Source organism: Pelecanus crispus, chromosome Z (genome assembly GCF_030463565.1).
Source record: "Pelecanus crispus isolate bPelCri1 chromosome Z, bPelCri1.pri, whole genome shotgun sequence".
Taxonomy (NCBI): domain Eukaryota; kingdom Metazoa; phylum Chordata; class Aves; order Pelecaniformes; family Pelecanidae; genus Pelecanus; species Pelecanus crispus.
In genome coordinates, this window is record NC_134676.1 from 37,877,729 (window position 1) to 38,109,344 (window position 231,616).

At 41.5% G+C, this 231,616-nt stretch overlaps 1 protein-coding gene across 1 annotated transcript; it reads right to left on the reverse strand.

The window, feature by feature from the left end:
- Positions 1–49,111: 49,111 nt before the first annotated feature.
- MLLT3 (MLLT3 super elongation complex subunit) lies at positions 49,112–204,242 on the reverse strand. The gene is made up of 13 exons (XM_075726610.1): positions 204,231–204,242; positions 203,532–203,712; positions 129,301–129,383; positions 125,341–125,484; positions 110,178–110,268; positions 107,906–107,933; positions 94,436–95,036; positions 77,061–77,139; positions 69,691–69,823; positions 68,047–68,146; positions 57,884–57,955; positions 56,523–56,594; positions 49,112–49,243 (listed from the first exon to the last, which is right to left on the reverse strand). The coding sequence occupies exons 1-13, from the start codon at positions 204,240–204,242 to the stop codon at positions 49,112–49,114; spliced, it is 1,728 nt and encodes a 575-aa protein (XP_075582725.1).
- Positions 204,243–231,616: the final 27,374 nt, after the last annotated feature.

The window sequence follows — 231,616 nt, forward strand, 5'->3', positions numbered from 1 at the left end:
TCTCAGTATTGTGAGCTAGATCACGGAAGGGATGGCTTGAAACAAAACCTTAACCAAAAGATTTCTTATTTTCAAAGCCAGGGCAGGTGCCCCATTGCACTGGTAGAGCTGAGGGGGCAGTCACTAGTAGGAGGGAGGAAAATTTTATGTTAATATCACCCCTCTCTACTAGCAAACTACAGCCTCAGTCACTTTCAATGCTATGCACAACTCTCTGGTCATGTGACGGGCATGGTTTTGTTAGTAAATCTTTTTTCAGCTGCTCGATTGCTAGCAAAATACAGCCAGTCTCCAGCTTCTCATTGCAAGTGATTGCATTTGATAGTGATGTTGTGCTTCACATTGAAGTTTTCAAACAATTGCACTCCTGCACTGGGAAGCATGCAGGTATCCTTTTATGTGGAGGGCACCAGTGTCTGGGCAGGTCCTGAGCACGTCTATAATGACTGGAGACCTTCACTGCTTGCTGATGTCTGGGCAGAAAACCAGATTAAAAAGGTCAAAGCTGGAAGAAATTCTGTCTTGGAATCAGTTCAGCTAGTTTATAAAGATCTGCCTAATGCGTACCTGACCTATGATTGCTTTTTTGAAAGACCACTGTTACTATGAAGCATCTGCTGATGATGAAGTAGTGAAAGACTGAAAACCTTTTATTTAGTTCTTTCAGCTTTTATTCCTCTACAGCAAGGCTAATGCTAGAGGTAGCTCACAGCAATAGCTGATGGATTATCTGACAAATTGTTCAAGAGATTTGGAAGCGATCTACTAGTTCAAAGCCAGTGCACACTAGAACTAGACAAATATTCCCATACACCTCTTCCCTTCTAGAAGCAAATGAGCTTATTATGGAGGTGAGCCAAGAAGCATCCTGAACAGTGCCAAATATTTTCCAGAGTAAGAAAGTGCTGAGAAGAAAACATCTTTCTACTGCTATCTGAGGCCAAAAGAAAATATGGGTAAATTTAACTGTAATAAAAGAAAAATCCAGCAGATGCAGAGGAGAGACATTTGGGCCAGAGTTGCCTGATGGGTACGTGATGCCATGTAGAACTGGAGTATCTGCTTCTTCAGGCAAAGTATGGTAAGAAACTACAAGAAAAGAGATAGATTGCAACTCCTGATTGTCACCTCATTAGCCAACAATCAGGGAGAGGTGTGAGAAAGAAAGAGTCTCTGGGAAGTTAAGAGTTGCTCCAGATTTCAGCTGACATGAGGACATATATTATCCATTTGCTAGATTCCAACACACGAGTGCTATTTATCTGAAACTGTGAGAGGATCACACAATAAATAATTCACAGCATTAATTTGCTTCCCCTTGGTGGTCTCTCTGCAAAAGTCAAGGACTCAGTAGAAGTCCTTCTGCCTTCTCCCCAAAGACAGCCTGCTTGTTTCACCACCACTGGGGTTCACAAGCACCACTCACAACCAGTTTTTGTCACCTCAGTTTGCCCTCTCCTGAAGTTTGAATTCATTACTGCAGCCCACTATGCCATGCCTCTTGATGCCCATGAACCTGGGCTGCTGTCAGGCCAGATGCTTGGAAATGCCATCATTGCCCCCTCTCTCCAGAGGCCATGAGGAAGCAGTGTTTCCTCTGTCTTTCACCCCAGCAATCACCTCTTCCTGGGTGGTCCTCCTTCCAGCTGGCCACAGCATTACAGCCCCAGTGTGCCATCTTCATGCATGTCCCTAAGATATACAGTCACCTGGTGACCCAGCCTCATGCCCAAGGTGCTGTCTGTCACACATTACTTGCATAAGGCTGTAGTAAAATCCTCTGCCTTTTTATTGAAAATACCTGGATTAGAAGTTGCACTATAAATTTAATAGCTCTTTCATTCTCTTAGGAAGGGAAATGCTTTGTACACATTTTTATGGTCCATCTGATGACACAAAGCCTGTTATTGTGAGGACACCCAGTATCCCTTTGGACACTCTGTAAATAAAGAAGTGAAGTTACAGATTATTATGGGTGTGTCAGCTCTGGGTCCTCCGCCCAGGTTAGTCATGGCTCTCTGGAGTGAATAGTGGCATTTGTCCTCTTGATAACTAATAAACAATAATTCAGGCCAACAGAAAGATAATTACAAGTCAAAGTAATAATATTGTGTAGGTAGAATATATCTAAACCAAATAAAAGCAGTCATTCAATGCAAGAGCAGTAAGTACAATTCATCCATCAATAACTTTCTGGTTGTATCCTTTAGGGATGACTAGTTACAGGAGAAGATAACAGCTCTCTGTGTAAAGGCAGCCATGGACCTGGGTCAGAATCAGTTAGTGGGGACCAGGTCTTTAAGCACAGATGTATGACCTTGCAAGACTTCTGGAAATATTTAGACACATACACGAAGATATCACTTGTTTGGACAATAGGGAAATATGTACTCAGGCACCCTGGTCTAGCACATAATAGTTCTTTAAGTCATATACTAGTGTGCTATTCTGATCTCATCAGACATCTCCTGGTGAAGGTCACTGTTCCATGCAACATAATGAGTTTTAGAGTTAAATCCAGTCTCACTTTACTCGTGCCCTGACTTTAGAGGTCCTTAGATAAGAGATCGGTTGTAAACTACCTTGAAGCAGCATGAACTCCTGGGCACAGGGCTGGTCTGGTACTCAGAAAGCTCTTGTGGTATTTTTGATGCTCTGTCACCAGCCTGGCAGGAGGTCTTGAACAGAACATTTTCACTTATCTGTGCCTACTCTTCTCTAGTGGTAGCTGCAGACCAAAAGCACTGGACAAAACCAGAAAAGGACTATTTCCAACAATTTCTTTTGGAGCAGTGTTTCCCAGTGCTGCATTGCTTTGTCATCTTAGAAGAATAAGACAACTCTTTTGAATAGAAAAGTTTGACAGCTAAAACAAATAATGATGCCAGAAATCGCTTTTCTTTGAAGAACAAATAGAAGCAATAAAAATTTAGCACTGAAGTGGGAACTTACAGCAAACAGGCAAAAAAAGCAGAAACAGTACATGTTTTCTCCCCGCACAGGACATGAAGGAAAAAAGAAGAAGCAGCTCTAACTCATAGTGATGAGAACTTTTGCTTAAGATGGCTATTATTGGCACTTCTCACTGCCCAAGCAGAATGGCAGGAGTCAATCTCACATGAAAGAGACTCAGGGTTGCTGAGATGAGTAGAGATATTTCCCCTGAAGAGTCCTTGTAGTCATGCATTCAAGTCAACACTTTCCTGGGATGTGTAAACTATGTCCTGAAGTGTTCTGGGCAACCTGCAGTCTGGATCTTTGGGTCTGTTTGGCTCCAGAAAAGTGGGCTGAGCTTTCTTGCCTAACATTTTCTTTTGAATATAGATATGACAAATAACTTTAAAAAAAAAAATCATAAATCCTTAAGCATGTACACTGGAAGAAATTTTTTTTAAAGGCACAACAGGAAGGTCTCACATGTATTTTCCTTATTCATATTGCCTCAGCTTACCTCCATCTTCTGAAGAGCCAACAGAGATGCCACAACCAAGGCAACCTGTCTTCCTTCCCCTGTCCCTCCTCCTGTCTGGGAGCCCCTCCTCTCATTGGTCCTTCCAGTGCTGGCTCAAGGGGGCATGACAAGAGCAGAATAAAAAGGACCTGAAAACAGAGCCAATAGATGGCCCTGGAGAGCGGTAGATTCGGAGGGAAGAGTCCTCTGACTCACAGTAAGACAGTCTGAGCAAGGTTAGGGAGTTAGGAAACACGACAAGCCAAGGAAAAAGCAGCTGCAGCAATGGGAAGTGCAAACATGCACTCAGCAGTCTTCTGTTTCCCACCAGATGGAAAGGCTGGACAGGTATTTCCCTCTCCTTCCCCTGTCTCTACCACTACACCTTTCATTTATTTTGTGTTGCTCCAGCTAATGTTTAATCTCCTGCTTCAGTCTTTCTAAACTGCCTGACAAGAGCACTGAGGCTGCTGATGTTAGAACTGGGATGTTTTTAGGTCCTTTCGATGATTAAGGGCTAACAAAGAGTGCTTCAGAAAAGTACAACAAAACAGAACCAAACCAAGAAAGGTTGTTTCATATGGAAGACTATTAGGCCTCAGAAATGGAAATATTTTGTGGACATACCTTGCTTTTTAAAAAGTTTCCTGTTGAAGACTTTCCCAGTCCAAGACAGGTTTTGGGGTAGAAGCCTGTGGAATAGCTTTAAGAGGAGAGTCTGACTCTGTAAAGACCTGTCTGTGGTTAGCACGTTGAACAGATGTCTATATACTGCAAACATGTCGTTAGCCCTTTAGCCTTCTCTCTTTCATTTGTTCCAGGAAAGTTTCATTATGAATCTGGTTGACATTTCTGAAGAAAGGGAATTGCAGTTCTCTTACCAATGCTTGATGTCTTTCAGCGTCAAGGACACCGGACTTACAGATTCTCATCTGCACATGAGAGTTGCCCACCAGATAGGCATGTCATTGTTCATTGTTGTAAGGAAAAGAAGGAGGCCACATGTAGGGAGTACTGGTCTGATCAGAAGAAAGTGCAGGCATTAGAAGTCCATTAGCTTAGCCTAAAGATAAATGGGAGAAAAACATGCTTCATTCCTCAATCTCCTGTCCATCCTCACTTATTGCTCTACAAGGAGACTAAAGTTGTCGTGCTGACTCCAGACTAGACTGTGGATTGCCTCCTTTCATTCGCTTGACTACCTGTAGTCCCATACACTTGCATAGCTGAAGCTACAGTAACCTATGGCGACCTCTGCAATTTATCCTTGTCCCAAAGTCCTGAAGACAGGGGAAATTGAAGTAGACAGGACTCGCCACCAGTGTTTGGTGTGAACAGATGTTGATGCCAACTATGGAGGTTTTGCAAGGAGAGCTGCATCCAATCACCTTAAGCAACATGTGCAACATGTGGTGTTTGACTGTAATTAGAGACCATCAGTTCCATACAGTTTTAAGCACACATGCTATAAGGCCTATTTTGTAGACACTCCATGCTACATCTTTTCATATTCACATAACTGAAGCTTTGAAAGTGGTAGGAAACACCTTATGTCATTGTACCTAGAGGTAAATGCCTACAATCAGCTTTCTTTGCTGTCAATCCTCAGAGGCAGATCTGCTGAGGCAACACAAAGAAACTGAACCATATTTTGAGGTGACAGGCCCTGTAAATATGGAATAATATGTGAGCACAACGATGTGTGCTGCAATGCCATCACTTACAGACTCTGAGTGTTGTAATCTCCACCTCCCCTGGCCACAGGTTAACCCTTGCCCACCAAACCCAGCTTTTTCCAAAAGGAACTGCTTTCTTTGTGCAACAGCTGAACAGAATCTGAGTGAGCTTTCTGCCAAAGGGGTTGTGGAAAACAAAACTGATGAAGACACAAAGGGTTCCACTTGAGAGACAAGGCTAAATGCCAGCAGTGTGTGAGTGTACACCATTCCTGGCGGTATGTGTAACTAGGTGATCCCTGTAAATGCACCAATTTTATAACCAGAAATTTATTTACAAGTATCTGAAATCTAGGCCCGGAAATCTTTTTGGAGATGTGTTAAGGAATGCCTGCACTCAAACTACAAAACTTAACCTGAAGGTGGTTTTTGGATGCCCAGTTGCAAATCGTGTGCTTGTACGTCTTCTGGCAGATTTAGTTGCCTCCTTAAAAGTCAGTTGTGGACCAGACTGTCAGCAGCCTTGCTCTCCAGCTACAGCTCAAGTCAATAGGTTCAGTAGGACTGTAACATTTTGGAAAGCATGTGTCTGTAAGAACACCTGTCTGCAAGAAATACCACATCTCTTCTTCCTCAGACAAACTGATGTCCACATGACTTGCACACATACTCTTTTTAAATGGCAATGGCCTTAATTCTCCCTTATTTTGATGATTAATCATATTACAACATCCATAAACAATTAAAAATACACAAAATGGCTGCAAGCAGCAGGACACCAGTTTGAAAGTTTGCAGTGAACGTAACAAGGGGAGCTCTTTAAAGCCCCAGCTGCAGTCACTCACACAGTGACCCCACTCACTGCGAAAAAGCCACAGGTGTATAGCACACCAGCAGGTGGATAAATGTGAGTGCATGGGTGGGGGGAAAGGGTGTGAGTGACAAGCTGGGTGTGTGCAATACATTTACCCAAATACATTTTCATGCATATCATACACATTCAGCTAATGAATTTGCATAAGCTGTATTTTGAGAGATTTAATTAGAAGAGTGTTTATAGCTAAATTGTTATACGAAGGACTGTGAGTGGGAAGAAGGGAACAAGAAGCCCAAAGAGCTGATCTGAAGCACATTTGAGAAATTTCTCTGTATGTGCAAAGATAATAATTCAGTAAACGGGCACTGCAATCAAATACCCTTTTGTCTTTCACATGGCTCAACCTGGCATTGCCTCTTAGCTTAAGCTAAAGTTTTTTGACCCAGTAAGCAAATGCATTAAAAACAAGGATTCTCTGCAGAGGCAAGTTCCCATTTAGGTTGCAAAGTTCCACTTTCTGTACAAAATCTCATCTACTGTAAGGCACAAATCACAAAAACCTATGATCACAGGAGGTGCTTCAGGTACACACCTGCAGCTGGTAGCTATAGCTTTCCCTTCATGTGGAAAGCCCCCCCACTCTGCTCTCCTCCTCCCCTGTCCCCACCCTTCAGGCACTGCATACAAAATACAGCCACTCTCAAAAAGACCAAGGTTTTGCTGCACCAAATGGGTGTTCCTCATCTGTTCAGAAGACTTACCAGATTGTCATAAACAATGTGGCTGTGCAAGCCAGGTGAAAGCCTGCTCTCAGAGGGTATTTTTAGATCCACTACAAAACTTTTGATCAGTCACACTCCTAGTTTCTTCCCCTCCCCTAAAACCTTTTCCTTTTGGACCATATGTTAGGAAATGTCTCAAGTTGCATCTTTCCTCCACAATGTCAAGTGGTGACAAGTGAACAGCCACCCGACGTGCTGTGTTGTATCAAAGAAGACATCCCAAGGCTGCACTCCAAATGGCTAAAATGGAAGCATCCTGGTACTAATTAAAAACAGTATTTGGGAAAAGGAAAAGTAAACATTATCTAACATCTCTCTCCATCATCTGCCAAAACATTAATTTCTTGCTTCATTAGTTTTGCTTATTAGGCTGCCACTGTCGAGCCATTACTATCATATGGGGCCTGGTTATTGTTACAATATATATGCAAGACACTTACTTTGCTAAGCAGACTGGGTGTTATTTTATGTTTTGGGGGTTTTTTTGAGTCACACATCACACAAACCACTGGGATTTTGGTCAATTTTTTTCTTTATTGTCTGAAAAGACAGAGCTCCTTTGAGTGCAGTTTTTAACATCTTCTAACCCTTTCTTAATCTTACAAGATGAAATCTTAATTATAATACTATCCTTTCCAATTTCCCAGTGTACACACACTCTACTTATTTACAGCTCAACTTTACCTTCTCCAAAGTATTTACATTCTTCTGAATTTAAAAAAAAAATAATTAAAGAACAAACTCTCAGCTAGAATAAATCAACCTAGCTTCACTCTATTCTGCATATTGACATCAGTTCCACCAACAGGAACCCAGCCCTTGAAGGGTAAAAAATGTCATTCCCCCCTTCCCCCATTGTATTCCAAAAGAGAACAAATAAACCATTCTGCAACTGTAAGGGTATCATCACAAAGGCACTTACAAGACTCATGCTGCTTACAAAACCTTTCCTTTCCTTCTGCAAGAAACTCAAAGTCCAGTAATTATTTATTATTATTTTTTAAATAAGGAAGTCAAGTTATGTAAAAGTTCATAAAAAATGCAACCAAAACAAAAGAGCAACAGCAGCAGCACTGGGGTGATAGAAATAAGCGGATTTGGACTTTCATTACAGCCTGGAGGAAAGTTTTGTATTGAATTCATTCTTTAAAAAAAGTAAAAGAAAAAAGAAAAGAAAAAGAAGGGGGAGAACAAGAAGAAAGGAAAGCTGAACAAATGAGAGTTTTGTTGGTGGTGGTAGTTTAACGACTTCCCTTTTCGGTACTCTTTGACTGCTTTCCAGTTGCTCCCCTCCTGGGCCCATTTCTGTGGCACGCTGGGCTTGGCTGGGTGCCAGGGTGACAATCAGTGCCTGAGCAGCCCCTTTGGCCAGAGATTATTCCTTGGGTTCCTTTGTTTTATTAGTGGAGAGGTGGGGGGCCATGGGGGTGATTTCTAAACTGAAACAGGATGTCCCGCTGGTGTCCCAGGCTGTGAAAGACTCCATTTCATCAGCCATGCCGGTGACGCAAGATGGCTTAAGTTAATCCAGTGAGACTAGGCTGCAGATTTCTTCTTTAGCTTTTTTCCTTTAAGACTCAAAAACCTCAGAGGGATGCCGCCTTAACAGGCAGCTCTAGGGAGGCAGTTCCTCAGGATAATAAGCCAACTAGAAACTACCATGTTAAAACATATATATCTGAATATACCTATTATCCACAGACAGAGCTTTCAAAACTAATTGTGATTCAGTCCCCCAGACAATTATACAAAATCCTCCCTGCAAGTAAGGGATTGTGCAGGTATGCAAAATCACACACAAACAGATCGTAGTGAAATAGTTCTCAAACTCAGGTTTTTAATATTTCTAATGCTCTGTGCAGTGCATGACATATCAGCAGGTTAAAAATTACATAATATTTAGTTTATCAGAATTTAGTTCGACATCTATTATTTTTGAACAGTATCACCTCAAAAAAATGGTATGGTTGTTATGCGTGAACAGCAGTTAACAAGTATATTTGCATTGTCCATGGTTTTTATTAGAGAGAGCAAAGAACAGAGCACTGCATTAGAACACATTCTATATACAATATTGTCAAGCTCTTACTCATCTTTACAGAAAGCCTTTTCAAATAAATAAGTAACAATTTTTTTGTATATACTGCTGATAGAAAACTTTTGATGTAGGCAACAGCTATCTTAGGTAAATTACAGCATCTCTCCTTATTACAAACAATGTTTCTTTAACTGTTGCCATCGGCAATTATTTGTAAACATAGTGTCATATTTTACAGTTCACTTCTGTTTACTGAGCTACATTATTATATGGATAGTAAAAGCTGACTAACTATAAAAGATTCGTCCTTCACAGTCTCCCAGCCATTCTCCAATCCCTCACCGAGAGAGAGCACCACACCAAACAGAGGCTCCAACACTTGCACAAAATTAGTCACACGGAGTCCATAGAAAAACTGTTGTTGAGCAAAAGACTTCCTCAGACCTGAACCAGCAGCCAGTGTCCTGCTCTGAACTATTCTGGGTATGCACCCTGACAGTGGCAGCACGCCAGAGAAAGCACACCACAGTAACACACAGGTTCAGTGTGCCTCTTCTACAGCCCACAGTAATCCCTCAGAAGTTTTGTGGTACTAATGATCATCATGCAGTCAGTCAGCTATTGTTATGTGAGACTGCAAGTCCAACATCTGAGAAATACATAAACTTCAAAAGTAAGATGACACTTTTGCTGAAGACTTCACCGAAATCAGTGAGTGCTGTCTTGTTTCCTACATTGCCCAATGGATTTCAAACTGGCTAGTACAGGGAAGAGAAAAATGGATGCATAATTTATATCAACACTTTGTAGAGATGATTGAAGAAACCTAACAGCATGGATAAATGTAGAATTCTATGTAGAAAAAGACAAAAAAAAAAAAAAAGTCAGGTAAGCAATGACTTGACCTCTCTACCCTTACATCCTGGGGAGTTTAAAAAGCAAAAATGAGAATAAAAGAGAAGATTTATCAATCCAGAGAGCCTTAATGGGCAGGCTTTGGCCAGTTCTAAAAAGTGTTGCAAAACACACTATGCAGATCTTAATTTCTTGCTTGAAGACTTGGATGCTGTTCATGTTGTAAAACTAGATATTTCCTATGTACACACTTGGAGAACAGCTCCAGTTCAAAGTTGCAGCTAGGTGCCCAGGCAGGAACAGTGGATTCACAGAAAAACAGCCTTCTATCAGTCATGAGTTTCTCCCATCCACAGAATGGGGCTTGCTGCCGTTTGCAGACACTTGCCTGTCCATGTGATGCTGACTGTCCCGGATTTTCCTGCTTCAGTACTATCACAACCGAAAACACTTTAACAGGAATAATTTTTTTACCAGATGTATAGCTACTGTAGTGGCCATGCAGACTTTGTAAACCTGTGACTGGGAGAGAAGGGCAGCGATACTGGTACAAGTGATGTGAGAGATGGCCCAAGAGTCAGCGCCTGTATTAGAGTGTAAGCTGCCCTCAGTCCAGGCATGCTGGTCTCTGAAATCCAGACCAGCTTCCAAGGCAGTTGAAGAGCATCACACCCTGTAATAAGGATCTCACACTGAACAGCTTGGTGAAGAAGAGAAAAAACAAACAGCATCAACATGAATATCTACATGTTTGAATCACACTGAGATTTTTGTATTGCTTGACAACAAGGAAGCCATGTGTACCTGCCAGGCAGATGCTTCAGGAGCTACCTACAGCTGGGTTTCAGACCAGGAAGAGCCCAGAACATGGCAGTTTCCATCTTTCTTCTGGTTTCTTTGCTGTCTTATTTCCACACACCATCAGTTATACTCTTCTGACCTCCTTTTTTTTTTTTTTTTTTTAAAAAAGAGCACTAGAGCCATTAGATGCAATGGCTATAGTTAATTCCACAGCTTGGAAACATACATAAATTCCCTTTTCCACTTGGGAAGCTAATGAGAATTTAAGGCAGCATGGAAGACAGCCACTTTCTTTTCACAGTTGGGGCGAAATGAACTGCTTGTCTCAGGATGAAAACTCAGAGTCATCTTACTACATTCAAGACCCAGCTGTCTGGGAAATTGGTAATGAATATCATGTGTACATAGATATATGCCCACAGTATGCTTGCTGAGCATGAAATCACTGCTGAGGTAAGAAGAATGAAAGGTGGCAAAAATGTTCAGGAGGCACACACATGAATGTTTCAAACATCTTTCACCTTCATTATCATGCAATACATCTGCTATTTATTTCCAGCTATGAAACAATATAATAGATAAACATTTGTTGCCTTCATAAACATACTAATATGGTGATGACCACCCCACTGAGCTGTGGCTACACTCAGAGCTGAAAAGGAGACTTGGATGCATCCACAGGCCCCTGTTCAGCATTGTTCCCTATATCCCTGCGGCAAGGCACCATTTCAACCGCTAGTAATCCTATCAGCATTGCAAAAGGTCATTACCATCCCCTCTCTTCTTTGGTGGGACTATTTTTCATTTCAAGAGTAACATGGATGCTATTACAAGCGCAGAGGTTTATATGAGCACCAATTTTAGTGGCTGGGTTAAATTGCATGCACAGAGTACCTGAGTAAGAGCACACAAAAAAACCTTTGGTTTGAACTGCACTGCCCACAGGAGGATGAGAAGTAGGCACAACGGTCAGCCATGCCCAGTGTTTGCCTGTAACAGCTGACTGTACCCATACAATAGACAGGTACAGGAGTTTTAAAGATTCATAAGGAAGTGAACTGCAAATTGCCTGCGTGCCCTGGGTCGCTCTCTGGAGTTTCCCACTATATGTGCATCAGTCATCAGGTATGCCTGTGTCGCATAATTCTTATTGTCCTAGATCTTTCCAGGTGCTAGTATAGCTTTTGCCTCCCTTCCCACCACCACACAAACCAGTCATTCAGTTCTCTGCAGGCCTTTACAGACAAGAAACAACTCACTTCAAATTAGTGGGGAAGAAGTCAGTTCCTATACGCATATACACCAACAAAAGATACAGACATTGAAAACATCCTGTCTTTCTGTGCTGAGCACACTGACAATTTACAGTGGAAGAATGCAGCACAGACTTATTCCTTTCCTTATGATCAAGTCATTAAAAAAAATTATTTCAAGTCTTAGACCCCAACAGCCAAGAAAAGAGAACTCTGCTGTATAATGGAATTTCTTTTGCAGGAATGCAATTATACACACCAGAACAAAATATTATGATCTATAGGTATGCAAAAGATCGTTCTGGCTATTAAAGAGGGAATAGAAGTTACTGTGCATTTTAACTTATTAAAGAAAATTTTGTGAGACTAGTGGGCTCAAAAGCAGATGGCTTAATTACATGTTATGATACACTGTGATTTTTCAAAGTCACTCTGATTCTCCCAGGTCAGAATTTGTTACCATGAATTGTATGTATATATGTGCATATGTCTGAAGATGACTGCAAGCATATTTTGCACCCAATGTTGTCTAGGGCAAGACACAGAGCCCTACAGTAGAAGTTACTATTGGTCTCTGATTTTGATTCTGCTGAAACCGTGCCATGAAGCCGAGTCTTTTGTAAGGATCTGCCCAATTCTTGGGACTTCTTCCTCCCTTGAATTTGAGAAAGCCTCTGGCAAACTCCCTTTTCAGCAGGGACCTCCTGCTATGAGTTAAGCCTGTGCTCCACCGATAGCAGAACCAAACCAGAGTAAGAGTTCAGGGCTCCAAGCTCAGTTTTAGCACTGCAGCTGATTTCAAGGTACTGCAGAGTTTGTGTGCAGTGAAGGTAGTGGGAATTGCTTCCCCACCTCAGGTATCTTGGGGAGAAGGTCCTATTGCAGTGTCCTGGCCTACTGATCTCTGCTCCCACTTCTTTACAATGTCAGATAGCTGCAGCAATGACACATTACAGCTGACACGGCCTGCATGCCACTGCTAGTTTTTCATGGCTTTGTAGCAGGCTTTATAGGAAACACTTACTCTCGTGTGTGTGGTGGAAGCAAGGGAAAGACTGAAGAGGAAATGTGAGGTGTTCTGTCTTTCAGGATCAGAAAGATCAGATAAGCCAACACTCAGCTTGCACAGACAATGAACTTGCACAGTGCAATGAACTGCATTGAATGAACCTCCCTCACATCACGGAGAGGAAGGACACTGGCGGTGCTGTTCAGTGTGGTTTTCCACAGGTGGGAACAATCACTTTTACATTCTCACCTACAACAACAGAAAGCAGTGGAACACACATCCCATTTTCCCACCAGAGAGCAGTAAGTCTACAATGTCTGAACCAGCTCCAAGCCCACTATGCATCAAGTCACAGCATTTGTCTGTGCTTCCCCCAGGCTCTCTAGAATCAAAGCTAACTGCATACTGAGGGTGACAAGGCCCACACATTTGGGGCTGCTGTCTTGGGTTTTTTTCTTTTTGATTCATATTCAGAGCTTCTAACATTTCCCAGTGATGAAGCAGAACTGCTTGCTACCTGTTCTGTCAGCAGCCGTGACATGTCTTCCTTCAGCAGTCACTGCACTGTGCTGAAAAACAATGATGGAAACACAAATGCTGGTTTGAATAGTTAGTATTGCTGAAGAGCAAATGCAGACTATTACTCAAAACTGAGTAGGGTAATGAGAAATGAAACCAAATCTTAAAACACCTTCCCCCCACCCTTCTTCCCTTCTTCCCGAGCTCAACTTCACTCCTGATTTTTCTCTGCCTCCTCCCCACTGAGCGGTGCAGGGGGACAGGAAATGGGGGTTGTGGTCAGTTCATCACACATCATCTCTGCCGCTCCTTCCTCCTCAGGGGGAGGACTCCTCACACTCTTCTCCTGCTCCAGTGTGGGGTCCCTCCCATGGGAGACAGTCCTCCATGAACTTCTCCAACATGGGTCCTTCCCATGGGCTGCAGTTCTTCACAAACTGCTCCAGCGTGGGTCCCTTCCACGAGGTGCAGTCCTTCAGGAGCAGACTGCTCCAGCGTGGGTACCCCAGAGGGTCACAAGCCCTGCCAGCAAACCTGCTCCAGCATGGGTCCACAGGTCCTGCCAGGAGCGGGCAGCATGGGCTTCCCACAGGGTCACAGCCTCCTTCGGGCACATCTACCTGCTCCGGTGTGGGGTCCTCCATGGTCTGTAGGTGGATATCTGCTCCACCTCCATGGGCTGCAGGGGCACAGCCTGCCTCACCATGGTCTTCACCAGGGGCTGCAGGGGAATCTCTGCTCTAACACCTGGAGCACCTCCTCCCCCTCCTTCTTCACCAACCTTGGCATCTGCATAGTCATTCCTCTCACATATTCTCACTCCTCACTCCAGCTGCAGTTTTGTGTCCCAGTGGGTTTGGGGATTTTTTTCCACTTCTTAAACATGTTATCCCAGAGGCGCTACCACTGCTGCTGATTGGCTTGGCCTTAGCCAGTGGTGGGTCCATCTTGAAGCCAGCTGGCATTGGCTCTATCGGACTTAGGGCAAGCTTCTAGCAGCTTCTCACAGAAGCCACCCCTGTAGCCCCTCTGCTACTGAAACCTTGCCACGCAAACCCAGTACAGTTGGTCATGCACTAGACCAGGCTGCTCAGTGATGTTGTGAAGTCTCCATCCTTGGAGATTCTCAAAACCTGACTGGACAATGACCCAAGCCATCTGCTGTGGTTAAACCTGCTCTGAGCAGGGCAGTGTGGTCTAGATGATTTTAAGAGATCCCTTCCAAACTCAGCTATTCTGTTGGGATTAGCCTTGCAAGGTAGTGGCAGAGATGTCCTCCAGTGGTTAGTCAGTGGTAAGTTGTCTCAAAATTTCATAGAATCACAGAATCACAGAATCATAGAATACTTTGGGTTGGAAGGGACCTTTAGAGATCATCTAGCCCAGCCCCCCTGCACTGAGCAGGAACATCTTTAACTTAATATCAGGTTGCTCAGAGCCCCATCCAACCTGACCTTGAATGTTTCTAGGGGTGGGGCCTCTACTACCTCTCTGGGCAACCTGCTCCAGTGCTTCACCACCCTCATTGTAAAAAATGTCTTCCTTATATCTACTCTAAATATATTATTCTTTAGTTTAAATTCATTACTCCTTGTCCTGTCACAACACGCCTTGTTAAAAATATTGCCCCCATCCTTCCTATAGGCCCCCTTTAAGTACTGAAAGGCTGCAATAAGGTGTCCCCGCAGCCTTCTCTTCTCCAGGCTGAACAACCCCAACTCCCTCAGCCTGTCCTCATAGGAGAGGTGTTCCAGCCCTCAGATCATTTTTGTGGCCCTCCTCTGGACCCACTCCAACAGGTCCATGTCCTTCTTGTGCTGAAGGCTCCAGAGCTGGATGCAGTACTCCAGGTGGGGTCTCACCAGAGCACAGTAGAGGGGCAGAATCACCTCCCTCGACCTGCTGGCCATGCTTCTTTTTATGTAGCCCAGGATATGGTTGGCTTTCTGGGCTGCAACAGCACATTGTTGGCTCATGTCCAGCTTTTCATCTACCAGTACCCCCAAGTCCTTCTCCACAGGGCTGCTCTCAACCCCTTCATCCCCCAGCCTGTATTGATATTGGGGGTTGCCCTGTCCCAGGTGCAGGACCTTGCACTTGGCCTTGTTGAACCTCATGAGGTTCACACAGACCCACCTCTCCAATTTGTCCAGGTCCCTTTGGATGACAACTTGTCCTTCTGACATGCCAACCGCACCACTCAACTTGGTGTTGTCTGCAAACATGCTGAAGGTGCACACAATCCCACTATGTCATTGATAAAGATGTTAAACAGCACCGGTCCCAGTACGGACCCCTGAGGGACTCCACTTGTCATTGGTCTCCATGTGGACATCGAGCCATTGACCACGACCCTCTGGATGTGACCATCCAGCCAATTCTTTATCCACTGAACAGTCCACCCGTCAAATCCATATCTCCCCAATTTAGAGAGAAGGATGTTGTGGGGGACTGTATCAAACGCTTTACAGAAGTCCAAATAGATGATACCCATTGCTTTTCCTTTGTCTACTGATGCAGTCACTCCTTCATAGAAAGCCACTAGGTTGGTCAGGCAGGACTTGCCTCTGGTAAATCTGTGCTGGCTGTCTCGAATCACCTCCCTGTCCTCCATGTGCTTGAGCGTATCTTCTAGGAGGATCTGTTCCATGATCTTCCCAGGCACAGAGGTGAGGCTGACAGGTCAGTAGTTCCCAGGGTCCTCCTTTCTTCCCTTTTTAAAAATGGACACAGCATTCCCCTTCTTCCAGTCACCAGGGACTTCACCTGACTGCCACGACTTTTCAAATATCATGGAGAGTGGTTTGGCAACTACATCAGCCAATTCCCTCAGGACTCTGGGATGCATCTCATCAGGTCCCATAGACTTGTGTACATTCAGTTTCCTCAGGTGGTCTCAGACCTGATCTTCCCTTACAGTGGGAGGGGCTTTACCCCCCTGTTCCCCATCTTGCATTCCATCGACTCGCAAGGGGCAAGGAGAGAGGTTGCTGGTGAAGACTGAGGCAAAGAAGTTGTTGAGTACCTCTGCTTTCTCCTGTCTGTTGATACTAGGTCACCATTCTTGTTCATCGGGCGGTATGCTTTCTTTACCCTTCCTTTTCTGGTTGACAGAAAAAAAAAATGGTAACAGAAAACTTACAGAAGCAAAAATCTTTTTTGTTGTTGTTGGAATGGCTATTCTGGTCTGCATTTTGGTGTTTGCTTGGTGTTTTCTTCCAGATGATTAAAACAGACAAAAAAGGTATTTTTGTCAATGATGAAACAAAAAGAAAATTGCTAAAACTCTGATAGTTAGTACAATTTCATTATTTCTATCACAGATAAGCATGCATCATGCACAGGCCACTGTGTTCACCTGCTGTTGCTTGCTGAGCCTGACTCAGCTACACTACTGTGGCACTGCCACCTCCAGATGCCAGGGACGTGGAATGATTCTGCCCTTTGGTTATGAAAAGTGCCTATGTGTTTTCCCCACTACATAGAACTTGCATGATATAGCTCTACTTTTGAGACAAAGACAAAAGACTATGCTGAGAGGATTGTTTCTGTGGGTTCAGGTACACCAGCACTAAAATAGGTCTGTAATCTCTTCCAATATATTTTTCAACATGATTTCAAGAAACAGTAGCCAGTTTAATGGCTCCTCAAGACAAATGTCTCTCAGCATGCCTGTTCCTGTCAGGATGCAGCTGAAGAGAGGTATCCCACATGGATTAAAAACAGTCATCTTCCTTTTCCAATAAGGAAAATACCTAGAAATCAAGATACTAGAGCAAAGGGATTTCCAGCTGTGTCTCACTTCTTAAGCTAGACTATGTCAGTATGATCTCATGGAAGATATGAAAGAATTGAGGTGAGCTGAGATAGTCCACTTTCTTTCTTTATGTTCTCTTGTTTAATCAGTCAAAATTTAGAGATACTAATTCTGCACTGAACTATGGGTAATGAAAGCATGCCTGCATGAGAAGCTCTAAAATCACCCTGACAGAGGAAACAGTACCCTGTTTCTACATGTATTCTTTATTTATTGTTACTACATAGTTGGTATTGGCTTTGGCATAACAACAAAAAATAAAACATTCAACATTTCTATTGCCATATTTTGAATGCAAATGTTTCTGCCATCTGTCTGTTTGTTCCTGCCCTCTGCAGTGAAGATAAAGGTAATACAATGCATTCTCTTTTCAGCCTCTGATACAACAGAAGCTAGGGTTATGACAACCAACCTAGGCTTTCCAGGTTGCATTACCCTGTTGCATTTGCAGCTCAGGGTAGCTCCACACAGAAATAAAAGGCAGAGATAATTTTTTTTCCTATAACTTTTGACAGTCACACAGTGTAAGACTAAACTCTGACATGGAATATTTAAGCATTTAAAACTAGTATCAAGACTTTGATGGGCCCACTTTTAAGATAAGCACATTAAATGAGATTTCAGCTATGTAACATCCCAAGCATACCCATGTGCTGCTGAGACACACAACTGTTTCAGTTACTTAAGTAAAGCTTTTTGTTGGTTATTTTGAAGAGAGGGCTTAGAACATATTTTATGCTTCAGTTTATTCTTATCATAGCAAAAGTTCAGCCCAAAAGGCACCTGCATTTGTAAAATGGTCTGCACAAATTTGTACTTGCTTCAGCACTAGACCAGAGGACAGGACGAGCAACAGCTGCTTACCATTCCATGAACAAAATGAAGACCTATGTTCTCAAGGCTGTCATAACCTTTTCTACTGAGGTTTGCCAAGGCTTTTCCATAGATTAAGGGGATAGAACACAGTATCAAGGTTAAGACATCTCCCCCCACACCAGGAGGCTGGGACTGCAAAACCACTGGCAACAAAGCAGAAGAAAATTCTTCAGCTAAATTAACAGATGTGATGCATAAAATTCTTTACAATTATTAGATTACAGTGTGAAGATGAGCATGTTATCAGGGATCCCTTTTTCAAAAGCGAAATACTGCTGGTTAACGCGATCAAAATGTTTTGAGTTTAAATAAAGAACCTGGGCATTTGACTGCCCCCTCTGTGTGAATATTCTACCATGAGGGCTGCAGTTGTTTCAGATTTCCTACTTACACCAAGTGGAATTGATGCCAGACAGCAGGTTTGCTTGTACAGCTGAGCTAAGTTTACAACCCTTCTCACTTTTATGGACCCAAAGAGCTGACTGACTTGCATGCTTCATCCACTTGAAATACAACCAGGGCACAGTGTGGAGAGGAAAACTTGCTGAAGACAGAAATTATTAGATTTTCATCAGTTCATTTCAGTAAGGCAAATAGTGTTCCCAGACTGTTTTCAATGGACTGCTGTCAGCTCTTTAAAAACATTTATTCCGTTCATCATGCTTGTTTTGCAATAGGTCATGAGTGTTACTAAGTGTAATGCTGATAGCTGGGAGGCTAAAATTAATGTGATGTCTTTTTATAAATTGCTGAATTTCTGCATCTCCTAATATCACAGGATTTACAAGAATTACATTATGGAAAAATTATGTCATCTTTAATCATATGACTACTTTTTAAGAAAGACTTGTACTACATGAAACAGTTCATCAAATTAAAATGAACAGTGAGGATTTTCAGCAGGAGTCTGGAGGAGTGCTCCAGAGATCATGAGGTTGAAGTCTGACCTCTTGAATTCTTATTTTAAGAAGTAATAATAATCATCATCAGTTTTTCATAAGGTAACCTGAAAAAAGAAGACCATACTTTCTTTTTTTTTAATAAGGATAATATTGATATTGTCTGAACTGTAATTTCTTTACCTTTAACAGACTACAGCTAGATTAAAATTTTTCATAGAAAAATCTCAGCTTCTTAAAACAGCAGTTATATTTAAAAGATACTATAAAAACATTGCTACTTATTAAATCCCAATTTGAACAGAGTAGGCCAACACAGTAGTTTTCTAATCAAATATTTTCTTCACCGTAGTTCTGTTGAAATCCCAGAAGTCATCCTGTGGAAGCTATAGGCTGCAGGAAAATTGGAACTGGCACATCCAGTATGAGAATCAGAACTCTGTGTGTAGCTGACAGGCAGAGCAGTAGCAAGCAGCCTCACAAGGTAGCACGCAGCTCATGACCAAGTCGTGCTAATCCTACCTGTGTCTTCCTCTGACCCTTACACTGTTGCCAGTTTGTAGGTAATTTGTTCAGTCTGGTCTGGTTGTTTCAAAACGCCTTACCAATTTCTCCCTTTTCCCAAGACACAGGACACATCAGAGTAAATGCTAGTAAGAATTGCAATCATTTGCCATTGTCTGGGTACCAGCCACATTAGTCTGCTTTGGCTTAGGAGTTTTGAGTCATTTCATCCAGACCTGAACGTGACCAACTCTGGGATACAGGATTTCAGCAGCTGAACAGTGCACAGCATCACAGAAAAGCATAGTGTATCGTTTCCCCTTGAAGTACAATAGGAAATAGTATAGGCAGAACATAGATTATCTGAGACTGGCACTTGACAGGAGGGTCCAAATGCAGCCTTCAGTTATGACAGATGTCCAAGACTAGGTTTCACTGCACATCTCAGCAACAGAAAAATATGTTTATACACAGACTGTATATGATGACAAACCAAGAAGTAAATAAAGCAGCACTTGCTTTTGGCCTGTAGTTAAACTATAGTTATTTGGCATAGCCCATTCTAAGGGTTATTGCTGCATGATGATTACACTTCCCACATGCAAAAGACCATGTCCAATTTATTACTGGATTGTACTGTCTAGGGTATTAGAGGTAAAGGTTTTGATTTGCAGGATGAGTTTAGGCTGGGTGAGCAGCAGAAGATGACCGAGGGAAGCCTTGCAGGGCCTCCTGCCAGGAAAAGAGGGTATCCAGCATCAGTAAGGGTCAAAATGTCACAGAGTGGAGACAGTGCACGCTGGACTTAAGTATGGACTTTTCCAGTATGTCTAGAGAGACCCATTCTGAATTGCCATCAGGAAAAGCCGAAGTTTGCAGATGGTTTTTGTAGGAAAAAATGTTCAGATATAACTGAACGTATGGTGGCTCATCATGCCTGTCCATTTCCACGTGTCGTTGGATGGCATCTGATGCCTTCTCTCAATGACAGCAGCACCATATACTACCAATCCTATTAAACAAGTATGGACAGATATTCAACAAGTAAAAAGTATTTTGCAGGTTACGGCTGTCTTGTAGCTGTGCCAAAGAAAGCACTGCACTCACATTAAAGAAAATAACATGTAGTGTACTCATTTATAGAAACACATTCAGCCAACAGAGTCTGCACCTAAGAAGGAAGCAAATGGCAATGACGTAACTTCACAAGTCACCTTTAAAAGAGTTAAATTTCAGAAAAAAAATTCCAAGAGCTAATTTAACAAGGATTTAAAAATTATCAAAGTCCTTTCTGAAAATCCCCAAGTGTAGCACTTGCACTTGTTTCATCAATAAGCTTGTGCTTATTTTTAAAACATGCTGTATTTATATAAAGTAGGAAAGCATTCATAATGTCATATCATTCCACCATGCCTCATCTGGTTTTTGTAGAGCACATTGCATATTCTTGCTTTTCATTTTTACCTTCTAAAACAGATCAAAAAAATCAAGAAGCTGAAAGATAGCTCTGTGCTTTGCCAGCAGATGTGGTATCGTGTTCTCTGTTAGATTCAGTTTTGGATTAACTGGATAAAATTTTCATCCCCTGTTCACCAGGGGATCAGACTCGGTGATTTAATAACTCCTGCTGGTTCTCCAAATGGACTGACAAACCATTCAGCTAGCATCCAAGACCTCTACTGAGGAGAGGGCACTAACTGAAATACTGAGAGTCATTTCTAGACACCACATGGTGTTGCCATGTTGAACAAATAAGAATCAGTTTAAACTTGTGAAATGTGTCTATCTGTACTACAGCCACAATCATCTGGAAAGTAGCTTACTACATGGAGAACATACAAAAAATGGAAATCTTTAATAATGACAAAGACTCTGTCCAAACACTTTTAATACCCTCGAATAAAAGAAAATTATTTGTTACACAGGCCTTAGATGTTTTAAGGACAGGGCATCGTTACCATCTTTGCATTGCAGACCACAGACCGAAGAGGTGTGGCTTAAGATGTATTTTTTAAACCAGAGCTTGTGGTACAATGTGTGCAAGATATTTAACAATAAAAACACAGTAGAAACAATGTTCATTTCTATTTATTCCTTTAGAAAAGCAATCAAACTTTAAAGAATGGGTTTTGTGATAACAGAAAAAAAAAGAGGTTGGAAGAATACTGTCTCTCATTTTCAAATTTTGATCTACATTTTGATTACTGTTTGATTATAAGATCCACTTGGCCTGCTGAATCCATACTTTACATTTACCATAAGGTAGTAGCTCAATGAATAATAACCCCAAAGATGTCTTAAGTGACAAGGTAAATACTCTTTTGAGACTGTCTTTAAAGCATTTACAGTAGCAGGCTACTGCCTACTAACCTTGATTCATTATATTCTGTTTCCTAGCAAGAAATTATAAACCATTCAGACTGTTTCCACATTTCAATAAATATTTATGGGTTTCTTTATTTGCAAATAGAAAAAGTCTATCAGAGAATGGATTTATCAGAAGGCAGTGAGTTCATGAGCCAGGCATTGAGAGAACTACTTGTAGTAGACACTCTTCACAGTCTGATCTGGTGGAGATACTCCGCAGGGCGTAAGTCCCTGGCTTTGCTCCTTGTTGTCACTGCTGCCTGTCTACATGATCTTCAGTCTGCTATTTTTACAGACACATTGGCTGGGTAAAGCTTGATTTTCAGATATGCTGAAAATTTACTAGAGCAACCAAAGTCAAATGTTCTCTAAATTAATGAATAATATTGGAAGATCTAGCTCTAACACAATATTATACCTTACACAGTTGCTTGCACCTGTTTAAGACTGAGGTAATGAAACCTATCCCTTGAGCTGAACAGTACTTCGTACTCTATACAAAAGTGATGGAAAGCCATGAAAATGTTGTAATTAGTTTCACTGAGCTTATGACCAAATGCTTTGAGGCCAACAGTTACAGTAGAACCACCAAAACTATTCACAGGGGTTTTATTAATCATACAATTCCATGCTGCTTTGCTGATCGTCGTCTGTGGTGTTTCTAGGTGGGTTTTTCACAGACTTTTGCATTTTTGCTGTGGGCTGGGGGTGATCATTGCCAAGCAATTCTCTAACTGTATCACATGCTCCTCAGTGTGCAATGATTTCACAAGGCATAATAGACTCCATGATGGTCTGAGCTAAATTTCATTACATGGCTATAAAACAGTTCCATGGATGAATTTGTTAGTCTTGGATTACATATGTACCAATGCAAAAACACCCACCTAACATGGTTAGGTCTTGTTTCTACATACAACACTGTCACAACATAATATGACAAACCATAGAGGTATTGTACCATTTAACCACTTTCCTCCTGGGTCTTTGCACTCTGGGTGTCTGAAAGATGCAGCATTTCCCTGTGGTCTTAACTGAGTATCACAGCCTTTCTGGCAGTAGAGGAACATAAAACATGCCACACCAGATTACAGTAGCGTTCTGCTTATAGCAAAAGGAACATAAAACATGACACACTAGATTACAGTAGCGTTCTGCTTATTGCAAAAATGTCATGAAGCAACTTTCCTTTCTTTTTTTATGCTCCTTCCAGAATTCTTGGTGACACTATTAAGAGTGCTGTAAAACAAACTACAAAAATAATAATTTTTTAAAAAGTGTTACATAGAATTTGAGCAAGTTTCACCAGCATGTCTTCAGCGTACAAGTCAGTTACCATGAAATGTGTTATGGTGGATGAAGGAAAGGCTGTGGACATCATCTACCTGGACTTCAGCAAAGCCTTTGACACTGTCTCCCATAGCATTCTCCTTGGAAAGCGGGCAGCTCGTGGCTTGGATGGGCGTACTCTTCGCTGGGTAAAAAACTGGCTGGGTGGCCGAGCCCAGAGAGTAGTGGTGAATGGAGTTCAATCCAGTTGGCAGCCGGTCACGAGCGGTGTTCCCCAGGGCTCTGCTTTGGGGCCAGTCTTGTTTAATATCTTTATCAATGATCTGGATGAGGGGATTGAGTGCACCCTCAGTAAGTTTGCAGATGACACCAATTTGGGTGGGAGTGTCGATCTGCTCGAGGGTAGGATGGCCCTGCAGAGGGATCTGGACAGGCTGGATCGATGGGCCGAGGCCAACTGTATGAGGTTCAACAAGGCCAAGTGCCGCATCCTGCACTTGGGTCACAACAACCCCATGCAGCGCTACAGGCTTGGGGAAGAGTGGCTGGAAAGCTGCCTGGCTAAAAAGGACCTGGGGTTGTTGGTAGACAGCCGGCTGAACATGAGCCAGCAGTGTGCCCGGGTGGCCAAGAAGGCCAACAGCATCCTGGCTTGTATCAGGAATGGTGTGGCCAGCAGGAGCAGGGAGGTGATTGTCCCCCTGTACTCAGCACTGGTGAGGCCGCACCTGGAATACTGTGTCCAGTTTTGGGCTCCTCAATACCAGAAAGACATTGAGGTGCTGGAGCGTGTTCAGAGAAGGGCAACAGGGCTGGTGAAGGGTCTGGAGCACAGGCCTTATGAGGAGTGGCTGAGGGAACTGGGATTGTTTAGTCTGGAGAAGAGGAGGCTGAGGGGAGACCTTACCACTCTCTACAACTACCTGAAAGGAGGTTGTAGTGAGGTGGGTGTTGGTCTCTTCTCCCATGTAGTTAGCAATAGGACGAGAGGAAATGAGCTCAAGCTGTGTCAGGGGAGGTTTAGATTGGATATTAGGAAAAATTTCTTCACAGAATGGGTAGTCAAGCATTGGAACAGTCTGCCCAGAGAGGTGGTGGAGTCACCATCCCTGGAAGCGTTCAAAAAACGGGTAGACGTAGCACTTCAGGACATGGTTTAGTCTAGTCTACCCTTGATTGGTTTAGTGTGGACTTGGTAATGTTAGGTTAATTGTTGGACTGGATGATCTTGAAGGTCTTTTCCAACCTAAACGATTCTATGATTCTATGATTGATGTAACAGCAAACTAGAGACTAGCTAAGAAACCTGTGCATTATCAGGGTCTGACGCAAGCCTACATTGTGCCTTTTTACCAGCCCTAAGGAAAAAGGGCTCAGATGATCATGCCATCTGTGTAAATGCCTCACTTCCTGCACAAATAACATCTGAGACCTTGCTGTGCGGAAGAGGAATCATCTGTGAAAAGGTGGCGTTTCTGGGACTGTCCTGGTTTCAGCTGGGATAGAGTTAATTTTCTTCCTAGTAGCAGACGTAGTGCTGCGTTTTGGATTTAGTAGGAGAAGAATGTTGATAACACGCTGATGTTTTAGTTGTTGCTAAGTATTGCTTATGCTAGTCAAGGCCTTTTCAGCTTCCCATGCTCTGCCAGGTACACAAGAAACTGGGAGGGGGCACAGCCAGAAGAGTTGATCCAAACTGACCAAAGGGCTATTCCATGCCATATGACGTCATGCTCAGTATATAAACTGGGGGTGTTGGCCGGGGAGCAGCGATCGCTGCTCGGGAAGTGTCTGGGTATCGGTCGGCGGGTGGTAAGCAATTGCATTGTGCATCACTTGCTTTGTATATTATTATTATTATTATTATTATTATTATTATTATTATTATTATTATTATTACTATTATTATTATATTGTTACTATTATCATTACTATTTTACTTTATTTCAATTATTAAACTGTTCTTATCTCAACCCAGGAGTGTTTCTCACTCTTACTCCTCCGATTCTCTCCCCCATCCCACTGGGCAGGGGGTGTGAGTGAGCAGCTGCGTGGTGCTTAGTGCTGGCTGGGGCTAAACCACGACAGGGACCCTGCTCAGGAAAGCAGAGAGCTGCTGAAGGATGACACCTCTGCCTGTGGCCATGGGGAGTCTGTGGGGGCTGGGTGAGTGTGGGGACCTCCCAGAGGAATGAAGGAAATGCCCCAGGAAGGACTTTGATGGCAATTCATAGCTTACAGATCCATCATACATGAGAGAGGCTTTCTGCAGGACAAATCCACTATTTCATCTGCTGCTGCAGCATCCAGTTAAGCTTTTGTTTAGATGATTGACCAATGCTCTTCTGCATTGCCAGTTACAGGTGGCCAGATCCATAAATGCTCCTAATATTCATTTAGTAAACTCCCACTGACAAAAGAAAGTTAAGTTCCCCTTGAAACATCTTCTCCCCTCAAGCCCTGCAACCTCCATATCTATAGCTAACTTTTATGACTCCTAAGCCACCCATAAAGCATCTCTTTAGATCTTAGCCACTAACACTAGAAACATTTGCTTTTAACTCTAAGACAAGAACTACCTCTGAATACATGGGATTTAAAACTCAAGACACACAATTCCCATATCTTTGTGTCAATGGCTCCTTGATTGTTTAAAAAAAAAAAATCTTTAGAAGTCAGACTTTGGTTAACATTTTATCTTCAGGATCCTCATCTCCTCCCATCCTCCTGAACTAGACATATAAAATATTCATAAATCAAAGAAGGTGAAGACACCCCTCAAGGAGTTTTACTACTAAAAAAAAAAAAAAGTGAAGTTTTGAAAAGACAAGTCTACTGTACATTTCTTTGGGGGGAAAAAACTGTCCACATGTCTGCAATCTTCTCCTCCATTTCCATTAAATATGAGGTAGCTTAGAATAAGTCAAGGGGGATTTAAAATCTGAGCAATGTTATTCACTGTGCAGATGTCTTTTTTATCCAATTATTTGCATCATGGTCCGTAGCAAAAGAGATTCCTTTACCTTTCAAAATGAAAAAATAATACATGTGAAGCTAGATGCTGAACACAACTAACAACACAGGGCATGTATATCTAATGGGGAACATTGCCAAGAACTTAAGAACCTTGACATTTGGTTTTCCAGGAGTGAGGGCCTGACCCATGCAAACTGATGGGCCAGTCCTTCAGCAGAGATGGGGCCCCACCAGCTCCTGGACATGAGAGTGTTCTGTGACAGCTACTTTTCCTTAGTGTGTTTTCTGTATTTCATTGCTTTTCAGAGAGTTGTTTCAATAAAGGAAAGCAGAAACCAAGTAGGGGGAAAGTTTTTCCTGTTCATTTTCCTGTTCACTCCATCTTGTTCACTAACTGCAACAGGAAAATAAAGACAGAGTCACTTTCTCTTCTTTTCCTCCTTTTAGTCTCATTCCCCACTCCCCAAATTAGTCAACAAGCTGTTCCTTGCATTGTTAATGGTTGAGAAGAACAACCACCTTGGCTAGGGAGTAAAAAGAAAGACTATGTCCTGAAGTCTGGTGTTCATAAGTCAACAGACTTCCTGTAAAAACTAGTTGATCCTTGTCTGTCAGCTGTGCCGTTTCTTTTACCTTCATCTCAAGGATTTTCAGTGGCTCCTGTGAGAAACAAGGCATTGGACTACAAACACCTCAGCCTGACAGAGATTTCAGTATCATAAGCAGTTAAAATGAGCAGTAGTATATTCCCAGTGGTCTCACACATTAAACCACCTCATTCCCTCGAAGCACGAAATGGGAGACTCTTTCACCTCACATTATTTTTAAGAGGTTGCGGTGAAAATTAGTGTGTAACCAAGCAAAATATGATGGATGTTTACACACATATATATACACACAAAACTGTAGCACTATCTTGCTTTCAAGATTGCCATGGGGGCAGTAGCAACTGGCAACACTCAAGTGGTTGTTTTGCTTATTTTTTGCATTTATATGCCAGAGTCTCAGTGCAGGACTGAATCTAATTAGCATAAATGCAGCTACATGGAGATCAAAAACCACAAAGATGTTTTGAAGACTGCAAAGGCTGGAAGAAAAGGTTTAATTGAATGCAAGCACATTGTTCCATTAGTTTGAAGAGAAACATAAACAAACTGCAGGCTTCTAGGTATCTAATTCCATTTTAGGATTCCTAAAACTGTGAACTCTCACTTGCTCAAAGGGAATAACACAGGAATATAAGGCACTTGCTAGCACAGGATTACTGACACTATTCAAACTGCCTATGAGTAGATTAATGTGTTTTGTGCCATTAACTTCAAACATCCTGATTCTCCGTATCTCACAGTGTTGATACAATATCCATATCAAGATTGCCCAGTGAAACAAAGCTAGAGGACAATAAAAAATGTAATCAGCTGGGGTAACTTTCCTTTATGCCCTGCATATTTATGCACTGGGTTTTTTTAAAATCAAATTTCACTCAACCAACGACCTGCCTAGTTTCCTACTGCAATTATATTTTATTGCTCTTTGAAAGAGTGGGGTCATAATTATTAGCTACTAGTAAATTTCTGCATCCTCCCCAAAGTCAGTGGCAGCTCAGAAGAGACCTTTCTTCCCCTGCCAAACCAATGCATCTCGTCTAATTTAAAACCTGGTGTCTATATCTGCTTTCATTTTTTCACGCAGGCTTTAATTTTGGCCGAGTATTAGATGTCTGTAGTGGCATGGAGGAAACAAAGAGCCTGCGAGGGGTGGAGGAGGTGGAGAGAGGAGGGACCGAGAATGACAGAAGCATGAGAGCACTCCTCAAATTACAGAAGGGGTTGCAGTGTCAGGCATGGCAAAGCAAGCTGATTGCTGTTTGGAGCTGCAGACCGGAGGACACCAGGGCACAGGACTGGAAGGTGACACTTGTTCTCCAGACAGCTCTTTGGACACCTGCTGCCTGGGGTTGGTCATGCATGGCTGGGGGTTCTCAGGCACAGAGGAAGCACCTCTACACAGAGGAGAGAGCAGGCCAAAGGCCACAGCTATCCAAGGACAAAGTCTCTTCAAAGTCTGAACAACCTTCAGGTCTGCACTCAAGCACCATTAGCAGTATCAAGAGAGGGTGGTGGCATTTGTTTTGCATAAACTCACTATCTGGGACACTGTAACACAGTACTTTCCTTAAACATCGATTTCTAAAAGCAGTAAACTGAAAATGAAAGTCTTACTGTTCATTTTATGTCCACAGCCCACTGTTGCTGAAGGAGCATTGCAAATGCCAAGCTGACCTAGAAAGCCAAACATCCTGTTCCACCTCACTATTACTCTCTGCTCCTTGACAGCTTCCATCCTGGTCTTTGAACTACAAACAAGACATAACAGTGAAGACAAGAATCAAAGGAAAAGGGAAGAGAAAGGAATCAAGATTGGGAAAAAAAAGCATGCTAGAAGAAAGAACTTTCTTAACTTTTTTAAAAGCCAGTACATGATTAATATTTCAAAGAAATTTTAATGAAAGACAAAAGTCTTGAAATGCCTTAATATTCCAAATCATTAACAGACTCGTGTTTGCACATGCATCTGTATAAACAGTATACACACTTACTCATGAGCTGTCACAAGGACATTTAAATACTATTTAATTGTTCCTTTTTCTTTTTTTTTTTTTTTAACTACTGAAACCATCCCCTTTAATTGCATGCCAAGGCCTGAGAGTTTAGTGGCACTTGAAAACATTGCCCAAATAAATGAACCAATTAGACTAATTGGCACCAGAGGTACTGTGTGCTTTTGGATAGTACACAGATGGAAAAAAAACCTCAACATTTAGTAGTTTTAAAGCAGTGTTTGTAAAGCTTTGTTTTCTTTAATGATTATATCTATGTATCATGCTGCTGTTGATTTTCACAGAAGAGGAATGAGATGTACACATCCTGTCACTATGCGCATCCACATATCTTCCAGACCCAGAAATACAGACTCTGAAAAATATCGCTTCCCATTTTCATAGAATCATAGAATCGTTTAGGTTGGAAAAGACCTTTAAGATCATCCAGTCCAACCATTAACCTAACATTAACACGTCTAATGGGTAGACGTGGCACTCTGGGACATGGTTTAGTCTAGTCTACCCTTGATTGGTTTAGTGTGGACTTGGTAGTGTAGGTTAATGGTTGGACTGGATGACCTTAAAGGTCTTTTCCAACCTAAACGATTCTATGATTCTATGATTACCAAGTCTACCACTAAACCAATTCAGGATAGAGTAGCAACCCCACGCCTCCTGGCTTGGTGGCTGGATCATTTATAATGAAAGTAAAAACGAGGAATGATTAAGATTGGAAAGGATCTCTAAGATCATCATTCCAATCATCAACCCAACACCACCATGCCCACTAAACCATGTCCCAGAGTGCCACGTCTACCCGTTTTTTGAACGCTTCCAGGGATGGTGACTCCACCACCTCTCTGGGCAGACTGTTCCAATGCTTGACTACCCCTTCCGTGAAGAAATTTTTCCTAATATCCAACCTAAACCTCCCCTGGTGCAGCTTGAGCTCATTTCCTTTTGTCCTATCGCTAACTACTTGGGAGAAGATACCAACGCCCACCTCACTACAACCTCCTTTTAGGTAGCTGTAGAGAATGATAAGGTCTCCCCTCAGCTTTCTCTTCTCCAGACTAAACAACCCCAGTTCCCTCAGCTGCTCCTCATAAGACCTGTGCTCCAGTCACAAAACAACTCAGAAAACATACTGTGCATGCTTCTGGAGAAGAGAGGTTAGGGGAGAGGCACAAAAAACAATTCCTCAAATAATTAGCCAATGATTTATATTTGTATTTCAGCAGTGACATAAACAAATAAATGCTTAGGCTTACACAGAGGTTCCAGGTTCCAACTTCCAAAAGTTATCTGCTTTTTCAATCTTTTTTAATTTAGTCCTCACCTTGCAATACCCTAGGGAATTTCAGTAGGAATTTTCTTTTGGGGTTGGCAACATATAATCTTTAAAGGTACTGAACATTTTACAGCACCACATGCCTTCTACATTCCTATGTTGCTAATTAGAAGTTCAGACTATCTGCATCTTATGCAACAGTCGCACTAGGCAGCTGCAGATCCTCAAAAGGACTTCCGCAGTTGCAATAAGTGGCTGAGCATCATGGGATGAAAACAGTTGGCCAACAGCTGTGGCAGAGTTGGTGGCATATTTGAAAGGTTATGTAGCTCTTTTCAGCACACCTAATGCCTCTGAACTCACTCTATTTAACTGAGAAGTAATGAAAGAAAGAACTGACTGTAAATTAATAATAGACTAGCTTCAGAAGTCCTCTGTGAAGTAAAGGAATATTCCCACTTTACCATAATAAAGCAAGTATTGGAAACCAAGAGTCTGATGACAGACAGAGAGAAGCACTTTGTGGCAGCAGTGCTACGTTCCAGCAATCCTTCCCACCCAGTTACTGCTGCACATAAATTTGTGTCTCTTCACCAAACTTGCAGTGAGATGGGAACATACTGTCAGCTCAGTAGGACGGATAACTTGGTGGCAAGCAGTTAGCAAGGATAAAGTAGATGCAGTCTTAAGGTTTCAAAATCCTTAAAAAAAATTTAATCTAAGTTGACTACATAAATCATCCACGACTTTGGTCCCATATGACACCATAAGGGAAAGGGGAAAAAAATCCCCCAAACTTCCCATGATAGCTATATTTTTGCTATAGCACAGGTTTGTAGCATCCAGTTTGTAGTAACTGGATGATGACATCTCTGATCATGGACCCTGCACACTTCAAACCCCAGGCAGATCTCCTGCTTTGATGAGGACTTGCTATGAGACATGAGAACAGTCTACAGCCCATGTGCAAAAGAAAGCAAATTGTTTTGACCTCATGTGAGACAATCCTTCCCAGATGGGTGACAAGAGAAGATATGTATTGGGTCTGGCTGAGGGGGAGTTAATTTTCCCCATAGCAGCCCTCATAATGCTGTGCTTTGTATTGGTAGCTAGAAAGGTGTTGATAACACACCAGTGTTTTGGCTACTGCTGAGCAGTGCTCACACAGCATCAAGGCTGTCTCTCCAACATTTCACCCCCTCACTAGTAGGTTGGGGGTGGGCAAGATCTTGGGAAGGGACATAGCCAGGACAGCTGACCCAAACTGGCAAAAAGGATATTCCATACCTTATGACATCCGCTCAGCAATAAAAGCTAAAAGAAAGGAGAAGGAAGCGGGGGGCATTCGTTACTCATGATGTTTGTCTTCCGGAGGAACCGCTATGGGTACTGAAGCCCTGCTTCCTGGGAAGTGGCTGGACATTGCCTACTGATGGAAAGTAGAGAATAAAATCTTTGTTTTCCTTTTGCTTCTGCGCATGGCCTTTGCTTTTGCTTTTATTAAACTGCCTTTATCTTGATCCATGAGGGGTTTTTTCCATCTCATTTTCTCCCCTCCCTCTGTTGGGCTGAGGAGGGGACTGATAGAGCGGCTTGGTGGCACCTGGCATCCAGACAAGGTCAACCCACCACTGATGTCAGGAAAGATGAACTGAATTTCTTCATGATAAGATCACTAACTATCCTCAGCTTTCAATCTCACATGTGAAAACATTTACCTATCAGACCTTTTCCATGAATGCACTTCTGCATTTATGCTTCCAGGACAAGGTCTCTGATGGTACAGCACTGTCTGGAATCAGACCTGGGTTGTCTAGCCAATGAACAATGAGCTAATGGAGACTCATTGAAAGAGAATAGTATTTGATTCTGTTTCAATCATTTGATCTATTTGTTTCCAAAAGCCCAGCACACAGATTGAATAGGTTGGCGTTGCTAACTTTCCCTGCTACAATAGTGTTTTTGAAACTGGCGCATTGCCTACAAGAAATTTAATGCAATTGCTCCTGAGTTTCTCAACTTTTTTTTATTTTTACTAGCTGAATTATATCTTATTTAGATGATAAACTTCTCCGTTATATTCATACACCTGTGGAGTGCTGTGCCCACTCACAGTGCTATGTAAAAAATACTTTGATCTTTAAAGTATTATAAAAGTGATTTACAGTGAGTGACAATAAGTGATTTAATAACTGTTTCAGTTAAGACTGTAGGGTATATAATAAACATCTTGCCTGCAAAACCTGTTTCAGCTACTGTGGCTCTCTGCAGATCCATAAGAACTCATGTGTTTACTTACTTAAATTTAGAGACAAAACAAATTTTCCTGAAAGTTTCAGATGCTGTAAAGAGACCACACTATTAACCATGAATTTAACCATTAATAACCATTAAATTTTCATTAAAATATTTGTTTCTATGCAATCAACAGTTAATGCTTTCAGCAGTAGCAAGAAAATACAACCCCAAACCCTCAAGTGTTCACTAACAAAGGATAGTGGTTGGGCTTTGTGTAACAAGAAAAGTTAAAAAAAAGCCAAACACCCCAAACCTTTAGGCAAAAGCAGCAGACAAAGCACTTAAATATTTTCAGGTGTATTACAGTTTCAGACTAGTATTGCAAATCCAGTATGCAGGCTGTACAGAGAGTGTAGCAAATTGAATGAGTTCTCCATATACCCTCGCTGTGATACATAAAGAATAGTCATTGACATACTCTAGTTGACTTCTTTACCCTTCAGTTTCACAGTTTACTAAACCTCTCTGGGGACTGTTGTGAAGATTATATATCAAATGTATAGAGACCAACTGTTGTATCTTTGTTGCTTCAGGTCGGAGTTCATGGTCCAATATTGTTATATACTCAGGCAACTTACATTCAATAGGAGGCACATGGGTGTTATTCTACAGGCCCCATACTATGGTACCAGATTTGGGCAATACAGGAGGATAGACACTACAATGACAAATACATAAAATACTTATGCACATGAACAAACCAGTAAAAGCCTCAGTGACTGTGGGACCCTTTTGGAAAGTGATGTTAACGTCACTCATATACTGTGAAAAATTTTACCATGTTGTTTTGGCAAAAATCTTCAAATGGTTGTTATTCCTCTGCACTTCCAGAGATTGCAGAACAGTGAGGTATAAAACCCCTAGTGCTTTTCTTTCATCTCAGAAAATGGAGTGCAAGCCCTGACTTTGCTGTTTTTAAAGCTAATATTCAATATAGAATATGTTACATGGGTTAAAAAGAAATCACTTCTCTCTCATGTTTCAGCATTTGGGGTTGAAATACAAGGCAGAATGGTCTGAGTGCTATTTTTTGTTTCTGTTGTTTTGAGAAGGAAAAGAAAAAAAGAAAAAAAAAAGAACACCACAGATAAACTGCAGTATCACCAATAGACGTTAAGTAGGACACAATGAGTCAGTACCTCTGCTGAGATTTTAACAAAGGCATCATTGTTCTGCCACGCAACAGGGGCAAAAGGTTAATAAGAGGTAAGAGCATACTAAAATTTAGGGACAGGAAAAGATATTAAACCTTCTGAAATATATCAAAAGCTCACTTTTGAACCTTTTCACCCTGCTTCTTTGGCATCTTCACCTCCCCTGGAACAAATCAAGATATCCTGATCTCATTAAATGACTGCTTAACTTGCTTTTCTCATAAATGTATTCCATACAGCCATCATTCAGCAAATGAAGAAATACTGTCAGTTTTCTATACTGACTCAATTTCCTAGGGTACAGGCTGCATCTGTGCTTCAGCTTTTGAATACTAGGAAAAGTTGTGGTAGTATCACATTTAAAGCCCCTGTACTGGGATTTTGAAAGTGTACACAAAAATATGCCTGACATTCTTCAACTTCAAAATACGCTCTAAAGATTAGCCCCACAAAGCCCTGTTTTGTTAGTTCACATCTTCCTCTTTCTCCTTCCCACTAGTAAATTAACATGTCTTCATCCACACCAGCCCTTTGATTGTTCTTCTTCTAATGAAAATAAATTCTAACACTAATATTAATGCCTCATCCTCCCTCATCTCAGTTGCACACCTGTCAACACCCTACATTCCTGTCTCTCTCTATAGCCCAGTCTCCACCCCTAATGATTTCTTCTGGTATTCTCCTTGAAAACAATTAGCAGCACCAAAACTCATTCCCTCCTTCCTATTAGCAGACACGGAGTACCTTTCCTCTCAGCCTGTTTGCCTGCAGGCAGGACAGTTGGGAAGACTGTTCCCTGTTCTTGTCACAGTTCCATGTGCCCCCCTTCCCTCCAGGAGACAAAGCCAGTAACTTCAAGAGGGCATTATTAATCAGTTTTCAACTTTGGTGTTACAACTGTTCACACCTTCAACTAAAGCATCACAACTGTTCACACCTTCAACTAAAGCATCTTCCCCTATTTCTTCATGTATGTACCTGTACCCTTCACACTGCACCAACATCCCAAATGGGTGTCTTACCCTTTTATTCTAGTCTCTCTGACCAGCCTCATATTTGAACAGCATGTATTAAATGTTTCACCAATTTTCTAATGGTCCCATTTCTATTGTCTTCTCCTACCAATTTAGAGGAAATTAGACATTTATAACTCCTTAATTTAGAACACATTTCAGTTGAGTTCTCAGTGCTTGAGGGCAAGATGTTTTATACTGGTCAATTTCAAAATACAGTGACTACTGAGTGGCCTCTAAATGGTTTAGATTTGTTCTGGCTTCCATTGAAGTTTAGAGGTCAAATTTGGGCACATCTTTTCAGACCTTCTGGACCATTCTGGACCATGCTGATCTCCTTTCTCTGGTGACCAGTGACAGGACATGAGGAAATGGAATGAAGCTGTGTCAGGGGAAGTTCAGACCGGACATTAGGAAACGGTTCTTCACCAAGAGGGTGATTGGTCACTGCAACAGGCTCCCCAGGGAAGTGGTCATGGCACCAAGCCTCTGTAAGTTTGAGGAGCATCTGGACGATGCTCTTATGGTTAGGGTTAAGTGGTCCTGTGAGGAGCAGGGGGTTGGACTCAGTGATCCTATGGGTCCCTTCCAACTTGAGACATTCTATGATTCCTGACAAACTACTTTGGTAAGATGAACAAATGTCACACTAGAAAAAAGGTGGGGAGAGCTTATCCACACTCTGTGCTTTATGCATCTAAATTAAGCACAGAACAGACAGTTAAATTAGAAACTTAAGTTGCAGTTAACAGAAAGAGAAAACCATGCCATGCAGGGAGTGAAGGAAAAGTAGGGTCCAATTCAGAGGATAAAAGTAAGGTACTAAAAGCAACTAAAAGTGTATAGCTTAAAAAGCTCAAACTGGACACTTAAAATGAAGGGAAGATTAGTGATTTTAGGGGGAGGGAACCATGGACAATTTTCTGTCATGTAGCATTCTCAGATTAAAACTAAATGTCATTCAGACCTGAGGCTGTAGTTCAGCTACACACAGTTGGGAACAACTGCAAGGAGAAATTCAGCATTACATTATGGAGATGGTCAAAGTAAATGATCACTAATGACATGCTGGACATGGAAACTCATTCACCGGATCTCCTGCATCCAAACAGATACTTCCCTTGGTTTTTAAGTTTTCTACTTATCATATCATCACCTTAGATTTCTTCAAGTCTTTCTATATCTTGGCTTCAGTTTTACATTTCACCTTTTGTGGTAAAAGCAGTCACTAAAGCAAAGATTCTCTCTGTTAAGACAACTTCCTAGCATAAGAAGAATATTACCCAGGAGTTTTTCCATCCCACCTCTCATACCTCCTTGATCTTTCTGGGGAAGTTCAAAGAAGACCACAGTCCTCTCTGCCCCTTTATATTACACAGCATTCATTGCTAAGTAAACTTAACATTTGATTCATTAGTTTAAGTTTATATGTCACTGTATTCCTTGCTGTTGTTTCTGAAAAAAAGGATATGTGTAGCCCCATTTTCTGGCATCTGCCTTCAGAGAGAGTGGGGAAAAAAGGAACACAAAAACTCTCCAAAGAATTTCTCTGTTTATTTATCTTCAAATAAAGGATGCATCCCCAGCTCTCTTCCAGACCCTTTGTGCTGCTCTGGCAATAGGAAGAGCCAGAAAATCCTTGTAACTGGTTAGCTGGCATCCCCGTTCAAGAGAAGAAATCCCCCAGACTGGATGATGGATGCTTTTCCTACTCTAAACTGCACAGCAGCCCCAGCTCAGACTATATATGATCAAGCTTTATGGTCTGATAACTGTCCCACTCGTAATTTTCCAGATTCTATTTAGTGACCACGTACATAGATAAGCATCCTAGGCACTGACAGGAGGGGAAGGAGGAGACACGGAGGGGCTGTTCACAACAGTGTATGGGGGGAGGGCAAGAGACAGCAGCATAAGCTGAAACACAAGAGGCTCAGGCTGAACATAAGGAGAAGCCTTTTCCCCATGAAGACAGTCCAGCAGTGGAGCCAAGGCCCAGGGGGTTGGGTTGTCTCCACCCTTGGGGGTTTTTCACACTCTGACTGGGTAAAGCCCTGAGCAGACTGGTCTGAGACCCCCAGCTGAGCCTGCTCTGGGCAGGGGCTGGGACCGGAGACCTCCCCATGTCCCTTCCTATTTAAAATATCCCATTATTTTGTTTTTCTGCTAACCTACATGCTATCCCTCTTCTTCTCCACTTAGACAGATTACAGTCTTGGATCAGAAAGAAATTAAAACCATCAGGCCTTGGTGCAACAAAAAGCATTCAGGAGCTTCCCAGGAAAGTTAACAAGTCATACATCACTACTTCAATCCTATTAACTGAAATAGGTTCTTAATAAACTCTAGAAGGAGCAGTCAGTTCCTCCTATTTCCTAAATTTCCCTTTTAGAAATCACAGATTCATTCTTTATCCAAAACTACAATAACACAAAAGTCAAAACCATTACTTGCTCAAGCTTTCACAGTAATCATTATGTTAGGACAGTCAGGTTTTATATTTGCTCTCCTTTAAGAAGTAACCACTGGAAGGTTACCATGGTGTTGGAGAGACTCACTGTCCAGTCAGTCATGGTGATTCAGCAGCATTATAGGTTTTCACCTTAAGTTTCTCCTATTCTATATACACAAGCAGTTCGGTAGGAATCCTGAGGGCTGCCCCATAATTCCATCATTAGGATCTTGATCCTGCAAACACCCCTCTCCCCACCTCCGCCCTGACATCCATTTAAGTCTCATAAAGCAGACTGCAAACCACATGTATCTGTTTTCACAAGCATGGGAGATTACATAGGATCATCAACTCTTTCAATAGATACTTTAAAATCAATCACTATACAATAGAGACACATGAACGCAGTGAAGCATGCTGCTGAGCTGGGACTGTTCAGCCCAGAGAAAAGCACACTCAGGGGTGATCTCCTGTGTACAAATACTTGAAGGGAAGGTGTAAAAAGGACAGAGTCAGGCTCATTCCAGTGGTGTCCAGTGACAAGAGGCAGTGGACAGAAATGGAAACACAGGAGGTTCTCTCAACATCAGGAAACAATTTTTCCTTTGAGGGTAACCAAGCACTGGCACAGGTTGCCCAGGGAGGTTGCAGCTTCCATCCTTGGAGATTTTCAAAAGCCATCTGGACATGGTCCTGGGCAACTGGCTCTACATGCCCCTGCTTGAGTATGGAGGTTGGACCAGATGACCGCCAGAGGTCCCTTCCATCCTCAACCATTCCGTGACTCAGTGACTTTCATTCTGATAGATACCGTTGATCTATAAAGTGGTATCTTGCATACATAAAAGCCTTCTCATCACTGGAAGAAGAGAGGGGAAGGTGAAAATTGTGCTAGTCTCTTACTACAGCGAAAGAACTGAAGCAGCAAAGTGGCATAATGCCTTGTTGAAGGTCACACAGGATATATGTGGTGAAACAAAGCAGTTGTTTACTTCATAGTAATGAAGTTCCTTGAGATATGTGGTCCATTCAGAGGCTACAGGCATGCATATACATGAGAGCAGATTACTCACAACAGCAAGTCTGCTTGCCTCTCAGCTACTTTCTGACATTGTGTAGCACAGCTGTGAAAGGTGCAAGGCAGCCATACTCTTTGCCAATAAAATCTGAAAAAATGCAGGTTTCTGAATAATAGCACAGGTAGATTACTGAAGATAGGTGGCTACACCATGACATAGCTGTTACGAGGAAATAAGTCTGAGATTATTTCTGGAGCAGTATGTTATTTCTATCAGGAAACACAACAGGGATGCAGGCATACACCTGAAAAGGCTGGATCCTGTCCAAACTGAAAAAGAAGGCAACCAGCCAATGACATCCAGCAGTTTCACTACATCTGCAGTAGAATGAAGTTCTGCAAAGAAAGACACTAACATCATCAAACTGTAGGCTCTCACCAGATATGTTTGATTGAGAACAAAGGACAATGGATTCTCACCAAAAAAAAAAAAAAAAGAAAAAGAAAATTTATAGGAGAATGACTTAACACTGATCTCTTCAGTCTTCTAGGTAATGACTACCAGAACAGCATTTTTCACCAAATGAGAACAAAGGCTACAATCTCGTAAGGAACATCACCGGTCTAGCCACTAATAATGTAAGAGAGACACTTGGTAGCTGGTAAGACATTTCAGTGAATTCTTTTTAGAAACCTTATGGCTAGTATGAGCAGATTATGTCAGCCATAAATTAATCAAATGGGCCTTCCCCCCACCTCCCCCCCCCCCCCCCCCCAAAGCACTACAATAAAACTGACCTACAATTCCACAGGTTGTAGGGTGAAGTTTCCTAATGGAAACTGAAGCCAGGAAAGATGAAGAAGGTTGCTGACCAACCACAGTAAAATAAGCTTTTCCAAACTTCCTTGCAAGTCCATTAGAACTCCTGTCTCTGGTTTGGTGTGCTAGTCTTTTTTTTGCATCCACCAGCAAAGATGTCCCTTTCAAGGACATTTGGTCCAGGTAGGAGAAAGAAAGACTATTCTAAGATATTGAAGTTCATCAAAATCATGATGAGTTCAGAGACCCAAATTATAGTCATCTATCCCATGCCAAGATGAGATGATGTTGGCATACACAGTGTCTTTTCCAAAGTACAGAAAAAAGCAACTGGAAGGAGACTAGGTCATGGAGTGAAGAAAATCTTTTATTTATCTTCTCCAGAAACAGAAATATTTTTCTGCTGCTATAACATTGCAAATGGACTGACTGTAAGAAATCCCTACCAGAAAAATACTGTAGTTTGTTTAAGACCAGGATAACTCTCTATGCAGTTGGTTCTCCAAGCTGAGGAGAATTCTGGTACCCAGTGAAGGTGGCTGACAAAGCAGTATGAGCAAAATTTTCACAGGTTCCAAGGAGACATCCAATATTGAAATGGCACAAAGTCATTTATCAAAGTTCTTCAGTCAGAGGATGATATAGTGGGGGAAGAGGATGGAGTTTTGAGTAACAGAGAAGAACCAGGGGCTGCTGATTAGGAACCAACAGGGAAACAGGGAAACACCTCTGAAATGCCTCAAAGGAATTGGTGCGTGTTCCTCTAAAAAGGTGACACAGTCAGTTGTCCAACTGAACTGCCTCTATACCAATGCACGCAGCATGGGTAACAAACTGGAGGAGCTGGAAGCCACTGTGTAGTAGAAAGCTACCATCTAATCATTATCACTGAAACATGGTGGGATGAATCACACGATGAGTGCTGCAGTTGATGGCTATAAACTGTTCAGAAGGGACAAGGCCAGAAAGAAGGGGTGGGGTGGTTGCTTTGTATGTAAAAAAATGAATTGGCTGCACAGAGCTGTCTTTGCAAAACAGCGATGAACTGGTTATGAGAGCTTATGAGTAAAATTTAAGGGCCAAGCCAACAAAGGAAACCTTGTGGTTGGTGTTTAGCCTGTTGACAAAGCGTTCTTACTTCAGGAAGCATCATGCTCACAGGCTCTGATCCTGCTGGGGGACTTCAATCACCCTGACATCTGCTGGAAAAGTGGCACAGCAAGCTGTAAGCGGTCCAGGAGACTCTTTAACTGCACTGAGGATAATTTCTTAATCCATGTGATAGACAGCCCAGCCAGAGAAGTGTTACTAGACCTGCTGCTTGCCAACATGGATGAACTAATTAAAGATGTCAAGACTGGTGAGAGCCTGGGATCCAGTGATCATACCCTGGTGGAACTCACAATCTTGAGGTAGATGGGTCAGGTGAAGAGTAGATCTCAGGACCCTGAACTGAGGGAGAGGAAACGTTCAGTTGTTTAAGGAATTAGTGGATAGGACCTCCTGGGAACCTGCCCTCAGGGACAAAAGAGCTGAACAGAACTGGCATCTCTGTAAGGACATTTTTGTTGGAGTGCAAAAGCTCTTGATTCTCATGTGTATGAAACCAGGAAAGAAAGGCAGAAGACCAGCATGGCTGAGTGAGGACCTCCTAGTCAAGCTAAAGTGTGAGAAGAAAAAGCACATACAGTGGAACCAGGCACATACATCCTGGGAAGAATGCAGGGATGCTGCCTGGATGTGTAGGGATGGGATCAGGAAAGCTAAGGTGCACTTGGAGCTGAATTTGGCAGATGTAAATAATAATAAGAGCTTCTGCAGGTATGTTGGCCAGAAAAGGAAGATGAAAGAAAATGTACTCCCCCGCCCCTCATAGATAATACAGAACTAGTGACATTCGAGAAGGCTGAGGTATTCAACATTTTTTTGCCTCGGTTTTCAATGGTAATCTCTCTTCTGACATCTCTGAACCTCAAGGCAGGGACTGGGGGAATGAAGTCCCTCCCATCATAAGCAAATATCAGGTTCAAGACCAGCTGAGGAACCTGAACATACTTAAGTTCATGGGACCAAACAAGATGTATCCCAGGCTCCTGAGGGAATTGACTGATGTAGTTGCCACGCCACAGCCACTCTCCGCCATGTTTGAAAAGTCATGGCAGTCAGGCGAAGTCCCCAGTGACTGGAAAAAGGGAAATATCACACCTATTTTTAAAAAGGGTAGAAAGGCATACCATAAGAACCAACAAACAATCAGCCTCACCTCTGTGCCTGGTAAGATCATGGAAGAGATCCTCCTGGAAGATATGTCAATGCATATGGAAGACTGGGAGGTGATTAGAGACTTCATGAAGGGCAAATCATGCCTGACTAAGCTAATGGCCTTCTACAATGGAGTGACTGCATCAGTGGAGAAGGGAAGAGCTACAAATATCATTTACCTAGACTTCTGTAAGGCCTTTGATACAGTCCCCCCCCTCAAACATTCTTGTCACTAAATTGGAAAGATATGGGTTTGATGGATGGACTGTTAGCTGGATAAAGAATTGGCTGGAGGGCCACATCTGAAGAGTTACAGTCAGTGGCTCAATATCCGAGTGGAAACCAGTAACGGAAGGTGAACTTCAAGGGCCTGTGCTGGGACCAATACTTTTTAATAACTACATCAACGACATAGGCAGTGGGATTGACTGCACCCTCAGCAAGTTTGCAGATGACACCAAGCTGAGTGGTGCAGTAGATTCACTTGAGGGAAGGGATGCCATCCAGAGGGACCTGGACAGGCCTGAGGAGCAGGCCCATGTGACCCTCATGAGGTTCAACTAGGCCAAGTGCAAGGTCCTGCACTTGGGTCAGGGCAATTCCCAATATCAATACAGACTGAGCGGGGTTAATTGATTGATAGCAGCCCTGTGGAGTAGGACTTGGGGATATTGGTAGACAAAAACCTGGACATGAGCTGGCACTGTGTGCTTGCAGCCCAGAAAGCCAACCATATCCTGGGCTACATAAAAAGAAGCATGGCCAGCAGGTCGAGGGAGGTGATTCTCCCGCTCTATTCCTCTCTGGTGAGACCCCCCCACTTGGAGTACTGCATCCAGCTCTGGAGCCCTCACTACAAGACCGACATGGACTTATTACAGCAGGTCCAGAGGAAGGCCATGAAAATGGTCAGAGGGCTGGAACCCCTCTCCTGTGAAGAAAGGCTGAGAGAGTTGGGGTTGTTCAGCCTACAGAAGACAAGGCTCTAAGGGAGACCTTGTTGTGGCCTTTCATTAGATAAAATGGGCTTATATGAAAGATGGAGGAAGACTTTTTACCAGGGCCTGTAGTGACAGGACAAGGGGCAACGGTTTTGAATTGAATGAGGGTAGATTTAGATTGGCCATAAGGAAGAAATTTTTTTTACCATGAAGAGTGGTGAGACACTGGAACTGGTTGCGCAGAGAAGTTGTGGATGCTCCATTCCTGAAAATGTTCAAGGTCAGGTTGGATGGGGCTTTGAGCAACCTGACCTAGTGGAAGTTGTCCCTGCCCATGGCAAAAGGTTTGGACTAGGTAATCTTTTAGAGGTCCTTTCCAACCCAAATCAATCTATGATTATATGATATAGTACGTGCATTAATAATTATGTAAGAAGAAACATTATCATTAGTATAAAATCCACAGCCAACCAAGTGCATTTGGACTGTAAGGCGGTATATCTGAACTGCTGAAAAGGCTCCTTTAAAATGCTTTCAAGGCTCCTTACTGTTAATAGAGGGAGATCTGTACCAGCTTTTGCCCTTGGAGAAAACTCCTTATCAAGGAAGGAAAAAAGACAGTTCTTAAAAGGAACAGTGGCATAAGGTTTTTAAGAGTGTGGCTGGATGCTCAAAGTAACATTTAGTTTACTTGGACACTCAGTGCATGAGAAAGGCCCAATACCAAGAGTTTTCCAAAGGGTCTGGCAAAAGCGCAATGGGACCTGCACAGAAAAACCATGGGGTTGGACCAAATGACCTCTCAAGGTCCCTTCCAACCTCAACAATTCTGTGAAACAGAATCAATCGTGCTTTCCTTGCTTCAACTCCTTTTGAAGAAACTGTAGAACCAGTGTTGATTTAGGCCATCAGAGGTTCACCAGATGTCTAATGGATCACATTGTCAAGGGAAGAACTTGAGTCCTGATGTTTTATTGTTAACTATTTTAAGAATGTGAACCAGGAAGAAAGGAAGATATTGCATAGATGAAGAGAGAACAACTCTCTCTCTCTCAAAAAACAAAACAAAACCAAAACCAAAAAAACCCCTGCAACTGCAGAAGAGTAAAGTATAAAGAAAATTTAGCTGAGCAACCAGCGTCATGGTTAATCCTGAACACAATTCAACTTAAAGCAAGACACTGTAGAATTCCGTTCCATAGTTGCAAGACAGTAGCAAGTGCCTATTCTAGCCACCCACTTCTGATACCTGTGATAATGCAAAGAGAAAGGGCTCTTCATCACAGAAAATCTCAGCAGGCACTCATAATAATTCATTTTTCACATAGGTGGTGTGCAGATATCCAAGGGAGCTTAGGTGAGAGACAGTAAAAAACTGAGTACCTTAATCACTTACTTCACTTGCTATGCAGGCTGAGATAGCCTTATTCACACATTTCTGTAATAATAACATTGCTAGGCCGGTCTGCTTGCAGTGGTCCAACAGACCATCAAGTGCTCCATCAAGACACATCTTAATCTTAGATGTGTACACTTTAAGGGAAGCTTCATCCTAATTCATCTTCTTATACGCTGTGCTAACAAAAAGTGACACTAATGAAAGCAAAATTAACTTCTTCCCACATGTAAGAGAATTTTTGAGGGAAAACATTTCAGAGGCTTCTATTTGTTGGATGGAAGTAGAAAATAAAAATAGTAACAAAAAAGAAGTCAACTACCATGTTCCACTTCTATCTTGCCAAAAGAAAGTAACAACCATGTCAAAATAGCCAGCACCCCAAATGTAACCAAGTCCATAGCAAGCATGAAACTTCTGAGTGGGGACTAATATAGTTGCAAAAAGAATTCCAGTATTTAGATGAATAGGCAAAGTGAAAACTTAGGTGCACATGAAAGCTGAAAGAAAACTGCTTTATCATGGGTAGCCTGGGTGGTGCTGGCTGAGCCTACCCTGAACATCTCCTCAGCACCGCTCAAAAACTAAGCCGTCCAGCGGCATTTTGCACTGTTTTCTAGACCACCCACTCAGACATGGATACACAAACCACATGTGCTAGGAATGCCTGCCCTGCACTGAAAGCAGTAGCAGCGTTACGCCCTTATTACTTGTGCAGCCAGGCTTTTAATACAACTTGTTTTATCTTTTCAATACCTTTGATTCCTTAATGGTTTGTATGTAGTGTCTCTACTGGCTATTAGATGCTTAAGGATTTGAAAGGGGAATTTAGCTGTTGGAAAAAAACACCATTATCAAAGTGAAAATATTTTTAGTGGATTTTTCCTCCCTCTCTTTTCCTCCCCTAAAGAGATAGGCTTTATTTCTAGGTCTTACTAAGAAGATGTAACTGACAGCTTCACAAACCTACTATTTCCTAAACAGGACCCAGACGTTGAATTCTGTCTTATTTGTGAGCAATGATAAAAGATAATAATTTATTCCTCACTGTGATGAGAAGTGTAAAGTTTACTAATGGAAATTCCAGCTTTATAGCATCAGTTCTCTGAAGGAACATAGGAAAACGCATGGCCCATTTGATGTAACATTCAGGAAAGGGTTACTTCCAGTCAGAATTTTACTGAATGATGACGAAAATATATCTTCTGCTGTATTCACAGACCTACATTTGACTTTGCTCAAATTTCCAGACTGGAAACATTAAAAGTAAATGAAGAACGAAAAACGCATGATTATCACTTTACAGTAGAATCAATCTGGCTGAGGTAAAACATAGAATATAAATAAGATGCAATACTCAAATGTTAAACAGAAATTAGCATCTCAAACCATAAGACAGCTCAGATTTTTGTACGAAGCTGCAATCCATCTCTCTCTCAATTCAGCAACAAAACAATTATTACAGCAGTGAACCAAAGAAGCTGCCACTCTGCAAGCTGTCACCCTATCTTACACCCTGTTCTCTATGTTAACGTGAGGTACCACATCCAGCTACTAAGGGATCTCTTCTCTTTATTTTAGTCTGCTCCCCTCTCCCCTCCAAAAGGTATTGTTCTTACTGTGGTAATACTTCTCTTTCCTGTCTAGTCACAGTGGCATTTCTTGCTGCTCAAGTAAAGGCAAAGCCCTTATGTGATTGTGCTTTGATGTTACGTTATCTGCTCACTCAGACACAGAGCCAGCCTTGTAAATGTCATTGGTTTAGCTGTGTTAATGCACTGATTAACTCCCAAGCACACACAAAAGCACTGCAGATGTATGAGTTTTAGTACCCATCATCTGTTCATAAGCCTTTTATGCCCAACAGTAAAGCTTCTTGGTACAGTATACAGAATAGCTTCCTGGTGTACACTATATTCTACTGTATACTACTGAATTAAGAAAACTATTGAGGCTCATAAAAACACATGCCTTGCACTTGTTAAACTTTGGAACATATTTTGCACTGCTCATTTTTGCAGTTCCTGTTAGCTCCTGCTATGGCTGAAAGTCTGAGGAAGTTTTCACTAAGTCTTGACTTCAGTGCATTGCACTACACTGAATTGTGCAAATCAATGGACCAATGAGCAAACACAAAAACACCACGTCCCTCTATAGACTGAAACAAGAGTTTGCTAAAAGATACAGTTTGCTGTTAAACTGCAAGTGGTAAAAGATGGGATATGATGTGTATGAAGACAGTATGAAGCAAATCAAACAACCTACCATCAGAGCAGTGGCTGAAGTAAGATAATGCATACAACAACGGAACAGGGCAGTTTTCAGGCCATTCTACAGCCTTCCTGTTAATTTTGCAAACTAAGTAATGGGGCTTGAAATTAACGGGTCGTTCAAGAGACCCCAAGACACTAGTATAGCTTCTAAGAAAGCAAGATGATACTTACCAACTAAGGACCAAGGACCCAAACCAGATTTTGAACATACTTTATTTCACTGTGAGAATGGGAAAGAAGGACAATGGGTCAGGCAAACCCCAAGAACTTGTAATTTCCTTCCCCCAGATTAAAAGAAACTTTAATAGAAGTATACTGGACTCTCCAAATGCACTGTACTATGTGTACTCTGCTTCTGAAATTGAAAGCACAGTCTTAACCTAAAAACACCCAACCAATGAAAAGGAGAGAGAAATGATCAACCACTTCTTACGATCCAAAGGCTGAAGACTGAGCATAGGGGTTTTTTTACGTTGGAAGACTCTCTTCACTTCAGAGTATGCCAATTTCTTCTTTCTTGTTCTTTCTCTTTATCATGAACTAAGATGGCCTTCATATCTAGGTGATATTCAAATGTTTGTAAAACCTCTCAGTGGATTCAAACTTCTAAAGAGATATTAAAACTTGTTGACCCAATTGGACATCCACTGTCTGAGGTGAAAAGTTAGTGGCAAGATGAAAACTGTCCTTACTGTTGGATACAACTACTGTTCTAGTAATAGTGACTCACTTATGCTGAAAATTATTTTTTAGATATTGCAACTTACTGCTAATTTCTGTCTGGTCACCTCAGTGAATTAATCCAAATTCTCACATATAACTTTGCTTTAAACATCTTGATGTTAAGTAAAACTGCAAAACATTTATTGCCAAAACACTTTAAGCCATCCCAAAGATCAATGCTCACATTGAGCATATTGAGTCATATGTTAAAGACTTGGAAGGGTACCTTATTATCCTTTCTTTAAGAGAAATATGAATGTCTGAAATTAAGTGAACAAGGATTTGTTTCTGCATACAAAATTAGATTAAAATAGCTAATTTATTTTTATTTAGATCAATACTTAGTAACTCTTATTCTATCAGAATTTTGTGAAAAAGTCAACATGCGCACACACACACACGCAACTGCAGTCTATTTTCTTCCCTCTCACATTGAATTAGAAAATTTAAGAGTTTAAGGATGATCCACAATTTGCATGAAATTCAGCACTAATTTGATACTGTAATTGCGGTCATCTCCCCTTTATGCCTATTCTATTTGCTGTTTCCTTCCACCCCTGTTCTCAGTGTATAATAAAGCTTATCTGGTATTTTAAGGGTAAAATGATTCATTTCACCATTTCTAATAAAACAGTGCAATAGTCATACTAGAAGTGTCATGGGATTCTTCCCCTACTGAAACTCAATGAGTTTTTACCACAAAACTTAGTTAGAAAAGTCAAAATGGACAAAATTCTACATCTATCTGATATAACTAAAAGATTGGTAGTTGAACACACACTAGTAGACCAAACATTCTTAAGGTTGCTTTTAGATTTCCAAACATTTTCATATAAAATTATCAATAAAAATTGAAGTTTATCCCCTTCACATGCACCCCTTCCCCTTCCCCGCCATCACCTGCCTTAGGTCAAAAGTAACTTTAAAATTACACTCCCACTCCTCGCCCCACCTCCCTAATTGCACATTAAGACATGGACTTAAAGGAACAACATAACATTTCAAGTATGCTTCATGCCAATCGTCAATAAGAGTCATAACATTACTGAAAAAGTAAAGTACACTTATTCTTGGGAAGCCTGAGAAGGACTTCCTGCGGAGTGTGATCAAACAACATTTTAAATAAGAAAAAAGCCCCCCAACCCAATCCGTATCCCACCCTCTCTGAAAGAGTAAAGTGTAAAATTTTCTTTGGACTTAAAGAAACAGTATTAAGATTTACCATCTGAATAAGAAATAACCCCAATAGGAAGTTTTACAGTGCTGCACAAACCATGTGCATGAAACAGTAAGTCATACAGATACTACTGTTCAGCTCTACACATACAGATTACATGTGGCATCTAAGCATACACATGACATACTGGCCTGTTCAGAAACAAGATACATTTTTTAAGGCTGGTAAACCTGAATAAACCTTTGCATCCAGAAGTATTTTTTAAATTCTTTTCTCTCTTCATTGGGAGATTTAAACTTCTAATAGAAGTGCGATGATTTCATCAAGAAACCATCACCAATATGAGAGCACGGAGCTTTGATGTGAAACTGAGTACACATCTTCTCATTTGATCATGCATAAACAAGGATCCTGATTTTAAGGAGTAACAGATGGTATGAAAGAATACTCATTTTTATAGAGAAGAAATCCTTCTGGAAACACAAGCAGGTTATTGAACAGAGAGCAAAATCTGGAAGGTGTAAAAAGTATATATGAGTGTGTGTGTATATGCGTATATACACACACACACATACGATATATCATATAGGTATTTATTCCAACATGTAACTGTATAACAACATATTTTTTTCTTTTCAAATAAAGGGTTTTAATTTAGCAGTTGTAAATAAAACAAAAAACCCCAGAAACAAAACCCTAAAACTAAGCAGACCATACACTACATGAACAAACAAAAATGTTATGCAAATAGTTTTATGGTAGAAGTGACTCTCACACTGGCAGTAGAGAAGTGTTGAAACTCGAAGTAATAAATAGCTCCAAATTAAGAATTTTCTACAACATTTCTTTAAAAGACAGGACCAGTATTTCTTCTTTTAGGATGATCCTGCAGAACACCTTCACTCTTAGATATATTTAATTTCATAACATTAAAACAGACACAAGAATGTAGACTGCAAAAGATGCTGGATTCAGGACAGTATACATAATATTTTTTGTTAAAAGTCCTACTGGTTTATTCACTAAGGCTAGACAGCAAGTCATATGATCCTATTTGGTGCATCTTCTACCATGGTCAAGATCAATAAATGGATAGAGCCAAGGACCTGCAGTGCAACCTGCTGTGGTCCAACTCACTGTGGCAGACAAGAAACAAAATATAGGACCACTGTTTGGTCCCCAACTTTGTATCTTGTTTCCTGGAACTGCAGAAGTGGAAACAAGACTGTAGTGTTTTAAGTGACTACATAAAGATATCAAGAAGTGGCATTTTAACATGAATAAGGTTACTAGGCTTGTGGTAGTACTGCATCAAAAGAGCACACATGGGACCCCACTACTGGCAACGTCTGGTCGTGTCATTCAATGACTCATTGACTTTAGAATACATGTATGCAATAATAAATAGATCAGTTATGTAATAAGGCAGTGTGTTGAACATGCATTCATCTTGTGGACTGGAACACCACAGAGAGAGATACATGATACCATACACATTCATTAAGACCAAATATTTTTGTTTGTTTTCATGTGTTTGTTTTTCAAGGCTATCCAGGCAAACTCTTTCAGAGCATTTTCTTCTTGAGAAGAGCGGTCCTCTGAGTCTTGTCGCTTTTCCTCTCCCTTATTAAGAGATGATGACTGGCTTTAAGGAAAAATAAAGCTGAAGAGGGTTGTTTTGTTTTTTCCCCCCATTTTGGTTGCATCATTCTGAATGTTTCATTTAAAGAACAGTTTTTGATGCAGCCAGATGCTGAATCCTCAGGAGGTTCCAGATGTTTCCAGGTAACTCTGCAGTTTACGGACTGTGGTTTTGTCCAGTGAGCAAAGATCAAAGTCAAAGGTTGTATTTGTGATATGAAAGTGTCCAGTTTCTTCTATAAGATTTACTATCTGAAAGGAAAAAAAAGATGCATTTGAAAATTTCAGCAGTTTTACATGCCCACTGAATGTATCAACATGCCAATAAGTATCATATGAAAGGCATAAAACAAGCCAAATTGCCCCAATACTTGCAAGTTCAACCACTATCCTTATCAATCACTTCCTTTCTGAGATGAACTGTGGTTCAGACTACAGTACCTCGGTCTTCTTTTTAGATCATCATCAACCATAATGCTAGCCTACCCATCTGCTGTTCCAGCAAATATTACCAGTGAGAATATATTTTTCAAATGTTAAAAGAAAATTTGCATATTTTCTAAGTCAGTCTTTTAAAAAAAAAAAAAAAGAAAAAAGAGTGCAACACCCCACCCCACTCCCAAGCCCAAACAAATTAAAAAAAAAAAACAGGTATATCTCTGTCTGGAATATCTACTGTGTGCATAGCTGCTAAGCAGATTTAGAAATTATTTAGAAAATAATTGGCATAAGCCTTTCTTCAGGCAAGGGAAAGAAATAAATCCTTATAGAATCTAGTCCACATCAAACAAAAATGTATTCAAGAGCTCTCACATCAACTGTTAGTTCACATACTAGCAGTTATTTCTTGAGTAACAAATCAATTTCTTAAACCAAATCAACCATGAAAGAATCCTACCAATGGCATAAGACCAATTCTTCCGGTGACTATTTAATCTATAATCAATGCTTTCATTCAAACAGGAAACAGAAGAGCTGTTAGGACTTCCTGAGAAAAACGGGGACTAAAACATCTCTCCTTTAAGGAAAGGCTCAAAGAACTGGGACTCTTCATCCTGGAGGAGAGAAGGCTCAGGGTGGATAGTATCAATGTGTACAAATACCTGAAAGGAGGGTGTAAAGAAGACAGAGACAGGCTGTTTTCAGTGGTGCCCAGTGACAGGACCAGAGGCAATGGGCATGAACTGAAACACAGGAGGTTCCCTCTGAATATCAGGAAACACTTTTTTTCTGTGAGGGTGACCAAACTGTGGCTTGGGTTCCCAGGGAGATTGTGGGTTCTCCATTCCTGGAGATATTCAAAAGCCATCTGACATGGTCCTGGGCAATTGGCTCTGCATGCCCCTGCCTGAGCATGGGGGTTGGACCAGATGACCTCCAGGGGTCCCTTTCAACCTTAACCATTTTATGATTCTGTGAAATCAACAGTACATATCTAACTTGTGCCTTTCCACAGTTTTGACATTTTTAGTCTCTGAATTGTAGTCTACATTTCTAAAAAGTGGTCATACTCAACAATGAATTGCTGTAACAAGTAATTCCACATATGTTAAGTTCTAGGATGTGCACCTACCTAAAAAACCCATTCAGCATCTTGGAAAGCCAAAGCATTATTTGTCAGATAGGGCTAACACAGTGCCAACACACTATGGCTAGCATCTCTCATGTGCCATTTCATTCCAAGAGACAGACATCCCAAGTGAGCACACAGAAAGGTACCATATCCTGAAGTGGGCCTCTGGGTAGTGGCATGGACTGACAGAACATTGCTCTTCTGCTCAGTCCTTCCAACCATCCCTTCTGAGGCACTCAGGCTAGGCTCAATGTCCTGTTTGCATCCTTCAGTTTGAAACCCATTTAGTTCTAAGGCTTTCACATATACCTCCACTGAAACACTGCTGCTAGATATTCCTTACTTGCTTGAGCTTTATTACTCTAACTATAATTCCTTTTTCACAGCTGGAGGAAACACAGATGTATGCACACATGGCTTACACAGCATACCTTAAAATGGCAAATCTGGTAGGAATACACCACCTTGAAAAAGAACGATGAATTTAAACTAAATCTTTTGTTATTTTTTGCTCTCCATTTCATTATATAAACAGATGGTTTTTATCCTCAGACCACAGAATAAAAGACTACATTGATGATAAATGAAATAACTCCATGTGTATTGTCAGGCACAGAATGACACAGCTGAGGGTGGATTAAACAGAATGGAAACAAAATAATAAGATGGAAATGCCTGTTACAGTAAAAATCTCCCTTTCCAATCACCTCCCATTTTCCAGGTTGGAAAAAAATAAAAGTAAAATCTGTTTAATTTGTTTTGCAGCTGTCCAAAATTCTGACAGTACTTAGGAACAATCCTGCTCTTATTGACACTTCATTTAAATCTGTGCCTCTGGGTTTTGATTTTTCTTTCCATATCGGAATTTTTAATCTAAAACTGCCAACTTAATTTGTCCACTTGTTGATTCACAGATTCTTGTAACACTTTTCCATCTCCTGCTGTTCTGCAATTAACATCAGAGAGAAAAATCAAATGGGACAAAACTGATTGTTACCAGAAAAAAAACCCTTTGATATGTGTTATTTGTCATTCTCATTTTTGGCACTCTCTTGAGACTCATCTAAAACAGAAGCTAAAGAGTCAATCCAGCCTCCTTTTGGAAAGTTAGAAATCTAATCTCCGGCTCGGTCTCTGAATAACCACTGTGTGATAAATAAATAGCTTCACAAGAAGTTTACAGAAGCCAATGAAGATGCAACTATGCTGAACAATTCTGTCTAATGCTTCCTTGTATTATGGTGGAAGAATACCACCCCTCATAACCCCCACAGCAATATATGTGATTTTAGAAACAGAGATTACATGAAAGTGCTAACACATGTATTTTTAAACAGAACTGTGTATTTTAAAAAACTGATAAGCACTTTTATTGATCAGGTTCTGCTTTGGGCTTTCAAGCTCTAGGCCAAGGGAAATATAAACATTTTAAATACATCCATCATCCACCCCTCAAGAAATATAGCCACTATGTCAGGGTACCTGGTAAATCAAGACTGCAATGAACCTTGAAAGTTTTAATGGATGTACAAAAATGTATCAAGATAAACCCAGACAACTCAATGAAAAACACCTGCCTGTATGCCAGTCAATGAGGAATTCATGACTTACAGCATTAGCATACGCATCCTTATGCTATTCAGAAATACTTGAAAAAGAATAAAAGGTTGAGATTAGTTGCCAGGAAGTCTGACAGTTATAATATTAAAAACACAGCATTAAAATGTTTTATTCCAAGAGCTCTGGCTGCAAAGAACAAAAATATCCCATTTCTTCCTGCTATAGTAAGCTTTACCTTTCTGCTGTAATGTACATCTCTGTTTACACAATGTCCCTCCAGCTCAGTTTCATCATTATCCATCATAGTACAACTATTTATCTGCCCTTAAACAAGCAAATGAGTGTGTGTGTGTTTAAGGAAGCCAAAGTGCAACTAATGACATGTCATTTTTCAGTTTATGGGGGGTTTAAAGCCTTTTGATAGTTTCCAGACTTGCAAGCTGTCCCTTACAGAAAACTCTCAAAACATAGTTGTCATCTGAAGTTAAGCACCTTGTGGGCATGAGCAGTGTAATTTTCAGCAGTGCTGCACACTCTTAATTTCTTCCTTATGCCTGTGCTGTCTAGTGCACTGGCCTTAAGGAGATTTTTCACCAGCTGAAGATGCGACTTCTGATGCCTCAAAGTAAGAGGCAAAATCTTACCAGAAATGTTGTTGCCTTTCATGGGGTCATGCTAACATCATCTGCACTGAAAATGCAGAGTTAGGAACCCAGCTCTAGCCAGCCAAATTTGAATATATGGGATATGGAGCATTAACATCTCATTGCAGACTCAGTTATCCCTACTATATCACTAGAAATCACAGAGTTTAAAAAAAAAAAAAAAGCCTCATCACTGTAAATCCCAAACCCTTTCTTTACAGTGAAAGAGATGGGAGAGAGATTTCTTTTTAAAATGTAATTTCAGACCAATTTCTGTCTAGCCATGGTCCAATATTCACATAAAAATTGCTCAGGTGATTCTCACAGGACTAATTTCTTAGTCAAATGTTCTTTTTCACCTGCCTTCTCCTTCTTGGGCAATTCTTACATAACTTTATATATGGAATTATCACTTTATGTCAGGATTACTTAGCTACATATCCAGGCATTTGCAGTTCAGTATCACATCTCTCCTGCCTCCTCCCTCTTCTTTGTGGATTTATTTCAGCTTCCTTTAACAAAGCATCTCAAAGAGAAATGCCTCTCTTGGGAAAGAGCCACATTCTCAAACAGATAAATTTTTCTCATTTGCAACTCGGCTGCATTCCTGTTTGCTGTCATGCCTATGGACTTGGTAACAACTGAGATTGCAAAAACCCATCCTCTCCTTTTGACATCCCTCAGCATAAGTTTTGAAAGCCAGTGCGTTTGAATGATCAATGCCTTAATTCCTTCTTGGAAGTCCCTTCTCTAGAAACTCCCTAAAAGTCTGTGGGTAGCAGACTTTGACATGTGCACGAGATTATTACCTGCCCTGACATAAAGTAAAGAGATAACACTCACCACTCAGGAATACAGAACACCACCGTTCCACTTCAACACCAGCATTGCCTTTAAAACTCTTACACCTATTTACAGTTTTCTGTTGCATATTTTTGCACTCAATCCCTCTTCTCATGCAGTAACCACCATCCCTTACATCAGTTTTATCCGTTGCTCTCCTGACCTTTGTACTTCCTATAGTCTCTATATTCTTGTATTTCTTGGTCAAGAAATTTCACATTCATTCCTAAAAACTTTCTCAGCCCTGTACTCTATTTCTGTGCTCACTGGAAGTATTTTACATTCATTACCTAGTTCCAAAGCAGTAAGGACATTTAAGATGGGATGACAGTTTATTTGTGATGTAGAGAAGCACTGATTCTCTGCAAGTTATCCATTCAATATTGTGAACATATTTCTGTAAACTGATAACATCACATGCAGTAATGAATTGCAGAAAATTAAGGGATTAAAGGCTTTAAAACTAAACTGCATTATTTGTTGTATAACGGCATAGACCATTTGCTAGTGCAGACTGGCTAACAGACAACTGGTAAGTAACTTGGCTCTTCCATTGAATTCTGGTAGACTTCTGTAGCCAGTATTATGAAGTTACAAGCTATCAGTACAGAACTGCACCACTGTCCTAGCCTGCATAGTCCGGCATAAATCCAGCCCTCACTGGGGCTATATTGACTGCCTGCACGCACTCCAAACAAAGGGAAAACAATCTGCAAGAACAGTCCCCCAGGAAACAAGGCAACACCGACTGTAAATCAACCTAACTTTTAGAATATAAATAATTAAACACTGTGCTATAAGAAGTTATGGACTACAGTATTATAAACTGTACTCTTCACGTCAGTTGTGAGGAAAAGGTCAGTGAACGAATGCTTTCTTTTGTCTGATAAATACAGTCAGGAGAAAAGAAAAAGTCTACCTTTAGTTTAAGATGCACAAGAATATCCTGTTCTTCTTTCATTTACACAGAATAGGATACTCTAAATTTCCAGCTCAGTTATGTCTCTTTTCATACAGTTTTTCCTTATTTTAGTAACTTCCCATGAAGCAGATTATAACAGCACTCTAACATCAGACTGAAGAAGCTTTAGTGGATGAACCCATCATTTTTCTAACAAAGGTAAATATTTCCTCCCCACCAAATACACTTAAATGCTACGATGAGGAAGAGGATTATGGATTCAACTTGAACCATCTTATTTGCTTGGAAAATATTTCTTAGGATGACAGGCGAATTCTGACTGGAAGGGATTTTGCTAGTCCCAGCCCCTGCCCAGAGCAGGCTCAGCCGTGGGGTCAGATGAGGCTGCTCCAGGCTTATTCAGTCAGAATTTTAAAAGCTCCAAGGATGGAGACAGCATAGTCTCTCCAGGACTCTGTTCCACTGCTAGACCACTCTCATGGGGAAGAAACATTTCTTGCTTGTTTTTATTTTTGCTTTGCAGAAAAGGTTTTGAAGATGTTTTTCCTTTTCAAAATTTCTCATGAAGCCACCCAAGCCCTATGCTCTGCAGGCTGTCAATACAGCCCCAGTAAAAGCTGGATTTATGGCCAGAGTATGCAGACTAGGACAGTGGTGCAGTTCCGTACTGATAGCTGGTAACTGCATAATACTGGCTACCGAGGTCTACCAGAAGTGAAACTTTTCAAAAGCTATGCCTTGGATAACTGGGGAAGTAAGTGCTCAGGAAGAAAAGCTAGAGCATGAATTTACAACACAGTGGCTTTTTTGGATTCACTTCTTATGTGAACTCTCTAAGAATTAACAAACGATGTAAAGTGAAGACAGTATTGCAATTCCTACCTTTTAGCCTCCTGCAGAGCAATTTCCCAATATAGACAAAAATTTGCCTCTGCCACCATTCTGAAAGTGTGCTTTGGTTCCCTTTGCAGACAAAGGGAACTTGGGGACCAACAGTACATTAAATATGAAGGATAACCACTATGCATCATTGGGTATCGTAACTTATGAAATCTGACAAAGCTATCAGAATTCCTCTTTAACTAAGAATATCCTTAACCAAGGTCTTCCTTTTCACTGACCTCTCAATTGTTTTCTCATCTTTATGCACAATATTGAGCCTGAACTAATAAACAGACTAATGCTGGGGCTTACAAAATATTTTTAACACGCTTATCCAAGTGTTGGGAAATTTGATGAGTGATTGCAATCATTTAGAAGTAGTAAAATTTTCCCTCTTTACAACATGTCTATAGCTGGCGCATAACTGTGCTAAACAGTAGAACTACCTGTGCTACAATTACATCTGCTTTGTTAACAGTACTTATTGTTTAATCTTCATAATTTGTAATCCAGTAGTACCTGACAATGCCGCCCAAAACAAAGAATATTATTCTTTGTTCTTACCCTTGCATAACCTTTCAACAAATTTGGAGCCTTCTTGGTTTCCTCATTTTCATATTTTACTCCTTCCATGACTTCAGAAGACTAAATTAATATATTGTGGTTTTGCCCAAAGTGAGTTTTGCTTTGAATTCTGTGTTTTCTGTTTGCCATAGAAAACATCTTTAATTGTTTCTGAGAAAACACCTGTCATTTTCAGGAAAAGCAACAAGATTTTTATCAAGTCATGGTGCACAGCTGTATCCATTCTCCCACCCTGTTTCATAACTATTGATACAGTATGTTGAGAAACATAACAATGAATTGGTGAAAAATTTAGCTCAGGTAAGCCTTTTTTTTTGTTTGTTATTTAGTGTGACAACACAATTTAAAGTATGTGTGAAAATTCCCTAAGCTGCACTGAAAGTGGTAATGGGCTGTATATGGATTACACAGGCTTGAAGGCTATTAAACCTGTTTATAGAGTTTTAGACGAAGGGAAAAAAATAGATGTGACTTTACAATTTCAGTGAGCACACTGTGACATTGCATGAGAGTGCTCCTCACCTGCTGCAGTACATGTCTCTCTCTCAATGTCATTAATCTTCTGTGGAGCTCTACTAGTTCATCGAGATATGCCTAGAAACAAATTCCCCCCCCCATAAACAACTTGTTAATTAAATCATAGCTATTTATTTAAAAAACTTCAGATGTTTTCAAAAACAATACAAATTGACATTTTATTTAAATCATCTTTGAGCTAAATTTTCTTATTTAGTAGTCTGGCTTTCTCTGGCTCAATACAACCCAGTCATAAGTTTTTGTGGGTTTTCTTAGATACTTCATGCTGATGAAAACCTTATCAGGCGGTCCTTTGCTGTAGAAGATAATCTCTATATCTCAGTAGTGGCAAAAAGTGTTGAACAGACTGGGGGTGCCAAAACAGCATCTTTAAAAACATCTCCCACCTTTCCACATAAGACCCACACCCAATGCTCATAATCAAATCCCTCTTTTTCTGTAAAGTTACATAATTTTCTGTGTCAACAAGGAGATATAAGGGCAGAAAGATCAAGCAAGATTAATCCAATGGTAAATTCCACTGTCCTCCTTCCTGGGATGCCAAATATGTCCCACCTCTCCACCCAATTACCAACTTTCTCCTTCAGCCTGAGCCATCAGTAACCTTTTTTTCTTTTAAGCAGAGAGAGATACGGCACTGAGCTTAAGAAAGCAAAAAGCATATGGATCAGGTCACTGAAAATCTACCAACATATACTGAAACTTTGGTCTCCTCCTCACATTATCACAAAGTTGACACTAATGCCTTTAAAACATGAACTTTCAGAGGACCTTGTCCACACTGGGAAATTGTGCTAAGTTCACTCACACAAGGACTTAGAGCTCTTACCCATGGCCAGCTGACATGATTTTGAACAAAACTGTCTTTCTCAGCATTAAATGGTAACTGTTGCTTCATATCTTTCTAGTTAACATGCTAAATCACACTGCCACTTCCTAATGAACAGCCCTCAGAAAGGGTTCTGCAAAATATATATATATTTTTTGAATGATTTATTGGCTAGGAATACAGCTGTGAATTCTCGTCTTAGGAAGTTATCACTTTATCTGTGAAGCACAATGCAAACTCATGGTGGAGGGTAGACAAAATAAATAATAGATGGCAGATTCCCAACTGGTGACATTTGCCAAATCACCACACAGATTGAAGAGAAGGAAAACACTTTCAAAACAGGACAGAAGAAGAAAGAATTACAGAAAAAAAAGAGAAAGATCTGCACCTAAAGGAACCCAAAGCAAAGATGTACTAAATACTAAGATTCTCATTCTGTAACAAAGGTTGGTGTTTTGTAAATACTTTAATATCACATTATGGACTAGTTTACTGTTACCTCATTCTCTTTTACCTTATCACAATCCCCATTCTTTATTTGCTTATCAGATTTGTTTTGCTTTATTGGGCTTTTCACTTCTAAAACCTGGAAAAGAAAGAAAATCCTGTAAAAATTAAATGCATCACTGGCTACAATTACATATGAAATTCTGCTATCAGTTAATAACACAAAGAATTTAACATCTGGAGAAAATGTAATCAGAACTCAAAACCAAGCTTTTCATTCTTTAATCCATACAACCTACTCATATTTTTCAGAAAAAAAAGCAGCTAAGAGCAGAAAATGCTGAGTTGCTGGAATGAGGTGATACTGATATTATTAATCCTTAAAAGAATTAATTTCATGTCATTTAAAGCCTCCTCAACACTTTTTTGTATCTTTTGCACACTGGTAGGATAAGAGACATTATTTTGCAGATACAAAATGATGCTGAGATACTCTCCAGTGCCTTTGAAATGTCACATGATCAGTGTATTTTTCCTGCTCTTTTTTTCCCCAATGCTGTCTCTTTTCTTCTACAACAGAGATTTTGAAACATAGTCTTTGAAATGACCACATGAGTTGTGACTAGAAAAAAAAGAAGTGTTTGAAGGTAATTTCTCTTGCACTTATATGGCACCCTTCCTTCAATGCCATACAAAGCCATTTACTACTGTGTATACAAACCAAGAATGCTTCATCTGGTACCGAACCATAGCCAAGAAGAGCATGTCAACAAGCAGAATACTGTGAATGGTGTTCATATGGCTTAATATCAAAACTTTATGACTAAAATGAGGAATATTTTGGGGAAACAGAACTGTTGCTTGTTCTTCCAATTTTTTCCACACACAACACTCATTTCCTGAAGCTAAAAGTAGAGTTAAAAAAAAAAAATCGCCATCATTCCTAACCTGGAATATGATTAGTTCTTCTGAAAAACATCAAAGGAAAATAAATGATCATAGATGATGGAAGATTTTGTTTCACATTTCACTGTAAGAAAGACTAACATCACCAGCATGATTATCTCCAAAACCACAATGGACAGTCACAACACAGGACAAAACTCAGCAAATAGAACAAAGAAATAAGGTCTGTAAAAGCAAGTCTTCTAGACTAGCAAGAAGCCTCACTGACAGCTTTCTGTAAGCTCCCTCTCACTTCTACTTCCCTTGGTATAAATGACTAAATTTGCATACATGCTCCCCAGGGTGACCAGCACCGTAACAATGCAGCAGGCAGGCAGCTTTTTCCCTATATACAGAAAGTGACTGCAGACCTGCGTTAACCTTACCTAAGAATTTACTTAGCTAGGAATGACGCATGGCCAGAAAGCAAAACATACTTTCCTCAAGAAAAATCCCAGTTCTTCAATTCAACACCCCCTGAGTTACTGCTGTGTAAGGCCAGTGGAAGAACAAGTCTCGTTTTGAAAAAAAAACAGACCTCTAGGCATGGATCTAGTACCTTTTAGATGCTTTTCTTGTTTCTAAAGGAAGAAAACTCTTGGTTTCAAATAGAACCTTAGCAATGACACAGTATATTTGAAAAAGGGCTACCTTACAGTGCTCTGATGTGTAGTTGAAATCCAAAACCTTAAGCACCCTAGTTTAGATGAGACACAGCACTAATCACATCTGAGGAAGCTTACAGAAATATTAACTCTGCCTTAGCTCTTTAGTTCCATGAATGGACTTGTCAACACAAGCCTGATTTCATCAGTTGAAAGCATCATCTTGGCAAGCAGCACTATGCTACCAAGCAGAGATTTCAAATGTAGCTGTGGTCCATACAATTTGAATTCTCATAATGCTTCCCTAAATTTCTGATTTTCAGCTCGATTATAAAATTCAGCTCAATTATAAAAGTGGAAGAAGGTATGTGACATTCAATTTTAGATGGCACACTGCTGTTGTTTGGAGTGTCTAAATGTGCAGGTAGACCTGTTAGATCACTGAAGAGGAAAGGAACATGAAAGATGTGACTGATTGGGCTGCTGGTAGACTTACAATTACATTGCCTCTGTAGAAGTTAATCTTGATTAAACAACAAACCATAGATAGGTGTTTTATTTTTCTTGTGCTTATGTGTCCAGTAAATGCAATATTCTTCATCTTTATACTTTGTTTTTTTCCCAAAAGACTCTCTCTTAAAACTTGTAACTTTTGTGCAGATCAACTTAGAAAAGCCTACAGAGTTTATGGTGCGTAGTAAGAATGCTTTCTGGACATGGAATGTCCTTCCTCTTTCTGTGCACAAACTACTCCCTAGGTTTTTTTCCCCCCACAGTGTATTTGAACTTAACTGATATGAATAATAATGTTTTGGTTTTGCACTATCAGTAAACTTGTATTGGAAACTTTATTAAAAAACAATGACAAATAACTAATTTCTGCCAGATAACTGAAGCAGTTAACCTAAGAGAAAGAGCAAAGACTCCTCCATAAAACTCACCTTCTAAACCACAAACTTTTGATAATACATGTAGACTCTATTTTAACTATATCAACACTGTAAGCAGCCATTTATTGCCAGTCAGTAAATTTCAGGACTGTTTTGTGTATGATCCAACTGACACTAGGAGTGAATTACGGCTCCCTAACATAAGTGACAAATGATGTATTTTATAAATGACGATTTTTTAAAAAAAGAGTTTCAGCTTTTATGTTTTATTTTCATATTTAGAGAGCCTTACTTTATTGGTAACTGGGGATGAGGTAACTCCCAAACTCTAATTCGCATTTGTCCCTGATGTATTTTGTACCTCTAGGTTATTTAATTTCTCTTCTCTGAAAAACAGAACTACCCTACTGTCGTGGTTTAGCCCCAGCCAGCAACTAAGCACCACGCAGCCGCTCGCTCACTCCCCCTACCCCGATGGGATGGGGGAGAGAATTGGAGGAGTAAGAGTGAGAAACACTCCTGGGCTGAGATAAGAACAGTTTAATAATTGAAATAAAGTAAAATAGTAATGTTAATAGTAACAGTATAATAATGATAATAATAATAATGATACACGAAGCAAGTGATGCACAATGCAATTGCTCACCACCCGCCGACCGATACCCAGACAGTTCCCGAGCAGCGATCGCTGCTCCCCGGCCAACCCCCCCCAGTTTATATACTGAGCATGACGTCATATGGTATGGAATAGCCCTTTGGTCAGTTTGGATCAACTATTCTGGCTGTGCCCCCTCCCAGTTTCTTGTGCGCCTGGCAGAGCATGGGAAGCTGAAAAAGTCCTTGACTAGCATAAGCAGTACTCAGCAACAACTACAAACATCAGCCTGTTATCAACATTCTTCTCCTACTAAATCCAAAACACAGCACTATGCCTGCTGTTAGGAAGAAAATTAACTCTATCCCAGCCGAAACCAGGACAGTATCCACCCCTTATTCTATACCATCTACGTCATGCACAGGCCCTCCCCTTTCCAATGTGTTCCAATTAATCACCACCCCTTTCCCTATCTTGATATACACACAGATATCATTCCCTTCGTCTATGGCCCATCCCTCTAAAATGTCCATTGAGTTCATTTAGCCCATGACTTTGGGTTCCATCTGTCATCACAGTCTTTCAGAGCAGGACAGGTGGTGTGCAGTGTTGGACTGTTGCATGCTGAAGTCAGTTCTCATTCCAACATGGTTTCATCAAAGTTCATTTTCCTTAGGCTGGGCAATTCTTACTGCAATACCATTGATGCGGCATATAGCAATCATAATATATAGTATTATATACTTAATATTAACCTACTATATTATTATATTAACATGCAGTTAAGAGATAACATATAGTTAAGAGATAACATACAGTATTATAAAGCAATTAATATTATACAATTCAGTTCATTGGCTATTTTCACCCAAAATCAGATTCCCTTGAGGTACACATTGGGCTTCCCCATCCTTTCGCATCACCCACCAAGTGCACCCAGGTCCTTGAGCAAAAGCAATCCCACGAATGGGTTTGCCTTTGCCAGAGGGGGAAGTAACCCAGACTGTCTTCCCCAGCATATTTTTCATGTGCACTACAGGAACTTTATCTCCTTCTACAGTACGTAAAAGTTTTGATTGGGCAGGGCCAGCTCGATTGGCAGATCCCCTGGTGTTGACTAACCAGGTGGCTTTTGCTAAATGCGTATCCCAATGTTTAAACGTCCCACCACCCATTGCTCTCAGGGTAGTCTTTAACAATCCATTGTATCGCTCAATTTTCCCGGAGGCTGGTGCATGGTAAGGGATGTGATATACCCACTCAATGCCGTGCTCTTTGGCCCAGGTGTCTATGAGGTTGTTTCGGAAATGAGTCCCGTTGTCTGACTCAATTCTTTCTGGGGTGCCATGTCGCCACAGGACTTGCTTTTCAAGGCCCAGGATGGTGTTCCGGGCGGTGGCATGGGGCACGGGATATGTTTCCAGCCATCCAGTGGTTGCTTCCACCATGGTGAGCACATAGCGCTTGCCCTGGCGGGTCTGTGGGAGCGTGATGTAATCAATCTGCCAGGCCTCCCCATATTTATATTTTAGCCATCGTTCACTATACCCAAGGGGCTTGAACTGCTTGGCTTGCTTGATTGCAGCGCATGTTTCACACTCATGAATAACCTGTGCAATACTGTCCATAGTTAAGTCCACCCCTCGATCACGAGCCCATTTATACGTTGCATCCCTTCCTTGATGGCCTGAGGCATCATGGGCCCACCGAGCTATAAATAATTCACCCTTATGTTGCCAGTCCAAATCCACCTGAGCCACTTCAATCTTAGCAGCCTGATCTACTTGCTGGTTGTTTTGATGTTCTTCAGTGGCCCGACTCTTAGGTACATGAGCATCTACATGACGAACTTTTACAACCAGGTTCTCTACCCGGGCAGCAATATCTTGCCACAATGCGGCAGCCCAGATTGGTTTGCCTCTGCGCTGCCAGTTGCTCTGCTTCCATTGCTGCAGCCACCCCCACAGGGCATTTGCCACCATCCATGAGTCAGTATAGAGATAAAGGACTGGCCACTTTTCTCTTTCAGCAATATCTAAAGCCAGCTGGATGGCTTTCACCTCTGCAAACTGACTCGACTCCCCTTCTCCTTCAGCAGTTTCTGCGACTTGTCGTATAGGACTCCATACAGCAGCTTTCCACCTCCGATGCTTTCCCACGAGACGACAGGACCCATCAGTGAACAGGGCATATTGCTTTTCATTTTCTGGCAATTTATTATACAGTGGGGCCTCTTCAGCACGTGTCACCTCCTCCTCTGGTGATATTCTAATGTTTTTTCCTTCTGGCCAGTCCATGATCACTTCCAAGATTCCTGGGCGACTGGGGTTTCCTATTCGAGCCCGTTGTGTGATCAGTGAAACCCACTTACTCCATGTAGCATCAGTTGCATGATGTGTAGAGGGGACCCTCCCTTTGAACATCCAGCCCAACACCGGCAGTCGGGGTGCCAGCAGGAGCTGTGCTTCAGTACCAACCACTTCTGAAGCAGCTCGAACCCCTTCATATGCTGCCAGTATCTCCTTCTCAGTTGGAGTGTAGCGGGCTTCGGATCCTCTGTATCCCCGACTCCAAAACCCTAGGGGTCGACCTCGAGTCTCCCCTGGTGCTTTCTGCCAGAGGCTCCAGGTAGGGCCATTCTCCCCGGCTGCAGTGTAGAGCACATTTTTAATATCCTGCCCTGCCCGGACTGGCCCAAGGGCTACTGCATGAACTATCTCACGTTTAATTTGTTCAAAGGCTTGTTGTTGCTCAGGGCCCCATTTGAATTCGTTCTTCTTCCGGGTCACTTGATAGAGAGGGCTTACGATCTGGCTGTAATTTGGAATATGCATTCTCCAAAACCCCACAACGCCTAAGAAAGCTTGTGTTTCCTTTTTGCTAGTTGGTGGGGACATAGCTGTTATTTTGTTGATCACATCCATTGGGATCTGACGACGTCCATCTTGCCATTTTATTCCTAAAAACTGGATCTCCTGTGCAGGCCCCTTGACCTTACTCTGTTTTATGGCAAAACCAGCCTTCAGAAGGATTTGGACTATTTTCTTTCCCTTCTCAAAAACTTCTTCTGCTGTATTGCCCCACACAATGATGTCATCAATGTACTGCAGATGTTCTGGAGCTTCACCCTGTTCCAGTGCTGTCTGGATCAGTCCATGGCAAATGGTGGGGCTGTGCTTCCACCCCTGGGGCAGTCGGTTCCAGGTGTACTGAACACCCCTCCAGGTAAAAGCAAACTGGGGTCTGCACTCTGCTGCCAAAGGGATGGAGAAAAATGCATTAGCAATATCAATTGTGGCATACCACTTAGCTGCCTTTGACTCCAGTTCATATTGAAGTTCTAGCATGTCTGGCACGGCAGCACTCAGCGGCGGTGTAACTTCGTTCAGGCCACGATAGTCCACTGTTAGTCTCCACTCCCCATTAGACTTTCGCACTGGCCATATGGGACTGTTAAAGGGTGAGCGAGTCTTGCTGATCACTCCCTGGCTCTCCAGTCGACGAATCAGGTTATGGATGGGAATCAGGGAGTCTCGGTTGGTGCGATATTGCCGCCTGTGCACAGTTGTGGTAGCAATCGGCACCTGTTGTTCCTCAACCTTCAGCAACCCTACAATTGAAGGGTCCTCTGAGAGACCGGGCAAGGTGGACAACTGTTTAATTTCCTCTGCCTCCAAAGCAGCTATACCAAAAGCCCACCGGTACCCTTTTGGGTCCTTGAAATACCCTCTCCTGAGGTAGTCTATGCCAAGGATGCACGGAGCATCTGGGCCAGTCACAATGGGGTGCTTTTGCCACTCATTCCCAGTTAGGCTCACTTCAGCTTCCAGTACAGTGAGCTGTTGGGATCCCCCTGTCACTCCAGAAATACAAATGGGTTCTGCCCCTCTATAGTTTGATGGCATTAGCGTGCACTGTGCACCAGTGTCCACTAGAGCCTTATACTCCTGTGGGTCTGACGTTCCAGGCCATCGAATCCACACAGTCCAGTAAACCCGGTTGTCCCTTTCCTCCACCTGGCTGGAGGCAGGGCCCCTCTAACACTGGTCACAGTATTCGCTGTTCACTTCCTGTAAATGTGAATCAAAAGTTCCCTGATCAAGGTCGGAAGTAAAATTAGCCCTCTTACTCTGTCTCGGGAACTGCTCACTGGAAACTGGAGCTGCAATTTTCCTGGGAGAACCGCCTTTTCTAATAGTTTTTCCTTGCAATTCACGCACCCGTGCCTCTAAGGTTGAGGTGGGTTTTCCATCCCACTTTCTCATGTCCTCTCCATAATCACGCAGGTAAAACCACAGGGTGCCCCGTGGTGTGTATCCTCTATATCCTCTCTCTTGAGCATAGGGACGTTGACTCCTAATGGCTGAGACACTGGTCCGTGCAGGTGGGGAGTAGGACAGATCCTCTCTGAGTTGTTGGAACTCTTGGCATATTTTTTCAGACAGTTTTTCCACAGCCGAGACACAGGCCCGTAGGGAGGAAGAGAGCTTTTCTTCGTAGTCCCGGAGTTGTCTAGCCACTTCATCCACCGTTGGTGCCTCGTCGTCTTTCCAGGCTAGTATTGCCAACGAGTTGGAATACGATGCTGGTGCGCTCCGTACCACCTTCTGCCACATGGATTGTGTGCACCTGACTTCATCTGGGTCTTTGGTTAACCGCTCATCATTCAGGTCACTGTAAATCACCTCCAGCACGCCTAATTCCCTCAGGTACTGGATACCTTTCTCTACGGTGGTCCATTTGCTTGGGCGGTATAAAACATCCTCCTTGAAGGGATACCTTTCCTTCACGCTTGACAGAAGTCGCCTCCAGAGGCTGAGCGGTTTTGCCCCTTTTCCAATTGCTTTGTCAATGCCCCCTTCCCTGGAAAGGGATCCCAGCTGCTTGGCTTCCCTACCCTCTAAATCCAGGCTACTGGCCCCGTTATCCCAGCATCGGAGCAGCCAGGTGATGATGTGCTCGCCTGGATGACGACCAAAATCTTTTCGCATATCTCGCAGCTCACTCAGGGATAGGGATCGGGTGGTCACCATCTCATTTATGGGTTCTTCCTCCTCTGGTTCTCGTGATGGCCCTGGTTCATCTTCATCCCTTACTAAACGAACTGATTTCCTCGTGTATTTTTTCTTCTGTATAGGGGCAACTGATACCGGCGCAGGTTGGTTCTCTGGTTTAGCCACAGTGTCTGTCACTGGGGTTTGAGTAGCCGCAGTGCTCATGGCTGTGGCTGGAGTAGCCACAGTGCCTGGGGCAGGGGTTTGAGTAGCTGCAAGGCCTGTAGTGGGGGTTGGAGTAGCCGCAGGGCCTGTAGTGGGGGTTTGAGTAGCCACAGTGCTTGTTGTTTTGTTATCAGGTCCAGAGACCTTCTCTTTCTTTTGAGGGTACTGATTAGCGTTGACCACGGCTCGATAGGCATGGGCCAGTCCCCAGCATGTTGCAATGATTTGTGTCTCTCTGGAGCTACCAGGGTGACAACATACTTCTTCCAAATACTTTACTAATTCTTCAGGATTCTGCACTTGTTCAGGGGTGAAGTTCCAAAACACTGGAGGTCCCCACTGCCCTAGGTACTTGCGCATACGATCCCACACACCCTGCCACTCATAACTATCCAGCCTTGGGGTAGATCTCTGGATGGTATTTTTAAACTGCTTACTGACCTTTATCAAAATGGAAACAACATTCCCAAGAATTATCAATAGAAGTATCTTAACTGCCCAGGGGTGTTCAAGATACAGGAAAGTTGTTGTAATGAAGGAGGAAACATCATAGAAGAAAGCAGCAAAGGTGCCATTCTGTATTTCCTCCACAACAAGCCTCTCAGAGTAAGAAGTATAATTGCTAACTCTCTCTATGAGGTAGTACCCGAAGTACAGTAGTGACTTCTGTATGAAACCCAAATACCAAAGAATGCTCAAGGTCAGGGTTTTGATAAGGAGCCTCCCAAGCAAAAGATCATGAATCACTGCAGAGCATAGCACACTACACAAACTGACAGCAAGCTTTAACGCGTGCTGCAAAAAAAAGAACATGGTGCAGATCAGAAGAACTAATATCGTGATCGGCAACTGTTAACAGACTCCTTAATACACTCTGATTAATCTGTTGTTATCTCAAGCCCCACGTTGGGCGCCAAAAAGGACTGTCGTGGTTTAGCCCCAGCCAGCAACTAAGCACCACGCAGCCGCTCGCTCACTCCCCCTACCCCGATGGGATGGGGGAGAGAATTGGAGGAGTAAGAGTGAGAAACACTCCTGGGCTGAGATAAGAACAGTTTAATAATTGAAATAAAGTAAAATAGTAATGTTAATAGTAACAGTATAATAATGATAATAATAATAATGATACACGAAGCAAGTGATGCACAATGCAATTGCTCACCACCCGCCGACCGATACCCAGACAGTTCCCGAGCAGCGATCGCTGCTCCCCGGCCAACCCCCCCCAGTTTATATACTGAGCATGACGTCATATGGTATGGAATAGCCCTTTGGTCAGTTTGGATCAACTATTCTGGCTGTGCCCCCTCCCAGTTTCTTGTGCGCCTGGCAGAGCATGGGAAGCTGAAAAAGTCCTTGACTAGCATAAGCAGTACTCAGCAACAACTACAAACATCAGCCTGTTATCAACATTCTTCTCCTACTAAATCCAAAACACAGCACTATGCCTGCTGTTAGGAAGAAAATTAACTCTATCCCAGCCGAAACCAGGACACCTACTTTCCTATTAGCTCTTATGCATATGGAACAAGTACTCTGATAGTGAAGTAAAAACTATTGTATCTTCTAGTGAAGTAAAAAATATTGAGTCTTCTAGATAAACACTGGTGGAGGGAGAGGGGAAAAGATGAATGAATAAACTCCTGACAATGAGCCTCTTCATGCAAACTGTGTCTACTGCTAATACAAACCCAAACACCTATCAATTGTACAATTGATGCTGTAAAGCCAGTTTGCATTGTTTACCTTACAAAGCTAATTCATAAAGAAAGGAAACATTTCTTAAAATACTGATGAAAACATTACTTTGGCCCATAGCATTTCCTAAACCAAATACCATAGCATTTCCTAAATCAAATACTTCTCCTCCTGAGAAAAAAAAGCTCTTATGTCAGTTTACAGATTAAGTAACTGCACTGAAGTAATCAGATGTCATATCACCTCCCCAGGGCTGCATTTATGAATCTTGACTTTACCTGGTTGTTGTTGGTTTTCAGTAAAGTTGGTGCTGGTTCATGATGTAGTGGTGAGGAAGCTGCACTGCTATCACTGTCACTGCCATCACTCAGACTAACCCTATAGAAAAACAGAGCCAAGAGATTACACCTACAGACAAAGGGCTGTTAACAGGGGTGAACCGAGCTTGCACTTTGAGGTAGGACACTAAGAATGACCCCTCGCTAAGCAAGCCATCATTAATCAAAGTCACACGGAAGAGAGGCATCCGAGCAGGGCCGCACGCTGGAGAAAGCACCGTGTAGCACAGAGAACGAGGCTGTCTGCCTGCACTTGGCTGAGGTGACATGTACGGTTCACAGCAGCTAACGTTACAGAAATGGTTAAACATTTAGAACGTTAAACTGCTGTTCCCAACATTCCTGGCGTGACTCTGCATCTCAGTTCATAGCCACGGGGAAGGAGGAAAATGTAGAGATATTTTTCTGCTCTTCTAAAAGCTTTCTAAGCAGCTGTACTTCCCACTTGGACAAGTGCTTCACTGAAAAAGTTCCTTGTTTCTCATCATAAATAACACTCTTTTTCCTGGATAAAATTTAAAAACTCAGTATCTCAGGAGAGGCATATGAAAAAACTCAGCTCCTAGTCTGTCTTACCCTTCACTTACTAGGACCAACAGGAAATACTTATTTGTTGAAAGAAAAAAAAAAGTTATTTGGGAGAGAAACATTAGCCTTAAGGTTTTGTTAGAAAACTGAAACAAAATCTCCACACTTAGAGACAAGTTGAGCTTGAGACAATCCTTTATACAGTCACTGACACTAGTAACTTCTCAAACTGCTAGTCATCTTGGTCTTTTTCCCCTTGATTCCAGCTGCTAAAGTGTTCCAGGGAAACAGCTGAACTTCATTAATGTTTTCCTATTACCTTCCCATTTAAGCAGTAGCTGACAGTGGCACTCAGGTGCTGCGCACTCACAGCAAAACCCTGTAGATCAGATAAAAAACCCACTATGAAAAGGTTTGAGAGAGACTATTTCAGGTTTTCCATAACCTTCAACAACATTCAGATGGAGCTTCAGGCTGCCCGGAGAATGGATGATTTTTGAAACCCCCTCTTAAGGTTGCAGCTAGGATGCAGAACCATTTTTTGAAAATTTCTGTGGCAGATGCTTGCTTTACCTTCTGTCTGCACTTTTACACGTTACCTACTGCATGCTGCACAGAAATTACTTGGAATTCAAATTTCATTGATTCTGATCCGATTTAACAACCTAATCTAAAACTGGTGAGCAGAGAGATCTTGAAAATGAGACACTATGTACAGAATAGCTCATCCGGCAATTGAAGGACTTTATTTATCTCATTTATGCCAGAGAGTAATTATGACTACTTCCCTGAAGTCACAATGGCATGAAATCAAGGAAAGTCAAATGAATGAGGATCATCATAATCATATGGATTAGTACCGAAATAGCTTGTATTGGGAATTGCTAATTCTGATAGTTTTTAGAAGAGGCACTTTTGCATGCATATGCTTTAAAAAGAGAGTCTGAATTCTCTGCCCATTTGCTACTCAGCACTCTGAGAACATTAGACCTCACCCCATTATTAGCAAGCACAACGTCTTGGCCAGCAGGCTTATTGCAATCACAAGACACTCACCTGCGACTCCTGCTTCCTCCTCGCATATTTACAGGTCGTTCCAACTCAGAATCATTGTCCTTCTCATCTGCTTCATCTGATTCATCTTCATTATCATCTGAACGCAGATCTTTCATTATAGACCTCAATGGACCTGAAATAACAGAGACAATAAAATACACAAATGAAGTTCACTTTGCAGTGTTCCAGGCAATGCACCCAGCTTTGTAAATGATAGAAAACTACCCTCCCTGCACAGGGTTGGGAGGGGAGAGTCTTAAATATTAAACAAATGAAGTAATGCACTGGGGGCTTACACTGCAGGGACCTAGCCAGGAATCATTTACTCACACGAGCAACTCAGTCAGCTTCAACAGACTTACTCATGGCAGTGAAGTGACTCTCATGTTCAAGTGTTTGCATGATTGGTCCCCTGGACCGTAGCTGAAGTAAGTAAAATACTGTTATGCCAGGAGAAATTGACTATTACTGTATTATTATCAGAAGCAAGATTATTTTGCATTGCTGGGTTTTAGCATTTTTTGCTTTCTCAAAGGGTATTATATGCAAGTAAAAATCTACAGGGAGATCAGTAAAAGTACACTTGTTACATTAATCCATGTACTGAGAAACGGAGTCTAACAAATCATTCTGACTAACTCATACTGGCCAAGGCAGATTTTGTCTTTCTGTTTTTTACATTTTTAGCTCTAGCTGTTCCCTTTATTTCAGTGTCAATTTTAGGTCAAGTAAGCACTTTGCCAATGTTCACATGTAAAAAGTGCATCAATCCCATGCAACACCATGCTCTCTGTTTTCCTGAATTAACAGAAGGTACAAAGCTTGACTGGCTCACAAAACTGCATTAAATTCAGTCTGGGATTTTGCTTTGATTTTACTCAATTTATTTTGCTGTAAAAGTTAAAGAGGAATAAATTTAACATACCTGGGAAATGTAAAACTACAGCTGCTTGAAATAAGAATGGACAAAAGCAGTTTAGAAGAGGGAAGGAAGCAAGACTGATGCCACAGGGCATTTAACTCTGAAGTACAGCCCATCTGACACATGAAGCAGTGATGGCTGCAGGAACAGCAATTACTATTAGGGTTCTGTAATTCCTTCAGCCCAGGAAACACAAAACACTAATGTGAACGAAGTGAGCTTCAGAGTGTTCTTCAAAGACCTATGAAGCTTGCAACACTCCATATGCTAATGGGGTAACAGAGTCAGGAAGCATCATCCCTGGTCACTGCCAGAAGAGAAGATAGACCTCCGTCTGTCAGGGTCATACTCCTAACAAGGAGAGTGTTCCCTTCATGGGAGGCATGGCTTTATGGAGTATTCCAGACCTAGCAAGGCTCAGGTTATGGACATTTTGACTAGTTTTGTGTGAGTGACTTCAAAGCCAACTTTGAGAAAGCTTTACCATTAAGGTTGCACGAGAACTTTCCTAAATTGGCGCAGTTTGGGCAGGTTCAGATCAATGGTTTTCTTTTCTCTTGAAGTTGGCTGGGAAGAAGCCCACATGGTGCTGATGGGCAAATTCCTGGTGGATCAGACACTTGTACAGGCTACACAGAAAGGGGAGCTATGCTGAAGTGCTTCTGGTCCATGCAACCCCTGCTGATCTGCACAAGCAGCTGATCTGTGCTCCATTTTCTGTTCCTGTTTGGGTCTCAAGCAGACAATACTCATCTATTTCCAAATGGTAACTTGTAGTTTGACTGAATATCTAACCATCTGACCCTTGACGGAGGGAAAGGACTCCTTCCTTGGCTTTTAATAGGAGCAGTAATAAACATATTCCCTTTAAAAGGGAGGAGAGAGCATACTCTGGAGCATCAGCACAGAGATGAAGGAAGAATTTGCCCATTTTCATCTTTTGGAAAATGTTCTGATTGGCCCTTGACTGTTGAGGTGGGTGAATGAGAGACATGGCATAGGCAGCTAAATTAATTCAGGTAAAGTGTCCTAGTTTCAGCTGGGATAGAGTTAATTTTTCTTCCTAGTAGCTGGCATAGTGCTGTGGTTTGGATTTAGGATGAGAAGAATGTTGATAACACACTGCTGTTTTAGTTGTTGCTAAGTACTGCTTATGCTAGTCAAGGACTTTTTCAGCTTCCCATGCTCTGCCAGGTGCACAAGAAGCTGGGAGGGGGCACAGCCAGGACAGCTGACCCAAAGTGGCCAAAGGGCTATTCCATACCATATAATGTCATGCTCAGTATATAAGCTGCGGGGCGTTGGCTGGGGGGCAGCGATCTCTGCTTGGGACCTGGCTGGGCATCGGTCAGCAGGTGGCGAGCAATTGCATTGTGCATCACTTGCTTTGTATATTATTATTATTATTATTATATTGTTATTATTATTACTACTACTACTACTATTTTACTTTATTTCAATTATTAAACTGTTCTTATCTCAATCCAGGAGTTTTTCTCACTCTTACTCTTCTGATTCTCTCCCACATCCCACTGGGGCAGGGTGTGTGAGGGAGCGGCTGTGTGGTGCTTAGTTGCTGACTGGGGTAAAACCACGACATAAAGGGTTAGAAAAGAGAATTAAATTATAAATATATGAAGAAGGATTCCATGTTTCAAGAGAGATAAAAGGGTAGAACACAAGGGTATTTCCACAGACTAGGCTTAGGCTAGAAAGGCTAGTTTCCTTACACCAATTACTGGGCAAAGACACTAATAACCACCACCAAAGTCCTCCTGAAGATGGCCGTCTTTGCACTGAGAGCAGATGAGTCTCGCTCCATTCCATAGGCCAAAATCAGCTTCTGAGAATGTATTCATAGAATCATAGAATCGTTTAGGTTGGAAAAGACCTTCAAGATCATCCAGTCCAACCATTAACCTAACATTACCAAGTCCACTCTAATCCAATCAAGGGTAGACTAGACTAAACCATGTCCTGAAGTGCCACATCTACCCATTTTTTGAACACTTCCAGGGATGGTGACTCCACCACCTATCTGGGCAGACTGTTCCAATGCTTGACAACCCCTCCCGTGAAGAAATTTTTCCTAATATCCAATCTAAACCTCCCCTGGCGCAGCTTGAGCCCATTTCCTCTCGTCCTATTGCTAAGTACTTGGGAGAAGAGACCAACACCCACCTCACTATAACCTCCTTTCAGGTAGTTGTAGAGAGCGATAAGGTCTCCCCTCAGCCTCCTCTTCTCCAGACTAAACAACCCCAGTTCCCTCAGCCGCTCCTCATAAGGCCAGACCCTTCCAGACCCTTCACCAGCCCTGTTGCCCTTCTCTGAACACGCTCCAGCACCTCAATGTCTTTCTTGTAGTGAGGGGCCCAAAACTGGACACAGTATTCCAGGTGCGGCCTCACCAGTGCCAACTACAGGGGGACAATCACCTCCCTGCTCCTGCTGGCCACACCATTCCTGATACAAGCCAGGATGCTGTTGGCCTTCTTGGCCACCTGGGCACACTGCTGCCTCATGTTCAGCCAGCTGTCAACCAGCACCCCCAGGTCCTTTTCAGCCAGGCAGCTTTCCAGCCACTCTTCCCCAAGCCTGTAGCGTTGCATGGGGTTGTTGTGACCCAAGTGCAGGATGCGGCACTTCGCCTTGTTGAACCTCATACAGTTGGCCTCGGCCCATCGATCCAGCCTGTCCAGATCCCTCTGCAGGGCCATCCTACCCTCCAGCAGATCAACATGCCCACCCAACTTGGTGTCATCTGCAAACTTACTGAGGGCCCACTCAATCCCCTCATCCAGATCATCAATAAAGATATTAAACAAGGCTGGCCCCAAAACAGAGCCCTGGGGAACACCACTCGTGACCGGCCGCCAACTGGACTTAACTCCATTTACCACTACTCTCTGGGCTCAGCCACCCAGCCAGTTTTTTTACCCAGCGAAGAGTACGCCCATCCAAGCCATGAGCTGCCAGCTTTCCAAGGAGAATGCTATGGGAGACAGTGTCAAAGGCTTTGCTAAAGTCCAGGTAGATGACATCCACAGCCTTTCCATCATCTACCAGGCAGGTCACTAGATCATAGAAGGAGATCAGGTTGGTCAAGCAGGACCTGCCTTTCATGAACCCATGCTGGCTGGGCCTGATCCCCTGGTTGACCTACACTTGCCTGTTGAGTTCACTCAATATGAACCTCTCCATAATCTTTCCCGGCACCGAGGTCAGGCTGACAGGCCTGTAGTTTCCAGGGTCCTCCTTCCAGCCCTTCTTGTAGATGGGCGTCACATTGGCAAGCCTCCCGTCATCAGGGACCTCCCGTGTTAACCAGGACTGCTGACAGATGATGGAAAGTGGCTTGGCGAGTTCCTCTGCCAGCTCCCTCAGTACTCTTGGGTGGATCCCATCTGGCCCCATAGACTTGTGAGCATCCAGGTGGCATAGCAGGTCATTACCTGCTTCCTCCTGGACTATGAGGGCTCCATTCTGGTCCCCATCCCTATCTTCTAGCTCAAGGGCCTGAGTACCCTGGGGATGACTGGTCTGGCTGACCAGAGGAAAAGAACACAGACACAGAGGAAAAGAAGGAAAAGAAGGAAAAGAAGGAAAAGAGGAAAAGAAGGCGTTAAGTACCTCAGCCTTTTCCTTGTCCTCGGTGACAATGTTCCCCCCCACATCCAGCAAAGGATGGAGATCCTCCTTGGCTCTCCTTTTATTGCTGATGTACTTATAAAAGCATTTTTTATTATCTTTTACAGCATCGGCCAGATTGAGTTCTAGCTGGGCTTTTGCTTTTCTAATTTCCTCCCTGCAGGACCAAACAAGATCCCTGTACTCCTCCTGAGTTGCCCGCCCCTTCTTCCAAAGGCGGTAGACTCTCCTTTTTTCCCTAAGTTTTCTCCTCTCCACAATGTACAGGAGGAAGGAAATGATAGAAAGACTTGGTAAAGGACAGACGAAAGGAAAGCATCATCATACTCTTGATGAAAGAGCAGAGGAAAAGGTCAGTGGGAGGAAAGGTAAAATAATCAACCAAAACCTACTTTGTAATGAAATTTAGTATGACATATGAATAGCTGATCTTGCATAAACCACCAGCACATAGTTCTACAACATGGAAACTGGTAGCTATGCTTGCAAGTCACCCAAAACATCAGTTCTTGATTTTATTTTTAAATGGAAGCAGAAAGAAAACCAGCACACTTTCCTCATGATCCCTACACAGCCTGCTCTCCCAGGCTTAAGCTAACTCATTATTCTTGCCTATGTGCTTTTTCGAAGTATAGCAGAGGGCCATTTTATCCCCTGATACTCTCTCACTGTGTTCTGGGACAATCAGCCAGTCCTGTCTCAAGTTGTTAACAGGCTTATTCCTCTTTCTTGGAGAAAAAGGAACTTGGACTCCTGAGACACATCCATCACTGACAGCCCCATAGGCATTAAACAACCTGTGATTCAGACAAGTTTTCAGTTAATGTAGCACCATGTCTGGGACTCTGAATAGGCATTTTGTACCTAGCTAGATAACTTTTTCCATAGACTTTCCTAACAATCAGCAAAGCATTAATATTTAGGTCTTTTTGTTTCTAGCACTGATAGCAATGTTACTGTTAATCTGCTTCTTGCTAAAACTTAATTTAAAATTCCATTACAACCTTTTTAAGGGTTTGGGAAGCTGTTATCTCCTGAAGGGTCAGAATAGTTAAGGAGAAACTGAAAACCAGGAGCTGCCCAAAAGCAAGTGTTCTTGGTAAGGAAACAGAAATATCACAGTAAGCCCCAAGGGCAGAAGAACTTGACGAACCTTAGGTTAGCCCACTGCTTACGCAAAAAGAGGTGAAAAAAGTTCATACTGCAGTTTTCTGACACTTGAGTGAGCACTGGAGTTTGAATGCAACAGAAAAAGAGCAAAGGGCCTGGCAAGTAACTTCTACTTACAGAGAAAAGCATGGGTTCTGACTAGAGCACAACAGACAAGTGTGAACATGTCACAGCATGCCTGGTGCTTCATCCCTTTGATACACAAATGCACAGCCTGAGCAACGAACACCTTTAGTTAACTGGAACTCCCAGAAAGAAGCAGTAATCACTGTTTACTGTGGCAAGAAAGAGGAGTTGTATATACCACTTGCACTTCAGAGTTCTTCACATCAGAGGAAAAATCTCCCATCTATTCTTGAGAAGGTACAAAAAACTGAAACACGGTCTGTGATACATCTTACACACGACCCAGAAGAGATGGATGGATCCAGTCTGCTCAGAAGAAAATATTAAGTCAACAGGTTTTTGCCCAACATAAGATAACAGTTACAGGAATGGGTATCCAAATCTTTTAGCTTGTAATGGACAGTTCACACCACTGATGAGGTTTCCATGAGAGCAAAAATGGGGTTCCAGCAAGACGGGGTTCTGTTTAGCCTTAGGTAAACATTAAATGCCTGATGCCAGTCATCAAACACAGTTCACTCCAGCTCTTGCTTTCTTTCCCTGGAGTAACGCTCCCAGAACACATTAGAAAATCAGTGCCAGTCACTTACAGAAAGGCTGTAGGACAGATATGCATCATGTGTAGATCTATTTAAAAACAAACTGTCTGCCTGAGGCACTAATATATTTTCATAACCTTAAATCAAGTCTACCATTGAGGAATATAAATGGATAAACCAAATGCAATTTTAATTAGTAAAAAGCTGCTTTTTTAATGCTCCTGAGCCAAAGAACAAAACAAAAGCTGATTAAGAATGTATCAGTTGTACAATCTTATAAACCCAGGGAAAAAGGCCAAGCGGGAACTAAGTAGTTTAATAGATCATGTAGAATGAATCTCAACTTATTTACAGAAAACCTGCCTTGGCAAGTTCTCTGGGAAGAAAAATAATTTCTTTACTGAGTTCCAAGTAAACCACAATTATTACCCAGAAAACCAAAATGCAAACTTAAAGTCAACTTAAAGTCTAACTATCATCTTCCCCTGACATGTATCTAAAGCTAATACTGTATGGTCTTAAAACTTCCCAATAGTATGGGAACATCATGGTCCTTTGAAGGGGTCCGTATACACACATCCTTGGGCTTCCCATAGGAAGCCACACCTTCCTGAGCAGGGCTTCACAAGGAGCCAGGTGCCATGCTACCTAACCCTGCAAAAGGACAACCTCAGAAATAGAAGCTCTTTTGAGTTTAGTATCTGTTAAGTGACTGGCATGTATTTAGTGCTTCAAAACAAATACCCTTCACACCCTTTTCTCAGATATACATTTTCTCCTCTTTTATTTTGCCCTTACAGCCACATCTGAAAACAACTGGAGGAAAAGTCTCTAAAGCAAAACTGTGGCCATTTCAGGCTGTGAAAGGCAGCAGAAAAGTGGTAATGAGATGCCACCAGTTCTGGTTTGATTGGCCCCTTCATTTCACACATTCCTTTCAGTTTCTTTTCCTTTGTTGGTACCTTGTTGTCTGCTGTTTTGAGATGGTGTAAAACTGGAACTGGAACTGGAGCTGGAACTGGCAGGACTGGGTTGTTCAGACTTAAAAGGAAAAAAGAAGAAAATAAATAACATTGTAAGAAACATTTTTGCCTAAAACTCTTATCGTTAGTTACTGCTTAAGGCATGCTGTCAAGAAAAAAGAACTACGGAACAGAATAATACTCAGAGATCTTTATTTCAGGTGTCAGTGAGGCAAACATTGTGGAAATTGCTGTGCACTCAACATACATACACACTACTACACCACATCTAGTTGTTTTCTAAAGCCAATATCCTAACAAGAAGTTCCCAACGCCTTGTTTGAAAGGCTATATAACATCAGAGCCTAAATGAGTTCATAATAGACCTAAGGCTCCTGTGTCCTTGTCATACTGTAGCTGCAACATTTTCCAAATTAGTAATGACGTAGTAGAATTGAAAAACAGAGGAAGACCTGAGCAAACCACACTACATGCCAGAAAACCTCAGACAGTTTTCTTTCTTCTTCCTTAGAAAATAAGTCTTAAGATGAGGGTTCAAAATAAACTTTTCTGCCGTTACTGGATTGTCCTCATCCCAACACTCTCCATATGTATTAAGACCCTACAGACTGTAATAATGATTGAACCAGAAAGATTGCCTTGTTGCACAGGGAAATTATCTGGAACCCACAGATTACAAAAGAGAACTCGATTTTTAAAACAGAGTTGTTAAAATCCATTTACATTATTTAACAAACAGTTCTATACATTGTGTTTCCACTATTGTTTGAAACATACAAATTTCTCTCTAAAATTCTATAAAATTACTGAGAAAGGCCTATTTAATCTAAAAATTCTGTATAATTTTTCACACAGTGGTTATGGCTTATGAGGGTTGTACTGAGAAGTCTTGCTTCCTGAGGCCATGTTGCATGTCTCCATATACTTTTTTGCTGTTTCTTAGGCTCAGCGGCTTGAAGTGCGTGGGTGTTGGTATGTACCTGCACACTCATCTGTGTACATGAGACAAAGAACAAAACTGGTATGTGGGCACAGGGGATGCTAACAGAGAACATAAAACAAGAAATAAGTGTCCATACAGAAGGATTGGTGAAAATCAGGTTAGGAAGTAATGATCTAATAATCTACTACTGAAAAGAAAACCGTTCCACCCTTTAAATTTTAAACTGTGTTATTGTGACACATTATCCAGGCTAACAAAAGTTTTCTGACTCTTCTTGCCTGTACAATATCCCTCGTGATAAAGTTAGAACTAAATTGTTCTCAAAAATAACAGCAGTAATACCCAGTCACTGCAAAACTCAGTTTTCATGAACAGAGGCTACCTAAACCTAACAGTTGCTTTGTCTCCATAAATCAATCTATTGTTGCCTTTCATAATGAGCAGGCAGATTTACAGCCTTTTACCGCCTTTTCTCACAATAAGAGAAGCCTATCTGGGCAATAGAATGCTTGAGAAAAACACCACTAACATCTGCTCTCCTCAAATCAACACCAGCTCCAGTTCTCACAGACACACAGTCAAAATACAAACTCTGGACCTGACTGTATGGGTATATACAGCTTGTATATAGGTGAATCAACCCTGTGCAAGAAAACCCAACCCAACCAACAACACAACCCATTTCTGAGTACCAAGAGAGATTCTTAGATGGTCCACAGCATCAGACCTTTTTGGAAGACACTACAGCATCACTTTGACACTGCTCCAAAAATCAAGTAATTCTGAAAAGAATAATCTTTTTTTTTTTACTGTCTGAACTTCTGCAAAACCATACAAGTTTTCTAGCTGTAAAATAATTATGATAACATGAAGCAGACTGCACTGATGAAGAATTAAGAGTCAATGCAAACTTTAAAGACATCACCATTCTGGAAACTAATTTCAGTCTTCCAGCTTCAGGTTACTCTTAAACATCTGGTTTATCTGTCACTTTCTGCTTTTTGCAGCAGAATTACTAGCTGACAACTGGTTTCTGCAAATATCCATTAACTGTATTTTTCCTTTATTAACTTCAACATGAACTTAAACTTTTGTAAAGTCCATTCCTTTAAAAAAGTAACAAACACTAAAAGACTATCATATTCAGTTTAAAATACTTGAAGAAGTGCTAACACTGCAGGCGGGGAAAAAAAAAACCACACAGGTGAGGAGATACTTGTCACTATTAAAACTTCACTGCTTGCTTTTTGAACCAGTTTACTGGAAATGAAAAAGGGAGGCCTGATCTCATTCACATATAAGGTATGCAAATGCCAGTGAAATTACTCTGTGTCAAAAATTTCTCCCAGCATTAACTAACTGAGACACGATCACAAGAAGGAATGGATATGAATAAATATAAAGTTGTTATAATACCTTCCTGGTAAAAATTTTGCTCTGCTGTTGCAAAATCACTTTGAGAAGCCAAACCATAGAAAGTCCCAGTGAAACACAAATGATCATCCATACTTTTTTAAAAAGGATCCTTAATGCCTCTTGAAACAATTTACATTATTTCCTTCAACAGCCCTGCCTGAAAATTTATTCCAAGAAATACAGATTAGCATACGTGTTAAAATTGTTGGGTATCGGAAATTAAACCTGGCTTTTCTGACTTGGAGAAATCTGGGGTAAGAGTGCACCCAGAGGAAACAGCTGCTTTTAACATAAGAATGAATGTTGTAACAGAAAAACTTGCCTTTTTAGAAGGAACTAAATATATGTCTTCCATATATGAATATGTATTACTGCCAAGAGCACTGATGCTTCTAGTTACCAGAGGCTATCTTTTGTCACTTAAGCAATGCTTTCTGACAGTTTTACAGGCTGCAATCCCAAGGACTTAGGTATTTATGGCTTTATTCACTTGGGCTTTCTGCTCTTATCCACTCGTTACTAATCACCAAACAGATTTTTTTTTTTTCTTAATGGGTCTGAAATTAGCTAAATGGTGTCCTTCAACAATAAAAGCTTAAGCCAGTACCAGCAAAGAGCTTCTCTCATAAGTCCTTTTTCTGTTTTACTAGTTTTCTCTTCCTGCAGACAAGCTAATGAGAGTTTGGGCCCAAACTGTTCATTAGTGCAATGACCCGATATGATTTACTGCATTCTTAGACGGTCTATTTCGTTTTAGTGCACTCACACCAATGCACAGGAGACACTGGCTTCTTTATCCGGCCTGGTTGAGGGATTCTGTGCTTTGAAACTGCTCAGGAAGAAAAGGGACTTTTCTTCGGCTCAAGTTTTTCCTGAAAAGGTACCTTTTTCACCAGCTCTAAATCACTTGGCTTCTGTCATTTCCAAACTCTTGTCTGTTTTTACAAGTAGTACAACAACTTACTCTTGAGCTGCAAACAATTCTCAGGCAAACTCACCTGTTTATGACACAGGATATAATAGAGTCGTTTCTGTAATATTTCCAAGTTGTCAGGATTCACATAACTTCTAAAAATAAACCCCATTATTTCAAGCTCCTTATTTACATTAAAAAATAGAAAACATGTGTACATGGGCAACAATGGCTTTTCTTGCTTTCCCCTGAACTGTTTTTAAAGGAAACTTACATATTGTTTCCTGAAATAAAATTTAAGTGTAGTAATACTGCATTTCATATCAGCCAGTCTACATATTTCCTATTTTTATGCGTAAAAGTCTAAAGATTTATGTTTCCCTGTGCCATACATACTGAAAAGTCTATCCACTTAAAACTGCTTATAGCTGAGTATTACTTCCAGTTCCACTTTGTCCAAAATTAGCTTCTCAAGGAGGAGGAACATGTTCCCCCCAGCTGCCTTCTCCAATAGGACTCTTGTACTTACAACTTCTACTGCCTCTTAAGCGCCCTGTCACTGACCACCGCCTCAGCTTTTAGCAGAGTAATCAAACCCATCTGTAGCTCAAAAGACAGAACAACCCCACCTCATCCGCGAAGTGTCCCACCACCAAAGGGAGACACCGTTTGGGTGTCTATGATACCATACGCCTGAACTGAGCTGCCTGCACCCTGCCCAAATTCTGTATCACCACATCTCCTGACAAGCTGCTACGTTAGCAACTAACCTCCAAGACACGGTAAAACTGTTCCTTTTAAACCATTCACAAAAGTTAGCTTGCAGATTGCAGGCTCACAGGGAAGATGGAAGAATAGGGGTATGGAATGGGAAGTGGAATTAGTTATTTGCTTATAGAAATGGAAACATTTATTCATAACTACGACGTTTAAGGAACTAAAAAATTAGAGAAGCAATTTAAGGACATGTAAAAATTAAACAGGAAATGCCAGATTATTGATTTTTGAGAGGAGGCAGAGACAGTCATTTGGCAGAGAATGTGACCTAAGGTATTAATACAATTAGCTACCTTAATTATTTATAGTAATCTCAAACAAAAATTCCATATCACTGATGGAGATGTGGTTACTTTTTATTTAGGTTGACTCCGTACTTGCTACCTGAGCAAGTCCATGGGCCCTGATGGGATGCACCCATGAGTGCTGAGGGAGCTGGCAAATGTCACTGTGAGGCCACTCTCGATAATCTTTCATTGGTCATGGTGACTGGGAGAAATGCCCAAACATTGGAGGAAAGCAAATGTCACCCTGTCTTCAAGAAGGGCAAGAAGGAGGACCCAGGGTACTATAGGCTGGTCAGCCTCACCTTGGTGATCCTGGGAAGGTGATGGAGCAGCTAATCCTGGAAACCACTTCCAGGCACTTAAGGATGAGAAAATCATCAGGAGTAGTTAGCATGGTTTCACCAAGAAGAAGTCATGACTGACAAACCTGATAAACTTCTGTGATGAAATGACTGGCCTGGTAGATGAGGAGAGAGCAGTGGATATTGTCTACCTGGACTTCAGTAAGGTCTTTGACACTGTCTCCCCTAAGATGCCCATAGATAAGCTGTTGATACATGGGCTGGATGAGCAGAGAGTGATGTAGATTGAAAATTGGCTGAATGGCTGGGCCCTGGGGGTGGTGATCAGCGCTGCAAAGTCTACTTGGAGGCCAGTAAGTAGCAGTATACCCCAGGGGTCAATACTGGGTCCAGTCCTGTTTAACATTTCCATTAATGATCTGGATGATGGGGCAAGTTTGCTGATTACAGAAAACTGGAGGAGTGGTTGATATGCCAGAGGGTCATTCTGCCACCCAGAGTGACCCTGACAAGCTGGAGAAATAGGCCAACAGGAACCTCATGAAGTTCAACAAGGAGAGGTGTGAAATCCTGTACCTGAGGAAAAACATCCCCATGCACCAACATATTCTGGCGGCTACCCAGCTGGAAAGCAGCTTGGCAAAAAAGGACCTCTGGGTCCTTGTGAATCTTATTAATGTATATAAATGCCTAAAGGGATCGTGCAAAGATGACGCAGCCAGGCTCTTTTCAGTGGTGCCCAGTGACAGGACAAGAGGCAATGGGCAAAACAGAAACATGGGAGGTTCCCTCTGAACATCAGGAGACACTTTTGTACTGTGAGGGTGACCAAACACAGGCACAGGTTGCCCAGGGGGGCTGTGGAGTCTCCTTCCTTAGAAGTATTTTTAAAAGTCTAGACATGGACCTAGGCAACCTAGTGGCTCTGATTGAGCAGGGGAGTTGAACCAGATGACCATCAGAGGTTGTTTCCAACCTCAACTAGTCTGTGATTCTCTGAATCTGAAACACAGCCTTCATTTAACAATTAGAAAAGACTTTAAGCCAAACATTGCAACTGTTTCATCTGAACAATCTCACTGGATGAAGCAAGATTTGTGTTTCTTTAGAGACCCTCCTACTGAAACATGTATCTGCTTTTGAAAGAAAATCCTTTTCCCTCTATATTTATGTACATATTTTGTCTTAGCATTATAAATAAAAAAATAGATTTGAGACACTGCTAATAAAAAACCTCAGAAATACTCAAGCTAGCGTAAGACTTAGAGAAGACTCATGCACAGGAGACTGCGCTAACACATGTGGATAAAAAATTCTTTTGCAGTACACTGCACAGTACAGTTGAAAGATGAAGCACTAGTGAAGGCTGTTGCCTGTAGGAATATTTTTTCTGAAGAAATCTTACTGGTAAGAGGAGAAGACACACAATAAAGCAGCCAAAGAAGTACAGGAGAGAAGATTATTGTTTCATGTAGAGCAGCTGAATGCTATAGTTTCCATGGATTTCATGCCTACAAGATAATGAGTACACTAAAGGTAAAATAAACTAAAAATGTGTATGGTCATATGAGTATGAATATGGTCCTTAACAAACTGAAAGAGGCAGAGTTCAAACTGATGGAAGTTCTTGTCAGATGATGCCAACCAATCCCTATTCTGCATATGTAGGTAATGCTGGCAAAGACAGGGTCATATAATGTCTTAGGCTTTTCAAAATTGGCACTAAAACTGTGTTATCTGGACCACATTTCCCCAGAAATGCGTGAAACGACATCAATATTTGTAAAGAATTAATAAGGTATGAGCAGCACAACCTAGGGAAGTTAACAGCTGTATATTATATTCGAAGTCGGGGGGGGGGGGGGGGAGGAGTCTGTGTGTGTGTCTGTGTGAAACCAACACAAAAATGGGGCCCCCTAATGGAAGGTGAAGATACGCTAAATAAATCACTTGTTTGAAGAATATTGCTTATCTTGTAAGCTCAGCGGCATGAAAGCCCTGTGATGAGAGAACAGTGACTGTACTCTGTACTCTGGTAAGTGTGGAAAGGCCAAATTAAGCTGACAAGCACTACTCAGATATTTTCTGGGAGTTTACAGTTTTTAAACTTCCCCTTGAGAACCTTCACACATTCTATACACAAAGCTCTTCTAAGTCAACAAAGCAGAGAAATGTGTTTTATAAGGGAAGTCTAACCCTCAATTTTAGTACTAGATAAAAACTACAAAGTTCAGCCTAGGTATTAAAGCCAATGTGAGAGTTTCATTCAATTAATCTACATTTTCTGCTCTAATGGCAATAATAGCAATGGCAGAAGATAGGTGGTAGCTGTTCTGGCCAGCCCTGACAGCTGCTGTATTCGAAGTCAACACTTCCCAGTTCTCTCCTCTCACCCTATTTTCTCTCCTGTGGCCTATTTTACGTATCAGCACTGGGAAGGGCAGATCTTGATGCAGTCTCAGTTCACTGTTTGGGAAACTGAAAAGACAGTTTGCTGTCACTTTTGGTGTAGTAAGAAGGTTGTTCACCTAAATTCTCCCAGATCTGAGGTCTTGATGTTAGAAATTCATGCACTTGTACTAACAAAGAAGCAGCTGCAGAACAATCTCACTACATGTAAAACTTCTTTTATGGATGTTATTCTGCACTATGGTACATTTCCACACCATTAGAGACCTGGTCTTCTCAGCAGGTACTCACAGACTTTCCAAATTCACCATAGTTCCTCTCTCTTCTTACGTAGCTCAAACTCTGCAGAGTGCTCCCAGCATGATGCTACACTAAACCTTTACGATGCAGAAATCTTGTCAAGGTCATACACATGAAGTAAATACAGACTTAAACATACGAAAAACGACAGCCTTTCTTCTGAAGTGCTGCTGCAGAGTCCCTATGCACTGTCTTTGCTATTGCAGACCAGTGGCTCCTGAACTCATGTCCCAGAAAATAAAATAATTTTGTCCAAAATTTCACCATAGACTATAGAAAGATCTAGTGCAGCTCTTCCATGCCATCTTTGTTGGCCTTGTCAGTTTTACAGCAAGCCTCATTGTATTAACTTTTTTCTCAGTCCCTGGGATTTAAAACATTATGTGAAAATCTCAGCTTTCAGTACATTCCAGTTTCAGTGAAAAGCTATAGAGAGAAAAATACAAAGCGCTATGTTGTACACTAAAAAAAAAATATCTTGAGTTTCTAAACAAAACATAGCGCATCAAACTATTTTCAAAATTTCATAATTTTTAGCCAATCTTGTGATACTGTGGACTGAACAATGATTTTTAGATGTCAGGGTTGGCAACAGTATGCTCTACACATATTTTTCTCTACAGATATTCTCAGGCTTCTGTCAGTGTCGTTCCTAAACACTTGCTCTATGCTAGTATTATCATGTATTTGTGTAGTAGTTTTCACAAAAGATCATGCATAATATATACACACAAAATTATACAATGCTGATTCTCTGAGAAAACCACCACAGAACAGACTGCTGGTGTCTTACTGGTATTTTACCATTTATGGCTGACACATCTGTGCTGCAACTTCGCCTACACATGTACTTTTACTTATTACTACAAAAAATAATAACCATTTGTGGTTAATAATTTGAATCATTAAAAACACACAGGTTGGACTCATATGTAATTTCCTCTCACTATTTAGGTAATCCCTAAAATAACATCACACAGAGCAGCAAAGTTACTTGATTTACTTCTGTCCTAATCACAACTGCTCACTGACAATGATATTAAAGGGCATAAACTTTGCAATTATTTTTCTGATTGGGGTAATCAGTGGTGAGGCCACCAATCCTGTTACTCCTGGCCCTGGTACCCATTATCCCCGGATAGACTAATCTTTCCTTGCGGCGCTTGGGCACCAGCAGAGCTGCCTGTTAACCTCAGCTACAAAACACAGCTCTCCTGGTGATGGGGTATCTATTACCGATCACTTTTAAGCATTATCCGTTTACGTTGCTCTGAGGTGATGATACAAGTTTTGTGGATATTTAAACATGTGCAAACAAGTGCAAATAGGTCCATTTATCCTCATCTTCTAACTCTGTTGTCTGAAACATTAATTCCTACCACACAGAATGTAATTTCCTTCACTTTCGCCAGGTGGCTTGCAGCACAGTTAGTACATAGTAAGCAATTCCTTCACGGAGGTTCAGACATCCACGACAAGAACAGGTAACGTGTCTCAAGATAATTTGAAAAACCCTACATACGTGTCCTAGAGTCAGGCAGCCCTGTCTTGCCGTGCTACACATGTGCAAGGACCAGTGTTTTCAATAGGATAAAGTCAGAATTAATTAGCACATTTCCTGGTCCCTTCATAGCCACACAGTCCTATAACAAAGAAGTCTGATCACCAAAGCTATGTGCACCTACTTGTTTTCAGCCCCAAAAGGGAACAAATGGCATGAGATATTGCTGCCTGGAGAGGAGCATTAGAAACCCCACTAACCTACTCAAGGCCAGAGGAAGCACAAACTAGATATTTCTGTTGGGCAGATAAGGATTTCTATTTTCAAGGGAAGATGCAAGCCTGCTTAGAGGTTTTTAATAGCAAATGTTAGGTTTTATAGGAATTACTAACACCACAGCTCAATGTTTTACTCAAAGCTTTTTGTTTGTTTGTTTGTAGGAAAAAGTGTGAAGAAAATTAATTTTGCAACATCTTTTTCTAACAAAAACAGCAGCTGTACTAAGGTACTGACTAAGCCAAGTAAGACAGTGCTACTGAATGACAACACAGTGAGTTAAACCAAATTCACACCAACACTTCAGTTTGAAGTTCACGCAAATTTGAGTGAATGACAATTTTTCTATTGCTGGTGTAGTGGTGTAGGACCACCTTCAGCAAACACCTGAATTATTGTTAGAATTAGTTGCAGGCATGAAGCTTTCCATAAACAGTAACGGCTACCTCACATGCCTCGATTTTGTAGTGAAGGAGTGGATGCTGTTGTCGTGAGGGAACAGGCAACCCCACAGAGGGCAAGGAAGAGCACCACTGGATTACATCTGCTTTCTCCTACTCCCTGTACCAGGGTTACATGCACATGTCGATACTGCAAGAACAAGCACTATCACCCTTCAGTTTGGGGCAGGCACATCAGGAGCATTCCTTGCCCATTCCAAAAGGGCCCCCCAGCATTCCTCCATTGTGTGGCATTGAGTGCCAACACCCAGCACAATCCCAGGGCTCCATGGCATGGAGAGCTGAACAGCAGTCCCTCATCAGCAGACAATGAATTGTCATTAATTCTACATAGGCATGATACATGATACACTCATGGCAGTAGTGAGTTCAGGCAGTCTTTATCCTGCCTTGATAAAATTTAAACTTCAGGGGATTACTCAGTCTTTAAAATGTAAAAATTAAATTGTGTATTTACGGTGTGCCCTGGTGAATTCACATCAGTCATCACTAGATTACAAGCTTCTGAATGGAAAGCGTTATGAAAATTATCTAATGAATTTCATAGGGCGTTTGGCAGCAAATCTTCAAAAGTACATGAGTAAAACGTGCCATTTTTGCCAAAGAAAACAACTGTAAACTTGATGGTTCCACGTAAAAAATAAAAAGGCATAAAAGCCTTGGATAAATCTAACTATTGCAGACATAGTTAAACTATTTCAGCTGATAACTAACAGCTGTTGAATTTTATTTTAATTATAAGGAGCCATTTCTTTGTATCACAACATAATATACATAAGTAGATAGAGCAACTTCAAAGCAATGAAATCCGTATCAAGAAGATCTCACCTGATCATCATCAAAATAAAATATCCTATCTTTAGTGTTTTGACTGCAATCATCTCAGCCTCGCAAAACTGACTTTACTGGACCAGACACAAAGTCTTTTTTTGCCACAAAAGAAAGAATATAATGAAAATATTGGCACTGCACATACCCAGTTAAAATCTTTACTTCCTGCAGGCTAGCAGGTGAATAGAGTTTTGCAGGTTGAAATACAGAAAATAAGGCCCTGATCCAAAAATGCATTTATGCAAATGATTCACTTAATCCACGAGTAGTCCCCACTAAAACGGATGTAGCCAACACTTGTGAATAAAGTAAAATACTGAAGTCTGAACTAATAGCCTAATAATGTATGATGTTATTTCTGTGGTCAAAATATGATGTTGCCTAAAATTGAAAAAAACAACTCAGTACCCATGACTTTGCCTCAGAAATGCAAAGTTTCCTGACTCTCACAAGATTACACCTGAAATCTTGACATTCAACCATATCTACATAGTTTATCTCCACTGTTTTATTTCTAAATCCTTAACATTCTGGTAAGCCAGTGATTTCCTAACACACCGTGGTAACAACAGTATCTCAGTTTAACATCCGAGCTTGTTGCTACAGGAATCACTGCTTGTCAATCTTGATGCTTCCTCAGCCAGCAACGGTTCATCTCACCACATACTGAGCAGCTTAATATGCACCTAAGCTTTTGTGAGCGAAGTCCAAGCATTTCTCCCTTCATAGTAACAGCTAATAAAAATAGGCTTAGTGTAGCAGCTGAATGGTGCCATACTACAGTAGATGCTGATGGCCATAGAGCATACTTGTGCCTACCACCATTTCTCTAAGGAGGTCTGATTATCTTAGGCCACTATTTCTCTCTGAGCACCTATCTGGAAGGAAACACCTTGGACTGTACAGTATTTACATGACCTGCTAACACTCACCTGTTTGTGACTACTGAATTACCTCCTCGACACAGGAGTACTAGGGGCAAACAATCCCACAAGAGTAGCTGGCAGGGTTTTAACAGAAGCATTCACACCTGGACTAAAGTAACCAAATGTGGAAACAATGCATTAAAATACCAGGCAAAAAGTAAAGATTCTAAGAATACAACAGGTTGCAGACCCATGGTGCCCACCCTGCGATGAAGACCATCATCAGTATCAATCCTCTTCTGCGTCATTAAAGATCTTAACAGAGTCACAGTTTCACAAAAAAATTAAAACCTAGATTCCTCTTTTTCCCTGGGTAACTACATGAAAATTCCACATGGAGCTCTATTTCACTACTGTTATTTCTAACTTAAAACATTATCTGAAAGAGATCTTACTTTGGCTCCCAGCCCTGGCCAAAAGCAGGATTTTTCAGCTAAAAGGGGCCTGGAGGTTTTACAAGACCATGGGGGTTTTCAAAATATTCTTCTACTTTTGTAACAGCCAAATTAAGAGATTGTGTGCCAGATCCAAAGTGGCATTTTATGGATTGCTTTAAAAAGGTATTCATGTCATAACTTTGAGACTGCTTTTAAGATATGCAAGCAGTTAATTAAGTACAAACCCATAGTCTATGTGATCACTACTACATTTTCACTGTTCTGTAATGGACTTCCTAAGAAAGAGTTGGCATTTTTTTTTCCAAAGGCAAAAGACTTAAAGTACTCTGCTTTTAATAACTGAAACTCCTCACCCCTGAGCTGCCACAATTCGCAAGCAGGCATTTCTGCTCAGTTTGCGTTTCTGTAGGCTTCGACATGCCAAAAGGCTGCTACTACTACTAATGGCAATGCTACAATTGCAGGGACATATACAGGCAGAAGGGAAAAAACAATACACATTATGTGCAAAATAATCACACCAGAACAGTAATTCATCCAACAGAGCCACGTGCATTCTCTAAAAAATCCACCAACAAACCACTTTCATGCACAAAAGATTTTAAGAGGTTTTATTTAGATTGCTGCAACTGGAGATAACACTGAGAACATGTGTTAACACCTAAACATGTACATATGATCTGCCTGATCTCCTTTGTGTCTTTCTGCCGCCGCAGATCCGTTTACAACTATGTACCATTTTTTTCTCCCTATCCAGCCTAACTAAAACTGGTTATAATCAAAGAAGTATCAGAACATCCTTTCTGCAATGGCTCCACAGCTCGGAAGGGGCAGCTCCGGCCACGGAAAATGCCTCACTCAGATCCAAAACTGTACATCCCCATCTCACACGCCAGTTCGCAGCTCACACTAATGTTATGAGAACATCATCATATTTCATGATCAGACAGGCAGCAAAATCAATTAGGTCAAGTCCCTTTTTTTTTTTTTAAAAAAAATCATGTTGCCGCACTGTCCCACATAGGAAGCCAACAGATGGGAGTTTTCTTTAACTAAAACATCCTGCCATTGAATTTAAAAGCAAAATCTTTGGAGTTTGCAAGCAGACTGTGGTAATAATCCTATGCCTCAATAAACCCATAAATGTGACATGCGTTCAGTCCATACCCTACTTTACATGCTTTGTACCAAAGACAGTAAAATAATTCCTCAGCCTTTATATGTAATTTCTAACTGAATATACATGTTGCTCCTGACGAGCTTTGCTAGCTCACATGACTCTAAGTTTAAAGACCAACACCATTTTGAACACCAAGGCTATCACTAACACTGAAGTGCAACACACTTTAAATCATGGATGTATTTGAAGAGTGACACTCAACAAAGCAGCGTGAAGAGAAATGGAGACACACGTTTCACTTGCTAACAGCTCAAGGTCTACAGAAAAACAGAGCTAAAATAAATACAGCAATGCACCACACTACAGCATATGCCGAGCAGACCACAGAGAAATGACCATACGTGGTCTTATTCTTTAAGTCATGCACAGAAAGGCTATTAAACAAGGGCAGAAAGTTTATCATTAAGCAAGGATGTGATCCGCTTTATTTCCCACTTTTATAAAGGTCTTTGGAGCTCAAAACAGGGACTGATTGCAGGGTATCAGAGAACAGCGTCTGGCTTTCTGAAACACCCCTGATGCAACAGTATGCTAACCTGGCTGTGTTCTTAAACCTGAATTTTAAGGGACAGCTTGGAGGGTGGATTAGCCATTGCCAGACATGTTCTGCCACATGAAAAAGAATCCACCTCTGTCAGAGGGTGCTAAACCTCTATGTCCTCCACTTTGTGAAGGTGAAGGCCAGTATTTCAAACCTGAATGCCCAGAACTAGGTAGAGCATGATGCCAATATTGAGATGGGTTGAGCACACATTCTGTCTGAAATTAAAGCCCACTAATTGAAAGGATACACCCCACCTCAATTCACTGGACAGGGGCTGTATCTGAAGAAATCAGGGAAGCAGCAGCATTGCCTTCCTGTAATACCTACCCAGTGAAACAACACCTCTGTTTAACGATGTTTGTCAGCTTCACTTACTATGACCACTTCTCAGAATGTCATCCTTAATCTAAAAACCCGAACCCAGCCTTCACAACTGAGAACTGATCATGGACTGCCCCTAGCTCTGAAAGAGTCTTCAGTGTGATCAGCAATAGGAAGAAACTTACTTTTGCAGTAAGTTCTAGCTTCTGGTGAATACATTTGATAAAAGCAGTATGAGTTAATCTGAACTTCCACTATGCAGCTTGTTGGACAAACCTCCAGAGATAATGCCAGCACTGTTTGCTGATGTCACACTTCTTAACTTGCTTCTCACATATTATGAAAAAATGAGTTAATGGGCAAAATTCAGAAGCAATGAACATTTGCCAATGGAAGACTCCAAAATCTCTGAAACAAAGATTTCTACACTCCACCCCTACTTTATTTTTTTTTCTTTAAAGAAATGCACACAAAACCTACTTGGTGTTGTGCACCTGCTGACAAACTGTACTCTCTGTAAAGTATAAAAGCATGACTAAAACAATTTTAGGTGAAGTAATACAATCTTAGCTACAGAGCAGTTACAGACAGCTTTGTTACATTACACCTTCTATTACAAATTTATCGTGTTTGAGACGCATAGTTATGTATATGAGCTAATACCAAGAAAGTGAACAGTCACCATTTCAGGACATGTGTGTTTGAGAATGAGATCATTTCTTACTCCATGGAGTGAAGAAAGTATTGTCCTCACAAAATTCTTAGCAAAGTAATTCATAATTTTATTACAACAATTCATATAGTATCAGGTTTGCACTATGTCATAAATGTAACTTAAACTAGAAAAAATGCACTTGACTCAAAGTTAATATTTTTATGTTATCATAACAATTTTCTTTTAAATAACTGATTTGTAATCTGATTTGTTGTATCTAAGCCAAATTTGCTGAGTTGGCTTTTGTGGTTTTGCTCTTTTAAAGCCACTTTAGTAATAAATCCTGGATACTTTACTACTGAATATAATCTTAAATAATGATACATTTTTTGTTCATCAATGATATGATACCCACGACTGTAACTGTACCAGAGTAAGAAATAACATTTGAATTTTATAGCATATTATTATGCCAGAACTTGCTACTGAAGAAGTGTCTTCCCAGCTTCAGGCAACTATGTTGGTTAGTATCATGAAGCATTAACAGACCTGAAATAACTGTTCCTGTATAGCAAAAGCATTATCATATTTTCACTTCCATTAGTCTCTATGTAACATTGCAACTTTTCACTTTTTTTGTCCTTATATGACTGTATTTGTAGGATATACCCTTTACGGATCTAGCTGTAAAATCTACTCCTTTCCCTGAAATGCTCTGAAACCCACCAAAACATACAAAAAGTTCAAACTACTTTTTCCAGTGTATAGAATTACCTCTGTTACATTGCTCAGTTGCCTTTCATTAGGCTCCCTGGTTAAAACTAATGAAGCGTAGAAGGAACAACTCTTTGTGAAATTCTGTTGACAGTCATTAACCAGGCTGCCCAGCTCTTTCTCCCACAGCACTAACAATGTGGTGAATCCACAGGCACCTTCAGGAATTATTCCAGGTTTTCTAAATACCTTTTCTAAAAATAAGTATATTATTGACTTATAAATAGCATCCAGTCACTGACTGGAGCCATACTTGGCCTGATTTATTAATGAGCACAGTCCCAAAGTGGCAGACATCCTTTTCATCCATACAGATGTGGACCACACTGGCCCTCCCACTGAAGACCTATCTGTTCCATGATCCAAGACGTCAACATTAAAATACACCAGAGCCCAAAGAAGCAGGATCTGCTTCTCTTTGAGCAGACTTCACTAATTTACCCTCTCAGTAGCAGTGGCTTGCAGAACTAGAAAACCCTGAATCTACTTCTTTTCTTTAGTACAGAATTAAAAACTCCTTAGGTCCTGCAGGTCAACTGCAGATGGATGACGAATTGCAGTGCAAGTGGAGTTGTGTCATTCTATGAAAAACACAACCGTGTACCCATTATACTATTGGTAATGGGCAAGAAGCTGCAAGACAACAAAGGAGGAAAAACATCAATTAAAAAGGATCAGTTTTAAGCACCATCCATATTCTTCACATATCAGTTATCTGCAAGTTGCTACACACCACACAGCTCTGTAGTGCCCACATCTGTAAAACTCCAGTTACACTGCAGTTGCTCCTCTCAATTTTACTGTCTTTGACTAAAAATGGAGAACTGCTGCTGCCAGTAAAAGTGTATGTGCCACTACATGGCACCTATTGGAATGAATAGGAAATCTGAAAGCAGAATCTATGCTAATTAGCTGGCTATACCGAGGGTAGGTAGCGAGTCTTAAGGGTATTGACATAAATTAAAATAGAAGATTCAGCTTCTGTTGAAGATAGTATATATTAATTCACACCAAGGCTGACAAGTGTGAATATTTTCAGGTTTAAAGACAAATTCATAGGTTCCACAATATCACCAGTGCCATGCTGTAAAGCAGTGCTTGTCCTATTCCATACCTTCTAAATTTTACAGCCTTTGCATGCCCTAAGGGACCAGTCATTAAAAGGTCACTTCAGAAATAAATTACTTTCTCCCTCATGGCAAGTTTCTACGAAGTAAAAACCTAATGTTGACACCTCCCCACAGCAGGGTATTTATTGTCTGTTCCAGAGAGGGCAAGCAGGGTTATGAATCTGATGGCAGTAACAGAGGCACACAGCAGAAAAAATGCATGGCTGGGAAGACTTTCTCTCTACCATGCACACTACCTCTAGCTATACACACAAACAAAGGCACCAATCAAGCCTTCTCTTTCCACCCCTTTCCTTCTTTACTCATCTCTATTTCCTTCTATACTCATCTAAAAGATGCTTCTGAAAAGCCGTCTGCTAGGAGGATTATTAAAATCCTAATCATCAAGAGCAAACGATGCTTGAAACAGATGAGCAGGCACGGTAGACAAATATTTTCAGGCGGGCATGGTAGACAAATATTTTCAGGAAAGCAAATCTCCAGAAAAAGTCTTTCTTCTTGGGTAAGCCTGTTACTTTGGATAGATTCTCCTCGTCAGAGTGAGGATTCTAGGAACCCCTCCTCCACAAAACTGGCATCAGTCACAGAACTGCCCTTTTTAGCAGAAAAATAACAAACAGTACTCTGATTTACTGAAACCCTTTCCTGAATTTACTGAATTCTCTAACACATGAACACAAAGACTTAGGGTGTGAAATACCAATTTCCTTTTCTCTCACAAGAGGCATGAAATTCAAAAGAACAAGATCAAAAGAACAGTATCATTTATAGGCATGTCCCATATGCTCATTCGTCATAATGTTGACAGGTTTATAAATTGAGCAGACTTGAATAGGAAATACAATTCAACTAGAACATGCATAAGTTTGAACAGCCAGCAGTCAACATCCTTCAGTTTGAACAATCTGCCAGTAGATAGGAGAAAGGAAGGGGGAAAATACAAATATGGTGCACAATCCCACAGACTGGGAATACTCAACACATATGAAGCAAAACCAAACACTACTTACTTCAGATTTGGAGGACGTGTTTTCCTCCACGTCAGAATCATTGGGATCTACAATATCATCAAACGGTGGCAGAGTAGGTGTCTTCTTTTCCAGTGCATCATTTTCAATTTTGACCCTCCCCACCTTGAGTTGAGATCTATCCTTTGTCTGTTTTTTGTCAGCTGAACAAGTAAGAATCAGCGGTGGGGCACTAGAAAAACTTTTAAATAACGAATCTGAGCCACTTTTTTTTCTTTTTTTTGCTGAAGGTTCATCAGAGTCCAGAACAGAGGGCCTTTTTGTGGGGGTCTTCTTTTCTTGCTGCTGCCCACCCGTTACAGCAGGGATGTGGGTGTTTTCAGATTTTGGCTCCTTGGACATGGGCTTGGGTTCCTTGAAGGCCATCTTAGGAACTATTTTTTCATCTTTTAGTGGTTTATTTTCTTTGGGTTTCTTAGAAGATTCTTTGGAAGATTTGTTGTGTTCCCTGGAAGGTTCTTTGAAGGCACTTTTATGTTCTTTTGAGTCTTTAGAAGTTTTTTCCTTGTGCTCCTTTGTTAACTTGTGGGTCTTTGAAAAACTGTTACTACTGCTGCTGCTGCTGCTATTTGTGTTCAGAATCCTAGTTGGGTCCTGCAAAAAGGAGATGCAAAATTTTACTAAAAAACCCAACCAGCCAAAAAAGCCTTAAACCCTTAAAGCCCCAAAAGACAGACACAATACAGACACAGGATTCATGTTAAATATTTGGAACTGCAGGTTGAAAACCAGAAACTGTAAATACCTATATAAGAACAGACACAAACCCCATCATTTTGGTCAACTTGTCTGTTACAAAGTGGTGGAACATGAGCAGTTACCACTGCTTGTCAATGTCTGCAAGACAAGTTAGTTTTGATGTTAGGAATTAGGTAATTTTTTTACGAAACATCACAAGATGAACATAAAGACAGTTTAGGAAATGTTAACCATGACCATTAGCTATCAGAAAAAAACAAAAATTGTAAGGAAAGATCAGGCTATGAACCATATATGGTCAACAGAATTACTTCAGAATCAGAGCAAAACATGTGCTCCTGATGACATCTCAGGCAATACTGTGATCCTCTCTGCAGTTTTTGCCAGATCCTTTTCCTCATACACAGTAACAACTCTGGGTCCAGCCTGGCGATGGAAGACTTGATTTGACATACATCATCTCAGCAGTCAATGTCTTTTTATGGAAAACCTCCATTACTAAAGAAACTTTCTTCTTCGTATTTATTGCTGCTATCTCTACTGAGTATTTCATTGCATTTTTTTAAATTCAACTGTTAAAAGTGAGAAGGGTTTCTGAGAGGGTGATGACTCAGAAGTCCTGTAAGATAGGCAAAAGCAGAAAGAGCAGAGCAGTATCATTCCTCACTCATCTATATGTATAGGGGTGTCCCAATACATAGTTCTAGATCACAGTTTTAATGAAATTCTTAGGTTGAAAGAGAGGATGATGAACAATACTTACAATAAAGTGTTCTTCCAATTTCATTTTTATGCAAAGAAAGCATTCTTGGAAATGGGGAACTACTGAAAAGGGTGCTAGTCAGTATAAATATTACAAATGCACTTCTGGGTTTGACTTTCAATAATTAGGTTAGTTATTCATCCAAGTCCTTTGCAAGCTGCAGACCAAAGTGGTGCCAAAAATTCTCTCATCTGTGTAAGACTGGATGCACTGTCATCTGTATAAAATTCATGTACAAATCCCGACCTCTGTTTTATTTTCCAGCAATCCACACTTACCATATAGTGCTAAGAATTTGCTTTTCTTTTTTGACCCTTGGTACTGGTTTTGGCTGGGATCAAGTTAATTTTCTTCGTAGTAGCATGTATGGGGCTATGTTTTGGATTTGCGATCCAAACAGTGTTGACAGCACATGGATGTTTTAGCTATTGCTGAGCAGCATTCACACAGCATCAAGGCCTTTTCTGCTTCTCACCCCACTCCACCAGCAAGGAGGCTGGAGGTGCACAAGAAGTTGGGAGGGGATACAGCTGGGACAGCTGACCCCAACTGACCAAAGGGATATTCCACACCATGTGACATCATACTTGGCACATAAAGCTGGGGGGAAGAAGAAGAAACAGGGCAGACATTCACAGTGATGGCATTTGTCTTCCCAAGTAACCATTACACGTGATGGAGCCCTGCTTTCCTGGAGATGGCTGAACACCTGCCTGCTGACAGGAAGTAGTGGATGAATTCCTTGTTTTGCTTTACCTACAGGTCCAGCTTTTGCTTTCCCTATTAAACTGTCTTTATCTCAATCCACCAGTTTTCTCACTGTTATCCTTCTGATTCTCTCCCCCATTACACCAGGGGGGAGTGAGTGAGCAGCTGTGTGGGGCTCAGCTGCCCTCCAGGGTTAAAGCGCAACAACCCTCTAGTATATATGTAGATGTGGTATGTCTGGCTGTCTAACACTGCCACAGATTTCCAGAACTGCAGAGGGGAAAACATGTTTAGCTTTTCTTCCCCCTTACTTAACCACCATTTTACCCACAACATAGATAGGATAGCAGCAATGCACTGCAAGCTGAAGGAACAAAGCAGGATATGGCCAGCCTCAACCTCCACGGGGGCTGACTAATCTTAAAAATACAGTCAGCAGAACTGCTCTGGAAAAACCCCACCCAATAAAACAAAGCAGAAGTAGCCCATTTAATGAAAGTTGTGTCAACAAGAGGAGAAATTAAGACTGAGAATACATCCACTTGTGTGCTTACTGTTGGCAGATAACTATGACTTGTCCAATCGGGATGTGTTAAGCCAGTATTTAATGCTTTAGGACCTGAGAGGTTTACACATACCATATGTGCAAAAAGAGCAGTATCTCCCTTCTCCTCTGTAGCAAGAGATAGAAACAATTAATTAAAAATAAATACTTTAAACTGGTTTTCCCTTCTCATTATCTTAACTAATTAGTGAAACGCTGAATTTTCACACAGTGCTGCACAGATTATTCAACTGTGCTTTTTGTTCAGATGTTTCTTGCATCAGTACTGAAAATGTATTGGAGTCAGATTTGGCAATCTAACTATGTATCTATATAATATATATATGCCTCAACATTAACAATGGGCAGAAGCATCAACAATGAAAAATACTATGATGACATTTGAATGTCTGAACGTAAGGCACTTCCTCATTTCCCAGGCCAGTAATTAAAAAACAAAAATAAAAAAGCACTAATCATTCCTTGAGATGTCTTACTTTAGTCAAAACTCCTTCGCTGGTGGGTTTTTTTAAAATTTTAAAAAAAAAGCTCCATATTTTGTTTGATGCAAGACCAGCCCCAAAAGTTGACATATGAGCTAATTATTAATGCTTTTACCTTCACATCTTGTTCTATCATGCCAGAGCTCTAAGTGTTGCCCTGGGGAGGAATAAAATACTTGCCATTAATAAACTGGATGGAGTCCTTATGTTTCTTATTGGCCTCCCTACCATGTATTCTAAATTGCTCCAAAACAAGAGACTCATTTTAGTGGTTTTCCAACAGATGAGAGCCGTGAAATAGGTCCTGGGGTGCAGTAGTATTAAAACCAATAGGGATTTGAGATCTTTCTTGCCTTTTCAATTTTAACCCGAGACTTCTTTCCTCTTTCTACAACATTAAAGTTGATGTTTTCATAGAAATCATTGCACAAGTATATGACATACTTATGATATAGACATATATATACACAACCCTGCCATGCCCTCTGAGAGCTACTCTTTCATCAAGACATCCAATGCATTGCTTTTATATCTGGATTCATTCTCTAAGTAAAGTAAGTATCTTCTCTTATTTCTTAAGTTTCTGCAATGACCCTAACAGAAGCCACCAGTGACTTGGAGGAGGAAACAGCAAGAGGAACGTAAAATTTGTAAGACAGAAAAAACCCCAAATATATTCCCTGGTAAAATTATATCAAACCTAATGATGATTGTGGAAGGCTGGTGGGGATGAAATGTGGTCAAATATTCACATCATGTACAGCGTAGATCTTACTGAAAATCAGAATGTACTTTCAAACCATTTTCTTATTTATCAAAAACTAACAGTGTATTTAGATGTTTCTTTTCCTTCCCACCTTAAGAAGTGTTGCAAGGAATAAGAGTGAATTATGTATTTCTGCTAAGAGGGACACACAAAACAGTCCTTTCTCAAGTCCATATGTAAAATGGAGATCATGGGGTTTTGACAGGTAAGATATTTACACACCATAGCTTACATTTGTGTATTCAAGCAACCCAAGTGAATGTTAGACTTTGATACATTGCACAACAAACATGAAAATAACAATACCGAGAATTATATGCATGTCAAAATACCTGCAGACGTTTCCTTTCCTTAAGTGTAGTTAACACCATGTACATATAGTACTTCACGATATATAACCCCTTTCATAGGGCAGTACTAACAGATCTTTAAAAACAAATATTTTAGAAAGGATGATAAAAATCTAAGGTTTTACCAACAGAGAAAGACCATGCTACTGTGACTGTTGCACTTAACTCCTCCTCAGATTTGGCTAACACAGCTCATGCTAAGGCCTGATGTATGCTGGGAGCAGCAAGAGCATCACATAGGCAGGACAGGTTGCCAGAAAGAGCTAAAGGGCCATTATGCAGTCATGATCATCTGCAAATCTCTGTCTCCTGAAGCCATTATCTTTGGCAGTTTCATCAGAATCTGCTAACTTATGGAAATGGTATAAACCAAACCTCCAAGCTGGAAGGTATAAAACATCAGCTTACCAAAAAAAAACCCCAAACCCTAACTTTTGAAGTGGATCGATCCATCAGCAGCTGGACTGCTGAGGCTTTCATGTTTCCCAGTGTGATACAGGGGATGCCCACACCATGACCGAGGAGGAAGAATGAGCACACTCACCATCAGGTAGGTAACTAACTTTTTTTTTTTTTTTTTCCCTCTTAAGTGCATGGATTAGAAGTTACAGGTTATAAGTTATGAAACAGTATGACTTGAGTGGTGAATAAGTGAATTCACGTGACAGACTAGTCTGGGCAAATGGGACCGAGCCTTGTTTGTCATGTGTGTTTGGTGTATTTCTCAATGAGGTCATGAAATAAAGTTTAAATCACAGAGTATGCTGTCCTGTAAATTTGAGAGATCCAAATGGGCCATGACAGCTGCTCAACAGGTAACACATCTGCAAATTAAAACACTTCTGTAACTACAAGGCAAAAAATGATGTTGAAATCTCTGTGTATCTTGCAGGGTCGGATTCTGACTTCACACCACAAAGTGTAATTCCCAAATTGGTTGAACATGAGTTTGAGTAAGCAGTATCTTCTGGAAATCATTTCAAACTTCTCCAGTTGCTGACAGACATTAGGAACCTAATTAGCAAACGAAGCAATTGTGGAGAGAGAGGGGTGGTTCATTAAATTTTATGAAGTCATTAAACTGAGCACATTGGCATGGCCATACCAGTCTACTGTACTCTGGGTTTAGTCTACAAATTTAGGATTAGTGATCGTAAAAACATGCATTATTTTAATTTGTAATAAAAAAGCATTTCTTCAAATTTTATGCCTATTGAAATAATGTGTCCATCTTAAGCCAATGGACTGGAATCAGTCTTAAATATACCTCCTGCTCTTAAGAGCAAAAGAGGAGGAGGATATCTAAAGGGAATTACTTGCTCAAGGAATTTCAGGTTTCTGTTCAATACAAATGTGTTTATTATTGAATAACACCACTAACTGATTTGGGGAAAAAAAAACCCTCACATTTTGAAAGCCTCCACAAATACTGTAGTATTCTTCTGCTTGCTAGCTGCATGCTGGAGATGAATTTAACTGCTGCTAGTTCTTACAGATCATTATTGTATCGCACATCTACAAAGCTTCCCACACTTCAGCTTGTCCACCCCACCAAACTATTATGACCAATGACATCAGTAGACTTAGAAGCAGATGGAGAATTACAAGGCTCACTGGTTTGACACAGAAAGCCAAAAGGGTGAGCATAAAACAGTTTGGGGTTTTTTTTCTGGTCACATACAGGGGTAAGAGCTTTTGGGTTTTTTGTCTATAAAGTAAACTTAATTTCACTGCAGCTGACACTACAGCTCATTCCAAAAGACATAATCATCCCAACAAAACTAATCAAGCTGTTTCGCTGTATTCTGTGCATGTAGTATTTACATAATACAAACTGATTTAAAAGCAACACAAGTATCTGTAGCTAGCCTGCAGCTATTTTTGTATTCTGAAAAAATGCATAAAGTAAGGTTTCATGCATTTCTGCCTGTCCTCTGTATTTCTAAGACTAAAGCTTTGTTTTATAATCACAATACCGGGGCTCACTAATACCATCTCCATTAAATTAAACACAAAATCATGGAACTTCAGAAATATAAACATCTATATTTTTTAATATATATTTCAGAATAGGATGTGACAGAAAGCAAACTGGCAGTTCTCTCTTACTTCATACTGCATTGTATTTTTTTATAAGTGAATGCTAAACCAACAATACCACTTCATTGCACTGGTTTTACTGTCTTGACTACAATTCTCCTCTAATCAAAAAGTCTATGTGGTGCTTCGTGGGGAAAAATGGGAAAGCAAATACTCTTAGTTCTGGTTTTCCACAGTCAGAGTTTAAAACTGACCTCAAAGTTTACTTTGGTATTCACAAACAGAACAAGCCAAAACCAAGCCAAGCACACCAAAAGGCTATTGCTGCAGCAGAAAAATCCCCAAATCATCCAATACAGACACCTTGAGTACATGTACCCACAGTTTTGGTACAGACAACTTACACCCAGGAACTACCAATACCTTTCTACAGCTCCTATTCTAGAGGCATATCTAAATGAAATGTGGACACTGACATTGTTCCATCACTGGGGTCATTCCAAATTACAAAACCAAAAATCTATTTACACATTGGCTGGAACTCTCCTGCCCCCCAACCAAAACAAAAACCCTAAAGACAAAAATCCTCAGCTCCCTGGATTTACAATAAAAAACCCAAACTTTTTTGTTGCACTGAAACAAATGTTACTTCATGTTTCCATTTCTCAAAAACAGCTGATGATCCTCAGTAAGGCAGATATTTACAACTCTTTCTTTATGAGACACAAGAACAGTTGCTCACTACTGGGTGTTTTAAGTTAGACAGGAGGAGACAAATATTGCTGGGGGAGGGGAAAAATTGAATACTCACACCGACTGGCAAGAAACAGTGTACTGATATAACATCTCTTCCCACTATTAAAAACTCCAGTGAATGGCATACAAGGTTGAAAAAAGAACGATTTCAAATAGACAGTTTGCTGCTGAACATGCCTATTTTGAAACCAGATAGTTAAAAAACGTTCCTGGGTAACAATTTCACAGATACTGAATACAATCTTGAGATGTGATGCACATCTAACCTCCTACTGGCTCCTGTTACTTCCTGCTATGGGTCAAACTCACTGCAGTTGGTTGGGTTGCTTCAGCAAGAATAAAAGATTTCAAACGTTCATTTATAAGGGTGAGTGCAGCAAACATGCAAGTCTCCCTTCACCCTGCTTCACCCCAACCATACTCCACACTTGTCAGGTTCCTATGCTAGACCAAAGTTCATTGTCCAAATACGGTTCAGAAAATTACATCCCAGGTTAGCATTTGCTTATGAAAGAATTTACACTGGAGATTCAAGACTTGTCATGGTACACAGTTACTAGATGGAGCATTAGTGTAGGAGTTGGTATCGTGTTCTGTACCTCCCTGAAGTCCTTCTGCAGGTGTTTGGGTTGCTTATTTAGGCCAAGGCCTCAGTATGCCTGCTTTGGCATGCAATGCAAGACATGGGTGAATCAACATTATAGCCAAATCTGAAGAAGTGATCAGAAACTGAACTCTGGAAAGCCACCCAACCTCACAAGAACCCCTATTACAGATTGTAAAGTGTCAAAGTAACTCATCTTCAGTATCCAAGTAGATGGAGATGTGTCCTAGTCTACACAGTCAGACAGTTATGTTCAGCACCTTGCATCACTTTTGTGCCAGGTGTCTTCCTTTTAGGCATTAAGCAGCTGTTTTAGCATGCCAAAATAAGCACCTTCAGTCTAATCCTCAGATTCAACCTACCTCAACTCCTCATTAGGAAAATAAAAATAATTACACTTTCATATATCCTTTAAATGTCACAAGAAGACCTGCATTAGAGATTGTGAGGCACTCAGGTACAATGCAAACCAGGCAGGAACATGTTAAAGAACTTTTTTTCCCCCCACTCTATATATCATTACTGTTGTGATACACTCTAATCAATGGACATACTTAGGCATACCTATAGTTCATTACCTGACAGTTCCTACAAGATACAAGATTTGGCACAGCTACAGAACATGTAAGTTATTGATAAAAAGGGGTATTGCCCCTTGCAGTACATGCACTGGAAGATTAGGTAACATACGGCAAATTGACAAGATGCTAAGAAAGAAAATCAAAACCCAAACAATTTAACAGAATGGAGAAAAAGCATATATGTTAATTCATTTACGAAGCAAGTCACTGTGTTGCATTTCTTATTTGAATAAATAACAACATGCTCTTTATTCTCCCACCTCCTTAATTCATTTTGTCAAACTGAAGAACTTATCTTCTGTTTTGGAAAGGTCCATTTGTATTACTCAAAAGGTTAACTGGACTATACCTTTTTAGCACACTCTAGCTTGGGGATTCGGTATGTCCTAGAGACTGATGACACATTGCTGTCTTTGAAACATCTAGTATAGAATTAACCACTGAAATTTAAACAAAATTAAAAATCCTAAAGAACACAACTTCAAGTTCCACTCTACCCAATTATCTTAAAAAGTATTCAAAAATACTTAATAAATCAAATTATTATCATAGTACTTTCTCATATTCTTGACATTTCTGTAGATCACATTTCCATTCATCAGAATCCCCTAAGACTACAACAGACCATTAGAATTCCTTTGGAAAAGGAGGAAAACAATTCTGCCTGTACAAAACCCAGAAAAGCAGTACCTTCATTGGCACCTGTTCTCACAACCATCCTTGTTCTGCATTATTTTCATGTGGTGAACAGTAAGTTCACAACAAAGTAATGTCAAGACCTATTATCACTGGACTATATCATGAGATTGCAAAAATGCCCAGAAGTACTTTTTTTTCCTCAAGTTAATTCCCAGGGAAAGCACCACTGTTTCAAGTACCTTTTAGCAAAATAAGTCTCACCTTTGGCCCATGAGATGATTTCTTCTTCACTTCAGAAAAAGACAGGGAGTTACTGGGGAGGTTGGGGAGATGAAGGCTCTGTCCTGAAGAGAACGATGTGCCATCTGACATTACCATGATCTGTTATAAGAGGGAAAACATGTCAGTCAAACACTACCAACAGAGACAGAGAACCAACAGTTCATTCACCTGCCTAATGAACTAGCAAATCACACTGGTAGGAGAATAAAACTTCTCCAACAAACAGTAGCCATGTTTCTTCTCAACAGCGGATGGGTTAATGAAACCACACTGCCATCCTCTATTTAATGAGCAAATCACATCTTTCAATTTCCATGCAAATATAACGCAAGCCCCTCAGAAAATGGCATTACTTGTTCTATTATGGCTGCTTACACGCTACGGCACCCAAGTCCTTACCACTCTTTCTCTTGTCCTGAGCAATGTCTAGTACACTTGAAAGAAAGTTCATCCCACCTGCAGTAAAAGGTTTTGCAGGCTGCTGACATCTCATAAATATATATGTGCAGCAGTCTTTGCTCTCAACTAGAGTGATGTGAAGGAAGACTGTAATGGGCATAGGTGGCAAGGTTTGGGTGGCAGGGGTGGCCTCTATGAGGAGAGGCTGGGGACTCCCCTGTGCCAGACACAGCTGGATCCAGCTGGCTCCAATGGACCCACCGCAGGACATGTCTGAGCCCCTCAGGCAAGATGGTGGCACCTCACAGAAAACAGATTTAAGAAAGGGGAAAACACTGCACAGGCAGAAGAGGTGAGGGGAAAAAAAAAGAGTGTGAGAAACTGCAGCACAAACACCAAGGTCAAAGAAGGAGAGGAGGAGGTGCTCCAGGCACTGGAAAAGGTATTTCCCTGCAGCCCACAGAGAGGCCCTGTGCTGGACCAGGGGGAAAGTGTGAGGAGGGAGAAGCAGCAGAGAGGAGCTGTTATGGATTGACTGCAAACCCCGTTCTCCATCCCCTTGTGCCGCTCGGGGAAGTGGAGGAGATAGACAAGTCCTGAATGAAGGAATGAAGCGGAGCATTGGAACGTTGTGTCAGGGGGTGGTGGTGTCTTCTTTTTTGTTTTTTTTTCTTTCTCATTACCCAAATCTATTTTAATTTGCAACAAATTAAATTAATTTTCCTCAAGTCAAGTCTGTTTTGCCTGTGACATTAACTAGTAAGCAACCTCCCTGTCTTTATCTTGACCCATGAGCTTTCTCATCCTATATTCTCTCCCTGCCCTGTTGAGGAGGCAGACTGAGCGACCAAGTGGCTTTCAGCCCTTAGCCAAGGCTAACCCACCACAAAGATACACTGTAAAAACAGCCTGAGGTTTTAATGCAAAAGCAGTACAGCTCTAACTTCAACTTCTACTTCAAGCTTCTTTTTTATCGGGAGTACAGTAAACTGCATGGCTGGTGAGCAAGCAGCGTTTTTGCTGTAACAAGGGTCTAGCTGTTCTTCTTGGTTTTAAAGACTCCTAAGTACAAACAGATCATTTCCAGAGACCACAGATAAATCAGCTGTCACAGAGCAGCTACCACACAGGTAAAGATTCATGCCTTCCATCTGAGACAAACTCAGCTAGCTCCTGTCTTCTGCTCCGGTGCTGCTGTGTCTGGATTTTACTGCTTCCTAGCAGAGCTACTCATTTACCTATTGTTTCAAAATCCTAAATGCCAGAGACAGCTTACCTGCTGTCTGACAAGCCCTTCAAAGCTGGAGAGAAGTTGCAGAGCTCTGCACCTGCAAAGAAACATCTGTTTCCACAGGTTGCCATGCACGAAGTCACACTTGGTTTTGTGGATGCCCTGTGTGGTCACCCTTGCCTCTTCACATGACCAAAACATCCTCTGATACTGGGGATGGGGAGAGACTGCCCCATCACATGCCTCATCCACATTATGCTAAAGGAGGAATGGGAGTGCAGAATTGGGACATCTAGGATGTAGATAGGTATACTCCACACTTCACCCCTCCAAGTCAAGACGGTATTTACTGCCTACAGCTTCTTCAAGACAGGTGTCCTGGTTTCGGCTGGGATAGAGTTAATTTTCTTCCTAGCAGCAGGCATAGTGCTGCGTTTTGGATTTAGTAGGAGAAGAATGTTGATAACATGCTGATGTTTTTAGTTGTTGCTGAGTACTGCTTATGCTAGTCAAGGACTTTTTCAGCTTCCCATGCTCTGCCAGGTGCACAAGAAACTGGGAGGGGGCACAGCCAGAAGAGTTGATCCAAACTGACCAAAGGGCTATTCCATACCATATGATGTCATGCTCAGTATATAAACTGGGGGGGGGGGGGGGGGGTGGCCAGGGAGCAGCAATCGCTGCTCGGGAACTGTCTGGGTATCAGTCGGCGGGTGGTGAGCAATTGCATTGTGCATCACTTGCTTCGTGTATCATTATTATTATTATTATACTGTTACTATTAGCATTACTATTTTACTTTATTTCAATTATTAAACTGTTCTTATCTCACCCCAGGAGTGTTTCTCACTCTTACTCCTCCGATTCTCTCCCCCATCCCATCGGGGCAGGGAGAGTGAGCGAGCGGCTGCGTGGTGCTTAGTTGCTGGCTGGGGCTAAACCACGACAGTCCTTTTTGGCGCCCAACGTGGGGCTCGAAGGGTTTGAGATAACAACAGATTAACCAGAGTGTATTAAGGAGTCTGTTAACAGTTGCCGGTCACAATATTAGTTCATCTGGTCTGCACCATGTTCTTTTTTTTTGCAGCACGCGTTAAAGCTTGTTGTCAGTTTGTGTAGTGTGCTATGCCCTGCAGTGATTCATGATCTTTTGCTTGGGAGGCTCCTTATCAAAACACTGACCTTGAGCATTCTTTGGTATTTGGGTTTCATACAGAAGTCACTACTGTACTTCGGGTACTACCTCATAGAGAGAGTTATCAATTATACTTCTTACTCTGAGAGGCTTGTTGTGGAGGAAATACAGAATGGCACCTTTGCTGCTTTCTTCTATGATGTTTCCTCCTTCATTACAACAACTTTCCAGTATCTTGAACACCCCTGGGCAGTTAAGATACTTCTATTGATACTTCTTGGGAATGTTGTTTCCGTTTTGATAAAGGTCAGTAAGCAGTTTAAATATATCATCCAGAGATCTACCCCAAGGCTGGATAGTTATGAGTGGCAGGGTGTGTGGGATCGTATGCGCAAGTACCTAGGGCAGTGGGGACCTCCAGTGTTTTGGAACTTCACCCCTGAACAAGTGCAGAATCCTGAAGAATTAGTAAAGTATTTGGAAGAAGTATGTTGTCACCCTGGTAACTCCAGAGAGACACAAATCATTGCAACATGCTGGGGACTGGCCCATGCCTATCGAGCCGTGGTCAACACTAATCAGTACCCTCAAAAGAAAGAGAAGGTCTCTGGATCTGATGACAAAACAACAAGCACTGTGGCTACTCAAACCCCCACTACAGGCCCTGCGGCTACTCCAACCCCCACTACAGGCCTTGCAGCTACTCAAACCCCTGCCCCAGGCACTGTGGCTACTCCAGCCACAGCCATGAGCACTGCGGCTACTCAAACCACAGCCATGGGCTCTGTGGCTACTCAAACCCCAGTGACAGACACTGCGGCTAAACCAGAGAACCAACCTGCGCTGGTATCAGTTGCCCCTATACAGAAGGAAAAATACACGAGGAAATCAGTTCGTTTAGTAAGGGATGAAGATGAACCAGGGCCATCACGAGAACCAAAGGAGGAAGAACCCATAAATGAGATGGTGACCACCTGATCCCTATCCCTGAGTGAGCTGCGAGATATGCGAAAAGATTTCGGTCGTCATCCAGGCGAGCACATCATCACCTGGCTGCTCCGATGCTGGGATAACGGGGCCAGTAGCCTGGATTTAGAGGGTAGGGAAGCCAAGCAGCTGGGATCCCTTTCCAGGGAAGGGGGCATTGACAAAGCAATTGGAAAAGGGGCAAAACCGCTCAGCCTCTGGAGGCGACTTCTGTCAAGCGTGAAGGAAAGGTATCCCTTCAAGGAGGATGTTTTATACCGCCCAAGCAAATGGACCACCGTAGAGAAAGGTATCCAGTACCTGAGGGAATTAGGCGTGCTGGAGGTGATTTACAGTGACCTGAATGATGAGCAGTTAACCAAAGACCCAGATGAAGTCAGGTGCACACAATCCATGTGGCAGAAGGTGGTACGGAGCGCACCAGCATCGTATTCCAACTCGTTGGCAATACTAGCCTGGAAAGACGACGAGGCACCAACGGTGGATGAAGTGGCTAGACAACTCCGGGACTACGAAGAAAAGCTCTCTTCCTCCCTACGGGCCTGTGTCTCGGCTGTGGAAAAACTGTGCCAAGAGTTCCAACAACTCAGAGAGGATCTGTCCTACTCCCCACCTGCACGGACCAGTGTCTCAGCCATTAGGAGTCAACGTCCCTATGCTCAAGAGAGAGGATATAGAGGATACACACCACGGGGCACCCTGTGGTTTTACCTGCGTGATTATGGAGAGGACATGAGAAAGTGGGATGGAAAACCCACCTCAACCTTAGAGGCACGGGTGCGTGAGTTGCAAGGAAAAACTATTAGAAAAGGCGGTTCTCCCAGGAAAATTGCAGCTCCAGTTTCCAGTGAGCAGTTCCCGAGACAGAGTAAGAGGGCTAATTTTACTTCCGACCTTGATCAGGGGACTTTTGATTCACATTTACAGGAAGTGAACAGCGAATACTGTGACCAGTGTTAGAGGGGCCCTGCCTCCAGCCAGGTGGAGGAAAGGGACAACCGGGTTTACTGGACTGTGTGGATTCGATGGCCTGGAACGTCAGACCCACAGGAGTATAAGGCTCTAGTGGACACTGGTGCACAGTGCACGCTAATGCCATCAAACTATAGAGGGGCAGAACCCATTTGTATTTCTGGAGTGACAGGGGGATCCCAACAGCTAACTGTACTGGAAGCTGAAGTGAGCCTAACTGGGAATGAGTGGCAAAAGCACCCCATTGTGACTGGCCCAGACGCTCCGTGCATCCTTGGCATAGACTACCTCAGGAGAGGGTATTTCAAGGACCCAAAAGGGTACCGGTGGGCTTTTGGTATAGCTGCTTTGGAGACAGAGGAAATTAAACAGTTGTCCACCTTGCCCGGTCTCTCAGAGGACCCTTCGATTGTAGGGTTGCTGAAGGTTGAGGAACAACAGGTGCCGATCGCTACCACAACTGTGCACAGGCGGCAATATCGCACCAACCGAGACTCCCTGATTCCCATCCATAACCTGATTCGTCAACTGGAGAGCCAGGGAGTGATCAACAAGACTCGCTCACCCTTTAACAGTCCCATATGGCCAGTGCGAAAGTCTAATGGGGAGTGGAGACTAACAGTGGACTATCGTGGCCTGAACGAAGTTACACCGCCGCTGAGTGCTGCCGTGCCAGACATGCTAGAACTTCAATATGAACTGGAGTCAAAGGCAGCTAAGTAGTATGCCACAATTGATATTGCTAATGCATTTTTCTCCATCCCTTTGGCAGCAGAGTGCAGACCCCAGTTTGCTTTTACCTGGAGGGGTGTTCAGTACACCTGGAACCGACTGCCCCAGGGGTGGAAGCACAGCCCTGCCATTTGCCATGGACTGATCCAGACAGCACTGGAACAGGGTGAAGCTCCAGAACATCTGCAGTACATTGATGACATCATTGTGTGGGGCAACACAGCAGAAGAAGTTTTTGAGAAGGGAAAGAAAATAGTCCAAATCCTTCTGAAGGCTGGTTTTGCCATGAAACAGAGTAAGGTCAAGGGACCTGCACAGGAGATCCAGTTTTTAGGAATAAAATGGCAAGATGGACGTCGTCAGATCCCAATGGATGTGATCAACAAAATAACAGCTATGTCCCCACCAACTGGCAAAAAGGAAACACAAGCTTTCTTAGGCGTTGTGGGTTTTTGGAGAATGCATATTCCAAATTACAGCCAGATCGTAAGCCCTCTCTATCAAGTGACCCAGAAGAAGAACGAATTCAAATGGGGCCCTGAGCAACAACAAGCCTTTGAACAAATTAAACGTGAGATAGTTCATGCAGTAGCCCTTGGGCCAGTCCGGGCAGGGCAGGATATTAAAAATGTGCTCTACACTGCAGCCAGGGAGAATGGCCCTACCTGGAGCCTCTGGCAGAAAGCACCAGGGGAGACTCGAGGTCGACCCCTAGGGTTTTGGAGTCGGGGATACAGAGGATCCGAAGCCCGCTATACTCCAACTGAGAAGGAGATACTGGCAGCATATGAAGGGGTTCGAGCTGCTTCAGAAGTGGTTGGTACTGAAGCACAGCTCCTGCTGGCACCCCGACTGCCGGTGTTGGGCTGGATGTTCAAAGGGAGGGTCCCCTCTACACATCATGCAACTGATGCTACATGGAGTAAGTGGGTTGCATTGATCACACAACGGGCTCGAATAGGAAACCCCAGTCGCCCAGGAATCTTGGAAGTGATCATGGACTGGCCAGAAGGAAAAAACCTTAGAATATCACCAGAGGAGGAGGTGACACGTGCTGAAGAGGCCCCACTGTATAATAAATTGCCAGAAAATGAAAAGCAATATGCCCTGTTCACTGATGGGTCCTGTCGTCTTGTGGGAAAGCATCGGAGGTGGAAAGCTGCTGTATGGAGTCCTATACGACAAGTCGCAGAAACTGCTGAAGGAGAAGGGGAGTCGAGTCAGTTTGCAGAGGTGAAAGCCATCCAGCTGGCTTTAGATATTGCTGAAAGAGAAAAGTGGCCAGTCCTTTATCTCTATACTGACTCATGGATGGTGGCAAATGCCCTGTGGGGGTGGCTGCAGCAATGGAAGCAGAGCAACTGGCAGCGCAGAGGCAAACCAATCTGGGCTGCCGCATTGTGGCAAGATATTGCTGCCCGGGTAGAGAACCTGGTTGTAAAAGTTCGTCATGTAGATGCTCATGTACCTAAGAGTCGGGCCACTGAAGAACATCAAAACAACCAGCAAGTAGATCAGGCTGCTAAGATTGAAGTGGCTCAGGTGGATTTGGACTGGCAACATAAGGGTGAATTATTTATAGCTCGGTGGGCCCATGACGCCTCAGGCCATCAAGGAAGGGATGCAACGTATAAATGGGCTCGTGATCGAGGGGTGGACTTAACTATGGACAGTATTGCACAGGTTATTCATGAGTGGGAAACATGCGCTGCAATCAAGCAAGCCAAGCAGTTCAAGCCCCTTGGGTATAGTGAACGATGGCTGAAATATAAATATGGGGAGGCCTGGCAGATTGATTACATCACGCTCCCACAGACCCGCCAAGGCAAGTGCTATGTGCTCACCATGGTGGAAGCAACCACTGGATGGTTGGAAACATATCCCGTGCCCCATGCCACCGCCCGGAACACCATCCTGGGCCTTGAAAAGCAAGTCCTGTGGCGACATGGCACCCCAGAAAGAATTGAGTCAGACAACGGGACTCATTTCCGAAACAACCTCATAGACGCCTGGGCCAAAGAGCACGGCACTGAGTGGGTGTATCACATCCCTTACCATGCACCAGCCTCCGGGAAAATTGAGCGATACAATGGATTGTTAAAGACTACCCTGAGAGCAATGGGTGGTGGAACGTTTAAACATTGGGATACGCATTTAGCAAAAGCCACCTGGTTAGTCAACACCAGGGGATCTGCCAATCGAGCTGGCCCTGCCCAATCAAAACTTTTACGTACTGTAGAAGGAGATAAAGTTCCTGTAGTGCACATGAAAAATATGCTGGGGAAGACAGTCTGGGTGACTTCCACCTCTGGCAAAGGCAAACCCATTCGTGGGATTGCTTTTGCTCAAGGACCTGTGTGCATTTGGTGGGTGATGCGAAAGGATGGGGAAGCCCAATGTGTACCTCAAGGGAATTTGATTTTGGGTGAAAATAGCCAATGAACTGAATTGTATAATATTAATTGCTTTATAATACTGTATGTTATCTCTTAACTATATGTTATCTCTTAACTGCATGTTAATATAATAATATAGTAGGTTAATATTAAGTATATAATACTATATATTATGATTGCTATATGCCACATCAATGGTATTGCAGTAAGAATTGCCCAGCTTAATGCAAATGAACTTTGATGAAACCATGTTGGAATGAGAACTGACTTCAGCATGCAACAGTCCAACACTGCACACCACCTCTCCTGCTCTGAAAGACTGTGATGACAGATGGAACCCAAAGTCATGGGCTAAATGAACTCAATGGACATTTTAGAGGGATGGGCCATAGACGAAGGGAATGATATCTGTGTGTATATCAAGATAGGGAAAGCGGTGGTGATTAATTAGAACACATTGGAAAGGGGAGGGCCTGTGCATGACGTAGATGGTATAGAATAAGGGGTGGATACTGTCCTGGTTTCGGCTGGGATAGAGTTAATTTTCTTCCTAGCAGCAGGCATAGCGCTGTGTTTTGGATTTAGTAGGAGAAGAATGTTGATAACATGCTGATGTTTTTAGTTGTTGCTGAGTACTGCTTATGCTAGTCAAGGACTTTTTCAGCTTCCCATGCTCTGCCAGGTGCACAAGAAACTGGGAGGGGGCACAGCCAGAAGAGTTGATCCAAACTGACCAAAGGGCTATTCCATACCATATGATGTCATGCTCAGTATATAAACTGGGGGGGGGGGGGGTGGCCAGGGAGCAGCAATCGCTGCTCGGGAACTGTCTGGGTATCAGTCGGCGGGTGGTGAGCAATTGCATTGTGCATCACTTGCTTCGTGTATCATTATTATTATTATTATACTGTTACTATTAGCATTACTATTTTACTTTATTTCAATTATTAAACTGTTCTTATCTCACCCCAGGAGTGTTTCTCACTCTTACTCCTCCGATTCTCTCCCCCATCCCATCGGGGCAGGGAGAGTGAGCGAGCGGCTGCGTGGTGCTTAGTTGCTGGCTGGGGCTAAACCACGACAACAGGATTTCAATTTTTTAAAAATTTTTATTTAAACACCACTCTAAATGGATCTTGTTCCAGACAACTTTGTTAAAAGATCATGTGGTAGCCTGGAGAGTATTAAGGGATATGTCTAGGTAATAAAGATTACTTTTGTCAGCCTGCAAGTTGAGCATTACCTTTCAACACTGCTGCTAGAATCCAAAGATGGAGGAAGAAGGCAATCAAGTTGTTCTCCTTCCTTGACCATAGGTTCATGTATTAAAAAAAAAAAAAATCTTTAATAAAAGTTATTTATGTATTCAAACATTTTGTGAAGTAAGATTCCACACAGGGCATGTAACATATTTTCTCCCCAATTCCTCATTTCTATTTCTCAGACACCTAAACCACAGCCTGCCAGGGGCCAGAACTCTCAAAAGGCAGCTGGGCAAAAGCAATGGCATCCTTCTTGTCATCATGGTAATGTCAATAGCAATTAGCTATTCTGAATCACAGTAAATCATTTCACTTAGCCTGACAAATACTTTTTAACCTCAGCTTGCCAAGGCTTTTGGTTGAATTCAGCCCAGCTGAATGCAAGAGAAGGCACAAGCTAACAAAGAATGATCAGCAACAAGGACAAGGAAAATCTGCAGCCACATCTGTATACCATAAACTTGTGTAACAGATAGAGAAAATGAATGTCTCGTATCATTATTCCCTCTCACAGACTAAGTCAAATAGGTGGTTAAATAAGATTGTTCTCCTTTAAATTAAATTCAATGCAATGTTTTAAACCCACAAACTTCACAGAAAATACCAATTGCCTTAAAATCAAATAATCTTACAGAAAAAGTGGGCATACAGTTACCCATTAATTATAGAGTTTAAGCAGGTATTTTATTAACACAAAGTAGTTTTGTTCATACACTCATATGACGGAAAAATGCATATCCATGTGCAAGAGAAATATAGTCAGGGTTTGCCCTACCTTGAAATTAAAAATGAAGAAATAAAAAATTCTGCCAAGGATTCTTTCTCCTAGGATTGGAAGCTGCCATTTTCTCCCTGAAGCATAAAAGTCTGACTCACTAAAATAAACTGAGGTTCAACCACTGCATATATTTTCTTTTTAAAATTCAGAAACATTCCAGTTTAGAAATATTTATATTATATATATTATTTATTTATCATTATACACAGACATTCTTAGACAGCTGACATTTTTAAAAAGTCTATGGACTTCTGAGATATCTCAGTTTCTGGGCAAGTATTTGGACCATTAACAGTCTCAGTATCACAGACTGTGTGCTTAGAAACAGGATCACTGTCTATAGAATGGTCTACAGGGCCAGGATAAACAGCATCAGTACCATCTGAGGTCTGGCAGATTTGGCAATTCTAGTTCTGCACAGAGAGAAAATAAATCCCATACAGTTTTTAGAAGACAAAATCTGGGCATTCCAAATTGTGAGCCCTAAAAATTTCAGTGTATTGAATCCTGCAGCCTGTTATTTTGTTATAAAGCTTATGAAAAATGGCAATTGTAGATTCAAAATTTTAATGTGATTTACACTGTATGCAGTAAGACAGAACTTCAGTTCAGACTACAGACTTTACCATCTGTAAAGATGACAAAAGACCAAGAAAACCTCATATAAAATTAACTTTTTGGCCCCTATAATAAATATCACATCTGTCTTCCAAATCAATCTCTGTCAGAAAAAGGATATGGTCCTCATTAAAGTCCCCTATATCAGGAAAAAAGAATCATTTGCCTTCTCCTCCCTCTCAAAGAATAATGTTAATATTAACATTAAGTACTTCTCTAGAAACTCTTCCAAAATCTTTTTTTGCCAAGATTATCTATGTAGAAAGCCCTTACATTACAAAAACTTTTTAGAATTGAGATGCATTTCCCTTTTGGCTAAATTTAGGAAAGAGACATCTATACATCCAGTTTAAGAACTACACTGAAAGAGCTCAGCTGACAGAATTATATCAACTTCTGCCCTTTGTCCTCCCATTAGTCAAGCACAGAAACACAGGCTGGCAGATGGACTTCAGCCAGCTTCCAGAGCAAGTCCCTGCTTTTACATAGCCACTATCACACTGGCAGCAAATACTGCTTATGTGTGTGTGTGCACGTATATGTATATAGCTATATTAAGTCAAGGTTACACAAAAGAAGCAAAAGGTGGGAATGAGCATATCACACAGCAAGCCACTTTCTGCAGGAAGAATGCAAGCTCATCAAAAGCACAGCAAGATTTCTCCAGTACAGCCATGCTGTATGTACTCTTTTTTACTCGTTTCCTCCTTTCTGCACTGTAAGATTCCTGCTAGCTTACAGTTGCAAAGAAGAGTACACCCCAATAGGTTGAAGACACTGCTGCAGCCCATTCTTAAGCCAGGCACCCAAGACCACCTGTGGTTGGTACTTGTCTGCTCCCACAATTAATTGCTTCAGTGACAAAACCCAGGAACATTATTAATTCACCTCCTCAGCCCCTTCCACAAGTCAACAGCTCAGTGGGATCAGACCAGCTGGTGGAATAAGACACCAGTGCTGGTGTTAATGAAGCAAGGTGAGACAACAGCTGGGCTTTAAACAAGCCAGTTTAAACAGCCATGTAATAACACTCTGAATTTACCACTACGTAAAGCATGAAGTTCTAGTTATAATTTTGCTATTCCCCCAAAGATTTAGCTTGACTATATTTAAGCAGAGCAGAGGTTCAGCTAATCTCACAGCCTGTCTTTGATGTGGTCAGTGCTGACAGTAATAGGCCATGTAGAAGTAGGGAGTTAGAGGTGCTTATTCACAAATGCTAAAAGGTTTTAAAAAACAGTTGGGTGGAGTACCTAGTTCTGGATAAGCATTAAAAACATGGCCAAGAGAAAACAGTTAGTTTCACAGTTTGACACCAGGACACAAATGATATGGGAATTAAAGAATAGGCTGTACTAAAAAATATATCAAAGGAGGCAATTGTCCCACTCTGCACTGCACTGGTGCAGCCCCACCTCCAGTACTGTGTGCAGTTTTGGGCCCCTGAATATATGAAGGACATCAAACTATTAGAGTGTGTGCAGAGGAGGGTGACCAAGATGGTGAAAGGCCTCAAGGGCAAGACTTATGAGGAGCGGCCAAGGTCACTTGGTTTGTTCAGCTTGGAGAAGAGAAGGCTGAGGGGTGACCCCATCACAGTCTACAACTTCCTTGGGGGTGACAGCAGAGGGGGAGGTGCTGACCTCCTCTCTCTGGTGACCAGTGATAGGACATGAGGAAACAGAATGAAGCTGTGTCATGGGAAGATCAGATTGGACATTGGGAAAAACTTCTTCACTGAGAGTGGTTGGTCACTGGAACAGGCTCCCCAGGGAATTGTTCACAGCACCAAGCCTATGTGAGTTCAAGGAGCATCTGGATGACGCTCTTAGTCATATGGTTTAGTTTTAGGTAGTCTTGTGAGGAGCAGGGAGTTGCACTCAGTGATCCTTATGGGTCCCTTACAGCTTGAGACATTCTGTGTTTCTATGTATCCATGTTGGGTTTTTTTGATTTAACATTCAATTTTTTTTTTTTTTTTTAAAAAGTGTATTTTAACGCTTACCTGTTGGTGGGAACGTCGTAAGTCTGATGAACAGAAATTCTTTGCACCCGTAGGAAGCAGCTAATACTAGATGATGTGAATGACAAGAAGAAATGCTTCTAAAAACAGGCTGTAAAAGAAAGTCTAAACGGGAAAAAGAGGTCTTTTGTCATGTAATCATGACAAAGAACTTGGCTTATGTACTCAATGTTCTTTTAGCCTCTGTTTTCACTAGTTAGATCTCGTTTCCTTGTTTCTGTGGTGGTGAGTCAGTGCCCACAAGAGAGGAGGATTGAGTTAGGGTGCACTTCATCCACAGGGACACTCAGGTTCATGAGACCAGACTGGATGCAAGCAGGGGTGCTGAAGGAGCTGGTCAGTACCATTGCAAGGCAGCTCTCTATCACCTTCAAAAGGTTGTGGTGATCAGGGAAGGTTCCTGATGACTAGAGAAAGGCAAACATCACACTCATCTTCAAGAAGGAAGATCCAGGGAACAAGAATCCTATCAGTCTCACTTCAGTCCCTGGGAAAAAGATGGAGAAAATCCCCCTGGAAGCCACTTCCAGCCACTGGAGAGACAAGAACGTGACTGAGAGCAGTCAGCATAGGTTTACTAAGAACAATCCTGCCCAGCTTACAGCCAGACCTATGAGATATGGACTGGATAAATAGATGACGAGATGGGTGGAGAACTACCTGGACTACTGGATTCAAATGGCTCTCTTCAGCTGTGTGAGGTCCAGCTAGAGGCCAGTGACTACTAAGTCAACACTTAGTCCAAAACTGTTTAATGTCTTGATTCATGATTCAGTGGGATCGAGTGAACTCTCAGCAAGTTCAGAGATGATAAACAGATAACTATTTTTCAGAGATACCCTGTGGTGTCCAGGAGAAGCTCCACCATACAAACATGACTGTTGGGTTAGAAGATGTTCCAGGAAGAGAAGAAAAAAGGTTAGACGAGCTGTTCCATAAGGCATACAGAAACTCAGTCAGCAGGTGAGGTGAACTCCCAAGAAAGCCAGCCTACAATAGAATCATAGAATCATAGAATCGTTTAGGTTGGAAAAGACCGTCAAGATCATCCAGTCCAACCATGAACCTACACTACCAAGTCCACACTAAACCAATCAAGGGTAGACTAGACTAAACCATGGCCCAAAGTGCCACATCTACCCGTTTTTTGAACACCTCCAGGGATGGTGACTCCACCACCTCTCTGGGCAGCCTGTTCCAATTCTTGACCACCCTTTCCATAAAGAAATTTTTCCTCATTTCCAACCTAAACCTCCCCTGGCGCAGCTTGAGCCCAATCTAGCAAAGATGGAGAGATGATGCCGACATGGTAGAGGATGCTAGTCAAGACAAAGAGAAGAAAGACCAGCCGCAGCACTGATTAATGTAATAACTGCTTGATGTGACCACACAAAACCAGAAGAAAATGAAGATGCCCACTGATATTTTTCCCTGTCCTGCTCCACAGCCCATCTGTTCCAGTGACAACAAAGACTGCAGTTAATGGACAGTTTGGGGAGGAGATTTATTTTAATAATGCACGTCAGAGATGGAAGGAGCCACACTCCATCTCACTTTCTCTGTGAAAGGAAAACTGGAGCATCAGTGTGGCAGCTACTTGACAGACAACATTAAACTTGGACAAGAGAAAATTACCTCTCTTAATTTTGCTTTCTTCTGGTTTACACTGTAACTGGGAGGTTTCCTACACCACCACCACTAAGCCATTCCATACAAGTTTTAGCTCAACATAAGGAAGAGATGATAACACCAAATATGGTTTAACAAGATCTCAATCTAGTAACGTATCTAAGAAAAATTTATGAAAACCATGCCAGACTAAATCGTACTGGAGCATACGAATATCACACGAATATCATGTTGGTGTTATCTACTACAGTAAACAACTCCTACCACAGAGCAAAGGAACAAGTGTACATAAGCTATCTTTTACTTTCATTGCTGTTATGGACAGATGTATAAGACAGCTTCCCCCCTGCACCCGCTTTGCGAGCCTGCTGCTGTTGAGCTTGTATTTAAAACCTTTGTCTACCAGTTGCTTTAAATAAAAGACAGCTTCCTGAGCAAGGGCAAAGGAAAACTTACTTTCCCCCAAAAGACAGTGGGTAGAGGAAATCCATTGGTATTCACATTATTGGGTAGGAATGATCCTACCTGCTTGATCAACCTGAAGTGACCAGTCTCCCTAATACCTGAGCTGCAAGCACCTTCTAAAGGCATTCCAATTTGCTATTCAAGACAACTGAGTGCTATGGAATGAAAAACTGCCACGTATTTAATTCATGTAGTTCTATGCACTGCTGAACAAAGGGAACAACAACTATGCACGACCAATTATCTTAATATAATTGGGAACCCTTTTGCACTATTCTTTTTCCAGCAATTTGGGAAAAATTATGAAATTGTAATACCTGTACATAAACCTACTAACAACTGATTCAGAAGTCTCCTTATAAGAAATTGACCTGACAAAGACAACACTTATCTACCAACACATGTTTGGCAGCTTGGAGTATCCAACAAGGTACCCAGTAAGAACCACCCACTGTCAAAACACAAAACTTTGCTTTTCAGATCCCAGTACAGAAAGCATGAGGAACAGCCTCAAAATGCTCCACAAAGCTGGTCTTCTCTTGTTGCCAATTTCTACAAACGTACATTGTGCCTCCCTGATGTGTAGGATTCATACATCTACCACCCCACATAGATACTTACGTAGTTAGAAACTGCACAAGCTGTCACAGTTGGTCCAGATGAACACAATCTCCTTACTAAGGCACATTAGAGCTTCTTCAGGGGAATGAACCACTACCAAAAAGCTGTTGTCTGTCTCCAACTTTTTCATTTTTCTCAATGAAAAGAGGCCATCAACAAAGCTGGAATAATCTTGCCTCAAACAGATCCACAACAAGCTACCTGTTGTAGCTTCATTTACTGAGCTGGTAATCTAAGAGCACCTTCATACAGCAGCCTCAGAACAGGCTGGTGAACTTTCCCACAATGTACTGCAGAAAAATTCAAATAGTACTTTCAGTAAGAACTACGAGATATCTGTTATAGAATTCCAGGAAAAATGAACCATTACTGCAACCTGCAGTTTCTGCGGCCCTGCAGATGAATTACACTCATCGTGCATCAGCAGCAGACAGACAGACTTCTTTGTGTGGTCCTAGGCTCCCACACCCCACGTTGTTTTACAGGGAAGAACAAGTTCATTCACCACTGAAAGCACTAAGAGTAACAATAAAAATCCAGTTGCCCTGAACAGCTATTATTCCTATTTAAACCAAAAAACTCACAAGGGAATAGAAAACCTTTTAGAATTCTTTTAAGTTACTTGCTTGAAAGTAAAGTAATACATAGGTTAAGAAAATTCAATTACTTAATTATGAAAAGCACAAGATTAAAGATAATCCTTTCCCCAGAGCAACATTATAGCTAAGGTTGGCTCTGTGTAGAAGCCAATTCCAACAGGCACAGAGGAATTGCAAGGAAAAAGGGAGGATAGGGAAAAGAGGGAAATGCTCATTATTTCATCTTCGTTACATGGATTAGGAACGTAGGTTTTGGAACAGGCATTATGCAGGCATCTCAAGTGACTGAAAAGACATTTCTCAACTGGTAAACAGCAAAACCACAAAGATTCGAACAATACTCAAACAACAGAATGCAGTCGGTTTTGGCAAAACCTGAATTTTTACCTTGATACTGTTTTCTAAAAATTGTACCCCTCTCAGAATGATTCTTTCTCTCTTTTGACTCATTAAAAGATCAGCTGTCTTCAAGGAAAGAGTTGCCTTACTACAGAAGCAGAGCTGCTTGTATTTCCAAATTAATTTTATAGAAAGCAGATTAAAATGACACCTCTGTTGCTAAAAAGAATCACTACTACTCTAAAAGTGACCTCATCCTCTAAATCCAAAACCTCAAACTGTATCATTAATAGCCATGTGTATTTGTACTAATGTTATGAATTTTACTATCTTTGCCCGTAGTGGTAACTGCCTTGCTTAAAAGGATATCTATAAGACTTCTCCTCTGATGAAAGAAAATTCACCTATTAAATGTTGTTGGTGTACTCCTGGATTAAACAACTAATTTTGTCTCCTTCCAAAAAGGTGGGAGTATTATACAACACAAACAGTTTTATTTATATATCTGCAGCTGTGGGAAAGAGGGCTGTATTAAATTGCTGTGTTAACATGGACTGAAAATATTTTCACTACTCTTTCCTGCAAGAATCAAAATTAAGTTATTCATAATATCATATTCAAACAAGTGATGCCTGAGCAAGTCTTATGTTTCCAGCGGCAAAAATTCAATTGAACTGTTAGGTAGCTATCATTCAGTGTCTTCAAAATTAAGTTATTTCTACAGGCTCAATAAGCAGATTAGGTGTAATTTTCAATTTTTTCTTGAAATTGAAAAACATGCAAGCCAAAAAAGCAATAGAACCAGCACTACTGACAACACAAAATACATCAATGGAGTCAGATCCTGTTTATTTGATGGTTTTAGTGGGATTCAACATCCAAAATCTACTTCAAATTTGAAGATTATTTTTTAATTGCTGTAATTTCCCAGTCAGTGTCATCCCTCTTCCCACATCCATATGCAGGAATCATTATGCTGCCTCTTTTCCCTCAGGCTCTTTCATATTTAGAGGCTTAAACTAATCACAAAAAGTAACTGACGAATCTAGGAAGGAATGACCATGTAAGGATCAATGCTTACTGGTGTTTACTTGATGAAAACTTCAATCCTACTGTACCTACTCATGCATAATTTTGTGCTGTGTCTAAAGGATGAGCCCTGTAGGAGACTACATGTACATAGTTCTGTCACTACCAGTAGCTCGGTGATTTGCTTTGTAAGAAATGGATTAACTAAAAATCATAATTTGTAGACAGAGTGTGTTTGGGGATTTCAAGCAACAGGTCGGATAATGGTATACACTGCTAATTCATGAGTCATATTTGTATACATGTTAGCTTCACATCATTAGGTACTACACTGACTAAATGGTGCAAAAAATTCTCAGTGGCATCATTTCCACAGCAAGCTTTCCTAAAAGAAATGTCATTTAGAATATATATATGCAAAGAAATGTAACATAAACAATTGGTTTGATTAAATTTTCCCAGCATACTCTTGAAAATATTTCATCTGTAAACATTTCTTTTTACATTTATGAGAACAAGGTCAACTGAAAGTAGGTAAACGGTAGAGATGGACTTGAGCATAATTAAATCTTTTCAGTGGTGGGGGGAAGTTCAGTGTAGAAAATATGTTTCTGAAGGTGGAAAACTCTGACAAAGAACTTTGCAAATTAGATATGGCCTTTGTAAGACAGAATCAAAGGCTCCTATTTACCTTCCTGACTACAGAAATGCAATCTCTGCAGCCAAATCAAATCCTTCTTCTTGTAAGGGCTGAAAAAGTAATTCTGCAATTGGAAGAGAAATCGGCAAGTTGGTGACCTCCTACTAATGATGACTGCACATTTATGCTTCAATTCTGGTGATATCAAATAAAATGCTAAGATAGGAATATTCCACAGTGTTAATCTACACGATTGGAACCACCCTAAAGGTCCTGTTTGCCTTAACTAAAGCGGCTACAGCAGCACTGCAAAGCTGTGCTACAGTTGTGTTCTCACTTGTTTAATTACTTGGGATAGCCAAATGTTACTCTTACTCTCTCCCAGTGAACTATCTATCCCAGATAACCAGTCAGACCTTTGGGCACATGAAGGATGGGATGCATGGGGAAGGATAACCATAAGAATTCATTGCCAGACTACCAGCACTTCATTTTAAAACAACAACAACAACAAAAAGGTTCTTAGCCTGAAAGACAAAAGAACACTGGCCGTAGCAAGTAACCCTGACTAGTTCACATTTGGGATGCCACAAGATGTATGTGTGAGGGGAAAAAGGCAGTTCTGAGCATCCAAGCAATAATTCAAGGAATCTGCGGCAAGAGACAAACACATAGACAAGTCTATACTGAATATGGCACCTTGCAGGTGCCAGGTGAGCCTCCACTCTTCCCTTCAGAAGGACATGCTACTTGTAATATACATAAGTTTATGCAAATAAGAAATAAAGAATCATGGTTAGTAGTTTACGGTAGTGGAACAACACATCCCATGACTCTTGCTTGGAGAAAAACTAATACAGAGATCTGGGTTTCAAGGTGCACAGAAATCAAGTAAGGGATTTACACCATTATTTAAAAGTATGTAAGCAAAAGATCGCCATCTTAGAGTGCTTTTCTTAAAGCTATCACTCAGTGTTTTACATTAATATGGTATCTCCTTCGTTTTGAAGGACATGAACTTCATTTTGCCTGACTTGTTGCCTGTCAAGGAAATTCAGTGACCTTACTTTTACTTTTTCCTGAAGACAGCCATAAACTAGAAGTATTAATTGTTTTGACTTATAAGTAAGTGCAAAACCCATCTCGTACTTTATTACCCTGTAAATGCTTTTCTCAGCCTAAAGCATGGAAGTTACTGAGTTAATGTTTCATTAATTCATTCAGTTGTCTATTCTATTTACACTTGGAAGTGAGAGCCAGCTTTCTAGGGCTTCTACAACAGTCAAAGAAAAGCCTGTGTACAGCATTTTATAAAAGTGTAATGGGCCTTTCTGTGCTGGGAGATATAAGTCCTTCACAGAGACTTTTAGTAACAAGACAGACAGAATGCTATTGCATCATCTCTGCCAAGTTGATCAGACAGAGTCCTAGGTCAGAAAGCCTATAGAGGGAAGCACAAAACACTGATAGCTTCAAAAAAAGGGGACTCACTTCTTGGAAGGAAATTGGGAAAATGGAGAAGAAAAAATAAAATAAAAAAAAAGGCAAGCAGTTTGTAGCTTCCAGAAGACAAAAGGCAATGACGCAAAGCATTTTAGGAATGACCACGCTGATACATTCAGGGAAAGAATTTGATCAAAACACCCCACATTTCATTGTTTACAATTAGGCAACATTTCTGCTTTTGTTAATTCAAGAAACCTAAAATTAGAAGGCACAGAAAACGAGCAATAAAAGGGAAGATTCCTATTTTTACCTTTTTAACCACCCCCACCACCCACCAAACTTCCTGCTGGCACCATTTAGATATATTACACTTGCGGGTAAAACTTGTCCATTGACAACTGACCTGATATGATTAATATTAAAGCAGTGGCTCATGAAGTTTTCCAGAATACAATCTTGATGTTTTATTTGCAAACACACTAAAGAGCCAACACATTGTCCAGACATGGATACCCTCTTGCACCTAATAAATGCAAACACAAAACACAGCTCATGCTTCTATTTCAATACAACTATAGCTGTAACAGTTCTCTTCTCCAGGAGGATAACAAGGTCTTTCAGAGCATACCCACTACTTATTTTGCTTTGTTTTCAAAGATCCTCTTCAGCAGACTGAATATTCTCACACTAGCTCCCTCTTATCTCCAGCCCAGAACCTACTACTGTCTAATTGTGCAAAATAGGGCTACCCATTTTTGTTACAACTGTTTAAAAATACAAATGGCATTTACATTAGTAAACCCAGAATATGAAGACCTGCTTAACATGTCTATCAGTGACCTGGAGGAGGAGACAGAACACACTCTTATTCATGAGGTTTGCAGATTACAACCAACTGGGGAAGGGAAGCAGCTGACACTCAAGAGCAGGGCTGCCACCAGGAGGGACCCAGGCAGTCTGGAGGAATGGGTTAACAGCAGCCTCATGAAATACAGTCAAGACAAATGCCAAATGCCAAGCCCTCTCCCAGCAAGGCAGAGCCCTGCAGCCATGAGTCTAGGGCTAGGAAACAGCTCTTGGGGGGCTGGCTCTAGGCACTGGCAGGCAGCCAGCTGAGCCAGGGCCACCTGTATGACTGGGCAGCAACGAGGGCCAGCAACATCTAGAGTATCATGAGCGGGTCACAGCCTTGAGAGCCAGGGACTGTACCCTCTGCTTGGTGGTTGTCAGACCCCACCTGGGTACTGCCTCCAGTTTGCATCCCCAACATAGAAACACCACCAACAAAATGGTGGGAGGTGAGGGGAGGCCACTGAGACAGTGGAGCTGGAGCCCTTGCCCTGCAAGGAGAGGCTGCAGGACCAGAGCTGGTTCAGCTGGGAGGAGGGACGGTCTCAGGGGCACCCAAAAGCATCTGCCACCGATGGGAGGGTGATGGAGAAGACTCCGTCAGGCTCTTCACAGCAGTGTGTGGCAGGAGGACAAGAGGTAGCAGCACGAGCCGAGAGAGGCTCAGGCTGGAGATAAGGAGAAACCTTTTCCCCATGAAGACAGCCTAGCAGTGGAGCCAGGGCCTGGGAAGGTTGGGCTACCTTCAGCCAGAGAAGGTTTCACACCTGGGCAAGGAGGGGTGAAGTCCTGAGCAGCCTGGTCTGACTCCATGGCTGAGCCTCTGGTGGTCCCTGCCAGCATGAATGATTCTGCCATTGTGTGAAACACAGCAGAACATGTGTTTCACACAAACGGACAAAGCGTAACCCTAAAGATTTGGCCCTCTCCTCCCTCCAAACGGGCAAAATTCCTTTGGGCTTTTTCACATCAATTAATTCTACCAACATGTAAAGAAGTCCTGGTAAATTTTCTGATTCAGACTGTGTAACACATATTATGTAAATTTAAGTACGTTTATTTATACTTACAGTTTCTAACTTGTTCTACCTTGTAACTACTAAATTTATTCAGCTTAATACAGAACCATTTCTCTTTAAATGAAAGACATTGTATTTTCTTATTACTTCCCCCCATCACAGTAGCCATCCTGTATTTCATCTCTGGAAAGTCAAGCAAGCAGTGCTTCATGTATAAGGTCTAAATTCTGCTTTTGCAAAAGTAAACATGAATCCTTTGGTTGTGAAGACAGATATCTAATCATGTATTTAAGGCAGGCACACGCTCATTTGCTCACCCATTCCAGTTAAAGACAACAAGCACTGAGCTCTTATACGAAGTTAATCACAAAAACACTTCACTTTATTTCACTGCCAGGTCGATCTTCACTGTACTAATCATGCACCAGCAATAAGCAGCAACATCTTTATTGTGATGGCTTTTGACATGGGTGCAGGACTCACCCCTCCTGCCTTTAGCAGCTTTCTTCTGAATTCCTCTGTCGGGTTGTTGAATGTGAGCTTTTCACAGCGGAGGTGATTTACAGGTGGGTGGCCTTCAAGGTGCAGGAATAAGTCATAGTCAAATCGAACTTTCTTAGGTTCTTCCTGAGGGTTGAAAATAACCAGATAGAAACATCTAGCACCAAAACTAACTAAGTTGAAAACAAGGGCTACACAAAGACTGTCAATTAAACTTAAAATTATGTCATTTTTAACCATTCTCTGTGTTCTCGGACACATGATGGAATTTACCAAGCATCAGCTGAGCTACAAGTAAATCAGAGAAGCTCCTATCAGTCCATGATAACACATGGTAAAATGCATGAACTTCATGAACTTCAAGCTGTCCTGACAAGCCTTAATTGGGAGTGTTATGTCATGTTTGGCACAGGCTACACATATACGCATAGGCAAGTATCATGATTCAGCTGACACAAGGTAACTCAGTCACCACACAATCACACTTCTGAGCCCTAGATAGTACTGAAGACACTGAAGTAAGTTTTGAATGCAAATTCCTCTACCGAAGCCAAATACTATTGTTTTCTTCACAAGTTGTAGAAAGGGGTAAGAATGAAACTGCTGCAGCCAACTATATCTGACCTCCTATGTATGGGGTCTGCTCATTTATTAATGAAACTTCATTGCCCTGAATGAGTGTGGCCAGCTAGATTTCAAGTGTTCCACCACAGCTTCCAAGTGATTAAAATTCCCTGCCACTGCAGTGAAAAAAATGAAACTGAATGTTCCCTGTACCAATATGGAGAGAAAGAACAGGAAAGGCAAATTTATCTTGGAAGAAATCATCAGTGCTCTGCTCTCCTGAGAAAGCCTCAGCTCAAAAAGGACACTAGTGGCATTGAATATACTTCAGTTTGTAATACCACAGAAAAGATACTAAGTACGTTTTGTGTTATACATTTACACAGTCCCTTCCAGAAGGTGTATGTCAGTGCTCTTTTAAGGCAATATTAAGTAGCCCTTCCTCCAAAGGTCCTGATGTGCAACAGAAGCCACCAAACCAATGTCAGCCTTAAGGCAGAACACAAGTAAAAGGTCAAATTCAGGAAAAGCTTTAGTAAAAAGGGAACCATGAGGGAAGAGGAGGAAGAAATACAGCAAAATCTTAGCACATATCCAACACTGCATGTAATCAAAATGTGTGCTCTGTTCAGTGACTGATGTTCAGAAAATTCGCATTAAAAATGTTTAGTTTTGATTCAGGATTCCAAGGATGTGAAGAACAGACAGCATAGAAATCTGAGTTATTCTTAAACAAGAGGTTTCAAACACAGCCAAGGGAAATCCTCATTGTCCCATCTCCAGACTTGGAGCCAAGACAACAGAAGGGGACCTGAAATAAAAGGCCTGCTGAAGACAGGAGAGAGTAGTTCCCTTAGATTAACTATTTTCTTGATGGACCATTTTCAAAGGCAACCATGGATGAAGATACTTCTTATTGTTACAAAGATTAAGACATGACTTCTTGCAGAAAAAAACAGAATTGATTTACTCCTCCGTCTGCTTAGAAAACTGTGATGCTGCTACAGGCAAACAGTTGGCACCAGCAGCCTTGCCATAAAAGCAAAGTTGTAAGAATTCATAAATGGGAGTCTTCAAAGAATTCTGTGGAAAGTTAGATGAACAGAACCAGTGACTTCAAAGTAGAGTTCTACTACACAAAGGACTCCCAGTACCACTGCCATTATTTCAAAATGTTGTGACAGTGAAGGCAGAATACACTGCAGTTTATGAGCCTAAATGGACCGCATTTTCCAGGGTAGGAGACTTTTGACCTAAAGCATTTTTTCAAGGACTTTGTCTCAATGCCTAACAACTGTAGCCTGCTGCTGAATTTGGGAGGGGGATTTGTTTGTCATTTCCCTAATTCTTTAAATCTTGGAATATTTTCTGTCAGGGTGAAATGCCTATTACATTTTCTACCACTTTCTGCTTAGTCCTGGGAACAGGCACCCTTTAATTATCCATGGTCCAGGCGGCTTCCTGTATCTCTGCCTTCTCTATACATTAGGGTACTTTCTGAACCAGAAATTGAGAGTAAGTCTACCTTGAATAAGTGATGATGGTCTGTCTCCTCTTCCTCCTTCTGTCTATCTCCTCTTTTTCTGTACTGGAATACCTGTGAAGTGGCTTAGGGGGGGAAGAGTAGCTGAGCCAGGAGAAAGCAGTAATTTGCCTCGGGAATGCCAGCTCAATTTTTGTGCCACTTTTCCCCTGTATTGTACCAACCCCAGGGAAAGGCATGCTGCTGCAGCTGTGTGAAGAGCTAGCTGACTCACAGTCCAACTGCTGCTTGTCGTATTCCATGACACCAAAATAGGGGTGAGGGATGTTTGCAAACTTCCTAATTCCACATGCTGCTTGAGAGTGAGGTGAGCTGCAATCACTGCTGCCCTCTTGATCTCAGTCTAAGCCACAACTCCTGCTGGAGAACTCCTGAGACTTGCAGGTCTCCACAGTCAGCAAAGGCAGCCAAAAGTCTGAGTGGAAAACAAAAAAAGAAATGTCGGGCGGGAAGCTTTCTGTAGAGATGCTTCAATGATTGACTCACTGTCTTGTGACTTCTTCTGCCCAGTTTTGGGATGAGCTCTTAACAGAAGAGTTAAAGAGAATAGGCTGCTTTTCATTAGATTTCCTGAATGAGTCAAAACTGCTTCCCTAATGGAGACAGAGCTAAAAAGCATACCAAAAAAGCCAGTCAACTCACTGAGGCAGTTCTGTTTCCTTTTCCAACAGCAAACAGGGTAGACTAAACCCTGCTTTTCACAGATTGATACAGGGAACATTTCAGAATTACCTGTTCGAAACCTACAACTTAGAAAGTGCCTGAGCAGAATTATCCACACCTCACACCTTGACAGAGCTTTCTGTGAAAGACAAAAGAATACTGGAATATCTACTTGAAGGCATACACAGCTAACAAAGTTGTACTCTAACACAAATTTTAAGTGACCAAGGTTCCAGCAAAAGTCTTTTACTATGCATTTCTATTTTCTTTTGGTTTTAGTTTTTCACCAAGTATTCAACACATTAAAGATGTAACACAGACTTGATTAAAATAATTATGTTAAACTACATGTTGGTAATATAAAATAAACACACAAGTATCTTAGAAGCGCATGTGAAGTATAATAATAGCTCCACTGAGGGACATGACACACAAAAGGAACCTAAAATATTGCAGGTATTAAGGTAGTGTACATTAAACCAGGCAACCTTTTTGCTCTTGAATTCCCCCCCAATCCAATTCTTTTTATCTGAACGAGTTATTAGTAATACAGACCCTGTTACATACATTAATGGAAATCTCTAAATTTGCTATCTAAGAGACCCGCAGTAAGTGTAGCATTTACTTAGACTCAGAATTTGAGATACCACAATAATGCAAGCTTTGTAGATTGGCACTAGATTTGTTTTTAAACTGTGCCCCCTGGTAATGTTGAGTAGAATCAATGTTCACATGTAGTCTAAAAGAATGTTTTTTCAGAGGATGCAAGATTAAAAAAAAAAAAAAGTCTGTTTTGAAAGATCAAAACCTGAACAAATTAAAAAGATTGGCAATACTAAAATAGAACAATAAGTTCATTATAAAATCAACATAATCAAGATCAGTTTGCTTTCTTAAAGTTTAAGCGTCTCTTGAACTTCCTTAAGCATTATTTAAAGTCTGTCCACTTCTGAGTAGGGTTAGTAATTCTTCTAAATAATTACACTCAACTTCTTTATTTTAGCAGATAATCCTAATTTCATAGAGTTATCTACTAAACACAATTACACATTTCTAAAAGTTTCAATGACTTTGAACTGAGGAACAGCACTGACAAAGATAGCTTTAAACCTTATTTTTAACGGAGTTTATTAATTAAACTGCAAATCTTTAAAAATCCCTGACTTCCGTACCTTGTTTTTGAAGTAAACCTCAATTGGTAAAATGAAACCAGCATACCCAGATTCTTCAACTTTGTAGGGTGGATCCTTGCACACTGAAACAAAGAGAAAAAACCTGTATTTAAGACACAAAAAGTAATGTTTTAAGTGCACAAGCAAAACACATGAGCAAATATTCTGTGACAATAGTTCTATGGCAGCACTGTTACAAAACTGCACACACACAGTAGGATGTACCTGAGCACAACTCAAGGTGAATTTTGCAAGTAAATTGTTCCCAACTGTGTACAACCTACAGTTAAGCACTGCAGCCAAGGCTTGTTCTGGGAATGGAAAATATACAGGATTCCACCCTGAGAAAGTTAAACATGTAGAGGGCAGAAGAAGTGCCATTCGTGTATTCATAACCTAATACTAATAAAATCCTAATTCTAATAAGTGTAATTTAAAATAAATAAATTAATTGAATTAGAACTAATACTAATAAAAATGAAATCTGTATTATTGCGGGGAGGGAGGGACACAACACAACATTCCAGTATATAGTGGAGAACCTCAGGAAGGTTAACTGTTGTATTATGTCAAAACAGTATCTGTGTTTACCATGCAGGATTCAGACTTCTTTAACATGACAGTGAGTATTACTAGCTCCAATATACAACCTTTCCCTTCAAGTTTTCAGTTTAATGCAGGGGCTTTTAGTTACATGAAATCCCCATAGTACTGAACATGAGCTCTCTGAAGAAAGTGCCACTAGCCTGCCAACTCCAGCCAGTGAAAGAATTGGAACAGAAGCCACATCTTCTTTCTCCTGTTTGGCTGCATGACAACCTCATTACACGATTCATGCCCACATTAACACATAAGCACATAGGTAGGCTGAGCTTAAGAAACCACGCATCTCCTGCAGCATCAACTCAGATACTTCCAAATACTGCACTGATATGTATGCCAACTCACGTCATATGCACTACCATCTCAATGACATCATAGGACAATGACAGTTTTTCTACTGTAGACTGGTAGATTGATGCAATTCACACACAAAGGGTTGACTTCTTCAGAAACATTTGCTCAAGCTCTATCAATCTTGTGGACCAAAAGAAAATTCAGACTCCCAGATGGATCATCATTTGCTAGGATGTATGCTCTTTTCAGAATTGCCTGGTACCGGCTCACTGGACTGTATTACAAGCAACTTAAACCATACTTTACAAAAAGTGTGTCTTGCAAGCAACTGTGCAGCGCCTGAATACCAAAATTATTCTTTTTAGCAAAGCACCACAGATGGGCACTTGCCACCCTCTATCATCCCGAAAACATGGCAAGGCCCATCAGACACATCCAGGAATATAACCGCTACTACCTTCTTAGTAGTATGATCAGTATGTCACCTTTCTGAGGACATGCAAGCTTGGATAATCCCCCAGTAAATGAACACAGCAGAATTTTCTCCTACTAGCTTGCCATTCTCCTCCTGCTCTGCTAGCACCAAATCCATGCAGGGACTTCAAGGATGATGAAGATTCTGAGTCCTTGCTCACCTACTGCAGCTGGCTATCACTACCCAGTTCACTTCATGCAATCAATGAAAAGGGTAAAGGATGGCAAAACCGGAGCAAGAAAAATCTCTTTTCCAGACACTTCTGCAACACTGTCCTCTTGTAGCTACAGCATTTAGTTTGTTTTTCTTGGTAGGAAAAAAGAGGACCTATAGTTTATAAAGTGGGATTTGAAAGATTTCGAAGAAAAGTGTTAAGACGATAGGTCAAATCTGAGAGGTGGTTTCAGACATACAAAGCTTTTAAGTTGGAAACCAAGCATTTTGTGTTAGAACCTCCCAGCATTAGTACTTCACCTTATACTGACATGTCTTCCCTTAAGAGGGCTTACCAGCATTTGAAACATATAAGAGTCCTAGTTAAGCACAATAACAGGTTACAGTAATACATACTGACAACTTTTTCTGCCAAAGACAGAGGAGCCTTCCTGCTCCTCCTCTGCCTTCAGAAGACAACTTGAGGAGAAAGCCTTCCCAGTATTATTTGAATGGCCATGCAGGGTTCAGAAGACTGAAATCCACTTATATAAAAACAGGGAAAGATTATACAGCAGATTTTTATCCAGATGGAAACATAGAAACTTTAAAAACTGCAATAATACATTAACTGTTACAAAGATTTCAGTCTCCGTTACATGACAAGTCACAAACCACTTTTTTTTTTTAAATAAATATCACATTAACTTCTTCCTGAGAATGTAATTGGTGCAGAAAACACCGTCAGCATAAGTATTTTTCATTCTCCCCCTCAAATCTCTCTTATTTCAGATTTACACAGCTGTTAGCCATGCTGAATAGTACCTCATCAAAGTTTCACATTACAGTTCTGAAAACAAAGTCTGTTACATTTGCAGGCTTTGTTGAAACTTGGGTGATGGGTTACAAAATACTTTATCATAAGGAAACTACTTTGGGTGCCTTCCCAAACTGAAAGATGGGCTTTTAATAGAAGGAAAATTCTATAATCTTGTGAATTAAACCTTCCTGAAAAAAAAAGCAAGTGACTCAACAAAGCTCCATGCTATTGCATATGTGTAGACTGCAACTAAAAGGAAAGCTATTACATTTTCCTCACCTTTCTTGTGGAAACCACTACTACACGTACTGGCAGAAACAGCATCTTTGTGCACTCTGGACCAGCACACACTGGCATAAGCTCTTTTTGTTTCGTTGAACTGTTTCAAGTAGTAATCAGGGCTGCAATGACATGCGCAGTTTGGCCGAGCCAACAGGCAACCATCCTAGCAAGGTTTGCTGAGTGGAGAAGAGAGAGGTGTCAAGAGTTAGGTAAACCACAGAAAAGGTAGAGAGAAAAAAAATAACAGGAGATGGGGGAAAAAACTGTAATGGAGAATGAAAAAAGCAAATTGCAAGTATAGGCCAACAGAGCAAAACCAGCAACAGAAACTAGGAAGGAGTGATTTTGAAGAAGGAAGCACCTGGAAACCCTAACATGCTTCTCAAATCTCATTAAAAAAAAGCTGCCACACTAGACCAGGTAAATAAGCAGAAAACACTACCCTTCCACAGACAAACAACTTCCTCCCCATCCAGAGGGACAGTGGCATTTCCTCAGTGACTGCTCCTCTCCTTTGAAGTGGCATTTCAAGCACCAGATAAACAAAGCCTCTTGCACAACATTATCACTAAGACTTAATTATTTTGGTCAGGTTCTTTCCCTTGATTCCTTGTATGTTTCCTTGATCATATAGCTTGTATGATCACAATGCATTTCCTCCCTCTCTTCTGTATCTTTTGACTAGGTGGTCCAACTTCAAGACAGTCTATGACAATTAAGGCCCTGCAGATTCCTACAGATCCAGTGAAAAATTAGTGCCTGCACTGAGAAGGCAGTTCCAGAGAACATCTTCGCTGAGATGCAGGGAGAAGCAGCCAGCAGTATGCAGAATTACAAACCAGATATAACACAGTGTCTCTTCTCATAAGAACTGTAGGGCCAGGAGAAGAGAAGTAAAAAGAAAAGCAAAACTACGCACATTTCTTTAGGCCCACTGGCCACAGAATAAGCTGGGGTTTTTGTTGCCTGTGTAAGGCAAGATAAGGAGCTTGTGATACTACACTGTTATTCTATCTTTGTCAGAATGCAGGATCATTTCTCTTCTTCCATAAATGAAAGCTTTAATCTTAGGTATTTGCAAATGCATTTGCTAAATGCAGACAGATGAGCCCCCTAAAGCAATTTTAGGTGCAATTTTGAAATAAAAATAGGAGTTTATGCAACACAATTATACAGCTGAAGTCTATCCATCATGTTTCACTGTACTTTGGGATGAACATTGCTGTAACAAGTAGTGAAGTTGGTATGTTTGAGGCCACAGAAGGGAATTAGATCAAACAGGGCTCTAACTATAGCAAAAGATGATCAAATACTGCATTGAACTTCTGTGAAACTAAAAGACTACACAAGCTGTTAAAGGATGGAGAGAAGAGGGGAAGGTGTAGAAGCTAGATAACAAGGCTTAGGTACTAGGACAAGAAGTAGTTGTCATAGGTGGAATGACATTTTTCCATAATGCTGGGGAAGCATACACATGTGCACACACATGTGCAACTGCACAGATACTGACTTCCAGTACTGTACATACCTCAGGTGCTCACTTACAGTATACTGTCCCTTAACCTCCCTTGATAGAGAACTATTGAGACACTCAGTTGCAATTCTAGCTGTATTACAAACACTTCAGAAACAACAGGAAGAGTCAGAAGCATATTGGCTATGCTGAAGCACTCATTTTGATCCCCCTTTCCATACACACAAGTGCAGTAATTCGTAGCTGATAAAAATTATTGAAATGCTCCTCAAACACAGTGTGTCTTCCAGAGACCAACTGCAAGGTATCAATGTGCCTCTTTTAATGAAAGCTCAGTAACAACATTATCCCTACTAATACACACTTCTATTAACAAGGTTTTCTTCTCCGTACGATCTCACTATCTGTTTTGGTAAAATTGCCTATTACACTCAATCTACATAAAAGAAAGAGATGTGAATGCTCAATTCTCACTCAATGCACTGTACAATTAAATTCTTTTGATAATGCCAGCATAATGAGTTACCCAAGATCACAGCAAGCCAGGACAGGAATTTATGAGTTGTAGATTATCTGTCCCCTATTTGTCAGGGAATAGGCCTTCTCTACCAGCTCACAAATGGCTTAAATCATTTACCTCAAATGTTTTGCTTCTTTACACCACAAAAGAAGCACTGTTTTTTCTTTTGTTGTGTTCATGCATGCATCCCCATGTGTTGCATCAGACATTAACTGACACCTAAGGAACAGATACAAATCAAGCCATGATGATGCATTTTAGTAACAGTAAGCACACTGAGGCCTCTGGAGATAATAACAAAATTCTAGTAAGAGCTATCCTTTTAAAAAATTTTACCATGAGATTAATTTGCCACCCAACACTGTTAAACACTTCATTGTGAATAGATTTTTCCTTTATTAAAAATGCAGTCAGAATGAGTAAGGAAAGGCATAAGTTCTTTTAGGCAGCTGCTGACACAACACCACCAGGACCATGCAGTATAATGACTGTAACAATTCACATACATTTTGTGCACCCTGCAGGATACACCAAGTGGGCGCTTGTAGGAAGTGAAGCCTTTTGATAGAGAACTGGTTTAATCGTAACTTTTTTGTACTGGTATTTTACAGATTCTTGCCTATATTTTGCTCATATTGGTCACCCTTCAACCAACTCTTCCCCGTCTTCATCACCATCTTCATTAAAAGAAGTCTCACAACAAAGGGGTGGCATTTACTTTCAGAGGAAGGCAGACTGTGGTACCAAATCCCTCCTACAGGAAGAAGTCAGCTTTAAATATTCAGCTGTGATTTCCACAAAAGCTCTTTGACTCTGCTACTCAGTAGCTCACCTTCCCAGCTGACGGGCTCCAGTACTCGGACTCTATACAAAAAGAGGCAAGAAGAGAATGGGTCCGTTATGCCCCACCTTCAGGCACACCTCAGCCATTAATACCAACAAATTGCTAGGCAGGTTCAAACAAAAGCTAGGAAAAATTACTAAACTGAGTGTGGGTTAAACAGTACCTCCTATGCTAGGAATAAGGCGTTCCCATTTGCTTAACACCTTATGCTGACAAGTATTTCAAGAGACAAATACAACCCTGAAGTGAAAGCACAGAGGGCACTAAGAGAGAACTAAGACTGAGCTTTCAGCATTGCATTTACAATCACACTAAGTTCCCTGCCCCGCATACTGAATGCCCAGATTCCCACCACTTCTACCACCTGGACAGGATACAGCTTATAACCCCTTAAGGGAACCCTAACTAACTTTAGGAATGATGTTTTCTGTGTGTAATGCCTACTCCCTGACCACTGGATAGCTGCTTCATCAATTGAGACCAAACTGATACACAAGACAGGAGGGCAGGGAAGGAGAAAAAACTCTTCGTCATGCCTAACAAGGTTTTCCAAATCCAGGTCTTACTGGACTACATAAATCAGCACGGGCCTTTAAACATTGCTAAAAGACCAGCAGAGAGGAGTAAACACCCACCCACTCACAAATAAATTTCTCATTCCAAACAAAAATGGGCTAACAAAGATAAGGTTTGGGTTTTGATTTTTTGGTTTGTTTTGGGGTTTTGTTTGGGGCTTGGGGGGGGGGGGGGGCAGCGCAGGGGGAAGAGTTGCTTTTTGTTTGGTTGGGGTTTTTTTGGTTGGTTTTTGTGGTTTGTTTGGGGTTTTTTTCACAGTTAAAAGGCCACATACGCCCTCCTAACTCTTCCTCTTAGCACATGAAGACAGCCGTAAGCCTTGAACACACAATTTTGAGTTTCTGAAATACAGCAGTGAGCTTCCTACATCCTCTGATACAGGTGGAACAACCTGCAGTTTTGCATTTACAATGCTGCCAATCATTTGGATAACTTTAAAGGTGCTTTTCTGTAATTTAATGGTTTTCTTACACTAATTCTCAGTGCACATATACTATCTGCCCATAGGTACTAGAAACAACTGAGAACATGAATCCAGGAATTCCTAATTTTGATTTTTTTCTGCAGCACATATAAAATATCTCCTGGCCTTTGAAAGTACAATCACTAAGTGTTTTGACATAAACTGTTTGAGATTAGAAGAGGGCCTAAGGCATCCTCACTATTTCATAATGTTGTGCAAGCCCATTTAAATGTATGCATGCTACAGATGAGAAAGAATGCATCTTCACCCATTAGCTGTAAAGGAGAAAGCAACCTGTACTGTCAGAAGATGGGCAAGGGCTACCTTAACTTGGAAGTTTCCTCTTGTGTAAAGTTATACTGTTGAAATTCACACAACTTATTTTTCAGCTTTGCTGAAATGGAAGAAAAGGGGGAAAGGATTTAAAAGCTCCACCTTACATGCTAGATTCTGGAGCTATACTGGCTGGCAGCAAATCATCCACCAGACCTTGAAATTACATATTAAACTGTGTTTTCCCACCCGTTCCAGGACTTCCAGAGGAGGAGCACTTCTCCTGACTGCCCCACCATACACAGACATCAAGAGATCCTCAGGCACCTGCAAGCTTTCTAACTTCAGTACACATCACAGATGGTGCAGAAGTCCCTCCTCTTCACTCAAGGACACAGAAAGCTATTTTTCTATATTCTGCACTCCACATGTAAGCAACAATCCTTAATGAGACAGACGGAAGTTACTGGAGATGTCTAGGAGCATTCACAGTTCATGCCTCCCATCCCTTCTGTCTGCTCCCTCAGCCTTCCTTCAGATAAGATGGGAATGAGACAGAGAAGGAGGGGGAAAAAAAGAGTGCTTTTAAACCAAAGTTTTTCCTACACTGTATTTCACCTTTTCATTCTAGGGTTGGGTGGGTTTTTTTACCCAACAGGAAGTGGTTCTCTAAAAAGCCTGTTACATGTATGTGTATATATATTATCTCAGGTATCAATGGATCAGAGTAAATGACTTCCAGAAAGTAGCTGGTCTAGAAGTCTTCCTTAGAAAAGCATGCCACTGCAGAAAAAAAAAACCAAAAACCTTGAACAGGAAAGATCCTTAACAACTGAACTGCAGCTAAGGCTGTCTGGATAATAACATAATAAACCAGACAATTATTTTTGCTGGAAAAGACATTAGCTGTAACATTAAAAACTCCTGACTATAAACTTCAATTTGTCCTGTAGATATCATTACTCTTTTAAGAGTAACAAAAATTCCTAGTAATTTTGCATTAATGCATATTCATATTTGTATAGAAAATATGGCCCTTGGGATTTTCTTTTTTACTGAGGAAAACATGTCCCACGATTGCAGGATTTGAAGTAATTTCTATCTCGGTTGTTAACTATATATGTCTCCCTGCTCAATAAAAAGACTTTGCATAGAGAATACTTTTTCTTAACTCCTAGACAAACACTTGAGAAAGTCAAATAAATATCTGTCTAGGTCTCTATTTTAACTTAATTATGCTATACAAAGATCAAACTGGGAACAAATATGTTCAGAGCTATCAAAATTATTCTGTATTCCAGTAATGCCATACTTGTGTCAAACTTTTTCTGCTAAACTGCAAGCCAAGGCTAAGAATTTTTCCATCACACTTCTCAGTTCTTTGTTGTTACTTTTATTCATCATGATCAAGTAGATACAACTTGCTTTACTTGTAAGGCTTTTCATTCTACGGAGCACATACGGTAACTTAGAAAAGTATCAGAACATTTCTCTTTTAAAAAACAGTGACACATAAAATCTGTGTTTGCATCAGCCTTGAGAAGGTAAATCTACCCATCTGACAGTGCTTAAAACCAGAAAAACTAGTTGCTCAAAGTTGGTATGAATCTTTCCATTGCATTAAGAGACAAGAGCTGAGAATCCATGTCTGTAATGCCGTCTGGTTGAACTTCTGTGAAAATTCGGTAGCAAACCCCAAAATCTGCTACTGCACTCACTGTTCATCATTATGACTAGTCATCATAAGTCTAGCTGACTTTTTACATGACAATTAAAAAGAAACTGCTAAGCAGTTCCAGTAACAAAAGCAAGTGGATTTCTGAATGGCTAGAATAGCTCCTGGACTGCACCAGCAGTCTCCAGCAAAAGCTGAATAACAGAGAACTTCACAGAAGATGAAATGAAGTATTTAAAGCTAAGAAATGAAGACAGGAGATTAGGGTGCATCTCCATGAAAGCAGCATAATTCAGTTCCTGTTCACAATGAATACAGAGTTTGTTTTTGAAATAATATTAACTAGTATCTAAGAGCAAGACAGTAATTCAAAGGAGTTAGCATATCCTCATTATTTATCTGTTGCTTTAGCATTTTGCACTTGGAGGAACAATACCCTTTATATGTCTTTACTGCCCTTTGAAGACTGCAGACAGACTGCAATATATTTTAACTTAGGTTAGCAGGAAACTGCTTCTTACAAAAGTATTTCACTATGATTTGCAATGTTTCTTTCTTCATATTAAATATACTGGAAAACATAATCAATTTTGCTTCTATGGTCTACCTGATAGTCTTCTCTGTTCCTTCCAGAGCAGCCACACATAAGATCATGAATGCTAATCTACCTTGTGTAGTTATTTTAGCAGTTGGAGAGTGGGACTAAGAGAAGGAAAAGAAAAATACCTCTCCAAACACATTTTATGAATAGCATTCGTTAGCAAATGGGAAAATATAAGAAAGTATGCTATCCTAGCTTAAGCAAAACATTGATGTATTAACATGATATGAACTTAAAACTACAGAAGGGTACCCCTAAGGCTGGAACAATTATTTACACAGTGTATTTATATGAATGTGCCTGCTTTTTCTGGCTTTCACTTAGCACTCTGCTTGCATAACAGACCAATACAAAGCTCTACAACCAAAAATACCCTGAAGTAGAGAGATTTGAAGCCTGTGTGCAAACACATTTATAATGAATATGATGTAAATGTATGCTCCAGCCATAAACACAGCTTAAGAGCTGTGTTTGCATGCAGGTAATGCAGATGTTGTGTATGCTGGCATGCAGGTAACGATCACAACAATTATACTATTCAGCTGTTTGACATTTTGAGGGAAGAGAAAAGGAGAACAGGTAGCCACATGAGGCTACTGATGAGTAAATTATAAAGAAGGGGCATAGAAAACTAAGATTTTCTTCAAACAGAAATAATTAAAATTGCAATGCTGTTTCTGACCACTATAGCACACCTATAGCTTTATTTTTCTGCCAAAGAGAGGTACAAGATATTAATTCCTCAAAGACAGCCACAGATATACTTCTTCTCAAACTCAGCAGCACTACATACTATGTAGCTGACAAACTCTCCTTTGTACATAGAACAGAAGAGGTAGGGGGAAGACATATAGATTGGGCCTTAAAAGCAGAGAAATCTTCAAAGTGGCACATGGTCTAATCCTGAATAATTGTTTTGTTCTAGGCCAATTCCAGCATGAAGTGAACAATTACACTTTTAAACAATCCTCACCTTAAAAAATGCTACATTCATGAGACTGCATTTGCACTACTAATCTGCTAGTAATCTGTAAAACAATAACAAAAATAACATGACCATGCTGTCCAAATACACATTTGATAGATCATGGCTAGGGTTTTGTCTAAGAAAGCAAACTGCTTTCTTAGGCATGGAAGCAATTCATTTCAACTCCAGTCTTTTAAAAATGTCATGGAAAAGAGTGGACAAAATTGTGTTTTGCAAACTGGTCTTTTTCTGTAAAAAAAAACTAAAACAAATAAGAAAGCTATTGACTGAAGCATCAGCAATATTTTATTTGTTTATATGTTATAGAATAAAAACATTTTGTCTGTCAACCCTAGCCTGTAGTTGTTTCTGAGAGAAGAAACAAACAGCGTTGTTTTCAGTTTTCCCATCAGTGACATCTTTGCAATTCCACTGTTGAGTTGAAAGCATTCGGTAGTAAGTAATTAATTTTGTTGATAGTTCTGGAGGAACATTTCTGGGCCTCTTAACCATTTTAGTTCTGCAGATCTGGAAAAATTGAAGTGCTTCCTAATAGACCTTAACATATGCAAAGTGCTAACATTCATTTTTGCTACCAAATATCCCAAACTTGTGCTTCAGTGTTTAGACAGCATAATCACATAAAAATATTTTTAGAATCACTGGCAAAGGCAGTTTGGTTTTGTGAAGAATTATGCCACACTCCTGACCTATAATGTGTTCTGCTTCTACAAAACTATTTTAAAAGAACTTCAAAGTATACATCAACGAAACAGAAAAGTGTTTCAAAAGTGTTTCCAAGTGACAAAAACCTCATTACAAAGTTATCCTGTAGAAAAATGTATTTGCAAAGCTGAACACTAAAGGGTACTTAAGCTGCATAATAGGCAGATTTTGTATGACTGTATAGTATGCCAATATGTTTAAAGCCATGTAGAGACAAATGAGCTGTACATCAAGATTGACAGAGTAAAATATGATCATTCAGCAGTGAAAATTAAGAAATAACAAACTTTCAATAACCTTGGTAATGAATGCTAATATGTGAAGAGATGAAAAACAATGTTTTGAGGAATGAGGTACAAAAAACAATCAGAGACTACAGATTTTTAAAAAGTGCATTAAGTGCCACCTATTAAACTTCTGAGGATTAACTCATGTTTTTATTGATACAGCTCAAAATTCAGTGTAAACATCTTGAACAAAAATAAACCAGCCATACATGCAGGACACTAAAATTAATCTTATACTGCCATTGTTTCATTAGTGGTCATGACTCAAAAAGACTGCAGAGGAACAAAAAACCTTACACTTTCCTTCAATTTTGATGAAGGGAATGTAATGATTTACTTTGGGTGAAGTAAAGCAATTCAAACCTGCAAAATTGTGTACACCTGACAATAATTTGCCTCAGTCTAACAAGACATCCCCCAGTTAACACTCATTTATAATTCTTTCTGGAATTAGAATACACATTACCTAGAGAACATTGAATTAGTCAAAATGGCAGTCAGCATTTCAGACTAGCATATCAGGTGCTTTCAACAGAGTCATGCTCATAACTTTTCTATATCAAAACAGACTTCCGTGCTTGGATATAATTTATTCAAAACATTATTTCCCATAGTAGATTTGATTAACAATAACTAACTGCACAAGAAGGGTTTTCAAAATTTGGCATGTTTAATTCTGGGGGTTCCTTAGCTTTCTTATTTTTGATTTGTTGGTTGGTTTTGTTTTCTATTTTTAAACTAGCAACTGCCCCAGGAAATTGTCTTAATAGATACATCTTAGATTTGTTCCCAGTCTGGTCTTTATAGGTTTGAAGAAACAACACCCCTAAGTACAGTCTGCATGCAATCTACTGTTAAATTAAGAAAGAAAAAGAGAAAGGGAAGCACTTATAGAAATGCAGCTAAATCAGATCAAAACCCTAAGCAAGCTTCCCCACTCATTTTTCTATATGTTTTCAGAAGGACAAGTCTTTCCATCAATCAGGTGTTTTAAAAATATCATGCTATATTAAAGATAGGTGATGTTTATTTTTAAATTCAAGATAATCCTATTAATTTAATTTCGAATAGGTAAGCATGAAACAGGGCCAAACAGCAGGCATAACTTCAACTGCCTTATATTTACAGCATCTGCTTGTCTTTGTCTTTCTTTAAAATTGCCTTTCAACCTGAGCTAGAGCTCCCAAGCTAGACAACATACTGGGAAAATTGCCTCCTAGAACATGTCTCTTTCCCCCTGTTTTTGTTCTTATTTTAACATGGTGTTCAGCTGCCATTTACTGCAGCTCCACTGCAGGTAGGTTACACAGGAGCCTTTGAGCACTTCTAGACACTTATAAGGGATGGTAGCCATCAGTGAGCACCTAGGCCCAAGGATGGCAACCCCTAAGTGCAGCCATTAGGTTAAGACTTCTGCCTCTTCATATGAACAGTAAGGAAGCTACAACTTGTAGCTAAAAGCACATGTCCTTATTCAGGGCAAACAGAAGAGGAAGATGAAACAGATAACAGCAGAAAAGCCTCATTTGGCCCAAAAGTTGGCCAAACAGCATGACAAGCTGCAGGCTCTAGGTTTGGGGGTGCAGGCACTGGAAGGGGGTTCCCCTGTGCAGATGCTGCTCTGCCCTACCCATCCCCTTCAGGGAGCACTCTGTATCTGCTGTAAACCTGCATATGCCCTGGTACTTCTCATTTAAGCCACAGCTCATAGAGAGTGAGAGTTGAACTTCTGCCGCCCCTCGTCCTCTCCTGCTGCAGTAGAAATACACGGCCTCCACCCAGCCAGGACCTCCACCCAAGGCTGCCTCCTTGCTCCACACCACCCAGAAGCACTCATGTGCTCCCCATTGCTTCCCTGCTGCCAGCCCTATTAAGGGCTACTTCTAATTACTCTGTCATCTGAGAGAAATGAACACAACAACAAAAAAAACCCTTTTTCGTCAGTAAGAAGGTCGTATTATCAGAAATGTGCCCATCTGTGGCCTCAGGCTGAGTGAGCATTGAAGAACCCTCCCCACACACACAATCCAATGTACTACAAAGAAAACACTAAAAATAGTAAAATTGAAGCTGTGAAGACTTTCAGCATTCAGAAGTACAATCACCTGAGGCAAAGCCAGTAACACGCACCATTATGAGCCCTGTAGCTGAAAGGTTCAGAGAACTACAAGGCAGAGCGGGGTGAGGAGAAGACTTTCGTTCCAGCACCCAGTCTTTAGGAATTGACTGCTGTCAGCAGCAGAACTTCAGCCGTGTGCTTCAGAAACTACAAATACTTCCATGGCTGTTTGCCAGGATACCGCACGTCAATATGCAGTGCCATTTAGACAGCCTGAGATTACAGGAAATGCTGAAGGAGATGGAACAAATCAGTCACACAGTTGCCACCTGTAGGAATGGATAAATAGGCTTTCTGCAGGTTTTGAGGTATAGAACACATACTCAGATCTCTGCTATTTAACAATGATTCACTTTTAGGAGTCTTTCAAGCAAAACCTAGTTAATGTAATTAAAAGGAGCACTAAGAGAAGCAATGAAAGGACAGATACTGAAAACATACATAGCAACCCCCCTGTTTTTAGAACTCACTACTACCTTCCAAAATGTCCTGAAGTTACTTTATGAAGAATATTTACTTATGTACACAAAAGACAGCATGACAAGAAACAATTAAGCTGTATTATGGTCCACATAAGAGTAGAAACTGAACATTCTTGATTCTCCCCAACTGTTTACATTCCTCTTAGGACAGCACAAAAGATCAAACCACCTTCTGCTCCAGGGTAGACTTTGCGGAAAGGAGACATTAACAGCATCTTTTCCTTACAGGAAACATTGTGCTTTAGTTAAGCGCAAAAGTAAAGACAGACAGACTGAAAATAACATTCGGAGCAAAGAGTGCCCTATCTAACTCAATTTCTCTTCCAAGAACAACCACAACCACCACACTTAAGCTTTCCCACATACAGAGTAAGCTTAAATATGTAAGACACCAGAGACAAGAGTGAAGGATAGTAGGGATGTCCACTTCATAGGTACAGAAATGAGGTACACAGAGGAAGAGAACTGCCCTGTAATACAGAACATACATGGCAAAGTCAGTATAAAAACAAGTCTAAAACTCAAACGCAGAGTCACGATGGCACAGCCGACTCTTACTTGGAAGACTTCAGATCCAAGAAAAGTATCAGGATGGGCTGGAGAAGTAGCACATAGACATAACGTACTGCAGGAAAAAAAAAATTCCAAGAAACTGAATGAATACAGAACACTCAAAACAGACAGCATCCTTAATTATTTACTTATTTATTTATTAAACAGACAGATTGTTTCGACTTTCATGATTCTTAACAAGATATTTTTCAATACAGGAGTGCTATTCACAACATTTAGTAATTACTGGATGCAAAGTAGGTAGCCTACTGGGAAGAAAACATCTTGATAAAAGAAAATTAAGTTAAGTTCCAACTGAGCATAATGAAGAAAACCAGCTGTCTTAACATAACTTCCTACACTTAACAAGGTAATAACAAACAGAAATCAATGTAGAGAGAAACATATAATATAAATTTTAGAAGGACACCATTTAAACTGTAATTCCATTTTAAGTACATATCATTTAGTACTATAACCTGCTTATGAACACCAGAAGTCAAGGCAATGTAAATATGAATCCAGGAACTGGATGAGTGGCTATTTCAGTTAATCATTTATCTGTTCTTCTGCAGTGTAACATAATTACTCTGGGTATAATAACTAATTACGGGAAGTGCTGTAATAAATACGAGGTTTTATGTTCTCCCCATCCCTTAAAAAACAGAACAGAAAATCAAGAAAAGCTGAGACACCTCAAAGGAGTGTTAAAAAGCAAGAATTGCAACACCACTGAGAAGAGTTAAAACAAACCTGTGACGTGCTTTATTCAGATAACATAATTAGGATGACCGATCATGTGCTCATAAAAGCCACTGACACAGCTTGAACATATATGCAAAACCTAGCCATTTAAGACAACTTCAAATATGCACACCCCTTCACAATGCCCTAGCTGAAGACTTACAGCAACAGATGAGAACCATTTCTCTCAATTCTTGGCCTGAACTCACTCTCACCAAAAGATTCCCACAACACTTCCCAATAATAAGCACCAATTACTGTGACTTCAGAACACAGCAATTACCCTAAGAGGACACCAAGCAGTAAGTGCTGGTACATACTGCCTTGCAACTGTCAATCCTTTAAACCACCTAATCCATTTAAGCTCTATTTACCATATCTGTGCATGAACACAGAGCACTTGAGTATTTCAAACCTGTAATTACTTTCAGAGACATAATAAAGTCCCCACAAATATGTACAGTAGCTTTAGGAAACAAATAACAGTACAGGAATATGACAAAGGTAATTTAACGCCACTGGAATCATGCCACTTTCAGAAAGCAGCATGTTATCAGCTTCAGCATCTTTCTAATTTTAGTCCCATCTTTGAGAGATGCTTCACAGCAGTACTCCTGCAAAGCTAGTTAGTTGTCTGTGGCACTAAACACACTGCACTTCAGACTTAGGACATCCCAGAATCGTCTTACAGATTTGAACATACAGTGGCAGTGGAAGCGTTCTCCTCCACAGGATGACCTTAAAGCCTCTAGGCAACAGAGGCTGGTTTTGGCTGGGACAGAGTTGTATTTCTTCATAGCAGCTTGTATGGGGCTATCAAACAGATTCTTATTACCTAGCCTCAATTTTCATGCTGGAAACAAACATATACCACCACAAAGCTGTATGTTTTGTTTTGGAAAAGACTAGTAACCTCAACCTTCTTGAGCAACAGATCTCTGGCTACTGCGGTGGTACGTCTCCCCCCCACCCCCACCATTTTTCTGTTCTCTTTTTCCCCTTCACTTCGGCTGCTTTACAATTTCAGGAATTCCAGCCCGCAGCTTTTGTGTAGCAAGTTGGGTCAGTTAAGCGCCCCTTAATTGTACCAGAAACTCCTACATGGCTGGAGCAGAGAGCGGCCCTGGTCTTATCCAGATTCATATTATGGCTAACGAGGGGAACGAGAACAAACAGCTACCCCGGACAGCCTTGAAACAGGGTGCTATCATCGCTGCTGGAATTCCAACAACAAGCCGACCCGAACTGTGCCTCGGATGGAAACTTACTGGTGATTAAAGTCAATCATCTCACAATCCTACAAACAGCAGTCCTAAGTGAGGCCCTTTGAGCTCTCCTGGACCGCCGCAGGCCGCACCAGCATCTCCCTCTGATCAAAATGTCTCTCGGAGTCAGCGAAAACTAGCAGATTCCAAAAGTCTGCTGCCACCAGAACTCCATTGTTGGAGATCGACAACGGGGCCTGGGCTGCTGATATTCTTCACTCCTCGAGACTCTGCTCTTGCCCATTGAGAAATGCCAAGGCATTAGCCGTATTTCACTAAACTCGAGGGGAATTGTTAACAGGTATACTGTTTTCATACATGCATTCATATTTGTGAGTGTGCATCCATGAATCAATTTAAGTAGTTTGTAGAGGTATGATTTAATTTTAAAGGGAGTTTTATACTGCTGTATTATTCTTATAGCATTACCCTCATAAACCGTTGACCAAGTCTGAGGCTAAGAGCGGGCCCAGCCGCACCGAGGCTCCTCTCTGAGAAGGAGTTTAGAAAGCAAGGGGGTCCATTCTGAACCTCGTGACTCAACGGGAGGGTTTCCGTATCCCCTACATACAATTTCTCTCTCTCTCTCTCATATAACCCAATTTCCTTTACACACTTTTCCTATGTACTAGATATACATCTATACATACATATACATTATCCTTATCAATATAAACCGTTGACCAAGTCTGAGACTAAGGGTGGGCCCAGCCACACCTACGCTCCTCTCTGAGAAGGAGTTTAGAAAGCAAGGGGGTCTAGTCTGAACCTCGTGACTCAACGGGAGGGTCCCCCTTATTCCATATATACGCAATCCCTTTATGAATCATTCTAACTCAGTGTGATTTAAGTCTCTTTTATGTGCTTCTATGTAGTAATAGAGTGAACCTTGCCATCTTCAAATCTGTAACTAAGTCACTGTTTTGATCAATTTTGTCTACTCACTTTATTAATCATTGATGATTGAGTGCTATTAAAAATACTATAAACAAATTCTGTGATTTGCTACAAGTAAATTCTAACTGTTACTAAATCAAACTGTGTAAAGTCACTCATTCATAGTGAATTGACATAATCAGCAGTATTCACAAACCTGCATTCGTGACAGCTACAAAGTAAAGCCTAAGTAACAAGAACAGAAAAACACAGAACTATTAATATGTTCAGGTAATCTCTAATGTAGAGTAATGAAACCAGTCTCACTAGATGAGACTAAAAGTACCATATTCTGCAAGGGAAACTGCTTTATTTTAATAACGGTCTCAGAGCAAACTTCTGAAGCTGTGGTCCGCCTCCACGAGGCAATTCCTTGCTCTCCTACAAGTTTCCTCCCATGGTCTCATGCAGCAGAGTCCTGAAGGAAGAAGAACTGTCCTTGTCCCCTCTGCAGCAAGGCTGGAGTGACTTTTCTTCTCTCTGTATTCTGCAGTGCCTTTTCCTAAAGATACTGCAGAAGCTGTTTCTGTTTCTACATATATCCAACACAAACCAATACATTTGCTAGTCACTATGAGCTGCTCAGCCTGCCTCATTCCTTGCTGGATCTATTTTCAAGGCATTTCCCTACAATTAAATCTTGCCACTGTGAGTTTAGGTATTAGCTCATATTAATCCAAGGTAAGCCTTATTTTGTTATTTTCACCTCCCCCCCCTAAACTACACATCCCTGTAAAGTTATTTCTTCTACTAATAATACCTCTCTACATAGCAACATTTGCTATTTCATTAACAACCTGCTTACACCTGTGACGTGGATAAGGAGGGTGTTTTAAATAAGATGCTATTCAACATAAAACCCCTTGATATTTCTGTTGAACAATACCCCAAGCCCAATATATTTATGTACTTAACATCTTCATTTTGCCTGTGAACCTACAAAAAACAGCTTGTGAAATTATGTTCAAGCCTATTCCTTAACTGTAGAAAATACATATGCTTACTAAGTTAAAGCAAAAGTTCTTCTTTGTTATGTTAATGTAAATATCATAACTATTGAATTATGCAGTTTTCACCTTTGTATCCTTACCGACTGCTTTTACAATACAGAGTTTTCCAGGCAACCCCCAAGCTTTGTCTGCCAGTGACCTAAGCATTTGGCAGAAACTTTGGGGTATGGCTTCACCACAGTTAATTAAATGGATAATTTCCATGGAGCTACAGAAGAAAGTACCTTACACTTGTACATTGACCTCTACCAAACGCTTTCTGCTCTACTCTTCTGGGAGGAGAGCTGGTTGAGAGATGACAAAAAAGTACACAAGGATGCACAAGAATGCATACTCCTGCCTCTGCCACTGCTGTTTCTTGCAGGAACAGCCCCAAAAAATACAGCTATGACCCTTCAGATAACCTTCACCATTCCACACTGAACACTTCACAGCTGCCAATACATTTTATCCTTTGAAAGCATACACAGCTGTGTAAGGAAATGTGATGTCTGCACTCCAAGTCAATCAATCCAACTCATCCAGGACACTACATCTGTATGAAGATACCCAATCTGAGGCTAAACAGCCTTTGGTTTGTCCCTCCTATCTTCTTCCAAGGTCCCTCATATCCTTGAAACAATTGTTTTATACATATATTGTTTTCAACATTCTTGGTCCCTCAGTTTGTGGCTGGGAGTTCAGGGGGCACAGAATAAACTTGATTTTGGTTGTCTCTCCTAGAACAGGGGCAGTGACTAAAAACACTGCTCTTTGGGAACATAGTGTAAAAGCTTCATTGATATCCTACTTCCTCCCCTGGAAACCATTTCATTTAATAACTGAAGGAGACAGGAGTTGCTTATTACAGATTTCTAAACAAACCCCTTTATCTTTTACTTTAATGCTTTGAAATAAGGCAGGTCATTCATTTCATGTTGTCTGCTCCCAGGAAGCACAAAGAAGGATCTTTCTCACCACACTTTTAAATAAGAATACTATAAAAGAGAAATGGTGGAGCCAGTTATAGTTTGGCACCCATCAAACTACTGGGAAATAATTCAGATTAAGGGTTATGACTGGGAATCTGTTATCAAATTAAACTCATTCCCGAGTTTTTTGGCTAGAATTCTTCTAGACAGTTTTTTTACTTGTGAGCAACATGTGGATATGGAGTTACCAACAATTCTTTCTACCTCTCAACACTCACCCTCTTTCTTTGACCGTGATTGTTCTTATCCTTGGAGAAGTTGCTTTATTCACTTCCCTCTGGATGTTACTAATGTTAACATATTTTGAACATGTGATACGTGTTCAAGCTGACATTCTCTATAAAAGGGGCTCATTTATCCTCTTACTCCCAGCAGCAGTTAACCAGCTTTATCAGAAAGCAAAGACAGACAGACAAACTGCGCTCACACTTTTGTTCCCCATTCCTTCTCACCACCCTGAGAGCAGAAATTCAGAAGGACAGGATTCCAAATTTACTCTTCTGCCTCAGAGACTGTTTGGAAAAAGACTACAGAGAAAGCATAGTCTGTTCATCCTTCCCTAGGTGTGCCGAGGCCCATGCTGAGAAAACTAACATTACAAGAAAGCAGCATGATTTTTTGTAAGTTACAGAAAAAAGCTACAGTGTCTTAGCCTCAGAAGTTTCACACAAGATAACAGATTTGTAATACTGTTTCTTCCATCACATTGTCAGACTGTGGCTACAGAACATGAGGACAACAGAAAAAAAAATCAAAACCATTAAAGCTTAAATGCCCTACATGAAGGAGAAGTCTCTGTTCTCAAAAGCAGCAGAGCTACTTTGTCCAGATTTTGTACGGGTGTGTGGCCTATGTGCCTTGGGCATCTTCAGCTGTTTCCAAGGCTCCACTCCATGGATGTCTTCCAGCTTCTTGCCCAGCAGGACAAGAAGTCAGCCTCCCGCATTTCTGAGCAGGAGTTAGCAAGTGCTGATGTGTACCCAGGCTGATGGGTCAGGAAAAGGAACAGTGGAAATGGCCAGTATCAACCTCTCTGTTGCCTGTCCCTCACTGTCAGCACTAATTTGTTTCTGTCTGCCCCTCCACAAGCTACCAATTTTCATAAAATATGGAAATACTTAACATCTTTGAGGCTCCCGTCTCTTTTGTCAAGTTTGGCTGAAGCTGGCTGGCTTTCACAGGGATATGTAAAACTGAGAAAAAAGCCATGGCCCATAAGGAAAGCAATAAGGCTTACATGTTTCTTCTACTCAGCCATGCTGGTTAAGATCCACTTACGCATTGTTTATAGTATAACCTAAATTTTAATTCATCTGTTCCCACTGAATTTGGTCTCCTGTTTGCCTGCTCTTTGCTTACAGTAAAAATTCCTTTAACAAAGTGTTTGTATTCTGATCATCTTATGAATTATGCTGTTTTTTTCCTTCACATTCTATAAAATACCATTTTCCCACAAGAGCCCCTAATATGTACCATGTGTATCAGGATGAAATTCCCAGAGGCTAGTAGCTTATTCAACTTGTGAGAGTTTCCTTGGCACCTACACATTTTTCCTTCGTTGAGTCAGTTGTTGCAATAAATTAAGTATTAAGAATACGTTTAACCCTTGGACCTTGAAGTTAGGCCACAGCTAGAAAAATGCCTCAGTAGAAAGGCATGTGGGCACTGATTATTTTTGTTGCTCAAATATCCTCCAAGTGAAAATTTCAGTCACTGGCTAATGTCTTGTACTACTATGATGTGTGAGTAGCTGCAGAAATGAAAGTGACATTAAGACATTTACATGAAAGAAGTTATGTACCTTATTCGGTGTATTGTCCCAGACCACAGTCATTCTGATCTTTTAAAAAGTTTATTTGTTCATTCTCTCATCAGTAACACGACTAACAGTAGAACGAAAGAAAGCTTCTTTCCAACTGAAGCTAACAGAAGCTTGAAATAGGAAGCTATTATTTAGCAGAGATTAACAAACTCTTTTGGGAAACTTTATGAAAGTATTTCCTCCCCTGATGGAAATACACTGCTCTACTGAGTTCCACGTGTTTTGTTTTCCCTAAGACAGTATCTTAAGTCTACAGTACCTTAGCCACTTAACAATAACTCAATACCACAAATAATTATTTTTGTGGTTTTGGATCGTGAGCAAACTATGAGCAGCTATCTGTGCAGCTTGAGGACTTTCCATGACAGTATTTGCTGCTCTCTAAAGTACCCTTCTTTTATATAGTACACATAGCTATCGTTTCTCCTTATCTGCAGACATCCCATTGAGTTCAGTCATCACTGTCCTATTTTATAGGATCCAAAGTACAGCCTAGCCTCTCTCTTGCTCTAAGTTTCTCAATATATACAGCACTTGTATCTGTGGTTTATTCAAACTAAGTTCTTTGCACTAAGGAGCCTCACTTGCTCTGAAATACTGTAGCTACAGATATCTATTGCAGGCATCTCTGAAACAAAATGAAGAGAGGGGAGTAATTTTGCTTTTCTGAACTGTTTTCTGAAGAAGTGTAATTCTCTCTACCTACTTCATACTAGAGTCAAGCCACCAAAATTAATGCCCGAATTTAACAGCATTACTCTCCCTTTAAATGTTTACGTAACCACTTATTATGAAAAACAGCTCTACAATACAACCTACAGCTGGTGCATGTACTGAGCATCTTAATATTGGGGAGAGAAGTATGGAAAGATGGTGGAGAATCAACTTAATAATGAGAAACAACTCTGTAAAACTTCATATTGTTGTTGAACCTGTGGTCTAAGAGACACCACAAAGTGCTCTAAAAAAAAAAAAAAGACCACAACATGACCACATAAAAAAAGGTTTGCAGTCACATAGAATTCCACCCTTACAAGTGAACTAAAACTGAGGAAAACCCAAGAGCAGCAAAGAAACATTAGATTTCACTCAATTTTCACCCCGTCAGTACAAATGAACAGGTCATTAGCATCTTTTAGTGCCCTTAGGCAAGCATAGTCCACCCTTGCTATTTTCTTTTATGTGAATTATCAAATTTTAATTTAATTAATTACTGTTTGAGAATTAGTCCAGTGACTATTTTGTAAAATCCTATTTTGTTTATTGAATGCTGGGCACATGTTACCCACAGTCCTTCAACCCACCTAAAAAAAATAAAACCACGGAAGTGGCTTGCAGATCACTGGAGAGGGATGTTGTTTGTTTTAAAAAGATAAAAGGTCCTCCAATTTTTTTAACAAAAAAAGTATACAGGAGCAGTCTTTCACCATTAGGATGACATTAATGTGGAATCTCATCCCATTTGTATTCAGCTGAACAGGAAATGGGAACCAATTTTAAACCACTTCTCAATACAAATAACTTGGCTTGCCTCAAAGTGTTTGACCAAGGAAGCCAGTATTATCGGCACCATCTTCAAGAGGATTTGGGGGTGTGAAACACCTTGTTCTAAGCCATCCACCAAATCAGTGGCAGTCAAGAACAGATGCAAGGGCTGCTGACTACCATTAAGACATGGCTCTATCCACAAAAAGCTTCCATTTTTCTAGACCTTAGGAAGTTGAACCTGAACCTGGCCTCACATTCAACATTCCCAAAAGGCACAAAGCAAATCAACAAAACCAAACTGAGGTCTTCCACACACATCTGCTCCTAAGCTGCTTTGCAGATAACATGCCTTCTAGGCAGCAATTACCTGACATTTGTACCACTCCTTTCAAAACAAGCTTAAAATTCTGAACTAACATTCAGGGATGTATCACACAACCATATGCATGCAATTTTGTCAGTTTTAGCATTATTAAGCATCAGTGACAAACCATAATAATTTTGGACATAGCAGATGTATATGAGACAATTTTCTCAACCAGAAGGTAACAAGCCTATTCTCCCAGTAAGATAAAGGTTGTTTTTTTAAATCTAGAAAGTTAAGGGGCAGCACTTTAAAAATAATCACAAAATGTTTAGAGTATGAGTTCTCTGAACAGCACACAGTTTGTCTCCTTGCTAAAACAACAAATGAGAGACAATGAAGCATTAACTTTAAGAGGTAGACTACTGCAACTCTAACATGCTTAAATCACAGCACAAGACCTGCAATTATCACCAGACAATTAGCAGCAATGGAAAGAGGTCATACTCAATAGAGATATTAGTTAGGTATGTAGGCTCAAGAAGCCTCTTTCCATTCAAAGCAGTTGTCCTGTGCAATTTGCAGTATTATTATTTTCAGTGTTTTATACTTTGAGGGTATTAATGCATATCAACAAAGCAATCATCTGTCACAAGGGCAGATCAGACAAGTGAGAAGTTTTACATGTTGACATCAATATCCACATATTGCACCCAACAAGAAACACAGTAAGTGGGTCAGCGTAACTGCTTTTAATAGCCTGTATTACAAGGTGCTGAAAACAGCACAACTGAGCAATGATCCTAAAAGCTTTTCAGTTTTTGACCATGCTTTGCATCTCCTTTAGGAAAGGACCACACACTTTATTGTCTTATCTAACAGCTAGGATTACTGCTGCATTCATAGTTTAGGTGATAATATACTTCCAGAAATAATCCATTTTTCAATTAAGACACCAGCATTGCTAGAGGGATCGAACAAGCTGCAGCAATACACAGTAAAGTCAAGGTATGTGATGTTTTCTTCCCCTCAGTTCCAGCCTGCAGTAAAACGTTTGTAAAAAAGGACAGTAGTTTCCTCCCCACTTTCCATCCTACAGCTTTGCCTATGTAATTCTGATTCTTTAGTTTTACTATTGGAAATTGGCTAGTCTTTATATGCTATAAATATTATTGCTGCAAATTCACTGCTGGCTCCCTTGTAAAAACATGACTCGCTCTAAAACATGACTTCTCTCACTTGCTTTTATAAATACCTTGAACTTTCACTATCTCATCTCAAGCTTCAAAGTAAAACAATGTTCAATTGTTTTTTGCAGTATTTTCCTCATTTTTTGCAATCATACCTGCAATCATGTGCTACTGTCTGCACAGAGAAGGAAGGTGTCTGCATCTTCATGGCTGTGGAAGTTGAGGTTCTCTCTGCCATACATCTTAAAGGCCTGGCATGTGAATAGCACACTGATGCAGGAGTAACAAGTGGATACAAAGTTTGATATTATTTCATAATTGTGCTAGCCTAACTTTTATATCTAACAGCAAAGAGAAAAGAAAAATTCGCTGACAGCTTGGGGGTATCACAACAATGCAAGATTCAGTTTTGTCTACCCAAAAGTACTCAGCTATAGCTTTCCAATTTTTTCTTCTACCTTCTAGAGGTCATACTTCCATACAATGTAATCCTTGTCTCCTACGGAGAGGTGCTAATGACAACCATCTTTACATGTATCCAAAGCAACTCATTTTCCATTTCTAGGGAAGACTGCAGAAGGCAGACTCCCAGGGTCTCATTCACCTTCATGCAGAATTTAGCTCACACTGTACCTTTCTGCAAAACATTGGTACTCAGTGAAGCACTGCTCCTTTACCATGTATTTGGTCCTAACTATCTTAACTGGCACTAGTTTCTATGCACAAGGTCTCCAAATAAAGAAGAAAAATCTACAACAATGCAGGAAGTTATCCCCTGAAAGCTCTATAACTAGCTCAGTTCAAACAAGTTTGTTTCTATAACATAAAAAAAAGATCAGAAACAGAAATATCTATGTTAATAGTGCTTTCAGTTTGCTCATTTATACAATTCACAGAGTGTGCACGCAGGCAGGAGGAAGAGATGCTAATCTGTCAGTCTTATATGTGTGTGACATTTTCTATTTTTTTTTCTAGTTAATATTTTACTATTTGTTGTATATTTTATGTTAGAAAACATGCATGTGGTTGAGTTAATGCTTCTCTCGGCTCTCAGTTACAACCACAAGAAGCTGGTAAATGTAATTGTGCAGTCTTAGCACTGCATTAGTAATTTCTCACAGTTACTGTACAACAGAATTAAATTACAGCACTACAAGAGTTTAACACTGATCTGCTGGTGGTTGTTTATGCTGTAAACAAGACAACACACACACACGCTCTCCCTCTGTCATCCCTCCCACACCCACTGCAATCAGTGGGTCAACGTCTAGGAGAGCTGGACACCCTCACAGATAAGGTCAGATATCTGGCAGACAGTCACAGCAGAATACTATATGAGTGTATGCACTCAGAGTACTATAGTAATTGGTGAGGATGATTTAATTGGTCTCCCCCTTGGTTTTGCAATTTGAATTCATTCCAAGCTCTCTCGACTGTTTCTACATCTTTCTGGCACGATGTTTCATTTCCAAATTCTTCTTATTGACAAGATTTTAAGTGACTTCACAATACATTCTGGTTCACAGCATCCTGCAAGATATTCCATATTACTTTATTAAGCAGAAATCAGAAGTTAACTAAAGAACAAGGTAAAACTCATCTTTTTTAGAACTGGTTATTTATGTGTGTTTGCAATTGTAACTGCCTATCTTACTCTCACGTGCAATAAACAAAATGTTCTAATGATAGAGATTTTCTGGCAAAAGGTATCAGCACCCCCTAGTTCAAGACCAAAAGGTAAACCAGAAACACTGGGCGTTCTAAAATCCACCTTTGTCTTTGATAGAAGACAAATAGAAACTGCTTTCATATTCTAATACAAACATTGCTCAACCTATAGCATCTAGCAAAGTGATTAAACATTTCCACCTGATCCTCAGTCCTGAATAAAAGGCAAATTTTCCAACAGTTTTCTCCAAGTCATTGATGTGATTATGTCACAAGACACTGCAAAACTTGAATTTGGGAACATAACAGACAGTCTAGCCTATTGACTGGAGGTCCCTGGGAAACCTGTGACACAACCAAACCCTCTCACAAATTTATTAAGTTTCATCTTAAATAGGCTGTTTCTTGTCTCCTCACTATCCATACTAAAACACAGATCCTCGCTCACTCCTTTCATGACTAGGTATTTTCTACTAACTATCCACAGCTGCTTCTAGCAATAAGGTGAACATGATCTACCAACAGTTCTTGGGATGGTGAGCAAGCAGAGGGGCTCTCGGCATCCTTAAACACCAGCTCTCTTTGGCTGAGAAGTGGGAGACATAACCTGAGCACTCAAACACCAGTGAACTGAAAAGGAAAAGACGTTCACAACCAAGACTGAAGCCTTGGCCTGTAGGAAAGCTCCATCTCCCGCTGTGACTGGTCAAAACCCCAAATGAAAGAGAGGGAACAAGTAGAAGGGAAAGAGAGAGTTTGGTCTATTAGCACCTTTCCTAAAACTACATCACAGCACTTAAGGTATATGTGTGTATAGAAGTCAGAAAGCATATGAAAATGAAGCAACTTATTCACAGTCACATGATGAATAAGCAACAGCAACAAAATCTGAAGAACCCTATTCCCTGTTCAACTGAGCACATATGCTACACACTGGGTGCTGAAATGCCTAAGCACATGCTTCTACAGTGTTGGTTTCTTCCAGGTTGTAATACTATTGAAGTCTACAGGAACTGGTAAACAAATCCAGCGAAAAATACCCTTCCTCACTACTTGCTACATATCCTGTCTTACCCTCCTGCCTCTCCTGTTTCCGTTATGGGTTATGCAGTTCATTATGAAAAGCTTCCTAGCACAGCCATATAAATTATTTTGGCTTAAAACAAACTAACAAAAAAGAAACACCTCTGTAAGGATACCAATGGAGAGGTAGAACATGGTATATGTCTGGCTGTTCTCTGACTTCCATATGTATTTTCAGATGCTTAAAAGCACATTTATCACGGAAGAGAACAACCTTGGCAAACAAATGACAATCACGATTTTTGTAGTAAAAAAAAGTGCGGATAACCTTAAAATAAGAGCTAAAGTTCTGTTTTTCGTTCCAGCCATCAAATATAACTCTGTAATTACTACACATGCTTTTTATTTCTCTGATCTGCAAACCATTCCTGTCAAATTCCCAAAGAAAGTGTTCAGTCCCAAGGTCACTACAAACACATACTTCTCTCTTCTCTCTCTGTAAATCAGTTTTGATACATTTCTGGAGGATTTTCAGTGTTCTTAAAACAACAGTAAGGCTTTTCACCACGTCAAATTGTTATTTTAAATCCCTTACTAGCCTTCATTACAGCCTTGTAGGCCCTTGTTACTGCAGTGTAACTGCTGTCTTCCAAAACTGCTATTTTAAAAAAGCTTGTTCACAGCCACTTAAAAAACCAAGCAAGAAAACATGCTAGTGTTGTATTTTGAACAGCAGAAAGTATGAGAACATGCCTCTAACAAGACCTGTGCAAGAGATGGGCACCTAGTTATGCTCTGATAACTCATGTTTCTGTTGCTACCTCTGACTCAAAGGAGGAAAACCACAACACACAGCCAAATCACTGTAGAAACTTCTGCCCGGAATCTCCCTTTCTGTGCACCAGGTTTCATACGGCAAGCCATTCAGCCTTTAAGTTTGCTACTTACAAGCCTCTCACACCATCTCTCCTCCCAATCCAACACCAGCCAAGTCATGATGCTTTACAGCGGTAGTTCCTTTCCTTGATTTCAGATTACCTCCACTTCTCAATGAACCTTGTTTCTACCCCTGGTTTTTTTTACTTCCTCATCCTATTTAACAAAGATTTAGCTCTCCAGTTACTCAAGGTGCTTCCCCAATTTTCCTTTCCATAGCACTTTCATGGCACCTGTCTCAAAGATGATGTGTTCTCTGCATTGCCCACACATAAAGGAACAGAAAGAACAGAAGCTATATTTAAAATGTGAATTAAAAAAGTTGTAATCCTCACCTCTGGCAAGGAGAGAAAGTCTCTATTCCATTGCTGTTAACACAAATTAGCAGGCAGACTTCTCATATAAACACACACCTATGAAAGATGGTGGGAATGTCTACCTGCTGTGTGAAGTCCCTTACCTCCAAGTGAAACTGTAAATCCTTTTGGTTTTAGCTATAGTAGTAGTACTACTGAATTTTCAACTGAGCACACCTTTCCCTCTTGTTTACTTTCCTGGAGTGAACTAAGACAGAAATGCCAAGATTTATTGTTTTAAAAAGTCTGCTCTGTCTGATGTTCATCTTGATTTCTAAGGATTTTCATTTCATTTCAATTTACCAGGGTTTAACCAATTTGATTTATGCTTGCCCTACTCTATACTTCCTATCCATTTTGCTGTTGTTGGGAGATGAAACTTATTTCTCATGACATTTTTGAATCAATAGAGAGACTACTGTCTAGCAAGTCTTCATAGAGCTCAGCAGACTGGACAGTTAGCTCTTTTCTTTAAGCTATTGTTTTTTAAGCAGTGACATCCCAGCAGCTTTTTGTTTTACATTCTTCACATATGTCCTGGTTTTGGCTGAGATTGAGTTAGTTTTCTTCCTAGTAGTAGCTGATGTAGTGCTGTGTTTTGGATTTAGAATGAGAATAATGTTGGTAACACACTAATGTTTTAGTTGCTGCTAAGTAATGCTTACGCTAGTCAAGGACTTTTCAGCTTCCCATGCTCTGCCAGGTGCACAAGAAACTGGGAGGGGGCACAACCAGGACAGCTGACCCAAACTGACCAGAGGGTTATTCCATACCATATGATGTCATGCTCAGTATATAAACTGGGAGAGTTGGCTGGGGGGCAGCGACTGCTGCTTGGGAACTGTCTGGGTATCAGTTGGCAGGTGGTGAGCAATTGCACTGTACATCACTTATTTTGCATATTCCTTTATCTTCATTATCATTATTATTTTCTCTTCCTTTGCTGTCCTATTAAACTGCCTTTACCTTAACCCATGGGTTTTACTTTTTGCCCCCCATCCCACCGGGGGGGGGGGGGGGGGGGGGGGGGGGGGGGGAGAGGATGAGCAAGCAGGACTGTGTGGTGCTTAGTTGCTGACTGGGGCTGAACCACAACAACATATTAATTTTATTTATTATACATCTGACCAAGTTAACAAGAAGCTGGTCAATCAAGCAAGACACAGCTGGAAAGAAGAACCTTCCAAACCCTGTGTATACATATGACCTACAGGCAAAAAAGAGCTTACCATTAAATGTTTTGCATCTCCGTGAACGAATGAAGACCTGTTGTGCTATCATGATTGATCCTCTTTTCAGATTATACTGTACATCACTGTTTTGCATCTCTAATAAACCTTTTCATATTACAACCATGAAGTTGTATAAAACTAAGCATCAGAGTAGCTTAACTAGGATACCACTCTCCTAACCAATACTGCAACTAGTAGCAATTATAAAGGTAAATTTTGAAGGTTTGGATTAATTCTAATGAAACCCCCCATATTTTATAAATCAAGATAATTCATATTGCCACATCTCAAAGTAATTTCTCCTATTTTTGTGTGGGTTCTTTCAATCTATGAGAAACCGCCAAATGATAATCCAAATGTTGAGACTGATCTGCCTACACCTTTTCCTCAAGAAGAAAAAACTTTACAATAGTTTTTATTAGAATATCTATTTTTTTTTTTACAGACAGAAAATTCAAATTAACTGGATCAACTGGCAGAAATACAGTGTGTTCCAACACCACTCCCCCCTTGCCCCATCACGTGCTTGTGGGCATGCCTGTGTTTCCAGTCCTGTCCTGATGGCTCTTACAAAAGGACATAGACCTGCCAAGGTCTATGCATGCATTTGAAGCACCTGCTCCTCACCCCATGAACTTCATCCACCTCTAAAGTATTGTATGTAGCTGAAAGAAAGCTAGCAACAGCATGAAAGATCATCCACAAGAACTCTGACAGGAAACAAGCAGAATCTAGGGGGAAGAGTGAATGTCTGAGGATGTTTTGTGATCCTTCCTGTATTTGGAAGCTATTCTGTTAAGAATTAGACTTTACTTGCTTTTTGCAGATCAAAACATAGCTTCTGAAGGAGAAGTAGCAGCTAGGAGTCTTCCAAGTGTAGCTTATACAAATAAGTATTAGTATAGTAAGTGTGTTTGTTATACATTTGATGCTATGTCTGCTTACTATAGTTTATGTACTGTCTGGTACAATGTACTGCCTAGCACTTTCTCTAAGACAAGCATAAGAACCAACTACATCTCAAAAAGGTATGTCATATCTACAGCTTCAGAAGTTCAAACTTCACTTCGTGATTGTGGTCTCATAGCTGTAAAGTAAGTTTGTTATTTTTCAGGTAGTATTTGAAAATATATTCTAAGCATACAACTAAACAAGAAAGGGAGCTCCACATTGTCATGGTTTAACCCCAGTTAGCAACTAAGCACCACACAGCTGTTCACTCACTCTCCTCCGCGTCCCCGCAGTGGGATGGGGGAGAGAATCGGGGCGGGGGGGGTGGGGTGGAAACAAAACTCATGGGTTGAGTTAAAGACAGTTTAATAGGACAGCAGAAGAAGAGAAAATAATATTAGAATATACAGAACAAGCAATGCACAATGCTTACAACCCGCTTACCGATGCCCAGCCAGTTCCCAAGCAGCTGTCACTGCTCCCCTGGCCAACTCCCCCCAGTTTATATACTGAGCATGATGTCATATGGTATGGAATACCCCTTTGGCCAGTTTGGGTCAGCTGTCCTGGCTATGCCCCCTCCCAGTTTCTTGTGTACCTAGCAGAGCATGGGAGGCTGAAAAGTCCTTGACTAGTGTCAAGCAACAATGAAAAGATCAGTGTGTTATCAACATTATTCTCACCCTAAATCCAAAATACAGCACTATACCAGGAAGAAAATTAACTATTTCAGCCGAAACCAGGACACACATAAACAAAGACTAGTTTAACTGTCAGCCATGTAAGAAAACTTGGACAGTCTACTGCTTAACACACCCTACTCCAAATCTCACACTTGGAAGGGAAGAATTATGAGAGGCAGTAACATCTCTTGTTCAGACTCCACAATTACAACATACACCTAACTTAATTCACAGCACTGGCTCCATTTTCTTTGGCCTCCTTCTAAGCCTGCCACATCTCACTACTTTGTTAAAACACTGTCTTGCACAGAACTCAGTTGCAAGGAAAAAGGCTAATGGAAGATGAAAACTAGAAAACCACAGCCATTCAGGCCACAATTATATTCTAGTGAACCTCTTAAATAAATGTGATGTGTCTAATCCTTTGAGAAGCAGCATCCATTTACAAGACACAAAGGGAAAGGGTTCCATGCAAAGCTTCATTTAAACAACCTTACCACAGATGTGTAGCAAGTTGTAGCCATGATGGCCAAAGCACATAAAAAGTTTGTGGCAAGAGTCAGCTGACAGTCTAACACTGGTCATAGTATTTGTTGTTCACTTCCTGTAAAGGCAATCAAAAGTCCCTCGATTAAGATTGGAAGTAAAATCAGCCCTCTCACTCTGTCTGGGAAACTGCTCACTGGAAACTGGAGCTGCAATTTTCCTGGGAGAACCCTTTCATAATAAGTTTTTCCTTGCAACCCACACACCTGTGCCTCTAGGGTCAAGGTGGATTTTCCATCCCACTTCTTCATGTCCTCTCTGTGATCATGCAGGTAAAACCACAGCATGCCCCATGGTGTGTATCCTCTATATCCTCTCTCTTGAGCATAAGGACGTTGACTCCTAGGGGCTGAGATACTGGTCCATACAGGTGGGGAGTAGGACATATCCTCTCTGAGTTGTTGGAACTCTTGGCACAGTTTTTCAGACAGTTTTTCCACAGCTGCGACACAGGCCTGCAGGGAGGAAGAGATACTTTCTTTGTATTCCCGGAGTTGGCTAGCCACTTCATCCACCCCTGGTGCCTCTTCATCTTTCCAGGCCAGCAGTGCCAATGAGTTAGCATACGATGCTGGTGCACTCTGTACCACCTTCTGCCACATGGGTTGTGTGCACTGACTTCATCTGGGTCTTTGGGTAACTGCTCATCATTCAGGTCACTATAAATCACCTCCAGCATGCCTAATTCCCTCAGGTACCGGATACCCTTTTCTACGGTGGTCCACTTGCCTGGGCGGTATATAACATCCTCATTGAAGGGATACCTTTCCTTCACACTTGACAGAAGTCTCCTCCAGAGGCTGAGCGGTTTGTGCCCCTTTTCCAATTGCTTTGTCAACGCTCCCTTCCCTAGAAAGGGATCCCAGCTGCTTGGCTTCCTTACCCTCTAAATCCAGGCTATTGGCCCCATTATCCCAACATCAGAGCAGCCAGGTGATGATGTGCTCGCCTGGATGACAACTGAAATCTTTTTGCATACCTCGCAGCTCACTCAGGGATAGGGATCAGGTGGTTACCATCTCATTTATGGGTTCTTCCTCCTCTGGTTCTCATGATGGCCCTGGTTCATCTCCTCCTCTGGTTCTCATGATGGCCCTGGTTCATCTTCATCCCTTACTAAACGAGCTGATTTTCTCATGTATTTTTTCTTCTGTATAGGGGCAACTGATACCAGCACGGGGCTGGTTCTCTGGTTTAGCCATGGTGCCTGTGGTGGGGGTTGGAGCGGCTGCAGTGCCTGTGGTGGGGGTTGGAGCGGCCGCAGTGCTTGTTGTTTTGTCAGACCCAGAGACCTTCTCTTTCTTTTGAAGGTACTGAATAGTGTTGACCACAGCTCAATAGGCATGGGCCAGTCCCCAGCATGTTGCAATGATTTGTGTCTCTCTGGAGTTACCAGGATGACAACATAATTTTTCCAAATACTTTACTAATTCTTCAGGATTCTGCACACTGGAGGTGCCCACTGTCCTAGGTACTTGCCCATACTATCCCACACACCCTGCCAGACATAACTATCCAGCCTTGGGGTAGATCTCTGGATGATATTCTTAAATTGCTTACTGACCTTTACCAAACCGAAACAATATTCCCAAGAAGTATCAATAGAAGTATCTTAACTGCCCAGGGATGTTCAAGATACTGAAAAGTTGCTGTAATGAAGGAGGAAACATCATAGAAGAAGGTAGCAAAGGTGTCATTCTATTTCCTCCACAACAAGCCTCTCAGAGTCTAAGTGTAATTGCTAACTCTCTCCATGAGGTAGTACCTGAAGTACAGTAATGACTTCTGTATGAAACCCAAATACCAAAGAATGCTCAAGGTCAGGGTTTTGATGAGGAGCCTCCCAAGCAAAAGATCATGAATCACTGCAGAGCATAGCACACTGCACAAACCAACAACAAGCTTTAAGATGTACTGCAAAAAAAGAACATGGTGCAGATCAGATGAACTAATATTGTGACCGGCAACTGTTAACAGACTCCTTAATACACTCTGGTTAACCTGATACTATCTCAAACCCTTCGAGCCCCATGTTGGACACCAAAAAGGACTGTCATGGTTTAGCCCCAGCCAGCAACTAAGCACCACACAGCTGCTCGCTCACTCCCCCCACCCCGATGGGATGGGGGAGAGAAGTGGAGGAGTAAGAGTGAGAAACACTCCTGGGTTGAGATAAGAACAGTTTAATAATTGAAATAAAGTAAACCAGCAGTAATAATAATGATAATAATAATATACAAAGCAAGTGATGCACAATGCAATTGCTCACCACCCGCTGACCAAAGCCCAGACAGTTCCCAAGCAGTGATCGCTGCTCCCCAGCCAACTCCCCCAGTTTATATACTGAGCATGACATCATATGGTATGGAACAGCCCTTTGGCCACTTTGGGTCAGCTGTCCTGGCTGTGCCCCCTCCCAGTTTCTTGTGCACCTGGCAGAGCATGGGAAGCTGAAAAGTCCTTGACTAGCATAAGCAGTACTTAGCAACAACTAAAACATCAGTGTGTTATCAGCATTATTCTCATCCTAAATCCAAAACACAGCACTATGCCAGCTACTAGGAAGAAAATTAACTCTATCCCAGCCAAACCAGGACACACATTAATGCCTTAGGGCTTTAGCAAAACTGATCTTTCCCCAGGACACCAGGCCTTCCCATATTTTTCACCAGGTTTGAGCTCAAATACTTTTTGAACAATTCCTTCTTTTAAGAAAAAAAGAACAACTAAATTTTTTTACAGGGGGAATGACTTACAAGGTCTGCTGTAAGCTTACCTTGAATTCAAACTCCCCATGGTCTTGAAGATTAAGAATCTGGAGACAGTCAGTTTCCTTTTGTGATGTTCTTAAACCTGACTATGTCACAAACCTCTTAGCATTGACACGTCTTGCAACTCAAGGACAGAGATGATCATGCACCCATATCTTCCTCCAGCAAAGAACAGATCAGACCAGAACTGTTACCGAAAAAATGCTCAGTTTACATTTACTCTTAAAAGGCAGGTTATAGAATAATCAGAGATCTTACCTGTGCAGTTCAGAGAAAAAAAAGCAGCCATGCTATGACCTCAACCAATTTTTAGGCCAAGTGAGGAGTACATGCACAAAATGTATGAATGGAGGGTTACTAACACAATGGACCTTCTTCTTGCTCCTGTTAGATATCACAGTTTGTGTTTCCAAGCACAAAGAGAGATTCCAGCACTGAGCACACAAGTCTGAAGTGAGCTCAACACTATGGACACCTTGTAGACCGTCTATCATTCAGTTAGGTTATTGTAAAAGAAGGCATTCTGAAGAGACACAGTAGCTGTTGGTCATTAGCAACTTGCTATGCTTCTATAAAAACAGGAAAGAAATCTACATTAGAGGAGTAACTTCCTGCAGCAGTTCAGTATTATCAGACCAGTGCTAAGAAAAGCACCAGATCTGGTGGTCAAGGCTGATAAGCAGTCACTGTTGGAAGAACAACTAAGACCACTTGAAAAACATCCCTGCCTACCACTCCTTGCACTGTGTGAGAAGTGATCCAAACTGCTTACCACCAGGTGATCACTGATCACCACCAAGATGATCAGAAAATGCAGCCAATCCCTGAAGCTGTTTACAGATTTGTTTGCATGTAGGACACAGACTGTTAGCAACCCCTTACTAACCTCAGTTAGGAAAGTGACCTCAGTACATCCCATCTCTTTGGGACTGAAAAAAGGTACTACAGACCAAGTGGAGAATGCACTGTAAATTCACGTCAGTCTGTAGCACAGGCAAATGAACCAACAGATCACCAATTTTTTATGGGACTGGCAGCTCAGAGGGAAATACTGTAGTCACTGAACCTGACGTATAATGAGATACTGTAGTCTTCAATGTCCTGAGAAAACAAAGTAAATGTTGCTGAGGTCCAACTGTGAAGAGCACTTTTGGGAGTGGGAGGAACAAAGAGGAAGGAGAAGAAGAGAAATGAATGTCACTTGAAGGGCTAGAAACATGACTGGGGTACCACATAAATCAGCTGAGGCACATGTAAGAACTGCATGCATGCTTTTAGCCCTCGGTAAGTGAGGTAGAACATGTCGGTCTTACTGCACAAGCACATCACAGCGCTGACCTCAGCTGACACAGCAGCCCACTGAGACTGCTGGTGTGCCAAGAGTAACATGTTGTACCTTAAGGTCTACTGGACTGTTGAAAAAAAGAAGTTAAATAACTTCCTTTCAGAAGAAGAATAATCAAAAGATAGAAAGGGGATGATAACAGTAAGAGGCAAATTTCTGTCAGATGATGGATGCGCAAGCACACACAGACACACTGCCGTGCAGAAGAGCCCTACTGTGCTTAGAATTGGGGGTACACAGTGGGCAGGGCCTTTTCAAATATGGCTCAGTAATTGTGTGGTCAAAGGGGCCTAGCTGAAAAGAGGGGAAAAGGAATATAAGCATTGCCTGTGGATAGTCCATGAAGGGGTCTGGGCTCAGTTTCATGCACAAAGGAAGCATATGACTCTCTCTAGGGAACTAGTAAGATTTGGAACTCCTGTGACTACAAATTTTCACGCTTGCTCTTATAACAGTTCAACCCCTTCCCTTGAACTATTTCAAAGCACAGCCATGAGTTTTATTACCCTATAGCAGCAAGTAACTGCAGTGGGGAATGGGCTACAGATCTTGTCCTGTCCGGTCTGCTGGGGGAAACCCTGGACTCACTGTCCAGCAGAGTTGGACTGTCTTCCTGGTTCTGCCACCAGCTTCTCAGGACGATTTGCCACCAAGTCTCGGGCTCTCCAAATCTGTAAACAGAGATACGTATCTCTCCTTTGTGAAATACTTTGACTTCCACAGTTAAAATCCATGAGCCAAATATTATCATGACTGAACCTCACAAAATTTTAGCTGAAAACTGAAATAGCTACTGAAGCTTGAACTATTTAACCTGTACAGCATACAGATTTATCATATTTGTAGCTGTATTCACTATGTCAAACTTACCAAATACAAAAGGCTCTACGAGAGGTGCCTGGTAAAGCCGTAAGGGTGCCAAAGGAGCCCTCCATGTGTTGGTTTAGAAAAGAGGACACACTGCACGAGCAATCCCACATAAATCTGGGGAGCAGCATTCTGGTGTTTTATTAACCACACAGCACAAGCATGCGGGTCTTCCTTGCCATGAGAGTGAGAAGGGTTGTGAAGGCAGAGTAAACTCAAACACAAAGCAGCCCACATGCAATTGACTCCAGAGACATGAATGAGGAACAGGAACACAACGAACAGAAACAGAGACTGCTCTGTTAGGTACTGCGAAGGAGATGATATGAATGGTCTTGTGAAATGGGTGCTTTTCTGAAATGCCCCAAATTTAATTTGTCTGACAGCTGACAAACTTGTATATTTATGAGGATATATGATGGTTGTGCATGGCAGGGCTTATCTATGTATTAGTTTTAGTGCTACTGGCTATGGATTTGTGCATCTGTAGGTAGGACAAACCTAAAATAAATTTACAGTACTACAAGGTGTGATTACTATATGACAGGCAAAGCTGCTGGCTGAAGTCAGTCAGAAAGTTCTAGACATTGTTTTGCAATTTGCATGAATACCCATATAGACCACTGAGAAAACAGTCAATTCAGAACTGAAGGTGATAAACTCCTCCGTAAGGTTGGAGAGCAATGCTTCAATAGATACAATTACACAGATATAAAAGTGATAGCCCTTCCCTAACTGTTCAGATTTAATTAAAAAAAAAAAACGTTACCTGTGTTTAAAACAGTAACAGGGACAAAAAAAGCTTCCACTTCTAGCCCTCCCCCTAAACTGTTGTTGCTTTGGCAGGGATGGGAGAGAGCCTACTCTATTCCCACTGCCTATGCTGAGACTGATAACTTATTGCCAAAACCAACGTGAAAGACAGTTGAGAGTTTGATTTTTTAAACGTGCCTGTGTAAAGGCTGTTTATAAGAGCAGTGGTCTACCTGACTTTCCCATTCTATCAGGAGAGAATAACACAAACTTAAAACTCTCTCCTTTTATCCTCTAAGGTACCGCATCAACTCTTTTTCACCCAAAACTTCAAATGAAGTGTTTCAGATCACCAAATAAAAATTTTATGAACCTAAGTTTTTAGCTAGGCAAAAAAATCACAGAATCATAGAATGCTTTGGGTTGGAAGGTGCCTTTAAAGGTCACCTAGTCCAACCCCCCTGCAATGAGCAGGGACATCTTCAACTAGATCAGGTTGCTCAGAGCCCCATCCAACCTGACCTTGAATGTTTCCAGGGATGGTGCATCTACAACCTCTCTGGGCAACCTGTTCCACTATTACCACTGCCCTCCTAGTAAAAAATGTCTTCCTTCTATCTAGTCTAAATCTATCTCTTTTAGTTTAAAACCACTACCCTTTGTCCTATCGCAACAGACCTTGCTAAAAAGTCTGTCCCCATCTTTATTATAAGGCCCCTTTAAGTACTGGAAGGCTGCAGTAAGTTTTTCCCGCAGCCTTCTCTTCCCCAGGCTAAACAACCCCAACTCTCTCAGTCTGGCCTCATAGGAGAGGTGCTCCAGCCCTCAGATCATTTTTGTGGCCCTCCTCTGGACCCACTCCAACAGGTCCATGTTTTTCCTGTGCTGGGGGCTCCAGAGCTGGACACGGTACTCCAGGTGAGGTCTCACCAGAGCAGAGTAGAGCGGCACAATCACATCCCTTGACCTGCTGGTCATGCTTCTTTTGATGCAGCCCAGGGTACCATTTACATCACAAAAGCCACATAGCAACACTGGCAGTCCTGAAGGTAGAACAATACAAGCAAGTCAGTACTGAAAACTGCTGACAGCAGGTTGACATATTTCAGGAATGAGTGGGCACATCTTGGTCTCATTTCTAAACAGCTGTCCAGCTTTTACCAGCTCACTCTACATTACTGCATACACCAGAAAGTGTAAGTACAGCCGGGAATTCAGAGTGCAAATCCACTGTGTCATTAACAGGCTCTGTTCAAATCCCATTTGCTAATGATTGTGTTTCCTTGGGATTTTTTTCCTCCCTTTCTTAACCCACGATCAACTCCTAAGTCTATGCAGTAGATTTACTTCAGCTACTACCAAGCACTTACATGCCTTGCCGCTATTATAGTTCTAAGGAGTTCATACTCACTCAAGTTTTCTCTACACGTTAAAGTGAAAACAGGAACTGCCAAGAAGAATTTGGTCTCTTCAAATCTTGATGTCAATAACCTGCTGATCACGCAGCAAGTTAGCCTGAATCTCTGCTTCTGTTTCAGAAAAATTCCATACTGCTTTACCATTTCATTAACACAGTCTAGAAGACAAGACTAAAATATTGCTACTACATTTTCAACACCTCTGGATGGCTCAAAGGAGAATCCATACAGACCACAAAGCATGCATGCATGCAGCAGTCCTGTTAATAAACTCACATCTGAACTCAAGTTTCCTCTGGATTGACTCCCCAAGTCAGTAGTTCCCTGTCTTGAATACTTCCCACTGTCTCTAAGCTTCTGCCGGGGCAAAAAGCCTGCTGGTGGTTTTACCTCCCCTCCAGCTAGGGCCCTGTTTATACCTCCAGTCTGCAGAAGTAAAGAATAACCACCAGCAAGGATTACAGATTTTTGTATTTGATTGTAATTACCTAATGAAGATGACATCTGTAACATCAGTACTAAGTAGTACATATTGCAGAATGCTCTTCGCGGAAAACATGTTCTACCCCACTGTAGACGATCCATCCCTAACTTCTGTTGTTTTACTCTTCTACCCTTCCAGACAAAACTTTGTGCACTCCAAATTCCTCCCACTTTGCTCAACCTCAGCAAGAGTATCCAAAATTTAACACAAAGATATGGTATTGACTCATAAACCCCATAATTCCTCTAAACGCCCCAAATATATTTTCCCTACCAAATGTAAAAAGACCAGATAGGTTTTACAATTAAATAAATTCCAGGATATAGACCAAACCAGAAAAGGGAAGATTATCAGATCTTCTTCAATTCTTGAGCTATGCTTATGCTAGTTAGTAAATGTACTACTTAGTAATAAGCACAAAATAGACCACTGCCATTTTCTTCCTTTTACATATATAACGCTGAAGTACATACATATGAGCCTAATCAGTCTTGGATATAATTTCTGCCCAGGCTAAGAAACCCCACTATTCTTATACACATTCTCTCACCATGAACATTAAGTGACATCTGAATAAAACAAAGAGCCACTCTACTAAACATATTAGCAGCAGATCATAGTATACATATGTAATACACAAAAACAGTCATAAAGAGGGAAGACGACACTACTTGGCAGGACCCTTGCATGTTATGTCCTATCTACATCCAAATTTTACTTGCTCCCCTAAGCTTAACTACCAAATCCAGTCACAATTTGCCCACACTTTCTTTCATTTGCTTGTCCTGGCTAACAGCACTGCCTGAAGACAAGCCATATCCATAAGAGTTCCCTGGCTTCCAGAAGAAGTTTCAATATTTTCCCTAACACATATACTATGCAGTAACACAGTGGTTTGAAAAGAACCATTGTTTTTCTTGATTAATAAGTTTGAACACACAAATGTAAACACTGTACACACTCCCACTTTTCTTGCAGTAAGTTCCTGAGTAGTGAATGGTAACAATGGGATATTCTTCAGTCTCTAGGATTTCTTATATACTCATGCTACCAATTCAAAGGATGTCATTGTAAAGGGTATCTTCATGCCTTTTCAACACCAGCTCTAGCACAAAGCATTTTTGCACAAGTTATTTTTAAGTTTTACAATTACTATGGCCATACCTATTCTGCTAAGAAATTTCTCTTCAGCATGAAGATTTTCCATTTTACAAGGCCAAACTCTGGCTCCACAGATGACTGTGGAAGTGACTTTTGATCTCAATGGGAGCAGGATTCATCTGCCTCAGTTAAGTTTCATGACTTTCTCTCCCCAGCTAGATTACTGAGTGATGAAGAAAAGCAGTATAAAAAGGGGTGAGGGAAAGACAGTCTCTGCACCTTCTCTTACTCTTGTGTGCATTTTAAACTAAAGTATCCTGCGATAATGTCAACATGGGAAGCCAAGGAATGACGATACCTCACATTTCAGAGGCAACTAAAAAGAGAACCCAAAAATATCAGCTCCTTACTAAGCATGTCTGCCTGAAACAGAGCCAAATTTCATCACATGTGCGTATGTTTTAAGTATGTATTTCTTGCCAGTTTCCAACAGGGGGGAACCAGGCCATTTTTTTTTTTAAATAATATATATGGACACAGCTGTGAATGTTAGTCACATCAAAAAGGAAGGAGGGAAGGAGGAAGAGAAAGAGGACTTTAATAAATACCCAAACCAGTCAGGCTAATCAGCGATGGACAGGTGAAAAGCTGATAAAATTGTAAATATTTCATAAAAAGTTAGGATTAAACAATCTAATACTTAACCTAAAAATCCTATCAATCTGAAAGTAGTCAACATCAGCACTGTATTTCACTGTACAGCATTACCATTAAAAAACATCTGGAAGACTTGGAACCAAAATGGTGTAGCTCCCAATGGTCTAGAAAAAACAATAACTGATACCAAATAGACTAAAAATTTTCACAGAATATGCTCCTCTATAAAGGTTGCCACACATGTGGCTCTTTACTGAAAAACTCTGAGAATAAATGTGCAACTTGTTTGTGTGTGTAGAATCATTCAACAATTTTTGCCTTGTACATTAAAGCAAATTTTCCAATACTATATTCATCCATGTTCTACACCATTTGTTTTTTGGTTTTCATAGTCTGTCTTGCATAAGTTTAATCTCATTCTCAGAATATAAAAAAAGGATTTCTCACACCAACTGGGTAAAGCATGATTTAACCTTCTGACAATTTAAACATCTATTTGAATTTTCTATGTTTACATGTAGAGTATTGAGGCACTTTCTTAAAATTCACTCACACTCTGCTCCTACCTTTCCTCCCCCAAATTCAGCCAAAAGCTCATTTCGACAAGAAACTGACTGAGCCAGGTGAGAAGCAACAAGAGACAAAAGACTCTCAAACAACACAACTCAACTTATTGCAGGTATTCTGCTGTTACCTAATACAGAAACACAAATCAAAATTTGGGGGCAGATTTATCTTCACTCCCAAATACATGGAATTGTACCTTACAAGCACAAATTTGTATTCCTACACAAGTCCATGTTATCCCCTCCAATTCTTTAATCTTTCTCCAATGTAAAGGGACTCTCAACATGCAGCATCATTTGCCTTCTTCAGGGATCGATCTCTCAAATCTCTGCAAACCTCAAGGGCAGCTTTTCATATACAGTTAATCACTTAAACATGACAGGCAGGAAGAAAAAACACAAATTAGAATTATGAATACCAGAAAAGAGGATGTGAAAGGGTTTGTTTCTTTGAAATAGTTGGAAAACTCTTTTTCAGACAGGAAATACTTTCATTCCCTAGAAAGCTAATTTCAGCATCAAGTGCAAGACAGAAACAACCCAGGGCTGAAATCAACTGACTTATAAGGAAGGAAAAAAGAAAGAGAAAAAAAATGGAAATTTGTCTTGAATATCATTAAGATGCTGTCACATTCGCTTTTATTTCCCAAACATTTCCTGGGACAGCAGAGCCTCTTAATTCATATCTCATAGATGTGAAATCTCAGCACATTCCAGTTTCTCCATGTTTTTATTTAACTTCTTCCCATCTTTCTTTTCTTTATAAATCCTTCCAAAAATCCTTTAGTTCTCTAGCAACAGATTTATCCTCTGTTTCATTTACAGACCCCAAGTTTTCCTGTGCCAAGTGGGAGAGTTCCTTTTCTAAGTTATAATGGGAAATGCCAATACTTAAGATTCAGATCCATAACCCATAAGCACTGTGTGGCTTGCAAGTCAGAATAGCCTAAGCAAATCTGCAAAACCACAATGATGGAAAAATGAGGTTTCTCTTGCAATCTCTGTTGATGCAGTGGAACACCCCACACAAAAATCTGACAGCTGGTGAAACCAAATGGCCATAGGACCCATTATCCCTTCTCTGGCAGCAGCCAAAAATGGATGTCAGGAGAAAACTGTAAGAATAAGGAAGCATACAGTGAGACTTCACACATACGTTGTCTCAATTTGAAATCAAGCATCACCAAAAATGACAATGAAATGTAAACAAGCAAAATTTGAGTGTTTAGGCATTTATCATAAACAGTAACGGCTATGCTATAACCCCTTGGGGTCACCTTTCCTGACAACAACTTCTTTCATCGCTTTCTGAAAATGAGCAAGCTTGTGACATTCACCGAGTACCGCAGCCATCAGTTTCGCAGTACAGTTTCTGACAGGGTGTGAATGAGGAAGACAGCTTTGGATTGCATGCATCATTTTTACGTGAATGTCAGGCCTCCATCTGCATCTTCTGCTACTTCACAGAATCACAGAACAGTTGAGGTTGGAGGGCACCTCTGGGTTCCCTCCTTTGCCCTGAATTCTGGTCAGCTTCAGTATCCCTTCCCCTCACCAGCCCCCACCCCAAACAGAGCAGGTTTCTCAAGGACTTGGGCAGTTGAGCTTTGAGTATCTTAAAGGATGCGGACTCCATAACCTCTCTGAGCAACCTAGTGTTACCATGTGTTACATTCCCTTACCTTTATTACATTTTCTGTAATTAAGTTTAAAATACATTGAGTGCTGGATGTTGTTAAGTTACACTACATACATTGCTATGTCAACAACTTTGTTTAAATACATTAAGCTAATGCCAACACCTTCTGCCATCAAGACCACAAACTAAAGCTTAACATACAGATACATCAACTTTCCAGGCAGAGTTACCTCCCATGAAGTCCAGTTATTTGTTAAGATTTATAAAACCATACCCATGACATAATACACATGGACTTTTTCTTTGTGTTACAGTATTATAATGGCAAAGCCTAAATCAACATTGTAAGTATTTCATAGTAAGTAAATGGCTATCTGTTTTGGGAAAAGCCTTCATGAATAAACCAACCATGCCATGAACTAAATCAACAATGTAAACTCTAAATATTTCAGTAATAAAAAATACATTTATATCATAATCATCCCCAAACAACTTCCAAGAAGGCAGGCAGTCTGAAGTTGCCTGTTAAGTACAAAATGAAATGTGATGCATCTTTCCCTCTATGAAAATTTAGCAATAATACATTACTTTTCTCATGTTAATGTCAGACTACTGGGGGGAGGAGGGGGAAGAAAGAAAAACGCAAAAAAACCCCAGATTTCAGAAAGAGGTTATAAAGGGTTTTTTTGGTAGTGGAAAAGGGCTAAGAAAAAAAGCTAAACTATTTCTAAGTATTACAATAAGAACAAACTGCTTTAAATCACAGTAATCAACACTATTTTACATACTTTACAGAAATTAAACAATACACTAATTTCCCAAATGGTGTATTGTGAGAAGTAAGTTAAGTGCCATTATTGGTAGAGTCTCTTTTCTAAGGCAAGGCAAGGCAAGTGGAAAAGAGAGAATAACAGAACCTCTAGAACAAAGGCTTTAGGCCTGCAATCACTTAAGCAAGTACGCAGCTTCATGCATGTGCCTTGGAGAGTTTTACTGCTATGTTCAAGAATTTGTAACTTCAGGTGTTGGGATTTTTTGGGGGTTTAAGTTAAAAGAAACCTGATGTTTCAAAGCAAGCTAACCATGTGAATAAAAACACGTAAGTTTTCAATAAGCTAATAATCTTTAAAAAATTTAATACATTTTTGACAAATTTCTCAGAAGAATTGAAAAATAAAAGCCTGCTGTGTTAGCCTTTTAAGATTGCTGGGGGCAGCAGAGGGGAGGAGGGGGTTGCTAATTTTTCAAAATAACATTGAGGTGTTAAAGTACAATTCTCACTGAACTCAAACTGCTGTCCACAACAGTTCATAACCTCAGTAAAGGCAATTCAGACTCCCATTTTACAGGAGCTTAAGTGTCAGAAAGCAGGATTAGTCACAAACAGCATGAACAACTCGATCGCCAATTCTATGTACAAGACAGTGTTGTCACTGACATCACACACAGTGTTAACAGTTTTGACCTTTTCTAAAGCAGATAAAAAACCCAAAATGACATAACAAGTAGGAAGCTTTTTAGTGTGAGAGAAAAACCATTAAAAACCTGAAGTTACAACACCTATCTAGAACAAAGCAGGTGAAAGAAGAATCTACTTGTATTACTCACAACATATAAAATGATAAACAATCTTATTCAAAATTTTTTTTTGCAATAGGATTTCCTCATGATACTTATCTTAAATCTGCTTAAGAAGAGTGAATTTGCACAACTTCATTTCCCCCCCTTTCATTCTCGGAGCACGTTCTCTCATTGTTGTATCAGGTATTGTTACAGCAGGTAAAGGTATGGGTAACATACTGTAACAACTGGCTGGATCTAATCAAGGAAGTCTCCATTCTAGTTTTTCACTCATTGTCTTTTACATTCTCTTCCCCTTTGAGGTTTCAAATTTCTGAAGTTTTGCAGAAATTTCTCTCAAGCTGGAACATTACAGGAGAACCGGGTTCACAACCATGGCAATGCTTGTAGACAGCCACAGCAGTTTCTGCTTCTCACAGGAGAGTTAATACAGATCTGCATCTGCAGACACGGAAGTCAAAGGATACCTGCCAGTCCTTAAGCAATTAATCAAGACTGCTTCACTTAACACTGAACAAGGAAAAATCCTAACCCAGCTCCCAGTCTCCCTGCTCTACTGATGAATCTGGGCTCACCACTTTTCCCACACACACTTCCCCTGACATTCAGCTCTTGACAAATACCCACAGTACACCTTCCCTCCAGAGAATGAAGGGGGAAAATACAGAAGGCCCAAGCATTTACTATTACACGCTTTGACAAAAATGCCCATCACTTCCCTCACCTTATCTGAGCCAATTCTAAAAGCCAGCAAACATCTGCAGAAAGCATTTAGAGTTTGAAAACTGGAAGATCTACATGAGCTAACCACTGCAGACTGTCCATGTTCTGGACAATGAAGACCCTCTCTACCTTTTTTTGTTTGCACTCTTGTCGATTCCAAGGCCTCGCCTTCACAACCTGTGTGAGAGCTTGGTAAGGGGGTTCGGTTGTACTGACACTCTGAACAGTCCAATCAGTCCAATTTCACTTCTGAACAGTCCAATCAATTTGTTTCCAACTACATGCTATGCTGAAAAGGAGTAACTATAATTCCAGCAGAGAAGGTCAGATACAGTTTTAAGCTTTTTTGTAAAATGCCTTATGGACAGGTAGATTCTAAGTGCTTGTATGATGGAAGTTTATAACTTCCAATTACTTTGCTGTAACCTGAGAGGGATCACATGCAGCACAATACAACTGAGTTCAATTGTCCTCTGAAAAAAAAACACTTTAAATAGGCCTTTTGAAAAATTACCAGAAAATTTTTGCAGCTGGCCCCATTCATATCACTATGGATGCCAGATATGGAAATTGACCATTCTGACAGAGAAATTTTTAGACACGCAATTTAAAAAGCTTTTTCCTCCCTCACCTTACTTAAATGAAACACCTCTGCATTCCACATTTGCACATTAACCCTATCCTGATGTCACCAGAAATCTCCATGGTTCAACTCTGTCCTGATACCACAGATTATTGTCTTTTGAACACTGATAAGCCTAGAAGCAAGCAAAAGGAGAAGGTAGCACACTATTCTACCTGTTCAAATACTTATTGAAGGTAACAGCTGCCCTTACTAAACAGAAAACAGTCCCAAAACTTGTACCTACCCTCAGCAACAGAAGCCAAGATTTTTCTTCTGTTGCTAGTGAGGCAACAAAATTCATAATCTTAGAGATCACAGCAACTAAGAGAAAGCCATATCGTTTTTTAAAAAAAATATTATTTTATATGAACATCAAGTCATGCATTCTGAGACCAGTGGAAACACAGGAGAGGCCTCTGGACTCTACACAGAAGCAAATGTATTAACCAGTCGCTGCTCTGCAATTTGACAGGAGTATTTAGTTTTTGCCAAGCAATTGGCATGTGTCTTCACATTTATGTGAAGCAACAGTGTTTGCAGCACTCAAGCCCATCCAAGTCCTACCACTGCCAGCACCCTGAAAAACACATGATTCCTAACAATGCTGTTCTTGGCTAGAAAGCTGTGGAAGGGTCATTAGATGTCTCTGACATGGTGTAACAAGTACCAGGAGCAGCACTGGAAGCACTACACCTTATGTCCTGCAGATTCGGGACCAAAAATTTGGTTTACTCTCTTGAATCTGGAAAATACTCTTCCGCAGCAGAAGCAAGCAAGCAATTTTTTTTTTTTTTAAAGGCTTGACAGCAACTAAGAACCTCTCAATTTTACATTTCTACCAAACTCAGGCTCACTCTATGAGTTAAGACATGATAAGCTATCAATAAAAATACTAGTAGAAATAAAAAAACTTGCACTGCTTTTATGAAGTCAGGACTGTTTCCAAGTTACAAATTTCTGTAGAAAAATGAACAGTTGGTTCAGCTTCAGTACGGATCAGTTCCTCTGTAGAGAGTGTTGTAGTAGTAGTTTTGGTATACAACTGTCAAAACCATGAGAAGCAGCCTGAATCAGTGCTGGCCTCTTCTGTTCATCCTTAGAGACAAACATTTAAAGAAAAATTTAACAGTTTGCATCCAGTTAAATATACCACAGACATACCAAATCAATAGTGCTGTCACATTTTAATTACATGTCCACTTTCAACCAAAATGTGGTAAAAGTCTACTGAGTTATGAGTCTGTACTAGAGAGAATTCTCAGAGTCGGGCCTGCAGAGCTCAGCTCCTGCATCATTGACAGACTGCAGCATACTCTCCATTGCTAGTAAGCCATTCAATTGATGAACACTGTTATCGCTGTGCCACTGTGCCAAGCAGAGGCTCTTAAAACAGCGCATCAAAGTAAGCAACGTATCTTCAAGTATCACTGCAGTAATCTTCATCTCTGGCATCAGAAAGTTTTGTCACTGGAGACAGGAGGTAAAAACACTTGCTCATTTTGGTCAAATACCGTAGAAAAGACATTGTCAGGTCATCTCCCCTCTCCCCCTGCAAATACCAAAGCCAAAAAATAGTCTGATTAATTTACTTGGGTTTAAGATTACCAGTCAAGAAACCAATTAGGCAGTTGAAATGCTCTCATACAAAATCAAACCAACAAAAACAAAAGCAAAAACTCAAGGATGTACCTAGAATGTAAAAAGCAGGACCAGAGTTGGACAGATACCACAGATAAAGGAGTAAGCCTAGCTTTGGCATAGCCACTGTAGACACTTTCTCTTTAAGCCCCTCACTTAGTTGGGCAGTGAAGTTCCCTGGAGTACTACCGCATGCCTTGCATACTGGTAACCTTGCAAGCATTCAAAAACAGAGGGAATTCACCACTCTTCAGAATTGTACAAACCCTAGAAATACAAGACAGACAGCTCCCTTTACTGGCCTTCCTCATCTACTGAGTAAACAGAGTATCATAGACAACTTCAAGAAAAACAAGATGTATCACTGGAAATACTGAAGAAAAAAGCATTTTAAAATATTACATTTTTCTTTTTAAGTGAAAAGCCAAGCGTTCCATTACCCTTTTCTTATTACAGATCTGCATGTTTCCTAGTTGGTAGATAACCTTTTGTCAGATGGAATGCAATCTTTTCCCAAAGCTCTGCAATGTCCTTTGGATCTTAAAAATTAATACTGCAGTGCCCTGTACCTCCCAAACATGCTTCAAAGTCTGCAGCACTTAAAAATAAGTGAAATTTACTAAGTACAGTTCTACAGTGAGTTAAAGATTCTTGTACAAAGACACAAGTGTCAGAGCCAAGACCACAATACATCAGCAGCAGTATCAAAGCAACACTTAAGTATTCAAGAACTCCCAAGAATGTGTTGTGTTTTCACATGGTATCTCATCTTATGTGACTGCAAGCTGCCGCTGAAGGAGAAAGTCTTACTTTTCCTTCCACTCTTAGCCATGCATTCCCACCTCTCCTGCTTGCACTAGATGACACTGTAGCTCTAGAGCGAGTCAGTTCAGCCCAGGGATCCAACAGAAAATGAACTTCTCAGTTCAGAGTCAGAAGTGGTAGGAGAAGCTTAGAAATTGTTCTCTGTTGAATCAAGGTGCTGGCCCAGCTCACACCAATGTCACATGGAAAACTGTGGCAGCACGCAGACAGGAGGAGAGATGAGCCATCCATTTTGGCAGCAGGCTGCACCCAGATCTATCAAGGCATACTACGTAACTGCACTCTAGTAAGTTGTTTGTTGTCTGTATGGATCTAATTGTATTCACCGGAACTCTGAGAATAAAAATAGTTATCTAGCAACTGGGACAGCATTCCTTGAGAAAGAGGAAGAAGAGAACAAACTATTTAAGTGAGGTGCTGAGCAACTCCAGAAAAGCTTACCTTCACCCTTAACTGAGGTACAGTAAGATTATCCATATGGGAGTTCAGGTTGGTTGACAAGCTGACAAGCTGCAAATCCACTTTCTGCAGCTAGAGATCTTGTTTTATAGATGTTTAAAAGGGATCGTGTTCCTTTTTGCCATAAACTTTACACAGGAAATAATGACATAGCAGCAGCATGTTAAAAGGAGTTGTATAAACAAAAGCTCTTGTAAGGATCCATTACCATTTAAAGCTTCTCAGGCACTCTTCGAGCTCGCAATAACAACAGATGCTCTTCAGATTCTTCCCTAAGAACTATACTGTGTGTGCAACTGCAGGATAGCACATACTAGCAAATGGAAAAATAAACTCCTCTGGGTGCCTCAACTAGTGCACAGAGACCAAGATAAATAGAAATGCCATATTATTGCTCATTTAGAAGCTGAGAATGGGGACAGCAGGGAATGGAAAATTCACAAAGGCACTTCACCTACCACATGCTGTGTACAGCTCCTTGGCCACTCTACACAAAAAGGAAAGAGGGGAAAACTGCAACCACATGAGACCACACGAGTACACAGAGCAGAAGATACACAGCAGATGCACCTCTTCTTCTCCAGTGGACTTGCTACAGGTCAGAGACACCCACAAATCAGTGAACTACATCACCTTTTAATTTAACTCTATTTCAGGACACAACACAAATAAGATCTCAGACATATTTATTACTAGAAACTTGTTGAAAGTCAAATCGCTATAGCCATAACTCTTTATAACAGACAGCTGGACAGTCTCCCTTCATATGCCAGTTGGCTTTAGTGTACCACAAGTTTGAAAGCTTCTTGATATACATCTGAAGTCTCCACTATTTCATTGCTCCACAACTGAAAGACTTGTTATGAATTTAGAATGTAAATGAGATGAGAAACGAAGACAACTTAAGCTACACAATGCTCAAACAATCAACCACATTGTCAAGTTGCACCCAAGTTACTTGAAGTGGTAACACTCTGAAGACACAGTTTGAATGGCAATCACATTACAATTCAAGCTATACAGTAAGTTTTGCCATCACTCACATCTCATGGCATAGAAGTCACCAGCTATTTGGCCTTCACCTTGGATCAACTGTATGGTTTCCATTTCTGGCAAAGCTTTTCAAAAAGGAAGTGGGATAAGCATTCACTGTAATACAAAACTCACCAGCTACTTTTGAATAATCCCATCCCAGCAAGGACATTGTTAGCTCAGTGAGAAGCCCAGGAATTGAAACTTGAGCATTAAGAGGGAAGATATTTACCAGCCAGGCCAAATTACAGATGTTAGATGTTCATAACACAACTCAGGAGGCAACATTCAAATAAACATCGTGAACTGAGAAGAAACAGCTATGTCTTCAAAGCAAGATTTAATTATTGAAAAAACCAGCATCTATATGACAAGCTCAACTACAAGTCTTGAAATGTTCCTTCTGTCTTTGATGAATGTGGAAGCTGGAAACCAACTAAGAATATAACCAGACAACCTAAAAGCCTTTCAGAACAAACAGCTTTAAATCAATAGATCTAGAAGTAATGAATTTAAGACAAATACCAAAAGACAAAGATAGCCGAGATGTTACTGAAGCAAACAGTCTTTTGAGTGATGGGAGTGCCACTGGTAGCAGGAAGAATGGCATTAATTCTTGAGATAAAAATCTCCTTCTTTCTCAGAGTAAGAGTTAATAGGAATACAGAAGTTTCATTGCTTGTTAGATGATATTACCATTCCAACAGACATAACACTTTCAAGAATCAGAAAGAGATCAGGGTCAAAGAAATCAGGTGTGCCTAATCTATAAAAATAGCTTGGATGTCAGCAGGCTCACCCAGATCAACAAAAGCAAGAGTGCTGGAACAGAATTGCTAGCCTCTGCTATGTTCAGCATGGTGTACTGGGTGACTCATTTTTCTGGGCCTCAGATTTCCATTTTTAAGTTGGAGCAGTTCTTCCTTTCACTACCTTGAACATGCTCTGCTTTATCTACAGAGTAAAGACTATTGCCAGCTAAATGCTAACCACCTCAACAGTCCTCACTTTGAGCAACACTAATGCATCGATGCCCCTGTAGTTGTAAAGTACCAGAGTTTTCATCAGCTAGCCACTGGTTTTATTACTTTCCCAAATGACTTGCAGTTCCACATCCCTTTAGACATGTTAGGAGACATGGTTGACAGGTTCTCCTACCTGATATCTGTGCTGATGTCAAGTCATGTCTGTTTAAAAGCTGCTTTTATCTAAGAAAAGATGGTCTTCCAGCACTTGCTTTTACCACAAGCCACTGAACGGTCTCTCATAGAACACTTCTTCCCTACATCGGTCCACTACACAGGGCACTGGGATAACCCCACAACTATACCCACACCTTCAGAGTACTCCGTACAGCCAAGCGAAAAGCAAGGCAAATGCAAGTTACTGTCACCAGACACTTATCGCCATATTGGAAAGCAGCACAACACCCAAAAACTCCTTTGTGGGGGATCCAGTGCTTCCTAACCCCTGGTTTTCAAATAAGATTGCCAACACATTTCCAAGATGGCTTCTCCAAGCAACTGAGAAAGTATCCTACACTAGAGTTTCAGGTCTGCACACTTAACTCTTAAGTCATGAATGGTACCCGGACAAGTAATTTGGAGTAAGACTTCCATAAGACAGCAAGGGCATCACACTTACAGTCACAACAGAAAAATGAACTACTTCCAATTTTCCAGAAGTGAGGTCACTTGGACTACTTACTCATGCTGCTGCATAAGTGTGCATGAATTTGCCTTCTGACTTATCAGTAATTAAGTCCTTTTTAATCTGTACATTTTGGACTATGTGATCTTGTACTGAAGGAACAAACCAGTGTGCAATTTCACAGTGCAAGTACAGTATTAAACAATCTTAAAGTAGACAGGGTCCTTGTTAACGTTGCTTCAATAAAAAGCTTCCTAAATCCTGTTTCCTTTTTGTTCCTTTGAGAAAATGGAGAAGCAATTTGCATTTACAGCTTAGTTCCTGCTTCCAAAATACCCCTTTAACTTTCTTATTATTTTTATGGTGGATATAAATGGCACCAAATTGTCAAATCACAGCTATTTTCTATGCTACCTATACAAATAGGTCTGATTTCTGGCAAGCCATAAACCAATTACAGCTGAATTCCTGTAGCCCTTTGATATCCCAGCTTGCCTGTAGGGCCTCAAAGCCATCTTAGGGCAATGCTAAAAAATCTGATTTCCAGAAGACACAGAGGGAAGATAAAGTGTTTCATTTCCCACACATTCAAACATGAACACACCAAAACCTTAGTACTGGAATGATTAGGTTTGAAAGGTAAGTGACTTAGAACAAACACAAACAGAAAAGATACAGCAACAGTTTGAATCAACACTGCCTCACAGAAGGCAGAGATACAGACAACTTGAGAAAGCAGGGCAGGGAGCATACTACACCGGCCTCTGATTCCCTGGTACTTACTGCAAAATGGGAAGCACACTTTCCTGCTTAAGCCTTCAGCTCTCACCCCTTCTTGTGTGGATGGCAAAGAAAGGGGTAGAAAATAATCATAAATAGTAAAGGGAAACAGTGAAACTGCCTAAGCATGCAGAGTAAGCAAAGATACTATCTTTCCCTTTAATGTACTAATATTGCCAGTAACAAATTACAATTACATTGAAAGTCAACTATCACAGGTACCTGAGAATTTATATAGCTATATTTAACTTCGTGTTATTATTTGTATCATGAAAGGATCCTCCCCTCATGTAAGCGGGAGGAGTTAGTTCTTGCTGTACCAACATGGTTTTTTATATCCATGAAACATCTGAGAGAGAGGCAAGGGGACAACACTATAACCCCTCTAAGTAACACCAGCAATGCTTTTGCCTCTTAAGTGACCTGGAATTTGAGAGAGATGAAACTGAACAAATTGAAGCCTGATGACTGTATTTCTTTGCACGAAAGAAAACGTTATCGAGTAATATAATTTACATTGCTTGAAACACACACAAAAAAATCCAAAATACATTTAAACTCTTTGCTTATTTTAAGTACCTGCTGTTTTTTGGTGGAAGGCTAAAAAAAATTTCACCAGTAATTCCTACTGTGAGCAGGCACACACAAATATACATATACAGAGTCAATATTAAATTAGAATTATGGACTCTCTATTCTGGAGTTACAATTTGTATAAATGAGGCACATGCACACATCACGCTTTTCCTCCTCTGAATTTACAGGCTCGAGAGGTGCCACATAAAAGTAGCATCATCCTAAAAAAAAAATTTCTATAATTTCGTTTTAAATCCTTCCTTTTAAAAAAAGGCATCAACCTGGTGATCTCTAGCAAGGAAAAGAATCAGTCAATAAACTGAAAAATCAAAAAAGGAAGAGTAACCTTTAATCTATGCCTTTTGCCGATTCCACCACCCCTCCCATTCTTTTATAGCACTTTTGAAGAAACACACTTCTCATGATCATTCAGAATTTTGCATAATTTTTATGAAGTCCACTACTCCTAACTTTGGCAAGGAAAAGTTGCAAAAGCCCTTTTAATCCCATACCTCATCATGGCTGGAAGGCCTTTTGTACTTACTGTATCCCTAATTTGCAGGTAACTGTTGGGCCCCCACACTAGCTTTGTGAAAACTATTATAGAAATGCTTTAGAGGCCAATTATATAAGATTAATGTACAGTACAACAGGCTGCATAAAATGTGTGAAAGAAAATAACCCTCTAGGGACAACAGGAGGAAGAGGAGGAAAAAGCCTTATTTTCAGTGCCTGACTGCATGCCAGTCTTAACCACTCTTAATTTGCTTCAGTGTTTTTCAAAGGTACATATGCCAGTTTTCTTTTAATGAATACTTTTATTTTGTAATAAAGAATGTTCCAGAAGTTTTCTGAGTTTAGATTGTGACTGAAGCCTCAAGGCAAACACACTGATGTAATCACTGCCATTAGATTCCAAAATCACTCATTGTTAAAGTAAAAAAAAAAAAAAAAAAAGGTTGTTATGCCTCTAAAACTACAATACCTATAAACACAAGTACAGATCACATGCTAGCTATATAGCTCAATATTTACATATCAAATGCATCATTAAAAATGCCTTCAAAAAAACAGAGGTTAGTTTAGGTTTTAATTAAGAAATTACTATTATCTAGACTTCAGGACAGACCACGAAGGAAGAAACTAAAACCAAAATGTAAAATTTTCCATTGTCTAGACACACAAATTGACAACTTCTCATATTTAAGGTACTCACAAACACAAAAAGAAACCAAAACCATTTAAATATTCCACCTGAAACATGGATCGATAATTTTGACTGTACACTTAAAATGTCAATCTACAAGTAGTTTATTAGTATTTTGACTCCTGTAAAATTGCAGTTCAGGCATCAAGACAGAAATGTAAGGAAATATCCCCACAGACTGATATTAGTAGTCTAATACAACTAAACTTTTGTTACAAAATCTGCAAGATCTGCAGTGCTTGTTTAACTTTGCCTTTATTATATCAAAAATTCAAGGAAGTAACCTAACATAGATCTGCTTCATAGAAACCAGTTTATTTCTATTTAGTTTCCAGGCAATAGAAAGGATAATGAAAACAAAAATCATTCGCAGTTTAACAACCTTATTTTTGTCAAATATTAACTTTTATTCTCATGTACGCTCAATGGAGACATTTAGTTTGTTTGGAAAGAATTTTGTAGGTGAAAAATAAACCTTCCACTGTGGGATGACTTAACATTTAACAATAAAGCCTGAATCAAATACTAAAATAATTGATGACTACCATTTTAAGAACAGCCTTTGATTAAGTGCAACATCTAACAGATACTTCCAGTTTTCTAAAGCACAGGCATTCAAACACAGTAGGTGCAACATATCACCTCAACTTAAAACATTAGACAGCTACAGAAGCCACAAAAAAAACACTGTTCCATGTCTATAAAACAGTCAGTATTTGTAAAAAGTGTGTGTGTGCACATGCACCATACGTGTTTGTGGTGGGTTTCTGAAGTTTACCCTCCCATTAGGTTTGAGCTACAGAAGTGCTGTAACAGGATTCACACAGAACCACCTGCCTGCCTGGGTCCAGCTTGAAGACCACAGGTCACTGCCACTTCCCTGGAGTTATCTCTGACTTACACCAGCAGTAAAGCAGGTTCTACTTCAGGGCACCACTGTACAGGAGAGACTTTTTCATTATCATCTCTACTCCATTAAGGATGGACAGGGCAACTCGCAGCATGTCCAGCCACCCACTGGAAGAGCGGGGCTAGGCTGGCACAGCAGTGCCTGCAGAAGCAAACTCAAGTGCTTTACTGTTGTTTTACCTTATTTGATTTAGTTGCAAGGGCTGGTTGTCCTGTATTTCCACAAGACTGCCAAAGGCACCCACAGAACTTGGATGGAGTTGCTTCACAATAATTTGCACATAAATACCTTCCTTTTTTTTTTTTTAATAAAGGAAACTACTTACAGCTGACTGTTACAAATGATATGCTATATCTAGGGAAACATTATAGAGAGGATAGCACTAAAGAATAATAAAAGCCAATATCCTTACAAGAAAGGATGCTAGGTAAATACAGAGAATGGTTGGAAGCCTGCTACCTCCCCTTATTTACACAGAGGAGACAGAAGAGGCTAAGACCACAACATAGAGAATACATTTATGTGTTTTAGGTGCCTTTTTATTCAGCAAGGGAGTGCACTGGTTCTCACACTAAGACCAATCTCAAAAAAAAAAAAATTATTTATAGCCCAAGAAGTCAAACTTCCTAAAGTATCCTTATTCTTCAGATAATAAGGATGTGCAGTTGTATTACTATATCATTGCTTCTATTAACTGTAATGAATTACTGATTAGTCTAAATGTTATGTGTAAAATACTTTCTGCTGAGAAGACATCACAGCAATATTCTGCAGAACTGGGCTAAAGCCTGGCTCAACTGAAAGGGGCAAAAAAAAGTCTCACCGAAATTAAGAAGTTGGACTTTCTGTTCTGGAATATTTGCTAGATACAAATGGGAGCATTTACAATACTCACAGACTCACAGAAACCACACACTTACTTAAAAGACACTTCAGATGAATTAGTGACAGACAGGCAAAGAAATAACAACTTGAGTGTCAAAAGCTCTGAAGTCTGAACAGTACAGGAATTATATCACTGATGAGATATAATTTGCAACTCTAAGAGGCATAACCTTAACAGTAGCAGCATCAAAACAGGTAAGCAACCTTCACATATTACAGGGGAATTCAAAAGTATATTTTCTGACTCCAGTGTAGCATACAAAGAAATTTTAAGACTGTATTTTAAATTAAAGGATAAGCAAAACAGTATTGTTACAAAACACACTTTTTGTGTTTTTTCCTCTCAAAGGGTATGTATATGCTTTCTAGGTAGTACTCTCATCATTAGATTCTCTCTTTATTCCTTGCCATGGTTCATTATTTTGGGATGACTGAGGTTTACCTGTTGGGCTGCTTTTGTGTTTTGTGCAAGGCCAGTCAACTATACTAGTATAACTGTACTTCCATCCTCTGGCCACCTACTAAATTTAGGAAACAATTTGCATATACTTTTCAGCATTCAGTCTTCAAAAGCACCAAAACCCTTCCACAGGGTTCCTCCCCATTTCCTAAAAACTCCGACACAGATCTCACAAGTGGCTATCCTCTGGCAGTAGATATCAACCTGTCTCCTTGATGGCCCATCCGTCGGACAGCAGGTTGCTGGACACTCCCTGGCACGCTGCCTGTGGTGCACAGGAGCTGGGCTCTGGAGCGCAGTGCGTGCTCAGTCAGTGGTCAGCAAAACAAAACCCCTGAGCCCTGGGAGAGCGCAGACCGTGGCAAGTGAACACACACCACAGGCAGATCGTGGACCCTGAGCAGTACCTCCAATTTCTAAGTGACCCCTAATGAAAGACAGCAACTCGATACTGGCTGGAAAAGGCTGGGCACTGAATCCAGCTAAAAAGAACAAATCTGTAGTTTATTAGCATCTACTGATTTCTCCAAGTAGAAGTTTATGTTCTCACAGAGTCAAAACACCACAACACTGGCTCAAAAAAACATTGCAAGGGCATACTGTTCTTTTAAAAGTGAAAGCTCTTCAGCTTTATATGTTTACGGGTATTTAAAGAACTGTGGAATAGTTCTAACAAAGTCATTTTCACTAAGATCTTTCTATAGGAATAGATTTGAGACTGATTTCTGTCCCACTAATATGACCATACACATTTCAATATACTTTATTCTTTCATGCAGTTTTTCTTTCCTTGTGGTAATATTAAATCATTTTGAGTCACCAAGCATGCCCAGCAATATGGTATGCCCCCAGGTTAGAGACAAGCAAAAGGAAACACCCCCCCCCCCCCCCAAAAAAAACAACCAAAGAAACAAAAAAACCACCAAAGAGATCATCAGGCACTATCCTAGTTTAAAAAAAAAAACTGTCTTTGAGTATTATGCCAGACCTGTGCATCTCCATGTTCAGAGAGCACACAAGATCTCAAGTCCAATCCACTTCCCTCCTGCTTTTCAGTAAAGCATGGTGTTACTGCTATGATGACTTAAAAACAGCCATTCTGTAAATGGTTTTACCAAATGCTTCAATAAAATATTCACTTGAACTTACATAATGTAAGATGAAATGTGCAAATATTTTTTTTCTGTTAAAAATAAAGCCTCGTACTGGATCACAATAGGAATTCAAAAGTTATTTGCTCATTTCATATGTATCAAAATCCTTCAAGAAAACTTCTGCCCTCCACTAGCAGAAAGGCTGCTCTGAGTAACAGCAACTATTTTTGGACCTGCCCTTTTTCCCCCAACACATATGATGGGAAACACCATAGTTGCTGGCCTCCAGCCCACAATATCAAGTAGTTCTGTCTCAACTGAATCTCAGCATTGTTCCTTTCTGGATCATTTACCCTTTAAAGTTAGCCCATGAAAGATGAAGTACTGTCTCCCTCTAAGTATACATAGAAAGTCTTTGACTTCCCTTACAAGCTTACAAATGCAGAACACCTTGTCTGTCAACCCATTTCAAGACATACGTTATGTTCACCTTACTTCTATCTAGAATGAGGAAAACGATTAGTGTCTCATTGAGTCAGGTGGAGTTTTTCCTGTACACGCTTTAGAAGAGCAGACACGAATACTAAATTTAGACTTACTACAAACCGCTCAGTACCCTAACGGTAATCAGCAAAATCAATCCACCTCGCATTTCTTGTTCAGCTCTGCTTTTTTTTATTTGTTATGTATAAAAATGCAGTTGGCACTATAATCTCTGCCATCATAAACATCTGAAAACTGAAATACCTACCTTGGTATTTACCCTCATGAGGAAGATTCCTTATGAAAAATACACACATCCTACTGTATAGACATATGCTTTTTTATATAGAATTATGGACAAGTTACTGAAGCCATAGAAAGGCAATTCTACGTACCAATTGCTGAGAATAGGTCTGAACTCTATATAAAAGAAATTAGATTTGATCTATCATTTGCATGATGTCACAGCTGTTGAGACCTCTGTCGCCATAGTGTGCCACAAATTCTGAAAATCAAACTTGTCCAGCACCACTGGGCTCATCCAGGGAGTGCAAACAAACCCGAACTCCGCAAGAGAGCCAGAGCCAGTGCAGGAGCTCAGCGGAAGATAAACGGCATGATACAGCCCAGAGCTGGCAAGCAAGGGCGAGAGTTAAGCATTGATGCTCTGCCTAGGAGCACCATCACAAGGATACTGATGAGATAAACTCTCGGATGGCTGACTGTGCCTGGCAGGAACAGAGTCTCGTCCACTAATATTTTTAAATAAATGGCATCCCAGAAAGAATTTAACAATTTTGATTTTTTTAACAGGTACAGAACAAGAGGTTTTACCCAGAAGTGTACAGTTTTTTAAAGTTATTTTCTACACTGCAAAAGATTGGTATTTTAGCTGTACCCTTTAATAGTAGGCAGTATAATACATCTAATTTTAACATAAATTCCCAACAGATATTTAAGTTAGCATACAAATATTTTACATACCAGTCTGTTCTTCCTCCCCTTTATGTACTAGAAAGCACAGCAAAAAACTCCAAGTCATACAGAAAGCAAACAACATTTTGAATTAGAAGCTAAGTGTTTTGTGACAAGATGAGAAACCATAATTTTCATGTAAACATATAGAAGTGCTGGAATTTGACTGTTCCTTCGTTTTCATATATCCTGTTGTGGTTCAGCACCAGTTGGCAACAAAGCACCACAGAGCCACTTGCTCACCCTCCCCCCCGCACTGGGATGGGGGAGAGAAACGGAACAGCAAAAGTAAGAAAACTCATGGGTTGAGATAAGAACAGTTTAATAATTTAAACAAAAAAATAATAGTAATAAAAATTGTAATAAAAAGGAGAACAACAAGAGAGAGAGAAACAAAACCCAGGGGAAGAAAAACAAGTGATGCAGCCACTCACCACCTGCCGACCAATGCCCAGCCAGTCCCCAAGCAGCGATCGCTGCCCCCCAGCTAACTCCCCCCAGTTTACATACTGAGCATGACATCATATGGTATGGAACAGCCCTTTGGCCAGTTTGGATCAACTATCTTGGCTGTGCCTCCTCCCAGCTTCTTGTGCACCTGGCAGAGCATGGGAAGCTGAAAAATCCTTGACTAGTGTAAGCAGTACTTAGCAACAACTAAAACATCAGCGTGTTATCAGCATCATTCTCATCCTAAATCCAAAACACAGCACTATGCCAGCTATTAGGATGAAAATTAACTCCATCCCAGCCAAAACCAGGACAATATCCGCCCCGTATTCTATACCATCTACATCATGCACAGGTCCTACCCTTTCTAATTCATTCCAATTAATCACCACCATTTACGCTGTCTTTTGATATATACACAATACCATTCCTAGCCTACGGGCCATCCCTCTAAAATGTCCATTGAGTTCATTTAGTCCATGACTTTGGCCTCCATCTGTCATAACAGTCCTTCAGAGCAGGAGAGATGGTGTGTCGTGTTGGATTGTTGCATGCTGAAGCCAGTTCTGGTTCCATCACTGCTGCACTTTGCTCAGTTTCATCAAAGTTCATTCTTCATTAATTTGGGTGGTTCTTACTGTGCTATGGCATATAGCCACCACAGAATTGACGACATACAGTATTACATAGCCATTAACATCATACCATTCAGTTCATTGACTGTTTTCACCCAAAATCAAATTCCCTTGAGGTACACATTGGACTTCCCCATCCTTTCGCATCACCCACCAAGTGCACCCAGGTCCTTGAGCAAAAGCAATCCCACGAATGGGTTTGCCTTTGCCAGAGGTGGAAGTCACCCAGACTGTCTTCCCCAGCATATTTTTTTATGTGCACTACAGGGACTTTATCGCCTTCTACAGTATGTAAAAGTTTTGATCAGGCAGGGCCAGCTCGATTGGCAGATCCCCTAGTGTTGACTAACCTGGTGGCTTTTGCTAAATGTGTATCCCAGTGTTTGAATGACCCACCAACCATTGCTCTCAGGGTAGTCTTTAACAGTCCATTGTATCATTTGATTTTCCTGGAGGCTGGTGCATGATAGCAGATGTGATATACCCACTCAATGCCGTGCTCTTTGGCCCAGGTGTCTATGAGGTTGTTTCGGAAATGAGTCCCGTTGTCTGACTCAATTCACCCGGAAAGGGGTGTCATGTCACCATAAGACTTGCTTTTCAAGGCCCAGGACAGTGTTCCGGGTGGTGGCATGGGATACATTTCCAGCCATCTGGTGGTTGCTTACACCATTGTAAGCACATGGCACTTGCCTTGGCGGGTTTGTGGGAGTGTGATATAAATCAATCCACCAGGCCTCCCCATATTCGTATTTCAGCCATCGTCCTCCATACCAGAGGGGCTTGACCGCTTGGCTTGCTTGATTGCAATGCACGTTTCACACTCATGGATAACCTGTGCAATACTGTCCTTGGTCAAGTCCACCTCTCAATCACAAGCCCATCTATATGTTGCATCACTTCCCTGGTGGCCTGAGGCATCATGGGCCCACGGAGCTATAAGTAATTCATCCTTATGTTGCCAGTCCAGATTCACCTGAGCCACTTCAGTCTCAGCAGACTGATCCACCTGCTGGTTGTTCCCAATGTTCTTCAGTAGCCCAATTCTTGGGTACATGAGCATCTACATGACGAACTTTTACAACCAGGTTCTCTACCCGGACAGCAATATCTTGCCACAATGCGGCAGCCCAGATTGGTTTGCCTCTGCGCTGCCAGTTGCTTTGCTTCCATTGCTGCAACCACCCCCACAGGGCATTGCCCACCATCCATGAGTCAGTATAGAGATAAAGGACTGGCCACTTTTCTCGTTCAGCAATATCTAAAACCAGCTGGATGGCTTTCACCTCTGCACGCTGACTCAACTCCCCTTCTACTGCAGCGGTTTCTGCGACTTGTCGTATAGGACTCCATAGAGCAGCCTTCCACCTCTGATACTTTCCCACAAGACGACAGGACCCATCAGTGAACAGGGCAGATTGCTTTTCATTTTCTGATAGTTTATTATACAGTGCGGCCTCCTCAGCATGCATAACCTCCTCGTCTGGTGATATTCCAAAATCTTTGCCTTCTGGCCAGTCCATGGTCAATTCCAAGATTCCTGGGCAACTGGGGTTTCCTATTTGAGCCCATTGTGTGATCAGTGTGACCCACTTACTCCACATAGCATCAGTTACATGATGTGTAGAGGGGGCCCTCCCTTTGAACATCCAGCCCAGCACCGGCAGTCGGGGTGCCAGCAGGAGCTGTGCTTCAGTACCAACCACTTCCAAAGCAACTTGAACCCCTTCATACGCTGCCAATACCTCTTTCTCAGCTGGAGTATAGCGGGCTTCGGATCCTCTGTATCCCCAGCTCCAAAACCACAGGGGTCACACCTCAAGTCTCCCCTGGTGCTTTCTGCCAGAGGCTCCAGGTAGGGCCATTCTCCCTGGCTGTGGGGTAGAGCACTTTTTTTTTTTAACATCTCACCCTGCCCGGACTGGCCCAAGGGCTACTGCATGAGCTATCTCCTGTTTAATTTGTTCAAAGGCTTGTTGTTGCTCAGGGTCCCATTTGAAATCGTTCTTCTTCCGAGTCACTTGATAGAGAGGGCTTACAATCTGACTGTAATTTGGAATATGCATTCTCCAAAAACCCACAACGCCTAAGAAAGCTTGTGTTTCCTTTTTGCCAGTTGGTGGGGACATAGCTGTTATTTTGTTGATCACATCCATTGGGAACTGACGATGTCCATCTTGCCATTTTACTCCTAAAAACTGGATCTCCTGTGCAGGTCCCCTGACCTTACTTTGTTTCATGGCAAAAACAGCCTTCAGAAGGATTGGGACTATTTTCTTCCCTTTCTCAAAAACTTCTTCTGCTGTATTGTCCCACACAATGATGTCATCAATATACTGCAGATGTTCTGGAGCTTCACCCTGTTCCAGTGCCGTCTGCATCAGTCCATGGCAAATGGCAGGGCTGTGTTTCCACCCCTGGGGTAGTCAATTCTGGGTATACTGAACACCCCTCCAAGTAAAAGCAAACTGCGGCCTGCTCTCTGCTGCCAAAGTGATTGAGAAAAATGCATTAGCGATGTCAATTGTGGCATACCACTTAGCTGCCTTTGCCTCCAGTTCTAGCATGTCCAGCACGGCAGCACTCAGCAGTAGCATGACTCTGTTCAGGCCATGATAGTCTACTGTTAGTCTCCACTCTCCGTTCAACTTTTGCACTGGCAATATGGGACTGTTAAAGGGTAAGTGAGTCTTGCTGATGGCTCCTTGGCTCTCCAGTCAACAAATCAGCTTATGGATGGGAATCAGGGAGTCTCGGTTGGTGCAATATTGCCGCCAGTGCACCACTGTGGTGGTGATCATCACATGTTGTTCTTCGACCCTCAGAAACCCCACAATAGAAGGGTCCTCTGAGAGACCGGGCAAGGTGGACAACTGTTTAATTTCCTCCATCTCCAAGGCAGCTACACCAAAAATCCACCAGTACCCTTTTGGGTCCTTGAAATACCCTCTCCTGAGGTAGTCTATGCCAAGGATGCATGGAGCCTCTGGGCCAGTCACAATGGTGTGCTTCTGCCACTCATTCACAGTTAGGCTCACTTTGGCCTCCAGTACAGTTAACTGTTGGGATCCACCAGTCACTCCAGAAATACAGATGGGTTCTACCCCTTTACAGCTTGATGGCATTAGGGTACACTATGCACCGGTGTCCACTAGAGCCTTCTACTCCTGTGGGTCTGATGTGCCAGGCCATCAAATCCACACAGTCCAGTAAACCGAGTTGTCCCTTTCCTCCACCTGGCTGGAGGCAGGGCCCCTCTACTCCCGATCATAGTATTCATTACTCGCCTCCTGTACATATGAGTCAGGAGTCCCTTCATTAAAATCAGGAGTAGGATCAGCCCTCTTACTCTGTCTGGGGAGTTGCCCACTGGAAACTGGAGCAGCAGGAATTTTCCTGGAAGAACCCCCTTGTGTGATTGTCTTTCCTTGCAATCCACATACCCATGCCTCTAGGGTCGAGGTAGATTTTCCATCCCACTTCCTCATGTCCTCTCCATGGTCATGCAAGTAAAACCACAGGCTGCCCTATGGACTATATCCTCTATATCCTCTCTCTTGAGCATAAGGACGTTGACTCCTAGGGGCTGAGATACTGGTCCACACAGGTGGGGAGCAGGACCTATACTCTTTGAGTTGCTGGACCTCCTGGGGCAGTTTCTCTACAGCCAAGACAAGGGAGGAGGAGATACTTTCTTCGTATTCCTGGAGTTGGCCAGCCACTTCATCCACCCCTGGTGCCTCTTCATCTTTCCAGGTCAGTAGTGCCAGTGAGTTGGCATATGATGATGATGCGCTCCATACAAACTTCTGCCACATGGGTCATGTGCACCAGACTCATGTGGATCTTTGGATAACTGCTCATTGTTCAGGTCACTATAGATCACCTCCAGCATGCCTACTTCCCTCAGGTACCGGATACCTCTGGAATACTGTGTCCAGTTTTGGGCCCCTCAATACAAGAAAGACATTGAGGTGCTGGAGCATGTTCAGAGAAGGGCAACAAGGCTGGTGAAGGGTCTGGAGCACAGGCCTTATGAGGAGCGGCTGAGGGAACTGGGGGTGTTTAGTGTGGAGAAGAGGTGGCTGAGGGGAGACCTTATCGCTCTCTACAACTACCTGAAAGGAGGTTGTAGTGAGGTGGGTGTTGGTCTCTTCTCCCAAGTACTTAGCAATAGGACGAGAGGAAATGGGCTTAAGTTGCACCAGGGGAGGTTTAGGATGGAAATTAGGAAAAATTTCTTTACAGAAAGGGTGGTCAAGCATTGGAACAGGCTGCCCAGAGAGGTGGTGGAGTCACCATCCCTGGAAGTGTTCAAAAAATGGGTAGATGTGGCACTTCGGGACATGGTTTAGTCTAGTCTACCCTTGACTGGTTTAGAGTAGACTTGGTAGTGTAGGTTAATGGTTGGACTGGATGATCTTAAAGGTCTTTTCCAACCTAAACGATTCTATGATTCTATGATTCTCTCTCTGCGGTGGTCCATTTGCCTGGGCAATATATAACATCTTCCTTGAAGGGATACCTTTCCTTCACGCTTGACAGAAGTCTCCTCCAGAGGCTGAGGGTTTGTGCCCCTTTTCCAATTGCTTTGTCAATACCCCCTTCCCTAGAAAGGGATCCCAGCTGCTTGGCTTCCCTACCCTCTAATTCCAGGCTATTGGCCCTGTTACCACAGCATCGGAGCAGCCAGGTGACAATGTGCTCACCTGGATGACAGCTGAAATCTTTTCACATACCTCACAGCTCACTCAAACATAGGGGTCAGGTGGTTTCCATCTCATTTACGAGTTCTTCCTCTTCCTCCTCCTCTTCTTGTGATGGCCCTTCTTTTTCATCATCCATTTCTAAACAAGCTGAATTTTGCTTCCAAGATTTCTTCTTGTGTATAGGGGCAACTGATAGCGGCATGGGTGGGTTTCCTGGCGTAGCCGCAGTACCTGTGGTGGGGGTTGGAGTAGACACAGTGCCTGTCATTTTGTTATCAGATCCAGAGACCTTCTATTCCCCTTGAGGGTTCTGAATACTGTTGAACAGGGCTCGGTAGGCATGGGCCAGGCCCCATCACATTGCAGTGATTTGTGTCTCTGGAGTTGCCAGGGTGACAACATACTTTTTCCAAATACTTTACTAGTTTTTCAGGATTCTGCACTTGTTCAGGGGTGAAGTTCCAAAACACTGGAGGGGCCCACTGTCCTAGGTACTCGCCCAAACTATCCCACACACCCTGCCAGTCATAACTATCCAGCCTTGGGGCAGATCTCTGGATGATATTCTTAAATTGCTTACTAACCTTAAACAAACATGAAACAATATTCCAAAGAAATACCAATAGATATATCTTAACTACCCAAGGATGTTCAAGATACTGGAAAGTTATTGTAATGAAGGAGGAAACATCATAGAAGGAGGTAGTGAAGGTGCCATCTGCATTTCCTCCATAAAAAACCTCTCAGAAGAAGTCTAATTGCTAATTGTCTCCACAAGGTGGTATCCAAAGTACATTAATGGCTTCAGTACAAAACTTAAGTACCAGATAAAGCCCAAGGTCAGTGTTTTAATAACAAATGTCCCAGGCAAAACAGCACTAATCACTGCAGAGCACAGCAAACTGCAAAAACCAACACCAATTTTTAACATGTACAGCAAAAAAAGGAGCATGGTGCAGATCAGATAAACTAATATCAAGAACAGATGAATAAATATTGTGACCTGCAACTATGAACAGGTATAAATTTCTCAATAAGCTCTTGTTAAGCTGTTATTATCTCAAATCCTTCAGACCCTATGTTGGGTGCCAAAAAGGACTGTTGTGGTTTAGCCCCAGTTGGCAACCAAGCACCACACAGCCACTCACTCACACCCCCCCCAGTGGGACAGGGAGAGAATCAGAAGAGCAGAAGAAAACTCGTGGGTTGAGATAAGAACAGCTTAATAATTGAAATATAATAATAATTATTGTATATAAATTGTAACAAAAACAACAAGAGAGAGAAACAAAACCCAGGAAAAACAAATTACATAATTGCTCACCACCCACCAACAAACACCAAGCCAGTCCCCGAGCAGCGACTGCTACCCCCCAGCCAACTCCCCCAGTTTCTATACTGAGCATGACATCATATGGTATGGAATAGCCCTCTGGTCAGTTTGGGTCAGCTGTCCTGACTGTGCCCCCTCCCAGTTTCTTGTGCACCTGGCAGAGCACAGGAAGCTGAAAAGTCCTTGACTAGCATAAGCAGTACTTAACACACTGATGTTTTAGTTGTTGCTATCAGCATTATTCTCCTACTAAATCCAAAACACAGCACTATGCCTGCTACTAGGAAGAAAATTAACTCTATCCCAGCTGAAACCAGGACATATGCCTATCAATCACTACCAGGAAAGGATGAAACAGATCACACATGAACTTATTTCTGCTTGTTTAAAAGTGCATCGTAAGAATCTCACAAAAATTAATATATTCAAACTGTAGCAGCCTACAGACTTAATTCTGGATCAAACCTTTATAAATTAATCTCTGCTTTCCCCACCTATCGCAAGCACCATCAACAAGTTTTACAGGCTGCAACTATCAAGTTTTCAGTCTCTTCCACAGATTCTACCAGAACAAAGGACAGGATAACCCTCTCCAACATTTCTCCACAAAACCTGAATTTAAAAAACAACAAAAAAACCCCCCACCAAACCCAACACAACAATAAACAACTACAACCATACTGCACAGCACTGTTACAAGAACAGCCTTCATACCTTGAACAGTACCACAAAAAAAATAACACAAACCAAACTTCCAAGATTTTACAGCTTAGTAATACAGCACTGAAAAAAATCTTAACAGACATTATTATACCTGTAGTTCAGATTAACCTGTAATAGCAAATATGTGGTTTAAAGATTTCTTACATATCCTGTTTTTCTAAGGATAAAAACTGACAGAAGTAAACAGAGTAACAACAATAAACAGCAATCAACCCTGCTGTTTGCTTTTCTCAAGTGCATGCTAACAAATTTAACTGTCTACTGATTTAAACATTTTGAGGTGTCTTCCCTCCCCCCCATAAAGAAGTGACAGAGCTGATCTTACACACAACAATCGCATTTTCTGTACTTTAAGTGACTATTACTCTACAGCTATCCAAAAGTCTCATGTACAATAGCCCTGAAACTGCATTTCACTTCCTACCATCTAAAATCTGGAAGATTTACAATCAAAGAGTATTAATAATGTAGCTTTAGAAAGATGTAACCATAGCTTTTTAGAACTAAAAATACTGTATTAGCATTTAAATGCTATTCAAAGTTAACTTAATGTGAACTAAATAACCTACAAGAAATGAGAGGCAGAACTGACTGACAGTTCCGACAGAAATCAGCATTTGCCAGCGCAGAAATATGCTGGCAGGGGGAGGAAAGCTAGCTGAAACTAGACATGCAGGAGAATGAAAAAAGCATGCATTGAACACATAACCCACACAATTAAACCACACAAAAAAATGTGCAAGTAAACTTTAAAAACTAGGTTTGTGACACGGGAAGATTTAGCAGCCTTGTTACTCACATGTTTTGTCACATTGAGGTACTACAGATTGTACAGTCGCTACATATCTTGAGCAACTGTTAAGAGCCCATTGTCATACTTCAGTGTGCATTCAGCTTTAAATTTCAGTTGAATGCAATGCAGGTCTTCACAGAGAGCAAATCCCTTCTGATGGAAAGGGATCATCAAACAGATGTATACTGCCCAATCTAAGAATCAAGTCCTTATTACACTGTATATTTCTAAATAAAGCGTAAGCACTGACATTGAATGTGATCATTTTTAGAGACATATCAGGGAAGGGAAATTATTTCTTAGAAACAGGTTTTCCTATACAGGTAGCACGTTACCATCAAAGCCACAAATTATTTACTGATGGCACTCATGTAAAGATGAAATTTGATAGCTTACCTATATTCAAACTCCACTCACTCTCTTTGAAAAAGAAAACTCTGAAATGCCCTTGTGATTTGCATTGGGCTGAATTAGCAGATGCACTTGAAAACACATATGCACTCTCAAAGCTATTCAGCTTCTTATTAAAGTAGTAGCAACATTATGTCTCAAGAGTTTCCTATTAAACAAATGAAATTCTTCACTAGACATCAGACACTAGAGGTTTCATTTGACCACAGCTGAAATCCACTGATGAGTAAATCCATGCCCGATAACACAGCCATTTTGCAACTAAAATAGCAACACCTGCCCTAAAAGGTGCAATATCAAGCCTGTATCTCTAAGACTGATGGAAAAAGAAATTCCCACATGCCTATCATACCTAGAGAGTTAGGCATAGGCAAAGTTTAAGAGGGGAGAAAAACAAAAACAAAACAGACCTACAATTAACTGAAGTCCTTACAAGTGTAGCTAAATATCCTACTAAAATATCCAGCAGAAAACTGACTGCCTGTTTATTGATCTTGACCATCTGCCTGTGCTAGTTGGTACAAAGGGAAAACAAGTCATATGGTAAGAATTTGCTCGTGGGTCCCTATCCTCACACCACTCAATTTACTAAAATAGAGAGTTAAGTCTGAGTGACTTGAAATGGAGCAGGGAGAGCCTAATTTTTTTTTTTTTTAAACATTTAGTATTTAAAATCTGCAAAAGAAAAAAAAAAAGACAAGAACAGTGAGTGAGATAATATTGTTTGGCCTTTTTCTCCAAAATTTTACAACACAACATGCAAGCTACTAAAAGCAGGAGCATGTGCATTGTGGTCAACACATTAATAAAACAGGGCTAGGAAAGGAAGGAAAGATTAAGGATCATCTTTCCCTTCCCTTCCACTAATGTGCCTCCTAACAGTAAAATATTTGAAAAGCAAATTTAAAAAAAAAAATCACAAGTAACCAGGGGAGAATTACATCATTTGTCCTAATCAAAGTTCATTCCAAGACATTTCATTGATTTTCTTGGCCAGCATATTATCCATAAATACTTTTAGGGAGCTTCATGACATTTTTTTACAGCCAAAATACAGATCACTACAGACTGTTTTAAAATATAGCATGAGATGTGCTTTCACAAGAGGATTAAGCTGTCACTGCAAAAAGTTTTGTCTAAATTTAAACATTCCTTTAAAGCAGCAGACCAAAACATACATCTCCATGGAGGAGCCTATCTACCAGCTTGAAACTGCACCAATCAGTCCTTCACAAGTCAAGCAACTGATGCAGTCAATTCAGTTTTTGTACAATGAATCCAAATGCACAGAAGCAGAATTTGATTGGCATTTTTTCATTTCAAGGTAGTGCATATAGCACAAAAAAGCCATAAGACTTTTTTTTGAAAATCAAAAAGAAGTTTCCCCTTTGTAAATAAAATTCTGCATACTATATTAGGGTTTATCTACAACTGTTTTCCCAAGAAGACCTTAAAAGCAAACTGAAGGATGCTCTTAATGCAGTTTCCACTCCACAGCTACACTGCTGTGCACTGAGGGTGGAAGAGACAGAACCTGGTGCTGCTCACACCACATGTGTCACCAGGCACCGTGATGCACTGTAACTGAAGTCAGCTCATGGATTTGTGTGGGCTTACAGGGCAGCCCCTTCCATGAGGAAGGACACACCCTGCACCGCTGCTGACCTTCACTCCACATTTCCCGTGCCAAAAGTTTCTTACCTCACCATGGCCCAAAATACCGTGGCCTCTGGGGCAAAGTTATCTTAAATGAATAAGCGATACAAAAAATGCCAGCGATAATAGGGACTGCATCTTTTAGAGTTTCTTCCTCCTTAATGGACTGCTATAACACAATGGATTCAGAAGAAGAGATTTTGTAACTTTTCTGAGGAAGACTATTCAGAAAAATTCTACTCAGAAAAATTGCCTAGTTAAACTGCAGGAGTAAAAGTGGAAAAGCTTTTGTATGAGAATGGAAAGAATGTGCATACTAGAAAGAAATCATCAGCACCTTTTACAGTAGCTTAGACTTATTTCAAAGTGTTACAGTCCACTAAAGTCTCATTCTGTACTAATGGACAACCTTAACAAAAACAACCAATACTGGAAACATGGACTTTCTAGAAGAATGTTACAGTTTGGTCCATCCTATAGCACAGTAACAAGCAGCTCCACTTCCACTGCTTTGCCATATCATTGTAAACTTCTTGAACTACAAGATGTAGTAAGCATTGTTCCCCTTAGTTCCACAGAGGAAAGCAACACATCCACTTTTTAAGTTACAACATTCTGGTGTCCAAACCACCAACATTCTGGTGTCCAAACCACCATTTTCATATTGACCAAGTTATTAGCACAGAAATATTAGACCACCCATTGTTTATAAAAAAAAAATTAGTTTGTCAAAATGCACCACCTTAAGCACTCGGGCCACACTAGTTCCAATGTAGTTTTTGACACGTACTTATAATGAGTCATTGAAACACAAGAGATGTGTTTCCTTATCCAACTGAAATACTGCAAGACAAATAGTAAGTTGAACTACTGTTGCAGAATACCAACATTCATTAGATTAGAAATATTTTCTTTACCTTCTTAACTGTTTAGTAAGTCAGATGGCTGTTGCAGAGCACCGACATTCATTAGGCAAGAAGAGGAAGAAAAAATTTCTGCATTGCTTACCATCCAAAGGAATAATGAGACACGTTATCAGACAAGAGCAACAGCTCCTCTTTTGGAGGCAATATTGCAGTGGATCAAAACTAACCATAACCTGGTGACAAATCTTGTTCCACAGACACGCTTCAAAATACTACACTTCTACACACAGCACTATTTTCTTCACACAAATAATGAAAAGTAATCAACACATGCTTTGAAATAAAGCTAGAATCTTAGAAATACTCCATGTCTTCTCTTAACTAGTTTACATCATCATCACGAAATAGACAAGATTTGAAAACTGGCATTTCTGATTGCATGATGATTTTAGAGAGCTTTTGTCTTGCAAACTCCAGTCAAAACTGAGTCTGGGCATGAGTCTATTTTCTTTAACCTGACAAGTAGCCCTGTAGCCACCCCCCCATGAAACTACTCATGGAAGTCAGATGGCAGAGGCAGGCCACACAAAATGGGAGGAAGTACGGGAAAACAGTCACTGTGAATGCCTGTGTGCTCCTCTGTGCAAGGATCAACTGAAGCACTCAAGTCACCGTAAGGCAAACGGAAAACAATAAAACCACTGCCAACTCAAGTTTTTAAGGTTAGACATAGTGAAAGAGGAAGGCGACTACTTTATTAGGTCACTCTACCTTATCTACACTCTGCTCCCTGTTAGTCACCATCACCTTTCCATCCCATCTACACATACAAACCAACCTGCTTTGCACTCTGACGACTGTTCCTAGCTATGTTTCCACCTTAAAAACTGACGCAAATTCAGGGTACAGGACCCTGCTTGCTCTGCAGCAACAATTAGTAAACAAACACTTGGGCACACCTTTGCAAACTCACCACCAACCCCTAGTACTTCCAAAATCCCTAGTATAGCCAGAAGAGATAAGCAAAGCCAGAGCTGTAGCCAGCAAACTAACAGTTTTATCCAGCTATTCTCATCAACAGGCAAAGCAAGTGCACTGAAAATAAGTTGTCTGCTTTGTTCCCCTTGATGTTTGGAATGACTATGCCCCTAATAAAAAGTGATCTAGCAACAGAAACACATTATAAGCTAATAACTCCTACGATAGCCTATTCATTTATTATTTTCAAATTGATCTGCGAGCTCTACAGATAAACTTAATGAATTAAAACTTTTCCTAGCAAGCATACATGTTAGAGCAGCCATTCACAACATGAATCAGAGAGAAAAAGACCACTTACTAGAACACTAAGTGTTATTATGGCTAGTCAGTATACTAGTACTTGCTTTTGATTAATATTGTACACCCACTTCAGATTGTTAAACCCATGGCTCAGGATTACTTTGAGAACTTATCACGTACCTGCAAGTGGTAAGTTACACTAAAATAATAAAGTATATAAATTCAGAGGAAGTGATGGAAAAGAAGTAGTTTGACTAACACTACAAGCAAGCATATCATTCCCATCAAGTACGCAACACCTAAGGTAGCACCCTGAAGGCTATCTGAGGTCAGATCAAACTAACAGCACTGATCTACAGAGCCAAGAAAACCTAGAATATTTTTGTCAAAAATTTCAACTGCATTTGGAAATTAGAAAGACAAACAAAACGCTCCCGTTTACAAGGCACACATCACCACCACTCTTTAAAAGACTTCTGAAGAGCAGAAAACATGCTAGGTAATTCATACATGGATCACTCTCGGCAGCACAATCCTCATCTTTCCCACAGTGATTTCAGGGGCCTGAAATTGCTTCAGCACCTATTTCTCCCTCATTGCTGTAGTTTTAATATGTTAAGCAAAGCCCAGAAGTGAATGGCGTGCTCACCATCTGAGCTTACGCTCTGCTGGATGGAGCAGCTGCGGTGTTCTCCTACAATCCAAGTCATGTGCAATCACAATATGACAAGTCCCCTCCCAGGCTATATAAGCTGGCATCCTTCCCAGCAGTTGCCACATCACAAAAATAATGCATATAAATACAAACCCAAAATAAACAGTTTAAAACAATGGCTTAAACGACTGCGTAACTAAACTCAGCAGCTGGAAACACAAAGCACTCACAGCAGCAAACTATGCACCTTTCACTTACCAAAGTCCCAAAATATATTCTGATTAGCAAGCTCCACATCACACCTAGCAACCAACCCCCAAGTCTGGGCTGCAGACTCACATTCCCCAAGGCCAGACAACAGCACATAAATAAATAAATAAAGCATGGATAATAAAAGCAGAGAGGATCACAAACACCCCCTCTGCAGACAGAGCTTCAAAGTATTAAATATACGTTCTGGCACATCATGTAATTTACCGAATACAGATAATGCTATCTTACCTATTTAGACTACTCAGAGCTGTTCTCAGGACTTTCTGTGCTGAACTATTTAGAGTGACTTAAAGTCATGCTTTTCTGTACAAGAAACAGAAGAAAACAGGAGGAAGACTCCACAGTGCACTCTGAGCAATTGAATTCATTAGATATACTGCACTATTACATACAATCCACTGAAAACTGTTTGTGTGGTACTGCACTGGTTTACAGTAGATTTAAAAATTTACCAACTCCGTAATAAAAGGTAATTAATAGCTTATACTTTAGAAGATAATCTCAGCAGTTAAAGTACTGCAATTCTTACACTCCGTTGCTTAAGGGAAGTATTCTAGAAGAAACACAGTAACTGATGTAAAAAAGTCACAGCTTGGCATCTTCAAACATAGAAACCCTAAATGAAAATGTGTTTTTACCTTACCACAAAAAAAAAAAAAAAAAAGCTTTTTTTTTTTTCCCTCAACACTTAAAAGTTTCCTGGTTTTTGCTCCCTGAACATCCAATTTTTCTCCACCCTAGCTCTAAGCAGACAGGATTTATGATGATGTCGTTCTAAGGAACTACAGGAGTTCTAGATGCCAAGAAAGATTACAGATCAAATGAAAGGTAACTACTAACCATTGTGATAAAAGAAGTGGGCAGGTTTGTTTATTTGTACCGTTACCTCTGCTAATCCAACTACAATAATCAGGACAGTAAGGGCTCAGGAATCAGATCTGGAAAGGCTTCTTGTACCTCTCCCAGCTCAGCTTACGTAGGTACATACGCACCACACAAACACACCTTTCAAGAAGTTTTCACGTACTCAGGAAAGGCTGAAGCCCTGACAATGAACTAGAGAACTAAGGAGAAAGCGAAGTATTGGGGGAGTCCAAACGCAAGTACCAAAATCAGAGCAGAATGCATTTCCCGATATCCCCGTCCCAGTCAGGCATGCAGTATATCGAGAGAAAGCAACACCAGCCAGAAGCAAGCAACACGTGGGCAAAAGCCTCCGGTGCAGACCTGCCCCGAGACAAAAGCCAGCCCCGTGCCACCGACAAGAGAGAGACCGGGAGGAGCCGGGACCCGGACCCACGGCCGGCCTGGGCTCCGCGGTCGCGAGCGGAGATCCCCGCAGCAGCAAGCGCGGGAGAGGGGAAGGGGCAGCGAGGAGCACCCCCACCGCCCCCGGGCAGCCCTAAGGCGGGCGGGAGAAGGGCCACCGGCAGCCCACCACCGCCCCGACGGCCGCTTTTGTTCTCCACGGAGAGCGGCACGGAGCCGTCGGCTGCGCCCGCTCCCAGCCGGCCGGGGAGCGCTCGCCGCGGGGGAGACCCCGCTAGCGGCCGCCCGGCGGCGGGGAGGCCTCCGGCGGCGGGGGCAGGACGCCGGTCCCGCCGGGGCGGCCCGCGGCGGGCCCTGCCTACCTCTTTTCGGCCTGGGGAAGCTCTCGTGCAGGTGAAAGACGACTTTCTCCACGAAGTGCTGAATGTTGCTGTGCTCGGGCCCTCTGACAAACACCATCCAGTCGTGGGTGAAGCCCTCCACCGTGGGCTTCTTCCTGACCTGGGCTCGGTGCCCCAGCTCCAGCTTCACCTGGACGGCGCACTGCGGGGGGAGAGGCGGGGAGCGTCCGGTGAGCGCCCGCGGAGCGGGGCCGGGCGGGCGGCCGAGGGGGGGCCGGCCCCATGGCAGGAGGGGGGGGGGGGGGGACGGGACACACGCGGAGAAAACGCTACCATAGCCCCGGCAAGAGGAAGAAAACCGGAACGGCACCACCGCCACCCCGCAACAAAAAACCGGCCCCGCAGGCGAGGGCGCAGAAGAGCTCTCGCTGCCGCCGGGAGGACGCGGCCGCCGGCCCGCCGTGCCGTCCTGCGGGCAGCCGGCGGCCGCTGTCAGGGACGCACCGTCCCCGCTCCCGGCGCCTCCGCGCCCGGTGCCCCCGGTGCGGCGGCAGGAACATGGCTGAGGCGACACCCGCCGCCTCCCTCCCACTGCCTGCGCGCTCCGTGCCGCTGCCGGGAGCGGCGGGGCGGCAGCGGGAGGCAGGGAAAGCCGCAGGCACAGCGAAATCCGCCGTCAGGCCAAGCCCTTCCCGGTGGCGCCGGGCCCGTGGTACTCACCGAGCTGGCCATGCCTGGGGCGCCGGTTCCGCTGGGGCGCTCGCTCCCGTCCCCCGCCCCCACCCCGCCGCGCTAATTCATGAAGACGTGGAGGTGCTGGCGGCGGCGGGCGCGCAGAGGAGCGGCGGGCGGGCGGCGGACATCCTCCGCCTCGCTGCTGCCGCTGTCTGCCTCCTCCTCCTCCCGACCCTCGCCACACACCGAGCCCGCGGCGGTCCCGACCTCAGCGCTCGCCCCGGCCCCGGTGGCGGTCGCGGCCCCGGCCCCGCCGGCTGGCTGAGCGCCCGCCGCGCATGCGCGCCGCCCGCCGGAGTGACACCGAGACACAGACATAACAGCGTGCCGGGGGGGGCGGGCGCCGGGGCGGCGCGCTCAGCCAATGGAGCGCGGCGGCACGGCCGCGAGCCCCTCCGCCCGGCCCCGCCCCGCCCCGCCCCGCCGGCCCTTAAAGGAACAGGCTGCGGGGGGGGGTACGGGAACCGGGGGGGGGGTGCCCCCGGCAGCGCCGCACCCCACCCCACCCCACCCCAAGCGGGGGACCGGCGGTCGGCGGCGCCGTCGTACCGAAGCGGGAAGGGAAACTGAGCAAGAACAGCCGCGAACAAAAGAGAGACGGGGTAGCGGTCTTCTCCCCATCCGCCGCCGAGCGAGGAGAGCGGGAGCGAGCGGCGGCGGGGGCTGCCGCCCTCCCCCCCCTCACGGCCGCGGCGCCCTGCCCCGCTCCCCCCGCAAAGCCGCTCGCTCCGCCGGCGAGGCGGCGGGCGGGATCCCCGCTGTCAGCCGCAGCGTGGATGGCGGCGGGTCGGCTCCGCCGCTGCCAACGGCGAGAGCCAGCGGCTCCCCGCAGCTGGGAAACGGCAGCGCGCCGCAGGCCGCCCGCCCGCCCGCCGCCGGGACCTGCCGGCCGCAGCACGTAGGAGGCCTGCGGCCGAAATTAAGCAAAAGGACTCCCTGCGCCGAAGGTAGGCTGGGAGAAGGACCTCCCCCCAACCCCCCCCCGCGAAACTCAGCCTCTGTCTCGGGTACCGTCACAAAAAGCCCCTGTTACATCCCCTTGCAAAAACAACAACAGGAGGAGGACGCGAAGCGAATGCCCTGAGGGCACAGGTTGGAGGGGTGACGACGGGCAGCAGGCGGGAGGTGACACTCGGCATTATTTAACACGTGTTTGCAGCACTGACGGCTATTTCGACCGTTAACGGGCTGATACTCTTTCAAAACAACCGTTACTACCTCAACAACTTCCATCCCCCCTCCGAACCGTACGCGGCAACGTGCCCGTCCCCGCCGGGGGACGGTGCCGCTGCGCAGCTGGGCGCGACCGCCGGCCCCGGCCCCGCACCGCGCCGCGCCCGGGCGGCCAGCGCCTTCCCACAGCCACAGCGCTGTCGCAAGTCGGCGGTAGCAACTTTTTGCGCGCCCAAAACTACTTTTGTCCTTTCGATAGTTACATTTTTGAATAATTTTCCTGACGCCGATGCCAACTCCACGATTGGACACCCAGCACGGCAGCCCTGTCCGAGCGGGGTGGGCGCGCAGCGGAACCAAAGGACGGCCCCCCCCGCCCCCCGGCGCCCCAGGTGCCACCAAAAGATGGCGCACGGACCCCTGCCGCCCGTGTCCTCGTTTGACCTCTCCAGAAGGCTCTAAGCAGCCGCCTCTCGTACCTTCTCCGCTTCGGAATGAGACGCGCGTTGTCGAAATCCTAGCATAATTTAACGATTCCTTCAAAGCTACTGCGCCATAGCTTACTTTTCTTACAGATGTTGTCAGCCTCAATTAATAAAACCAGTACTGACTACTCAAAAGGACCAATAGTTTGTGAAAATTCCGCAAGTTACAACGTGACTTGAAATTTATTAACATTAACCCCTCAAGTATGTGCGCTGTCTCTTTGTCTGGGATTGTTTAGTCCGGAGAGGAGGAGGCTGAGGGGAGACCTTGTTGCTCTCTACAACTACCTGAAAGGAGGTTGTAGTGAGGTGGGTGTTGGTCTCTTCTCCCAAGTAGCTAGCGATAGGACAAGAGGAAATGGGCTCAAGCTGCGCCAGGGGAGGTTTAGGCTGGAAATTAGGAGAAATTTCTTCACGGAAAGGGTAGTCAGGCATTGGAACAGTCTGCCCAGAGAGGTGGTGGAGTCCCCATCCCTGGAAGTGTTCAAAAAACAGGTAGATGTGGCACTCTGGGACATGGTTTAATCTAGTTTACCCTTGATTGGTTTAGTGTGGACTTGGTAGTGTAGGTTAATGGTTGGACTGGGTGATCTTGAAGGTCTTTTCCAACCTAAACGATTCTATGATTCTATGATTCTATATCCATGTTTTAAAATTGCAGTGTGCAGATCTAGCAGTTCATGTACCTTCTACTAATCTTTCACTGGGCTAGCTAGCAAGCCAGGATGCGTAAGAACTCCTGCTGAGTCCATCTACCCATGGAAGCTGATTCTGGTAACTTTAAAACTTCATACATGCAAGATAACTTAAAAGAGAAACAAGATACCGATGCTATTTACTAGAGCAAGGATTGTGCACATGAACAAGGACAGCAAGGTTGGACCACTATCACACTGTTGTGGTTTAGCCCCATCCAGCAACTAAGCACCACGCAGCCACTCGCTCACTCCCCCTAACCCGATGGGATGGGGGAGAGAAGTGGAGGAGTAAGAGTGAGCAACACTCCTGGGTTGAGATAAGAACAGTTTAATAACTGAAATAAAGTAAAATAGTAATGATAATAATATAATATAGATGATAATAATAATAATAGTATGCAAAGCAAGTGATGCACAATGCAATTGCTCACCACCCACCAACCAACACCCAGACAGTTCCCGAGCAGCGATTGCTGCCCCCCGGCAAACCCCCCACCAGTTTATATACTGAGCATGATGTCATATGGTATGGAATAGCCCTTTGGTCAGTTTGGATCAGCTATTCTGGCTGTGCCCCCTCCCAGTTTCTTGTGCACCTGGCAAATCATGGAAAGCTGAAAAGTCCTTGACTAGCATAAGCAGTACTGAGCAACAACTAAAAACATCAGCGTGTTATCAACATTCTTCTCCTACTAAATCCAAACCACAGCACTATGCCTGCTACTAGGAAGAAAATTAACTCTATCCCAGCCGAAACCAGGACACACACTTAATGCAGGGGGCTTCCAGGTGTCAGGACCCATCCAAACAGAGCATCTGCAGGCTGAGGATCCCCGGCATTTCTCTACAAAGGTTCCATTTTTGCTGTGGCTGAGCTGCTCTTCTCAAGTCTTCAGTCATTTAAGAAGGACTTGTAAGGACTGAGAATAGATCATCAACAGCATTTAGCTGTCTAGATCCCTCTGGTTTCATTGGAAATCAGACTCTTGAGCATTTTTGAGTTGGTGAGGGGTTTTGCCATTCAGAAGACACTCATTTTTTGGTGTTTAAACACAATGTACTCTTCCACATTAGTGCAGAGTTGAGTTAGTAACACGTTCCCAATAATAACAATAACATAGACAATAAAAGTATTTTGACTTTCATTATTGGCACATATTTAATTTCACACCATATGTGACCTTTCGTTATCGAGTAATGCAACTCCTGGAAACAGTTTGATTCTTACTCCTCCAACAATACATTTGAGGCACTGACCATTTTATAGTAGTAACTGGGCATGACTATTTAAATCATTACCAAACCACCCCTCTTTCTTTTCTTTCACCCCATCACCTACATTCCAACTTCATGTTACACTGTCAATCTGAGCATAAAATTCACAATGAAGAAATGGAAGATGTGCTTCTCCGCTATCAAAATGGTGCTATCACTTAATTCTTAGTGTGACATATACATAAGTTTTAAGACAATTACAATGCATATTTTGGCTTTCTTATTATTGCCTTTAAAAAATTAGACAAATGTACTTAAATTAGTAATAGGCAAACCTTAATTTAGTCCATAAAGATTATATGATTTTTAAACATAGGCACCTAAAATTATGTATCTCAGTGGGTATTTGAGCTCGTGCATATGTAGTTTCATAGCTATTTTGAATGCATTGAACATATTATCTTACTGACAGCAATTATGCACAAAGCAGACAGATGCTCTGATACAGATTCCTTACTGAAACAGGTCTATGGAATTATTTCCATACTCAGTGACTGCAGTATCATCCCTAAGAGTCTTTTTTTAACTCTGTGTACCCACAACTTCAAAGACTTGAGGACTACAGAATGCTACCCTGAAATACTCAGGTACAGGCATTATTTTATTAAGGAAATGTATACTGGAATCACTGTAGTTCAAAATGCTATTCTATACGAACTCCTGTCTTAAATCCATCTTGCTAGCTAGAAAGTAAATCCTTTTACAGTATCTCTCTACATTTCTGGACAATTCTTCAAAGATCTTGACTGCCTGTTTGTGTTTTTCTTCCTTATTTACATAATAGTTTGACATCATGAAGAATATGTATATAAGTCAGGGACACCAACTTTCTGTGTAATAAATTATGTTCTGTTACAGGGATACCATATAAGGATACAACACTTTTTTTCAACTCAGTTTGACTGGAAAAAAACAGTATGAACAATTTCTATGTATGCATCACCTCGCAGTTTTGTTTGGCTCAGTAGGAACAAGGCAGACAATCGAAGTAGTCAAATGCAAAAATAAAAGCATCACTCTAAGTTGGAATATTTCTACTTCTTGTCCACCTCCTTCTAGCTTTTCTTCTTCTGCAAAGATTTGAATTAGTCCTCCCAAGTTTGTTCTGGAAATCATTATTACTTAACATAATTATAACCTTTCAACCTGTTTAAATGTATTTCTCCCTTTGTATAACAACACAAATGATCCATAGCTATGCATGTGCTTCCATCTTAAATGTCTGCAAAGATGATTGCTATCTTGCAAGTTAAGAGCCATAATGACATATTTTTCTATAAAATATACTTGTACATGGAATTATTTATTTGCCCTACTTTTCACAGAAGGCTGTAAAGATAGGATTTGATTTCTTTCTGTCCTCCTGATATACTAATTTCTGAGAAAAAAAGGGTTCTTTTAGGCCTGGCAGCATCAAATGTATGTACTGCAAAAGAGGAAGAATCAGACGAGTGAAAGGACTGTCTTTTGTCTCCACAATGTCTGTGTGTCTGTGTTCCTGCTAGCTTTTATGCTGAAGTCAAGAAACCAAAGTCCCTTCTGAATCTTTGTGGATATTTCCTGAAAGCCACAAAACTATAACAACTTTAATGGTTGTCCTGTTACTTTATGGTATCTTTGGCATTTTTGTTTTACCAGAATTAGAGTGTAGATGAGCTGAACAGGTTTAATACTCAGGCCACTTTAAAAGAGAAGTTTTGGTAACAGTGTAGGCAAACAGAGTAGCTATTAGCCTTTTAATAGTAGTCTAATACAGCTGGTGATGTCTGAACCTGTTTAGCAAGAGAGAAGGTGTCCAAGAAGTAAAGAGTCTCCACTACACTGTATGATTAGGGTTGCTAGATTTTTAATTTTCATCCATAGAAGAAACAGGAAAGAAGAGAGGGGAAAAAAAAAATCTTCCACCAAAGGGAGATTGTTTTTCTTCAATAGCTCTAGCTTGTGTCACGGTTGAGAATAAGATGAAATAGGGTTGTCAGTAACCAGAAAATTCATTTATTCTTAACAGATGCAAGTGAGACAATTCTGGTTTTCAGAACCCTTAAATAGGTGAGTTTTCTGGGACAGACTCACACTCCATATTCATCTCCCTAACCTAGGATTCCATGGGAAGGAATGGAGCTGGATAGTCCTCTGGAGTCCTTCTATGCTGTTTTTTATTTCTTAGGTATTTGGACAAAAATATTTTTGTCTTGACTTAGAACAGGACTGAATCAATACAAGCTGTTTTCCTGTATCACACATCGGTGTAATGGTGGAAAGGCTTCTGTTACCTAACTTTATTCATTCTAATAGTCTTTTTAACTACTTAACTGAGACCACTCAGTTGAGTAATGATTACTTAGAAACATCTGCAGATTCAGGCTCAAATTTGGAAAAGGGAGTTGTTTAATATATGTCAGTTGTGAAGCAATGCTGATTTTTAAACAAATAAAAAAATTAAAAATAGCATTTGTATTCAAGCTGAACAGGTTGTGATGCAATTACAGACATTTAAAAATCAATTTCACAAACTCCAAATATAATCTTCAGCTGACAGGAGCAGAATCAAAGAACAATCTTGAGCTGGTTAAGTGACAAACTGGTGCAATCATTTTCTTCATTTTGGATTAACAGTTAAAAGAAACATTCTTTGATCTCATTACAGCAGATGGATGCAATTACATGCATATGAAAGTGCAAAGATCTAGCTCAAAGATCTACAGAGTTATAAAGGTGAAGGCAATTTTCTAGTAGTACTACCCAGTACTGCTACAATAGGGTTTACCACGGAATAATTATACAGCTGCTGGAAAATGAGAGACATTCGAGTCATGTTCTTAAAGGTATTTAACTACCTAAAGGTCCGTGTAATCAGCTACTGCAATGCTAAAACCGCTTGCACATTTTATGTCTGCTGAAATAACTGATGTAGCTGTAGGCTTCCCAGTCCCTATGTTCAGACACCTTCAGACATACCTACATCATGCTGTGAAGCGTGATGCACAGATCCCAGATCCCTGACTTAGATGGAACATTAGTCAACATTTCTGCTCAATATGCAGCTAACTCTGGAAGCAGCATAGCTCTGTTAGCGCAGCATCGCACCTAACCTAACAAGAGCTGTATTTCATAGCTGTACTGTTGGTGATTGCACACACGGCTGAAAGCAATTGCTGCCTTTCTGTATTATTTTCTTACACAAGGCCGATATGTCCTATGTCACAAAAAAGGAGACTGTTTCCCAGCTCACTTGGACACACTGAATTGTCTTCAATGTGTTTCAAACACAGCTGTTTTAAATTTCCATTTGAAGTTCAAATTTTGTGACCCAAATATATGGACTGACTTTTACATGGGGCTTGTTTTTAAATGTTTCAAAAAAGCAACTAGCTGAAACAGCTAATATTACTGGCTATAAAGGAAACCACAGTCCCTTTTAAATATATCAACAGCCTGACTTTCTCTGTATTTGAGATCTTTTAATTTCCTTATGCAGACAATATATAAAATCATAGCCCATTCCTGATCCAAGCCAGATACTTTGATTACAATGTTAAGATGCTGGTCTGAACCAGAGCCAAAACTTAAAATGAGCCTACAGCTGATCTTACACATACGACAAGGAATATGTATAAGCTGCTTTGTAATGTCCCTCTGGCTGCCAGGAACTAATGGCAAAATACTCTCTCTGGATTTTTTTTTTTTTTTTTTTTTTTTTAGTTAGCAACATAGGCTGAACAAATGCCAAGCAGCCTGGGCCAAGTGTGCACAGGTTTTGAGGTTTTATTGGCTTGTCCATTTCTAATCACAAATCAAATAGAAAATAAGCACTTTAGCTAGTAACATATTAACCCCCTAGTCAGTGGAAAAGATCTGTAAGAGCAAGGGCTACATGTTTCAGAAAACAATATAAAATAGTTTATAACTCACCACCAGCCACCTCAGAGGGAAGTAGTAATGACAAAAGATAAATGCAAAAAGGGAGTCTTGGCTATGCACAATATTACAGCTTAGAAGGTAAAAAAAAAAATTGTTTAAAGGCCTCTGGGGACACGTAAGGAAATCTGTTCAGAGTGGAAAGTCTTGTTGAGAGACCTGTGAGGAAGTATTTAGGTTTTTTGTTTCCTCACAATGGTGTAGCCCCCAGAGGAAATACTCCTGTTAGACAAAGAAACACAGTCAAATTCTGTACTCAGAATTAGGCCTGTGTAATGACCAAATTCAGAGAACCTGTTCCAGACTTCTGCAACCATAGCCAGGACAGAGTGTGATCACACCTGCAAGACAGCTATTAGGGAGTAACTTCACTGAAATCAGTGTTCTCGGTTCTTGGCCTGACAGGAGACCTCCCTGATGGAAATCAACCAAAAAGTGTAAAGGAATTATGTGATTGTCCTCGCTCTGCATCAGGTTCTTGTGTTGGCCACTGTGTTAGTTAGGTAAGTTGACTATTATCCAGGATAGGAGTTTATGCATAAGATGACCAGTATGTCTTGGTCATAGACTGCTTGTCTTATGCCGTAGCTTGGTTACGGAGTATCAGAAAGGCCGAGTACCCTAGCTTCGTGCTTTCTGTTGTGAGAACCATGAACCAGCCAAACCTTCCTTATTCCCAGTATCACTGGGAAGTGAGTAAGAAGCTGGAATGGCTTAGCCTTACCTTGGTGAGAAACTCATGGGGAAAAGCAGAATTCTTTATCAGTGACAAGTACTGATATAAGGGCGTAGTCTTCACTGGGTAAAAAACTGGTTGGGTGGCCCGAGCCCAGAGAGTAGTGGTGAATGGAGTTCAATCCAGTTGGTGGCTGGCCACGAGCGGTGTTCCCCAGGGCTACGTTTTGGGGCCAGTCTTGTTTAATATCTTTATCAATGATCTGGATGAGGGGATTGAGTGCACCCTCAGTAAGTTTGCAGATGACACCAAACTGGGTGGGAGTGTCGATCTGCTCGAGGGTAGGAAGGCCCTGCAGAGGGACCTGGACAGGCTGGATCAATGGGCTGAGGCCAATTGTATGAGGCTTAACAAGGCCAAGAGCCAGGTTCTGCACTTGGGTCACAACAACCCCATGCAACACTACAGGCTTGGGGAAGAGTGGCTGGAAAGCTGCCTGGCCGAAAAGGACCTGGGGGTGCTGGTTGACAACCGGCTGAACATGAGGCAGCAGTGTGCCCAGGTGGCCAAGAAGGCCAACAGCATCCTGGCTTGTATCAGGAATAGTGTGGCCAGCAGGAGCAGGGAAGTGATTGTTCCCCTGTACTTGGCGCTGGTGAGGCCGCATCGGGAATACTGTGTCCAGTTTTGGGCCTCTCAATACAAGAAAGACATTGAGGTGCTGGAGCGTGTCCAGAGAAGGGCAACAAGGCTGGTGAAGGGTCTGGAGCACAGGCCTTATGAGGAGCGGCTGAGGGAACTGGGGTTGTTTAGCTTAGAGAAGAGGAGGCTGAGGGGAGACCTTGTCGCTCTCTACAACTACCTGAAAGGAGGTTGTAGTGAGGTGGGTGTTGGTCTCTTCTCCCACGTAGTTAGCGATAGGACGAGAGGAAATGGGCTCAAGCTGCGCCAGGGGAGGTTTAGGCTGGAAATTAAGAGAAATTTCTTCACAGAAAGGGTAGTCAGGCATTGGAACAGTCTGCCCAGAGAGGTGGTGGAGTCCCCATCCCTGGAAGTGTTCAAAAAACGGGTAGATGTGGCACTCTGGGACATGGTTTAATCTAGTTTACCCTTGATTGGTTTAGTGTGGACTTGGTAATGTTAGGTTAATGGTTGGACTGGATGATCTTAAAGGTGTTTTCCAACCTAAATGATTCTATGATTCTGTGATTCTATAACCATAGGGTCTCAGTTGTCCTCATCTTTAAACAACTCGTGATTATGCCCTCACTGTGACTCAGAAAGTAGTTTTGGCCTGACTTTATGGATGGGGAACTGAAACAAGAAGAGATTAAATGACTTGACCAAGGACAACAAAATAAGGCATGAAGTAAGGCAGGCAGTTAAACCCAGTGAGGACAAAGCTTGGCCCTGAAAAGAATGGAAAAAATGAAGAAATAGAAAAAAAAAGTGTAAACAAAGGTAGTATGGGAGAACAGAGAGACTGAAATTCACAGCTAGCTCAACAATTACAAAGAAATGCTTTGACAAATGTGGAATTTGAAAGAACATTGCAAAGTTTGAGGAATATAATACATATGTATTTGCAGAAGTCTTGTCTTAGGGGCTAGATAGGCATATTTCAGAAATCTAAACAGAAATCACATGAACGAGAAATAGCTACGTTTACACATGAGAAAGTTGTAAAGCAAGACTGCTCAACCTATCGATGTTGGGAGCCAGCTAGTAGTCACAGCATTGCAAGGAAGCTGGAGGGTTTTTTTTATGAAGGCATAGAGGGGAGCAAAGCAGAATTAAGATGAGTGGAAAAGCTTTGCCAGCTGCTGGAGGGGAACGAGTGGAGCTGCAGCCTGTATATTCTGACTTGCCACACAGATTTCAGAAGCCCATCCATATACGCTCTGTGTGGTCCACGGAATTAAATACATTTTAGTAGTAGAGCAGCTGCACTCTGTTTACACTCCTCCTAATGGTAGGCACCCCTCAATGCACAATTAATTTTGTATCAGAGTAGTTTCCATTACCATATGACATTAATTCCAGATAATTTTCCATGTATTTACGATTTCAGATAAATCTCCTGAGCTCTCCAAAAGATAGAAATGCAAAAAGCATGGTGTCCTGACAAAAAGCACGGTGTCCTGACAAAAAATACAGTGTCCTGATCTACTGCAATTTCTACCTTTCAGTGGTTTGCTGCCTCTCGTTTACCCATTCCCCCTTCATCTGTTCCCAAACCAGCGTATTTTAAACTGACCAAAAAGATCAATTTTATCTGCTTCAAACTGCAAATACATACAAATATATGTGTGTGTAAGACATATATACTCTCTCTCTATATATACACACAAATTTAGAGAGAGAGTAATAGTTTCCCAGTGCATCATTCATCCGTGTTCTGCACTTGCATCCCCATCTGAAGGAAATTCTTAAGAGACTAGCGTAAAAAGGGGCACCACTTCCCACAGGAATGGATGCCAGGATGACTGCAAGTCTTTTGGGGGAGTACTTGGATCATAAATAATTTGCTTTCAGAGTCCAGGTCTTGAGGCAGAGGGGTCAAAATCTACTTATTCTAAAAGCCTCTCTTCAGTGGGAGTATGTTTCACAGACACTTCGTAGGGCCAGCAAAAGGTGGAAAGTTTGGGTTGAAGAAGTGTTTAAACTGCTATAATTGATCTGATTGCAAACACTGGACATTGTTTCAATACAAGTGATTGTGTTAATAATGACATTAAAATCTCAAGGGTTCCAGAAAGCAGTCTCAAAAGGAACCAAAGGAAATTTAACTCCTGTGAGGCCAGAAAACAGAGGCCATCAGAAACACATCTCTAAAAGATCCCTGACAAATGTAACTGGCAGTAAAAAAATGTAAGAGGGAAAGACAGAAAAAATTAAAAATAAATTACCAGGGAAAAGACAGAAATGGAAAAACACCTTAAGCAGTAAGAAAAAATAGTATGTTTCACTGAACAGTTTTCAACAGTGAGTTCACTCATGTCATTAGCCTTTCCTCATGCTGCTGGTCCCTTTCTTATCACTAGCATTGCCTATGTGAAAAGAAGTATAAGTACTTGCAGAACTTGCCAAAAAAGGCTCACACTAGCTGTTAGTTTTCATTTTTGCACTGATGGTTCAGGTGCAATCCAAAGGACTTCAAGGAGACCGTTAAAATTAAAGCCTTGTCTTACAAACACACACTGAGTAAATCCAAGCAAATGAGTAGTCTTATTAACCTCAATGGCAATGATTGGAATGTTCATCTATTTTAACTTACTCCTAGGCAGTCTTCTCACAGGTTTATGACATTAACTGATGTCCATTTAAATAAATGTAGAGTCTTGTGTTTGGGGGCGGGGGTGGAAGGGGAGGAGTACTATAGAAAGCAGGTCTGACAGCAAGGATGAATTCACTGGAAGGACTAAGGAGAGCTTAACTGATCCGTGCCGTTGATCCATGCTTCCCTGTGCCCCACAAGCATCACCCACATTCTCGTCTTCTCTGTGGTTTCCTAACTCTGACTGCAGAGAAGAAGAAAAGTGGTGGTACAGCACCCAGGAAGTCTGCATTTGAAGATCTATGTCACTTTTCTGTCTGTTTTTGTTGTCCTCATCATAGGAATTCCAAGCATTGTCCTTTACCCCAAGTTGTAGCCTGAAATGTGCTGAAGTGGAAAACTATATATTTTTTTTAAACAGGCACTTCTATGTTTTGAAAGTGGAGCTGAGGCATAAAACAATCTAAATGACATCCTTAATTGCATTCCTTGAATTGTCCTCAGGTTTTGCTGTGCTGCACTGTGTAAGTTAATGCAGAATGCAGTCTGTTGTTCTGAAGTCACTCATATCCTAGTCTCATGGCTTGCTTTGCCACAGCTGGCAATCTTTTATCTTGAATGCAGAATCTAGAAGACCATTACTGGTTAAGGTGTTGCTATAATATGAAATCTCATTTCAAAATAAGAGCTTTAGGGGACTTCATAAACTGATGGGAATATAAAAATAGACAGTGAGCTGTCTTGACAGTTTAAAGCTGTAATATGCTTTTGAAAGTCACTTATTGAGTTTGAATTTCCCACTAGGATTCTGATGTTCAAATAAGGAGTTTTCATAATTATTAATCACCACAGAGAACAAATGAGTATCTGGAAGGCATGTTATCTTATTACATTGATCATCCCATGTTATGAAAACACCAATGAGATTCTAACTTTATGTTTGAACAAGTACACATATGAAACACCTGTTCTTACGTCAAAGTAGAATTCTTGCTTTCTAGAAGGATATTAAATGTTGTTTCTAAAAATCTGATTGTCCTGGTTTTGGCTGGGATAGAGTTAATTTTCTTCTGAGTAGCCGGCATAGTGTTGTGGTTTGGATTTAGGATGAGAATAATGCTGATAATACACTAATGGTTTAGTTGTTGCTAAGTAGTGTTTACACTAAGTCAAGGACTTTTCAGCTTCCAATGCTCTGCCAGGTGCACAAGAAGCTGGGAGGGAACACAGCCAGGACAACTGACCCAAACTGACCAAAGGGCTATTCCATACCATATGATGTCATGCTCAGTATAGAAACTGGGGGGAGTTGGCTGGGGGGGCAGCAATGGCTGCTCGGGGATGGGATGGGCATCAGTCAGCGGGTGGTGAGCAATTGCATCGTGCATCACTTGCTTTGTATATTCTTTATTATATTATTATTATTATTATTATTATTATTATACTTTATTTCAATTATTAGACTGTTCTTATCTCAACCCACAAGTTTTTTCACTTTTACTCTTCTGATTCTCTCCCTCATCCCACCAGGGGCTGGGGAGTGAGTGAGTGGCTGTGTTGTGCTTGATTGCCGGACAGGGTTAAACCACAACACTAATCCAAGAAATCCTCTTTCAGACTGTAACTGAGGTTATCTGAATCACTCTTGAAGACGTGAGGCAGTACTGACCCCAGTGTCAGCCCCTGATGTATACCACTTGTGACTGGTCTCCAACTAGGCGTTGTGCTGCAGATCACAAACCTTTGAGCCTAGCAGCGCAATGCAATGGATATCAGTTTCTGACACATTAATATATGCACAGTGTGTTCATACCTATCAATTAAAACCATGCTAATGGAATACAGTCTAGATAATAGTAAGCAGAGCTGGAAATTATATTTTGGAAAAATGTGAAAGAATATCCATTCAACTTTAAAAATTCTTCTTGTCAGTGGGAATCACCTGGTCAGTGCTCTCCTTTTCTGAAACTGTACTAGGAGCTCTCAGTATAGTTGCAAGTCTGCCTACTCCATCTTAGCCACACCGTAAGTGCAAAATTACTCATTGGAGCAAAGCCAATTTTTTGTTTTTGAATGTGAATTTCAGAGAAAATTACATTAAGTATACACATTATGTCCTGGTCAAAAATACATTTCTGCACACTCCCCACACCCAAATATCCTCAAAGGAAAATGCTACTAATCACAGAATCACAGAAAACAAGGCATAGTAAAAGCCTCAGGAGATCATCTAGCACAACCCTCTGCTCACAGGCAGGATCAAACATATGTGGAACTAACCCAAATCTCTGACCTTCACTTTATCTTGCTGTAGTTTCATTGTGAAGCTATGGGCAAATCTCTTTCTCTCCTTTCTTCGAGTTTCCTACCTGTGAAATGGGATAAAAATATTGGAATTAGTATCTGAACAGTGCTCTGAAATTTAGCATTAAATATTACTTCCCCATCTTAGTTATGAACCATAACTGTGCTTTTGATCCCACATATTGGAGGGACCTGATATAAACAGAATATAATACATGGGAAGACTCCCAGCTTTTTTCTGTGAGATTGTAGGTAACAGTTCTCATGACCTGATACACAAACGCATTTCTAAGATTACAGAGAAAGATACTGATTTTCCACAGACTTCAGGAGTACCTTTATTTGCAGCAGCTGAAGATTGGTTTGACACCTTTATGTAATAATTAACCAGCAAGTTTGAGCAACTACTTAAAGACATTGATTGAAATTAATAGCAGAATGACCTGTGCAAGTTTGGTTTAAAAAGCAATTCAGTATTAGGATATTTAAAATGTGGCCTACAAGATGACAAGTACATTGGTTTGGGACCAAACTCTTCACAGATGACACCATGTGCTTCTGAAGCCAGTGAGAGCTTTACAGACAGGAAAGCTGGAAGCAAATGAGAGTTTTTCAAGAATAATGGACCTCAAAAATGCAGAAAGGAAATATTTACAGTGAATTTGCACAATATTAAAAGCTTCCTGGGATCCCTTATTTTAACTACAGTCATGCCTCAACAATCCAAATCTGCTTGCAATTTTCATTTTTATGTGCTTGAAACCAAAATCAGATTAACAAATCAGCAAAGGTATAAACACCAGGAGATTGCTCAGACAGATAAATGACTTAACAATGCCTAGGCACACTCAAATCTAATGGCAAATCACAAGAATAAAGGAGCAGACATCCATACAGAAGGTGCCAGGTCCTTCCCCCTCCCCAGGGGTTGGACTGTCCATGCTCAAGCCCTGCAACGGGGTCCAACTGCTGGGAACAAGCTGTGTGAGAAAGGGTCTCAGTGGGGACCCCACCACTTTGCTCAGGAGCTGCACTTAAGCACAGCCCTCACCCAGGGCCTTCCTGAGCTACAGTGCAGCCAAGCGTATGCCTGGCATCGCACCTTGGCCTGACCCACAGGCTCGACCTCCTGGCTGGGTCCCAGAAGCTCCTCATCACTAGGGATTGCTGCCCTGGGGCCGCTGGGCGGTGGCTGACCCTGGCCACCTCACCAGCCTCTTCGCCTCTTCTTGTCCAGCTGCTGTGGGGCTCTGCTCTAGCCACTCCCTGGTGGTACCTAAAGCCTTCTTTCAGCTGATTTAGCTGTTCCCTTTGAACTGCAAAATACCCTCAGCTCCATCCAGGTAATGGTGCTCAGGATCTCAGGGTAGATTCTAGGGGGTTCTAAATTTTTTTTCTTATTGTAAACCTAGTCACAAATACACTGCTGGTCTCCTAGCAAACATAAACTATATAACACTGGATATCTGAATATTCTTTTCAATTTACACCTATTCATTCCATAGGGGTTTGGATGTCATCTGGTTTTTTCCTATTTAATCAGTCCATGCAAAATAGAAGCTTCTTTCTCCTGTTGTTAACTGAAGGAGCTGTGGGTGTGGGTCTGGGAGACCCTAACCGCAACAAGAAAAGTGAGGGTCTGCACGCAGTTAAGTGACGCAGAACTGTGTTGTACAGAACATCTCAGCATCTAGTAAATGGGGATAGGATGTTGCAGCAGGGCAGGATGCGTGAGTGCATGACCCAGCCACTAGACACTGTACAGCTGGAGAGGGGTGGACTACTCAAGGTGAACATGCTGCTGCTTCCCACCACTTCCCACCTGGCCACTTGTGTCCATAAGCCAAAGTGTCAAACACAACAATGCTTACAAATCCGAAGCCATTTTACCCTGCACGCGAAGTGTCTGCATCTGAAGGCCAGTTTCCCTGTCTTGTCATTTCATCTGGATATGCAACCCTGCAACTCTCAGCCAAGCATTTAGCACTATTTCCTCAGTGTAAAATAATGTTAACATTTGACACAGCTACTTAATTACTTTTACTGAAATCTACAAAGAAATGTACTCAGTCTGAATTTTGCCCCAGATTTGCTTCATTAATGGTCTGAAGTCCACCAGCAAGAAGTACTTTACTGGCTCTAGCTCTATTTGACCAGTCAAGCCCTTTGTCAATGCAGCAGCACCTTACAGTCACCCTTAACAAAACCAGAAGGAAAACAGTGCCTCATCCAGGAATGTAGGAGACATCATGTGTCTGGAAATGTGGCAAGCTCAACATAAAATGTACTAGTGGTCCTAAGTAGGCTTCACTTGTTGTACAACCAGTTATTTCATTTCAGTTACAAAAAATGGATCTGTAATATAGTAAATCCTGGAAAAAACTCCTTATTAGTAGTTTAGTTGTAAATGCTCATTTTCTGTCACCTCCCAAGTAAGATCAAATAGTGACTGGAAGGATGAAGAAAAAACCCTGGTGAGCATGAAAGGTAAATTGGAAACTAAGGAATACCACTTCTTTGCCTACAAGACCATGAAATATGCCTCTACACAGAAGTATAACTGCCTTGAGGGTTTATTAGATTTTGTGGGACCAACTAACCAAAAGGAAGGGATGAAATAATGTCATCTGGCATTCACTTTATAGGCATGTCTAAACTAAAAATAAAAAATCACAAATGCATGTATTTTAATTCATATTGGTTAAGCCAAGAGAGCTAAATCGGGTAAAATATCAGACAAGAAAAGGCAATTCGGGCTTAATTTCTTTTTTCAGGGAAAAAATTTGGCATATTTAGGGTTTAATACCTCAGTGTCTTGGTGCTCTCTGCCACTCACTACAATCAACAGGAAACTGAAATGCTCCAACAGTGATAGCAATTAGTCTTTGCCAAGGATACCTCTCAAACTTTCTACATTACCCTTCAGCAGAGCAAGTGCTGTACAGTTACAGGTAGCCTAGCTATTCTGCCAGCCTTGCCTGCACGAACACAAAGGGACTTTTTATCTATGAACTGCTGCAGGATAAGGTTCAGTAAGGCATTTCAAACCTAATCTTGTGAGTTGCAGAGCACTCCATGGCAAGTGTTAAGCAATTTCAACTCCCATTAATCTCAACAGGATTTGAGGACACAAATCAGCAACTTGTTACTCAATTCTACCCTCACACTGAACTTCTGTTGAAGTCCATGGAAGCTCTGTGTGTGTGGAGTAAAAGCAGATGCATCTAAAAGTTTAATGCATTTTAAATAAGCCATAATCTTAGTAATAAAGGCTAAAGACATAGCTGACTAGGCCCATTTGCTAAAACTATATTTTATTATCAGGCTAAGGGACTTAAAATAAATAAATTTTAATAGTGGCAGGCTTTGCTGCTATTGATTTCTGCAATTTATTATAAACTGTGACTATCTTTATTCCTTTCCTTAATTTTTAAAGTTAGAATTGCTTGCTGGCCTTGATAAAACATCATATAAGAAATGGGATATGCAGATTAGGCCATTATCAGTGTTGTTACTCTATGATTTTCATTTGGACAATAACCTTCAATGGAAGACCTCACAGCACATTACAAAAGCTGCCAAGAGAACTTCTGGCATTTCTTGGAGAGCATTACCAGTGCATCACCCTTCACAGGATGGCTGTCCCCTGATGGAACAACTCAGAATGTCCTAGAAAAAGTGTAACTGGAGCCAAGGACTCCTGTCTAGTTTCTCTCCTGGAAGAGAATTCACAGGCCAGTGAACAGTGCAGTTTTCATGGATTTACTGACCTTTGCAAAAACTCTGGTCATGGGAACTTCAAGGTGGTAAGCCTATTTGGCAGCCCAATCCAAGCTGACTGAATTCTACTTTTATTCTTTTCTGTATAACAGATAGGCCACATTAAGACCAGCAGGAAATTATGTTGGAGACACCACCCAGAGGTGTCAAATTTCTTTCAAATTTGACTAGCAAAAGCAGATTTTGCAGCATAATTTGCAGCTGGTATGAACTGCTTTGAATCAAACCCAATTATGACTTTGGCACTGGCGCTGCCTTCGTAACTCCTAAGTATTTCTTTTACTTTAATGGAAGACCTTGGAAGCCAGGGACAGTACTTCAGGGTACTACAGAAAATATATCTCAGTTTCACAGCCAGGCTCTAGAAGATCTGCAAGTTGAAAGGCGATCAAAAGCACTATCTGTGAATTTAAGCATGTCCATTAAGAGATATCTTCTGCTTTCTTCCTGCTTCTGAGATCTCGGCATAGAAAAGAATGGTATTAAAACAGATCAAGACCACAGGACAGTAGATGATTTCATACAGATGAGATGGATTCCTTTTGTCTCAAGCCAGGACTGAGTCTCTGGAGCTACCAAGAGCCCTTTGTGAGAGTGTTTGGGTTATGTATACTCAATGTCCTCATCCATCAATGTCCTTAGATGACCTGCATGAAACTCAGAGTTTTGAAACAGTACTGGGAATTAGGCACCAGAGTCAATTAGTCCAGAGAATGGATGTGATATCCCTGATATCCTGATGCCAAACATGAAGCCACTCTGGTAAGGTGCTTCTCAAAGCAAGATGCTCCACAGTATAAACAGGATCAGAACTGTCAGCATCAAAATATTTCAAAAGGCTATATATGCCCTTCCCTCGAGAGATCTCATTGCAGTTTTCCTCTAATTGAAAGCCATTTTGGCTAATGCTCTTTTGGGCAATAGCAGACTTAGCACTGTAGTCAGGGACTGGGGGTCTGCTCTCTTGGGCGTAACATGGAGCTGACCCAGCTAGAGAAGTTTCCTTGGTTAATGTGCTGCTGAGACACAGTTCACCTGTCTAGGCAAGCTCTGCAACATGGCAGCTTCAAAAGAAAAGCTGGTTGGTTAAAAGGCTATGTGGCAACAAACAAAAATACCTTCTATCAAGGCGGGGGAAAAAAGGGAAACAGAACAAGAAAGCAGCATACCAAATGCATCCACACTCCCCATGTCTACCTACTGCAAGAGTGGACGTGGTGGCAGCTGGGACTGACCCACTCTCTGCCCCAGCAGCACACGAAGCAGGGACATGACAAGCTGTGCTGGGAGTCCTGTGGAAGACATTGTATTCCAGGAGTCAGTGATCCTGAATAGGTGTCACAAATGCAGGTTTGTGAATCCTGCTGATTATGTCAATTCACTATAAATGAGTGACTTTACACAGTTTGATTTAGTAACAGTTAGAATTTACTTGTAGCAAATCACAGAATTTGATTATAATATTTTTAATAGCACTCAATCATCAATGATTAATAAAGTGAGTAGACAAAATTGATCAAAACAGTGACTTAGTTACAGATTTGAAGATGGCAAGGTTCACTCTATTACTACATAGAAGCACATAAAAGAGACTTAAATCACACTGAGTTAGAATGATTCATAAAGGGATTGCGTATATATGGAATAAGGGGGACCCTCCCGTTGAGTCACGAGGTTCAGAATGGACCCCCTTGCTTTCTAAACTCCTTCTCAGAGAGGAGCCGAGGTGCGGCTGGGCCCACTCTTAGTCTCAGACTTGGTCAACGGTTTATGAGGGTAATGCTATAAGAATAATACAGCAGTATAAAACTCCCTTTAAAATTAAATCATACCTCTACAAACTACTTAAATTGATTCATGGATGCACACTCACAAATATGAATGCATGTATGAAAACAGTATACCTGTTAACAATTCCCCTCGAGTTTAGTGAAATACGGCTAATGCCTTGGCATTTCTCAATGGGCGAGAGCAGAGTCTCGAGGAGTGAAGAATATCAGCAGCCCAGGCCCCGTTGTCGATCTCCAACAATGGAGTTCTGGTGGCAGCAGACTTTTGGAATCTGCTAGTTTTCGCTGACTCCGAGAGACATTTTGATCAGAGGGAGATGCTGGTGCGGCCTGCGGCGGTCCAGGAGAGCTGAAAGGGCCTCACTTAGGACTGCTGTTTGTAGGATTGTGAGATGATTGACTTTAATCACCAGTAAGTTTCCATCCGAGGCACAGTTCGGGTCGGCTTGTTGTTGGAATTCCAGCAGCGATGATAGCACCCTGTTTCAAGGCTGTCCGGGGTAGCTGTTTGTTCTCGTTCCCCTCGTTAGCCATAATATGAATCTGGATAAGACCAGGGCCGCTCTCTGCTCCAGCCATGTAGGAGTTTCTGGTACAATTAAGGGGTGCTTAACTGACCCAACTTGCTACACAAAAGCTGCGGGCTGGAATTCCTGAGATTGTAAGGCGGCCGAAGTGAAGGGGAAAAATGGAACAGAAAAACAGAGACGGCGGGGGGGGGAGATGTACCACCACAATAGGCCATGTCTGGTCGGTTGGACCTTACATTTTGGGCCAGAGCAGACTGTATGTTAGCTCAGTTGGTTAGAACATGGTGCTAATGTAATCTGTAATTTATAATATCTTTGGGAAACATAATGTGTACATGGATCAAGGGGTGGAATGTGTTGATCCTGACCAGGAGAGCATTGTACATTGAGGAGTCAGAGACCCACATCACAGCTGGCCTGAGCAGGTGCAGGACTGTGCTGCGCTGCACTGCACGGCATGTCCAGCGTGGCCTTCAGGCCTGTGTTATGCTGCACAGGTCCCTTGGCACAGGACAAATTCAGCAGCGGAAACTGCAGGCAGCTCCCAGTCGCTACTGGCAATTACGTTACCTGCGTGGCCTTGCCCTCATCTAAAGTGCTGCATGAATTTCTCATGCAAACATCCTTTATGAATAGAGTTGTTTTTCTTGGAAGAAAATTGTATAGTAGCTTGAGCAACCAAAAAGGAGGAACCTCTCTCCACATATGGCATCTGTACAGCGGGCCATGGGAAAATCCATCTGGGGTCCGTCCAATTCTGCAGGAATGCAGGTTTCCCACTATCTGAAGAGACACAAGATTTATTTGCTATCCCCATTCCTCTTTCTGTTCTATCAGCTATCTCATTAAGCCATTTGTTGCCGGGCATTTCTTACTGAGAGACAGAAAGAGCCTGGCACCACCTCTCTCTGCCACCTTGCCCCCTACTCCCTGCTACAGGAGGCGGGCACCCCACTCACACCCTCCACTACCAGGAAAATGCTCGGCTGTGCAACTTTTCCGCCAAGTCAAATTTACTGTGATGGGGGAAACCCACACTAAAATTCCCAGAAAAAATGCCCTGTCTTCCCTTAATCTGGTCAGCCTGTGAAGATCTCAAAACTCTAAAAACAGTCAAGTCCACTAAAAGCCTTTGCAATGGCCATAATTATTACCTGGTTTACATACTCTTCCCCTCTCCATTCAGCTCTTATTTCTCTAGCCTGGCTGAATAATAAATTATAAAGACTTCCTAACTCTTCACATATGTAGTCATCTATACTTATTTATAAAACACCATCAAAGATTTTAAAATATATTTAAGATTCAGTGATTTCACAGACCAATTCAACAGGTTTTGGGTCTAGCTGTCACTTAGGTTACTGACAGAATAGGGTACCAAGCAGCAAAAATCAGGCCCAAGCCACTTCAGACAGCAGTGTATGTCCTACTGTGTCTCAAGAACTAAACTGAACTTAAGCTGTTCTTCTGCCTTTGAGAAAGCCACATAACATGCAGAAAAGAGAGCATCATTTATTCTTCATGTCCAGTGTCTTCCTGATGTTCCTGCAGCTTGCTGATCACTGCCCATCGAAATATTTAGAAGACTGAAGAGACTCACTCTGCAGTAATTTTGAAGCTGATAAAGACCTGGTTTTTTTATATATAGGGAATATATAAGGAAATACCTAATCTTTTTCAACACAAGTTATATTGCTTCTGTTTAAGTCTCTAGATTTAAGTCTGCATTTCAGTTTGTGTGTAAGGAAGAGTCTGAACCTGGCCCAGCTCTAGAAGACGAACTAGTTTGTGCCCCACACCCCACACAAAAGCCAGGCCCCAAAGCGCTCAGGCGCGCACGCATGTGGAACTCTTGATCTCTTCGCCCAAGCAACAAGCGATAGGAAAAGAGGAAATCGCCTCAAGTTGCATCAGGGGAGGTTTAGATTGGATATTAGGAAAAATTTCTTCAGGAGGAGTGGTCAGGCATCGGAACAGGCTGCCCAGAAGGGTGGTGGAGTCACCATCCCTGGAAGTGTTCAAATAACGGGCAGACCCGGCATTTTGGGACATGGTTTAGTGGGCATGGTGGTGTTGGGTTGATGGTTGGAATGATGATCTTAGAGGTCCTTTCCAACATTAATGATTCCTCGTTTTACTTCCATTATAAATAATCCAGCCACCAAGCCAGGGAGCATGCAATTATTACTCTGCCCTGAACTGGTTTAGTGTGGACTTGGTAGTGTAGGTTAATGGTTGGACTGGATGATCTTAAGCGTCTTTTCCAACCTAAACGATTCTATGATTCTATGAAACCCGGCCAAGCCCCGCGACACCGCCGTGCTGCCCTGACGATGCGCTCACGCAGCCACGTCACGGAGAAGCATGGCGGTGTCTCTCTACGATGGCACCCTTTAAAACACCCCGGGGCTACCCGGCCGCGAACGGGCCCGGCCAGGCAGCGCCCGCGCCTCCCCCGGCCCCGCCGCAGCCGCCCGTGCGCAGGCGCCGTCTGCCGCGCAGGCGCCTTCGCCGCCGGGGTGGCCGAGTCTAGGGCCGGCGCTGGCGCCCATTTTCTGCCGGGGCGCGGGTGGGAGGCGCCGCTGGAGCCGGCCGGGTCGCTCGGCGAGGCCGGGCCAGGCGAGGTGAGGCGAGGCGAGGGGCGCGGAGCGCGGAGCGGCGCAGCGGGAGGCGGCTGTGCGGGCGGCGGGGGCGGGCCTGGCGCCGGGGACGCCGCTAGCGCCCAGGCGGAGGGCGCAGGGCTTCGGGGCGGGCGCGGACACCCATCCGCGGCTGGGAGGTGTGGGGGTCGCCGCTCCCCCGGGCCCGGGGCCGCTCTTCGGGGTCGGCCGGGATCTGCCCGTGCTGGAACGGGCGGGCGGCCCCCGGCGAGGCCTGTGGGGGATGCCGGCGCGGCGGGGGCAGCGGCACGGCGGCAGGCCGGCAGCGGAGTAGCAACGCTGCTGCCGCTACTCAGTTGTGGGGTTTCTCTTTTATTTACTTTGTTATTTAAATCGGAGTATTTTGAGGAGTTGTGAAGTGCTGCGCGTGTGACACATAAGCGGTGGGAGTGTTTGCAGCTATTCTCGCTTCGATGGTTTGGAAGGAACACCAGTTTGAATCGAGAGTCATTAACAATGAGCAAAAGGCAATAAATATAGGAAATGTGATTTAAGTGCCCTAGGCGATCATTTTCTGTTATTCAGCTTAGCTTACCTTGTTGTAATTACTTTGGGTAGACTGGTGTGGACCAGATCTGAAGGTACAGGTAGTGCCATGACAAGCCTTCTCTGGTTCAGTTGCATTAGCAATGCTTCTTCTTAGCATTAGGATGCTGTATTGGGTTTACATGGCAGGATTTTGGTAGTGTGGGAACTACAGGGGTGGCTTCTGTGAGAAGCTGCTAGAAGCTTCCCCCATGTCTGATAGAACCAATGCCAGCCGGCTCCAAGATGACCTGCCACTGGCCAAGGCTGAGCCAATCAATGGTGGTAATGTCTCTGTGATTACATATTTAAGAAAGAGTAAAAACTGCTGCACAACAGCAGCTGGGAGAGAGGAATGAGAATCTGTGACAGGAACAGCCCTGCAGACACCAAGGTCAGTGAAGAAGGAGGGGCAGGAGATGCTCCAGGCACCAGAGCAGAGATTCCCCTGCAGCCCCTGGTGCAGACCATGGTGAGGCAGCTGTGCCCCTACAGCCTGTGGAGGTCCATGGTGGAGCAGATATGCACCTGCAGCCTGTGGAGGACCCCATGCTTGAGCAGGTGGATGCACCTGTAGGAGGTTGGGAACCCCTGGGAAGCCTGTGCCAGAGCAGGCTCCTGGCAGGACCTGTGGACCCATGAAGTGAGAGGAGCCCATGCTGGAGCAGGTTTGCTGGCAGGGCTTGTGACCTTGTGGGGGGCCCATGCTGGAGCAGTTTGTGAAGGACTGTCTCCTGTGGGAGGGACCCCATGCTGGAGCAGGGGAAGAGCATCACCGCAACTCTCATTCCCTGTCCCTCTGCTGCTCTCAGCAGGAAGAGGTAGAGAAGATGAGAGTGAGTGAAGTTGACCCCAGGAGGAAGGGTAGGGTGGGGGAAAGGTGGGTTTAGATTTGTTCTTACTTCTCATTATCCTACTCAGTTTTGATTGGCAATAAATTAAAATTATTTTCCCCAAGTCAAGTCTGTTTTGCCTGTGACGGTAATTGGTGAGTGATCTCTCCCTGTCCTTATCTTGACCCTCGAGCCTTTCATTATATTTTTCCCCCTTGTCCAGTTGAAGAGGGGGAGTGATAGAGTGGCTTGCTGAGCACCTGGCAGCCAGCCAAACTCAGGCCACTGCAGATGCTTACTATTCATACTGATTACGTTAGGAAAACAAGTGAGGGTCCCTTTCCTATACCTAGGGTTTTTTTTGTTTATCTTTCACCCACACGCGTGTGTGTTGGAGGTTTGTTTAGGGTGGGTGGTTTTTATCTGTATGATTGATGGTTTAGAGTGCCTCTTCAGCAATGAGAATAGGAAAAATACAGCTTAGGACAAACAAACAATAATAGATGTCAGGAGAAGTGAGATGTAATTAGTTAGAGCTTAACAAGGTAGGCTGCTGATGTACATGGGATAAGTTTTAGGATGTTTAGTAGCCAGTGTATGCCTGCTGAGACCAGTTATTTTGGCAGGGTCCTTTGCAGTATGTTAGGACTGCTGAAAGAATCTGCAAGATATTTATTACCTTTTGTAGTATTCATGTATTATTTTTTTTATTTCTAGAGGCAGGGAAATGAGAACTGCTTGCGTGGAGCTTGTTCTGGAGATGGATGGATCTGTTTCAGGGTGATGCTGCTTCCTTTGCAAGGGTTGTATTTTGTATAATACTAATCTGTCAGCTGCAGCATGGAAATAAATTACACAATGCTCTAAGTTTGTTAATGTTAAAGAAGATTCTGCTAAGTGTTTTTTTGAGACAGAATGCTGTCCCAAATGTTGTAAGCTGGGGTAAAGCTTGTCAGTAGTTTTCAAGGCTGTTGTTGATAGGCTGTAGAGACCCTTGCCAGCTCTCATGAACCTGGCCCTCCTTGGTTTTGTGGTGAAAGACAGTGAACAATAGGAAACACTATTCGTGAGAGACTTAAAGAGCTAATGTCTCAAACATTGTGGTGAGGCAAGTTAAGGTCTGCATAGAGACAAATTAAAGTCTCCATAGTGATAAATTAGGGTCTGCATAGCACCACTGAGCCACCGGTGAGAAGCCATTTGGTGGGGAGCCAGGAGGCTGTCAGAGGATGTGCAGTTCTGCCTTCTGACGGCCAAAGGTCATGCAGAGTTCATTTGAGGAGGGGGCTCACAACAACCCAAAAGACACCTTGTGACCTCCCCCCCCCCAGTGGTGCCTGTACAGAAGATGAAGAACGTTCTGGAACAAACCTCAAGGGGGGTGAGCCTAGAGGTGGGGACCGGCCTATAAAAGACACAACTTTGAGGAGCCATAGGTGCACCCCCCTCACCAGAGGACCCCTTGCTGCTGCTCTGGACCAGCCTCCCCTGCCAGGTGTCGGTGCAGCCAGAGGCCCTGCGCACCCACCGCTGGAGGACTGCCATGTTTATCATCGACATCATGGGATCCAAGGGTGGTGATATCTCTCCCTCTCTCCCTCTTTCTTCCTTTTCCTTACCGCTTATAAGTATTTGAATTAGAACCCACGTTGCCTGTTGTTCTGCTTTCCTGGTTTGGGCTGCCTACTGTTACGCTTTCTAAGTTCAGGTTGGTGTTTACCATCAGTAAAGTGTTTAATTGATCATTTGATGTCGTTTCACCTTAATTTGTAGCCCAAGGGAGTCACAGAACCTCCACGATCCTCTCTGGACAGCCCAGTTTGGGTCATGACATTAATCTGCTGTTGCTTTTCCAATTCTTGGGATTATTATGTGGAAATTGTGCCATTCCTGGGAGGGAGAGAAAGGGGCTGCAAGAAATACTGGTGCTTATTCCTATTTATAGAAGGAGCTTGGCATACTGACAAGAGTAGGCGGTAACCATGGTTCCTAAAGGTGACAAAGTAGTTGTTCAGAATTTTTTTTTTAATTAATAGAAAGTGATCTCCAAATTAAAGTAGCTACCTAAACTGAAGAAGGGGGAAAAACCCCTCACTTTTTTGTTTTATTTCTTTCTTTTGACAGTGTCTAAGTCTTGACCTAATCTTGATAGCTTTCATGTCTTCAGTACCAAAAAGCAAGAGACTGAGTTAAGAAAAGGGTTTGGGTGGTTTTGTTGTGTTTTTTGCGTTTTGCTTTTTTTTTTTAAACTAACTACAGATTTAGGTAATGCTGAGGTTCTGTTTTATAAATCATACTTGGAATTTTCTGCAGTAATTTTCACTATCTTTTGGCTCTGCAGTTACTACCAACAGCAGCTGTGCTCTTAAATATGTTCTTCACCATCTTTGTCTCATTATATCATCGCTCTGAGTGTACAAATGATTGTATGATGTTTCCGTGGAGGTTATTTGCTATTGGCAAGACTGGAAATGACCGTTTGAGAAGTGGGGTATAAATGAATAAATAGTGTCATGGGGAGGTCTGCCCAGCTCAAGAAGGCATTTAGCAATTCCTAACCATTTTCTGATTGAAGTCTTGAACTGCTAAGTTCGGTTGACTTCCAGATGCCAACATGAATGTTACATGAAAGCATATCTCTTCAAAGCACAGTAGCCACTACCCGTTGACTGGGTACTACTTCTTTATGGTTTTCCTTTTGGTGATTTTTTAAAATTTGCTAAATGTTGTCTGTGAATTGTTAATGGTACTCTGACAACACTGCCAGTAATCATCTTCCATGACCTGTTTCTTTGGGGGTGCAAAGTCAGCAGAGAGAAAGTGAGTGCTCCAAATAATGTATAGTGAGAAGAAAGACTTATTTTTGCACAGATGAATAACCATGAGGTCATAATGGATTAGGAGGACCGTAAAATAGCATTTAATGTGTGTATTTACTAGTGTGAAATAATAGCATTCAACAGCCTAGTTACAAAGAGACATACTTAATAGAATATATTTGAGATAAAAAACCCTTCTGCTCTTTGTACCTGTGCAAGATCCATGTGGGAAATAGATAATAAAACAATGTAGTAAAAGTAAGCTTTTTTCTCTTTTTTTTCTCTTCAAAATACTTGAGCACTAAAAGTTTTAGCCTACCTATATTTTATAGTTTCTAATTCTTTTATGTAAAGAGAACCCTTTTTGCTTAGTATTAAACATGTAGGCAAATCCATGCCCACTCAGCAGACTCCTTTAGTATGGACAGAAGTGCTTTGTTGAATGATGATGTCATGATGCCTGAAGTTCTTTTTGTAGTTCAGGGTGATGGAGTTGGATTTCTAGCTTGTCAGGTTTCCAATACTATGTGTTTTTAATGTGGTCTTCAAAAAAATGCCATTAGAGTTGGATGCAGTGGTTTCCTGCATTTTTCAGTGTTTTGCAATTGCATTGCTATCTAAGCTTTGC

Bases quoted from the DNA above. Each gene is read 5' to 3' on its own strand.
- MLLT3 (XM_075726610.1), bottom strand. The intron at 125,485-129,300 runs GTACGGAAGTCA...TTCAACCCTCAG, and splicing joins AGGTTTACTTCAAAAACAAG to GAAGAACCTAAGAAAGTTCG. The intron at 110,269-125,340 runs GTGAGTCCTGCA...ACAAGACGACAG, and splicing joins AGCTGCTAAAGGCAGGAGGG to GACCCATCAGTGAACAGGGC.